General features: G+C 44.3%; 4 protein-coding genes and 1 pseudogene across 7 annotated transcripts; 1 reads left to right on the top strand and 4 right to left on the bottom strand.

The window, feature by feature from the left end:
• Positions 1 to 70,659: 70,659 nt before the first annotated feature.
• Positions 70,660 to 143,443, bottom strand: MYLK4 (myosin light chain kinase family member 4). The gene is made up of 11 exons (XM_069493468.1): positions 143,285 to 143,443; positions 90,555 to 90,633; positions 86,969 to 87,074; positions 84,256 to 84,349; positions 84,071 to 84,180; positions 82,164 to 82,305; positions 79,379 to 79,449; positions 78,429 to 78,557; positions 77,628 to 77,780; positions 74,387 to 74,465; positions 70,660 to 70,707 (listed from the first exon to the last, which is right to left on the bottom strand). Exons 1-11 carry the CDS (start codon positions 143,441 to 143,443, stop codon positions 70,660 to 70,662), a joined length of 1,170 nt encoding a protein of 389 aa, XP_069349569.1.
• Positions 143,444 to 160,283: 16,840 nt separating this feature from the next.
• On the top strand, positions 160,284 to 181,109 carry WRNIP1 (WRN helicase interacting protein 1). 3 transcript variants are annotated; one of them, XM_069492882.1, is made up of 7 exons: positions 160,284 to 161,349; positions 163,618 to 163,809; positions 165,069 to 165,235; positions 174,347 to 174,576; positions 178,538 to 178,693; positions 179,418 to 179,497; positions 180,095 to 181,109. In XM_069492882.1, exons 1-7 carry the CDS (start codon positions 160,513 to 160,515, stop codon positions 180,368 to 180,370), a joined length of 1,938 nt encoding a protein of 645 aa, XP_069348983.1. In that variant the 5' UTR covers positions 160,284 to 160,512; the 3' UTR covers positions 180,371 to 181,109. The 3 variants fall into 3 exon arrangements, with proteins under 3 accessions (XP_069348983.1, XP_069348982.1, XP_069348984.1); XM_069492881.1 differs by having other exon boundaries at positions 164,994 to 165,235; XM_069492883.1 differs by lacking the exon at positions 179,418 to 179,497 and having other exon boundaries at positions 160,343 to 161,349; positions 164,994 to 165,235; positions 180,095 to 180,207.
• A 33,401-nt stretch (positions 181,110 to 214,510) lies between these two features.
• SERPINB1 (serpin family B member 1) lies at positions 214,511 to 223,242 on the bottom strand. 2 transcript variants are annotated; one of them, XM_069493158.1, is made up of 7 exons: positions 223,188 to 223,242; positions 221,912 to 222,087; positions 220,264 to 220,401; positions 219,539 to 219,656; positions 217,769 to 217,911; positions 217,521 to 217,688; positions 214,511 to 215,901 (listed from the first exon to the last, which is right to left on the bottom strand). In XM_069493158.1, exons 2-7 carry the CDS (start codon positions 222,077 to 222,079, stop codon positions 215,497 to 215,499), a joined length of 1,140 nt encoding a protein of 379 aa, XP_069349259.1. In that variant the 5' UTR covers positions 222,080 to 222,087; positions 223,188 to 223,242; the 3' UTR covers positions 214,511 to 215,496. The 2 variants fall into 2 exon arrangements, with proteins under 2 accessions (XP_069349259.1, XP_069349260.1); XM_069493159.1 differs by having other exon boundaries at positions 221,912 to 221,978.
• Positions 223,243 to 247,421: 24,179 nt separating this feature from the next.
• On the bottom strand, positions 247,422 to 260,156 carry SERPINB9 (serpin family B member 9). Its single transcript, XM_069493128.1, has 7 exons — positions 260,081 to 260,156; positions 257,609 to 257,786; positions 254,104 to 254,241; positions 253,618 to 253,735; positions 251,991 to 252,133; positions 250,147 to 250,302; positions 247,422 to 249,284 (listed from the first exon to the last, which is right to left on the bottom strand). Exons 2-7 carry the CDS (start codon positions 257,774 to 257,776, stop codon positions 248,883 to 248,885), a joined length of 1,125 nt encoding a protein of 374 aa, XP_069349229.1. The 5' UTR covers positions 257,777 to 257,786; positions 260,081 to 260,156; the 3' UTR covers positions 247,422 to 248,882.
• A 3,077-nt stretch (positions 260,157 to 263,233) lies between these two features.
• On the bottom strand, positions 263,234 to 264,146 carry LOC138398858 (ADP-ribosylation factor-like protein 6-interacting protein 1 pseudogene; annotated as a pseudogene).
• Between the last annotated feature and the right edge of the window lie 24,212 nt (positions 264,147 to 288,358).

The following is a 288,358-nucleotide window of genomic DNA, read 5'->3' as shown; positions in this document are numbered from 1 at the left end:
AGCTGGAAGTGGGCACATTGGCATCCTGGCCCGTGCTGTCTGCGCAAGGTGCCATCAGACTGAGCCCTTGAGCGGTAAAGGAAACATACATGATTGTCCCAGGGCAGGCTGTCCGGTCACACCTGCCTTTAAAGATGTCAGCTTTCAAAATTACATTTGCTGCCTCTGTAATGAGAACCCAGTCAGGGCAGGGGCTGCTGCCTTACCCCATGTGCAGAAGCAAGAGTCAGAATAGGGTACTTGTGTCTGCATTGAAAACCTGTGCAGGCGGATTTCCTTTCTCCTCAATGATTTTCTTTTTTAATTTCTATTTTTAAAACGCTTTAATTGACACATAATAATTGTACATACTTATGGGGTACATAGTGCTATTTCAGTACATACAATGCATAGTGACAAATTAGGGGAATTAGCATACTCATCATCTTCTTTGTGTTGGGATCATTCCATATCCTCCTTCTAGCCATTTGAGATCATATACTGTGTTATTGTTAACTATGGTCATCCTCCAGTGCTATAGAACACTAGAACTATTTCTCCTATCTAGCTGTAATTTTGTATGCTTTAACAAATCTCCCCCATCCCTCCCTTCTGTCTACCCTTCCCAGCCTCTAGTGTCCTTGGTTCTACTCTTTACTTCTATGAGATCAACTTTTATTTAGCTTCCACATATGAATGAGAACACGCAATGTTTAACTTTCTGTGCCTGGCTTATTTCACTTAACATAATGTCCTCCAATTCCATCCACGTTGCTGCAAATGATAGGGTTTCATTCTTTTAAATGACTGAATAGTATCTCAGTATGTATAAAAAGCACATTTTCTTTACTCATCTGTTGTTAGACACTTGGGTTGATTCTATATCTTGGCTAATGTACATAATGCTGCAATAAACATGGGGTGCAGATGTCTCTTCTATATACCGATCTCCTTCCCTTTGGACAAATGCCCAGTAGTGGGATTGCTGGATTGTATGGTAGTTCTATTTGTAGGTTTTTGAGGCACCCCCATACTGTTCTCCATAGTGGTTGTAGTAGTTTACGTTCCCACCAACAGCATCTACGAGTCCCCTTTTCTCTGCAGCCTTGCCAGAATTTGGGTTTTTTTGTTTGTTTTGTGTTTTGTTTTTCTTTTTTTGTCTTTTTGATAATAGCCTTCCTAAGTGGGGTGAGATGATACCACACTGTGGTTTTGGTTAGCATTTCCCTGATGATTAGTGATGTTGAGCATTTTTTCACGTATTTTTTTGGCCATTTGTATCTCTTCTTTTGAGAAATGTCTGCTGAAATCATTTGCCTGATTTTTAATCTGATTGTTTGCTGTTGAGGTGTTTGGGTTCCTTGTATGTTTTGGATATTAATTCCCTGTGGGATTAACAGTTTGCATATATTTTCTCACATTCTGCAGGTTGTCTTTTCACTCTGTTGATTGTTTCCTTTGCTGTGCGGAAGCTTTCTGGTTTGATATAGTCCCATTTGTTAATTTTTGCTTTTGTTGGCTGTGCTTTGAGGTCTTATTCATAAAATTTTTTCCCGGACCAATGTCCTGAAGCATTTTCCCTGTTTTCTTCTAGTAGTTTTATAGTTTCAGGTCTTCTATTTAGGTTTTTGATCCATTTTTCATTGATTTTTGTATCTTTGAGAGATGAGGGTCTAATACCATTCTTCTGCATATGGATAGCAGCCTATGCTGGAGGGGCAATGGTGTTGTTGCTGACACTGCATTTGCGCCTAGCCTATACCCCAGATGGGAAAGGTTTCAAAAGTCTTACAATCTGGCAACCATGCAAAACTTATGTTACCGATAGATAGCCTTGAGACCTAGGCACTTTGGTGGGCTTAAAATAAAACAGTCTTCCCCTTGTGCCAGAGAACCAAGTCCAGAAATTCAATAGCAAAGTCTTGGCTATCAGCAGTACTTTTATCTGCTCTTTATCTAACTTTAATTCTGGGCTAGCCTCTGGCCGCGCTCTGCATCTTTCAGCCGGAGAGTGCTGAGAGAACAAAGCCCAACTTCACGATTCACAGTTCGCCTAAACAAAATATAATTGAGATGGCAAATCTGCAAAAGACAAAAATTTAAGCAACTCAAGCAAAAAATTAAAACAACTACCCCTACCCCCTAAACACAATGCCTCATAGAGCCAAATATCAATGCCTTTTAGACAACCTGCTCCACTCCCATGGGTGTTGAGAATTGACTATGGAGTGTTTTAAAATTACAGTCTCCAGATCATTGCTGGTGACCATAAAGCTGTGCTTTTCCCTGGGTCTGAGAAGAGCATGTTCTTGGGAGCTTGCCAGACTTTTATTGCCATGACCCAGCCATGTGCTACCAGTGCTAGAGCCAACAAGACTGTCTGGAAAATGTGCAAAAGTGTGTGCTCGTTGACTGCCCGGCACAGGCTTTGCCTAAGGTAGGGGAACACAATGTTTTCCTGCCAGATTCAGTAAGCAGTTAATGAAAACTGGGGAATACTCTCTGATGCTCCTGTTGACTCTGGCCAGGTGAGATGCAGCCACTGGTCATTCCTCCTCCAAATCAAGGGCATCCTTGATCCTGAGCTCTCGGAGAGATCTGGTTCTTAATAACTAAATATGTATCAATAAAAGTCAATGGCATATAACATATCATGAAATATAATGTAATTTAAAATATAATATATATTACACAGTACACAGCAATATCTAATATTATACAGCTTCTACTACTTCTGCTTATATCACTTTTTACAAATGCAGTATCATATAGTATACACATAATATACACATCATGATATGTAATATATAATTACATTCTATATAATATATATAGAATTATTATTTTATTATGGCTGTTGGTGCTGCTGGCTCAGCCCAGCTATCAGCCTTCTCCAGGAATTGCTCTTGGCTGAAGACAGCCACCTCACCTGAGGTTCCTGCCCTCTTCCTGGGGACAGCCTGCATCCAAATGGCTGCTGAGGCGGGGTATTAAGGCTTGATCCCCTGACCCCAACTTGGGATGACTCTGCGGGACATCCCAGCCTCTGAGCTCCCTGTGGGGTGGGCTGAGACCTTTGTCCTTGCCCTGCCCTGCTCCCTCCCCTGCCCCCATGGGTGTCCCTCCCGAGAGCACTGCCTGAGGGGCTCCTGCACACTACTCATCACAGGGCCTGCTTCCTGGGGACCTAATTGGCAGCTGCTGGTTCCAGGATTGCTAAGGAAGCAGATGCCGCCACAGTGGGAGCCAGTCGCTGGTCGTGGGTGCGCTTCGGAACAGGGTGGGGTGGTGGCAGGGACACCACAGCAATGGAAAGAAGAGCCCCAAAGCACTCCCCACATATCAAGTGTCTGCGAAATATGGAGGAACTAGGAATTACAAGCACAGTGGAATAGACAGGCTGCTGTTAGAGGGGGCGGATTCCTCAGAAACAAGCTGAAAAGCTGCAAAGGATCACTCTGCAGTGCACGGCTGGGCCTGAGGGCTGCCTTGGTAAAGTGAGAGGAGACTCCCACGTCCTGAGGCCAAAGGGCAGCAGAGGCCAGTGCCGGCTCAGGCCTGCACATCAGAATGATGAGAGAAAGCTGGACTGTCAACCTAGACAAGTCTGCTAAGCCCCCCAGGGACCTGTGTGGGAAGGAATGGGACTCTTAGTAGGAAGTTGGGAACATTTGGCTGGAGGCACTTGGAAATTTTGAATTTCCCTGGGCTGCCAGAAGCAACCTGTTTCTTCCTGTTCAAGGCTAGTGTGCCTGCCCCTTGCGCAGACAGTGTGGAGGCCTCTCCCTCTTGAGACCACACATGTCTGCCCTTGGTCTGCCCTGGCTCCCCATCTGGCCACCCCGACCACTCCCTGGGGTTAAGTCGCAGCACAGCCTGGCTGGAGGTGTGCTGGGCCTGGGAGAGCAGGTCAGCGCCTGTCCTGAAGACAGCTGTGGGATGCAGGCAGCACAAGCCAGCAAGGTTGGGGGACACCGGCTGGGACTGGATGCTAAGGGGGCTGGAGCCACAGCCAGAGAAGGAGACCCTATGGATACAGGGATGCAAAGCTTGACACCCTGTCCAGGGCCCCAGAGATGGAGCTGGCACAGCAGCTTGAGAAAGCAATGGTCTGCACCAAGTGAAGCAGAAAGGCCCAGATTGCCATAGCACATGGCAGAAGAAAGGATCGAAAGGTCCAGGAAATGGGCTACTACAGCAGCTCTATCAGACAAGGCCAGAAACCCCCAGATGACCATGTTCTGCAGGAGGGACTTGAGGAGTCTCTGTTCACTTCAGCACTGAGGAATGCCACAGAGACAGGCACCAGCACCCCTGAGAAGCTTGGCAGCAGCCTCCCCTTCAGGGCAGGAATGTCTCTGGGGGGCTGCTGCAGAATTGGGCTCCCTGATGACAGTGGCAAAGAGGGCCTTGAACAGCAGAGGCCAGGGGAGAGGGGTGTCAGCATGAGTTATGCCGAGGAGTGGCAAGACTGGAGGGGCATCCAGAAGGTGAGCCCTGCAGACAGCTGTGGGGGGACAACAGACACAACACCCCGGGGGAAGGAATGAGTGCAGCCAGCAAGAGACTATCACTCGATCAATAACCAACAGCTGTCAGGAGAGATGCACAGGAGCCTAAGGACAGTTGTCCCCATAAAAAGTCCAAGTCCCCTTGCCTCCTTCAAGTCTTGCTCCCACTGACTGAAGAAGGGCCAGGCCACCAGGATGAAGACCTACAGCACCAGGACAAGCCCATATGGTGATTCCTTGTCCTTCTCTAAAGGGACCTATGGGCCTTTATCCAGACAACTGAACACTGGGGAATTGGGAATGCACAAATAGTTTGAAGATGGTTGGTCACAAGATCCAAGTTGATATTAATACCCCGGGATCCCAAATGTCATTATTCTCCCAGCCCCACCTCAATAGAATGGAGCAGGCCAGGTATTGAATAGAGTCCTGTATGAGTCCACAGGGCTCACAGAGGCACCCGTAGTCATTTTCCCTGTCCCTGAATGTATCAGTAGAATGGACATATTTGATAATTGGCATAGCTCTCACTTTGGTTCATCAGCCTGTGGAGTGAAAGCTATAAAAGTGGGAAAGCCAAGGTGAGCCCTCGGAAACTGCCCAACCCCCAGTGAAGAGAGTAAATCAGAAACAATATTGCACGTTGGGGCAGTGGCAGAGCTGAGCGGCACCCTTAGAAACCTAAGGATGCAGGGTTGGCAGTCCTCCTCCCAGCCTCCCTGTGATCCACCAGTTGTTGCCCCGAAGAGCAAGGTGGGTCTCGAAAGACGGCAGTGGACTGCGGCAAACTCAGCCAAGTCACCAACCAGCGGCAGTGGCTGTCCCCGGTGTGGTGTGTTTGCAGAAGCAGACTGACAACTCGGCCACTGATCCTCTTTCCCATCCTTCAAGGGGTCTGGAACAATCCACACTCCTTCAGGACAGACAGCGGCGTATGTGTGCAGTTCTGCCACAGATGGCTCGTTGGGCCTCTGTGGCGATGTAGTTCTGGGGAGACCCAGGCCACGTGAACACCCGCAGAACCTCACACCGGCCCACTGTGTGGATGAATTCCTGCTGATCAGAGCCAGCAAGCAAGACATAGCAAGTATATTGGAGGCCATGCACTCTACGAGGTGGGCAATGAAGTCTGTAACGATGTAGGATGGACATTGGTAAAAGTTGTAGGATCTAGGGGCCTGAGCATGCTAAGACATCCCTCCAAAGTTAAGGATACATTATTGCTTCTCACACCTCCCGCCACACAGAAGGAGACATAGTGCCTGAGAAGTTCTGCAGAGAGCACATTCCATACCTAGCCCAGGTACACAGGATTTCCTAGGGCTGCTATAACAAATCGCCACAGACCGAGTGGCTTAGAACAACAGACATCTGTTCTCTCACAGCTGAGGAATCCAGACGTCCAAAATCAAGGAACTGGCAAGACTGTGCTCCCTCCAGAGGCTCCAGTGACAGGCTTGTGGCTCCTGGCCTTCCTTGGCTCGTAGAAGCATCACTCCAATCTCTGCCTCCGTCTTCATGTGACCTTTCTCCCTGTGTATTTCTGTATGTTCCAAACCTCCCTCTCCTTTTTCTTGTAAGGGCATTTGTCATTGTATTTAGGACCCACCCTAAATCCAGAATGATCTCATCTCGAGATCCACACTTTCATTATATATGCAAAGACTCTATTTCCAAATAAGGTCACATTCACAGGTACTGGGGGCTAGAACTTGGATTCCTCTTTTAGGGGCAACACAATTTAATCCACTTTGCCATGAGACACAAAAGGCTGTCAGCCTTGGGTGGGGTGCAGAGCGGGTTGTGGTGCAAGGAGGTGGCCCTGCTAGGTGGCCGTAAACACAGCAGACTCTGCGGTATAGGCAGCATCCTCAGGGAAAAGATGCTGTGTGGAACATACAGCAAGCTCCAGAAGGAAAGTTACAACACAGTCCCCAGAGTTGGGGACCAGGGCCCTGCCACCTGAAGAGGACAATTATACCCTTCACAGAAAACAACTCCCAGTGAGCTACTAGACCCTGCAAGAGCCAGAGTGCCAAAATTTTGTCACCAAGCAAGCTCAAAGCCAGAACCTTGCATCACTGCTGAGTTCCATCAGACCCACTGAACTGTAAGGTTGGGTGGGCCCGGCCAAGCCACCCATCGCAACATGAAGGTGGCACTTTGGGGATCAGGCATATGCAAGGCTAGAGCACAGGTGAGCCACATGAGCAGGTGTCCAGGCTTCACGCCACCCGCTGGATGGCAGCAATGCCGCTCCCTCGACCACTCCTAGACCCCCATGGGGAGGGAGTCTCTCCTGGCCAGCTCAGAAAGGAGGAACAATGCTGCAGTTTGTTCACAGAGGGTCAGCCCAGTGTGTGAGTGTCAGCCAAAAATGGACTACAGCAGCTCCACAGCCACTGGGGGGTGGCATGAAAGACGGTGCCACTAGGTGAGCCACCAGGGCCTGCAGAGGTGCCTGCTGAGTGCGAGGGACGTCTAGAATGGAGAACATCCCGTCGTTGCCTCCCGACCCTCTGCAGCCGCCAGGGCTGTAGTGTGTGCTACTGCCCTCCCCGGATAGGTTTCCCCCAGGAAATCAGGCCAACAGGCTCACGGAAGCTCTGGAACCTCTGGAGAAGGTGAGGTCCAGCCACGCAAATCTGCCCTGCAGGCACTGCTGGGCTGCCCGCAGAGGACCCTTCCAGTCTACAGAGCACGTTTCCCCAGTGCTGGCACTGCTGCCTGCAGACAGCCCTCGTCCTTCCCTGTACTTGCTTTTGGCTGGGGCTGCTCAACCTGGCACCAATGACATTTGGGGCTGGTCGTCCTTTGTTATGGGGCGGCCTGTGCATTGGAGGGTTTCAGCAGCATCCCCGACCTCTACCTACTGGATCTCCTCTCCCGGTCGTCACAACCCAAAACGCCCAGAGGCATTGCCAGATGTCCACTGGGACCCCAGCTGAGAGCTATGTGCCAGGCAGAAGAGAGCTACCTGGCCAGGCTCACAGCTCCGTCCCGGGGCAGTCTGCATCTGGTACCTGAGCTTGGAGCCTGCAAGCGGCAGGCAGCCCTGAGGACCCTGACAGCCTCAGAGCACCTGTGGGGCAGCTGAGGTGTCTTCCTTGTGACTACTGCACAGCACAGCCCCTCCCCCTGCCCAACTTGCTCCCTTCCTGTCCCTTGTCCCTGACAGGTGCTCCCCAAGATCCCCGTACATGAATCTCTACCTCAGAGTCAGCTTCCTGAGAACCTGGCCTGAAGCAGTGTGCACCTTCCCGTTTCCCAGAACGCACCTTAACTAAAACATCTTACTTTGCAGTTTGTCTTTGCTGTCCTAGCTCACCTTCACGAGTTTACTCAATAATAACATTAAACAATTACTGCTCGCTGCCATCTACAAATTGCTGGGCTTGGATGCAGAGAAAAACAAGAGGGTCCAGGGCCAGCTACATAACTTGCAGGGCTCCTGTTCAAAAATTTTTAAGAGTTTCAAGATAGTGACCAGCACAGCGTTAATCCCCGCACAGGTCCCTTCTGAGCCGGGGCCCTGCGCAGGTCACCACCCGTGAAGCCCACCTTGCCGGGTAAGTCAGGCTGTCGTGAGACAGGTGTTAAACCATTAATTAGATAATAAATTGTTTTATTGGAATTGTGAGAAGTGTCATGTTGGAGAGAGGAAGTCTCCATGCATGCTAATAAGGGAGTGAGACCTTTCTGGGTGGGGACTTGTGCGAGAGAGGGATTATGGTCCTCTGAGGCCACAGCCCCTCGCCCTGCTCCTCATTGCGTGACTGCTTGCCTGACAGTTGGCAAGTGGCAGTTTCTTATGAGACCATTCAGCCTCTCCCAGTCAGGGAAAGTGGGCCACAGACATATGGCTTCCTCCAAATGCTACACCAGACTTCCTTCACATAGAAATAACTCCAGAAAAAAAAAAAAAATTCATTAAAAGAAAAAATTGCTGTTAAAATAAAGTGAATGGAAACATAAGGAGGTCCTTTACTAGTTTAAGAAAATAAAACAAAATCCAAAATATTCTGAAACACACTTTAGGGAATTTGAGGGGATCAAAAAGCCCACAAAAGGGCCAGCCACACGTCAGGTTGGGACACGGGTTTCATTCTGCACTAACAGCAAGGAGACTCACTTCTCTTCCCAGCACTCTCCAGTTCTGGGAAAGTCACTTCAGCTCTCTGTTCTTTGTCTGAATAATGAAAAAAAGTTGGTCTGTCATTTTGGATTTCATGGCTATGCTTAGGATGATTCTTTTAGGATACTTGGGGGTAGCCCTTTGAGAAGCACAAACGCTGTCCTTGCTCAGACAGGGGGCGAGCGGGCTCCACGGCCACACACAGCCCTGAACGTAGGCCCCACCCGAGCTCCCCTGGGACAGAGAATGGGTTTGCCCGTGGGGTCACCGCCCCTCCCACTTGGCAGGGCCTGTTTTTGAGCCAAGCGTTGGGGGAGGAGCCAGCCTTTGGTGCCTTCTGTACCTGACTGTACTCTGAAGGCCCCACCCGGGAGTAAGATTGAGCCCGACATCTATCTTTGTCTTCTCTTAGGTGGAAATATTGCGAACCGTTCTTTTGTCCTGGCAGCCCTGTAGACCTCTCTTACAGACAGCGCACTGCCACGCCTTTCCCACAGGTGCGCAGCCGCACGGGCGCACGGTGGCAGCGCTGGGATGTCCGGGCAGGCGCTGCCGCCGTGCGTGGCTGGCCTGGGGCGCCACTCCTGCGGCCAGGCTGCCAGCACCGTGACCAATGAATGCCAGCACCGTCCCGGTCCTCTCTCCTGGGTGTAGCACCTGATACAACAAAGTCACAGCAGACTGGGGGGATCTACAAAAAGAAGATTCTTCTGTGGTTCAGTGATACAAAAAATAACTTGGCAGGGTGGGAAGGATCACAGCTCAGCAATGCTCACAAAGGGTGGGAATGAATAAGCTTCCAGGAGACCAGGAACTGACTGAAATCACGAGCAAACTGTGTGTGTGCATAGGTAGGTGTATTTTTTTCTTGAGGAAGGAGACAAGAATTTAGCTCAGAAAAGTCTTGCACTTTAGCCCAGAAATGCACAAGTACTGCCGCTGTAGTCTCTCTCCTGAGTGCTCTTGCAGACAGGAAATAATCACTTCTGGAAGGGTCTCCCTTTGTCAGTTAGGGTGCCAGAGAATTGGAACTGACAGGAACTATCTATCTATCTATCTATCAAGAAATTTTATTTTCAGGAATTGGTTCATGCAATTGTGGGGCTTGCATGTCTAAAATTGGTAGGGCAGGCCCGCAGGCTGGAAATTCGGTAAGGAGGGTTGAGATTGAATTCCTTCTTCTGGAAATCTCGCCTTTTCTCTTGAGTCCTTCAGCTGATTGGATGAGGCCTACCCACACCACAGAGGGGAAGCTACTTTACTCAAAATCTACTGATTAAAATGCTAATCTCATCTAAAATACACCTTTATAGCAACATCTAGACTGGTATCGACCAAACGAGCGGGCACCACAGCCTCACCAACCTGACCCGTAAAATTCACCATCACGCGTCCCCATCCTGGGAAAGCTCTGGATCTTCTTAACTGCAGTGAATAATTCCTACTATGATAGCAACAGTTAATATCTTGAAAATCCTCTCTGATAGGCTCACAGTGCTTACACGTGCCCAAGATCATGGCTTCCTTGCTTGTGCAGCCACATCTCAACAAAGCCAGTGCAACGGTTGCTTCTGGTGAATGATTGATGAGCACAAAAGGGTCCCCATAGATTTTGATCCCCGCAAAATAGTTCTCCTTTTCTCTTCCAGAAATCCTAACGTCCTACATCACTCACTTTGGGGGGTTAAGCCATGGTGCGAGCTGGTGGGCATTGCTCTGGGCAGCAGGGGGGAGTGGGAAAGGCTGGTTGTCAAAGCCTGCAGCAATCGTTAGTGCTGTCTCCTCACTTCCAGCACGTGGCAGGTCTGCGTTAGCTATGGCCACGGGCCTTGTTGTGGCCAATGGATGTGAGTAAACGTGGTGCGTGTTGCTTCTGGGCAGAAGCTGCAGGCACTAAGCCACAATTCCTCACATCCTGTCAGTGGCCCGTGGTGACCGTGGAAGGCTTTGTATGGCTGGGATCCTGAGGGCCTGTGGTGGGCACAGCCTCCCTCTAACCGGGTAGGGCGTGAGTGAGAAGCTGCTTGTCACTGCAGCCTAACCTGGGCCATCCTGGCTACACCAAGCCGTGTGTGACTTTCACAGCATAAACCTCCCCCATCTTCAATGTGAGCAACTGGGACTCAGGCCCAAGCTACTAGAACCCTTCAGCTCCTCAGGTTTCTCAAGACCACGAGTTGCATCGCACTGAGGACTATGGGGATGTCTCACCTTCTTGCCATGTTATTGCTTCTGTCATGTCAACTATGTCCTTTATTGCTAGGGTCTGAGAGTTTGTGTCTCCCCAAAATTCGTCTGTTGAAATCCTAACCTCTAGGTGATGGAAGTGGGGATTTTGGGAGGTGATTAGGTCATGAGGGTGGAGCCCTCTCATGACGGAATTAGTGCCCTTATAGAGGGGACCCCAGCGAGCTCTCTAGCTCTCACTGACGATACAGTGAGAAGATGGCCATCTGCAAACCAGGAAAAGGACCCTCACCAGACACTTATCAGAGGATCTGTCAGCACCTTGATCTTGGACTTCCCAGCCTGCAGCACTGTGAGAAATACACTTCTGCTGTCTATAAGCCACCCAGTCTATGGTAATTTGTTATAGCAGCATGATCAGACAGACATCCATGAACACAGATGCAGAGGTAGGCTTTCACATTTTGAAAATTATATTAAGAAAAATAATTATATTATGGATAACTCTACACTAATAAAATGAAAATTTGCAATGCAATTGAATTAAGAAGAAAAAGATGTGGAAAATTAAAACAGACCAATACCATGGAAAAAACTGAGAAAAGTTGTCAAAGAAATAGCTCCAAAAAATTCTATCAACCAATTTTTTTATGGACAAGCCCTTTTGAACTTTTAAGAAATGATAATAAGTAATTTTAGAACAAATAGAAATAGGAGAGTCACATCAAGTAATTTTACTGACAGAGAGGGTGAAAAGGAAAAAAGTCTACAAGTAAATCTCAACTTTGAGTATCAGTGCACGATTAGGTAGGGTATATTCTAGAAATTAAGACTGATTAATAGTAGTAAGTCTACTTGTATCTTTGCATCAAAGTAGATGAACACAGGATGTTCTCATTAAATACGTCAGTAGATAGACAATAGGCATTTGGTAAAACTCAACATTTATTTCTAATGAAAACTTTCAGAAAACCAAAACCAGGTACATCCTTAATATGATAAAGAATGCCTATTTCAAACCAACAGCCAACATCATACTTAACGGTGTAAATAGGCAACAATTCTATTAAAGTCAAGAATGGAGGCTCTTGGTTACCACTGCTGTTTACTGTTCTTGAGAAAAAGAAGGGTGATGAGAGAAGAATAAACATCGATGAAGGGACAGCACTTAATTATCCTCAGAGGTAATGAAATTCAGAGTTATTCACAGATACTAAAAAATTAGTTGAAAATGGCCTGCAATATTTTACTACTATTAATAGAACCAATCAGCAATTGTATAGAGGCATCCAGCTACAACAGAAAGTTGTAAAAAACAAATGTGCTGAAAATAATTACATAGAATTGCAAAGATGTTCACAATAGCCTTAAAATATATGAAATGTCTATGAATTAAACTTGAGGAAATGTAGAAGAATATATGTAGAAAAAAAGCCTTACAAACGTTACTGAGTGGCAAAAAATATGAATAAATGGAAAAGCAGATCACATTGCTGAGTGGGAAGACAGAATACCCATGTAAATTATTCTCAAATGAACATAAATGTTAATGCAATCTCAATTACAACATCAACACATTTTCTAACTTTAAAAAGTGATTGTAAATTTCAGTTGGAGGAATAACTTGGGAAGCATAAGAAAAATTGAAAATAATGTCTGCAAATGACTTTGAGAGTTTATTTTTATTATCATATATTAATATGTATTAAGCTACACAGTTAAAACAGGTTTCTATTAACACAAAAAGAAGCAGCCCAGATTTAGAAACAGCATACAAAGTCCAGAAACAGAAACAGGTGTATATAATTATTTAATTTATGATAAATGTGGCACTTCATATGAGCAGGGAAAAGAAAGATTATTAAATGTATCGAGAAAACTACTTACCTATCTGGAAAAAATTAAGTAAGCTTTTTACCTTAATCCAAATAGCGAAATAAATTCCAGATGGATTAAAGAGATAAAAGGTTAAAAATGAAAACTTACAAGTAGTAGAAGAAATTTAGGTAAGTATTTATGTAATTTTGGTGTTGGAAAGCACTCTCTAAAAATAACACCAAAGGCAGGAATTGTAAACTAAATTATCAATAGCTCCTGAGCAAAATGAAATATTACTTCTTAAAGCAGAAAAGTATTTGCCATATATATTCCAGATATAGGACCAGTGTCCTTGATATATAAAGAGCTCTTGCACTTTAGCATGTAAACGACAGGCTCTTCGGCCAACAATCCCACTTCCTGAAATTCACCCCGAGGAAACAAGCCCAGAGGTGGTCATCACAGAACTTGCCCTTTCAAACTCCCTGTGGAATTGGTCGAGGAACCCACCTTTCTTAGAACATCAGGCAAGATGGTGGCAGGACCCCATGGCCAACAGGGAAGGGTGCTTATAAGGGCAACACCATATACTGCCAGTTGCTAGAGAAAGGGGGCACTTAGGGAAAGAAGTCATCAGATAAAGAGGTGTCATACCAGGATGAGTGTCAGAATCCAAAGACAAAGATCCCCTCTTTGGGGGCCCAGTACAAAATGGCAACACTCAGCCAGAGTGGCATAAAAGACTGAAAATAATCCTCTAAACCAGTGGTCCCCAACTTTTTTGGCATGAGGGACTGGTTTCATGGAAGACAGTTTTTCCACTGACCCGGGTTGGAGGGGAATGGTTTTGGGATGATTCAAGCACATCACGTTCATTGTGCAGTCAGACCTCTCTGCTAATGACAATCTGTATTTGCAGCCGCTCCCCAGCGCTAGCATCACTGCCTGGGCTCCACCTCAGATCATCAGGCATTAGATTCTCTTAAGGAGCCGCAGCCTAGATCCCGCGCATGCGCAGTTGACAGTAGGGTTCTCACGCCTATGAGAATCCCATGCCGCTGCTGATCTGACAGGAGGCGGAGCTCAGGCGCTGATGTGAGCAATGGGGAGCGGCTGTAAACAGGGATGAAGCTACCCTCGCTCACCTGCCACTCACCTCCTGCTGTGCGGCCCCGTCTGTGGCCTGGGGATTGGGGACTGCAGCTCTAAACAACCCTGGGACTCCCCTTTTTAAAATTCAGGAAAATAAAGCTGAGAAAGATTTTTTTTTACACAAGCTTTCATTGTTGAAAGGGAGGAAATGGGTCAAACCCATATGGTCTGTCTTTAAATTCTTTGCTGTTAGTCTGTGTTCTTTCTTGGGTGGCTTAACAAAAGTTTCTGCTGCTTTTTTTTCTTACAGGACCATGGCAAGAGAAGGTATTTTTGTGGGAAACGTCAGTGTGGCAGCCTGTAAACCACGCTCGGTCGGGGCAGACTTTCTGAGGGGAGCGGTGCGCAGTTTCATGGGCCTCTGGACTGTGTTCTTAACTGTTTCCATAAATGCACCCAAGAGGTCTGGAGGGTTTGAAAGGGGAGCTCTGTGTGTTCAAGGTCAGATTTCACGTCACAGTTTTGCAGCTAAATTACAAGTCCTGCCATTTAGCTGTGAACAGAGGCCAGTGATCGGTGATTTAGGGGTGCACAGAGGCCTCCCAAATTCTTTAAAAATCGGTTTCTTTTTGTTTGTTTGTTTTTTACCAGGTGGTGGAAAGTCAGGCTTTGAGAACCTCGAGTGCCTCTGCAGAGACTTTTGTGAATGAACATTTGTCAGGAATGAGTTACCAGGCCTGAACCCATGCACTGAGTTATTGAGAGATTTAAAAAAAATCTTCGTGTACAAGTTTGTAAAGACCCCAGATGAGGAGGTTATGTCGTGCCTCCCTAGCTCTATATTTGCTTTCAGATTGTGTCGCCTCACCTGTTGAGGCACACAGCTCACTATTCAATCACAGTAAACATGGATGTTCTGTTCCTTCTGCCTAGTCCGGGGGTCAACAAACTTTTTCTGTAAAGGGCTGGTAAACATTTTAAGCCCTGATGGTCTCTCTCACACCATTCAACTCTGCCGTCAGAAAGTGGCCATACACACTCATCAGACAAATGGGCCTGTGTTCCAATAAAACTTTATTTACAAAAACATGTAGCAGCTGGATTTAGCCCATGGCCCATAGTTTGTTGATCTCTGTTCTAGTCAAAACTACTGAACTTCACATCCTGTTTCCCACTTAGTCCCTCTCCTTTCCTTGCTTCTTCCAAGTTTCGTTTAGTATCTGGAATATAATCAGCGCATGGACAACCAACAGTGAGACAGTTGGGTTTTGAACATTTCAGTACTTGGTACAGCTGAATATGCCCCTTCCTCTGGGTCCGTATGCCCAAGATGGATACTTCTGGTTGTTTCTTTAAATGTGTCTTTTGCATTTCCCAGTCTGGTATGCAGTGGTGTTGCTAAGACAGGGATCTGAAACCCACGGTCCTAATTTTGCAAGCCATAGTACAGTGAGTTGAATTCTCCTTGCAGCCCATGCTTAACAGCATTTATATCCACAGATTTTTAGCTGCTATTTGTGTTTAGCACACTTGCACATGGAGGAGGAAACCATTCTAAGCCCTGTGATCCCCTAATGCCTCTAGCCTTTGCTGTTTACGTTCGCTGCCACAGCCCTTGCGTAACACTTAACCCTTAGCGTGTTGCATTGAAAACAGTTCCTTTCATTGAGATCCTAAGGGCAGAATGCCCTGTGAGTTGCTCCGTCCTTACCATATCACAGAATCATCCTGACGGCTCTGTCACCCCATTTTCCAGAAGAGATCATAGACTCAGAGAGGTTTACTACATTGCTCTGTGGTACAGCCAGGATTGAACCCTAAGTTCATCTGACTCCCAGCTTCATGCTTTTACTCGTTCTGTCACCATTATTATTAATTTACCCACTAATTCCCATACTCATCCAATAAATATGGAGCTTTTGCTACACCCCAGATGCTGGGCCGGGCAGGCACTGAGGATGCAGCCATGAACAAGGGGGCATAGCCCTGTCCTTTAGGAGCACTTGGATGTTCACCAATAATCATCCAATAACTTGTCGTTACAGCTGTGGCATGTATCAAAAAGGGAAGCCCAAGGGGCCATGTGAGCACGTGGCAGGGTCCCACGGGCATTAGTTTATCCCTCACCAGGTATGTAAACTTATTCAAGGGCAGAGGCTGCCCTAATATGATCTGCTGTTTTATGTAGCTGTCAATTTCTCCATCTCTCTGGAAAGTAGTTCCTTCCCACTGCCACCCGTGTGCACGTTAAGCAGTGGCAGAGGCCCAAGTGCGCACTGTGATGTTCTATGCAGCAACTGGAAGCGACGTGGACAAAACTTAAAAGCATAGTGTTGTGTGGGAAAAGTCAAAAAAAGATTGCAATTTACATTGCAATGCCTTTTATGTAAATTAAAGACCATATACATACAAAACAACCCAAGATATTTTATAAAAAGAACACACAATTATCTGATTATTTAAGGGCTTATATAAAGCACCGTACACAACCCTGGGGTGAGGAGTCACGGAACAGCTGGGAAATCAGGGATAAAGGGGGAAAATCAAGAGAGGCTCCCTGTACAGGCCATGCTGTCTGTGAGGTCCCAAAATAAACAGGAGCAAAAAATTCTTTGACAAAGCAAGTAGCCTCTGTTGTATTGGACAGACAGTGACAGTCTTCAAAGGCTGGCCCTAAGCTTCAGGCAGAGAAGTTTCGTGATGGGAAATGACAGCATGGAAGATAGAAACAGAAAAGAGGATTCTCTTCATCAGAAGAAAAAGAAAGAAAGAAAAAAAATGAAAGAGAGAGAGAGAAAGAGAGAGAAAGGAAGGGGCAGGGAGGGAGGAAGAAAGGGAGGAACAATGGTTCCCGTGTTTAGGTAAACATGTTCCTTTCAGGTGGTTGACTCTGGACAGATAAGGCCGAATCTTCAGTACTTTCTATGAAACCTCTCTGCAATATCCCGAAAAGTGTGAGGTGCTTGGTGTTCCCAAAGTATTTAAGAGATGACAGCAGTGACATCGATACATTAATAAAATCCTCTCACCTGAAGTCCCCCCGTGCTGCAAAACAGTAGCTGACATCCAGTGTTGACAATCCCACGGAGCCGTGGCTCTGACAGTGCACGAAGTCCAGAAGCTGCCCGTGTGAGACCCCACAGAGGGGAAGCATCTAGTCTCGCTGTCTGAACAGGCTGTTCCAAAAACAGGGCTGTCATTCAGTTATTTGTGGTCACAAAACCACTGCACTTGCTTGGGGACCCCATATCCATCTCTCCACACCCGCCCCCGTCCCACAAGGTAATGAATATCGAACTTGGGAAGCAAAAGAATGAAACAAGCCTCCCCAAGCTGTTAAGGGCCAAGAAAATGAGGTTGAGTCCTTTCTCTTGCCTCCAAATAAAATCTTGGACAAGAAGGCAATTGCTTTAGGGTGATCACGAAAGCTGCTTGTGTTTGCCAGCGTTCCGTTCAGGGATCTGATTTGTAGGTTAAAAATATGCAGTGTATGAAAGAGGTACTCATTTATTTCTTTCCTCTCTTGACTGACCTTGGGCCTTGATTTGTCTCAAAACCAAGAGAATTTTCGCCTTGGTGGAGGAGGACTCATTCTTTCAGTAAGTGCTTGATAGCTCCTGCCGTCAAAAACTCCCCGCACGCTGAATGCACAGAAACGCTCTGAAATTCAGGCAGGCGATGTGGGCAGTGGTAAAAGCAGGAGGAGGAGGAGTGTGAGACGAAAACGAAGCCTGGAAAATCGGGGGAAAGTGATGTTTAATTAATCATGCACATTTCAAAGGTTAAAAAAAAAAAGCAAAGCGTTGGGGTTTGGGGACAGCCTCGCCACACGGATGGACGAGAGCTCTTGCTCTCCTAAACTGGCTGAGGCCAGCGGGCCCGGGGTGGTGGTGGCCTCCGCCCCCTGGCTGACCTCCGCCTGACTCCAGGAGGAAAGGAATAGTGGGGCTCTGTGTCCGGCGACTCGGGCCTTCCTGTGACCCGCGTGAAACGTCTCAGCCCCTCTCCCACAACCCTCCAGCAAAGCTCGCTGGAGCTCTTGGTTTATTTTTTCAGGTGAGTAAACTCTGTATCGAATACTGGTTTCTCAGTTGCTTTTAATTAGGCTTCTGGGTTCCACTCTTTCATCTCGCCTGAAATCTGCGTCACTTTTCTCCAGCTATTTTGGGTTCTAAAGCCGTGGGTTTGCTTTCATTCGGCTAATTGAAGGCACACAGGAAAGGGGAGAGGGGATAATCCCAGGCCCTGGACATTTTTTAGGGCTGTGATAAACCACACATTTTTAAGCAGCAGAAAACCGCTTTTCAAATGTTAACTCGGCAGCCTCTCTCCTGAGGGACGGGTGCCAGCCCACGAAGGAGCCGAGGTTAATGTCACATGGGCTCCTCTGAGGCTCCTGGATCCAGGTACAGAGCAGGAGGGCAGGTGAGATGCCATGCTGTGACCAACCAAATAGGCCCCCTCGTTCCCTTTCCGGTGTCAGCTACAGGGGACACGGCTGTCGAACAGCGTGTTTGCCAAGCTCAGGGGTCCAGGCTCAGCCACACACCTCCTCCTAACCAATGTCAGAGAACAGAGTTGATGGGGACGTCCCATGAAGTGTCACCCAGCTGCCAGGTGCTCGTCTGATACCAGAAAGGGCAGTATATATTTTTCAGTAAAATTTTACTAAATCTTAGTATAAGATCTTTTTTTGCCCTTTGGACCAAAAGAGTCTGTGAAAACTATATTCATGAGGTATGCCTAATTTGTTGGTTTTACTAAGGCTTCTTAGCAAACTTTGGATCTGTCTGTCTATAGTAATAAAAATAGGTTTATGCAGAGAAAATATTTAAATTTATCCCTGTTATTCTATTTTTATAGTTGATAGGATTGCAGGCACTCCATAAGGCTTCTATAAAATGGGAGGGAGGGAGGAATCCTACTTGTTACAAAAAGAATCAAAATAATATTTATGTTTATATCTCTATATACTGTTGTTCTCTAAGCCATTTGAGGAGATGAAACAGTATAAATTACCAACTACTTCTAATTTAAAGAAACAAAGTGCTTAAACGAATCCAAGACAGAGTCAGCTGACAATCCAAATTCCACATTACAGCAGCCTTCACAAGGCTGTAATCGGCGGGAAACACACTTGTAACCCGTTCACAAAGAGATGATAGTCCTAATACCTAAACAGCTCCCACAGTCAATGAGAAAAAGATCAATTGCCCAGTAACAAATTGGGAAAACGATACTTTACAGACAAGATCACAGAAATTTAAATAGATGAGATGCTCAACCTCACTCTTAATAATTAAAAAGCAAATTATACTGAGATTCCATTTTCTAACTCCTGCGTTGTTTAAAAAAAAAAAAAAACCCAACAGGTCAATATGACATGGTAGCAAGGGAGGAGGGTAAAAAGCCCTTTATAAAAAGCTGATGGGAACATATATTAGTTTCAACCTCTATGGGGAATTTGGCAATATCTATTAAAATTATAAATGCATATGCCCTTTGACCCAAAGTTATTTTTCCAAGAATTTATTCTGTTAATACAAATATATTCACCTAGAGAAAAAGTTACTCTATTTCCCCCATTTCCTTACTGTCCCCTTTGGAAGGAAGTCGCTGTCTGCAGCCCACATTTACCGGGTGCGAAGTTACACTCTCCCCTCCTTGAGGGCAGATATCTACATAAATTATTTGGAATTTTCTGCTCACAAGATTTGTCTCTTTTCTCCCATTTATTTATTTATTCAATGATCTGTTTTTATCAGTATGGGTTCATAGACATTTATTTTATACTTTGGGTTATAGTCCAATGCTACTTTACTTACTTAGCTGAGTTTTTGATTAAATAGAATGATTGTTTTGGCATCATGTACGAATCGGCTTAGAATCCAAAACTCATCACACAACTATGTGCCATAGTGGTCTCTTGTTTGTGAGCTGGCACGGTAACCATGCAAGCTCCATCGTTCATTCATTGATTACAACAAGTGTGTACCGTGTGCCCCTCACAGCGCTAGGTTCTTGGTGCATGGTGCACAGTAGTGGGGGAAACAGACTTTATCCCTCCCCAGGGGAACTGTCAACCTAATGTTTGGCTTATTTATTGTGAACACAGCAGTGCACTAGAAAATCTGGGACAATAACAGGCAAGATCATTCCTGTCCCCAAGAAGTTCTGACAGGCATTTGGGCAAGCAAGAGGCACATCCAGATTCACAGAAGACTAGAAGGAAAAGCAGGTACAGAGGAATGACAGACCAGAACACCAACATCTGTCCAGTGTGCTGAAGGACAAGGTTCATCAAAGATGGTTTTCTTTAGACTGCACAAGAATAGATTGTCTTAGAAATGTTTTGTTTAAAAAGAAAAAAGAATATGAGACAGTCATTGGAGGGACAGTGGGGTCAGATGTAGGTTTTCCTAACCAGTCTTTCTAAAGCTGCAATAGACAGAGGGTCCATCAAACTGAGGAGGAGAATGTGGTGGGAAAGAGGCTGTACATGGGGGTCACCCACGGAGCAGACCCTTCCAGCCACAAAGGGGCAGAAGGTTGGTTTTGGAGAAGTGAATCTGGAGGAAAAACACTCACATTTGATGTGAAAGCGAATATGCATTGGCAGGCCTCTGAAGGAATGACACAAAGGGAGAAAGGCAAAATAGGCCAGGTGTGCTGAAAACGTCTTAGAAAAGTCTCATTACGTTTTAGGGAGAAGCAGCTAGGATAACTCCGTAAGTCCAATCCTGGGCTGCTGTGGTGGTTCATGAATGGTGAAAGTTGCATTTTTTTCCCTTTAGTTCACCAGATTTTACTGACCACTCTCCTACCATGGCTCCCAAGAGATCTGCTATGTTGAACTCTTAATATGATTAATACTTGCCCAATGGTTGAAAGAAAAATATCAGACTAATGACTGTGTGATTTAAATGTTCTCATGCACCATAGCTCCTAACAATAGTTTCTTGCTCACCAAATCTCATACAATGCTTTGTATACAAATACATTTACTGGGATATGCTTTTTTTAAAAAAAAAAAACAAGATTGAAGAGATGGTTGTTTTAGTGTTAAGTCTGAAGTAAAAGTAAAAGTAGTCCTTGATGGTGTTACTGTTTCCATCAGGTGTGGCATCCATCTCTCTTTGCCCAAGTCCAGGTTTCTTGGGTTCTTTCTATTTTCTCCAAGATTTTCCTTACTTGTGCTTCCCTTCCCTCTGTCTCCACCAAACAGATACTGGATATAAAATGACTAAAGTATAGTCTTTTTTTAAGACTTTATATTCTTAGAGCAGTTTTAGGTCTCAGCAAAATTGAGAGGAAGGTAGAGAGTTCTCCCGTACACCCCCTGCCCCCACACGCACAGCCTCCCCCACTATCACGTCCCCCCACAGTGGGACATTCGCTGCAATCAATGCACCTACACCGACACATTATAATCACCCAAAGTCAATAGTTTACAGTAGGGTTCACTCACGGTGTCGGGCATTCTATGGGTGTGGACAAACGTATAATGACATTATCCACCACTCTAGTATCATACAGAGCATTTTCACTGCCCTTAAAGTCCTCTGAGCTCTGCCTAGTCATCCCTTCCTCCCCCAACCCCTAGCAACCACTATCTCCATAGTTTTGCCTTTTCGAGAATGACATGTAGTTACAGTCACAGCATGCAGCATTTAAGACTGGTTTCTTTTACTGAGCAACATGCACTTAGGGTTCCTCTATGTCTTTCCCTGGCTTGGCAGCTCATTTTTTTTTTTTGGTGCTGAATAATATTCCATCATCTGTATGTACCACAGTATATCCATTCACCTCTTGAAGGACATGTTGGTTGATTCCAAGTTTTAGCAATTATGAATAAAGTTGTGTGTAGGTATTGGTGTGGACCTAAGTTTTCATCTCCTTTCGGTAAATACCAAGTAGCCCCATTGCTGGATCATATAATAGAGTATGTTCAGTTTTGTAAGAAACTACCAAACTGACTTCAGAAGTGGCTGTGCTATTTTACATTCCCACGAGCAGGAGATGAGAGTTCCTATTGCTCCACATCCTTACCAGCATTTATTTGTTATTGTCAGTGCTCTAGAATTTGGCCATTCAAACAGGTGTGTAGGATATCTCATTGTTGTAATTTGCATTTCCTTGATAACTATGATGTGGAGCATCTTTCCATATGCGTATTTGCCACCTGTGTACCTTCCTTGGTGAGGAACCTGTTAAGGTCTTTGGCTCATTTTCTAATCAGGTTCTTTTCTTATTGTTGAGTTTTAGGTGTATTTTGAATGACAGTCCTTTAGCAGATGTGTCTTTTGCAAATATTTTCTCCCAGCCTGTGGCACGTCTTCTCATTTTTGTGATAACCTTTTCACTTAGAGCTTTACAAATGTTTATAGATTACTATAACAAGACTTCTGGAACAACACAAACCTTTATGTGGCAGTGTGGGCAGTGGGTTGCTCTGAATCCCAGCCCAGCACCATTGCTGTAGCCTCTGACCACCCAGTGATAGATCACTGTCAAGGTAGTCATATCTTAACTTCCTCCTGGGGAGAGTCTTGGACCTGCTGATAGATGATCCCATGACACCCCTGCCCTCAGTCCTGCTGGCCTTGCATGGGCCAGCTGAGTGGCCCTGGGGGACCAGGGAAGCCAGGCTCCATCCCAGTTATCGCCCTGTGTCTGAGCTGTTGGCATCAAATAGGAGGGAATTCAAAGAACCAGACCCCCTGAATGCAGCTACCAAATATCTTGAGATCAGCTCTCCCTCTTCCCTGAATGACTTAAGTACATTTTCAGGTTTACTTCTGAATTTTGTAAATTGCATTTTCCTGATCATGGCGGACAAGTTCCTATGCCACTTACTAATGCATGGTGACAAGAATGATTGATTAAAAATATAATAGTGACAATCTATATTTCTATTGCACATTAGAACACACAAAGTGGCATGACATGTTTTCTCATCTGGTGTAGGACCTTCTTTACAAATATTTTCTTTTAATAATCATAGTTGACATTATAGAACCCTCATTGTGTCCTGAATTCTGTTCTAAGGCCTTTATTTGTACTAACTCACTTAACTCTTATAATAACCTCTGGGGGGTATTACTACTATTTCCATTTTACAGATGGGAAGACTGAGACACAACACCTCACCCAAAGTCGAACAGACCCAAGGCTGTCTGGCTCCAGAGCCTGAATTCCTACCCACTCTGCTACCCTGCCTGGGTCCAACTCCCAACTTGGCCACTTACTTGCTATGTGATCTTGGGCAAAAGTTTTCTAACCTTTTTTATCTTGGTCCCCTCATCTTTACATGAAGATAATAAAACACCTATCATAGAGAGATATGATTGATTGGCATAATTTATGTGAAGTTCTTACCATGTACTAAGAAAAGTCAGATATTATTTCATTTTGGACCACACATTCTTTTGATAAATACTGAGCATATATTCTATGCTGGCACTTGGCTCTTGCTGAGGGTACAGTGCTGTATTAGTTTCCTATTGTTGCTGTAACAAATCACCATGAGCTTGGTGACTTAAGGCAACGCAAGGTCAGAGCCTGAAATGGGTTTTACTGGGCAAAAGTCTAGGTGTCAGCAGGATTGTGTTCCTTCTGGAGGCTCTAGGGGAGAATCCATTTCAGTCTTTTCCAGCATCTAAAGGCCACCTGAATTCTTTGACTCATGGGCCACTTCCTCCATGTTCAATGCCAACAATAGCAGGTTGCACCCTCATATCCCATTATTCCAGCCTCTGCTTCCATTGTTACATCCCTTTCTCTGACTCTGATCCTCCTGCCGCTCTCTTTTATGGACCCTTGTGGTTACATGGGACTCACCCATGCAAGCCAGGATCATCTCCCTATCTCGACAGCTTTAGCTTAAACACACCTGCAAAGTCCCTTTTCTCAGATAAGGTAAAATATTCACAGGTTTCTGGAACTAGGATGTGGACATCTTTGCAGCCATTCTTCTGCCCGCCCCCCTCCCACAAATGGTAAACCTGACACAGTCCTTGACTTAATGAGATTTACCTGTGATCCCATTTCCAGCTGAGAAAGGTTAGCAGTAGAGGTGAGATGGTTCCCAGAGGCTGCTGGAAAGGCCAGTGGTCCTGAGCATTGCCAAGATACTATTTTAGGATTTGGGGAAACTGAGCTTTTTACAAAATACTCAAGATTCTTCTCTAAAAATACAATAATACATCAGATTAAAAAGAAGGAGAAGAGAAAAAAAATCTATGTTGTTAAAGATGTCTAATGTGATAGTCTAGTTACTTATCTCTTTTAACCTTGCTACTACTTAAGATGTGGTATTAATATGCTCCTGGTACATTAACTCTGGAGGTGCTGCTCCAGGCATACGTTGAGAATGTAACTAAAATTCTTCATCTGAAGAGAGACTTTTGGAGTTTAACTTTGTTCCTATAATTCATCAAACTTGCTCTCACAATACAAATGTTCTACTTGGGACTAGTCAAAGTCAATTCCAACCCCTTGGCCCTACCACTGTGAAAGAACCTCTCTGATTAAGTGCAGATGTCACCTCCCCAGCCCCAGCATTTTTTGTAAGACAGAGCTCTCTAGAAAGCTCTTTGTTGTAACTAAAGTTCTTCTCCCTTCAATTTGTGGTGTGACTAAGCTCAGGCATTAGAACTTTGAAGTTTCAGAGTGTCCATAAGAAACACTATGTCACAGGCTGATGGCTAATAATACCTAGATCCTAGTTTTAAAAAGTGAGAGTCCATTGACCTTGCCGTACTTTATAATTACTGTTGTAGTCCATCTGCTGTCATTTAAGATCTTCTCTGCAAAGCCAGAGTCATTCAATTCTGCCTGCGTATACTTCATGTAACTCCTTGTTATCAATTGATATGATATTTTGACAACCAAAAATAAAAAGAACATTCTTGCTAAAGAAAAAATGAAGCACGTGGCCTTTGCTTTCCATGCACACTAAATGACAGTGGACAGACCTTTCCTGACGCAGGCAGGCCACGCAGCACCGCAGAGGTTGAACCACACCGGAGTTTCCCATCCGGGGCTGGGGCGCCTGGGCCATGGGAGTGGGCTTTGCCCTGACAGAGCCCAGTGCAGCAGGCGAAAGACTGCAGCCCACAGAATACACATCCGCAGACCAAGAAAGCAGCTCATTCTTAAGGGCATTTAATGTGTATATCAATAGATATAGTGAAATTGCCCTTCAATTAAAGACCTGGAAGAGATCTTAATGATCATCTTCCTCGACTTTATTATTTTCTGAATGGAGTAACTGGGGTCCAGAAGGCTCAGGTGACCTGCCAGGGCCACCCTCAAGTCAGGGGCAGAGCCAGGATGTGCCTGGGACCAGTGACTCACACTTTCCTGGGTTCTGTACTCAGTGGAGGAAACTCTTTGTTTTAAAAGTTAAATTTTTCTGTTTCAAAACTACTGAACTTCCTGCATCTGTAGGGAAAATAACACTGTGTGTGTGTATGTGTGTGCATGTGCGTGTGTAGCCAAGAAAAAGTAGTATAAACAATGCACCATTTATGAGTTTGATGATGATATCAGGACAAGAACAGGAGTAAAGGAATTTTAAAGTTAACTTTGATAACATTCTGGATAAAAGTAAAGGTTCAAATATGCAAATACTTTTTTTTTTATTTTTAGAGATGGGGTCTCACTATGTTCCCCAGGCCGGCCTCAAACTCCTGAGCTCAAGGGATCCTCCTGCCTCGGCCTCCTGAGTAGCTGGGACTACAGCTACTGTGCCCAGCCTTTCAATTTCAAATCTTAAATACGCATGAACTCCATTCTCCCCTCTCCCCGTCCTGCTCCCTAGCCTCTCCATTCTCATATTCCCGTATTCCCATTCTCCCCTCAAAAGGTAGGCTCCAGACATACCCGACAGGGTAGTACTCTGCAAATAGGCCACCTACTGAGGCTCACGTGTCCTTTCATATTCTCCACCCCTCCGCATTCACACATCCCTTCCACTTTTGCTGAATTCCAGCTCAAGTGTCACCTCCTTGGTGCAGCCTTCCCTGACCCACGGACAGAATTCATCAGTCCTTCCCTTTTGCCACTATTGTACCGTCTTGACCTCCACTATAGCTCTCCCGGCCTTTTATTATGACTGTTTGTTTACTTGTATGTCCTTCAGCATCTGCTGCAAAGAGGGCCGCAAAGCAGGTTTCATAGGTAACTGAATGCCTACAGGTTTCTAAATGTAACTTAAGGCAGGAAGTGGTGATAAAAATCACCTCGGTTGAACAAGCCGTCCTTGCAAAGGGCATGGCTAATTCGGAGGGCCGGTCCACTTTTGAGAGCGTCATGCAGTGCTTAACCCCGGGGTGTGGGCATTCAATGAGTGGGCAGTTCAGCCGGGGGTGGGCACTGTTGGCCCCCAGACATTTCTAAATGGAAACAGCATCCTGAGGAAGTGAGTCTGTGTGGGACTCTCTCATGCTTTGTTCTTCCCAGCTCTTCCACATCATTGTGCATTCATGCGGCAGAGACACGCCAGGTAGGGAATGCTGGGAGGGGCCGAAACTTTGGTGAGAACTCTATGAGAAGACCCCAGATAGAATTTCCAGAGTCACTTTACATACTTAAGATCTACCCAGGCTCAGCCAATTCCTCAGCTCTAATAATGAGTATGATGAGTAATATTTCCTATACATATGTGATGAGCGGCTAAGGGGTTAAGCACATAGACTCTGGAGGCAGACCAACCTGGGTTCAAGTCCCAACTCTGCCACTTGCTGAGTGTGTGATGTTTGATGTGCAGCCTCCAGCTTCTCCTCTTTGAAGGGAGTGCTCGCTGTCAATATTGAGAAAGTGCGGGGAAGACGTGCAGCGCGGCACCTGGCGTGTAGAAAGCGTTGAAAACTGGAGAGAGTACTCTGGTGATGGTCACCAAGTAAACGTTTCTGTTTCTGAGCAAGCTACTGGCTTGAAACGCAGCTCTAAATACACCATATAACCAATACTACGGAAATGTCAAGAAAAGCCTGTTCTTACAGGTTTGATTAATTTGCCTCATTAAGGAAAGCGTGTGTGTAGGATTCATTGGGTCACTTAAGTGATTGACACACTGATTTTCTTGATAGGCCAAGCATTTTGGTTATCTGTTGCTGCATAAAAACGCCACCCCTAAACCTCAAAAGCATGTTGCCAAGTGAAAGAAGCCAATCTGCAAAGGCCACATACAGCATGAGCCCCACTATGCAATATTCTGGAAAAGGCGAGACTACGGAGACAGTAAGAAGATCAGTGATTGTCAGGGCCTCGGGGACAGGGACGGAGGAAGAGCAGCACAGCGCAGGTTTGGGGCAGTGAAGCTATTCTGTAGGATACTGTAATCGTGGACACCTGTCATTATACATGCATCAAAACCCACAGAATTACAGCACAGTGAACCCTGCTGTAAACCATGGACTTTAGTTAACAATAATGTGCCAATCCTGGTGCCTCAATTGTAACGAATGTACCACGCTAGTGCAAGATGCACTAACAGAAGAATGTGTGTACAGGGGAGGGGCACCTGAGAACGCTGTACTTTCCCATCAATTTTTCTGTAAAGCTAAGACTCCTCTAAAAAAAAAAAAAAAAAAAGGTCTATTGATTAAAAGAAAACAACTGCCCCCAAACTTAGTGGGAACCTAGATTCTAAGAGAGGCAAAAGAGATTCCCCTTCTTGATATGAGAGGTGAAAAGAGTGTGTGGCCAACTTCAACTGACCACTACAGCAAGCTGATTCACGTCTTTAGCCAGTAAGATGGTTCCACTTGAAAAGAAGGTGAAAACACAGAGTTGCTATTCTTTCTTTTTTTTTTGAGACAGAGTCTCACTCTGTTGCCCAGGCTAGAGTACCATGGCATCAGCCTAGCTCACAGCAACCTCAAACTCCTGGACTCAAGCGATCCTACTGCCTCAGCCTCCCGAGTAGCTGGGACTACAGGCATGCGCCACCATGCCCGGCTAATTTTTTCTATATATTTTTAGTTGTCCAGCTAATTGCTTTCTATTTTTAGTAGAGATGGGTCTTGCTCTTGCTCAGGCTGGTCTTGAACTCCTGAGCTCAAACAATCCACCTGCCTCAGCCTCCCAGAGTGCTAGGATTGATTACAGGTGTGAATCACCGCGCCCGGCCCAGAGTTACTATTCTTAAGTCTAAGTAGGGCCGATTTCCCAGGATGCTGTGTGAAAGTTCTAATGTCACACTGAAGGGCTCCTGGGCACGCCAGCACTACACAATGTACAAAGGAAAGCTGATCAATGCATTCAGAAAATTCTGCTGCTAGAAAACCATAGAAAAAATACATTTTTCCAAATAATTAGCAGAAAATTTTAAATTAATGAAAATTCTGAATTATAGCCTCATAAAAATGCAGTATTATTACTTTCAAGCAAGAGCAGTCATTAGAGACTAATGACATTTCAACTAAGTCCTTAAATACTGCAGCAAATGTCCCTTCCATAAAAACCACTGGGAAGGAATTGGTGCGTCTCCCCTTGGCCTTTGGGACCACTGATTAGATCCAGTTTTCTGGCCATGACAAGGACCCAGGAGTCCTGGTGGGGTGCCAATGGCTCAGTGGCCCAAATGCACCCCTCCACCTGGGGTCCCCCAGGAATCCTCCCCGTTGCCTCCTGCTGTGCCCTCAGCCTTGGGGAGCTTCACTTCTAGGCTGTGGGGGAAATCCGAACGTCACACCTCCCTGCTCTGTGTCCTAAATCCTTTCTTCTGTAATGACTGGCATTTTTTATACTCAAAAGCCAGAGATGTTCCCAGATCGTTTTTCTTCGTGGCTTGGCATTGCATCCTTCAAGACAGTGAAGAGACCCAGACAGGCACGTGCCGGAGTTGAGGGCAAGAGGAGGACAGGAGTGCGGAGGGGCGAAGCCTGTGTGGGTTACTCTGTGGAGAATGTCACGCCGCACGCGCAGCTGCGTGGGCCTCCCCCAGAGGACACGCCGTGGCCGGGATGCCGTGGTGGCCGCGTCCCCGACCCCGGGAGTTGCCTGGGGGGACGTGCGGGGGCGAACAGGCCGAGGGCTGCGTGCACGGCTCTGCCCTCACGGCCCACACTCCAGCCCGGCAGCCCCGTGAAGACCCGGAGCAGGGTCTGCGGGGACCCCGGAACATCCAGCGACGTTCAGCGCCGTGAAAGGGAGAGACACCGGGAGGAGCTGGCATGAGGGAACCCGTTGGCCGCAGAAACAACGAAACCGCGGGGCTGGGGAGAGCCAGGGCGTGCGGACCAGACGGGGCTCCTTTCGGAAGGGACAGGGGGGCTGCGAAACCCGCAAGAGCGGGAGGGGGACGGGAGAGGAGGCAGGGAGGGCGGTGAGACGGGGCAATTCTAACAAACATCCTGAAGAGACAGTTCGACATAAGGCGCTGTGCAAAGCGAGCCTCCTTCCCCAGGGCCTCAGGGGCCAGGAAAGAACCCTGAAGGAAGGGCTGGGACTGCAGTGGCCGGGGCTCCGGGAAAAGTGGCTGGAAGGTGAGGGACAGCAGTGAGGGCAGCTCGAGGGCCGGCATGCGCCCTGCTGATTGAACGCGGCACCAGCCGCGCCCAGGGGTTTGCACCGCGCAGCTCCCAGCCCTTGCAACAGTGGAGTCAGCGCAGGCTGTCGCTGGGACTAAGAAAAGAAAAGGGGCCATAAATCCCACCCCAGACCTTGCTTTTGGAAAGGAAGCCTTTCCTTATCCTTTTTCTGAGTGGCAGTAGCCAATTTTATCCAAAATAAACTACCTAGGCATTAAGCGGGCTGAGCACCCCTTCTTGGTGCCTGAGCAGTCAGGGGGCGATGAGAACTTCATTTCATAAGTAAAAAGCTTATATTTAGCACATGAAATACCTAGAAATGGTTTTCAATCGTTTAGAATATTTTATTACTGTGAGTAGATAGATATTCTACCCTATTTGCACTATTAGCATAGCCTTTTTCCTTAGAGAAAACAAAAGTAAACTTTAGTTAATGCTTCCAAGCCAACTCAAATTTGGTAATCTACACACTTTTCTTTCTCTTTGTACTATTTCCATTAGAAGGATACGCACCTATGACCTGTATCTCAGGGCAGTAATCACAGATGTCTCTAAGACACACTGCGTGCTTGGAGAATGTGAGGCAATTGAGGCCAAATGGCATTTGTAACTCGCTAGTAAGGGTTTTGCCTCTAGAGCCCAGTTACTCAAGTTCAGAAAATCATTTCCATCTGAGGAAGGTTTGGGGGCCGACTTTGACAGGAGGGGAGGGGGTCAACCAGTAATCTGATCTCAAAAGAAATTGTCACAATTATCACCTACGCTGGTGGTCTGGCCCAGGTTCACACTGACCAGGATCAGAGACAGAATCCACGGCCCTTGTTCTCGTGCTCAGAGGCATGGCTAGTGTAGGTCCAGGGCTCCCTGTGGCCAGCAGAGTGTGGAAGACGTGCTGTCCACGTGGGGAGAGCAAGCGTAGGGCCTGCGGACTCAAAAGCCACTCACCCAGAAGCCCACTATGTTTCAAAGACCCCGGTAGTAGGTGGGCTTCCGAGACAGCCCCAAGATTTGTGTCTCCTGGTGTACACACTATGCACCTCCCAGTTGTTTAATTACTAGTTAAACACTAATCTAAGGACCACTGTGAAGGGATTTTACAGATGTCATTAAGGTCCCAAATCAGTGGACCTTAAGATAGAGAGGTTGCCTGGTGGGCCTGACCTGGTCCCCTGAGCCCAGGTCTAGAGCCCTGACCCAAGCTGGAGGGGTCAGAGACAGAGAGAACTCCAGAAGGATTCTGCATGTGGTTGCCGACTTAAAGATGGAGGGGCCACGTGGCAAGGAAGGCGGGACCTCTAATTGCTGACAGCACCCCCAGCTGACAAGTGGCAGAGACACGGGGCCCTCAGCCCTACAACTACAGGAACCAAATTCTGCCAACTATGAGAATGAGCTTGCAAGCAGGACTCTCTCAGAACCTTCAGACACAAACCGAGCCCAGCTGGCACTTTGACCTCAGGCTCCAGCCTGAGCAGAGAACCCAGCCCTGCCACGTGGACTTCTGATCTGCAGAAACTGAGGCAGCAGACGTGCGTTGCTTGGACAATGACGACGTCTGTGGTCATTGATTACTGCGCCACAGAAAACAAACACAGCCACCCTTGTATCTTTCTGCGTTTGTCTTTCTCCTTCTGTCTCTCTTTCTCTCATTCTCTATCTCCGATGTAACACAAAATAAAAAGGAAGCCAGACATCTGAGAATAATTGTGTCTGTCTAGGTCCGAGAGGAGAGCCCTTTATATGTCTTAAAGTGGAAGTAGTATTTCCGGAACAATATTTTGGCATTTAAGGTTTTAAGTCTTAAGAAAAACAAAACAAAACAGTTTGTGGACTGTGTCAAGCATAGGCAGATGGTTCCTGGTGACGTGGCTGGGTCCCCGCCCTGACACCCAGCAGCCTCATCTTCTCAGAGTCAGGACAGGCACGGCTGGGCGAGGGGTGGCAAGGAATGCACTCACCTTCGGTGCAAAGTTTAAGGGGGTGCCCAAAACTCAGTCATCAAGATAAATAACATTCTAAAATTGTGGTGAAACACACATAGTGTGTTCACACAACATAAAATTGGCCATCTTAACCGTTCCTAAGTGCGCAGTTCAGTGGCATTAAGTGCACTCGCAGTGGTGTGCAGCCGTCGCCACCGTCCGTCTCTGGAATTCTTTTTTTTTTATTTCAGGATATTATGAGGGTACAATAGAATTCTTTTTATCTTGCAAAACTGAAACTCTGTACCCACTAAGCAATAACTCCCCTGATTTAAAAAAAAACATTTTAATGCAATATTTCTTATTATGCTTTATTTTTGAGAGCACTGCAATATTGAGCAGAAGATACAGAGATTTCATGCAAAAAAAAAATATCGAGGATGAACAAAATACCAAAATTTAAAGATCGGATCACCATTAGTGGCTTCCCCATCTTCACACATTAACTCACTCAGCTCTCCAATGAAATAAGATTCTGTCCTCTCACGAGATTGGGCCATTTTCCTTTGACCATTTGCTGCCAACATTTTTTGCTTATTTCGAGGAGGTCCTCTAAGTGAATGACAAAGTGGGCCATGACCGTGAGGAAACAGCTGGTGGCTGTGCAGACCCTGCCTGAGTGCAGGGTGCATTCCTTCTCCTTCCCACCCCTCCTCTGCTGGACGTTTCTGGGAAGGTCCTGGGTGGTGGGTGGTGTAGATTATAGCCAAGAAATTAGCTCGGATCCTGCAAATAAATAAGAGGAATGGAGAACCAGCATGAAGCTATGTCCACAGCTTCCAGCACAAGCTCCCATCTCAGTTTCCAGAGCTTTTACTGGCGCGACTTCAAAATAACTTCTTTCTGAATTTCAGCACAAAAGTGCTTTCAGGATTGGGGGAATTAGTGATTGGGGAAAAGGCAAAGTCCTGTGCCTTCACCAGCTGCTCTTCTGTCCTGCCCTCTCCCCACCCAACGGGTGCTATGAGGTTGGAATGAGGGTGCTGACGCTGGCAGGTGCTCCTGTGACCAGGAGGGGCTCAGCCTGGGGTGACACCCCCTGGGGAGGCAGTCTCGGGCCATGGCCCCCCAAGTGGGGTGTGGGCCATCAGGCTGTGTATCTCCATGGAGCACAAGAGCTGCAGAGAGGGGAGGTAAGGATGAAATTCCTTTTGAGCCTGGTGCAGGGAGGAATGCCAGAAAGCTTCATTCTAATCTGCCTCTGACAGAAGACGGTCTCTCGGCTTCTCAGACGTCAGGGAGTGACCTGGTCACTGCTGATTTTGGAGGGTGTGGGATCCGTGGGTGAGGAAGGAAATGCCCCAGGTCTGACAGCAACTGCAGTGGGGTCTGGAGGAGAACTGGGGGCTTGTGCAGCATGCCCACAGGGAATATGCTCAAAGGGATCAAAAGGATAGATCCATGGGGGACACAGCAAAGACAAGAGCTTGTCTGTTACAAGTGCACCAGTTTAAAAAGGAGTTTAGATCATTGCCACTGTTGATCTTCTGGAAACAGTGCTCAGCTTTTAGAGCAGAGACTACTTTAATTTTTAAGGCTCTAAGCACAGTTATGGGTGAAAACGCTGCATCTCTTCCTAACTTTCATGAGCTTGGCCGACGGGGGTAAAATCCACACCCTTCACTGTGGGCGTAGGCCACCGCAAGCCGTCCCTTGAGGGAGCTCTTCTGCGGAAAAGGGAGAGAAGGGCCGTTGTGTCGGGGAGGGCCGCATCACTGTGTCCCCCGCATGCTCGCGTCGGCACTTGGCATTGACTTCATGTGTGCCGCAGAGAGAGGATTAGTCTCCGGACTTTACTGACAAGGAGACGAGCGCTCAGAGAATTTAAGGTACTTTCAAAGTCAGACAGCAGGCGACTGCAGTGCTCGGAGCCCAGCCTGTGGGAGGGCTGGCCCGGCTGTGTCCCCACGCCAGCCATCTGGACGGTAGGATTTCCCAGAACTGAGGGCAGCGCAGGGGGACGAAGTGGGGGTTGTGTGTAAAGGGACACAGGTGCTTTGTGAATGGAGTCGAGTCACACAGTGCATTCATTGCAATCTTCTAAGACTTCCTTTTGAGAAATGGAATATTTTATGTTCTGCATTTTCCTGGCCTGCTTGGGATAAAATTAAAAGGGAAAGTTGGGTTTGGTCATATTTTCAGAAGTGGCTATTCTGGGATTCTCAGAACCCAAGTCCTTCCTTCAAAGACAGCAAAGGCCTCAGGGGTGGAGGTGGCTGGTGCCGCCCCCACCCCCATGGCTCCCTGTGACCCAGTCTCACGCACAGGTGCCTCTGGCCTGCAGGCAAGTGGCAGGACACTTCATCCCCTTCATGCACCTGTAAATCGAGGTTGGAGGATTAGCAGGTTTCCCCCAGTCGTGGGACTTCCACCCACCCGAGCTTCCTGACGGCAGGTTTCCACCCCAGGGAATGGTGCAGTGAGGACTGGTCACCTGTTCATCGAGGGTCTAGGAGGGGCCTGTTGTTGAGTGGGGCACCTGGGGTCCTCTGCATCTCTGCACCCACAGCCTGGAAGATCCAGGCCCTTCTTTCCTGCTCCTGAAAGGAAAGCTAAGTTCGGCTCCCTGATCCTGCTGAATGGGCCTGGAGGCAGGTGGGGGGTCCTAAGACGGCTGGAATATCAACCCCCCACCAGGTGAACATGATGCAGTCACATCTTTGCAGAGTGAAAACCTGCCCCTGGAGCTGCCCAGGAAATTCTACTCCTGTTGGAGTGTGTCATGCAACGAACGTGGCTCCATGCTGCCTTTTGTTTAATAAAAATGCAAAAACGCATCTCAGTTCCAAACCATCTATTTTATCAGCATGGAACTTCTCTGAAACCATCTCTAAAATGACACACCCCTCACCTCCGAGATTCTTTCTGTCCCTGATTGTGAATTGCAAAGAGAGGAGGCAAATGACACAAGCAAAAGGGAAGCACTTCAGACCATACAGGTGCGTTTGTTTCTGCCTTTTTTATAGGGAAGTCCATGCAAAAACAAACAGTAAATCAAAATGCAGCCTCAAGGGCTGTGTGTTTATTCCCGCTTTGTCAAAATTTGCAGTACCATTTTGATATGTCTTTACTACATCCTGGGCCTAGGATTGTGATTTTCTTTTTTCCCTGTTAGATTTTCTGTTCTTTTGAAGTTAGGAAATGTCAGTGATTTCTTTCAAGCATCTTTGGGCAAGATTTTTTTCTTTTTTTTTTTTTTTTTTTTTTGAGTCAGAGCAGGAAAAGGCCATTCAGCTTATCTTGCTCACTTCCTGAAATCCAAACAAGCTCTCAGAAAACTGCATCACACCCTATCCATTTAGTGTGTGTCTCTGCACTTGGACAGGAGATTTCAGAGCCATTTTGATTTTATAAAAACTTTTGGAACTGGTTTGAATAGCCTCCAAGGACTTTGAGAAATAACTTAGAAAGTTTGAGACTAAAATGGTGTGGTTAGTTCCCTCCTAAGGAAATGATTCAGAAAAATCCTTTCTTTCCTCAAAGAATTCCATCCCAGTTGGCTGCCCAAAGCTCACAAGTGGACTGGTGACTGATATTTTCAACTCTTGCCCAAATCCTATTTATCCTTTGCGTGGAGTATGTCTGCCTGTTCTTGTAGCCGCACCCCCCCCCCCTTATCCTGAGAAATGGGCTTAGAGATTTGCATGTGATAGAAATGAAGTGTTTTGAATGAAACTACTTGCCCTCATCAAATAAAATGTAGTTAAGACTCATCTATAGAACATTAGGGTTCTCACTATGCAAAGAATAAATAAGTTAAAAAGGTAAGAATTCTGATGCAAACTCCCCCACCAAAATGTTTAAAGTTCCCTGCCTTAAAAAGACGGTTACCAGGAAGGCAGGAGATCTGTGCAAATCAGCTATGTTTCCACACACAGTGCCATCTGTTGGTGCCCCTTCTTACAGATTTCCGCCCATTTCAATGTGGAAAAGCAAAAACGTCAAGGAAAATACATTGCTAATAACCAGACAGCAGGAAGCAGGCAATGCCCAACTTTCTCGTTTGACATACAAAAGCCTTATTCTATACCTGGTGTGGTCTTGAGAACACGACAAACAGCACAGGTGTGTGCGAGTGTGCTCTTGGTGCCACTGTCATTACAATTCACTCCAAGTGGTCGTGTTGCTGAGTACTTTTGCAGTTTCTCCAGAGGCCAGGGACGGTTGCATGCGTTCAGTGCTTGCCACCAGGAATCTTCTGGTTGTTATCCATCCAGACAGTAAACGTACTCATCCATCAACCCTGGCTGCTCATGTGGAAACCCTAAGCCAACACTCATCAGAGGAGCCAGGCTGGGGCCCAGACCATAGAATGAATGCAGCCTTAGCACACGGGATTTTTTTGTTTTTGAAGTTCCATTATCAAACCACAAGATTTGTGGCCATATTTCATTGTCACAGTTAAAAAAAAAAAAAACCCAGTCTCCCAAAATCACAACATCCAATTCTTCTATTAACATATTATTGTTTGCTATTTTTGAACTAATTCCAGTGACATCGTATTTATCAAGCTTCTTTGATAAAGGAGAGACTATTCATGAGTGAATCATCAGGATAACTTTGGCTTAACTCTTTAAGGAGTACATTTTTATTTTTAATCTTAGCAATTTTGGTTACATGTTTTTCCCTGAAACATATTACAAACTTCCCAACCTTCTTATGAACTGATTCTTTTTATTGTAGTAAAATATACAAAACATAAAATTTACCATTCTGGCCATTTTTAGATAATCTCGGGCTGCTAAGCTTTTTGAGGTCTTGAGATACTGTTTATTTATTGCTCTTATTTTGCTGTTGTTCATTGTCTTCTCTCATCAGGGTGCAGGCAATCATTTTTCTCTGCATGTAGTACACGTCCCTGTGATGCCCACCCTATCCTAATCTACTGCAGAGAAAGCCAGTAACCAAACTTGTTAGAATCTTACTGAACTACCAGTCCCAGGGCTGAGAAAGATTTCCTGTGAGTAAGCGCCATACACATCCTGTAAATGCACCTCATGCTGTGCACTTTGGCACTTTGGAAAATGCTTTTGCTCTTCTCAGGCCCTTAACTTTGTCTTAGATGGTAGTGATTGACACGTCTGACCTGCGAATGAAGGAAGACTCTTATTCTTGTGTTATCTTGGTTGCCTTAAGCTTCCCTTAACATCAAAAGGCAAAATGCAATAATAACATCTGGTAGCTTGGTCCCCACTGTGAAAGCAAAAAAGAAAATTCAATTAAGCAGACAGAAATTTAAAGCAAAACTCCCTTTTAGGTTACTATCATTTCCTGCCATAGAAATAAAAGACAGATTCTTTCTATATTTGCTCTCAATTTGTCATGACCGTAACATTTTACTCATGAAATTATTCCTCCTAATATGTACCCAGGCAGAGAAATAAACCCTGGCCAGAGCCTAAAAGCTTAGCAACCAGAAGTCGGGCAAAGCCAGGAAGGGACTACATCAGGTGGGTAGGTGGTGCTTTCAAACACCTTCTCAGTTTCAGCACCGTGTATTTGCTAGCGGCAAGAGTATTTTCTCTGAGTATCTGCCACTGGCACTTGATTTTGGTCTTTTAAGTAAGTTGGTAGTTGTCAAAGGGGGGTGATTTTGTCCCCAGGGACCTCTGGCAATGTCTGGAAACATTTTCGATTATCAGTACGGGGGTGGGGGGTGCTCTTGGCATCTAGCGGGGGGACCCCAGGGCTGCTGTGCAGCATCCTACAACACACAGGATTGCCCCATAACAAAGAATTACTGAGCCCCAAATGTCAGGAGTGCTGAGGTTGAGAAACCTCAGCTGCATTAGCGAACTAAGCAACCCACAAAGCAATGAGAGGAAGAGACGGATGCTGCGGAGGACGGCCGAGACCCCAGTGAGCAGCCACTCACTGCAAGGAGGTCACACAGACGCTGCAAGGGTTGTGGAATGTTTGTGGGTGGAAAGAGCACCTGGGAGCGGAATTTTGAAGCTAGAGGACTATTGCTTATTTGGGTTTGAGCCTACAAAATTCGAATGTTCCCATTAAGAAGTTGAGGCGGCCCACCCCAGCTCTCCAAGGGGTATTGTAACTATCTGCTCCTAGGGGGAGGGGACAGAGGTTGTCTCAGACCTGACTCCAGCTTGACCTTGAAAGAATGTGATCCTCAGAAGAAACCCAATTAATCAATAAGAATGGCAGAAATGTGTAAGCTCCTCCTAATCAGGGAAACACAAGGTAAGAAAAGGAAGCGGCCCCTTTACAGCCGTGTTTTAAAAATCTGACAATACCAACCTTTGTCCTTTGTTCTTCAATATTGTTTTGAACATTTCCCAAAGTGCATACTCTTATACAGTTTGTGTACTAAAACAGTCGTAATTTTTATTTAAAGAAGCAAGTCCATTTTACAAATTATAAAATGCCACTCAGGACTCTCTACGTATATTTTGTGGTCCGTTAATGTTCAGACCCTCAGTCTGGAAAACATTCCCCTGGAGGAAGGAAACTTATAGGAAGACATGATTTAAAGGTTGTTTTGTGTGATGGTTCATTCTACGTGGCAATTGGCTAGACCACGACACCCAGATATTTGGTCACACACTATTCCAGATGTTTGTGTGAAGGTGTTTTTTGGATGGGATCAACATTTCAATCAGTGGGCTTTGAGTAAAGGAGATTACCCCCTGTGACGTAGGCAGACCTCATCCAATCATCTGAAGGCCTTAAGGAAAAGACTGACCTCCCCCGAGTCAGAGAGAATTCTGCCAGCAGAGGCCTCCACACGCAGCCCACAGCTCTGCCCTGGGTCTCCAACCTGCAGATTTTGGACTTGCCAGCCAATATGATGTCGTGAGCCCATTGCTCAAAATATGCCCCCTTTCCCCAACCCATGCAGATACATGTATGCATATATCTTCCTGGTCTTGTTTCTCTGGAGAACACTAATACAATCTGTAAGGGAAAAAAAAAAATGGAAGACAATTTAAATTCCCAACATTACTTAGCCAACAAATAAAATGTAGCATATTCTTCATATGATGGAATACAAAGGATTCGTTAAAATGAACAAATTAATTTTACGTCTTTCCACTTGAATAGCTCTTGAAAAAAGAAATTGAATATACAAAACAATACACACAAAAATTTGCCACTTATGTAAATTTTAAAACTATAAAACAATGCTATATTTCAATTATGGGAAAAACAGTGAATAAAAATATAAAAATGTGGGCTGGAAGGAGGCAGAGCACGAGGGAAACAGTGCAAGGAAGAAATGGGGCCCGAGAAGTGGCGCAAAAACGACTTTGATTTTCTTAGTAATGTTAATTGTTGCCATGAAAAATGCCTGGGGTGTATATGTTCAGATGCTAACGGTTGTCCTTTTTAGATGGTGGTTGTAGTGGGTTGAATAGTGCTTCCCCACCAAAAAAATTTTAAAAATACATCTACCCATAACCTCTGAATACAGTGGTATTTGGAAGGAGTCTTTGCAGATACAAGCAAGTTAAGGATTGGAGACGAGACTCTCCTGGATTAGAACGGCCCTAAATGCAATGACAAGCCCTTCCATCACAGACTCCAATTCTGCCTCCAAAAGCCTGGAACTATTCTCCATAAATACGCTGCCATGTTTGAGAGTGAATGAAGACGTATTTAAAGGTGTGACAGTTAGATCCAATCCGCACAGACGCTCTTGATCGGCTCTTGTCCTTCGTGGACAGCTGGTGGTATAAACCCTCCAATTTCAGTATTAGAATATGGTCTTCAAACCTTCCCATGAGGCCTCTGGCCCTCTCTTCCTCACTCTAACGATCTTGGAAGCCACATGCTTGGGACGGCATTGCTACCAGACAGAAGTGTGGATCCCTGCTCGCCTCGGGGAAGACAGCTGCCCTGGAGAGCTGCCTGCCCCGGCCACTGATGAGCAAGAGGCAAAGTTCTTTGTACGTCACTGAGACCGTGGGTTGGTTTGTTGCCGCAGCACGACCTGTTTCCTGACTCATACAAGCCCCCCTCAAAGCATCTGACTCATCATGTAATCCACTGACCTCCTTGGACATCAGCATGTACAGCTCCCGCCATCAAAATTCTTCATTCATTATTGGGGCTTGGTCAGTTCTCCTTAGGATTACTAAACCATTAGTAACTGTGCGTTAAAATGAATTTATAGTCACTTCCACTGGGATTTCACAAGTACTATTCCACAGCCAAATGGATTACCTCTCTCTTCTGACTCAGAAAAGCATATGTAATTAGAACACTTTCTGCACAATAATAAAAACAAAGCCGCTTTCAGGGGCTGTTCTGGATGCCAAATGTGGTTGAACCACTCAGTTTCGAGTTCAGACTGACACAGGTTTGCTTATTTACACATACTTCAAAAAGAAGGGGGCAGGCCGCGTCCACACCGTGCAGAGTGTGGAAGTGCTTGTTTGCTTGTTATGACTGATGTAGTCTTGCTCAGTCTTAATTCTTCCTGGTCAAGCGTTGGTATTTTCTTTCTGTAGACCCTCTCATACAAAACATTTCACACATGGTGGAGATGTGACTAAGCGAAGCAGTGAAGTGCAGTGATGTGAACACAGGCTCTGAACCCAAGAGACCCAGGTTCAAATCCTGGCGCTTACCAGCTGTGTGTGCTCGAACAACTTACTGAGATCCACCTCCTCATGCAGAAAAATGGGCTAATAAGATCACCTTGTGGCACTGTCAGGAGTATGAAAATCCTTCACAGAGAGCCTGGCTAGTCCTGCACCCAGGCTGAGTGGTAGCTCTTGTCATATCCTACTGACCAGAAGGAAATCTGCAAATGTCTCTCGCCCCATCAATCAAGGAAGAATGAGAAAGATGAACGTGGCTGTCAATGGCCACTTCCACGAATCCCGTCCTCTGGAAGCAGAAGGTGTAACAGTCCCTGTCTTGGCAGCTGATCAGGTAGCTGTCCAGGGAATTCAGAGACCATCTTGGGAGGAGCTAGTGAGGCCCTTCCTGGAGGTGTGGAAATGAGGGCCCAGGCCTGCATGACTGAGGTGGAGGAGCAGGCACCAGGGCTGCGAGGGAGGAGGTGGCACAGCCCAGAGCTGCTTCCTTTGAGGAAACCTGAGGCTGACCTGGTTAGGCAAATCTGAAGACCAGAAAGCCACCTGCTTCAACTCAATTGAATGTGTCGTGACCGACTTTCAAGCAGGAGTAAACTAGGTATTGACAAGCTTGTCTTAAAGTTAATGCAGGAGAGAGATGTCTTGAAAGATATTCAGTAAAATGTTCCTGTTATCCCTGGATGATGGCATTTGGGGTGATTTCTCACACTTTGTCTTACAAAAGCAATTAAGCTGCTTTCAATAGGAAAAGAAAATGGAAATAAGAAAGAAGTACCCACGGTTCTCAGTCATAGATCTGACTTCAAATCCCAACTCTACCCCCATCTGCTGTGACGTTGAACAGTCACAGAATTACTGAGGGCCTCAGTTTCTGCATCTGCAGAATGGGAATAATAGCACCTACCTCCTAGCATTATCGAGCCTTAAAGTTGATAACTTAGGACATGCCAAACATCTAGAACAGGGCTCAGAAAGTGGCAAAGATTCTAGAGATTATTGTTTTTTTTTTTTAACACTCCAAAACAACTGGTCAGGAAAAGTCATTTTCACAGAAGGTGTTGGCTCTACTGGAGACTGACCATGGCCTCATCACAGTCTACCCCAGGAAAATCAGAGGTGGGGAATTCATGCTTCTCCTTCTAATCCCCCTGAGATGATGGCAATAGGAGGGAAGGGTGGGCAGGGGGTCTGGCACTAGAGGACAGTGTTGTTGTCGGCTGGCTCAGGGTTTAGCATCACAGCCGCACTGAGAAGCCATTCGAATCGCAGCAGCTGTGCTGTGCCCCCTCCCAAGCAACCCCACCCAGCCCTGGCGTCCCACCCACGGAGGCCCCAGCCAGGGGGTGGTCACTCAAGCCCCCTCCATTTTAACTTGGCATCTCAGAGATTTTGAACAGATTCCACAAACAGATTCCAAAAATAGGCTGGTGTGCCCTCCCTTGCCAGGCCCTCATGGATGAGGCATGACATGCGGGCTGGGCAGGCTGTCACACAAGGGCACCTGGCCCAGAGAGCACAGGCGCCAGTGTGGCTGCCCCAGGCTGTCCTCTTCCTTCTTCAACTGTTCCTCCTCTTGTTTCCCACCTTCTATTCTTCGTCATCCATCTATTCCCAAAAGTTGACAGGTTGGTTGGAGACAAATCCCCTTGCCAGCGTTTCTGTCTTTTCCATCTTTAGTTTACATTTCCCATGAGGGCTGGGGACCCACTGTGGGGTCCTCCATACCCATCCTGCCCGGGGAAAGCCCTCAGGGCCTCCACACCTCGCCCCCAACCCAGGCCCTCTGCCTCCCCAGGGCCTTCCTCCCGGGCCTCTAGCTTTCTCTTGTTTTCAGCCTCTGTACCCTGTTCCTCGCCCCCACGAACGGGTTTTTGTCTTATTGTGGCACCAGCCATTCTTGGGCACCTTCCCCGAGCCTTGCAATTTTATAGCAGAGAGACATTTTCTATCTAAAGCAAAGTGCTGGTCTTGTTTAAATAAATAATAATAAGATAAAAGAATGAGACACGGTAGGGGTATTTGGCCCACAGCCATCGTGTCTCAGCAGGGTCCTTTTCATTGAGGGAGGCATTTTTCGTATCCATAATCCGCCCCCTCTCTAAGCCAGGGCACACGCTGTCTTGGCCCTGGGGGATGATGGCTGTGGCCCTCCTGCAAGGCCTGTTCCAATGAGCTCCAACAAGGTATCCTCCCTGCCCCTCTGGGCCGCGGCTTCTTCAGCGCCCCCAGTCCCTGCAGACAGAGGACCCGAAGCAAGGCCGATGGTGCGACGCGACCCTCTGGGCCGGGCGGCCGCCGCTCCCTGCGGCTCTGGCACACAAGGAGAAGCGCGGACAGGCCCCAGCCTGGACCTCGGACCCTCCTCGGAGGTTCCCGTCCCTGGGTGCATGTCCACCCGGCCTTTCTCGGGAAGCCAACAAAGCGCAGCGAAGGAACTGGCCTGTGAGAGCCGAGGGTCTCCACCCAGCTCTGGCATTTATTTCATTTGGCCGCGTAACTTTGACATCTGACTGTCGATTTCTTCATTTGTAAAATTGCGAAGATAATAACCTACTTTGCTAGCTTGTGAAAATTGCTTAAAAGAAATTGGTACGATAGCAGCATGTTTGTTGAGCTAGGACGACTTGGGACAAAGTTAGCTTCGCGCAGGCCGAGCTGGAGACGGACAAGCGGCTCCACGGCGGCCCTGTTTTGCCTGGTTTGCGTTCCAGGAATCTGCCAACTCTCATTGTCCTGTACTTTCAGTTTGACTCCGAAAGTGTCATTTTTATCAAGCTTCTTTATTTGTGTTATTATCCCATCAACATACTCCCCTCTGATTTGGCCCCATTAATGACTTGTGCCCTATCCAGTGTCCCAGCACACCGTATTTTTAATGTCTTTCAGCTGTCCTTAAAAAGGTTCCATTTGTAACCTCCGCCCCGTGCAGAGGCTGTCAGGACTCCGCGCTTCCCGCCCTCCGGGCCGGGCCCAGGGGATCCCCGGCGCGGGTCCGCTAAACAACGGGGAGCTCGCCCTGCTGCGGGCCGAGCCGGCCACAGCGCGGGTCCGAGAACAGGCACCGCCTGGACCCGCTGCTCGCCAGGGCCCGGCCCGGTGCTGGCCCTCCGTCTGTCCGTCCGTCGTTCCGCGGGACCACGTGCACGCGCGCCCCAGGGCGCAGAGCCGGGCCCTTCGCCCGCAGGTTTCTCCCCAGACGCCACCTGCGCGCTCCCATCTGCCCGCCTTGAGCTTTGCGAGGCTGCTGTCCTTGCCCGTGAGTGCTTCTGCGAGCTTTCTCGGGCGCAGCTGGGGGTGGGGACCTGCCGAGGAACGGCGCTGTATAAGCCAGGGAACCGCAACCGAGCGCACGGTGAGCGGGAGGCTGCAGCCGGCCCGGCGGGGCAACAGCGCCCCCTGGCGACCTGGCCAGCCGGCGGCCGCGAGGACCGGCCGCGCACGAGGATGGCCCCCATCTGGGTCTCTGCAGACTCCCGGTTAATCCCGCAGAAACCGCACCTGAGCAGAAAAAATTCCCCAGGAAGCATTAAGGCCAGGAAGAAGCATAGTAGAAAAATCCAAACCCATTTTTTAGAGAATTTTTTTTGGTTCCCAGATAGTAAGCCGAATTTTCTAATTAGTTCAGAGCTCACAAAAGCAGCCCAGGCCTTTAACGGCATTTTATAATGTTGCTTTTCATAAACAAAATATGTAAACCATTGCTATCTCTGTTAATGGGGGTTACTGTTTGTCAAAAATGCTTGTGAAATTCCCCAAAAGGAAGGGGTACTTTGTGCTTCTTTTGCATTAAATAAAAATGTCATATTTGGTGTGTACATAAGTTTTTATGTTTAATTACTCTGTCTGTGTACTTTACATATAAACTTTAGAATTTAGGTTCTCTGTGAGCCAGAAACCTGGTTCTGTGCTCATCCCTGGACCCAGTGCGAACAGGTAATCCGAGCTTGACGAAGCCTGTCTGGGCCAGGGCCTTGCATTAACGTTTCAGCCACTGAGGAAAAAGTTGTAGCACACCTGCAAATTGGGGTGGGGTATTGTAGTCCAAGAAGGAATATTCCTTTTGGTATTTCCCACTCCCGGCTGTCAAATACGGAAGCCTTAACTCTCCTGGTTTCTTCATAAACTGGAAGAATCTTTGTGTTCCTCGTTCTACCACAACATTGTGTGGGGAAGAGTAATGAGATGGATGTTTAGTGAACACTTCAAGCTTCTTTCTCGGGGGCAGCTGCATGGAAGTTACCTTCAGCACAGGAGGAGAGCATATACGTAGGTGTTTAGACGCGGTGCTCCAAAGTAGGCAGCGCTCTGAACATTACAGATCAAATCTACCCTAAAATAAATTGACATAAGCTTCAAGGAAACAGGAAAGCAGCTACGTGCATTTTATTTTATGACACTTAAGCACCTAATAAATAGATGTATCAGTCTGCAGGAGGCGATGTTTTCTAAAGAAGTTACAAGTATCACAATGCAGAAAAGTAAAGCCCAAACAAACATGAAAAAATGTGCAAGGCCTACACTGTGCTGTAAAACTGGGAGATCTCCCCACCATAGATCCTGGCAAATGCTAACCAGGAGAACTGCCCTGTGGTGAGAAAGACAGGTCACCTAAACTGGACACTCCAGTGTCCCCGTGAAGTGTGTGCTCCCGAGAGCAGTGGTCCCCCAAGTGAAGTGGGTGATGGGCTCCACCACCATGAGAGCCATCTGTCACTGGTTTTAAAGCTGCCTTGGTAAAATATACCTAACATAAAACTGACCATCCAACCATTTTTAAGTGTGCAGTTCAGTGGCATTAAGTACATTCGCACTATTGTGCAGCCGTCACCACCATCCGTCTGCAGAGCTCTTTTCCATCTTCCCAAACTGAACCTCTGTCCCCACTAAATACTAACCCCCATTCTTTCCTCCCCTCCTCTCCTGACAACCCCTGTCCTACTTTCTGTCTCTGTGGATTTGACTCCTCTAGGAAACCTCTTGTAAGTGGACTCACATAGTATTCGTCCTCTTGTGACTGAGCACCGAGACCTCAAGATTCGTCCACAGTGTACGTATCATGTGCAAGAATTTCCTTCCTTTTCAAGGCTGAATAATATTCCATTGTGTGTATTGCCAAATTTTGTTTATCCATCCACCTATGGATGGACACTTGGGTTGTCCAACCTTCTGCTAGTTGTGAATAACACGTCTGTGAACATAGTTGTACAATTATCTCTTTAAGGCCCTGCTCTCAATTCTTTTGGGAAATACCCAAAAGCAGAAGCGTTGAATCCTATGGTAATTCTATGTTTAGTTTCCCTGAGGACGCACCGTGCAGTTTTCCACGGCGGCTGTGCAACTTTAGGTTCCCACCAGCAGTTCTCCAGGGCTCCACCTTCTCCACATCCTTGCCAGCACTCTCACTGTCTGGGGTTTGCCAGTGGCCACCCTGATGGGGGTGAGGTAGCAGAGCTGCTTTCTTTCTGATGAATGTGACGGCCACGTCCTCTGCCTGGGAGTCTTGCAGCACGCTGCTTCCTGTGCGTGGTATGGAGTCAGTCAGGGTGTTCTCAGCACAGTTCTGGGATGGGACCCAGCCTCCCGGGCATCCTCCGTTTCTGCTGCACTTCTTCCTTCTCCTCTGCCCCCACCCGCCCGAGCCCCAGCCCTCGCCACCTAAAAGTAGGTTGGGAGCTGGCGCAGGGGGGACAGCCAGACTTTGGGGAACCTCGGAGCCCATGTGGCCCAGGGCCTGGGTGGCTTCCCGAGGTCAAGCAGTGGCCAGTCTGGACCACACAGCTCCGACATCCCCGACTCCTCCGCGGCCGGCGTCTGGGGCCGACGGGCGGGGCCGCGCTGAGGCCTAACCACGCCGCTGTGGTTTCCAGGGGCCTGGGAGCGGGGAGGGGCCCCAGATCATAGGGAACAAGACCCTGAGGGACAAAAAATGACCAAGTGGGAAGCCGCGCTGTAGCCCTGACCAGGCCTGGGAAGGAGCTGGGATGGGAACCGTCTAAATATAGCCTGTGCTCGGCCGCCGGCCTTTCTCAGGGCCGTCTGGGTGACAGCCGGTGGCTGGAGCGCGACTGTTCCAAACGCGGCGTTTCCACCACCGGCTTTTTATCTGCATTGAGACGATTCTATTCCAGGTACCAGAGAACTAAACCCCAGACCGTTGCTGTGCTCGCGGGACATGCACGGCCTCCCGTGGAAACGTAACTGAGCTGCTCATTTTGGTGTTGGAATGTTTAAAGCCAGAGTAAGGGAGTCTGAAGGGATGGCTTCCCTTCCCATCCCAGTGCTCGTCGTGCTCCGGTTTCCGGCTGCTGCGTCCCTGCGGACGCGCCTGTACGACGCTGTGCTCGCCCAGAGTCGCCAACGTGGATGACAGCGTGTGCCCCTTTCACAGGGCTAGAATCGGGGCAGTGGGAGACTGGGGAGCCCACAGTCGCGGGGACTGCCTTCCTAGGGACAGTGCAGCATTCCCAACGCCTGCGGGACAAGCTGAGGAAGGACACTCGACAGGATACCCAAGTCCCCCTCTCTCCCGGCACCGCAGGCATTTCCCCAGGGCCCGCAGTCCTGCCACTCCCGCCACTGCCACCTAAGGCCCCCACCTTGCCTGCATCTGAGAAGCCGGGCAGATTTGCAAGCCCCCAGGCCAGGCTGCTCCCAGACCAAGCCGTTCCAGCCGCGGGGGCGGGGGCGGGTGTTAAGGCCCTAGCGGGTCCTTGGGTTGTACTCGGGGTCGGAGAACTCAGTGGCACCTGGCGCGACCGCGCAGGTGGTAACAGCAGCAGCAAGACATTTTAAAAGGAAATAACGAAGCAAAGATTCTTTGACTTTCGGCAGTGACTAGTTGCTCTCTGACAGGATCGTGACTTTTTAAGCAGTTCTAAAGTAAAGCAACACAAGAAATATATTAACAAAGATCTGAACACCAAAACTGAGGGCAGAGTCTTAGGAATCCCCTTTCCACCCTGAAAGTACCTCTGAACTGTCCTCCTTCGGCCTCAGTAAAAATTTCTCTCAATGTGTGAATTTAATTAATTTACTCCAAGGAGTGAATGACCAATGAGAACCAAAGTGATACCTTTTCTGGAATATTCACACTTGATCCCTCCTCCCCATGCTCCACAATCCACACTCACACATCACACACACATGCACACACCACACACGTGCGAGCACACACATGCAGGCCCATGTACACCTGCATGCACTCATGCACACACATGCATGCACACACAGGTATACGCACACACCCATGGCTAGTGCAGCAGGCCACTCTCCTATGCTAATCACTGTTGTATAAATCTCCACCTTCCCCCCAGTCCTCAAAGGTTAATTTTCTTTTTGCCTTTTATAAACCTTCTCCTCTTTCTCTAAGATTAGCTATTCCCCAGGGCCCCTCTCCCACACTTCTTCTAAAAATAAGTCTACAAGACTTTATTTATTTTAGAGAATCTCTTTTTAAAAAATACATGGAAAGAGACAAGGTCATAGAAATGATAAGCACAGGAGATAACAGACAGTCAAGAAAGAAAGAAAATTCTTTTCCCCAAGGAGATTTGGAACATTCACCTACCTCTGGCTCTGATCTGTGTTTCCCAGTGGCTGGCCCCAGAAGCCCAGTGGCTTCAGGTCTCTGATTCCACTCCTGCAGGTAGAACTCACACCTCACCCCCTCCTTGCCCAACACTCCCTGTGTCCTACAGGATCCCTGTGTCGCAGAGGTCCCTGTTTTAGCATTTCTGTTTACAGGTATATGTTCAGCATTTACTCCCACAGGGCCCGATGCCTTTAACTCAAAGACTGACTCTACCAGGGCAGAAAGCATTTAGGGCACCAACGAAGGAGAGGGGGAGAATTGAGTGACTGGACATGCTCCACATGCTCCCAGGACAAGGGAGGACGGATGGGAGCGTCCCTCCTACAAACCCCAAATGGGACAAAGTGGTGGAGGGGACACTTCACAGCAAAATGACTGTCAGCACTTGCTAATTAAGCACATATCAATGCCATTCCTTAAATCTGGTCAAAATGATTAGAGGCTCAACAGCTTAAAAGAACAAACACTTGGCAATGTTGAATAGTTGACTATTCATGTCAAACTAGGGCAAAATATTAATGTTAAAATGTGCCACCAGTCTGTTGATATTTGAAGTTACTAATATATCTGCAAGGCCCTTTAAGAACAGTTCCACTCAATGAAGAACACAAGGTCTAGTGGATAACACACTGTTCTAGGAAGCCTCAGCCCCAGTTCTGCCAGCAGGAACGTAGGGCAAAAGTATAGAAAGTACAGCCACTGCAGGCCTCAGATCTTTATCTACAAACTAGGGGGAATAACAACTGCCTTAGGGTTGGTACATCCCTTAAGAATATTTTCAGATATTGCTTAGCAGCGGTATCAGTTGGACAGCAAGCACATACTAAAGTACTCAACATTATTATTCATCAGAGAAATGCAAATTTCAACTGAGATAGTACCATACTCCCACAAGAATGGCTAAATTAGAGGCTAACTACAGTGAGAATGGGGAACAGGAACTCTCATATACTACTGGCAAATTGGTATGAACACTTTTGGAAAACCGTGTGGCAGTAGGGTAAACACATAGTCACCTATGACGCAGCAACCCACATCTAGGTATTTACACAAGAGTAATGACTCATATATCCATGCAGAGATTCAAATGGCAACATTCAAGGCAGCATTATGCAGATAAGCAAGAACCGGAAACAACTCAAATGCCCATCAGCTGCTACATGAATAGGCGAAGTCTGGGATATCCACACAGTGAAAACCACTGAGCAATAGAAAGTGCACAGTATTAGCACAGGCAACGACACAGATGGAGCCCCAAAACATTCTGCTAATGAGGGAAGTCAAACACACAAAATTGCATGTTGCTTGATTCCATTTATGTGAAATTCTAGAAAAGGCAAAACTATAGTGGTATAAGGGTGATCAGTAGTTGCCAGGGGCTGGGTTGTCAGGAGAGGGGATCAGCTGCAAAGGGACTCCAGGAAGTATTTAAGGTGATAGAAATGTTCCATACCTTGATTGCAATGATGGCTGCCATGTAAAATTACCAAAATTCATCTCACTGTGCACTGTAGCATGCGTTAAATATACAGCATGTGCACTTAAAATGCCTGAATTTTATTATAGGCAAATAATGCCTCAATAAAGCTAGAAAAACATTTCATATGAATTATGCCCCATGCAACATTCATTTGAATACTATTACCATGACATTACCCTTGGGCAGGTGTTATGTGCTGACCTACACTCGTGGCCAGGGTTACCCACCTCTGGAGCACTTGGTTGAATTGAGGGACGGTCTTGGCATGGCTCCACCACCTCTGTGCTTCCTCAGGCAGTAGCTGTGTCGTCCACAGGCCAGAGGAGCAACAGCAGTATGACAGCTCCTGTGTCCAGCAGGAGAACCAAACAGCTACAGGAGTGAGGTCGCCCTTTGGGACAGAGCTCAGGGAATAGAGCGGGGTGGCAGAGAGGTATTCAGACACCCCTCCCTGTTCTCAGGGTGGTGTGGCCACTAACTGGGATGGCTGGAGGCTTACAGGGAGAGACAGTGGAGGCTGAGTCAAAGGGGAGGCCCCGAGTAAGAGAGATTCCCGGAGGAGCTCGCAAATCCAGTGAGGACACATGTAGCGGGGAAAACCACACAGAGGAAGCAGCATTCATCTCCCCTCTAAACATTGCATTAAAAATAAATACAAGACCACCACCAATTTGCTCAAATAACAGGGTCGATTGTGTATTCAAATAACCATTGACTGATCTCTTCCACTTTATCTAGCGGTGGAGAATTAGCAGAAGTGAGCTAGCCAATGGGTCATTTTGTTCACATGTAGGCCCAACCTCAAGGACATTGAGGTGGTGTCTGCTTTAGTTTGAGCGATTTCGAAAGCAAAGCCTGAACCACACACGGGACGCAGGTAGTTTACATGGAAGGCAGTCCCGGAAGCAGAGTGAGAAACAGAGAGGAAGAACGAAAGGGAAGAAGAGGCTACAGAAGTGACGGTGCCGGCTGCTGCTGTGGCCGTGTGGGCTCAGCTCTGCAGGGGCCGCCTGAGGGACTGTGAGGACCATGCCTCAGAGCCTCCTTCCCGAGGACAGGATGCTGGGTGGTTCCCATCGGACTCCCAGCTCCCACTGGTTGGGGGTCCCTGTTGCAGGGCTCGGTGCACCCGGACAATGCTACTTTCTGGGGCTGAGGAGAGAGCCGGGGCACACGTGTGCACGTGCTCAGGGCTGTGCGCTGCAGCTGCACCGAAGTCAGGTGGGGAGGGGATGTGGTGCTGTTTGCAGCGTCAGGGGTCAAAGGAAAGTGGCTGGCAGTGACAATCTTTCTAACCAAACAGACAGAAGTCTGACATCCCTGCAGAAGATGAAGGGTGGATAGACAGTTCACTCCAGGAGTTGCTGCAGGTACCTCTCAGTGAGATTCAGAGGCAGGGAAGTGAACTTGGAGACATTCTCAGGTTGCCCTTGGCCCCTCATTCAGTGACCCCATGACAGGGTGGATCTCCAAGACTCTGGAAGAAACAGAGCTGAGAAATTGTTACCATTTGCCTCTCATCCTGAGGCTTAGACAAAGCCATTGCACAAACAAACATGTGGAGAAGGTTTAATGGTTTAACTTTAATGGTATCCAATTCTTCCAAGGTAAGCCAGGGACATATTTCTTGCCCTTATGCCTTGCACCTGCAACGAAGGCCCCGGATCTAAATAGAAGACAAGGTGCGCTTGGGACGATCTGATACCTCGGCCTTATTCCTGGGGTAGGTGTGCACAGTATGCACGTGTGTAACAAGAACTCCAGGGTGACCAGACACTTGCCAAATGACCTGAAGGATAATCTCTGCTTTTTGATTTGTCTTTGGAGACAGGGAAGGATCAGCAGGTTTCTGCCATTTTTGAAATATCAGCTAATGTGCCCTGCCGGCTCTCTGAAGGTCATCCCACCTGGAGCTCTGAGTAAATGTCTCTAATTCTTTGAGAAGCTCACATCCTGGAGCAAACTCTTGCCCTCCCAAAGGAGGATAACCAAACCCCCTAACCGGCTCACAGAGGGGAAACCAGAGAGCAAGAGGAGGGATCTCAGATAAGCTCTTAATAACAAAAAACTTTTATTAACAATGGTGTTTCCCTGTCTCACAGATTTCCAGGACCTGGCTGAACACATTGGGTAACTGTGAGGCCAGCCTATCCCCAGAGTGTATTTGACACTCAATAAAAAACCTGCACTAATTTAAACAGTTCCAGAATGGCCGACAAATGTGAACAAAGCTTTAGACCAGAAGTAAAAGTAAAAAAGAAATGAAACATTTTCATTTTGAAGGAACAGATTGATTTTAAAATATAGATGGTAGATATAGACATCTAATAAGTCAAGCTCACAGACATGTTTACAATGAATAATTATATGGTAGACATTGACCTAGCCTAGGAAAACGTCTGGGATATTATATTATCCAACATGTGCTTCCTTGTCTTCCACTTAGAATTGTGGTCTTTCACAACAGGTACAAGATAGTGTGCAGGAAACTCAAGTTGTGGGTGTACGTGTATGTTTAAACAATTTTTCATCCTTGAGCCAACTGTACTGGAGTCCAATATTTTACATATGAACTCACGATTATTTATCTTAACTTTTTTTACAGTTTCCCTGAGAGTGAAACACACTGTGTGTGGGGGTGGGTGGCTGTAGGTAAGTGTGTGTGAGTTCACAGAGAATAGAAAATAATAGCAGTGAACTTTGGCATGAAGAGAGTTTCTGCATGATGCCGTAAGTGCCACTTCAGTGCTGGCTACCTCTGTGACCACAGCTACCGCTGCTTCAGTGATGTGGGTTAGAGGAGCATCTTTTCAGTGACCCCTAAAGAGAAAATGCATTTTTCATGACGGAAAGTTTTTCAAAATTCCTCAAATGGGCTCTTTCACATTGTCTCTCCTATACCCCAATATATTCACCAGATCAGCACCTACATGCTCAAGGCATGCCTGTGAGTGGGCATTGGAAGCAGTGTGGTGGAGTGGTTCATTATGGCTTTGGGGTTTGGGGGTCTTCAGAGTAAACCTCATCTTGGTCCCTTTCTAACTGAATGATCTTCAGCACGTTACTTACCTGCAGAAGATAGTCTCCATATCTGGAAAACTGGTATTATAGCAGGTCATCACACTTCACAAGGATTTTTTATGATTAAATTAGATAATGAGGATAAATCTCTTAGCACTGTGCCAAGCAAAAAAGTATGTGCTCAGTTAATAACTATGAACATGGTATACCAGATGACTTTTTATGCACGTAAACATCAATACTTGAATATTTCCTTGATTTGTCTTGGGAGCCAGCCTGCCTCTCTTGGCAGCACATGGAAGCCTTGATTTAATATGGTATGTGAGAGCACAAAACTCAGAAACACTAATCTGCCATGGATTGTATCCAGAGGAGTACAGCCATGAATGAGTTAATGTAGTTTGCGTACAAGAATATCGCATGGAGTGGGTCCCATTTCCATTTACGTGAAATTCTAGAAAATGTAAACTAGTTCATAGGGACAGAAAACACAACAGCATTGGAATGTGGGAGTGATCCAGAAGATTCAGCAAAGAAGGCTCACAAAGAGGCACAAGGAAATTTGGGGTGGTGGTGAGTATGTCCATTATCTTGATTGCAGTAATTATTTCGTGGATATATACATGTTTTAAAACTTATCAACTTGTATACTTTAAGTGTGTGCAGTTTCTTGTATGTCAGTTATATCTCAGTAATATTTTTTAAATTATAAGTACATTATCTATTTTCTATATGAATTGCCCATATGCACATTTTCAAAGCACAATGTGTATAGATTTTTGTAACTCTGCTTTTTTGCTATTTTATGTTTATTCTGCTTATATTCATTAACGTGTAATTTTATGTCTGTTGATTCTAATAGTGCAAATTTAGGACTTGTATTTTGGATGTCTTGTTTTTCTATTTCATTTTGTTAGTAATTAATTCTTCATTGTAATTCACAAAAGTATCAGTTTGATATGGATTGAATATTAAAACAAACAACCCAAACTGTAGATTGAAAACCACTACTCTAGCATAATTGCTCTCTATTGGTCAGGATCCGGTCTGCGAGAAAGTCTAAGAAAGGAAGAAGGGCAGCCAATGGCTTTTACAACATTAAAATGGGTGTGTCCCACCATTAATAAAAAACCTGTAACACTGAAAAAAAATTGTCAGAATCATTTTTTCGGAACTCCAAAAATTCATAAAAGACTTGCAACAATCCAAGAAATGTTTATTCAAGAACAGCTGAATATCACAACAGCAGTCAGCTTTGTGGCATTTTCACTTGCCCTACTCCGGTCCCCGCATTCCCCTCAGCCCAGTTCCATAGTAGTCTTCAAAACTAGCAGCCTAGCAGGCACTAAAAGGGGCATGCTGGATTTGAAGTTTCTCAGAAAGTTCCATCCTGAGAGTGTTGTCACTATCAGACCTGTCTCCCAGCTTCTTGGGAAATCTCCACGTGCAGGGCTGATTGTTCTGTGACCCGACTGGGAGCACACTCAGTGGCAAAAACCCTAATTCCAAGGCATTTGTCAAAAACAATCAATGGCGATTATCTAACATCTAAACTCCCTGAGGCATTGTTACCAGTTGGAGTAAACAAGAGGCTGGCCAAAAAAGTTAAAAGAAAGATCTGAAGGAAAAGATGTTCACAGAGAACTTTGAAAAGCTCTGGCATGATCCAGGGGCTCTAGAAAGACATGCACGTGTGCAGGCTGTGTACCTGCCTAGGAAATGTCTGAGAAGGCCCTGACCTCTCACCTTTGGCTGACACTGAGGCCCTATGAGAGCAGGAAATTAAGACTAATGCAGAGTTCTAAACTGCTGTTGCATTGAATATGTGCCCCAATGCATGAAGAAAGACCCTTACCAAAGGGTGGGAGACGTATTGTTTAAGACATTTATGAAAATCTCTGCCCAATCATTAATTGACCACTAGGCTGAGCAGAGACTGAAGTGGCCACATATGACAGGGAATGCAAACTTTACAGAATTAGTCCGAGAAAGTCACTAAACAGATACACAATAGCAACAACAAAACATCAGCAGCAATAAACCCTGGGGTGGGAGGAATATGATTTCCAGAGTAACCACATTATATTATTTAAAATATTTGGCTTCAAACAAAAAATTATGAGGCATTGAAAGAAAAAGGGCAGTATGGCTCATATGAAGGAACAAAAGTCATCAGAAGAAATTGTTCGGAAGGAAGTCAGATTTAGGACTTACTAGAAAGCTATTATAAATTTATTCAAAGAACTGAAGAAAATCATGTCTAAAGACCCCACCCCCACCTGACCAGCACCCAGTGAGTATTAATACCATGTAAGCACCTTCGTGTTGGTCAGTTAGTACCAATTCGATGGCGAGTACATGTGGTGCTTGTTTTTCCATCCTTGAGATACCTCACTTCAAAGGATGGGCTCAAGCTCTATCCAGGATAATATAAGAGGTGCTAGATTACCATTGTTTTTTGTAGTTGAGTAGAACTCCATGGTATTCTTATACCACATTTTATTAATCCATTCATGCATTGATGGGCACTTGGGTTGTTTCCACATCTTTGCAACAGTGAATTGTGCTGCCATAAACATTTGAGAGCAGATGTCTTTCTTATAGAATGTCTTTTTTTCCTTTGCATAGATGCCTAGTAGTGGGATTTCTGGATCAAATGGTAGTTCTATTTTTAGCTCTTTGAGATATCTCCAAATTGCTTCCCACAGGGGTTGTACTCATTTGCAGTCCCACCAGCAGTGTAAGAGAGTTCCAATCTCTCCACATCCAAGCCAGCATTTGTTATTTTGGGACTTTTTGATAAATGCCATTCTCACTGGAGTTAAGTGATATCTCATTGTGGTTTAGATTTGCATTTCCCTAATGGTTAAAGATGCTGAGCACTTTTTTATATGTTTGCTGGCCATTATTCTATCTTCTTTTGAAAAGTTTCTGTTCATGTCCTTTGCCCATTTATTGATGGGGTTTACATCCTGGTAATCTATACTTCCAAAACAGAGAGGAAAAGTAAAACATTCCAAGATAAACAAAATTTGACAAAATGCATTACTAGCCAAACTTCCCTATAAGAAATAATAAAGAATCCTCAAGCTAAAATAAAAGGACACTAGATAGTAACTCAAATCATATGAAGAAATAAAGAACATTAATAGAGGTACATAAGTAAATATAATATCTCTATCTGATTTAAAAACAACTGTAAAGCGATTATAAAACCTTGTTTATGGGCCAATGGTATATAAAAATATAACTTGTAATGCAATAAGAGCATAAAGGAGGGAGTTGGAATAGAGCTATTTTGTAACAAATCTTTCTATCTTATTGAAATTAAGTTGTTATTAATCTAAAAAAATTATTTAAATCAAGGTGTTAATTGTAATCATCAGAAAAACCTCTAAGAAAATAATTGAAATAGTATAGTAAAAACAAAAGAGAATTAAAATGGCACACTAAAAATACCTGTTTAATACAAAATGAAGTAATAATAGAGGAGAAAAGCAATATGACATATGGAAAACAAATAGACAAATGACAGATATATGCCCAACTTTATTTGTAATTACATTAAATGCAAATGTATTAGATATTGGGATTAAAAGGCAGATATTGGCAGAAAGATTTTTTTAAAAAAACATGATTGAACCATATGCTATCTACGAGTGACAAACTTTAGACTGAAAGTTAGTTTGCATGGGAAAGGACAAACTGTGAAAACAGTAACCCACAGAGAACTGGAGTAACTGTACTCTTATTAGATAAAAATAGACTTTATGACAAAAATTTTTGCTAGAAAGAAATTAGAGCATTTTTAATGATAAAAAGGTCAAACCATCTAGAAGACAATAATTATAACTATATAGGTATATAACAATAAAACTCCAAATACATGACATGAAAGCTTACAGAACTGAATGGAGAAATAAACAATTCACAAAAATAATCGGAGAGTTCAACACAACACTTTCAGTAATGGATAGAACAAATAGGCAGAAGACCAACATGAAAACAGAAGAATTAAACAATGCTATGAATCAACTACACCTAACAAACATCTGTAGAACACCCCAACCAGCAACAACAGAATACATATTCTTCCCAAGCAAACATGACTGTTCTCTAGGTTAGATCATATGTTAGACTATAAAACAAGCCTGAGTAAATTTAAAAGGATTGAAATCATACAAAGTATGTTCTCGGATCACAAAGGAATTAGATTAGAAATCAATAATGGAAATTTGGAAAACTCAAAACTACTAAGCAACACATTCCTAAATAACGAATGAGTCAATAAAGAAATCACAGGGAAAATTAGAAAATACTTTGAGATGAATGAAAATAAAAACACAATATGTCAAAACTTAAGGGATGTAGTTAAAGCAGTGCTTATATGGAAATTCATATCTGTAAAGACCTGTATTAGAAATGGGTATAGTTACCATCATGGAAGGAACTTGGGAGACATTGATACATCTGCTCAATTGTACCACCGTATCTCAAAACCATTTGGGGGCTTTTCTGGAATCATTTTTAAGATAGCCATTATGGTTTTAAAAACATCTTGAATGACAGCACTTCCTTAAATTTGGATGTTTTATGTAATTTTTGAAAGCAGAATACATTTGGAGCCACATTATTGAATAAGGTGAGTGGTGAGGCTAAATGATCTGTTTGTTAGTGTAAACACTAGGAGTGATGGTTAAAGAAATCTTACTGATTTCCATGGAGGCATTTACAAAACAGGACACACGGCAGTTCCTGAAAAGGAATTTCAAACATGCTTGAAGTAAAGGAAAAAAAACATGAAAAAAAAACATTTTTGGAAGTAGTGCCTAGCTATAGAGGATGACTATTTTGAGCACACAGTCATTCAAATGTATAACATTTTAGACATATTTCAAAGTAAGTATCTCTAATACCTCATTAATTACTTTATGTATCTCATTGTTTCCGGGTGGTTATCATTATATTAGCCTCTATTGCAATAAAGGGAAATTGAAAATTATGAGTAGGCAAGAATTTATCTAGGAGTTTAGTCTGTAAGGTCAAGTTTATATTGGTTAAATGAGTTTCTATTTCGGCTTGATTTTATTTTTCTCCACTGTTTAAACAGTATACCACCTGTTCATATGTCCAGGGATGTGTGTATGTGCCTACATGCACATATGAAATGCCATAGACTTTTTTTGAAGCCTAAAAGCCCATTATCATATATACATATCTAAGCCTAATTTTTTTGTTTTTCTAGCTGCGTCTGTACTGTTGCTACAAAATCATTACCAATAACTAATAAAAATGACTCTAAAGTTACTCTGCAATATAAACTACTGTATAAAGGCTAAAGAGTAAACGCTGTTCACTGCTTACTGTGAGAAAACGGAAACCTCATTTTGTGAATAAAAGCAAGACCTCTTCTTATCCCATACTTTACAGAGCATTATTTTGAAAATTATAAATTCCAATAGATTGTCACAATAGAAATAACCATTATCTGATTTGTTCCTCTTCATGATATTAATGATGTCCTAATATTGTGAAATATCTTAACCAAAAGAACATTTGTTGTTTTAAGAAACATCTGGATATCAGCCACATTTGTAAGATAGCACAACCTAGAGCAACAGAGCTATTGAGTGAGGCAGAAGGAAAGTGAAAACTCTTGCAGAAAAACAATGACCAAAACTGTGGAACCCAACTTAAGGGAAGTTGGCAAAAGGTAGGTTTGGCAGAGTAGCAAAAACCATGTTTCACCTTGGAAATTTGTGAGCTACTGCACACAAGACAAGCTGCTAAGTTAATCATTGAACGATAAGATTTGGGACAAATAGAAGGGTTTTCAGTGGAAGAATTTTTTAAAAATGATTTTAAAAGCATTTATAAAAGCAGACCATACATTATCTTTTGAAACCTTAGGAAAACTTCATCACTTTTGAAATATAAAGTTCAATTTTATTAAACATATGGGTTAACTTGAAACTATCCAGAATATTAAAATTAATTTGAAAATAATTAAAATTCAGGAAAACTTCAGGTGCACGTCCAAGTTCTGAGTAGCATTAGTATGATATAAAAATTGCCAAGGAAATTTACAGTGAACAGGTGTGTGAAATAATTGAGGGGAAAAAAAGTTCAGACATTAATTAGCAAGAATTATGAATATCCTTGTTGGATTGTTCTCTCTCAAGCTGACATATTTTTAAGCATATATAGAAAGAAAATATATTTAAATTATGAATACACATGAAAAATGAAACTTTACTTATTCATAATATTCTGTACTTTTGTGATTAATCACTTGATGAGGCATAGAAGGAAAACAAAAAACATTTCTAAATCAAAAGAAAAAATGATTCTAAATATTTTTGGAAGTTTATTCAATACATTTTGCTAATAGTGTAGAAATGTTCTCATTCCAAATCCAGCAAAATAAGAATACGCACACTCAGAGAATGTCTCTGTTGAGACTTGGGGGGGAAAAAGGTAAATATGCCAAAAATAAGACCCTAATTCCTATACCTGGGAACTTACAGTATGGAGGGAAACCAAACCAAAAAGGAAAAGGTTGGGAAATCATGTGACAGCCACTGTAAAAGAAACATAAAAAAGTTGTGACATCAGGACTTTGCCCTGGTTGGGAAGGTTGATGGGATATGGGTAATTGTCAGGTAGACAAGAATAGTGGAAAACATTTTAGACAAAGCTAAGAAGACGTATAAAGCTTCAGAATTATAAACCAGCCTAACATACTGCTGCTGTCAGAAGTCAACAGCACTCAGGAGATGCTGCCATCGCAGAAACCTAAAAGCCGGGAGAGGCTTTGGAACCAGGCTGTGGGAAGAAGCTGGAAAGACTTTTAGGAGAATGTTAATGAGAGCTTGAAGAGCCTTGAAGTGTGTTTCATGAAATCCTAATGACCTTTGAAGAGACTGTGAATGAGAGTTTGAAAAACAGTGAAGAAAATTTTATTTGAAACTTTAGTAAAAATCTTTGTTGTATGATGGCAAAAAGTTTAGTGACACTGTCACCTGCAATAATGGGAAAAGTAGAAAATTTACCTAATAAACTGTGTGATCTAACTAAGATTTCCAAAGAGTGCTGGAAGTACCTCTTGCTTTCTTTTTGCTGCTTATAATAAAATGTGAGGAGAGGGATAAACTGAAGGAAAGACTTTTAAACAAAAATGAATTTTAAAATTCCAACTTCTCCAGACAAAAAATGATGCTATGATTAAGAAAAGGCTTTTAGGTAAAGATCAAATCCAGGGCACTCTGAAGAAAATATGGTCTAAACATGAAGCCAAGGGTTTAAAGGGCTTTGTTAAGACCTCAGAAATATTCAGGACACTACATCAGAGAATAATACAGTCATACAATAGGGCTTCTGAGGTGCATAAGGGTATTGTCTCTCAATAGACTCAGCAGAAGTTTAAGGTGGAGGAGAGATAAATTTGTGGACTGTGGTCTTTGTCTAATGGAGTGAACCCCAGTAAAATTCATGGGAAATGTACAAAGTTTTTTTTAAAGATTCATATTGCTAATGAGAAGATTCATATTGTCTGAAAAGCGCTCTCAGACTTCTACCTGCAGGAGGTGAGCTGAGGAGCCTGCACTGTTGCACACACAGACTGGCTTTCATAGAAAAGGACGAATCACTCAGGTGAAAGCCAGAGTGTGGGGGGAGCCAAGAGTCGTGAGGAGTCACTCCTGGGAAGAAGTAAGACTGAGTCCTAAACAAGGAACTCCCAGCATTTAGACTGCTGAATTTCGGAACTGCTATGGATCAGTGAATTTTGTACATTGACCCTTTTCCATCTTTTAAGTAGGAATATTTTTAGAGGTTGTCATATGTCTGTCCACCATTGCATATCAGGTGTGCATGTAGTCAGGGAGGGATAATTTTTCTCTTTAGTTTACATGAATTTGGACCAAGAAAAAATGTACTTGAGGAGCTAAACTTAAGGAATTTCACTCAAGAAGACTCATCCACAACTGTACTTGATTTAGAAGATAAGATTCTTGACTTAGAGCTGACGCTGTAATAGGATGAGACTTAGAGGGGCATTTGGAGTGGGTGAATGCATTTTTCAGGGGGACAGACATGTATCACTGGGGAGCTGTAGGATGGACAGTGGTCACCAGCCTCCCAAGTAGTCCCCCGTGATGCTAACGTCCTGTTACTCTTGCTGTGTGTAGTTCCCTCCACGTTGCGTAGGGCGCTGTGCAAATCTGGGAAGGTGACCGCTGCTGGGGGTGCGTCATAAAAGACATTCAGATTTCCATCTTTCTCTCTGATTACTCACTCTGAGATGCCAGCTGTCACCTGGTCAGCCCCTGGAGAGGTTCTCCTAGTAAGGACCTGAGGCCTCCTGCCAACAGTCAGCACCGACTTGCCAGCTAGGAGATTCAGCCATCCGGGACATGGGCCCTCCAGTCTCAGGCATGGTTTTTCCTAGCGCCAGTTGTGATTAAGAGAAATAACAGCACAAATGGTCTGAACCCTTATTAGTGCCTGGATGTTCTACAGGCATTCAAATCCAAAATTTTACCGACTGTGGTGTACATAAATGTCCACATCCGTAGGCCAGTTTTGGTCAGGGATGCCGCGGTATGGCCCTGCTGGAGGCCTAGGAAACAGTCCCTCTGTCTTTAGGGTAGAGGGGCTGGGGAATGCGGCAAACAATGTTGACAAGTGAAATCAACACATGACTACATGAGGATCTGAAACACGACGCTAAAGAGTTAAGAAGTTTGAGCCTGGGTTTCTAACCTTTAAAGTGATCCAATTAGATTTCTGTTTTTAAAAATAAACCTATCATCAATATGGAGGATTGGAAGAGAAAAAGCCAGGAGTCCAGGAGACCAAGGATGAAACCTGGCGAGGTCTGTGAAGTGGGAGTGGGTAGCAGCTGGCCCTCCCGACAGCCGGGCTGGGAATGGGGGCAGAAAGGGAGGAAGTGGTTGGCCACTTAGGGATGACGATGGTGACGACGGCTCATCGCTAGTTCAGCACTGCACAGAAGATTGCAGGATCTTATTTTAAGCGAAATGTGAACTGAGAAAGGACATCCCTCTGAAGCAATGAGTGTGGCCCTAGAGTCCCTGGAGCAGCAAGATTCTTCTTTGCTGCTTCACCAGACTGTTAGGGGTGACAGAAAGCACTTGTTTCCTGACTATCAGGCAGAGATGCGCTCCAAATAACAGGCCAGGATTCAGGGATTCGGGCAGGCCGGGTGTGTTTTCCGAGATGTGTGTTTGGAGCACAAGAAGGTTCGCGCAAGTGAAGGGACAGGAAGAGCATCTGTGGCCCATTCCCAGGGACTTTATGTTCCTCACACAGCTGAATGAGGGGCCAAAGGCAGAAGCTAAAGAGCTTTTCCAGGAAAGACTGTGGGAGGTGCTGTGGCCAGACAACATGATTTGCTCTGCGATTTGCTGTCAAATGCTCTGGCACAGAAGGCAGGTAACACTTGGAGAGTGTTGGCCTAACCAAGAACACACACTCCGGGGCTGCTGGCTGGCCTGTCAAACGAGCATAAGTAGGCTGGGTTTTATAATCTCTTCTCTCTTTATATCTGCTAAATACTAGAAAAGTTTTAAATTAGTGTAAAGGATACTAAAAATGATTTTTTTTAATTGGCAAAGTGGAAGGCTTAAATTGTGTGAATGGGCTAGAAATGTTGTACAGATGTTTGTGCCCTGAAATGAGGAATAAGAACATAATAATGATATAATTCTGATGTACTAAAAGAATCTAGCAAGCTCTGAAACCTATAGTCTTGGGAATGGCCCCAGGACTTAGAATTCCACTGAGTCCTATGCCCAGCCATGCTGTCACCTGATCCTACTGGACAGGTAGCTGGATCTTGGGATCAGAATCACAAGGTTCACTGACAATAGGTATTGCCACATCGGTCTTGGGTGAACCTTTCATGCAAGATATAGTCAGAGGGCCTAGAAGGCCAAAGAGCTGGGGCTTTGCGGGGCTAACACAACAGTTTGTCTAACTGCAGCTATACCCACTACTCCTTTGGATGCATGTCAGAATTCAGCCCGGACTCTGCTCTCACTGTACCAAACACCACCTAGTAGACAGGTGACGGGGGCTAGGCTTCGATCATGGCCTTCACTTATCTCTGCCTGTTGGAAGCTTCTCACAGCTCCCGGGAAGATCCTAACAGTTGCGGTGCCCAGTTTGCTTAGGTCTGTCTGAGCACCAGGGATGAGATGAGGCTGGGTAGTGAGCACCCTCTGCCCCTCTGCCCGGCTTGTGCACACAGCGTTAGTGTAATGGGACTTCCATCACTGCTCCCTTGAGGGCTTGCCTCTTGGGGGATGCCAGGAGGCCACACCCTTGGCAGGGTGGCTGCATCTGTCGGGTGGCTGGGGCAGCAGCAGGGAGCACCCTCAGGGTGTGTCCTGCCAGAAGAGGCCACTCTCCCTGACACGCCGGTCCTGAACTTGCGTAAGAATATTTTAGTGGTCTCTAGAGATAACTGGGTGAGCTCTGAGGAGCTCAGAGGCCCTGAGCTCTGCAGCTGGGGGTGTGATAAATACAGACCAGTATCTCCCATGGGCCCCATTTGTCCCCACAGTGATGTCTGGAGAACATTGACTCTAAGCTCTTGGGGAAGCCCTGGCTCAGGAGCACCAGGAATCACTGTCTGGATTATGGGATGGGGCTGGTGTCCCCTTTCCAAGGAGGGAGTGGGTGTGTGTGAAGGGTCCCTAGTGCCCACCCTCTGTGGGCTTGGCGAGAGAGACTGCCCCACACACCTTACCCCAAGAGAGGCCGAGCAGGAGGGCCAGGGAGGAAGAGCACTGACTTCGGAGTCACAGGCCCAGCATTGAGAATCTATTCCTGGGAAAGGGTGGAGGTATCTGCTGGGACCTATTCTGCAGATACTGGAGGGCCAAGGAGGTGTCCTCACTTTGGAGAAGAAGTCAGAATGCCTGGCCTAGAGGTTGAAGTGGGAAAAGATGGAGAGAGGGGCGGGATTGCTTTGTGGTCTCAAAGCACAGCTTGCAGCAGAGGCCACGGAAGGCCCAGCGGGCCTGTCTCACACCAGGTTGGGGGGGTTCGTTGCTGCAGGGAGAGCTGATCACTGCTGGGCTAGGAGTGTTGGCCTGGACCCAAGTGTTGTCCACAGACACACGTGCAGGCCTGGGAACTGCACGGTTCCAGACAGGAAACAGCCCAGAAAGCAACGCTGCCGCCTGTGATGGCTGCTTTATACTGAAGCTCTGCAGTGCCGGGGTTTTTTGAATCAGACACTTTTCAGCGTCTAAGGAATAGTCAGTAAGGTACATTAAAGGGGCCGAATTGCTGCTAATTGCCTTAATAATTTATGAAACACTGTTCTGGCATTAGACACTTCACATGTATCTCAGTCAATATGTTTGCATTGATAGGGAAAAAACCCTGTGAACCCTGTGTTGGTACGTTGTAATCACCATGTTTTCAAACAAGGGATCGTTTTCCCCCATGGGGCTGTCAGCATGACTGCCGACAGCTCTGAAGGCCCTGTGACTGTGAGGCTCCTTTGCAGGTCCAGTGGGTGCTTAATGTCACAGGAATTGACGTGTCAGACCCTGTCATGAAGGAGAGCGTTTGCATTGCATTTGCCGAGTCCGCGTCATGAAATAATTTAGCTCATTAACCAAAGGATAAATAAGGTCTGTGTTTATTCCTCAATATAATACATATACATGACTGTCACACATCTTCATAAGGCAAAGAAATACAGCTGATGAAACTATGTTCAGAAATAAAAAATACACATGGTGTATGCAATCACCACATTATGAACCCATTTTTATTTCTTAACTACACCAATAAACCTCATCAGAAGGAATCACCGACATCTCTCAGCTGGGATGAAGCAAAACAAATCTTAGTCAACACATGCCACTCAAGGAGCGGACGCGCTCTGCTCTTTTGACTGGGTAGTAGCAGTTGGATCTTAAGCCTTCATGGAAGGTGAAAGTGCCCATGGAAAGGCCGCTTGCATGACCCACGCCCCGCTAAAATGGAGCCAGGAGAGACACAGATCACTTCCAGTGTGAGAAACCACAGACTTCCAGCTGTGCAAGCGCGTCATCCTAACCCCAGAACCCAGCATCTAGTAAGTCCAGCATCGACTTTCCTTTAGGACAGAAAGCAATTTGGTAATAAAATTTTTATCTCAAAAAGGCTTTAGAGGAGCATTATGATGGATAAGAAAATGGACTTTGATTCTAACTTAAGAAAGGAGGAAGAAGTGAAAAAATTAAAAGCGTAGAGCAAAAGCAAAGTGTGAGCCTCATGGACATTGAGACCAAACCTCAGTGATACTGCGGCTCATGTGGCTGACAGAATGGCCAGGGGACGGGCAGTGGAACTGAGCCTGTTGGCCACAACCCACGAGGGGCTCTGCTGCTTCCTCCCACTTCCCCCTTCACAAGTGGATTTTCCAAACGAGGTTCCATCGGTTGGCCTCCGGTGCAGAGTAACCAAGCAGGTGCATGCACACTGGCCTAATGGCTGGGGACAGGACAGAGGGAGCTGAAGGGACAGAAAAGGAATGAAATAAAGAGCAGGCTTTTCAGTTCCCTAGTACCAAATCCATATTTTGATTCTAAAATGAGAAAAAAAGTTGCTATACTAATTTCCACAAAATGAATGAAAATGTAAGTATTCACACGTCTTTCCAAACATTCACGTCAAGCGCGTGATGTGGCAGCATGCCTATTTACATTGTTTGAGTAAAGAAAGCAAATTAATATCAAATCAGACAAAAAGCAACTGAAAACAAACCCGAGGTACTCAACAGACGGGAGTGTTAACCAATTTCAACCTAGAAATCGCTTCCCCAGGTTCAGGTTCAGGTAAGAACCCTTTCCAAAGGCTTTTACATAACTCGCAGGGATGTGAGCTCTCTTCTCCCTGATGTTTAAATAGCAGCAGATTCTGGGTAAGTGCTGGTGTCTTCCACATTACGAATGTGGGCGCGCTTCCTCCTTAATAATTGGTGAGGTTTATTCCTCTCCAGGCCGTGGCAAGTGCTGCCCTGCTGCTCAGTTTCCTCCATTGGCTAAAGAAATGAGAACTGCCTAGCGAGCGAGCGAAGCCATGGCGTCCATTAGGAGGGTGGAGAAGGAACACGGCTTCTCAAATCCTAATGACTTCTTGGAAAAATTGATCCCAATAGTCCCCGTCTGGCCAGACTCAGCTTCTCTGGGTCCATGCTCTCATCTGGTTTGTTTCCTTGGCTTTGCAAAGCCCCCTTTTCCAGCAGAGTGGCAATCCACAGGGTTCCCGGCTCGCTCTGGAGCAGCAACACAAGGGCGTGGTGCAGGGGACAGGATGAACACTAGACTGATAATCTCCCATTTCACGTAACCCTAGACTGTAATCATCAACTCTGCAATGGGAACTCTCCTCGGCTCTCATATAAAAGGCACCCTGCTGGCATGGAGATGTCTTCCCACCCAAATGTGGAAATTTAACTACAGATTCAAACAAGATCCATTTTCAAAGTAGAGGCTTCTTTCTAAACCTCAAAACAAAACAAAAAAATCACACCCACTAACTGAAGAGTCATCAGCAGATTAATTTGGCAAAGACATCGTGCCTGTGTTGGCCTAAGCTGTCTCTTCCGTTTGTGGCAGGGCCTGGGGAAAGTTATCTGCGATGGGAGTCGGACGGGGGCTGGATGTGAGCAGCACACCGTGCGCAAGACCGGCTCGACTCAGCAGAGAATCCATGCCGCAGGGCGGGGAACGCCCTTCCAGGAGGGGTTTCAATTCAGACCCCAGTGTCCTATTTAGCTTGTGAGTGAGAGCCAGCTCTCCGTGGTCTGAGTAAGGATTAATGCACTCACGGGCTTGCAAGTTTCCCGAGCCAATGAATAGCATCAGCTAAAGATAGCACAGTAACACAACCTTTCAGTCTCGGGCTTTGTGTGTGTATGTTTCATTTTGTCTCTCTCTCACACTCTTTTTTTTTTAGGGAAACTAAAACATTTTAAGCATAGTCACATAACAGGAACATGAGAAACCAACCTTGGGTAAATGCACAGGCCAAAGGGAAAAAAGAAACGCAACACAATGTAAGAACAAAGGAGAAAGGAGTCAGTTTTATAGCTAGCATGACCACGAAATTGGCATGTGGCCTTCACCAAATGACACATTTCCTTCTATCTCGACTTCCCCTTACCTTCAACATGCTGGCGGGCAAGCCGCAAGGGTTCCTCGGTGGAGGTGAGAGGGAAGGGAGGGAGTGATGCGGGGTCAGTGTGCCCTCACTGCTACCGCCCCCAGCCATCCTTACAGCCTTCCACCGCCATCGTGACAACAGTAACCTAGAATGATTTATGGCTAAAAAATAAAAACATTATTGCAGTTGATCTCAACGCAACAGTTATTTGGAAATGGAAAAAGTGAAGGAAGTTCACAAAGCCGAGTGGGGTGCGTGGCGGTGGTGCATACGGAGAGTTTTGTGGGGCTTCGCCTGGTCTCTTCTCCATGCAGAAAGGACACAGGGGTTTGGCTCGTTAAGCCCAGTGCCTTTTGGGCCCCTACGTCATCTACAGTAGGGCCCACTTCCCTTATTAAATATCTGCCATGAAATGGCACACGGGCTCAGGAATAAGAAGCTTCCAATGGGACATTCTCACGCCCAACAGGCGAGCTGAGCAGAGTCCCCGGCACCTTTGGTTTCTGACTGCTGTTTCTTCACAACCACTGCATCACTGAGAGTCGGCACAGGAGAGATTCTTGGTCTTCGTGAATGTTTGTTTGAATTTACACCACGGACACTTGAGTGCTATTCCCCACGTCACTTCAGCGCTGGAAGCCAAGCACTCACTGTCCTTCCCCAGGAGGCACAGATCCGTCTCTTCTCTCTCTTCTCGTTGACAGCTAGGGCTTCAGGAAACCTCTCGTGACTGTTGACATTATCCCAAAGGCTGTAATTTTAAAGACTAACCATAAACAGATACCTTTTATACCGCCTCTCAAAGCCAGTGTGTTTCATGGGGATGAACTGTCAGTCAGAAGGGAGCAGGGAGTACAAAATTGAGAAGGGCATCAGCTACTTGGAAGAAAATGCTGTATCTGGGGACAGCTCAGAATAAATGGAAGATACAATGTTCAGCGCCTCTTGCTCAGAGTCCATAGAAGCCTATGTTCCAGCCAGCAAAGTAGGTATCCACTGAATTCACCTGATTTTGGACCAAATCAAAATGAGGAAGTCTGACAAACTAAGTGTTCAAGGGTGTACCAGACTTAGAATTGTTTCTGCAATATAGGAACCCCTTCAAAAGGCATAGTTTAATAACCAGAAGCTGTTTTCTCCCTCTAAATGCATCCTCCAGGTTTTAAAACTGCCAATAAATCTCAAATATGATTGCTGTAGTAATCTGAGAAATAGCAGATATAACGCACCCCCTGCCCCAGTGACTAAGACCAAAAAATAAAAACGAAAAACTCAAGAAGGCAGGAAAACATCTTCCCAGTGTGCACTACCACGGGGCGGGGGTGTGTGGTGTGTGCCCCCTGCGCACGGCAGAGGTGCTCCGAGTTCAAGCTCCAGGACCCCCCCGCTACAACGGCCGCCAGTCATCCCCGGGGTCAAGGCATCAGAACTGCTGATTTTTCCAAAAAATCTTCTCAAAGCAGCAGCAACCACAGCAGTTTTCCTGCAAAGCAAACAAAATATGAATCTTGTTAATTCAGCAGGGCTTTTAAAATTATAATTAGTTGGTTGTGCCCCTTAGGAAAACCACAGATGATTTTTTTATAATGTATGTGTGTGTGAGAGAGAAGAAAAAAGAAACTTCTTGACAGATTCCACTGCTTACCATAGTTGGGTTTTTTAGTTTATGCAAGATATTTTCGTGCTGTTTGCAATATCGAAAGACAGGGCTTCTTTGTCTCCTCTGACATGCGGCCGCTCAGTCCCTCTGGTCAGCTCGGTCCGCCAGCGCGGTGGGCCTGGGCTTGCGTGCGGGGTTGTTTCCCTTTGCGTTATAGCCACGTCTGCCCGGCCCGCGCTGCTGCTCCGCGTCATTACTGGGGACCTGAGGACGTGCCCTAAGTCTACATCTCACGGGCTGGCAGAAGATGCAACAGAGGTAACAGGAAACAAAATGCCACCAGGTTGATCTTGGGAGCATTTCCTTGACGCATCAAAAAACCTCTAACAAATTGCAGGAGATTTCTATGCCTCAATTTACATTGTGGATTATGCTTTATTCATAGCCTGGACCTGGACCTGGACCTCCTTCCTTTTCCACAGGAATCATCTTCAACCACTAGATTTTTAAAATCAATATTGTCTCAAATTTGGTTTCCCTCATAATGTATCTTGCCATAAACCCCATCTCTTCTTGGCAGGGAACATTATTGTGCAGAATAATCCTTTTTTAAAAAAAACTTCTCAACTGAAGCTGCTCCCAGAGTTAATATCTTAAATTTTAATTTAAATTTTTTTAAAAAGTAAGAAAGTAAACTGAGAAGTGTCCAGATGATGTGGATCTGAAACAATTCTTCCCCGGCATGCGGTGGGCCCCAGGTGCATTTCTGTGGCCACGTGGGGCTAGAAGAGCCCGGGAAGGGAGGCAGCCAGCCGGCGTGAGCTGACACAGTCCCAGAGGCCTCGCCGAGCAGGGCCGGCAGAGGTTGTGTCCGACTGCGCCAGCGTGACCGGCTTAAATGCTCTGTCTGCACCCTCTGCACCACTGTCACTGCCCGGCTGCCCCTGTCTTCCATCACGTTGGGTTCAAAGCACCCACTCGGGCGTGGAAGGACTCTGCCTCCTCCCCCGCCACTTCCTCCTCATTCTTCCCCAGCCAGACCCTGGCGACAGGCCGGCCTTGGAATGCAACCCCGGCACCCAGTGAATTCATTCCCACCAGGCCTCAAAAGTGGCTCTAGTCCTATGGTGGGAAGGTGGTTTGTGGCAAACCCTCGGGGTTTGTGGTCACTGGGGGCAAAACTACTTCTAGCGGAGAGGGCGAGGGAGGGGACAGAGAAGAAGTGGGCACTGCCGGCTGCCCATGGACCCAGGCACTCTCAGCTCAGGGCGAGGGCACCTCAGTGAGTGCCATAACCCAGGCGGGAGACACGAGCATCCTTTCTCTCTCCACATCATCACAAGAAACAAAACTACCCCCTACTCTTCCCAAAACTTTAATATCCTGGCTATTTTTGACAAACAAGAATGGTCTTTAAAAACAGAAAGTGCAAGAAGCCTTCCTGTTGACTTTTCATTGATTTCTAAATATGTGGTAGACACAGCTCTGAGTGAGCCTTCCCCCAAAGGCTGCCACCTTCACTGCGGTATGCACCGACTGCTTCCGCCCCGTCTTGCTCTACAGAACATTCAGCGCAGCTCACAAGAAAAAAAAAAAAAATATATATATATATATATATATATATATATACACACACACACACACCGTCAAACAGACAAACAGAAACCTTAGGCCCAGAAAAATATGGATTCAAAGAAACGGTTAAGACCAGTGGGCAGAAAGAACACAAACTGGTAACTCATCAACCTGGGCAGCTGTGAACATGGCACTGCCAATGGCTGTGGACCTACTGCCCAAGATTAGGGAGCTGACTTGCTGGGCGGTCAATGGCCCCCACTAAGGACATGAATGTTGGGATTTCCAAAAGTTCTCCATAATAAGTGCATGTTACTTCCTTAGTCATCTCCTTTAGGTCATGCATTGAGCTAGACTGTTGATGTAAAAGAAGGTACTCATGTGTAAGGCCATCTCTTAATAATTCTGGCAAAACCCTAAGTGGGGTAGAGGAGAGCTTAAGGGGTGTGTGAAGTGGTGTTCCTTGGGGTCAGAGAGCAGCCCAAGGGCAGGAGGCAGCATAGCAGAGAAAAACAATGGGCTTTGACTTCAGAGATCCCTGAGAGAGTCACACTCTATCATTTGCTAGCTAGAGTCACACTCTACCTTTAGTCTCTGAGCCTCTGAGACACAGTTTCCCCACCTGTACAAAAGAGGGTATGAGGCCAGGCACAGTGGCTCATGCCTGTAATCCTAGCACTCTGGGAGGCCGAGGCAGGTGGATCGTTTGAGCTCAGGAGTTCGAGACCAGCCTGAGCAAGAGTGAGACCCCGTCTCTACTAAAAAATAGAAAGAAATTAGCTGGACAACTTAAAATATATAGAAAAAATTAGCTGGGCATGGTGGCACATGCCTATAGTCCCAGCTACTCAGGAGGCTGAGGCAGTAGGATCGCTTGAGCCCAGGAGTTTGATGTCACTGTGAGCTAGGCTGACGCCACGGCACTCTAGCCCGGGAAACAGAGTGAGACTCTGTCTCAAAAAAAAAAAAAAGAGGGTATGACTTCCTTCTTTGTGATATCACATAATTGTAAGGACCACCCGAGACAGTGTCTGTTCAGTTACTGGCACCTGCTGAGTTAGTTACTGAGTACCCTCTATGTACCAGGCCCAGACTTAGGGCTGTGCCTGGGTGATCTCATTGGAGCCACTCAGCAAGCTTAGGAAGTGAGACTATGCGCAACCCACAAACCAGGCAGCTGAGCTTTCTCCAGTAAGAGTAAGCAATGGAAGAGCCAGGGTGCAAACACGGCAGTCTGATTTCAGGCTGTGCCCCCAGCCACAACACTGCCCTGCTTCCCACGTGCTCTGTGAACAACGTTCAAATTCTTTCTTATCCCTCTCTCTTAAGACTTGCACAAATGCCTCTTCAGGAAAAGACCTGAGACCAACCTTTCAAATGGGTGCCTCCCGTAGACTATTTGGTCCCAAGGTCCTGGGCATCAGAGCTGTGATTCTTCTTCTTCTAGGAAAAGCAGAAGACATGTTGGAAGGATTAGGACTGTGTTTATCAGTTCCTGAGTTATGATATGAGAACACATGAAGAGTCAATAACTTGCTACTAAGTAGAAAACGCTCCTCAAGAGAAGTCCTTGAAGGCTGAATCACCGAAGACCCCCTAGCAGATGCACTGGCTGTCCTCAGAGTCCAGCTCAGAGTCCGGTCTCCCCTAATGCCACCCAATTTTCCTTCCTCAGGCCCCAGAGCATTGAGTAATTCTGCAGTAGGTGCTTGCTGAGTTGTAGTACAGTCATAGTTTGAGAATGCCTTGCCCTACCCCAGCTGAGGGCTGTTTCTGTTGGGAAACGGGTTATGTATGGTTGGGGACATAAGAAAGGCTGGGAACCACTGCATGTTTCCTTGAGCATAAACAGAAGGCAGAAAACTTCAGGGCCTTAATTTCAAAGAAAAAAAAAATCCTTCTTAAATACAGTGACTGACAACTATAGGCATGCTCAAGTGGTTAAGAAATAGTAAGTGCTTTTAAGCATGAAGCAAAAGAGAAAATAAAACGTATAAAAAACCTTTAAGATAGAATTTAGGTTGAAATGGCAAATAGCTTTAGATTGGAATTAAATTTTCAACATAAAGGTAAATTCTGATTTTATATTAATAGCACATATCAGAACCAAGATTATTCCAAAAATAAATTTTCTGGAAAAATTTCATTTCAATATTTCATTGAAAAATAAGATATATTAAGTTTGAAGATTGGCTTTCAATAACACCAGAAATGTATGGTACAAGAATGGTTCTGGAAACATCATTTATGTCTCCTGCACTCAGCAGGCTGTCACCTGGCAGGATAGCGAAGTGGTAAAACTCTGCCCCGGACTCCAGAGCTCAGCCCTGTCCTCAGTGTCCTCAGCTATGTAATGGGACAATGGCGCCACCTGTGTCAGGGGGTTGGCATGAAGATTAAGTGAGTTAATTTTTGTGAAGCAGTTAAAACAGCGCCTCCACAGAGCTATCTAATTATAACTTTAATGGTACCTAGATTTATAAAATGTAATTTGGTTTTTAAAAAAAAAAGAAAAATTGTCACCATTCTTGAAATATCTATTCACCTCGGGTACCGGCAGTTGGGTAGAATAACAAAAGGTGATTTTTGTTGTTGTTGTTATATGGTTTAAAAAATATTTTTAAGCACTTTTTAAACTGTATAATGTCATTAATTATCTGCTGTGGTTTCTATATTGTCCTACCATGTCAAAGTGTATTTGGACACCAATAAGCTTGGATAAAAATACATTGGTGGAAAATTGGCTCAAAATAGGTTGGTCACCCTAATAAGCAGTTTATGCAGTCTGGGTGAGGTACTGACTAGGTAATAAGGCTATTTTTACTTGGCATCAGTACCAATTATCAAGGAAAGGTATATTCAGACACAAATAAAACTTAGTGCTGATGCTGAATTTAGAAGTAAAGTTAATTTCAATAAAAACTGGATGTGGAAAAAGTGAGTATCTGAAGCATAGTCACTCCAAGGTTTGTTGGTCAGTGAAAAAGTTCCATTCCCAAACCCCAGGAGCAAAGCGAGCGAGACGCAGAGGGAGAGGGACGGAAACGCACAGGCCGCGCCGGGCACGGCACCAGCCCCTGCGCGGGGTGTGGATGCGGGGAGTTAGCTACGCTCCCCGCAAAGAGGTTTTTTTTTTCCGTTCAGGTCTCTCAGGCAGGGGTCATCGCAAAGGATGAAAAAATAGCAGGAAACAGAAATAAAAAATAATAATACGCGGAGCCAAAGATATAGTTTATAATGTAAAGGTTTAGGAAGATAGACAAAGGAAGGGTGTCCAGAAGGTATATATTTCTCCCATGGAAATATAACGAAGACTCAACTTACACACAGGTATTTTATAGGGCAGATACAGGCTCCCATTGCCCTTTAAAAACAGGCAGTTTGGTTTAGGGTCAAAGTCTTCTAAAAGGCTACTACAGATCCTTTAACTAACTCTATCTAGGTAAACAATGAGTTACAAAATCTTCTTAGGGCAGACTTCTAAGTTTTATGATAAGGCTATTACTTTAGCAAAAAACAGAGACATCTTGGCTCTGGTAATTGTGTTCTTGGAGACAGAGATGATCTGAGAAGTCAACATGCGCTGTGCCTTGTGCTAATTACTTTAACCGCATGGTTCCATCTGGGCCCGGCTTGGGCATTAGCATATTTATTTGATCAGCTCTCATCTCCGGTGGCCTTTGATCAGCTTCTGGCAACCTATGGCCCTAGGTGAAGCCTGTCTTGTCTTTCAAAACAGGTGAGGACCATAGACCCAGCTTACAGCTGTCTCTTTGAAATGCAGCTGTCACTGACCAATGAGACGCCCTCCTGAGGCAAGGCAGCCTTTGAATTAACACATTTATTTTTTCCTTAAGGCAAAGCCTTATTTGACTTCTACATTTATTTTTTCTTTAAGGCAAAGCCTTATTTGACTTCTGAAATCAAATCTTGTCTCCAAAAATACAGGGGGCGTTTCTATAACTCAGTATTCTTAGGCTCAACAGCGGGGCACACACGTGGGGGCCCAGAAGGCACAGCGGGCCGTCGCCTCTCGGTGTAGCTCACCCAGTCGAACGTCCCAAATGCTTGGGGGTGCTATGCAGGTGCTGTGCATCTGTTTCTGTGTTATTTACACAATCACAGTTGTTCGGACAGACGGTGTGTGTGTTATTTACACAATCACAGTTGTTCGGACGGAGACAGCGTGAAGGCGGCAGAGAAGCAAGGCAGGAGGCTGTCGTGGTAACTCAGGTGATGGACGTCCCAAGCCGGGACAGGCAGGGCAGTGGAGAAAGATGGACAGGGCTTATAACATACAGAGATTAAGGATGAATCAAATGTGAGACGGGCGCTGCGGGAGAGGAAGGAAGGGCAGGGATGGCCCGGTGTGGGCGAGGCCCCTCAGTCAGCGCCCTTCGCCTTCATGGGAGGAGGGTGGAGAATAAATAAGGTGGGGGGAGATGAGTCTGTTAGGGCTGAGAAGCTCCATGTCGAAACATCTAGACACAGGCGGACATATGGATCTGAAGCTTGGGAAAGAACTCGTGCCAAAGGGACAGAGAGGGAGTTGGAATACGAATGGGAGTCAGGACATGCGTGATGCGTGGGCTCAGTTGCTCTCAACACTCAGCCTTTAGTCTTTGGGCAGTGTCTCCTTCACGTGTACTTTCGTGGATATCTGGACCAAGCTGAGGATTAGAGTTAAGATTTGGTGTCCAGAGCAGACTAAACCAGCTAAGCATAGAATTTAGAATTCTGAATTCTGTTTTAAGGAGGCATATTGCTCCCAAATGAACATTAGCATATATTCTCTGAAACTTTATGTTTATGAGCTACATACGTGTGTGTATAAGTGTGTGCACATATACAATGATGTGATTCATTTTATAAAGGATACAATGATTTAACAATGAACAGATATGCTGAAAATATTCTATTAAACAACGTAATTTACATTATTTTTTTAAAAATGCAGACTGCTCAATGAAAGCATTTTAAGCAATTTAACACTAGCACAAGATTTGAAAGCTGTGAGAAAAGGAATTAGAAAAGGCCTCATTTAAGGTTAAGATGACTCCAGCGTCTGATCATTAAAGACAGGCAAACAGGAAAAGAAGGAGAAATAACAAGCCTTGGTCACCTGTGCGTTGAGTCTGGCGTGGAGCTTGTGGTCTGACAACCAGGGGTGCTTGAGAGCCTCACTTGCGCTTATTCTCCAGCTAGGGGACATTCAGAGGGCAGTTATTAGAGACGCATCAGTGGAGGCCTGCAGCTGCTGCTCAACCTCAGCCCTGGCCTCTGCCTTTGGGAGACCACGTGGCCAAATGCCAAATAACGGTCGGTCGACTCCACCTGTTCTGGAATTGTGTGCTATCCACGATGGCACGGGTGACCATCAAATCCAATCAAAGCTGGTAAGACCAACAAGGCAAATAATTGAAATTCTTGTTAACATTAATAATTGAACATCTACTTTCAAATACAAGTAACCATTCTTGTAATATAACATTTGCGCTTCATAAACTGAACTCCTATCAGTCAGTGGAAGAATAAATGTATATTCATTATTGTAAAAGCAAAATGCTACAATGATTCTTGATGATTATAAAAGCAATTTATGTATTACAACTTTTGAATAATAAGTATTGCTAACTTTTGAATTTAGAAGTTTTGATAGGGAAATAGAGTTAATGCAATTATTAAGAGAGAGACCATTAGACACCTTTATGAGGAAACAGTATCTTTTTGGAGCTAACAAAGGTTTATACAATTTTAGAAAATAATATGTAGAAGACTAATACAGATTATATTATATTATAATTCTAAGCTCTATGAACTTGTTTGATGTGTTAACATGTCTCATATTACAACAGATAACCTTTCAAAATAAAAACTGTAAGTGAATGCAACAATCTGAAGTCTGCTTCTGAAACATATCAAAGATGTAGTTTCAAGCAGTCATGAAGCTTCAGTTTGTAAGATTGCTTCAATAAAATCTCTTCATCAGCTACCAAATATTTAAGTGTAGACTTGAAGATGAGATAAGGCTTTATCATTGTCAACAAGCTTGATAACAACATCACCATTATAGGACCCAAAATAGGCAGAGGTAACTAAAAAAAACTCTTGGCCTCCACCAACCTCAGCTGGAAGTGTGGTCCTGCTTAACATCATGAATGTTCAGTATTGGACCCCTAGAGCATTCCAATAGCTGACAGGGCCAAAAAATGATGATTCCTGTACTCTAATGTCAGACTTTTAAAATTTGACTACTAAAAAGTTAACAATAACATTGTACTAATCATTAAATTTTGAATAACATTTCAAGTTTTATTTTTGTACTGCAGAAATTTAATTCTATGATAGTGGCATTTGGCCTTTGGTCTTAGTTTCATCCAAGTGAAGACTAAGGATAAATTGAATACTAAGCCAGTTGCCATTCCATCCAGGTGAGTATGTGATGCTCTTTGGATTTTAATGACTCCTTGGGTATTAATGAAGCCCTCAGACGCATGGAGTGGGCAGGGCACAGGCACAAGTCCAGTGCCTGCCTCTGCCCTGCTCTGAGCCGGCCGTGTGACTGCTCAGTTCTTCATCTGCGAAACAGTGGTGAGAGTATCCATACACCGCAAGATTACACAGAGGTTAAGTAAGATAACACATAAAAGTATGTATGTGAAATCAGTTTTCAGTACATGTGGATTTCTCATCCTCCAAAGATGTGATAGGGTCGACGTTTCCATCTGTTCACTGCCTGGATACAGCAAAGTGCAAATAATAATAATACCCTTGGCTGTCATTGTGCCTTCCCATTAAGAACAAAGAAAGAACAAAGAAAGCTCTGTCTGTGCATTGCTCCTCCTCCTCTCAGACTGATACTCCCAGCCTGGCTAGGTCCTCCTCTTCCTTTAGAAACTCAGTTCTGGCCTTGTCTTTGTGTTAACCACATTGTATTGCATCTTTTTAAAAATATCTACCCCGTCCATTAGGTGGTGAGTTCCTAATGCAGGGACTGGACTTTATGCATCTGTTCTCAATGCGCGACACCCTTCCTGGACTATAGTAGCTGACAGATTACATGCTTGACTGAAAGACTCTCCTGTCCGGCACGGTGCCAGACCTACTCCCATGTCGATGCCCTGCTCCCACCCTTCCCTCCTTTCAACTGATTCCTGGTCACGTTTATTAATGACTAAAAAGCCATGAAGATAACAAAACAATAAAGCAAGTACTATTGGCCCTGAAAATCTTAAATATTACATATCAAATCATAAACTGGTTTGGGTATAACGCCATCTGAAACAGTGTGATGCTTGATGTGTTAATCACAATGCCCTTCCCCCTCCATGATTCTAAAACGCAAGCCCCTATATTTCTTTTTTTTTGAGACAGAGTCTCGCTCTGTTGCCCTGGCTAGAGTGAGTGCTGTGGCGTCAGCCTAGCTCACAGCAACCTCAAACTCCTGGGCTCAAGCGATCCTACTGCCTCAGCCTCCCGAGTAGCTGGGACCACAGGCATGTGCCCCATGCCCAGCTAATTTTTTCTCTATATATTTTTAGTTGGCCAGATAATTTCTTTCTATTTTTAGTCGAGACGGGGTCTCGCTCTTGCTCAGGCTGGTCTTGAACTCCTGAGCTCAAACAATCCGCCCACCCTGGCCTCCCAGAGTGCTAGGATCACAGGCATGAGCCACCACGCCTGCCCCCTATATTTCAATATCACTCTTTTTCATCCACTGAATTTTGAATTAATGTGGTTTTCACATGGGAGAAAATAGAAGGCCATGTAATATATAACAGCTAAGCGTGTGGCCTTGCAGGAAGGTGGACTCGTGTTTGAGTCTCAGTTCTGCCACTACTAGCCATGTGATCATGGGCAAACTACTAGAATCTCCTCCATAAAACAGTAATAATAATCATTCCTACCTCTTTGAGTTAGGGTGGGGGTGGGGGTTAAAAGAGATAATGTCTATAAAGCACTTGGCACAGTCTGGTCCACAGTAGGTTCTCAGATGAAATGGTAGTTAAACATTCAGTTACATAGAGCCATATATGTGCTTTGTAGAGGAGAAATGGATCCTAGAAATAACTTCTCCCAAACCCTTCACTTTGAGGATGAGTCAGCTGAGGCCCAGCAGGAGTCTATGGTTGCTAGAGCCTTGTCTTGAGGGACAGAGGTGTGTGTAGCCCCATTCAAGCCTCATGACAAAGCAGTCCTAGATCTCAGTAGACTGGGCTGGGAGGAGCAAACCTCAGTCTATTTACACCTTTGCACAAGCATCATAGATGTCACTAAGAAGATGGAATTTTAGAACCCTGGTGGTATATGCTGCTTCCTGGTGGTCCCTACTTCTCCCAGAGCATGGGATGAACTTGGGTTACCTCTTCTCCTTAATCAGGAGCTTGGAGATGAACTCCCTCGCCTCCTCCGAGATGTCCCGAAATTCTTCATCCTCTAAGTCCCATCTGCAGGCCAGGATATTGTTCAGCGTCTCCGCGTCATTATCACCCAGGAAAGGGGATAAACCGCTAAGTCTACAGGACAGAAGATCCAGAGTGAGTATTTTTAAAACAGCCTCAAACCCTTTACAGACAAGCTTTTTTGTTTCTGCCATTTAAAAGTGAGAGGAGAAAAATACCCTAATAATGAAGCATAATTTTATAACATATTTTGAATCAAGAAAATACACTTCCCACCTTAGTCCTAATGAAACGACTACAGCAATGGATGCAGCAACTACACTCGAATATGAATCTCAAAGAATAAGACAACTTCCTTTTTAAATCGTTTTACAGATGACAAAGTGCTGTCACCTACTCAGACGGCAAATGCCAGGCAGGTCACCTCTGAGTAGTGAGGCCCGCATGAATCATTTAGGAGATCAGGGCATGAGTTTTTTGCTTTTGTTTTTTAATTATAATACTTTTGGGGCACTGAGTGATATTTAGCAGTTAAAGTGATTACTGAAGAGGGCACATTTTACTTTTTCAGATGAGGTGTAGGGAAAGAATTCCCTCCTTTCACCCACAAGATTCAACAGAGCCTTGAAAGCACCTGAATATGGTACGGTGTTATTTATTTTTAAAAGATCTACATTGGGGCTTTTATTCAAAATAGCAAAACCTCATGGAAGACACGGAGATTGAGAGCAAGTGGCAGAGTGAGGCGGGAGGGCTGCTCACAGCATGTAGGCGATGACCCCCACGCTCCACATATCAGTGGGAAAGGAAACAAAATCGTAGTTCACAACTTCAGGGGCGAGAAATTCCGGGGTTCCAAAGTTCACCTTCAACTTCTCTCTGGGTTTGTAACTGGAATTTAAGAGACAACGTGGAAGACAGAGAATGTCAATCACACGTAGTGAAAATTGAAAAGCTACAGTCAGCGACACAAAGGAACTTCAGCTATACAAAGAACTGCAAATAGATAGACTTTAAAGGAAATCACAAAATTAAGCAATAGTGTCAAAAACTTGTAAAGAGGTCCCAGGAATTTTACAAGTCGAAATTCGTACTAGAAAACCTTAATAATCTGAAACAGTTGTGGGAAAAGCCAAGCCAAATAATTAGAACATCTGAATTATAGATGATGGCAAAAGGAAAACTGATATAGTCCTTGACGTGGAGATGGCTTGAATAAGCCCGTATTAAACGAGTAAACAGGATGCCAAGATAATTTACAACATCCAGTTTATATGCATCGTTAATGCGCTCAATTGTTAATGTGTCCCCATAAATTCTTTGTTCCCTGAACCAGCTTTTATGTGCCAGAACCCTTTGCAATCTTATTTATGCTATTAATATTTTTTAAAAGTAACTTTTCTCTGTACAGATGGAACAAATATAAAAGACTAAGACAAACTCTTACAAAAGCTTAAATTAATGGCTTCTAATGTAATAATAAACTTTATTGTATTAGGATTTAATTTTTCATATTTTTTATTGCGTGTATCCTAGAAACTTCTAAACACTCAAATCTCAAACTTAGCAAGGTAAGGCTGAATGTAATTTTTGCTAAATTAATTCTAAATGACGGCATGAAACCAAGGGGCATATCAGATTTATCTTTGCAAAGAAAGAGCACCACCGTGTCCCTTGACTCCATTCATTCCCCTGTGTTCAAATAGACATACCTTCTGGCCATTCCAAAATCAATAATTTTTATTTGCTTAGCATCCCGATTCACACACAGGATATTCTCAGGCTGCCAGGAGAAAGAGACACATTAGCAATGAAAACAACCATCATTCACTCAAATTGTCCTTGAACCACAACTAAAAATACAACGATGCTCGGGACAAACACATCAGGCCTTTCACTTAGGGGCTGGCTGGTCTGTGTGTGTGTTTTCTCCTTTCATTATGTGGTGGGTGAGGTTGCGGGTCCCCTGCCAACCCTGCGTCACCCTGCCTGTCCTCTCCCTGGTTTCGCAGTTTACCATCAGACGCGAGTTCAGGCAGAGGCCTCCTTCAGGGAGGAAAGAAAAGGAGGCTGCTTCAGAACTTTCCAAACGGACGGGTGGAGGCCAGCTCAGACCTGCCATCTGCCTCCCTAAAAGTATTAAGTATGACTGTCCCCTGCTTGGAGAAATATTTTCCCAAAGATTTCTGACTTGCAAGAGTAACGGCCTGATTCATTTAAACAGCCACACCGAGCACGCACCATGACGCGACGTTCCGACCGCTCTCTTCTCGCCTTCTCTGTGGGAAAGTTGTACATAAAAGGAAGGCTTTTCTCTCCTGGTCATGCTTCAGTGTCGGTAATTCCAGGGTCTGGCTGAGATTGGCCTCAGTGCCTAAAGCCCTTGACTAAGTTTTCCCCTGGAGTTAGACTCTGGTGGCACTTTGCCAATCTTACAGGCTCGGGGTGAAGGGGAGAAAGCAGGAAGTAAGTAGCGCTGCCACTTGGTGTTCATAGAACATCTTACAAGTGCGCCTACGTTTACTGGGGTAGAAAAACCAAGGTCTGGGGAAATTAAGAGATTTCATTTAAAGTCAAGGTCATTCATAAAAGAGAAGTAAAGTTTTCAAAGAAGACTCAAGAACTTTCAAATTCCAGTCCCAACTCTTCCTTAAGAGCTGGGGCCACTAGCCTCTCAGCCTTGAGATGGGATCACGGACCCCCCTCCCCACCTGTCTGGGTGGAAAAGAGGTTCCAATGCAATCGGAAACTCAGAAACATTTTATGAGATGACATAGTGTCTCCTCGTCAGTATTCAATAGTGCATTTAGATTGTGCAGAATATCTTTGGAAGCCCTTTTCTGAAATATCTCTAAAGCGGATGTCTGTGAATAAAAGCCATTTGTAGAGAAGGGACTACTAAGTAAGAACATTTGGTTTCATGCTTAAATAACTGATCGATCATGTTTAAAGCTGTCCAACTGTGAAAGAATACTATGGCATCAAGAAACTGGTTTGCAGGATGTAAAGAAACAGCTTTGAGGGCACTTGAAAACGATAATTTTTTTATCATTATAAAATTAAAGAATGTTCACTGAATAAGATTTTCAAAACTGAAAAATATAAAGGAGACCATTTTTAAATCACCTATAATCTCTCCCACAGAGTCACAAGTACTGTTGATATTTTTGGCCCTTTTCCTTACAAGGAGCTTTCTGAAAAGCTCGTCCTTACCGGCCCATCCAGCTGTCACCTTGATCATCCCTTCGCTTACAAGCCATAACTACAACTGCCTATTGCGAGTCCTCAATGTTACGAAGCCACATATGGAGTCATTTGACCTACGACAGGTCCTCTCCTAGCTCCCGTTGCCAATCAAATCCCTTCAGGGATATCTGCAGAATATCTGCACTCAACGAAATGCTCCATGAAAACGTGCATTATCGAGCTCAGTTCATAGCCAAGGGCCTTGCTAATGATTTCTAACCTCTGACTCTGTCATTTCATATTCCACTTCCTCCTGCGCTCCTCCCGCTCAAAAGTGAATGGGAAAAACAAGGCACATAAATCAAGACAGTGAGAGGAGCCAAGTTATGGGAAGAGAGGCCCATGGAAACCTATTTAAGGAGGCTAAATTTATTTCACTGTGCAACCCCTGGTGACTTGCAATAGATGGGATGTTATGTAGGATATATATTTTACCTCACTGCCATGCTATGCAAACAGGGAAATGAGAAAAGGACCGAGCCACACAAGAAGATGTGCTTTATGATACTTGTCTCAATATGAGACTTGATCAGGGTTACTGAGAATGGGTCTTTCATTGGTTGTAACTAGGACTGTGTACTGTCCAATTCTAGGGACTTCGTGAGAGGGGGGTAAAGAGGGAGGAGGCAATGAACAGGGAGACAGGGAGGCAGCTGGCTTCTCAGTGCACTTTCTACCACGTGCAGCGCGGCCCCGCCCCGCCCTCTCTGCTCCGCAGCATTTAGCCCACCCTTCTATTCCACTCTCCATGGGTGTCTACTCCGTGGTCCAGCAAGCCCAGGGGAAAAATAAGCCCAAAGTCCAGAGCCTCCAAAGACTTTAGGAAAGTGCTGCAGTGTGGGGGATTCTTGGAGAGCCGGAAAGGGCAACTACCACTAGGGAATTCTGAGTTAGCTAAAATCTTCCCACCTACTGATCCTGATAATGAGAAGGACTGCCACAAGCGCACTGTGCTGCTGGTGGTGGTGGTTTTAATTCTAAACATTTAGGGAAAACCATCACGTAGATTTCTTTAACATGGTCAAGTTACAAGACTCCCAACTCTGTAATAGTGTCCCCTAGAGATGGGGCACGAAAATATTAGGGGGAGACAAGCTGGGAGTGAGATGAGGGTAAGAATCCAGATTTACATTAATTGCTGAAAATGTAACCAGTGACAGTACAAATTTCCCAAGCCGGGAGTATCTGACAGGGCCCACTGATGGGGGTTGGGAAAGGCTTGCAATTCATACCATGCGAAACGTGCTCTACCTTCAGGTCCAAGTGGAGAATGTTCATCTGGTGCATGTGCCGTATCCCCTCACATATCTGCTTCATGAACAGGATGGTGTCAAGCTCGGTCAAGTTGCAGTTTTCGTCAATGATGCGGTCGAACAGCTCCCCACCATCCACACTGCAGAGGGAAGAGGAGTGAGACCCTGACCCTGATTCCTTAACCAGCACGTGCCTTGCTGTAGCAGCGTGGTGTGCGGGTTCCTCTGCCTGCCCTAAAAGGTGTGTGCACAGTTACTCCTCTGCCTTCTTTTCTCTCTCACTTAGCCGATTCTTATGTTGAAAGCCCATGTTGTAAGTACCTTCAATCTCATAAATGGAAAGTCTCAAAGTTCCTTTTGTTCAGTGGCTTCAGCTCTAGGGTGTGTCCACATATACTGTTCTCTAAACACATGGAAGATACAGAGGACCCAAGAACATAGGGCAGGTATTCCAAACCCCGACTGAAGCTCAGCCAGGGTTCCAGCTCTTTAAGTCCCCAAACTAATTGCAGTGATGAAGTGGTTCTGTGTGGCCAGTGCTAGATATGGGAGCCCCCTGTATCCTTGCAGGATCTATTCCAAGACCCCAAGTACCAAATCCTATATATGCTATGTTTTTCCTAGACATACATAACTATGATAAAGTTTAATTTATAAATTAGGTGCAGTAAGAGATTAACAAGAATAACATAATAAATTAGAACAATTATAATAATGTGCCACCATCACTACTCTTGTGCTTGGGGGCCATTATTAAGTAAAATAAGGGTTATTTGAACGTAAGCACTGAGATACAGTGACAGCCAATCTGATAACCAAGGTGGCTACTAAGTGGCAAATGCGGGGCTGCTGCACACAGCAGAGACTCTGGACAAGGGGATGATTCGTGTTCAGGGTGAGATGGAGCGAGACGGCCTGAGATTCTGTTACACTACTCAGAACAGCGAGCATCTAAAACTTATGAAGTATTTATTTCTGGAATTTCCCACTTAATGTTTTTGGACCTCTGGTAACTGAGACCATAGAAAGTGAAACCACGGATAAGGGGTATACTTTATTACCCGAAATGCCTCTTGCACAGTGAGAAACAAAACCCAAAATGGGAAAACATGGACGGAATCACAAAGCCGCTGCAGTGTCAGTTAGAGCTGCATTCGGCCCTCCATATCCGTGGATTCCACATCCATGGCATCAACCATCATGGATCAAAAATATTCAACAATAAAAAACAATAAAAATTAACAATATAACAGTAAAAAATATAAATTTTAAAAACAACACAACTGTTTACATAGCATTTATGTTGCATTAGGTATTGTAAGTAATCTAGAGATGATCTTAAGTGCACAGGAGAATGCGCGCAGGTTATCCAGATACTACAGCCATTCATATCAGGGACCTGGGCATCCCTGGACTTTGGTGTCCCTGGGGATCCTGGAACCAATCCCTTGTGGACACTGAGGGACCACTGTACTCATTTTCTAATTAACCGGTCATTGAGTTTTTATAAAGGTGATTTTGAGTTGAAGCTTCTGAGCCCTAATCGTTAATAGTCTGGCACGAACTTCGCATTAGCAAATATGTCGAAATTGAGATACAGCTCAAAAGCCACCTTCCTGCAGGAGGCCCAGGAAAATATTTTAGTGTGAGTTTTGACCGTATAGCTTAGGTACAAAGCTAGGTCTGCTTGGTCCCACTACTTCTCATCAGTAATATCACACATGAGGTGTGGAAGCACAGGCAGTTTCCTTCTGAAACTGATGTGACCGTGTGAGTCACGTGAGTTGGAATCACCGGGGCACCGAGCGTGGTCCTGGCCCCTGCTATTTCGGGACAGGGCTGCGGTCGGGCTGTCAGGAGGGACGCAGGGGAGGCGTGTGCATGAGGGCAGGAGGGGACACGTACTACTCCATGACCAGGACGATATCATTCTTAGACTCGAAGGCGTCGTAGAGCTGAATGAGGTTGGCGTGGTCCAGCTGGTTCATGACGCTGATCTCGTTCCTCACTTCCTCCTGAGAAGGGGACAGGGCGCCTTAGTGCGGCCAAGACGGGAGGGGAGGCGGAGAGCTGCCCCCCACGGCCTTTACCTTGTCCTTGGAGCCTCTGGTCTTAATGATTTTGGCTGCCAGCTTCAGACCTGTGGCTGTCTCTTCACACTTGTGAACCTGGCCGAAGCGCCCCCTGCCGAAGAAGAGAAAGCCGTGCAGCATGAGACACGCGGCATCCAGCCCAGCATCAGTCCCTGCCACGGGGACAGCGCAGTGGCTCCGGGCACTTCTCTCTCTGAGTTTGACTGAGCAAACCTATGAGTGCATCTACTGTATCCAATGAGCTCCTGGATGGTATTTGTCAAGACCACCCAGAGGGCTGTTAAGAACGCAGGTGTCTGGGCCCTACCCCAGACCTACTGAGGCAGAAATCGAGGGTAAGGCCCCAGAATCTGCATTTTCAGCACATTCCTTGGGAGATTCATACACACCCTAAAATTCGAGAACCACCTTTATAGACAACACAGAATCTCTCTGAGTACATGTCAGTGTAATAAACTGGGCCTTGTCAGTATCTGAACAATACAGCCTGTGGTCAGGTATTTCAAATTATTTTTAGAAACTGCATATAAATAAATAAGATGTAATAACAATATTGCATGTAATACATATAATCAAAAATACATATTGCCTATGAGATTTTTGACAGTTTTTTTGCATATTCTTACCTATGTAATTACCTACAGAAATGCACACTCACGGTTTTTAAATGTGATTTGCTTACTTTGGTTCCTTATTTAGTGAAATAAACTAGAACATGTGTCTCTGCTCTGTGCAATGGTGGCCTTCACAGCAGGGAGTGAAGGAGGGCCTCCCTGACCACACAGTGAACCTAACTAAGGCAAGACCTGTGGCAATTCTAGAGGACTTCAGAGATGAGGGTCATAGCAACACTGGACAGACACAGTGCCAGTGGCAGCCACCACCTCCCATTCAACTCAGCTACGCACCCAGCACAGAAGCAGACGGATCTTGGAGAATGACATTGGATTACCATAAACAGGGCCAAGTGGTGACTTCAAGTCTAGCCACTGTTCCGGATGTAGTCTCTACTGGGGCACATGAGCACAGCCCCAGGCACCTCCCGTGTGGTTGTCGGTCAAGAACATGCTTTTTCCTCTCCTCAACAGTGGCCCACAGAACTGTCTGGCCCAGCATGGTGCCCCATTGCTGTCTGACTTTCCGGCTGTCTCTGGTGATTTCCCTTGAAGGGCTTTGAATGCTGAGACCGCTTCCCAAGATCCCTGTCGGCCCACCGCACTGATAACCTCGCGCTAACTGACCACAGCAATCAGAGATGATAAATAACTAGCAGGGAGGCCACGGGGAAGGGGAGGAACCCCCTGGAAAACTCAGGGGCCTGCCACTGCAGCAGGTTTTTGGGATCCAGTGATCCTTGACATGTTGTAATGCAACATCTCTGCCAAAAGCAAAAGGTAAGTTGCTGCATCTTGAACCTCCTCCCACTGAAAAGAAGGCACAGCATCTGGTGGTGTCTGCGTTTTGAAGGCAACAACACACGTTAGATTTTGTTTCTCTAACTCAGTTGCCAAGTGAATTATGGCTGCCAGGTTTTGGTGGAACCTAGAACCAGAGATGACCAGCAGCCGGTCCTAACTGCAGGACAGCCAACAAGACGCAGTGGTGCCCAAAGAGACAGAAAGGAAGTTTCAAAGGCGCCACTGACAAACCTTGACCAGAAAAACAGCACAAACCCTGGGAATTATTTCAAAGCTGCTTCTGCAAATAACTATTTGGTGTTAGAGAAATAGTTGCTGGTTTGCCACTGAAGTCCCTGCAGACCAAAATACCTCAGACTTGCATGGCACCAGTTCCTGTTGTGGAAATCGCATTTCTCCCTCAGACGGTCCCCACTGTCACATGGGGCGTCTCTGTGATCAGCCAGCTGAGGAAGAAAACGTTCAGGTGGCTCCATGTGGCTGAGGGGAGCGCAATATGGAATGGGAAGAAGCAGAAGAATTTTACAAATACCAGCTACATCCCAATGACCAATTGCAGAAATCTGTTCTGTAGTACTGTGTATATTTTCCATGCGTTGGGAGGTGAATTGTGAATACATGTGGGTGAAGGTCCCGCTTTCCACTCCCTATTTTATGCAGACATGGAGACCGTAGTAAACTTTATAATTTAAGCTTTGAGTTACAAGATATCATAGGAGGATTGTGAATGAACCAGAAGAGGAAAAAACGTCAGTGCCCCCAACATGAAGATGGTCTCTGATGGACTTTAATCTTCCTCCTTTAGGGAGAGAGTGTGCATTTAGATGTTCCTCAAATAAGTTCTTTGGTGAGCAGAGTCATCAGTTGAAATTGATAATATTTACTAATACGGTAACAATATAAATGCGAAACAATGATGCAGCAATGAAAAGATTTAGCACACGCCACAAGAACTACGGTAGGGACCCGGTTCCACATTCTGTGTCCCTGTGCCCACGCCATGGCTTTGGACAGGGCTGGCCCTTCCGGTGGCTCACACCGGGTTTTTCCCACTCTCAGACATTACAACACGGGAAGTAAAGCAGATAATAAACGCAGGGTTTAGTCACCACATCAACCTCTCTGGCATCGGTGACAATTTTCAGTAATGGTTAAAATCTCTTAAAATGTTTGTGTATAACATTTCCAGTGCTCAGGCTGAGACCAGCAAACATTTATGAAGTCCCCAGGCTCTGTCTCTTTGGAAACTCTCTTCTTTTGTTGAAAGATTGTTAAAACGGAGTGTTACTTACCCTCCTAAAATTTCTGTTTGGCTCACAGTGTAGAGGCTGTTGACTGCTGCTTGCTTGGCTGTCACGATACGATGGCCGAATGGGGCAGGAGGAACCGGGACGTCATCTAGAAGATGAGAGGAAAAGAAGGGCCATCTGTCAGGCAGTCTGACCTCTTTACAGCAGCAAGCTGTGCCCCACAGTAAAAATGTGCTCATTTAATAATAAAATACAATGAGCCATCTGTTTTATTCCTAATGATCCAGGAATACCAATTTTCACTTCAGATTATGAGCTGTGACTCACGAAGGTGACATCTGACATCTCAGAGAGTGACAGTGGGAACCACTCAACAATCGTTCATACCTTCTTCCGACCACTTTTAGAAATGTCAAACTAGTTGAAAATTTCCAACCCCAACACAGTCCAAACAGGTAATATGTCCAAGCTTAAGACCATTTTAGTTCAAATATGAGAAATTGTTTGATCCATTTTTTTAAAGAGCCACTGATACAGTCCGTTATTTTAATTAAAGTGGAGAGAGAAAAATGAAACATTTCTTCATGTCATTGAAGTGTTTGATATTACATATTGCTTTCCAAAATGTTTTAGAGTTTATTTAAGACACATTTAAGGCACAAAGATGAATTTTTCCCGGCTGGCTGAAAATAAAACACCCATTGAAACTAAGTAAGTGTGTATTCTATAGCTATGAAATCTCTCCGGCTTTCCACCTTCCAAGTGTTTAAACGCTGGTCTGCATCAGCGTCAGTTCTAACGTGCATAATTACTTAGTAATGTTTCTCCCAGTATTCTTTTACTTTTCCATGACTACTGCTGTTAAAATTTGCTTGCCATGAACCTGTTCAATCTCCATTGATTCATTTATTAAGCAGCTACTGCATGCATACAGTAAGGATACAAAGAGAGGTGAGTAGATAACAGCTTTGCTTTCAAACATTTACATTTATTTAACATATGTTTCTTGAGCACTTATCTTGTTCCAGGCACTCTGCCAAGTGTTAATATTTTTAAAAATTCAGATAATATAAATCTCCTGGAATCTGATTTGATATGGACATTCACCTCTCACGCCATAAATATGCTGAAAAAATGAAGTCATTTGAGAATTCTCTGGGTACCATTCATTGCTTCAGATTTTTAAAAAAGAGCGGTTGAGTTAAACACACAAATGGCATCAATATGACATTATGTCTCCTGCAGGCTGTTAGACTAAGTGAAATTTAGTTGGAAATGCTTGCTGGAAAAGGTTAAAAGCCTTAGAAGGCTGAAACAAAAAGCCATTTCCTACCCAATGGGGTCACGAGATCTTGCTTTCGGCAGCTCTTCGTCCTGACGGACTCCCGGGTTTTGCCCTGGGAGCTCCTCTGGGAGTGTCTGGCTTCCGGTGTCTTTCTACACGTGTGTTCTTCTCTTGTGCCCACTACATCTACTCTGCTCTTTTTGTTGTCCTCACTGACGGCGCGCTCCTCTGTCACTCTGCGCTTGCTGCTGCCAGAGGACACTGTTTGCTCAGCGTTCTGGACAGCGGATCCTACTGCTGAGTTCCCCAGGAATCGTGGTGCGGAAATGGCCTTTGTGCTGCTGACACACCTGGAAAATAAAATCCGGTTGCAGCTCTCAAAGTTTCAAGGAGAAAACTTTCAGATGGTCAAAATTCTTAGAACTAAAGCTTTCTTAAAACGGTGTTTTGGTGAAGAAGATGAAAGCTCCAAGACAGAGTTGACCATTTCACTGTCTGGGGACCAAGTGGAGCAGGTGCTTCCCCAACAAACCTCTGGGTGTAGATAACCAGGATCCCAGACAGTCACCACAACGATCTCCTTGTGACCCCAAGTTATTCCACTGGCCCTTTATAAAAGCAGTCCTTTTAAAAATACCCAACTAATTTGATCTTCACTTGTTTCACCTCCTTTCCTTATAGAAGAAATTATGACAGCATGATAAAAGCAGCAATAACCTCTCTGCATATTAACAGCAGGGAGAGCAAACCTTTATTGGCGGAAGAATTGACCTCATTTCAGCTTCTCAGCAGCTCCCAAATTTACTAAGCACATTTTTGCAGTGGAGTTTCTTAGTAATCATTAGTGTTTGTGTTTAATTCTTGGGAAATTAAATTTCTCCAAGATTAGGTTTCAAACATATTATTAAAAAATGAAATAAGAATGACGTCTTAATCCATAAAACAGACCACACAGGTGTTCTGATGCTCTTTGTTCCAAACAGATACCATGGTTCATCATAACCTAGAGTCATTAATTTTAATGGGCTACAAAATTACCTGAATTTGTATGTGAAACTTTGCAGCTGAGGAAGAAAGTCATTCAATAATATACTTCTTAATCCTCACAATATCTGGGAGAAAATAGCCAATTTGTCATGTATAATGAAGCAGGTAACCTTTTTCAGGTTCAGGTTTTTAACTTACAGATTAATCTAATCATTATTTAATTCTTGACCTTAGGAAGGATGTGTTCAATATTGCTCAAAAATTTTTACTTAATCTTTAAAAAATACTGATTCCTGTGAGGACTCTTAATCACCATTTTTGTCTACCAGTTGGTGGAAAACTTAGAAAACAATAAAATGCCTGAAAATATCATAGGCAAGAAAAAAAATAATGGCAAGCAAATGTGACCATGAAAAATCCACATAAGCTGGGAAACTGGGTTCTAAGTCATTGCTTTAAAAACTCTCTTCATTTATCCTTTTAATATGGCCTTCAATTGTAACGGCACATAGATCTATGAGCATCAGTTGTGTGTGTGTAATGCTGTAACCCTACCTTGCATGGAATTGGTCACCATTAATTTTATCAACATGTTGCTTTTTATGTGGACATAGGTCCAGCACTGTCTCATTTGTAGCTGCCAATCCTCCTTTTTTCTCGGCTTCTCTTCCTCTAATATCTTCCTTAGAATGAAGCCCATTTTTCTCTTCTTTGAACACTGGATGTTCATTTTTACCCACAGTGGCTTGTTTATCATCTCCCACACTATCATCTTCTTGTCTGTTCAGGTTCTCTGTGCATGAAATGTCTTTTCCAACCATATCTTCTCTCAGCTCTTTGCAATTCCTTGGAGCAAAATCTTCCACTTCATCTTGACTTTCTGCGTGATAAATGGCAAAACTTCTCTGAACTAGAGATGCGTTGGTCTTCTCAGCATTTTTCTTGTTGAGTTTATTAATCTTTTCTTTCTCAGAGGAGAGTTGATTCTTCTGGGTAGATCTCTCTAGAAGCCACCATAGGACACAAAATATTTTAATGGAGAATGCATGTGATCAGTATAATTCTGGCTCCATATAATGGCATCTCTATTCATGTTTCTTTTTACTAGCAGATATAAGCTTTTAAAAGCAAAGTAGAAGGAAATATGACCAATTGACTGACAATTGGCTTCCAAAAGATGTTTTTGTTTGTAACAAGCAGGAGCCAACCAACTACAGGTATTCAAAAAACAGCACTTTTCCCTACACAGGGCTTTATGAAAGTGTAGCTGCTTTTGAATAAGAATAACAATAGGACTTTTCTAACAGAACTCTCTTTCTCCATAATTATAATTATCTAATCTTCTAAAGATGTTACCTGTGAGGGCTGATGTCCTTTTGCCTTTGACGGGGGTCTCTTCTGTCAGGCCAGAGTTTGACCACGCCGTCTCGCTAGCCTGTGAATACACAAGTAACTGAGGTTACACATTACATCGGGCTTTTCACCCTCAGCACTACCAACACTTGGGACTAGACTACTCCTTGTCGTGGGGACTGTCGTGAGCATTATAAGATGTTTAGCAGCATCACTGGCCTCTATCCACCAGATGCCAGCAGTTCCCAGTTGTGAGGACGCAAATGTCTCCAGATCAGTAAACGTCCCCTGGGGGCAAAATCACCCAAGGTTGAAACCACAACGTTGCATGATTCAAACATAGAAAAAACACAAAAATTAATAATAATGTAGAGGGCAGAACAGTCTGAATTAATGACTACAGTATCTGAAATGAACTCATTATTTTCAAAGAAATTCTGCAAAACTCTGTCACTGTTTGTAGAAGAAAGCCCACCTTCATGGATAGATTAAAGGGTATTGATAGTGTGTATGTCACTCTTGACCTCTGTTTAAGTTGTCTTGATATGGTTCACATATAAATCAAATAAAAATGAGAGGATAAATGCGAATGGGCTCTGTAAACCAGAAAGGGGGAGATGAAAGTAAGCTTTATAAATGGAGCTTTGATATTGCTTAGAACAGATGGCCCTTTTCCTAAGTAGATAAACATTCTTCTCACAATCCTGGATTCTCTGAAAATTAGTTTGGCAAATCCTTTGCTAATGTATACCATATAAAAGGTAAACATTAACCCGATCCACCCAAATTATCACGAATTCTAAAGTTATGCATTATAAATTAATGAAATTGTGTGGATGTGTAGTCAGTCTTTTTCCCCCTCCTTTGAAAGAGAACACAGTTTGCCTTAGGGTGATTTGCAAACATAAAACACCAAGTAAGTGCAGAGCATAGATATCAAGACAAATTGCAAATGTGCTTTTGAACAATTCAAAGGGCAATTCCACAGGTTCTGAGTATTTCCATATTTCAGATGGGGCCTCTGGCCGGGCGCGGTGGCTCACGCCTATAATCCTAGCACTCTGGGAGGCCGAGGCAGGAGGATCGCTCAAGGTCAGGGGTTCGAGACCAGCCTGACCAAGAGCAAGACCCCATCTCTACTAAAAAATAGAAGGAAATTAACCAGACAACTGAACATACATAGGAAAAATTAGCCGGGCTTGGTGGCACATGCCTGTAGTCCCAGCTACTTGGGAGGCTGAGGCAGAAGGATTGCTTGAGCCCAGGAGTTTGAAGTTGCTGTGAGCTAGGCTGACGCCACAGCACTCTAGCCTGGGCAACAGAGTGAGACTCTGTCTCAGAAAAAAAAAAGAAAGAAAGAAAGAAACAGATGGGGCCTTATAACACAGAGGCATGTTTAGTAAATCTGTGGAAAATCAAGGTTGGTCGTTAGAGCCTCAGAGTTTCTATTTTAAGTGAAAGTGCAGAGCTGGCATTTGCACACTTTTCCCTCTGCAGGAAAAACACCTTCAGCTTCCTCAGGCAAAGCTGGTGCTGCTTCCTCTGTGCTTGCACAGAGCTCACACATACCCCACCTGGCGCCCCTTACGGCACTTACCTGAAGTTTTCTTCCTGGCAATTTCACACTAGACTGTGGGTTTCTAATGGGCAAAAAGACCTGGTCATCTTTGATTCCTTGGTGCTTAGCCAGAGACGGCACACAGTGATACTGATGATGATGGTGGTGGTGGTGGTGACAGTGAGCAGCCTACCCTGGGCACAGACTATGTACCAGGCTCTATTCTAAGCACTGAACACTATTAAGTCGGTCACTCCTCATAACAGCCCTTTAGGATAGATCCTATTAACCCCATCTTATAGATGAAGTTGGGTAATTTCCCAAGGTTATAAAGTCTGGAAATGACAGACCAGGGATCCTAACTCAGCTGTGCCCCTAACTACTATGCTGTACTCGCACCCTGGAAAAAAATAGAAGTATTATAGCCAAGTCACATTATTAATATTTATCAAGAGCTACTACAGAGTTCGTATCACAGGAGATAAGAAAGAGGATTAAGAAAGAAGGGCATAAAACAAAAACAAATTAGCAGAGTGAAGAAATAAATATTTACTGGTCAAAAGATAAGAATTAACATGGAAGAGAGGAAAAGAGAAAGAAAGAAATTAGTCAAAGAAGACAGTTTAACAAATTGTGTTTACTCTGTTTAAACTGTCTTTCGATTGCTCCCTTGGAAATGAGAACTCCTGCCACAGCGACAAGCGCTGTGCTTCTGGATTTATTAAGTGTGGCCTGAGCATACCGGTAACAGCATACGTGGGCGTAATAATGAAAACTGGTGTGAATCAGTCAATTTCAGTCCATCAAAATATATAAAACTGAGCATTTGGCTGTAAGACTCCGTGGAGCACTGGTGGATCTTCGTTGGCCTCCGAAGCTGTCTGCGCATCGTAGGGCAACTGCCCGCGAGCCGGGCCAGCGTCCCTCAGAGCAGAGTCTGCCTTGACCACAGGAGAAGCTGCTGGTCCTGAGGAATATAAGAAACCAGCTTCCAAACGGGGCTGTTTTTTTCTGTGTAATTATATATCATCTCTATTTTACCATTGGAATAAGGTAAGAAGGCCTTTATTCCTTGCCAAAGGCTATTATATTTTCATTTCCCTATGTAACACTGACATCTAGAGGAACTTTGAACTGAAGAGTTTCCAATAAACAGAAGTTGTATTTCTCCTTTTCTTCCCCAGATAGCAACCCTGAGAACTTCAACTCAAGAACTTCAATATGGATGAAATGTTTTTACTTTGTATTTCCAAGTGACGTGTAGAAGATGCTAAAATAGGAAGCACAAGTCTGTAGATATATCTTGTTTGTTGTCCAAAAAATATATGTTTTTTACTGGTTCAAGAGGATAGGACTAGTGCTGCTAAGCTTGAAGTTGCTGAAACAATTCTGATCATTCCCAGTTAATGGGATGAAAGTCACATCGAGGTTATATTCCTCTGCTGAATTCACAGTGATGGCTGAGCTGAACCTAAGGACCTCGTTTCATTCAAATTCACTAATTTATTCATTCACTTAAGAAATATTTATATATGACATATGGATTATTTTGTAACTATTTACCAATTCCTTTTGTAATAATTTATTATATTAGTGGCTTTAGGATGACATAGGGAAAAAGGCAACATGGCCCAGATGCCCAAGTATTCAAAACTCTCTTCACTCTGTCTAGTGTCCTAGACTGGTCTCCTAAGTGGGCTGTGTATACCCAGGGAGTGTCCACAGTAGTCCTTTGGGGAGTGGGAAGGAAACATTACAACTCCTTTCTGTTTGTTTATTCAATTTCTTATGGACTAAATGTTTGTGTCCCCCCCCCCAAATTCATATGTTGAAATCCTAATTCTAAAGGTGATGGTCTTAGGAGGCCGTTGGAGGTGATTAGGTCACGAGAGCAGCGTCCTCATGAATGGGATTAGTGCCCTTATAAGAACAGACATGATACCTGGTTGATCCCACCAGTAAAAAAAACAAAGACGTGAGAGCTTGCTCACTCTTTACATGTGCAGACTAGGAAGTGGGCCCTCACTTGATCTGCCAGCACCGTGACCTGGAATTTCCCAGCCTCCAGAACTGTGAGAAATAAACGTTTGTTGTTTAAGCCATCCAGTCTACAATAATTTGCTATAGCAGCTTGAACCAAGAAAACATTCTTTCAAATTTTATATTTTACATATGTTTAAAATATATATTAATATAATTGGACACATATAATTTATAAGGATCTATGATATATTAAACCTTATTGATAAAAATAAATATATTATTCTGGTTATCAATGTATATAATTTATAAGTAAATATATTGGGGCATGCTTAAAAATCTCTTATTGATAGCAGTGCAAAATCAAAATGGTTAGGACACTGTTCTCTAAATAACATTATTTCTCACATTCTGATTTTCTGAAATATGTTTTGGAGAAGATTTAGTCTACATAGCAGGCTCAAGAGCAAGTACATGATTAGAACTATCAGTGCAATTCTTGCAAACTCTTTTTCTCCTTCTGCAAAGTACTGCTGCTCAAAGGGCAGGATTCATTGCCCAAATGCCAGCTTTGACTATTTAACCAATTGAAAGTAAGCACTTTATACGCTTCTCTTTGTGGCGATTAGACTGACTGACATAGGATCCAGACCTGAACAGGAGGCAGCATCAGCCCACAGGTGTGCACCCACCCAGCTATCTGGGCATGAGTTCACTCTTGCCCTGTACACTGCAGGCCTGTCTCAGTGCTACATTAAAACCTTACTGTTCCTGAAAGCAGTGAAATAACTGAAAGGAAAATTAATTCAGCTGGACAAAGCCCCTCTTTCATTTCCATTCAATAAAAATCAATTTTTAAAAATTCAATCCTAACATGGATTTCACCTTAAAAGAACAGAAAGGCTGAGAGAGCGGCTGCCTCCCCTGGACCACAACAATGCTATGATCATTGTCTGTGTCATTGTGCTGTTGGTCGATGTGTCTGCCTGCCCACTAGAACATAGACCCTTCCCTTCTCCTTTGTTTCCTTGGCACCAAACAAGGGGTTAGGGTTCTAAAAGTGCTCGGTGAAGGAGGAAAGAAGGCGTGGCGTGGTGAGAACGCACGGTCCTCGGGCTGCGTCAGCGCGAGGCCAGGCCAGGCTGCCACCGGGGCCACCTCCGATGCCTCCCTGCCGCGGCCGCCCCCACAGCCCTGCACCTGCGCAGCTGACGCTGAGTGATAGCCAAGCCCTGCATTTGGGGATTACAGTTGCTACAGAAAATTGTGTTCATAACATCACATACGGGCACAACTAGATTGTGTACCCTGCATAACGACTGTTCATGTTACTGCTCATGGAGATGCCGAGATGAAAAGATTGCCAAGGTTAAAATTGGTCATTTTAACCTAAGGCCTAGAAATATCAAAATAAAGGTCAAACAATTTATAATGACTTTGTTAAACTTTGATTAGGCTCCTAATGGGAGAGAGAAAAATAAATAGATCCTAAAAGAATACAAAGAGAGGAATTTCCAGAAGAAATACTAAAACTAGGTTTCCTTGCCTGAGCATCGAAGGTAATTTTAGAGACCGTTTATAAAATAAATCTATTTCTCGTCATCCTCAGCACACACTCGAACTCTCCGTGATTAAGTGAGAAAACACGCTGCAGCCCTGGGCTCACGAAGCACAACCCTCGTGACCTGGGGCTGGCGGGGGTGAGGCGGGACGGGGTCTGACCGGCCAGTTCCAGAAAGGGAAAGTGTCCGCCTCCACCTCGAACGCAGCAAAAGGACCCTGGGGCTGCTGCTGCCGCTGAGCAGAATCAAACCATCAGCTGAGAAAAGAACCCTGCCGGGAAGATCAAAGCCTCCCGTCCGGACTGTGCCTCATTCAGAAACCAAGGAAACGGGGCTCTTCGAGGGTTCAGATCAAAGAAGGGCCTGAAATTAAAGGTGCTGATTCCAGAAGGTCTACTGGGACCATCTGTCAAGGGAAGACACGTGACTAATTTTACTTTATTGGATAATAATATGCAGGGAGCGGGACCGTACAAGAAGCATGCCGCCCAGCCTCCACCCCCCGGGCTGAGGAGCGCCCAGGACCGGTCAGACTGACTTTGTAGGTTAGTCCTCACTGACTACAGACTTTTTAAATTTAAATGCACTTTCGAGTGTTCTTATCCTGGCAACCTTCTTGTTACAGCAAAGGCTATGCGAGTGACGGTCCTGAGGAGGCTTGAGAAGACCAGCGACAGGACAGAGACCCAGAAAGGGACAGCCCACCCGAATCTGCCCCGCCGGCTTCAGGCCCAGGCCACGGCCCACAGCCACGGAGCACTGCAGGCGTTTGCTCTGCCCTGCTCTCCTCTCCAGGCTGTCTAAACAGTTAAAATGCACCAATCATGGATCTTCACCTAAATATGTGGCTACTCCGGGCACTTGGATACTGCAGGCTTTGTTTTCCCCTGCCCGTCCCCAGTGGCTGAGCAGACCTAAGGTACCTTATAACTGACTCGTATTTTTTTATTTCCTTCCCACCGCCACCTGACCTGTCCATCCCAAACAGAAAACGTCAAGCCCTCTGACTGGTCACTGCGCTTTCCCCTCAAGCTGCTGAAGGGCCTGCCAGCTGCTGCCCATCTTCCCACCCGTCCTGTCCCACCCAGACGCGACTTTGCTCCAACTCAGGGTTCTCAGCCACCTGGGCAGCGTTTTAAACTAGTGATGCCTGAGTCCTCCACTACGGATTCTGATAACATTGGTCCTGAGTGGGTCCAGGACATTGGCATTTTTTAACCCCACCCAAACCCCAGTGACTGGAACGTACTGCGAGGGTTGGGAGCTGCTACCTCTGTTGGTTCCAGCCACTCAGGACTTTTTTCCGAGTGCTTCCTCCCAGCCTGGCTCCTGCTGGACACAGTTCGGGTAATAACATCAGAGTAATAACATCAGAATCCCTGTTCCTCCCACTCACAAGCGAGGGTCGATTACCCAGCAAACCACTGCCTCTTCCTTGCCCCACCCGGGGATACGTGCCTGGAAATGAGTCTAAGGTAGACTTCCCTGGGACCACAAAACCTCCCTCCGAAAATGACCTATGGGGCCACCAGGGACGGCAGCAAATAAAAACGCCAACGTTCCCAACCATGCCTCTGGTCCTCTGCCTGAAATCTGCCTTGCTTCCTGGCCACAATTTAATAATTGAAAGTGATGTAGGTCCTCTGCTAAAATGGGAGTGAGCAGAAGAGAGAGGGGGACTCAGGCTGAGGTGCAAAAGCACCGCCTTACAGGGCATAGCATTATTTATAGCACTTTGCACAAAAGTTTATCTGAAAACCATAAATCCTGGCATGCTTTTGTCTTCTTGGGATTCCACCACCAGAAGAGCACCTGAGCACTTCAAAAACTGTACAGTGAGGCTACTAAGAAACTGTGAGCGTGAGCACGTGTGTGTTAGCCAGATTCAAATGGAATTACAGCTTCTTGTGTTCATTTGATTAAAATGAATCTTACTTAGTAAAATTTCTCTTTACACTACACAAGACCAAACCTTGGAATGTTTTCACATGAAGTTTACAGTGTTTTTTCATCACCCAATAAAACTCTTTGATTTCTTACCACCGCAGACAGTTGTAAAAGCCTTCATTTCACATGGTGTTCTTGGTATGCTTTTTAATTTTTATTTTAGGTTCCTTTTTTTATCACTCCATCTCCTGTCTCCTGCTCTGGGTGTAAGTTCAGTTCAGCCTCTCCCAGGAGACTGGCTCCTAGCGGCGGCATATGCTGGTAGAGGCTCTCGGGGAACTCAGCATTTCCTAAGGAGGGGTAATTTGTGGTCCCCTGGGTTGCAGGGACATTCAGAGATCTGAGCTTTGACTCACTGAGCAAAACATTTAACCACCTAATGGTTTACCTTTCTGTATTTCCCCCTGTACAGGAATGCTGCAAGCGTATTGCAAAGCAAAGTGGCTTTAAAAAAGCTACCTCTGGCCAGGCATCGTGGTTCATGCCCGTAATCATAGCACTTTGGGAGGCGGAGGTGGGAAGATCACTTGAGGCCAGGAGTGTGAGACCAGCCTGGGCAACATAGTGAGACTCTGTCTCTACAGAAAGTAAAAAAAATTAGCCAGTCATAGTGATGCACGCCTGTAGTCCCAGCTACTGGGGAGGCTGAGGTGGGAGGATCACTTGAGCCTAGGAGTTGGAGGCTGCAGTGAGCTACAATCACACCACTGCACTCTAGGCTGGATGACAGAGCAAAATTCTGTCTTTAAAAGAGCGAGAGAAAAACTACCTCTGAAAAACAACAAGAAGCTATAAAGCTCTTAAAAATGTCTCTGAATTTGCAATACGTAACAAAACTCTGTAGATAAAAACTAATCAGTTATGACCACTCCCAGACATTTGTTGTCTGGTCCCTTCTACCCAAAGTGGGTTGGTGGACCACCAGTGTGGCATCACCTTGGACTTTGTTAGAAATGGAAAATCTCAGCCCCTCCCCATCACCTACCCAATCAGATCTGTGTTTTAACCAATCCCCAGGTGGTTCCTTTAAAATTTCAGAAGCATTGACCTAGAAAATATACATAATAAACTGGTGTGAAGAAGTATTATATTTCATAAAATATTTGTCACAGCCTTGTGCATCTATTTAGAATACATCTTGCCTCCATCCACAAAGGATCTGAAGAGCTAACATCAGGCCTGGGTTAGCTCCGAGGGAAGAAGTGAGAAAGCAGGAAGGAGCCAGGACAGTGCCCGGCTTGTGTGCACATCCACTGCCCATGAGAGGAGCCGCCGGTGGAGACCCAGCACTGTGTAGAAGACCAGTGAGCTGCTCAGATGTCCACAGTCTGACTCTGACCCGGGGCTCCGACAAGAGAATGCATGAACAAGTGTAATGCCTTAGTCATCATTGCCACCAATCTCTGAGCTCCACAGATTGCCCAGACTCGGCCTCAGAGTGAAACAATGTTAAGGTGCAATTGTACAATGAAAACTAAGCCAAGGGTGGGCTCTAGAGAATTAGGAATATATTCTAGCTGGCTCCAAAATGCAAAGAATACAGCTAGAATTAATACACGGGCTATAACTTAGTTACTATAATGGTGACTATCAACTTTAAATGGAATAAAAGTAATTTTCTTAGCCTAGTTCGTACAAATCAAAAACGTAGAAGCTGGGGGAGTAGGGAAGGGATGGAAAAAGAGGAGATGTTGATCAAAGGGCACAAGGTTTCGGTAAGAATGGAGGAACAAGTAGTGAGCTATTGCACTGCGTGACGACCACAGTTAATAATAATGTATTGCATATTTCAAAACAGAATAGATCTTTAATGTTCTCACCACCAAAAAAATGTTAAGTTGGTGAGGTGAAGGATATGTTAATTAGCCTGATTGACTCTTTCTAGAATGTATACATAGTTTCAGAACATTGCATTGTACCCCATAAATAGTTAACATTTGTCAATTAAAAACAAATAATAAAAAATTTAAGTACACAGATAGTACATAGCCTCTAACACCCTTTATTGTCTGTATTTTACTCCTGAGATACGCTTAAATCCTCAAATTATGGAGAACATGAATATCTTCATGTTTTGTCTCATTATCTTTTGTTTTATACCGGACGTGCAGGGAAACATTCAGCTGCTATGCTGGCACCACCCAGTGCTTGAAATATGGAAATACTTCCCATACTGATTGGTAAACAGGGGATGACCCAGGACCTCCAGGGGTCCCCTCCCACCTCCCGTCCTCGCCACCTGCTGTGCCTCAGGACCTTCACAAGACCTGTAACGGGAGGATCAGTACCTGGCATGGCAGGGGCCTTCAGGCCACTGAGACAGCTGAGTGGCTGTGCGCTCCCGGGTACCACAGAGCACAGACCAGGAGCATGAGTGTGATAGGAAGGCATGTGGCCGCAACAGTAGGCTGCTGGCCTTGAAATTTTCAGTATTTAAATAAAAGCTTTCTATTATATGTACAGCATCCCTGGAAATTGAGAACCGTGCTTTGAAAGTCAGGGAGAGAGCTATAGAGGATGAGTGAGGAAGAGGGAGGGGAGTTACTACCTCTAACACCTCTGCCTGCCGTGGACCCTGAGCTGGTGGTCCTGAAATTTATAAAGCTCCTTCCCCAGAGAAGCTGAATCAGTAGGTCTGGCTTGGAGCCCAGGAACATTTTCACAAGCTCCATCCATAGTGATTCTGCTGCAAGCGGCCAGCGCCCGTGCTTTGAGAAGGTTGAGAATTCCTGCTCATCACTCAAGGCTTCCCTCTGTGAATTCTTTCCTGAAACACTCCCCTCCTGCAGCCTCCTACTGAAAGAGGAGTCAACCTTTCCTCCACCTTTGCCGGCCCTGCGTTATCACGTATTTATCAAACTGTGTTGAATTATTTGTTTGCACATCTGACCTCACCCAGGCATCTCAGCTCTAGCTCATGGCAGACACTGACTGACTGACTCATGCATGGAATAGTAAATCAGGGGCTGCGGGAACAGATTCCTGGCAGTATTTGCTGACCATCTCGACCAGCTCCTAATTTTCTCGTAAGGGCTGCCATAGCAGGCCCCTTACTATGTCCTCCTCGGTGTCAGGCTTTGATGTCCAGCCCCCAGACTGCTGTAGCACCTAGAATTTCCCATTTTCATGGAGGGCAATTTGTTGTCCTTTACCTCTGGGAAAAACTAGACTTCTCAGACCTTTGCAGGAATTCAGATGTTTGTGTCACCAATAACATCTGGACTCTATCTTCAGTGTGGTTTTTGAAGTAATTTACCATTTGACCATTTTCTCAAATTTATTGTACTTAGCGAAAGTCAGAACATGTGCTGTAAACATTCATTTGCTTAATGTGTGTTTGTGTGTGTGTGTGTGTGTGTGTTTGTGTGTGTATTTAAGAACTATTCATACTTCTGCATTGACCATAACTTCTTTAACAGGCTTTAACACATTAGCACAGAAAGATACTTCATGAATTCTTTTGATAGTGGGAAAGGAGAAGAGGTTAGAGGTAGGTATCATTGCTGCCCATTTTACTTTATTATGATTATGGAACCTCATTTTGCCGGAAGGCAATTGAAAGCTGCAGCTATTTCCTTTGGAATGTCTGATTAAGCCTCTTTGTACACCACCTAGCCCAACACGAAACCACGTGCTAAACAAATGCCTTTGCATCTTATTATTGAAGTCCTTTACAATATTTCTAATGGCATTTAAGTCGCCGTTCTAATTGCACATTACATTCATCACTCTAATGTCCCCTCAGCTCTAAAGGTCCCTGAAGCCGCAGAAGCTGGAGGAAAGCTTGGCACAGCTCAGCAGCTTCACGTGACTGCAAGAAACCACTTCTTTCTTGGGGGCTCAGGTATCTTTGCCCTTGGAATCTGTCTTCTGTCCTGATTATGATCTAGCAGTAACCAGATTCCTAAGTAAAATTGTCTTTATGGCAGACATAGAAAAGTAGCATACTTGTCTGTTACCGGTTGAGTGCCATTTATTTATTTTTTTAGTTCTTCCCCATTTCTTAGCAGGGGAGGACTTTGCATGAGTTGGTATTAGGTTCTTCCCATTGCATTAGAAACTGTCGACACGGAAAGAGTTCTACTGGGAACTTCATCAACAAAGTTTCCCACTCCCCTATCTACGAAGGGAAGGTGTGGGGGTGGTGACGGGAGTAGCCTTAGGGTTTTCTAAGGGATCTTCTCAAGCATGGCTTGGAGGCATTAACCAGTGATGCGGGATGGGGGTATTTACAGTCTGACATGTAAGACGTGTCCCTCCAATTCAGCCATGGCAATGAGCCTGTCCTCCCTGCTTAAGCAAGGAGATTTGTTTGCTGATTCAAATAACAATCTCTTACTCTTCAAGGCAGGAAATTACTGTTTTAATGAACAAAACCAAAACAAAGCAAAAACGTTGCATTTTTTGTTGTGGAAATGAGTTATTTTCCATGTTGGCTGAAGATGGAACAAGAAGGAATCTAAAAAAGTAGCTTGCATTTAACATCACAGATTTAAATTCTGTGTTAGAAAGAAATTAGGATAGTGGAAGGAGTGTGCCTCCCAACCCATGGGGGTTTTGTTTTGTATTTCCAACCATAGAATTTACCACAAAAGAATATAATATTTTAAAGGCTCAAAAGAAGATAAAGGGAAAACTTCTCAAATCATATCCACTTGAATTTAGAAAAAACTTTTAAAGAGTACATAGCACAATCAGCCCAACTAGAGATGAGAAAATGAACTATAGGAGATTTTAATAATGTTTAAAATGTTTCTGCCAAAAGGGATGACTGTTGATAATACTTGTGATCTGTTCCACACACCTTCATCCTTTAAAATATCATGGGACGTTGCAGTAAGGATCTCTGTCTCCATTTTCTCTCATTAGACACCCAACCACCACCGTGCATTTTTCAAATGCACACGCAGTCCTCGGCATTCCATTTGTTGTTGTACACTAGTCATCAGTACATCGCCAGTCAACTTAACTCTAGGAGGAAAGGAACACACGAAGGAACACAGGAAATTTTGGGAGGTGATGGCTAAGTTTAGCACCTGGATGGTGGTAATGGCATCACAGGTATAGGCATCTGTCCAAACTCATCAAAATGTATACATTAAGTACATGTATTTTTTTTGTCTATCAATGATACCTCAATAAAGCCTTTTTTTTTTAAAAAAAAAAAAAAAAAAAGACATACTAATGAATAGGGTTAAGAAAACTATATTAGCACCTGTGGTATCTGCCGAGAAACTTTAGCCTTCGGCTAGACAGCGTGTGGGGGTGAGGAGGCTGGCTGACTGCCTCTGCTTGGAGGGCCCCACTGGCAGTTCCCTGCGGGAGGAGAGAGGAACAGTGGCACACGCAGCACGTACAGGTATTTCCATGGGAGGCAAACGGCGAGGCAGACTTGCTCTTCTTCCTTCATGGAGACAGTTTGCTGAGCTACACCCAGAGCAGCAATACATAAACGAATGCCTGCGATGGGGTGACAGCTGGCCTCTGCAGCAGAAACACACAGTCGCAGATGGAAAGTTCAATTACGGGTATTCCAAGAACAGAATTAAAGTCTGTTTTCAGTTAGGAGCCTCGTATAAAACTGTGCTCCATCTGTGTTTACTACGTGCAGCTGCGCCTTGCTCAAAGTGCTTAATGAACTTTTTCTTCTTTGTGAACGTTGACTTCCACACAAAGGTGACACCCTGAAGTAAGTATCATGAGAAAACTACCTGCATAAAACAACTTGGGACAGTATATGTTTTCTGTTCCTGTGTTGGCAGAGCAGTGTTACATACTTCATACTCATGTCCTAAGCTATTTCATCAAATCTCAGAAAATAAATCTGAACTATGAAATGAGAAACTGCTAAAAAAAAAAAAAAAAAAAGAGTAACGTTCCTGACTATTCTGGTCATATCTCATTATTTTCATGTATTAAAATTTAGGCCATAGTATAAATATACTTGAATTTCACATTTAATGAGATCAGTTCAATTTGGCATTTAACAATCACTGTAAAATTTTTCATTTTGGTTTAATTCAGTTATATAGCAATATATTTTCAAACTGATCTCATTATTGGTGGAGTTCATTTACACAAATACATAACTTACTATAGGACATCAGTCAAATCTGCACATGAAAAGTTATTCATGTGCCATTACTTTGCTGTGGTTCATTTTCTATTCACCGCCACAAAATTAATCATATTGGCACAAACTTCTCCTAATCAAGTAGTGTTATTTAAAAATAAGTAAGCTCAGTTTCCAGGTAGATGATATAAAAGTGTTCAGCCCATTTTATGAGTTCTACTTTTAGTTAGAATCACCTCAGAATTTTTTTCCACCAAAAGTTGTGACAATAAATATCAAAGTCAAATATGGAATTTCTTTTAATTTTAAAGAAAGTTAACTAAATAAGGATTACAACTCCTATGAAAACCCACATTCTATAAAACAGGGACTCCAGCTGCAAAAAAATCCTCCACTCAAAATCCTAAAATCTGTATTTTCTTTCAAGTGATTAAATAACTAAGACTAGTCTATTATACAATAAGGATATATATTTTTAGTGAAATAGCATACCATTCATATGCATCATTTTCATTGAAATATTGCTCCCATCAACACTGATTTAAACACATTCACAGAGTAGACAGAACCTTTTCCCCTTGGATAATTTAATATCTTTATTAAAATTTAAAAATAGAGATTTTGATAGTATGAATATCAGCCTTATATGGAAACATATTTCTCAAAACGATGTTTCATTTTTTTTTTTTTTTTTTTTTTTTTTTGAGACAGAGTCTCACTCTGTTGCTCAGGCTAGAGTGAGTGCCGTGGCGTCAGCCTAGCTCACAGCAACCTCAAACTCCTGAGCTCAAGGGATCCTCCTGTCTCAGCCTCCCGAGTAGCTGGGACTACAGGCATGAGCCACCATGCCCGGCTAATTTTTTCTATATATATTTTTAGCTGTCCATATAATTTCTTTCTATTTTTAGTAGAGATGGGGTCTCGCTCTTGCTCAGGCTGGTCTCGAACTCCTGAGCTCAAACGATCCGCCCACCTCGGCCTCCCAGAGTGCTAGGATTACAGGCGTGAGCCACCACGCCCGGCTGATGTTTCATTTTAATACTTAGTAACATTAAAGTCAGTCTCCTAAGTTCAAGTAATAATCAAAGAACACCAGCTTCAGAATAAAAGTTGGAAAAGTTGATGGTAAATCTACAAACATATTTGAACTTAGGAATAATAAAAATGAGTGCTTCTGAGTAATATTCCTCAATGAAAACCCCATTTTAAAAAATGTGCCTTTGAGAATTATATATATATATATTTTTTTTTTTTTTTTTTTTAGACAGAGTCTTGCTCTGTTGCCCGGGCTAGAGTGCTGTGGTGTCAGCCTTGCTCACAGCAACCTCAAACTCCTGGGCTCAAGCTATCCTCCTGCCGCAGCCTCCCGAGTAGCTGGGACTACAGGCATGCGCCACCATGCCCGGCTAATTTTTTCTATATATGTTTTTAGTTGTCCAGCTAATATCTTTCTTTCTTTTTTTTTTTCAGTAGAGATGGGGCCTCACTCTTGCTCAGGCTAGTCTCAAACTCCTGAGCTCAAACAATCCACCCACCTCGGCCTCTCAGAGTGCTAGGATTACAGGCGTGAGCCACAGTGCCCGGCCTAGAATCATATTTTGTTACATTCTCCTCCAACAGTTCCATGAAGGATTTTGCAGAGTATATCCAAGAATTGATGGTTACTCATCCAAGTTCAGCCTCACAGACTTGCCATACAACGTAGACTTCATTGTCATTTTTTGGCTACAAAGGAAAAAAATCATGGCTCACCTCTCCATTTCCTCTGCTAACAAAGCAGAAGGAATTATCTAATCTCAAAGAAAGTATATTTACTTTGACTTAAACCATTAGTCTCATTAGTGTCAGGTAGCCCAGAAGAAAATCAGCTACCCCTAACAAGCTGAAGGATTCTGGCAGCTATCAACTCCTCACAGGGCTTTTGTTCTGGGTATACCCAGGACTATATGTTCCAGTTCACTTAATCTTTTGGCTGGTTACTTTGGACTCCAACTCTTAAATAAAGGTTCTGGTTCCCATGTAGCAGCATGGGTCCTTCAGTGCAGAAGTCTTTGTATAATGGGAAAGCCTGAGTTCATCTTCTGGCTTCTAGATCTCAGTACATTTTGTTACACAGCTCATATCCTTGAGAACACTATCTGATTTCTTGCTAAATGAAAACCTCTGATACGGTGCTATTTTAAAACTCTAAAAAGTTTAACCTCCCTTCTCAAGCCATACACCTATTAGATTTCAGATTGTCCCCATTCTCCTAGAAGATACTCTGACTTCCTCAGCTTCATAATGCAAATTGACCATGGCTGCCATGGACTCTACCCTGTCAGTGGTGGTCACCATTCACGCTGAGTCAGAGACTCAGAGCTATCGATGTTTCCTCCTGCTTGGCCATCATACCTCTCACCAGTCTTCCTGTCCGCTAGTCTGCCTGACACCTATGAACACTAAACTGAGACTCATTCCTCTTGAAAAACTCATCAATCCTTTCAACTCAACTCTACACCAATCATTGCAAAGTACTGTCTTTATTCCTAGAATCCACTATTACCAGATCTTAACATTTGGTCATGATGTAAGGATTTTGAACTCTACATATCACAAAGAAAACATCGTCTTACGTCAACATCTTACACTCCAAACTGGCCTGCCTTCCTGTTGTCCCAGTTTCTGTCAGTGATGCCGTGAGACGCGCGTCTCACTCGTGGATCTGCCTGTGAGGCGTGGGGTCCCACGCACAGCAAGACAGAGCCAGATCTGTGCCGCTCATCCTCCCACGGGGCACCATTCTCGAAGTTTCACCCACTTTAGAATTCAAGGCCACGGCAAGCAGCAGGGTTTAGACACACGAATGGCACCCTGAATCCAACAAGTGAGCACAACACAACAAATGAGAAGCCAGAGAAACACTGCTCTGAAATTCTATTTTAACATTGCCTGGGACATTTGTCTCTGGCAACCTCTGTGGTTCTAATGTTCAGTCAAGGGTTGAAAGTGGTTGCCCCACGGTCAGCTTGCCAATTGATGTCCTATCCGCCTAGTTTGCAAAGCTTGTTTTAAGTGGAAAGCGAATTCTGTAGCCCCAAGCCAAGACTCCTCTTTCAGGTTTGGTTAATGTGGGCTTAATTCACCAAACTTTAATAGCACGTGTTAGGAGGTGCTAGGATTTGACAACAGAGAAATAAACAAAAGATTATTTCTGTCCTCAAGGAACTAACAATCCAGAGCTGAAATAAAATAAAATCTTCCATATTCAAATATATATATTTAATTAAAATAAGAAATTATTTCTTTAAAATATAAAAATATTTACCTGAATAGTAATTGGCCATTGTGACATTTCTGTTTGTGAGAGAAGCCCACTTGGAATTAGACTTATAGAAATAAAACACCCTTAGATGGAGGTATCAAAGATACAGTCTTAAAAATTAGCAACTTTTTTTTTAAATTTTTTTTTTTTTTTTTTTTTTTTGAGGCAGAGTCCCGCTCTGTCACCCTGACTAGAGTGCCGTGGCGTCAGCCTAGCTCACAGCAACCTCAAACTCCTAGGCTCAAGCGATCCTTCTGCCTCAGCCTCCCAAGTAGCTGGGACTGCAGGCATGTGCCACCATGCCCGGCTAATTTTTTCTATATATTTTTAGTTGTCCAGATAATTTCTTTCTATTTTTCAGTAGAGACGGGGTCTTGCTCTTGCTCAGGCTGGTCTCGAACTCCTAAGCTCAAACAATCCACCCACCTCGGCCTCCCAGAGTGCTAGGATTACAGGCGTGAGCCACCGCGCCCGGCCAAAAATTAGCAACTTTTAAGTACTAATTTAAACCTTCTCTCACCTATACATTCTCTGGCACTGAATGTGGCTTCCAGTTTTGAACGATGCCTCACTCCTGCTTTCAGCTTTTGTGTTGAAACCTCTCAAGCCATGTGGTTCCTAGGAGATTAGAAGCATGGCTTTTAGTATTCTTTAAAGCTGTGTTTAGGAGGTTGAACAGGATGAGACTGAGGAACAAAGGGCTTCGTCATAGCACAGACTGTTTTATAGTAGTTTATAGTATCATAAATAATTTGTTCCTAATAGTGTCCAAGGTACTGAAATCTGTCAGCCTTTCTTTTTTCAAATCAGTGGTTTCAAGTTTAGTCTTGCAATAAAGGGTTTCTTGCACTCAGCTTCCCCAGGAGTGCTTTCTTGAGTGGACCTGTGGCCTGTCTGCTGGACTGTGTATAACTGCACACAACCCTGGACGTGAGTCCAGGAGGGGAACGTCACCCTCTGTGTGCACCGCAACAGAAAACCTGTCGAGAGCCCCCACTCCAGGTTCATATCGATCCATTAATTAACACTTACTGAGTATGGTTCTTTAACCAACCACAACTTCACCCAACTGTTGTTACCCAGTTTATGTATCTCGGAATTTTCCACAAGGACATGGGAAGAAACTTAATTGCAGAAATTAATAAAAATCATGGTATTGCCCTCATCAGCCAGTTTAGTAACCATGGAATAAAGGGAGTAAGTTTAGCATGACATTTTCTTTCTTTCTTTCCCTTTTTTTTTTTTTTTCTGAGACAGGGTCTGGCTCTGTTGCCTGGCTGGAATGCCGTGGCATGATCACAGCTCACTGTAACCTTGAACTCCTGAGCTTAAGGGATCCTCCTGCCTCAGCCTCCCAAGTAGCTAGGACTACAAGCGCATGCCACTGTGCCCGGCTGATTTTTAAATTTTTTTGTAGAGATGGGGGCTTTGCTATATTAACCAGGCTGGACTCATACGTAGCTCCTGACCTCAAGTGATCTTCCCGCCCCGGCCTTCCAAAGTGTGAGGATTACAGGCGTGAGCCACTGCATCTGGCCTGACATTTTCTTAATGAACACAAGTTACAAATTATTGCCAGTGCTCTGGATGTGTTATGTATTAGCATCCCCCTACCTTCATGCTCAGGTGGCTCCGTATCCTAAATATTCTTAGCTACCAGTTACTTTCAAATTTTCTCATTAAATTTTCTTGGCTATGGCTTAGTAGAGATGAAATGAAATGGGGGGGAAGGCTCTCTTTTTCTTTGTAAACTTTGCATTACTATGACACAGGAGGACAATTTTCTGGTTAGCCTGCGTGAACTTTGCAATGGGGTGCCAGCCCCATGGAATGGCCATGACTGCGCAGGGACCTGCTGTTCCAGGGCAGTGCTGGCCAGCTTCAAGGCACAGAGGCCACATGGAAGGCACCTGAGACGAGCATTTCATATGTAACATTATCCACTGACAACAACTTTTAAGAAGGTTAAAGTTGGGTACCTTTGGGTAAAAAAATAATAAGACAAGTTCTTAAGGTATATAATTTTAAAGTAGACTCTAAGGATTTCATTCAAAAGAGCAACATACAAATGATAGATGTTTTTAAGAAGAACTAAAGCTCTTTCCTCCAGTCATGGTATTTTTGAGAAAAGACACTTTCGTAAAGGTGTAAGTTATGAAAATATAAGTTATACATTCCTTAGGTAAATATGTATCAGACTATATATCAGAGTTGGCCATTTGAAGTGGGTTTTTCTCATCTCCTGTTTTAAAAGCAGGGAGGGACTGCTGTTTACTGGTTTATTTAAAGAAAGCATCACCGTGTCCCCTCCAATACGCACCAGAATCTGAAGCCCTCAAGCACGGACCCTCCTCTCCCTGTGATAACAGCTTCATAATGTTCCGAGACTCACACTCAGCAGAGGCCACCTGAGCCAACAGATGGCCTCTGTGGAGAGAAGCCATAAATCTAAGCTGTCCCTTTTGTCTATCGACAGCATTCACGGGCTGTGCTCATGAGCTCCCACGTGCTCTCTCTGACACACAGGTCCTGCCTAGCAAATTCCAGGAGATGGACCAGGTAGGGGTTGGCTTGCCCAGACCTGTGTGTCTGCATCTGGCCATTTACACTCAAGTAGAAACCAGCAGTCATTCAAAGCACATCATCAGTGACGCAAAATGTCAAGTGATCTCTGACCTGGGCTAAGCAGAGCAAGAAGAGCAACAAACCCCAGCAAATTTCTGAGCCTATGCTCTATGACATTTGTGTGCTGAGAGGCTGATTTTAGTGATCATGAAAGTTATAAGTGATAGTTTCTAAACTTCAGCTAAGCAGAATGAAACAAAGTGAACCTTTAATGGTTTCAAGGCGTGCTAAAGGGGATTCACCGAGGCTCGGAAGTCACAGAGCTGGACTCCTGCCCTGGGCTTCCCCACACTAAGACTTCGTGGAGAAAGGCCCAGACACACGCTACTCCGTGCCACCACGCAACAGAGCACCCTGCGGCAAGCCCTGAGAGGTCCTGAGGAAAGCAGGCTATTCCGACCCATGACGTCAGCTCCTGGATGGGGCCATCTCTGTCAAAACCAATTACAGATCTACAGCAAGGTGCTGGGTTCCAGTCCCATTTCTGCCAACCAGCCACGTGTCCTTGAAGCAGGCATTTCGTATCTCAAAGACCATGCTTCTCTCTGTCAAATGAGCATACCTCCCGCTAGATCCAAAGACTATTGTGAGGGTTAGACACAGTGACAAATGTGAAAGTGTTTTTGGAAAAAGGAGAGCAGCATAAACACTAGCTCGATTTAGTCTTTTCTTGCGCAAGCATTTTCAAGTTCTGTGCACACAGAGCAGTGCGTGGAATCCTTCCTCCACTGCCAAAAAGAGAAGGTTCTCCGCGTGTGTCTCGGTATCGAGGCTTTGTCACTGCTGCAGAAATAGGAGGAGTGTCCAGGGATGACCCTGACATTTGAAAGAACACTCTCCCTTTTACATAACAGGAAGCACAAAGCTGCCACTGGTATTATGTTAGAGAGAGAGAGAGTTCCCCACCCCCCTAGTCAGGACAAAACTTAACCGTCAGAAGTCCCCTGGGGAGGTCACCAAGGACCAGCGGGGCCAGGTGGCACAGCCAGTACCTTTTAAAGGTCGTATGCCATATTTAGGCCTAAGCACAGGCTGGAAAATTTTCCCTGAGCTGCCATTCAGTAGAGACACTGGCTTTTTTAAAATTCCTCTTTAAAACATAAATAAGTCATAGCCACCCCCACTCAAACCCAGGATGAAGAATGATTTTTCTTGGGTGAAAACTAATACAAGCCAAAACCACAATGAAATAACACCTCACACTCACCAGGATGGCTAGTGTCAAAAAAAAAAAAAAAAAAGCTAAAACAAAAACCTCAAATGGCAAATGCTGGCAAGGATGTGGAAAAATCGGAATGCTGGCCCACTGCTGGTGTGGTGAGAATGTGAGATGCTGCGGCTGCTATGGTGAACGGTATGGGAGTCCCTTTAAAACTGCACATCGAGCCTGACCCAGCAATTCCTCTCCTGCGGACGCACCCAGGAGAACTGAAAACAAGGACACGAGGAGCTATTTGTACACCTCTGTGCACAGCAGCATCGTTCCCAACAGCCAAAGGAGGAAGCAGCACAGGGGTGCTGACGGATGAGTGGGTAAACAAAATGTGGCGCACACACACACAACAGAATACTGTTCAGCTTTAAAAAGAAAGGAAATTCTGACAGATGCTACAATGTGGGTGAGCTGGAGGGCATTACACTAAGTGAAACAAGCCAGACACAAAGGGACAAACACTGATCCCACTCACGTGTGGTGCCTAGAGCAGAGACGGCAGGTAGCACAGGCGTTGCCAGGGCCTCGGGGGAAGAGAGGGACCAGGTAGGTAGTGCTTCGTGGGCAAAGAGTTTCAGCTTTGCAAGACGAAGAGCTGTGCAGATGGATGGTGGTGATGGTTGCACGATAATATGAATGTACTTAACGGTAGGTACACTTAAAAATGGATGAAATGGTAAATTTCATGTTGTGTGTATTTTACCACAATTTTAAAATAAAAATTCACAAAAGCTAATTTCCTCTGTGCTGTAGTTTGGAACCTTTCCGAGGAGAAAGTAGGCTGATGCAGATGATTCTGGGCGAAGAGTGTGGTGCTAAGACTTCTCTGCTGCATGAGGAGCAGTTGCGTGTTTCTGGGGAACTCAAGGCAAAGGAGCATTTCCATAAAGAGCATCTGACTCAGAGCTGACACCCAAGAATGAGCTAGTTCTGTCTCAAGTGTCCAATTCACAGCTGAGGCTCAAAATCACTGACAAATACGCTCTTCTCTTCTCAGGCTCGCACATGCAGAAATTCTCACTGTCTCCCATTTCTCAGAGAGGTGCCTGTTTGTACCATATGGAAAATGAAGGTGTTTTCCCTGCCAGAGGAGATGAAATGTTTACACAGTCAAAGGACTCAGAATATGTGTGAGACTCCAGTCCCTCGGAAAATCCAAGATTTATGGGCTCTGTTCTGTACCGGCCCAGGAGGCCATGGCTCCTTACACACGCCACCACTCAGGCCACCAAGACTTCAGAGCCTGCTCACTCTGGTCAAAACTCTCTGTTCCTTTCCCACCTTTTTCAAAACAAACAAACAAAACTCCAGTAAATGTTTCTTTGTAAATGCAGAATAACACAAACTAAAGGAAGAATCTGTTAGTGATTCTCAGCACTGTGGACAAGCATGTTGGTTAAGACAGATAAGTACCTCTCTCCTTATTTCTTTCCCGCATTCCCAAAGGATTTGAGGTTACTACCACGTGGTCAGAACAACTATTTTTATGGACACAAATATCAAAGGAATGTTCAAGGTATCATAGTTAACCAGTATATCACAAATCATCTATTCTTGGGATTTTCATTTTTCTTTAAGTTGAAAATAATCTCCTTTAGACCTGTATGCACTAGCCATGAGCAGAATGTGTTTAAGTGTGATCCTGTTTGGATAAATCCTTTAAGGAAAATGCGTATGTGCTGGTATGTGCATTAGAAGCTTCTGGAAGAAATCAGAAGAAGCTATTAACAGTGTTTATTGTGGAGATAGAAACTTGAATTGGGGCCATAAAGTACTCTCTTCATTTTAGTTTTCTGTAGCTGGAATTCGTTACAACATGCGAGTACATGTGTATATATATTCATTCATTCACTCACTCACTCATTTAAGTAAAAGTTGGGTACGCTCAGAGGAATAAGATACAGCCCTGACAGAAAATTCTTTATAACCTAGTAGGGGAAACTGACATGTGCATTACTAAAATAGTGACGGCGTTTGTACTGTAATTGGTTAAAGAGCCTGGGTTCAAATCCTGGCTTGGCCATTTCTTAGCAATGTGATTTGGGGAAAGCTACTTAACCTCTCTGCCTCAATTTTCATTTGTAAAACAAGGATAACAGTGGTTCCTATCTTACAGAGTTTTGTGAATCTTAATTGCACAAATCTATGAGAAGCACTTAGGACAGTGCCTGGCACGCGGTAAGCTGTCGATAAACGTCTGATGTTATTACAGTAGGAGAGGAGACAGATACGGCACCAGGAGAGGAGGGATTTCTTCTGTCTGGGTCCTGGGTTATCAAGGCTCTAAAGGAGAGGTGCTGCTTGACCTAGGCCTTAACTGGTAAGTAGGAGGAAAAGGACATTGCAGGAAAAGGGAACAGCAGGAGGGAAGGCAGGTTGGCATGACCACCTGGTCAGCAGCCAGTGCAGGCAGGCGAACTCCTGAACTTTCCTTCCAGGAGTGTCTCAAGGAAATGAAAAAGAAAGAGCAACGTTGTTCGTTTTTAAAGTCCAGTACGTAATTTGTGCAAAGTCTGACCCTTCGTATGGCATTTCAGACTCACTTGTTAAATTTCTTTTTTATGGTCTTCTTGGTAGAAGTTCACACCTGATCAAACATCTGTAAATGAGCTAATATAAAAAATGAAAATCCTGAAATATAAAGCAGATCCCTAAGCAGACCTCCAGAGCACCAACACGCAGTATGCAGCAGGCCTCACACCTCTCGAAATCCAATCAACACCTGCATTGGGGACCGGAGGAATTTACCAAAGGACTGTTGGGCACTGGGAGATGACCTATGACCTCCTGGCTCAGCACCCACTAAGTGGAATTCAAAGGTAAGAGTACTATGGATCACATGTCCCTGGCTGTTCTCAAATGTGAGGTTAGACTGTAACCTTGGGCTTCTCAACTTAAGGTCCTGTTGAGTGAGCACCTACAGCTTTCAGACTCTGCACGGAGATGCTATCATCCAGTCCTCACTGGAAACCTGTGGGTAGACATTATTATTTCCTTTCTGGAGGGGAAAACCCGAGCTTCTGAGAAGTGAGGCAGTTTGCCTGAGTTCCTGATCAATAGTTCAGGATTTGGATCCGTGTCTTCTGAATCCACGTTCAGTATTCTTTTCCCTGCTACGTGCCACCTCCTCTGAGAAATGCCTCAGACTCAGCACCCAAGATGGCAGCTTCACAGAATCACAGTGTTAGAGATGTAAGAAGTCCTGGACGTCTGACACTGTGGTCTCCAATCCATACGCTGAGAACGCCCTACCCCCAGGTCCATGATTCCGGATGCTCTCCCAGCATTGCGTATAGACTGAACAAGTCACAGATTGCTAGTAGCGATCCAAATGTTCTTCTCCCTTCTTCTACAGATACCTGGATAATGTGCTCTGCTGAAAAACTACATCATTCAGCCTCCTTTGCAGGTGGGTGGCCATGGAGATACATATATAAAAGAATAACAAGCTTTCAAGGAAAACTCTTTGCCCTTCCATCACCCTTCCTTCTTCAAGCTGTGGAAAAAGCAGATGTGGCAGGAGCTCCTGCAGCCGCTGTGGGCTCGTGAAGGAATGGCCAGAGAATCTCAGTATCTTGGCTATAAACCAATACCCCTGGACTTCTTCATTGTGAGGGCCCAAGTCTTTATGTATTTAATCCACCATGCTTAGAGCTCTGTTTCTGGAAGCTGCATATAATTCCTAATTGATATACCAACTAAATACTAGCACTACTGATGTATGTTGTTCAAACGTTTATACTGGTATGATTAGTAAGAATCAAATTTATTCAAAAGAATAACTGAAAAAATAGTTATTAGTCATGTATTTTCTCAACAGAAAGTGACAGAAGTATAGATGTTATGATAAGGGAGGCTGTGAAATTTTTTTCTTTCACATTAAAAGAGGTTTTCCACTTTTGGTAAGGCTAAAAGTCACTAGTCTCATTTGATCCATAAAGTGACTTTCTAGGGCCAATTTTTGGACTCACAGTGTGATTCTCTTTCCACCATCCCACTAACCTTACTTTGAACTGCTGCTGCAGACAGACCGTGCTATCAAAGAGTGAGTGAAAATCGGATGTTGGTCTTGAGCAAAAGTCCTAGGCTCCTTAGGGAAAGCCAGCACTTGTAACAAAAAGTACTCTTTAAAGGGCAGGATGTGCAGCTAAATCTTGGGTTACATTCTTGAGCCACAACCACCCACGTATGGGAAAAAGCACTCCAGTTAGCTTCGCACATAAAGATCAGCACACTGACTGTTTATCAGTGAGAAAGGAGGAAATAGGACGGGAGGGGAAGAGTGGGCAGGAGAATGGACAGTATTAAAAAGAAACAAACCAACAAGACTTCTGTGAACTAGAAGGCTCAGGCACAATTTCCCCCCATGTTTTATGATAGTCCTTGAAAGAGTCAAAAGAGAATCACCATTTCACAGGTAAAATTATGAGTTTGAAAGCAATTACACACAGTAACACCCAACTACAGAACTGACTATGTCAAATAATTTAGTATTAACTGGCTATGAAAATGCATGGCATTTTATAGCCCTAGAATTTCTTGCTGAGTTCAGTGACTTATTAATTATACATGACATGTTATATCTTACAGTTTGTCTTTCTGTTGTTTTCATTAGCATAAGCCCTCAATAACTCCAAGTTCAGGTGGATGAGAAGTCTGTTCAAAACATGTATGAAATTTGTTTAAAAGGAAGCACAGATTTTATTTCAGTCCAGTTAATTTGGTAATACAAATTAGTAGCTAATAAAATGTGGTTCAAGTGTGTGCCATATCAGATTCACATCAACAAGCAGCATTTGTAACCAGAAGAACTAATTTGTCTTTGTACCTGTAAGTTCTTAATATCCTTGAATATTTTCTCTCTAACCCAGTTAACGACCAACCTGTAATCTCATTTACACTAATCTTTGTACTCAAATCCTTTCCCTGACAAATAGAACAAAGGTAAGTGTTAACCAAGTGCAATATTACCAATTATAAATTAGTAAAGTTTGACTACACAAGGTTTGACTGTGTAACTGACTATGATGCTAGTGCTCTCATATTTAAAGAAGATTTGGGTTGTTTTATGCTAGTAGCCCCTTTTGAACAAACAAAGTGAAGTCAAGATTGTTGCTGATATATGGGTACATAAGCCAACAGGACCCTCCAGTTCAAAACTCACCTCATCAAAGTATCATCTCCTTCCTAGTGGTACTTCTGCTCTGCTCCTTCTTTAAACTCCACTAAAATAATGTAAGGGATTTGTAAGATGGTGAATACACACACACAGTCAAAAAAGACAAGAGAGGAGACAAGAGTCATAGAATTTGGAAGCTAGAGGCAGATGAGTAAGTGTTAATCAGCTAGGTATTGTCAAAAAACCTAAGTCTTAAGAAAGCAGAGGAGAGAGTTGAGAAGCAACTGTACCCTACAGAAACAACCTCCCATAAGCTCACCTGGAGAACCTCAAAAAAGTACTGATCTCTATGTCCTATTCCCAGAGATTATAATTTAATAGGCCTGGATTTGAGAATTTTTAAGGATTTCCCAGGTGGTTCTAATATACAGACAAGTTTGGGGACTACTGTTCTAACATGAAAAACGAGACTAAAAGTAAGGAAACAAAGCAAGTTGGAGAAAACAGAGATTATGCAGGGAAAAAAACTTTAGAAAATACTCATAGATATCCTCAGGGAATAACAAAATGTATTAAATCTGCATAACAAGAACAGGATTTATAAAAAAGAAAAATTCAGAGAATAAAAAGGAGTTCTTGAAAAGTAAGACTATAATATTAGATAAGAAAACTTAATGAAAGGTTCCATAACAGAGTGAAGAAGTCTCCCTGAAAGCGTAACAACAGATATAGAGAAGGAAAATAAAAGCAATATGGTAGAAAATTTAGAGGGCTAGACTAGGAGGTCCAACATGCAAATAATAGGAGTTCCAGAACAAGAATAAGAGAACATAAAATTGTCCAAAAAGTTTTCTACACTTGAAAGACATGAGAGCCCACCAAGTGTCCAGCACAATGGAGGAAACACGCACATAGGCCCATCATTTTGAAATTTCAGAAAATCAGGGTGTTGTGAAAATGTATTCTGGGCATGTGACCTCAAAGTGAGTTGCAGGACGCAGTTATTGGAGGACCAAGATAACTGCTGCTGCTTGGAATATCCATCACCTCCTTTAGGAATGTTAACCGGATTGTAGGAAATCCAAACAATCTCTTTTAGTAGAAAGTAAATAGATCAAGAAAGCAACTGGATGGCTTACACATCATCAGTGAGTTTTTTTTCTTTTTTCCCTTTTCCTTTTCTTTTCATGGTATAAAAGGTTAAACAAGCATGCATTACAGGCTCAAAGATCTACCTCATCTTGCTGCTGCCCAAGACTGCCTCATACGTAAGTTCTCCCTGAATAAAACATTGACTACCTACCAAGCTGGAGTGGTCTGCCTCTTTCCTTGGTCTGAGCTTGCCCTGCAAGCTTGCCCTGGAGAGCAGTTCTCAGTCCTGGCAGGAAGTTTTCCCAACACAGGGACAAATGGGAGGTCTCGGAAGTTACTGAGAGAAAAATTATAGGTCACATACAAAGGATCAGGATTCTGAATCTATTTGTACTTCTCCACAGCAACATGAAAATTGAAAGACAATGGGTCCAATAAAGAAATAGCCAACAGAGTAAATAGACAACTCACAGAATGGAGAAAATATCCACAAACTATACATCCCACAAAGGACTAATATCCAGAATCTACAAAGAACTCAAACAAATCAGCAAGAAGAAAACAGACACTCTCAAAAAGTGGGCAAAAGACCTGAACAGAGTTTTTTCAAAAGAAGATAGAAAAATGGCTGGTAAACATATGAAAAAATGTTCAACATCACTAATCATCAGGGAAATACAAGCCGATACCACAATAAGATACCACCTTAACTCTATCAGAATGGCCATTATTAAATGGTCAAAAAACAATAGATACTAGCATGGACGCAGAGAAAAAGGAATGCTTGTATACTGTTGGTGAGAATGCAAATTATTACAACCTCTGTAGAAAACAGTATGGAGATTCCTCAAAGAACTAAAAGTTGACCTACCATTTGACCTAGCAATCTCACTACTTACTGGTTGTCTACCCAAATGAAAAGAAGTCTTTTTATCAAAATGACACCTGCACCCAAATGTTTATCTCAGAAAAATTCACAATTGCAAAGATATGGAATCAACCTAAGTGCCCATCGATTCATGAGTGCATAGAGAAAATATGTATATATACACCATGGAGTACTACTCAGCCATAAAAAGGAATGAAATAATATCTTTCACAGCGACTTGGATGGAATTGGAGACCATTATTCTAAGTGAAGTATCTCAGGAATGGCAAAACAAACACCACATGTGCTCACTAATAAATGGGAGCTAAATCATGGGCACAAATGAGCACAGTGAGATGTAAAGGACATTGGAAACCAAGAAGGGGGGCGGGTGAGAGGGATGTGAGGGATAAAAACTTACTTATTGGGTACCATGAACACTATGAACACAATGAACACAGGCGTACTAAAAGCCTGATTTCAGCATTATACAATGTACCCATGTAACAAAAACATTTGTAGCCCTTAATATTTTGAAATGTGAAAAAACAAACAAAGACAATGGTGCAATGCCTTCTAAATTTTGAACAGAAACTATTTCCAACCTAGAATTATATAGCTAAATAAACTCTTATCCAATATACATATAAAATAAAGACACTTTCAGAAATGTAAGGTCTCAAAACTATTACAACCCTCCATCATTTCTCAGGAAACTACAAAAGATGTTTAACATCTAAACAAGGAGTAAAACAGAAAAGCAGAAGGTGTCCAACAGAGGCTGGGCAACACACGAGACAGAGTCTCTCAAGACTGAGGGACAGTGGAAATCCTGATATTGACTGTGTTGCAAACTTAGAGGGCAGCTACTGTGGAATATTTAGAATGAAGTCCACATTGGTCAGAGGTTTCTTGGAGAAATTTTTTCAAGAAGACAAAATTGGGCCGGGCGTGGTGGCTCACGCCTGTAATCCTAGCACTCTGGGAGGCCGAGGTGGGCGGATCGTTTGAGCTCAGGAGTTCGAGACCAGCCTGAGCAAGAGCGAGACCCTATCTCTACTAAAAATAGAAAGAAATTATATGGACAGCTAAAAATATATATAGAAAAAATTAGCCGGGCATGGTGGTGCATGCCTGTAGTCCCAGCTACTCGGGAGGCTGAGACAGGAGGATCGCTTGAGCTCAGGAGTTTGAGGTTGCTGTGAGCTAGGCTGACGCCACGGCACTCACTCTAGCCTGGGCAACAGAGTGAGACTCTGTCTCAAAAAAAAAAAAAAAAAAAAAAAAAAAAAGAAGACAAAATTGATAGAATATCTAATACGTGATGTATTTTTTACAATAAAAAATGTTTAAAAATCAAGGCAGTCAATAACTCCAGGGAAAAGAAAAAGCTGAGCAAGAAATAAAAATTTAAAATAGTGCTCCACATAGCTCTCTGTCATGAATAATATTTTCAAAATCACAATAACAGAAACACTGAATTTTTATTTAACCAAAAATTGTAATATGATTATATTGCGAGAATGGAGGCAGGAAGCAGGACATAAAACAGGTGTGCGTGTGTGTATACGTGTGTGTGTTTGAGGTGAAAAATGAGAGAGACCTAATCCTCATCTTTCTCTCTGTCGAAGTCAATTTTAAAAGCCTAAACATGGAAAGGAAAAAAGAACACATGCGTATTATTTAGACATATGGAGGTAAATAACAAAAGAATAAGATAAAGCAAATGAAAATATTTACCTCTGGTGAGTGGGAAATGGGGACAGAAAGGGTAAGGACTGCTTCTCTCCAAAAGCTTTGTAGAACTTTATGATTCTTTATGTATAATGAATGCGAAAAATATAAAGATTTTTATGTCAGAATGTTTTATGTGCTTTATATTAAAATATTTTTTTTTTTTTTTTTTTTTTGTTGAGACAGAGTCTCACTTTGTTGCCCAGGCTAGAGTGAGTGCCGTGGCGTCAGCTTAGCTCACAGCAACCTCAGACTCCTGGGCTTAAGCGATCCTACTGCCTCAGCCTCCCAAGTAGCTGGGACTACATGCATGCGCCACTATGCCCGGCTAATTTTTTCTATATAGATTTTTAGTTGTCCATATAATGTCTTTCTATTTTTAGTAGAGACGGGGTCTCGCTCAGGCTGGTCTCGAACTCCTGACCTTGAGCAATCCACCCGCCTCGGCCTCCCAGAGTGCTAGGATTACAGGCGTGAGCCACCGCGCCCGGCCTTATATTAAAATATTTTAATTATGAATGGCTTGCCTTAATTTTTAGCACCACCTTTTGAGACCCTATTGTATCATCTTAATAACTGAAATTTTTTCAATGATACACCAGATTCTCATATTTTCACTGCTTTAATTTAAAACAAAAGCTATGTGAGTGCTGATAATCATTAAGGTTAGCAAAGTTTTAAACAAAACCTTTCTGTTTCTCATCCTTGTGGAACATCAGGAAAAGTTTATTTTAAAACTCTAATTTGAAACAAATTTGTCCAAGCAATTCAGCATTTAAATATTTTGAAACACGAGAGATGCAAAGGTCTCTCAGAAACACTGGGGTCCTCCCTCACTGAATTACCTTGAGCTTCTCTTGCCCCCACCAGCACCCCAGGGTCCGCATTCGCTCTTTCACTTACAATCAGTTTCCATATATCCTCTTTGCTCACGGCCCACTCAGAACACCTCGTAAACTGATGGTTTTGACTTTTTGCCCCCTGAGTAGGAGCTCAGGTGAATGTGGTTAGGCTGTGGGTACCTCTGGCTCAAGTCACCTCTGGCTAGACAGGCTCCCTTCATTAGGCTGTTAGCATTCACAGAAGCCTCACTATTTCTGGGCTCTAAGACAACTTGGTTGTCTTCTACACAGTGATTTTGTCGGATTCTGACGCCCTTCGCACTAGCTCTATTGACTGATCATTTTGAAGATGACCTTGTTCTCCTTCAGTATACCTGTAGCCAAGGTGACATTCCTTCTCCTCACCCAGCATCTGCTGCAGATGAGCTGTACACATAAAGGACACTCCAGTGTCTGCTTAGCCATCACCACCAAAACCCACATCTCCTGCTGTCCCCGCTCCTAGGGCTCCAGCAGGGGATTTCCCTGGGCCGGGGCACAGTAAGAACAGGGATCCAGCGGGGTCAGATCCACAGGAGCTGTGAAAGGACACTGCAGCTTGGATCCAGCTTGGGAGAAACCAAGCCCTAACTCTACAGAAATGCGCATGGGGACCTCTGCCGCTCTGCGCTGGGGACAGGAAGTGTGAAGAGTCAGCGAGAACCACAGGGAAACCATAAAGGAAAAAATAGAGCTTCATTTTCCCCCAGATAAAAACCACACAATGGAAATTCATCCTTTAGACCTTCATGGTCAGTTGCTAAAAAGTCCAGGACATTTGAGCCTACTCCAAACTCATCATTTGCAGGACATCTTGAGGGTCTGTTTTGTCATGATGTCGCACACACAGAGCCCACTCTGTTTGTCTCAGTTTCTAAGTATCGTACGCAGCCCGCAGCACACAAATAGAAAATTAGCAAATGTCTTGATGATCAAGAGCATGTGACAGGGAGATCTTCATATACTAACAACTCAAGAAACACAATTTTCTGAGTTAAAATCTCATAACACAACTCAAGCATAGTAAAACTGTATATAATTATGAATATGTTGTAGATAAGTACTTACCTTTTAAATTAAATCTTGATAGGCAGAGCATTTTTTGAAATAACAACATGTATTCTGGGGGAATATACATCAAAATTGAAAGTACATCAGGAGTCAATATTTTTTAAAAATCAACGAATCCTATAGTTTGGAGGGGCATGTGAGTGTATCTCATTCAACCTTCTGTTATAATATCTCAGAAAAACGGTCATCTGAGCTCTCTATTTTTTTAGGCTATTCAAGTATGGAATGAGCTCAGCATTTGGAGGGTCTATTTTTGTGTAGCAGGGTGAGCACTCCTGGTCTCTGATCTTTCAGACAGGGACTTTGAGGGTTTTCCAAGGAGCAAGCGCAGCCAATGGCGCTGCTCTCAGCCCTTCCTCTTGGCTGACTTCTCTCACTAACAGTTGCACGCATTACCAAACATCTCACAAAGGTAAGAGGCATGAAAATATATCTAAAAAGGCTATGAAATAATCCACATAGCCAAAGCATTCAGGAAATGTATACTGCTTATTAAAATCCAAAAATGGCCTTGAGACCATTCTCTATCGGCAGAATCGCAAAAAAGTAAAATGTTTCAGGTTACAGACAGATGTAATGAAAGGCAGAGAAGATGTAGTAGGTGAGAGGAGGGAAGGGGTTCTGGGCCCACAGAGCCATGGCCATCTTGCCAGGAAATGGTTTTAAGTGTTTTTAGACTGTAGGTAAGGAGTCGGCGTGAAACCAGATCTCAGTGTTAGGTGTCTGCTTAAGTAAATTCCATCCTTGCTGTGCTCTCCTTCCAGTCACTGAGAAAATTTGTCATTCCAACGTAGGGGAGACAGAAGCCATGCCTAGTGTTGTTGGGCCATCACCAAAGATAAGAAAACACAGTGAAAGGCAGAGGTGGTGCAAAGGAACCCAAACTAGAGTCGCCTCCAAATCTTTAGCTGCGCCTCCTCCATAATTAGTCAAATAACTCAGGCTAAAACAAATTTCTGTGTAAGTATCCTTAAAACTGTATTATTGTCTCACAGAAGAAAAAGCCAGTTTCATGATACGTGGGACTTTGAAATTGTCAGTGTGTCAGATTCTGTGATCTGAAAGGTGGCCGCGTACAGCCCACTGTGTGGTTTCAGAGCCTATAGACGTAGGCAGAACTGGTGGAACCCAATGTACATGGAGAATTTGCTCTTTCTGGTCTCTTTGCCAATCATCACGAATCTTAAAGAACTGGATCCACTGACAAAGTCACAATCAGAGGCTCCTACCTTTTAAAACAAAATAAAGCCACTGCTCAGCCTCAAACATAAACAATTTGGATTCCACTACTCTAAGGTTCTGGCCACACGGAAAGAGCAAAACCCTAAAGGTCCCACAAAGCTTTCGGCATGAAATGGGAGTAGAGGGGCACAAGGACTGCCAAGCAGAGGGCTGCCCAGAGTGGGAGGCTGGCAGGCACTGGAGAGCTCCCCACACTCACCCCCGTGCACAGGTAAGCGGGGAGCCCCCCAAGGACAGTCACTCTTTCACAGGAAATAAATAGAAGCCAATGCTTCCAAATTTTAGAATGACTGGGAATAACTCAGGGTCTCAGGGTTGCTTTTTTTTTTTTTTTTCTTGAGACAGAGTCTTGCTCTGTTGCCCAGGCTGGAGTGCGGTGGTGTCATCACAGCTCACTGCAACCTCAAACTCCTGGGCTCAAGCGGTCCTCCTGCCTCAGCCTCCCATAGTACTAGGATTACAGGTGTGAGCCACCATGCGTGGCCTCTGGGTTGCAGTTAAGCATGAGGATCAGATGTTTTGATTTCATAAGTCTGGAATGGGGCTCAAAAATAAAAAAATAATAACATGGTTGGCTCACATCTCATCATCATCATCATCATCATCAATAGCTATCTTTTACTGAGGGCTCACAATGGCCCTGGCACAGCCCTTATTTAGTGCTTATCTCAACCTTAAATGTGCTCCATTTCCCCCCATTTTATATACAAGTAAACTGAGGCACAGAAAGGTTAAGTAATGAATCCAAGGTCACTGGGGTAGTAAGTAGCAGAGCTGCTATCTTTATTTTTAAATGTGATCCAGGTACCACAGTTTGAAAAACAAAGTCCCAATAAATGGCATCAGACACTGGGCAGCAAATCCGGTTGCGGCACACTGGTGTCTTCGCATTTGTTGTTAGGTATGTTTCACATGGAAGGCACGGGTGGGGCAGCGAAACCCTAGTGCTTGCTGCAGAACAGGAGGAGGTTGGGTCCTCGCCCCTCCGAAGGAACCACTTCAATGCCTTTTATTTAATTCATCAGATACTGTCAGAAGAAAGAGCTTTTAAAAAAACAATTTGGTAGCGCCCAGCTTTGGGGGAGTCCGCGCTCCCTTATCAGGCGCTCTGTGGCCTGGAGCCGAGCTGCCTTTGCATCCTGTCTATCGCCTCTTCCTGCTTTGCCCCATGTGCTTGCGGTTCCCTGCACGCCCTTCTGCCTGTGCCCTGTCCCATGCCACCCGCCCACTGGCTCCTCCATCATGCCTGCTGAGGCTGGCACTGGGAACCCCGCGGGGGGCCACAGAACGTGTTCGCCTTCTGTTCTGGTTATCACAGTGATCAAATTCCTCTGCACCTGGCCGGCTCCTCCTCTCCAACCTGGAAATCCAGTAGATTCACATCTTCTTTTCCTTAATTTTTCGCACCAGTCTGTGAAGCACCCACCTCCCAGTCAGCAGTGTCTCTGGCATCTCTCTTGCTTCGTCCCCACTCCTGCCCCCCCAACCCCAGAAGCCGGGCCTGCTTCTGACCCCAGGGAAGAGAGCTGAGAATATCAGCACTGCGCAGCGGTCCGGGTTTTCTGCATCTCCCCTTGTGTGGCTGCCCCCCGACTTTGCTGTGGCAGTGCCCAGCGGCAGAATGAAGCCTTTGCTGGTTGCTGTTCGTAGGCGCCACACAATGGTTCCAAGGATGTTTCCACTCCCTGCTGGGCCACAGTCCACCGACCATGCTCATGGCCGGGCTCCTGAGGTTTCAGCTCTTTAGCTCACACCCATGCAAAGCCACAGGTACAGAGCACACATCATGTGCCGGCCGCACTTCCAGGCCATGCCTCTGGTGCCACACAAATGAAAATACAGGATGCCCAGTGAGATTTGAATGTCAGACGAGCAACAAACAACTTTTTAGTATAAATATGTATCAGATATTACATATTTATACTGAAAATGATCCCCTGTTTACATCCCAATTTCACCAAGGGGTCTGTATTTTCTCAGCTGCCCACCCTGAACCCTGCCTGCAGCCGGTGCCGGCCTCCCTCCCAGATCGCTGCCCACCAGTCCTCCTGGGATGCTTTCTGGACTGCAGGCTGTAGTTCATCAGATGTATTTTAACAAATTGGAATCTCACTAGGAAGGGGGTAAGAGTCTCATTTTGTCTCTTCCATTGAGTCTCCTCCTCAGGGGCAGTTTGCAGCATTTACACACCAGGACCATCAGGAGAGAGGTTTCTGACAACCTATAAAGGACCGTGTTAGAACCTGTCCAGAGGTGTGGCTGCTGGGATTTTTTTTTTCATTTACATAACCGAGAAGGGACGTTCCAGCAACTCCTCCCAGCAGGACCACCGGGCCCAAGACAACTTCCCACCATCCAGGCAGAAACGCAGTTGGCAATCTTAAAATTGCCTCACCGAAAAACCCGCTGTATTTCTTTCAAAACCGCATTATCTGCAGTCTTCCAAATAAAATGTCAGGGGCTCAGCAAGACTGAGTGGACAGGAGCTAAGAACAGAGTGCGGAGGACGCCGCCAGCAAGGCACGCGCCCCTGGAGGAAGCAAGGGCGGAGAGCGAGCTGGCTCCCTAGGCTAAGCCCGGGAGGGGACGTCTTTTTCTTCTCCCAGAAGCCTCATCAGCTGGCCAAGATGTGAGCCCACGGGGCACGCAGAGGGAGGTCCCTGTCAATCTACTACCCCAAAGGGAGCACCTTTTAAAATTTTACGTTTTGCCACCTTGGAGTCACCCTGCATTCCAGGAGAATCTCTCAGCTTGGGAGAGAAATAGTGCAGAAAACACGGGCAGTGAGTAAAGTCTCAAACCCAGTTGCTTTCATTGCAGTGTTGAATGAGGGTCTCTACGCAGCTACAGGAGCAGGTCCCCGTGTGCTTCAAGCCCTGGCACTCACTTAAGAGGCTAATTTTCTCTTACTCAGCACTTTTAGTCAAAATAATCGGTGCAGTGTCTGAGGAGGAACAGGGAATGAATAGGGCAGTGTAGGAATCCCTTGTTGCTAATGAAACATTTAAAAAACCAGGACAGTAATGGCCTGTACTATGTAATACGGAGGAGACGCTTACCATGCCCCCCCCCACACACACACCCTGTTTTTTTTTCCTTATTTGCAAAAGGAAAAAAATAGAATTTATGCACCTTAAAAAAATATAAAGTGAAAAATTATCCATTAGCACAGCAAAGACCTATTTCCAGGAAACGAGTTTTAAAAGAAAATTCTTGACGTCCTAAGGTTGAAACTGGGAGGTGTCATGACTTTGAACATGAAGGATGAAAGGACCACTGTCTCCAGGTGCAGCTCAGCCTGGCCTCGTTTCATCTGTTACGGGAGGCTGATTAAACCCCTGGTTGTAGTCCAAAAATACCCTGGCAGTTAGCATCCTGCATTAAAATTTATAAACCACGAAAGAACTTTTCTTACAGAAAAGCTAATTCAGGCTGGGTAGCCTTTTTTTAAAAAAGTATTTAAAAGGAGTAGTCATCAGAAGAGGTTATATGGAAAACTAGAGGAAAGTAATGCCTTTCACTCCCTCAGAACATACTAAAAATATAGCGATAGTAATTTCAGAAGGAAGGGAAATGGCACGGAGCATAATTTCATTTCTAAGAAGTCCCAGGAATGAACACTGGAACTACCAGAATTAACTTTTAGGGGTGACAGAAATGTAGGAATATCACAAGGAGCTGGGACCTGGCAAGAGGTGGGAACGGGCTGCACCTTGGTGTCTCAGCTCTGGGGCCCGCTCCACGCTCTCCTGACTCTAGGTAGGTGGTCTGAAAAGGCACGTGGCCCCTGACCATGCCTGGCCGCCGGCTCTCCTCTCTCTGCCTGGCCACATCCCTTCGGTCCCAACTGCACCTTTACTGAGCGCCTCCTGTATGCTGCCCTGGCATTAGTCCTGAACATCCTCCACGTGCAGACGGAAGCTTCACTTGCTCAAAAAAGCCTTCCTTAATCCCTACAGATTGGGTAAAATCCCCTGCTCTGGACTTCTGCTCCTGTCTTGAGCCCTAGCACCCTTTCCAATTGCCTGACCTCACTCTAAGATTAGGGACACGGGGGGCTGTTTCTTTTATTCACCGCGTGTCCATTCTCCCTCACCCATTCACCTGACACCCACCCACCAGATGTTTAATGAACACTGGTAAAATTAATAAATGCTATTTTCAGTGATTCCACTTTTCTATGCCTAGTTTATCTTTTATTACAAAGGACCTGGAGATTTGGCTCCAAATTCAGAATTTTAAGGAGATTGGTAAAGAAGAGAAAGTGGCAGCAAGTAGCAGGTAGCCGTTAAAGTAGATGGCCCCAGCCTGAGCCCTCTGCACAGCTGGGCCACCACCGGCAGCCAGGCTGACCGTCTGGGCTGGGAAGACTCTGCTTCTGCACAAGCTGAAGTGACAGTACAGGAAGCCTGCGCACCTGCAGAACCCACGTGCAGGGGGACAGTCCCCAGGACCCATTCTGGGTTTGCCCAGTCTTGCTTTCTTCCTGATTCACTCAATCAGACATTCCCAACACCAGGAAATGATAAACCTCTAGAGTCACAGTAACAATAACATTAGTAATGATTGTATTAAATAGCTACCATTTATTGAGTGCTGACTGTATAATACCCAGGCACAGTGCTGAGCGTTTTATATTAATACATAGCATCTATTTATCCCACACAGCAGCCCAGATGGGAGCCATAGCATTAACCCCATATTTCAAATACTGACTCAGCAAGCTACAGATTTATATAGGTCCCACAGCTAATCACGATGGGCACTGTAAACTCCATCTCCTTGGCCTGCTCTAGAGATCCTAGTGAATGTCTGGACACTCAGGAAGCACGTAACAAATCCTCTCAACTGAGCCTGAGCAGAATAGAACAAGTCCTTGAACTTTGGCTTACAGAACCTCCCACCTAGGCCCACACATACACCCACAGAGTCTTCCTGAGGGGACCCTGGTGGGACAGAGGTCACTGGCCAGCTCTGCAGTGGCCCTGGGATGCCACACTGTGCCAGATCTGAGTGACCCTTGGGACCCAGTGAAGCTCATGGAGTCTAGTGGGGGTGTTGGATCCACATTCTGGGAGGTTGCTGAGTCTCCACTAACACCATAAAACTGCAGATCAAGAGAGTTTTGCAGGAAAGATCAAAGGAACTGGACTGTGCTTTGCTTCTGCCGAGAGTGACCCCACGCTGTGGGAAGTTTGGGCTCCACTCCACCTAGTCTCAGCGGTTTCTGCCAAACATTCTTTCCCTCACATCCTCCCCTGACCCTCCGTCCCCATCTGCTCTCTCCGTCTATTTGTGGACGTGTTCAGAGCTAAGAACACTTGGAGTTGGATTTCATTCAGTGTCTCCAGTAGAGTCTAGGAAGGTTTCCTTTATTATCATCACTCAGGCAGAGAAAGATCTTTTTACCTGTCTTCACAAAGAGCAAAATGATTCTCATCTCAATTCTTCTGTAAACTGTTGTATTATACCCTTCCTCTTTTTGAATTGTTTTTAATCTGTTGGTTTTATCCTGCACAAATCTGCTTTTGCTACCTCAATTACATATTTTATCTCTTATATCAAACTGTAAAAGAAGCTAGCGTTCTATCAGAGAAAGATTTCTGACTTAACCAGGTATGCAAGAACCCAGTTTTTAATCCCACAAAACATTTCTTATTTCAGTCTTAATGCAGCTGATGCAAAGGTAGATGAGTCATGGTAGAAATGGAAATATGTATATAAAAACTGTAGTTCCCGCAATTGTCCATGAATTCATTATCTCCAGAGACCAAGAGACCTCAGAAACCAAGCAAGCAACAGGAGGAGCAAGAAACTGTGTAACAACAGCTCACAAGCATGCAGAGGTCACTCGGAACAAAGACCCATCTAAGAGGCGGGTATTACCGTCAATGAGCCCCATTCTGCAGGTGAGGAAAAGTAAGTGGTCACAAGACTAACTTAACTGTAAGAGGTAAGGATGATGAGTAGTCAGCCCAGAGCAAGGGCAAATATTTTAAAGTTCAATATCTTTTTACAGTCTAACAACCCCCCAGCAATGACACAATATCATCTTCTCAGTTGCCAGTTGGCATCTCCTGACGTGAGCAGGTTTAGAAGAATGAAGAAGGAAAGTGCACTCGACAGTCACTGAGTGGCTTCCCCAGGACAGTGTGAACCGCACTTGCATGAGAACCCCTAGAGGGCTGTTAAAAGCACAGATTCCCACGCTCCACTCATGGAAATTGTGCTTGCTTCAGTGGTTTCTAGAGGGGCCCAGGAATCCGTACACTAACCGGGCACCCCAGGTGATTCTTATCGTCAGTGGTTCGCTCCCTTGACAAATAAATAATCAACATCAGGGCACCCCACGACTTGCTCAAGTCACTTATCTAAAGTGAGTGGCAAAGCCCAGATTGACCCACAAACTCCAGACACCAGTGACCTTCCCACTTGCCCCTGGGAACTTGGGAACAAAAAGCCATCCTACAACCTGCAGAATGCAGTGGGACTCAGCTTCTCCACACCACACACGCGTGTCTCAGATCCGCAATGGCAAGCCCCTGGCAGAAGTAACGCAGCCACAAGGTCAAGTCCCATGAACCCGTGTTCCTTTACCCAGCACAGTTATGACTTTCAATTAAACCACCTGCTTCTTTGCCGACAAGGGCAGACCAAGGAATTTGTGTCAGCGTCTCGTCACAGGGCCACCGCCCTTCCAATGGGCAAGGAACTCTGAGTCCAGACCCGCCTCCCAGGGGACCGTGTGACCCTCCCAGGGCAGGAGGGGCGTGCTGCCACTCCACATGTCCTCTCACCCCAGCTTATCTGACTGGCCGCAGGACAAGTGCTGTGTTTTGTCTGCCTGAGAAATCTAATGGAGAGAACTATTATTAGCAATACTTATTTTATCAACGAAAATATGCTCTCGAAATGTTCAAGAAAGGCTACTGCCTGGTTCCCAAGGAACAGCCTGACTCCTGGGAGAATATATATTTTTATATATATAATATATATACACATACATACAATACACATGTATAGTCCAGATATATATGTGTGTGCATATATGTAATGGGCATATGAATATTATTTAGGTAAACATATTCACAACCATGGTAGCAAATATTACCTTTATTTTTCTTTCAGCGGTTTTTTTGAAGTAAATTTTGACCCTTCATTTATCAATTGCAAGGGTAACAAATATTCTAGTGCTTCTTAACGTTAATGTGCTCACAAATCAACCAAGTACCTTCTTAAAATGCATATTCCTGTTCAGCAGGTGGGGGGCTGGGAGCCTGCGTTTGTGACAAGTTCCCAGGGAAGGGGTGCTGACTCTGAGGGGCATGAACTACCCTGTGAGCAGTAAGATTCTAGCTTGTGGTGAATGGCCTTTTTGCATCCACATAAAATAGCAACTGTCAAAGCCTAGAATATATAAAACAAACAAAACTATGTTAAAATTAAGTTACCCTTTCTTGGATGAATCCAAAAGAAACTTCAGAACCTGGGCACTGCCTCTTGGCTATCATTACAAACACTTTTCACTGTTAGAGTCACTTCAGAGTGAAAGTTAGCAGACAGATCTTGACTGAAGAGAATCAGATTGCTTTATTCTTCAGAAGGGGGCAGAAAGCACTAGAAACTATGGATATTTTTCTCTCATTTCCGACACTCTGATCTGAGGGTAAATGAAGAAAACTGGGGCTTCTCAGACCTCACTAACCTCTCAAATTTGATTCTACCAGTCTATAAACAATTAAAATTCTACTCAAGTCCTTGTGGAAGCTATCGGGGAACATATACAAACTCTACATTGTTCCAAATATTCTTCTATATGGAGGTTGGCCCTGCTTATTACTTTGTTTAAATATTTGCAATAAGTACATTAACCATTATCCTCACTCCTAAGACTTCAAATATGAAATTATACCTAAAATGCATTGGTAATAACCAGCACACACATGAGAATGGACAGGCCTCATGTGAAGGACACAGAGAAACACAAGCAAGGACCCCTGTAGGAGGAGCTCCACATGTTTAGGATCAAGGGCCACCCCTGTGAAATGACTGTCATGAAGGACTCCAAAACCATCCACATGCCTAGCACAGGGTATGGAAACAGTGCATTTAAAGGATGATCTAATCCGTGCACACTGGACGTCAAATGAATCAACTGTGGTGGGGTTTCAATCTGGCCTTGAAGGATTTCAAAAGTCATGGGGAAAAATAAAGAAGTGGGAAGAGAACTTAAGCTTTTGGGTCACATCTCTGTGTCAGGCACTGAGCCACTTGCTAACAGACAAATTACCCAATTTAATCTCCCCAGTAATCCTGCAAGGTTGGCAATATTACACCAATTTGGTGAACCGAGAACTGAAGCTCAGAACAGTTACATGGCTAAGGTCACAGAGCTGGTAAGTGGTCCCACCGGGATTTGAATTGGGGCCTCTTTGATACCAAACTCAATCATTGGTCCAGGCTAAACCAGTATTCACCAAAGAACATTTCACAGCTCCCTAAAATGTTAATTATGAGTCAGGAAACAGAAGAGTTCAGTGGTCAAATAAATTTTGAAAGCTCTTGGATAAGTAATAGTGCTAATAATCTTACAGATATGAATTAACATTTACTGAATGCTTCCCTTGTGCTTGGTTTAAAAGGGCTTTGTTTTCTTTGTTGTTGTTTTTAGATACGGGGTCTCAATACTTTGCCCACGTTGGCTTCAAACTGCTGAGCCTCCTGAGTGGCTGGGACTAAGGTGTGCGCCCCAGCAGCCACCTGTCGTCACTTTAAGTCTCTTGGAGCCTTTAATAGTCTAATCTGCACTGAAAGTTTCTAATATTATGTGTTGGAATATAATATTAATAATCCCACATAAAATCGATCATAGAAGAACCCAATACTAAAATGCAATGACTGGCGGTAGACTCTGGTGGGTTCCAGTTATAAATCATTATCCTATGGTGGACCAGTTTAAGAGCTGGCCATTATGCCTGGTGACTTTCTATGCTTCCTACATCCCCAGCTAATTTCATTTGGATACACAGCTCTGTGACAAACTATATGTGGCCTTCTCAGCCAACAGGACAGAGAGTGGAAGGGGGAGAATGTGGCTTTTCCGCTGTGGCATCGAATAGACAGGGAAGTCAAGTCTCTCACCATTTGAAATATCAAGAGACAAAGGCTCTGGACAGGATGCCAGAGAAATCGCTCCTAACCCCTTTGTTATATTGATGATAGTAATTATCATAATTTCATAACTGTAGAGTTTATAAATCTTTGTGAACTCTATCTGCCTCAGGCTTGAACTAGCCATGCATTCCCTGGCTCCCCTGGCATACTGAGTAGTTCTTATGCACATCAAATAATGTGATCCAACCACTCAGCATTGCGTAACGTGTTTGACTTTCCCAGGTGCGTTCACATCTATGGTCTTGGTAGTAGCTGGGTATCTTATTCACTCTGGACTGGATGGAGTTCCTTTTTCCCTCTTCACAGTTTCTGCTGATAACTTGTCTCATCTGTACACATCCTTAGATGACACTGGGGAAACGAACACACTTTGCCGCTCTGCCAGTGGCAATGAGAAGGGCGATGCACAACACACTTCACGGAGTCACATGCAGAATGTGGTGCCTGGCAGGCTATGACGGGGAGGGAGGGAAGGCCCATAGCTTGAGGCGGCACAACATCACGATGCCAGGATCCCCATCCAGGCACTGGGAAATGTGGCAACATGCACCCACAGAAAGAAGTTCAGCATGGAAAGATTCAAAAGGAGAAAATTCCTTCAGGAAACGAGGTCTGTGAGGCTCTTAGCAGGAAAGAGATTGGGCCACAGAAAAGATGACCAGAGTGGTGTAAACAGTTTAGCTGCCATGAATAGTAAAAGTGTATTGTTTGATTTATTGAGCGTATTTTTGCTGTATGCCAAGCACTGGGTTAACTGCTTTATACAACAATCGTGTGGAGTCGCTATTATTAAGCCCAGCTGAGGAATGGCTGAGAGAGGCTAAATATAATAATATGCTCAGTGTCATACAAGTAGGAAGAGGCAGAAATGAAATTCAAACTGTGGCCTTATGTGAAACTAGACTGTACAGTAAAAATGTCCCACATTGCAACTTCTCGTTATTAGGCAGGACACGTGAGCAGGCAAACCTGCAAAAATAACAAGCACCCAATACTATGAAAAGCTACACAGGGGAACCTTTGGATTACCCACCTTCCTGATCTATCTTTGGTGAAATGTCAATCTCATTTGGCAGTCATGACTCAGTTATGATTAATAAATGACTGAGCATGTAAAACCTATTAATGCGTTTTATAATAAAACAATAAAGTATTTTAGAGCATGCTGACAAGCATCATTTAGTTTATAATCCTCCCACATTATTATATATGCTTGAGGATTCATCAGTTCCAAGGTAGTCTTTCCTGGCTGCCTCCTGTCCGGAAACCTCAGGCTGAGCACAGGCTGACTGACACTGGTTTCAACAAGTGCAAGGATTAGCCTGGAATGCTCCAGCTTTACTGCCTGGCCACAGTAGGTTTTGCAACTTCTTCCCACTGGAGGTCGCCTTTACTTCACAGTTCCAGAGAAAAACCTCAGTTTGTGGCGGCAAAGACACTGGACCCTTTTATCTACCCAGTCTGGCTGTATTTGCATAAAGAAACCAAGCAAATAACCAAAACAATGATCATATTTGAAACATACTTCAGAACATGTGTATAAACTGTCTTTAGAAAATTCATCAGTGATAACAGCGTATTTTCAAATACTTAATGTTTCATTTTTACGTTTTAATTTTTAAATTGCTATACCAGTGGATACACGTCATTATATATGTCTCCAAACCTATAGAATGTCCAGCACCAAGAGCGAACCTTACTGCAAACTGTCCACTCTGGTGGCGGGAGCTGACAGTGGGAGAGGCTGTGTTTGTGTGGGGGAGGGGTGCACGGGAACTCTCGGCACAAACTTCCTCTCAAGTTTGCGTGAACCTAAAACTGCTCTAAGAAATAAATTCTTTTTTTAAAAAGTCAAGTTAAAATGTCTACAATTCAAACCAAGTACCTGTTTCCTGCGTTGGGCAAGCTAACCCATTCTGAAAGAGATGACCTGCTATATAGTCGCATAACTTTGGCCAAGTTCCTAACCTCACTGAGCCTCAGTTTGCTTATCTATAAAACAGAGATAATAATTACACCAACTCATGGGGCCGTTGTGAAGATTAACACACACTGCATGAAAAGTATTTAGCACAACCCCTGGAACGCCATCCACACAACATAAATGTTAGTGACCGCTACTGTTATCCATGGAGCCAATCAGGGGAGTACCTGCCTCTTGAGCGTGTGACAAGGTGTGAGTTCATATTTGCAAAGTACTTAAAACCAGGTCCAGTACATAGTGAAGACTATTTACATATTTGTCAAATAAGTCAGTAAAAAAATAAATACACTCAAGTTAGAATCCTAAATAGGTAACACGCAAACACCACTTCAAGACTGCAAAAACTCACCTGTATTATCATAACAATTCAACATGCTCATTCTAGAAGTCTGAAAAGAAATAAGACCTAACATTTGTCATTATCAGTTTTTAAGTTTCTAAATAACTTGGATTGCCAAGTAGTCTAAAAGGACATCCTAACATAGAACATCTCTCTTAAAGGCAAATAGCACTGCACAAATGGAGTATGTATCCTACGTTTACCTCTTAAAGAAACGATCTTGTTTCATCAGATGCCACCTCTTTTTGAGACCATCAGTGACCACGAACAAGTAAAACCACTTGTGTCTTTGGCTTTCAAGTATTTACCCTCCAAACCAGAGTCATATTTGGCAAGCATCACTGGAGATCCCGGCAGAACCAACACAGTGTCTTTCACGCTGTAGGGACTCGGTAATCATTTGTTGAGTGAATTAACATAGAATCTAGGCATAAAGATTTAAATGAATACTTAGACTCTAATGAATCTGGGGCAAGTCCATTTAACATCTCCGGACTTTGAGTTTCCCCTCCGAGGAAGGATTTGGATGAGCTTACCTCCAATGTCTCTCAAGATCTATGCATTAAGGTTCCTAATCTTTGAGTCACAACTTACAGGCCAAAGCATAGGCCTTCAGTGACCCATTCATTAGGGAAACGCCACCATCACCTGCACACATCAGAATCCCCAAGTGGATGAAGCCATGAGTCATGGAGATACTTACATTTGTATCCAAATGAACACGTTATCATCCTAACACCATCAATGCTGCAGAATTTAAAGAACTTCCCCCTGAGTCAGGACTAGAAGCTACATCTTCTGCCCCCAGGGTCTATCTTGAACAGGTTATCTAACTGTGAGGCATAAAGCCAGGTGTGGCCAGGGCAATCCTCACTGCTGGTTTAGGGAGCAAGCTCGGGACCCACCGTTGGGTTCAAAGCCCAGCTCCACCTCCTACTGTACGTGGATCTTGGGCAGGTTAACTAAGCCTCCTGCGCCTGTAAAATGAAGACAATAGTACCTACCTCATAGCTGGCAGTGAGACGTGAAACGCATCAGAATATGTGCATTTCTCCATGTCCTCACACGGTCTCGCCCCTGCTCTGCCAGCTGTGGCAGTGGCAAGCAGCCCCATGCAGGTGTGGTCTGAAAGTGCCTCACCCCAGGGCCACCGCATCTTGCCTTCTCTTCCGGGTTCCCTGGCACTGCTGTGGGACCCTGGTGGGAACTGGTACTTATGCAGGTGCAACTGCAAACGCCAGCAGGTTAGTTTTCGCACAGGTCCCTTCGCCCGTGGGGATGGTGCCCGGTGGATCAGTGGCCCCTTCAGTCCTGCCGGCGGGCAGCTCTGAGGTCCTCTGCTCCAAGTGGTCGGCTTGGCAATGCAACCTTGTTGGGACTTCCCTCCTTCCCTATTTCACACTCCGCAGGCCCCCATACCCATTCCCTCGAGTCAATTCCCGAAACAAGCCACCTGCACACATGCCCTGGTCTCAAGTGTGGTCTCTGCTTTCTGGTGAGAACTCAGGAACGACATTATAGAGACATGGTGCTTGGCACACAAGGAACCCTAAGTGAACTTTACCTACCAATTTTCTTTTTTTTTAATTTTTTATTTTGTTTTTATATATTTTTTTATATCTATCAATTTTCTATAATAAACTCTGCCTATTATCAGTTCTCTCTGTGTCTGCTCTCCTTGTGAAGAAGTCTCTGTTATGTCACCATGTGGTGGACAGAAAATGAGAAATAGGAGTGAAAGGGCCAAACAGCACAGGGCAAAGACCTGGAGGCGGCGTCCAGAGGCTGATTTGGGGCCACCTCGTTGTGAGGGACGTTTCAGGTCAGACACTAGCGAGCCATTTCTAAAATGTGTGTGTGTATCTTATTGTGCATTAGAAAACCTATAATTAGTACATCAAACCATGATTTCATTCTATTTTTGCTTTTGCCAAAATGTTTTAGATGGCTTGATATATGAAATATATATACATATATTTTTTTTTTTTTTTTTTTGAGACGGAGTCTTGCTCTGTTGCCCGGGCTAGAGTGCCATGGCATCAGCCCAGCTCACAGCAACCTCACGCTCCTGGGCTCAAGCAATCCTCCTGTCTCAGTCTCCCGAGTAGCTGGGACTGCAGACCTGTGCCATCATGCCCAGATAATTGTTTCTGTGTATTTTTAGTTGTCCGGTTAATTTCCTTCTATTTTTTAGTAGAGACAGGGGTCTTGCTCTTGTTCAGGCTGGTCTCAAACCCCTGACCTTGAGCGATCCACCTGCCTTGGCCTCCCAGAGTGCTAGGATTACAGGCGTCAACCACCACACTCTGCCTATAAAAAATATTAATAGGAATACAGATAGCATGTAAATGCAAAATAAATCATGATGGTGGTCTGTGAAAAATTGAAGTCTGGGAAACTAATAAATAAATGTGCATTTTATAGCTGTCACATTTTAGGTTAGTGGATAGGAGCATAGTTTGGCCAACTATATTTAGGAATTTCATTATCAAGTATGTTAACCATTCTTTTACATAGGAACACAGACTTTATTTGCAAGATTTATATTTTTGACTACGATGTTTTAACTTTTAGAGAGAGAAAATAAAGATATTTTTCTCATATTACATCAAATAACAGAAATGGTATAAAACTATCATAACTTTAAGTATTCTGAGAAGCTAAAACAATGTACACATAAATATGACTCATCTGTGTATTTGGTCAAGGACACCCTGAACTTCAGACGGGCAGATATCTGTAGACAGTGCATTGGAAAACCTTCCAATTGTTCTAAGTCCTGAACGGAGACAGAGCACGTTCCCATCACAAGTAGGATTCTCTGATACTTCTATAAAAAAGACAGCTCCTAAAAATGCTGTGCTTGTAGAAATTCCCAAAACAATATGTTGTTCGCATTTCTGAATAATCATTAGCAATGGGTAAAGCTTATATGGTATGTTGTAAATTCTGATTTAAGAGAGCTTTTCTGTAAAGCTACAAAGTTGCAGAAACTTTTTAAAATATACATCCACCATACTCCTAATTAGCACATATATCTTATTGACCTTTATTGGGAAGTACTATGAGGGCTACATTCCCAAAGCTTGGGTGAATAACACATCCTTTTCCATATGGAACATGAAATCTATCATGGTATTTCCCATAGAAGAAATGTAGTCCTTCTTGTAACTTCCATAGGAGATATGTCAAATAGCCAAAAATGATTAATGCTTGGGCAACAGTGACCAAGTCTGAAAATACAGACTTAACCAATGTGAGGTCAGACCTAAAGAGAATTACAGTGTTTTATAATGTCTTTTTTTTTTTTAAAAAAAAAAAAATCTGTTCCTATCTTTCTCCTATCTCTTTTACCTTGTCCTCAACTAAGATAGATCAGATGATTGAGGAACCATTCCAAGATTTGGCAATTCCACCGAATGTGAACTTGACGCTCACAGAATCACTGAGGCAGGGGCCCCTAGAAAGGCGCAGGCCGTTATGGAGGTCAGCCTCCTGGAGCCCTCCGTCCTCTGACCACCACCCCGACGCCCAGCCCTGGTTTCTTGTTGAATAAGATATAAAGAAGGCATTTGTACACAGGCATACCCAAGAAATCTTTTTAAAATTGTAACTCAACATTGTCAATGGGGCAAAAACACCCCAGAGCAGTGAAAATAGGTTCTGTTTTGCGGGGCAGGGGATGAAAAAAATCTTACTCTTTTTATGTATAAAGCACAGATATGCACACAATACATCGACAAGTATATAGTATATCTGTGGTATTAAAATTCCATGAGAAGGGCCAACTGCAGGAAAAAACCCTAAAAAGTCTCTGGGAGGGGGTGGATGCTAATGAAAAAAAGATCAAGAAACACTGCCACAAACCCAGATAGGAGCAATGATTTTGACTGCTTTCCCTAGTACTTCCTAAACTGTCTTTTATTGTTTTAAAAATAATTTTATCTTTTGCTAATTGAAAAAAGATATGAATACCCTCTCTTGAAAAGTGCTAAAATCCTTAGAATAATTTCTCTCCTTCTGGAATTCTACTATTTTCCTGACCGAGTTCCATGCCTGGAATAGCTACAGTATCATGCGGAAAGCATTATCAGGCAGTGGCTCAAAGGACAAAGCAGAGAAGGGCCGATCACACTCCCCAGGCTGTTTGCAATAGATCTTTCAATAAGAGGAAAAGAAGTTTTGCTTATTTGTTTTGTTTTCATAAGTCATATAAGAAGGAGGAGAATGGAGAGATGTTGACATTATTTTTAGTTCCCACAAACAAAAACAGATCATCAACTTTAATATACATTGGGAATGGCTGCTGTGAGGTTCCCCAAAAGCTGGTGCAAGTGTTTGAAATGTTCGAATGTGCCACATGCCACTGTTGCTGTCACAGCTGCTCCTTGAGACCGAGTCCTGGGCAAGGATTCAGCCAGAGCATGCAATCCATTTCCTTTGGCAAGCGCCACTCCCAGGTTGGAAACATTCGAACAGAACTGCAAAATGAATCTGTCTTGGTTAGAAGTGATTTCACTACCTGTGCGTCCTTGAGAGCAGGGGCCTGCCTGTGGCCTCCTCGGGTCATCACGGACTGGAACAGGCGCCAGAGGACTGAAGACGAGAGAAGGCACACGCTACCTACGACCCAGATGTCTTTTCTTCTAAGCGTTAAGTCCATTCTCCGGGAGCAGCTGTGGGTGTCGCTTGGCTAATCTGCTCCTTCTCTGCCCTGATCTAGCAAAAGTACTTGCAGAGCATTGTCACCCGCTGCTGTGCTCTGAGGAGTGGGAGTAGCAAGTCGCAGAGGGTTCTCGCAGAGTCCTGCAACTGATGTCTCCAGTTACACAACCAAAAAATAATCTGCCTCTTTAAAAGGAAAATTATGATGACCTTGTGTGACAGATCTAAAACAGGTGTCTGGGCAGCGGGAGACCGGCTGGCGATAATTTACACCACTGCAAATTCAAGTTGTTCCCAGTTCAAGGACTATTAGCACCACAGTAACTGGCATCTGTGGCTGCTGGGGCTGGGCCACTGCCAGGGAGCCTTCTCCTGCCCTTACAGGGTGAGGAGCAAAAGGATGGGGGTGGGGAAATGCAACTTTAAAAATCACAAAACCTCCACCCTCAGCCTTGTTATTTTGAGATCTAAGTTATACTCATCATGGATGATGCCGATGGTACAATTTCACAGCAGTTGGTCAGGAAATGCCACCTGGCATCAAATCCACCAACTGCAATCAAAATAGGGAGATCCACACTCTGCTCCGACCCACTCTGTCCTTCTGCACATCCTGTTAATAAATATTTTGCTTTGCTTGGTCCTTGCAGCATGTGTACCAGGCGTTTGAACATTCAGGGCCTGCAAGGTCCTGAATCTGCTAAGGCCATCTTTACTTCTACCCCGACAGCTTTGGGATACCCCCTGGTCAGGTTATGGAAAAATGTGAACCTAGTTTTAAAGAGGAATTATTCCCTACTAAGGAAGACTTTTAAACACGAATCAATGAGGGTTAGGATAAATGCAGAAGTAATTCACTCAGAAGTCTTACAAGCACGGATGTGGAGTGGTGGTCCACGCTGACATGTTTTTGTAGAACAATCATCCACACTACTGTGTCCCACAGCTTTTGCACTTGGGACCATGCCTTTTGGATGGAGAATAAGTAACTGGGGGTGTACAGGAAGGTGGGGGAAAACCAAGGGACAAGGAGGTGGCCATGGACAACCTTGGGCATAACATGTAAGGATATATACAGCATGCAGAGGAAGGCAGTGACAAGGAGAAAGAGCCACTTAGTTGTCCAAGAACTTTATCTTTCATTAAACAAGGGTGGGGGTGGGGTGTGCATAATAGAGGGAGATTATACCAAAGAGTAAATTAAATCTGAGGGAAATACAACACGAGGGTTACTTACTATGTACATACTAGAGAACCCATAAAAGAAAAAAAACCTAGATTTGATTGTATAAAAAATAATGCTAATTATAGTTATGAGAGCCATTTGTCATTTATAACTTAATGGTATAGACACAGGAGCTATTAGGCTCATCACCCATATAAGTCAGATCAACATTTTTTTAAATTTTACATCATTTCAACACCATATTATGTATGTTTAGATGTAGTTTAAAAAGGAATTATTCCCTAGTAAGGAAGACTTTTATACACAAATCAATGAAGGTTAGGATAAATGCCAAAGTAATTCACTCAGAAGTCTTACAAGCAGGGATGTGGAGTGGATGGTCCATGCTGACATGTTTTTGTAGAATGATCAGCCACACTTCCGTGGTTGTCTGCTGCATATGGTTATCTGCTGAAAACTTTTAAAATTCTACACTATAGGTAGAATTTAGGTGATTTTGAACACCCTTTGGAATATAATAGAATGCAAAAAGTCATTAGAAAACAGAATAAAAAGGAAAGTGGAAAATTAAGAGAACAAGACCTTAAGTAGAAAGAAGAAAAGTGGAACATATAGTATGTCATAAATTCAACAAAACATCAAGGAAAAAAAATAAAATAGTTAAAATAAATTCAGTGGAGGAAAAATAAATTAAATAGAAAAATCTGGTTAACAGCAAGAAAAGAAAAAGGACCTGAATTTTATCACGCTATTTTAACAAACATAACTTGTTAAATTGATATACAATTCTTCCCCTTTTGAGACTGGAGAGTAGTTACAGAGGATTCGAGAAAGAAATTGCACTTCAAGCTTCCAGAACAAAGCTTTCACATCAGAGTGTCTGAAATTCAGAGTAAATTCTTTCCAGCATGCTCCTACTATGATTAGCAGTGCTAATCTCCTCAAAGAGAGAAGGGACAAGAGAGAAAGGAGAGTACGTGGAGAAATTTGACAAGCAATTTTTGAATAGTCGCTGGAGAGAAAGGAGTGGTATTGTAAAGATTTACGGTGGGCCCAGCGAGAGTTGGAGACGTGTTAATCTAGTGCTGTCTGCATACCTGGAGACATCTGAGCTGCTGGAGTGTCCTCTGCTTTCCCGCTGCTGCCAGGCCTGCTGGCCGCCCTGGCACCCACTGACTGGGCAAGCAGGGCCCGCGGTGCCACACAAGGGGCAGAAGCTCTGTGCCTGCAACAGGCACACCATCCCTTCTCCACACAGCCAGAGAGGGACAGGGAAATTTATTGCTGGTATCTCTGTCCTTTCTCCATTGACAAATAAGAAATTGAATCAGAACTATGGAGCTACTAGTCACTCCTTCCCACCTTCCACACGGTAGCAACTGCAGGACCAAAGCGAGGAGGCCCTGGTTCCAAAAGGGATATTAGACTTTCCGGGAAGGATGTTCTTGGAGGGTTTCTGTAGACACAACATTCTCAGTCTTTCCCTCAAAAACATCCTGAAAATAATTAACTTCCAAATCGGCGATTTCTAACCCTCTGGAGCAGTTGGCTATCACAGAAGTAATTCTCCCTAAAAATGTTTATGCTCCAGCTTAGCACTGTCTCACTCTTTAAAGGGTTGCCTGCTCATAAAAGCACAGAACAAGTTTTGGACAAGTTGACAGAACTTGGAGAAAAATGGTACTTGAAATCTGATCAAATTCATATAAACTAGTACAGCAAGTGATGATTTCACAGTTATCCAAGAAGAATATTTTGTCTCCTGTGTCTTACAGAAATTAATGAACAGAAAAAAAAATCCTTCTGTTTATTTGTTTTACTACTAAAGGCCCTAATGAGAAAGCCTTTCATGTCTCACTTAGATTTTGCCTGTGGAAATTTCTTCTTGGTCTATAGTGAACTCACAGGGAAAGCAGAGGTCTCAAAAACCTGTTTCAGTCTCAGTCCTTTCTTTTCTCTGGCACGTTTTGTCACTTCTTACTCACTCACAATAAAAAGCCTCCTAGACCTTTAATATGCAATATTTCTATTTCATTGTCTGTTGCCCTGACAGAAATGCCCTTCCCTGAGTAGTGGTGTTCAGAACTGTAGCTGGGCAGAGAAGAATGTTTCCCAAACCTGCCTGATAAGAATCATTCACTCTGATTATTAAAAAAAGAATGATTTAACCAGAATACAGAATTCACTTAAATAGATCTGTTTGTTCCACAAACACTTTTGTCACCTACGACGTACACATTCCTGGGAAAGCAACTGAGAATACACGAGCAAGTAATACGAGGCCCCAACCTTGAGGACCCCTGTCTAGAGAAGGGTGATAAAGACATTCAAAACCATCGCGTGGGCTGGAATGAAGGCCTGGGCCAGGAGCTGTGTGCCAACCGCCGACAGGCGGGAACCGACTAGGCCCGGGCAGGGTAGGAATTGCTGCTGCTGCTGTTTATCAAATGCTACCTACAGTGGCAGGTACCACGCTGAGTGCTTTACACACATCACTTAATCTTCACAGCAGCTATCACCGCATTATTCAGATGGTACAATCTCTCGGTTAAATTAATAAGTCGCCAAAGAACAAGCAGCTGGAATTGGACTCAGGGGCCTCCTTCTGCAACAGAGGACAACACAGGCTTCGCAGTCGTGCCATCAGCAAGTCTTGCTTGTTCCTTTTCTGAACCTCACTGTCAACGGCTCTGCCACCTACTCCATGAGGAACTCAGGGTCTTGAGGAAATTGGAAACCTGTGCAGAACAATTGTGCCCCTTGCAATGCTTCTCTGAATCTCAAGCCCAAATGCATCATGTTAAAGGACTCTTCTGCAGTGTGAGTTTCCATAGCTGGCTTTAGAACTCCTAAGCCACTAACCGCAATGTGGTGTAGCCTGCAGGCAGAAATGCATATTCAAATGCCTCCTAATTATGTACCAAACTCAGTTGCATAATTTACACACATAATCCTCACCGAAGCAAAACGGATGTGTGCCTATTCATAAACTTCCCTTAATTCTACACACAAGTGACAAAACAATATTTGAAAAGGGTCAGAAATGGCTCCACAGTGCAAGAAAAGACAAAGTAGAACTGATACATTTTAGGAGACTGAATTAGCACATAATTACCTCATTCTTTCCAGATCGTGAATCCTGCTCACTAGAATTTTCTTCCAGAAAACATTTCACTTTCTCAACCTTTTCCCGGCACTGAAGAAAGGCCATGTTCTCCAGCCGGCTGCTGTTGTAGCACGTGTTGAATTCTTCCAGCCTCTTCACTTTGAACATCTTGGTGGTGAGTCCGATTAAGCTACTGTCTGGAGTGTGGTTTTTGTCTCTCTCTGTCTCCGATTTGTAAATCAAGACACAATTGTGACTTTTCAGTGTTTCTCTCTCTTGACTGTAAAGAAAGGAAAAAAGAAAGTTTTTATCACTTATTCACACATTTAACTTCTTGGGGAATGACCAGTGAGAATTTGGAAGTGTCTTCAATTTAAACTGGAGACAGGATCCAAAACTGGGAGCAAAAATGCTAATGTTCATATCGAGTTTCCAACATTGGAACTTTAAAAGGAAAACGTTTTTTCACTTTTTCCTGCAAAAGCAAATAGTAAGAAGCGAACTTGACTTTCACTGGGTGACTAAATATTTCTCTCTTTGTACAAAAGAAGATTCTATCAGGTGGCCTGTTTAAATAGGTTTATTTGGGATGACAGGTTTTACTCCTCGCATCTCTGTGGGGGGGAGGGGGTTGCCACGTCGGGGGTCTCTCCTGCTTCCCTTGGGAGTTCCAACTCCCTCTCAGGAGGGGTCTCCACAAAATGAGTCTTTTTCCAGAGCTCTTCTGTGCCTACACGTTAAATGTTTGGTGTTTATTTTTAAAAAGAAATTTGTTTTCTTGCAGTCCTCTCACATGGAGAAGGTACCCAGTGACCTTTTCTTTGGGTCTTCATTATCAGCTATGTACTGAGGAGTTCAGAGTCCTTGTGCTTTCCTTAAAATGCTTTCCTCACAGATTGAGTAATGCAGAATGCATAGCACTGCTTTGATGCTAGAGACGGACGGGCTGCACGCATTCACACATCACGAGATTCTATGGGGAGAGAGGGAGAGCGCGCAAGAGAGTTTGTTTCTCTTTGTGAGACATTTGAATTTTCCATGGCTGGCTCCTGAATCCCCCTGCTGGAAATTTTCTGAAAATTGTTTCTTTGGGCTTTTTCTCAACTTAAAAACCGTCTGTAATTCTCTCCATGAAACTTCATCTTTCCTTTTCTCAACTTGTATAGTAAAATGGTACCCTTGAGTTCCAAAGTCCTTAAAATCCACTGCTCTAAAAAAATCTGCTTATCCACATCAAGAGCTGACATTCAAACAAACCAAAATGCAAATAGTATCAACCAGAGCTCTACAGACACATTATAGACCATTATTAGCAGTCTTTCAAATTGCCCTGAGAAAAAAATCATTATTAAAATAAGGAAACAGATGCATGGCTATTTTTAAGACAAACTATGACTAAAATATATTGCAGATGGTGCTCAAGTTGCATCAGGAAGCCACACAAAATTCATGTATTGAAACAAAAGCTTAAGGTCAAGATAAAATAATTTTGCAAAGAAATATTAAACATTTAGTTCTACCTGCAGTTTGGTATAACATTTTATTTAAGGCAACATAGAAAGAAACAGGAGATTTGAGCGGTTATAACAATAAACAAAAATAATTACCATTTATATATAGGAGGACATCATAGAGTTTGAACCACTCCAAGTGTTGAGTGTATGTTCCAGCAGATAAAGGGAAATTTTGCAGAATTCAAACTGACTACAGAATTCTCCAGTGAGACTCTTGACTTTCAGTCAGTAGAAGTCTTCTGAAAAGACAAGTGTCCATTATGAGAGGAAGTATCTTCTCTCTCAGATGCCACTTAGAGCCCCTGTTTAAATTAGTATGGCCCTTGATCTCATGTTGCTCAGCTGTTGCCTTCTTAGTCAGACAGGGAAGAATATTAATTTTAGACACCAGGCTTTTCAAGGCCAATGGCTCCATTTCAAAGGTCAGGTAAGGAGAGGACAAGCTGGGAACACTGGATGAAATATCACCTTCACCTTTCCCTCGAACCGGTGTTGCCAACACTCTCGGATTTACAAAGCTGGATCTGTTCTCAGCGATCAGCTGCCTAACCCTCCTGCCCCTCTCAGACTCAGGATTATTTAAGAGCTCTCCCCCAGCCGGGAAAATTCCAGGTGTGGGAACCCCCACAGCCACCTCTGTTTGCCCATCTCATACTCTGAACAGACCCTTACGGCAATATAGGAGATCTTCAAGCACTTAGCAAGTTTGTTTTCTCAGTCCTTAAAAGTATTTGCCGTGTCTCCAACTGTTTATAGTTCCAGGGAAAGGTCAAAAGCACAAGTATCCAGGTAGGTAGGAAGAACAGGGATGAAATTTTCAAAAATTCTCCTTATAAGCAACACTGTGGCTTCCCCCCTAGTTTTCTGCCACAGAGCAAGAAACTGGAGTTAATATGGAAACAATTCACGTGCCCAACTCTAATAGTAGTGCATTTATTTAGGTGACATAAAACCTTGATTGCCTACAGACTGGAATTAGTATTATAAATTCTTCAGGGCCCAGCCAATTGTCACCTCTTATCTGTAGCCTGTGCTGGCCCCTGCACGCCCCAGTACAACCCCAGCCTCTAGTGTTCCCTTGCTATTTTTAAGCCCTTATTTTTAATTCAGATCAACATGTGTCATATAAAATAAAAATACGTTTTCCATTTTAAGTAGCACTTAAAGAATTATAGCAAAATCTTTTTAAAAATAGAACTCTTGTTATTTTCCTAGGGTTAGAGAATTTTGTTCTTCCAGAAGAGTAATGATGCAGAACTGCAGATTTGTGGAAGATAAATTATCTAACAAAATGATTATGAAGAAACTGAACTGATTTAAGCTTTTCAATTTTTATTGGTGGAATTAAATTGCATAAAAGTACTGATAAGATAACTACCCCCACCAGAAGAAAAATGTGTGTGTGCTGCTGCTGATTCAGCCCCATCCTCCACCCAGACCGTGCAGACCACCCAGACCACCAAAACAGCAAAATCAGAATTTCCACCCCTCGGCTCCAGCAAACCAACCATAGGCTATATATAGTCAACCAGAGGCCAGTAGAATCCATTCCTTTGCTTGTCTTTAGAAACAACAAAAAACCAGTTCTAGAACTACAGAAAAAGTATAAGAATAGTTCAGAGAGTTCCCCTATGCCCTGCATTCCCTATTTATTTTATTTTTCCTTTTTTTTTTTTTTTTTTTGGTGAGACAAGGTCTTACTCTGTCACCCAAGCTAGAGTGCAGTGGCATCATCATAGATCACTGCAACCTCAAACTCCTAGGCTCAAGCCAGCCTCCTGCCTTGGCCTCCCAAGTAGCAGGGACTACAGGCATGTGTCACCACACTCAGCTAATTTTTCTATTTTTTGTAGAGATGAAGTCTTGCATTGTTGCTCCGGTTGGTGTTGAACTCCTAGGCTCAAGCAATCCTCCCACCTTGACCTCCCAAAGTGCTAGGATTACAGGCATGAGCCACTGTGCCCCACTATTTTCCCTGTTTTTAATATCTTACATGGACATACTTGTCACAATTAATGAACCAATGTTGATGTATTATTATTAACTAAACTTAATGCTTTATTTTGTTGGGGTTTGTTTTCCTAATGTCCTTTTTCTGTTCCAGAATCCATGCAGAATTCCACATTACATTTAGAACCAGTAATATTTGTGATGGATTAGGTAGAGGTATGAAGAAAGATGACAAACAAGGACAACTTTGCAAATTTTCCCGTGAGTACGTGAAGGACAGATTTGATTAGCTGAAATGGAGAAGTCCATGGAAGAAATAAACGTTGGGGGAAGGTCAGTTGTTCAGCTTTCAGCAAGCCCATTGAACGCTCAGGTGGGAAGGGCTGTGGAGATAGAAATCTGGAGTTCAGGGCGGGCTACAGGTTGGAGATATAAATTTGGAAGTCACCCACATATAGATATTTCCATGTACAATGTGTACTCAATATATATTAAAATTTGATTAATTACTAGAAAGAATGATCTTTAGTGTCTACTTGTCCTAAAAAACAAGTCAATTAAAAGAAGCCATGCTGCTTGTCTTCTAAAATTAGGTGATAATAGTCCAGTTCTCCTACGCCCCACTGTTTCCAGCATGTAGGACAAGCAGCCTGGCACAACACTGGACCACAGAGGACAGGTTATACCTTTATATTCATTATGGTCTATCCGCCTGGCCTCAGGACCCTAAGTTCATGACCATAAAACATTCCAAATGCCTTAAAGATACTTTTATGCCTGGAAATATTCATTAGTAAGGCCATGAGCAGGCCCAGCAATACTTTTCCAGTATTTCCATGACATTTTGGAGTTATACAACTTAAAAAATATACTGACATCAGGAAAACAGCATTCCACAGAGCCATGGAAAAGAATCCCTTGATTTTTTTTCACGAGACATTTCCATTAGCTGAGTAAGAGACTGTGCTGTCAAAGGAACCACATGAAGACACATCGCTGATAGCCCTGTCTACTGGTTGGCATTGAAGCCAGGCTGGATAGCACTAATAGTTCCTATTTGCACATACCATTCTGAATATTTCCAGAAAAATATGACCTCTTGAACATTTACAAAAGTGGAGCAATTGTCATAAATACCAAAATGCAAAGAAAAGGCTACTGCATACCTGTTATCCACATTACAATCAAAGTTTTTTCCTTTTAAAAAGCATCACTGTATACAATCCATAAAAGCAAAAATTGATAATTTACACTTCGTCAAAATTCAAAATGTTTTCTCTTCAAAAGATACCATTAGGAGAATGAAAAGACCAGGTACAGACTTGGAGAAGATAACTGTGAAATCACATATTTGATAAAGGACTTGTATCCAGGATATACAGTGAAGTCTTACAACTCAATAATGGGATGACCAACATTCCAATTTTTAAAATGGACAAAAGATTTAAATAGACACCTCGCCAAAGAAGATACAAAAATAATTTACAAGCACATGCTTATTAATTTAAAAAAATGCTCAAAATCAGTTACCAGAGAAATGCAAATTAAAATCACAATAAAATAGCTTTTCACACCTACCAGATAGCCATAATTTAAAAAGACAGAAAAAGCAAATGTTGAAGAGGATGTGGAAAAACCAGAACCCTCATCAGACGTATGGATAGGAGTGTAAAATGGTACATGTGTTTTGGAAAACAGTTTGGCATATTCTTAAAAAGTTATTTTCTGTATTACCTAGCAAATCTCTTAAGGTATCTACCCAAGAGAAATGAACACGCAAAGCCTTGCACATGAATGTTTATAGCAGCATTATTTACAATAGCCAAAAATTGAGAACAACCCAAATGTCTATGAGTTGGTTTGGTGAATGGGAAAACAAAATATGGTGTAACCATACAAAGGGAATATGACTCAGCTAGTAAAAGAAATGAAATACTGATGTCTGCTACAACATGGATGAACAGAAACATTGTACTTAGTGAAAAAACCAGAAACAAAGATCACAGAGTATTATTTCATTTGTATGAAATGTCCAGAAGAGGGAACTCTGTAGACATCGTGAGTATATTGGTCTTTGCCTGGGGCTGGGAGTAGGAAACAGGGGTTAACTGTAAACAAAATCTTACCAGGTGAGGTACTGTGGAGATGATTGTAAAACTCATTAAGTTTCTTAAAACATTGCTGAATTGTATACTTGAGATGGGTGAATTTTATGATAGGTAAATTATATACTTCAATAATGTCATTAAGAAAAAAGAAAACCCAATAACATGATTAATAAAATGTAAGCATATTAAAAGACAGGGGGAAAAAAGCACTACTGAACAGATTGTGGCCTGCTTTTCCACGTGACCCAGGCTGGGATCCAAGGAGACATAAATCATATCTCATACTTGCTGGGTCACCTGGTGCCGAAGAAAAGGAAGAAGAGATGGTGAGTGAGAGACAGTTAAGACTCTCACACTTTTCTTCTCCTGGCATGAATACCATGTTATATAAGGTTTTGTAACTAATAGAAAAATTAATGATAATTTAAAAATAACTTCTATCTCTTATTTTCTGCTTAGAGATAGGATACTTCGAGCATGGAGGATGATGATGTTACAAAATGCCCAGATTTATTTACAGCCTAGCTTGATATTAGACCCTTAAAATTTCCAAGTGACAATAAGTAGCAAAATATTGTGAAATAAAAAGTGAAAATAAAATAAGAGGATTTTTAAAATTAGATTAAAATATGGATGGGATCATTTAAAAATTAATCTCTTTCAGAAATATAAAATAATGTTTCAGTTCATTACTTCTATAGTGGTTGCACAAATTGTTTCTTTAAGTATATCCCTTTTGATTCTTATAAATGTCACTGAGTTAATGTATTGTTTAGAAAACAACACATGATATTTCAATGGGAATGAAGTACATTATACAAAAACTACTCATAAATAAATACATATATAAATTTCCAAAGCTCATAGATGATTTTTATATTGTTTTTGTTAAATACTTTTCCTGTCCCCAAACTTTTTTTAAAACTTCAAACCTACAAATAATTTGCAAGAATAGTACAATGAATATCTATACACCCTTCACCTAGATTCACCAGATGTTAATGTTTTCCATATTTTCTCTCTCTCTGTCCCCAAGTTGCATATCTCATGAAACTTTACCCCTAAATGCATTAGCATATGTCTCCTGAGAACAAAGACACTTTCTCACATAACAGGATCTATTAAAAAATCACATAATGCATTGAATGGTCGTGTCTTTTTAGTCCCTTTTATCTATTTAGGAAACAGTTATTCAGTCTTTTTTTAATATCCTTCATGACACTGATATTTCTGGAGACTCCAGACAAATTGTTTAATAAAATGTCTCTCAATTTGTTTTTGTTTTTTTGGAGACAGAATCTCACTCTGTTGCCTGGGCTAGAGTGCTGTGGCGTCAGCCTAGCTCACAGCAACCTCAAACTCCTGGGCTCAAGCAATCCTCCTGCCTCAGCCTCCCGAGTAGCTGGGACTACAGGCATGTGCCACCATGCCCGGCTAATTTTTTCTATATATATTTTTTAGCTGTCCAAATCATTTCTTTCTATTTTCAGTAAAGATGGGGTCTCCCTCTTGCTCGGGCTGGTCTTGAACTCCTGAGCTCAAACAATCCACCTGCCTCGGCCTCCCAAAGTGCTAGGATGTCTCTCAATTTGAATTGACTGATTGTGTCTTAATGTTTGGAAGCAGCTTACACATAGGCATGAAATCTACAGAAGTGATGTTGTATCTTTCTCAGGACATCACAAGTGGCATATGATGTCAGCTTGTGCCATTATTAGTGACATTAAATTTGATGATCTGATTAAGGTGGTGTCCACCAGATTTCTCCAATATAAAGTCAACCCTTTTCTCTTTGTAACTGGTAAGTAATTTGTCAAGTTTTTTGGTGTCCTGTTCCTTAACAACCCATCACTCCATGTTTTTAGTATCCATTCTTGCCTGAATCAATTATTAACACAGAGATATAGTGATTTTCTAATTCTCCCATTTCTTTTACACACTTATTAATTGGTATTCTTCTGTAAAGAAGAGCTTTCCAACCCCATCCTGAACTCCACCCTTTTTAGTATCAGTATGAGCTCATAGATTTTAAAAAATGAATATATTAATACATTCCCTCCATTCTTCATTTGGATACTCAAATTGTCCCTGACTGGCCAAAGGGAGCACCTTCGAGCTAGCTCCTATGTACTTTTGACATGTCACTATTATTTTTTAGTACTTCCTCACGTTCTGTACTTTTTTCACCCTATTTCTGAAATCTTCGATTTCTTCAAGGAGCCCTAGTTCCTTTTAGAGAAGAATGGCATTCAGAAATCAAGACCTGGGCACTGGAAGTATTCTTTGCTACTGGAGTGTCATTGCTCCTGGTCACTTCAGAGGACAGAGCTAGGAAATATAATTTTTTAAAAATCATGAGTTCATACTCACGTATTACTAATTCTAACCCAACACCAGTGTATTCTTTCTGCCCCTACCTCCACTGCACATATATATCTCCCTTCCATTGATTCTTTAAGCTTAAAAATGAAAAAACAAACAAACAAACAAAAAATAATAATAATAAAATCTGTGCTATAAGGTAAAATTCATGCTACTGTTATGATTATCCATTCTAAACATTTGGGGAAAGTCTGAGAATGTTCATGCCCAATATTTAAGAATCCCATCCTACAGCATGAATCATCATTTTCTAGTTTTAGGAACTAGAGGAAGAGTAAGTTCATGTTTACGTTCTTGGGAATGCTTTCCTACCTTCTAAATTGGAAGTGGATTTCAGGAGCTAGAAGAAGCTTATGATAGTAACAGGGCATGAAATTACAGAAGCGCAAAGTCCAAGTCATGCTCTTCTGACCAAATGTTGGCCTGCTTTTCCCAAGAGGGCAAGGTTCAGGGGAGAAATTTTCCACAGGGAAAAACACTGCAGTGAGGAGTATATTAGAGGTTGATGGGCAGCTTGGAGAAAACATCACGTACTCTCAGGGATGTGTTATTTTTTATTAAAGGTAAAAGTTGTATTTTTTGGTAGAAAATAAATTGGGCTATTATATAATGGTTCATAATGGTTGTTAGCTTTTATTTTATATGTTCAAAAGTATCAAAGAACTGGGGGTGCGAAAGGGCCTTGGCAGCTCATAAAATGGCAGAAGGCATTGCAATCGCAGTTCTTATATGGAAACAATTTTCAGTGTGAATGAGGGTGGATGGGCTCTTATACACCTCTAGTAGGAATCACATTGCACTAATTTTTATGGAAGGCAATTTGGTCCTGCCCTTTGACCCCACAATGGCATTTCTTAGAATTTTACCTCAAAGAAATAGAGTTATACACAAAACATTATCTTTGAAGCTATCATCATGACATTATTTGTTATATATAAAACATTGAAATAGAACCCAAGTGCAACAGTTGGTTAAATAGATACGGTACTTGCATGAGAAAGAACACTGTGTTTCCACTAGTTATTTCTTGATGTTACAGTTAGGGAGAAAAGGGCAAATCATAGCACAGTATATACAGTAGGATCCCAATTTTGACTAACAAAAAGATGATGCTCTGTCAATATACACTGGATGAATAATACAGACAGATACATAGTTAGAAAAATTGATAAGATTGCTACACTAAATATGGTTTGTGCTTTTCTAAAGTTACCAGTTTTTCTAAACTAAAGATGTACTTCCTTTTTAATCTGAAAAATTGCCAATAAAATAAATTTATAAATGCTGTAATAAAAGGACTAGGCAAGTAAGAAAATCACAGGCATTGGAGACACATAGCCTAGGCTTGAATTCAAGATTTACTAGCTATGTAAACTCAGAATGGTCGCTCAGTCTTCCTGAGCCTCAGTTTTTCTCATTTGTTAAATGAGGATAATAACATTTACCTTATGGGGTTGTGGAGGGGCAAAATGAGATAAAAATCATTGATGCTTCAGAGGGACTTAATAAATGGCAACTTTTATGGTTATTGTTGGGAACTTACTATTACCACAACTCATAAAAAAATAAAAGATTATCAAATTTAGAGTCTAGATTCTAAGGAGGAAAAATATTCTGGAGTATCTTGGTTTTCTTAATCCACAGTTCAATATCACTTACTATTATTGTACAGCAGGACCTTACCAGCCTATGCCTACAAAATGAAGTAGCCATAATTTAAAGCATTATTTTTTTTCTTTTATTGGGAAATATATATACATACATTTTATATGTATATGTAAAGATACATATTTTAATAATAATATAATAAAATAAAAGATAGATATGATATACATTTATATAATATATAAAATACATATATGTTTTATTGGGAGATAGAGATATATATATGGAAAGAACATAAAGCAATAAATACAGTTTAAGAAATAATTATAAAAGCAACACCCATTAAGCCACCACCCAGTCAGGAACTAGAATATTGCCAGCACCCCAAAATCTCATCCTTTTGTCCTTACCAACTTAACCACTAATAGGAATTTTTAAATAACAATTGCCTTGATTTTCTTTGCAGTTTTACCATTTACATGTGTATTCTAAATATATAGCTGTGTTTTGCCAGTTTTGGATTTGGGTGAATGTATTCATACTGTTTGCATTATTTTTTACCTTGTTTTTTTTTTCCGGTCAAAATTGTCTTTGTCTATCCATCATACTGTTGTGTATAGCTGTCCCTGTTTTCATTACTATGGAATATTCCATTGTATTGTTAACTAAAATAAAATCTTAAGGCTCCCCTCAACCGGCTGACTGAGTGGACCACCCTCTTGGCCAAGGGAATATCCTAAAACTAAATTGCCTGCCAGGAGAACGGAGGTCAGACATGCCTCATCATGCCCCCTCCCTTCTAGGAGACACCCTTAGTAACCCATTAACAGGCCTAAGGGTGTGCAAGACAAACCTGCAGGTCCTCAATTTACACAACAAATATATGTCTGGTGGCTTATCTCTGATAAACAGTTCCTTAACTTAAAACATTCCAAGCCTTTAGACAAAGCTTCATGTCTTTAACCAATCATAAGGCAAAGAATCTTTAAACCCACCTATAACCTGTAAGGGGGGGGCAATTCGATATGGTCCTCTTCAGGCCAAACCAATGTATGCCTTCTACATACTGATTTATGACTCTACCCGTAACCCCTGTCTCCCTGAAATGTATAAAACCAAACTATAACCTAGCCACAGCGAGTCCACTTGCTCAAGCCTTCTTTGGTATGGCTCGTGGTCATGGTCCTGAAATTTGGCTCAGAATAAATCTCTTTAAAATTATTTTACAGAGTTTAGCATCTTTTGCGTTAACAGTATAAATATTACAAAATTTATTCATCTATTCTAGACATTTTGGTTGTTATCAGTCTGGGGCTGCTGTGAACATTTCTGTTCATGCATGATGTACATTTAAATGTATATATCAATTTATACTCCCCCCAGCACCATAGGAATGCTCCTATTGCCCTATATCTTTAAGAACACTTTAGTTTTTGCTAATCTAGTGGTTGTGCAGTAATATATCATTCTTTATTTAAATTGCATTTCTCAGATTACTAAAGAGTTGAGAACTTTCTCATATATATTGGTCATTCAGTCTCTGGTTTTTTTTTTTTTTTTTTGAAGTACATATTTAAGTTCTTTACTCATTTTTGATTAAATTTTCTATTATTTTTCTTAACACTACGTAGCACCTTTTCTATATCTCAAATACTGAGCTTGACGGTAATGTGTGCTACATATGCTTCCTCCCACTCTGTGCCTTGTGTTTGCACTATTTCTTGTGGTATCTTTGGAGAAATACATGGAATCTTCATTTTTATGTAGTAAGATGTATTCTTCTTTTCCTTTCTGGTTAGTACTTTTTTGTGTGTGTTTTTTTCTTTTAAGAAATCTTTTCCCTGTTAATGGTGGAGAGTTTTTTTTGTTTGTTTTGTTTTGTTTTACCACAAAACATAATAATGGCTGGTGGTTTTGTAAGGCAGGTGGTAGGCACCCCTCCTCTCCCTAATGGAAAAAGAAGCAGCCCACGAGACCTGCCGAGAACAATGTCTGCAAGGCCCAGCTAAGTTAAAGGTTGACCACATCTGGATGGTTACCCTGATAGGGGTCTCGGTTCCTAGAGTCCACACATACCACCAGCCCCTCCTATTTCTCAATATCTGCCCTAAAACTGCAACAAAGAAATTCCTCACTCTTGGTGCCGAAATCTTCCCGCTGTAGAAACCCCCATCCCTCAGCCCTAAAAACATACATAAACCCACTCAGACTTCTGGGTGTGACGGCTTCTCTGGTGTCTGTGTCTGTCTGTCTGTCTCTCTCTCCCCCTCCCCCCCCCCCACCAGGACCCGAGAACCTCGCCTGGGCCCCTATCTTGGAACCCGTTACCCTCACCTGGGAGCTCCAATAAAGCCTCGTTGCTTAAACCTTTCAACTCTGCTCGTCTTTCTTTCTCTGGCGCCCGCCAATCCAAAAAACCTTACAGGTTTCAGGCAAAAAAAAAAAAAAAATCATGTTAAGGAGATAACTTTAGCTAGCTTACTAGAGGTTTTTTAAAATCAAGTATTGAAGTAGAATTTTGTCAAATGTCACTCCATATTCCACTTTAAAGATAAAGAACCGGTTCTCTCAAATAATTTAACAATACAGTCAGCCCTCCATATCCATGGGTTCTGTATCCACAGAGTCAACCAACTGTGGATTGAAATTCAGGCAAAAAGACAATAAGAAATAACAATTAAAAAAATTAAAAATACTATATAACAACTATTTACATAGCATTTACATTGTATTAGGTATTATAAGTAATCTAGAGATGATGTAAAGTATACAGGAGGATGTGCATAGGTTATATGCAAACACTACACCATTTTATATCAGGGAAATGAGCATCCAAGGCTTTTTGTATCATAGCAGGGGGTTGGTTCTGGAACCAATACTAGGATACCAAGGGAAGACTGTACCTAGTATTGTAATGAAAGAAGCAAAAGTATTATTATGACACCAACTGGGTATCCTGCAATACACTTCAATCCTGATACTAAACTACCTGGCCTTAGTATCAGACTCCACTAGTTAAGGACAAAGGCCCCCACTTCGAACACCAGCCACAAGACTCAAGGGGCTGCATTTCTGACCAACCACCTAGAAATTTAGGGGTTCCAGGATACCCTCAGGTTTGATGATTTGCTAGAACACCACAAAGAATTCACTGAAAGCACTATACTTAAATTATTACAATTTTATTACAAAGGAGACACATACAGCAAGGTGTGGGAAGGTTCCAGACACAGAGCTTCCATGCCCTCTCCTCATAGGCTCTGGGCAATGTCACTTCCCAGCACATCAGCATGTTCACAACCAGGAAGTTCCACTGAGCTTCTGTGTCCAGAATTTTATTGATGTTTCATTATGTAAGCATGATTGTTTAAATCATTGGCCAAGTGATTGAACTCAATTTCCAGCTCGCTCCCCTCCCCAGAGATGGGGCTGACCCCCAGTTCCAACCGCAGGGGCCCACCAGAAGCTGCCTCATTAGCATAACAGAGGCACTCCTATCACTTGGGAAATCCCAAGGGATTCTGAAGATCTGTGCCAGGAGCCATGGACAAAGAAGAGGTATCTTCTTCATTATGAGTATCAATTGAAAATCACTTAGAACTATTAGAGTTCACAGAAAAGACCAAATATGAAAGAAATTAATAAAAATCATTGCATTTCTTTTACACCAATAAAGACCAGTAAGAAAATAGAATAAGTAAAAGGTCCTACTTATGCTAGCAAGAAAATATGCCAAGCGTGTTAGAATAAACTTGATAGAGAAATGTGTCATAGACTCAAGAACATGTAGAGGAAAATCAGGAAAAGAAAGAAGCATGAGATTGGGTTAGGGAAGAGAAATCACAGAGCAGGAAAAATAGATGACCATAGGGCTAACATTTAGGATGGTGACTAAAGATGGCAGGGATGTGAGTCATGTGGGATTAACTGACTCAAATGTCCAACATACCTTGGGTGTGAATATGAGGACCACAAGATGATGCCCAGAAGTTTGATAATACTAGGAGGCTTATAAAATACCTGCACTTAGGCCCTGCACCCAGATTGATTAAAGTTGTGGTCACTGAACAGAAGGTCTATTCAAGTCACCAATGAATCCACCATCCCCATTCTGACTCTGGGGAAGGAGCACAGAGAAGATGGTTACAGAGCTCAAAGTAAACTGCCAAGGCCAGCTGAAAACAACGAAGCAGCGAGGTATTAAAGAAGAAAATTTAAGCCTAGGTTTCTGCTTTACATTGATTTCATTTCCTGTTACCTTATATTAATAATATAGTTTAAATTTATTTTCCCTTATGCTGATTCAAAAATAAAGTTTAAATTTGGTTAGCAAAGCAAAATAAGGGGAGCAATTTTTGAAAGGTCCTTACTGGTATGGTTTATTCATTTAATTTCTACCATCACCATCTAGTGGAGAAAACTTTGAACTTCAGAAAGAACGAATTAGGGTTCAAGGGGAAAAAAAAAGAATAATAGCGGCCTACTATTGCTAGGCACTATACTAAATACTTACACATTTATAAGTTCATTTAATTCTCATAAAAGACTGTGAGGTAGGCATCTCTCTTTTAGATTTGGAAACTGAGATTGAAAAGTTACATAGTTTGCCCAAGGTCACACTGTGGCCAATTCAAACCCAGATTCTTAAAGGCAAGGTCTCCATTTTTATCTCACAGTACATCCAAATATCTCAACTCCATTCATGCATACGGCCATGGAAGTAAAATATTTTGTCTTTGCTTTACATTTTTTTAATTTTTCTTATTTATATAATATATAGGAGCAAAGCACATGTATAAAAAGGAAATAGAATTTCCATTATATATATGTTTTGTATCTTTTAATTTTTACTCCATGTTACATAACAAATATTTTCCCATGACAATAAATACTTTCGAAAACAAATATTAGGCAAAAATAAAGATGAACATAGAATTACATGTATATGTAAGGGCACTATGTAATCCCAAAATATGTTTAAAAAGATTAGGAAAAGGTGCTAAAACACTAACAATGATTATCCATGAGATTTCCCATAAGCATGTATTATTTCTAAAAAAGAAATTTTAAGCTTTTCATTCATTATAAGAAAAGACATTTAAAGAAACCTCACTGTTGTCCAATTTGTTGTCATCATTTTAAATTTTTTTGCATGGGTTAAGGGTGACCATGTGTCCATATACTTCTGTAAATGGTTAAAATCAGTGTAGTAGGCTGGGCATGCGGTGGCTCACACCTGTAATCCTAGCACTCTGGGAGGCCAAGGTGGGCAGATCGCTTGAGCTCAGGAGTTCGAGACGAGCCTGAGCAAGAACGAGACCCCGTCTCTACTAAAAATAGAAATTATATGGACAGCTAAAAATATATACATATATAAAGTTAGCCGGGCATGGTGGCGCATCCCTGTAGTCCCAGCTACTCAGGAGGCTGAGGCAGTAGGATCACTTGAGCTCAGGAGTTTGAGGTTGCTGTGAGCTAGGCTGACCCCACGGCACTCACTCTAGCCTGGGCAACAGAGTGAGACTCTGTCTCAAAAAAAAAAAAAAAATCAGTGTAGTATATTTCCAAATTTAGTAACACTTTTTTTTTTCCTCCAAAACCTGTGTTTTGAAGTCAGTCCTAGAACCTCTTTTCAAAGAAGCACATGGTTCTGTGATGTTCCTATGATGGTCCCCCCTCTGGGGGACAAATAAAAATAAAAGTTCATGATGATGAAGGACAAACCAAATTCTACCAACAAAATATTTACAGAGGTTTATCGTGAGCCAATATGAATGACTGTGGCTCAGGGAACACAGTCTCAAGAGGTCCTGAGAAAGTGTGCCAAAATTGGGCTACAGTTTGGTTTTATACCTTTCAGGGAGACAGGAATTGCCGGGAAAATCATAAATCAATACATAGAAGGTATACATTGGTTCAGCCAGGAAAGGTTTACAAGTCATAGGTGAGTTTTAAGTATTCTTTAGTTGGCAACTGGTCGAAAAAGCTAAGACTTGGAGTCAGTACAAAGGAATGTTCGGTTTAGATAATGGGGTCTTCAGTCATGTGATGCTATATCAGACTCAGGTTGGAAAGTAAGCCACCTTATACCAGGTTAATCTTAAAAAACCATTTGAAAGATTTTACGGTTTGTAAGGTGTGACTCCCCAAGTCCCTTATAAGGAATTTGGATAAGAAAAAAAAAGGTCAAAATTCAGTCCTCAGTCATCTTCCATCTTTTGCACAATTTAAAATTATATGATGGTTAAAGAAATAAAGTTTCTTTACTTAACTCATGTTTCTTCAGCTTTTCTATTCATCTTATTTTTAAGCCTAACATTTCTAGTTAGAAAAACTCAACTATCAAAAAATCAGATTTTACTCCTTATACAATCTCAAGAGGTTAGGACACATATTTTACAGCCAGTATCAACTGAAAATATGCATCCTGTACCCTTTTTTTGTATCTCCTTTAATTCTAGTTTTTGTAAAATCACTTCACATGAAGAGCCTCACAAAAATCCTTTAGGTGCTTGTTCTCGGATAACTCCCAATGAACCGCTCTTGTGCAGAATGAAAATTCCTCTCCTGTCAAACTTCAGAAGTCTTAATTCCTCCTCAATTCCTTTACCTCCTCTAATTACCAAAAAAATGCATGTTAAGATACAATTTTTAGGTAGGAAAGTTTGCAGAAAAGTAGAAAATAAAATCACAGAATGTGGTAATACATTCAAAGACATAGAATACCACGCATGCTTTAATCTTATTTCCTCCATTGATGGTGGGCATTTTCTATCCCTGCCTACAACGTAATTTTAAATACTAACATTTTGTTGTTACGGGACTAAGCGCTGAAGTTTGTTTCCAATTCTTAACTATTAAATATCGCACGCTAGATAAGCATCTTTAAGCGCGCGCCTCAGGCCACAGGCCCTTGGCTAAACGGCCAACAAACCAAAAAGGGGGCGCGCTCATTTGCATTTCTTTGATCATTTCTGAGGGGAACCATCTTTTCACCTGCAGAGTTTGTGTTTTTTGTTGTTCACGTCCTTTGTGCAGCTTTCTATTAAAGCCTTTGGGTTTTATTCTTCCCCCACTTCCCCTTCATTACAAACAACCCCGCCCGGCCTCCTGGCGCCCCTCCCCACACGCGGGCCCTACTCGGCTCTCCCGCCACAGCCTCCGCGCGCTGCTCAGGCTCCTCCCCGACGCCGCGCGCGCTCGAAGGCCCGGGCGTGGCGCCGTTTCCTCCACCGCGCAACCTCGCGCACGCGCAACACGCCCGTCCCAGCGACCCACCCCCGGCAAAGGCCGTTCGCGGAGCCGGAAGTGGTCGCGCGGCGGCCGGGGCGGCCGGTCGCGGACTACACTTCCCGACGTGCCGCGCGGTTACTGCTGGCGGCACGCGGACTACACTTCCCGAAATGCTGCGCGAGGCCTTGCCCGAGACTCGGCAAACGGCCGCGGACTACACTTCCCGACGCGCCGCGCGAGGTGTTGCCTGCGGCCGGCCGGGGGCGTGCCGACGCGGGAGTTGCGGACGTGAGGCATGAGCGGCGCCCTCCCCCGGGGCGCGCGCGTCCTGCCGCCTACCCAAGCGCGGGTCGCGCGGCGCGGGGCCTAGCGGAGGGCATCGGAGGCCTCGGCGCGCGCGGGGGCTGCTGCAGCCTCGCCGGGGGCGGCGAGGGCGGCGGCCGCCATGGAGGTGAGCGGGCCGGAAGACGACCCCTTCCTGTCGCAGCTGCACCAGGTGCAGTGCCCCGTGTGCCAGCAGATGATGCCCGCCGCGCACATCAACTCGCACCTGGACCGCTGTCTGCTGCTCCACCCCGCGGGGCACGCGGAGCCCGCGGCCGGGCCGCACAGCGCCGGGGAGCGGGCCAAGGGGCCCTCGCCGCCGGCCGCCAAGAGGCGGCGACTGTCGGAGAGCTCCGCGCTGAAGCAGCCGGCCACCCCGACGGCGGCTGAGAGCAGCGAGGGCGAGGGCGAGGAGGGCGACGACGGCGGCGAGACCGAGAGCAGGGAGAGCTACGACGCGCCGCCCACACCCAGCGGCGCCCGCCTCATCCCCGACTTCCCGGTGGCCCGTTCCAGTAGCCCCGGCAGGAAGGGGTCCGGAAAGAGGCCGGCGGCCGCGGCCGCCGCTGCGGGCAGCGCGTCTCCGCACAGCTGGGACGAGACTGAGGCGCAGGAGGAGGAGGAGGCGGTGGGCGACGGCGATGGCGACGGAGACGCGGACGCGGACGCGGACGGCGAGGACGACCCGGGGCACTGGGACGCGGACGCCGCCGCGGCCGCCGCCGCCACCTTTGGGGCCAGCGGCGGCGGGGGCCGCCCGCACCCCCGCGCGCTGGCCGCCGAGGAGATCCGGCAGATGCTGGAGGGCAAGCCGCTGGCCGACAAGATGCGTCCTGACACGCTGCAGGACTACATCGGGCAGAGCAGGGCTGTGGGGCAGGAGACCTTGTTCCGCTCGCTCTTGGAGACCAACGAAATTCCCTCGCTCATCCTTTGGGGGCCACCGGGCTGCGGCAAGGTGAGTGCCGCCTTGGCCTAAGGGCTACCGCGTAGTGATGTCTGCGGACGGGAGTGGATGGAGCTAACGGTCAGAAAATCGTGGGTGCCTCTTACAGGCGGCAGGTTGCTGTCCGCAGAGAATCCGCCTGGCCTGGGAGGCCTAGGGGCGCAGACACCGTCTGAGCTGGGGCAGTGCTTGGGTCCACAGGTGGAGTCTGTGATAGGCGTGAAAAAGACACACCTCTCGGACTCGTAAGACACCTTTGCTGTCGTTTTCAAACGAAGATGTTAATAAATTCATAGGCTTACAAGAAGATGTGAACTCTTAGATTGCGCTCTTTGTATTCCACCGGTAACCCCACCCCAGACTTTTAGTGACCCAATTCCCAAGGAAACAGCCTGCTACAAACATTGTAAAGGAACATTTATACATCTCATTCGTATGTATATGGGTTCAGCTTTGAAAAAAATAATCAAATTCTTTTTATTTCTATTGTGCTTCCTTCCTTCCCCTCACATTAGTTGGTTATTTACAGCCTGATTTTCATTTATTCTTGAGAATAATATTCATTTACTTAGCCGGACTAATATAAAAACTTTATCATCTGCAAGCCATTTTCATCTAGTATTTTCATAACTTTTCTCATAATGTCTTGTTCTCTAGAGAAGAAACATTGATGGCATTTTGGTATAAGTTCTGGTACCATCTTTAAGGATTAGCACAAGTCCAGAGGAGAGCAGTTAGGATATTGTGGGGCTAGAAAACATGACATTGGAAGAACACGTGAAAAAGTGGAGCAGTTAAATCTGAAAAAAAAAAAAAAAAAAAGCTAAGAAGTGCTTAAATATAGAATGCTCTCTTATCCATAGTAAGAGAAGGGAGAATGAGCACCAGTGAATGAAAGGCAGACTTCAAGATCAGAGTGTGAAGAGCTCTTGCAGTTTTCAGATTCAGACTCCATTGTACACAAGGGTTTTTAAGATTTTTCTCCGATTTTTCTTTCCAGCTTCATCTCCGGCAACTTAACCACACCTCCCTTTACTCTTGGGATGCATCTTCCTCTTTTTGTACCCTCTTGTGTGCACTCATGCTTTGTCTTTGGCCAGGAATAAACCAGATCTGTCCCAAATAACATTTTATGATGGTGGTGGAGTTGTTTACATCTATCCGACCATGGATTTAGTTGTTACCCCATTTAGGGGATTGAGCAGTGGCATTCTTAGTAATTGTGAAGTCTTTACATTAGATCATGAGAATGGATGTTCAGCTGTTGCTGGTCCCAGACAGCAAGCAAAAGGTCCCTAGGGAGATGAGTGTGTGAGCTCATCTTACCCGCCACGCAAGAGTTCCTGTGTCCAGGCTGCTCAGTGGGACGGCTGGTGATCGATCAGTCACAAGCCTAGGCGTATGTGACATGGGAGCCTGATTCCAAAAGTTGAGTAGGCTGGGATTTGGTAAAGAAGCAACCAGTGTCTAATGGTGTCATACAACTTTTAGAAAACAAAGTGCCACCTTTCCATTCAGGTGCAGAGTTGTCCCTTTCATTAATAGTCTTCGTTTTTTCTTTATTCCCATCTTTACTATAGTGCAAACAGTAGTAATACCAGCATATGCATATTTACTGAGCACCATTAAGTGCCAGGTACTAAACAGTGCTTTCCTTGTATCTCTTTAGTTTTCAGGTTAGTGCTAACGTGACTGAAGGGCTCTTGTTCGTATTCTACCAGATTGGACATCCAGAAGTGGCATTCAGTCATCCCAAATCCTAAGTAGTTGTCACTGGTCTCTCAACTCAAAGGTTCCTTCACTCTCCTTTTCTCAGCTGCTCTGCTTCCTGTTTGAGCTGTGGTTCTGTGATCACTTCTGCACCTAAGTCCTGCCACAGCAATGCTTTCTTGGCTGGAGGAGGGAGAATTTTCTTTTCTCTTTGGTGAGAGGTCACAGCTGTCACCCAGGCACTGCTAAATCAAGACAGCCGCTCTTTACTGGGATTCCAAAGATCTTAAAGAGTCCCCAAAAAAGGAATCAAAAAAGGTTAAGGACAAAGGAGAAAAGGTCAGGATTAGCCTAAGGTTTCGCTACTTTCCTGTTTTATTTATAATGTTGGTGGAGGTTTTCTTGTTTATAAAAATATGCTATGGTATTTCATATTGTATCAGTGCTGCTAAGCATTCTTCAGAGTTCAAGTTGCGTGGTAATAGTGCTGGTGCTGCTGGAGGTAGTGCCTGTGGGTGCTGCTCTGTGTCTGAACAGCTTTTCAAACTGTGTGTGTGTCATCTTTTCTAGACCACTCTGGCTCACATCATAGCCAACAACAGCAAGAAGCATAGCATAAGGTTTGTGACATTGTCTGCAACAAATGCCAAGACAAATGATGTGCGAGATGTCATAAAACAAGCTCAAAATGAAAAGAGCTTTTTCAAAAGGAAAACCATCCTTTTTATTGATGAGATTCATCGGTTCAATAAATCTCAGCAGGTATATTAACTTCCTTCTATCTTTTGGTCATTGTGAACATCAAATAGAATATAAAGTATGTGAGATCACTTTGAAAAGTATAATGTGCTATACAAATACAAGGGACTATTATCATTAACTTTGTTTACAAAGAGGCATAGGCTTGTCATCCCATCTCCTTTTGAACCTATATTTTTTCTTAGTGTTTTTTGGTGATAAGAAATGCTTTCTCTATCTGATAAATGAAAGGGTTGGTATATCCCTGAGCTGTATATGTCAAAAGCAGCTTTGGATCAAGTTTCCAACTTGTAGAGATTTTTAAATGAAATAGTAGTAGTCATTGTGAACACTTTAACCTGATTTTAAGATCATTATTTTAATGTTTTTTATTTCTCCCTTATAAAATATTACTTTTTATTTTCAAAATTAAATACTGTTTTCTATAAGTTTAGGCTCTCATCAAGGTGTTACAAGATCTAATCACTATTTACATAAGTTTCTGAAACAAAAGTAAAAGGACACTGTTTTTATAAAAGCCACTTTTATATTGTTTCTAAATAAACATTAAAATTTTTTTCTTTGATATTTTCTTACAACTTTTTAATCATAAATAGAAATATTTCACAAAACCCTAAGTTTTTTTTCTTTCTAATTTAAATCTTTTTGGACAAACAGACCTTTTAGAGTTCTGACTGGATGTTAGCATTCTAGGTTTCATATTGGACCATTGACTCATCTCAGTATTTCTTTCCCGTAAGACAGCATCTGGTCCTTACGTACTGGCTAAATTTGTTAGGAAGATAACAATATGATTGAATAGCTGCAGTGGGAGAGGATTCCGGAAACACTGTTTTTGTATTTTCTTACTCTTGTATACAGTTCAGCCTTGGGTAGAAGATACTTTTTTTTCTAAGTACAGACATCATTCATGTTGAAACTGTTTTAGAATTCTACTTAGAGCTATTAGTCTACCAGCAAGAGATCAGGCTTAGACACTGGCATTCCAAAAGCCATGTTTTAGACTTAAAAAGAAGGAGTTGTACTCTCCCAAATTTTGTATCCATATTCAGTGAATATAAAGCTGCTATTCCTGAACTCTAAAGATAAAAATGAGGGAAAGGAAGGAATGGGTAGCCAACTTACATAGGATTCTGTAGGTGGCCGTTGACTGGAATCACTTTCTTCTGTTTTCCTCCCATGATTAGGACACTTTCCTTCCTCACGTGGAATGTGGGACGATCACCCTGATCGGGGCAACCACCGAGAACCCTTCCTTCCAGGTCAACGCTGCTCTTCTGAGCCGCTGTCGGGTGATTGTTCTTGAGAAACTTCCAGTAGAGGCAATGGTGACTATTTTAATGCGAGCGATCAACTCACTGGGAATCCACGTCCTAGACTCTAGCCGTCCCACGGACCCTCTGAGCCACAGCAGCAACAGCAGCTCTGAGTAAGTTGACAGTGTGCAGCATCGGCCCTGGGGACTCACACCTCCCAGAGAATCTCCTGGCAGGAGGCCAGAAAGGACTGGGTGTCAGTAATGAGAGGGTGGGGACAGAGGAGAAAACTTGATCTGCCAGTGATGAAAATAAAAGAGGAGGGAAGTACTCAAATATACCAACAAGGATATCCTGCAGACTTTTTTTTTAAGATGCATTTTCTAGCCTCTAATGGGTATATATTTATATAATTCTTAAAACTTTAACATTGTTTTGTTCTTCTAGTTCTTGGGCACTTGCTTTTGTGCTTAGGGTTCTTTTCCCAGCCTTTTTGTGTATCACAAAGTCAAACTCAATTCTATGAAAGTAAAGGAATTTTAACTGAAAATGACAGAGGCTGTTCCTGGCCCTATGGTGATCTATTTGTATCATGAGTACTATGTGCGTTCATTAGAACATAGGATATATATAATGGACAATCAATTTGTTCTCTTAGGTCAGAAGTTTTCCTTTTTTATATATGTATTAGAACATATTCTTCAGATGTCATTTGTTCGTGTGTTGGCTGAAATACTGCAGTGGAACATAATCTGGTCTGAAGAGAGGCTGTTGCCTGCCTCCTCCTGCTATGGACACCGCAGCTGCTGGTGCCTGCCCTGAGGCCAAGTTCTGGAGCCACTTTTCTGTGAGGATTAGAGTACAAGGCATAGCTTTAGGCTCAGGGTTTAGGTTTCAGCAGTCTCTCCTATGTGTCTGGCTTCTCCCATTTGCTGCTCAGATGTAGGAAGAATTCCACCATGTCTCATGAAAGCCTTGAAACATTTGGCCCAGGGACCACTGGGCAGAACAAACTTGCTTTATTTTGGAGTACAGTTGTGATGGGAGAGCCATTCAGACTGTGACTGAGAGAAGAGGATGGAACCTGCTGGTATCAGTCAGGTGTCCTCATATCAGGGGCCCTTCGTGTGGTGGGTCCGTGTCAGTGTCCAAGGGGGCTTCTGCTAGCTCCTCTTATCTAGTACAGGCTGAGCAGCCCAGATTCAAAATCTGAAATGCTCTAAAAGCCAAAAGTTTTTGAGCACCTACATGATGTCAAAGGAAATGCTCATTGGAACATTTAGATTTCTGGATATGGGTTGCTTAACCAGTAAGTATATAATGCAGACATTCCCAAATCTGAAATCCAAAACACTTCTGGTCCCAGGCATTTCAGATAAGGGATACTCAACCTGTGTAGCTTTCTGGTAACAAAGTTCTCATCATAACTCACATAACCACTTGACAAAGACAAATTGAAAAAGTGAAGGGGGAAATCCTGACATTTTGCTGTGTGTTGATTATCATCATATATCTAGAACTTTATATCCTGCGTTTTCACTTTTCTAGGGTAATTTTTATGGATTTCACGTCATCAGTTTGTGGGATTGAGTTATTCGGATATCCTCAGGTTTTTCTCCCTCTCCCCAGTTACTGCCATGCCAGAATTTAAATAAAATGAGGACAGTGGAACCATGGAGCTCATCCTCATGAAAAGAATTTCTGCATTTTAAAAGATCTATAGGTGATTTGAGGTATATTAAAGTTTGAGAGGATCTAGTGAAAGAATTAAGATTTCTTCTAGTTATTGAAGCTGTTAGAAAAATGAGTCAGTGTTTCTTAATCTGCTAAGATTGCATTTCAGAGAAAACCTCCCATATCAAGTAGATGATTTATTTTTTCCACCATCACTTGTTTAGAGATGATCCCAGTTATGACTTCCTTGGATTCATTTGCGTATTTGCTGTCTCGTGTCCCAGGCCTTCCTGGGAAGACTGGGAGGACAGGAGCCTGTCCTTGTTCATATCCCCAGCACGGCACCTAACACATACTATGTGCTTGATAAATGGTTAGTAAATGAATAAATCCTAGCTTTCAGTATAAAAGTAGTAGTTTAATTTTTTTATTGGTATAGTGCAGCATAAGGGATATTTGCCCAGGTATCAAGAGCCTTTTTGTTTTCACCAACAGCAAGCAAAGTGAAATTAAAGAATATTAAGTTTAGATTGATTAATGGGTCTGCTTGTTAGCAATTCAAACAATAGGTTAAGTTGGGAGATGTCGTAGGCCACAGAAAGAACTCTTACATAAGTGATCTCCTAATAGAAGTACCTACCACCCCAATTGTTATAGATAATTAAGAATGGATTGTGTAGTATTTTAATTATTTTAGGTAAAATTTTATTTTCAAATCCCTATTGACAGCAACGTATATATCCTTGTGCACATAAATCAGATTTGTTTACACTAATCTAGCTGGAAGAAAAGGCTTTTAACCCTAAATAATTACTTTCTCTCTCAAAGCTATGAGAATGCATCTGTATTCTTGTGTCACGTTTTGGTGCCCTAAATAGCACTAGAACACTTAGAGAACGCCTAGGCCATTGACGGCTGTGCATGAGAGGAGGTGAGCAGAAGTACTGGATTTGGAAACTAATACAGCTGCTCCTTAGATCATTCGTTATTGTACTTAAGGAATTGGGAGTTTTACATAGTATACACATATATATGATACATTCCCATGGATTGAGATAAGTATTCTTTTTAAAAATTTTTCCTCCTATGTTTATTTACTCAGTAGAAATCGAAGATCTTGCATATGCCAGGCATTGGCTGAGTGTTGCGAAGCATCTTCCTGTGCCTTTAGAGAACGTGCAGCAGCATAAAAGCTAGACGAGCAAATCAGCTTACAGTGCCGCGCTGCAGTCAGGCCATACACGGGGGGCGGGGGGGGGGGGGCCAGTGGGGCATAGAGAATATGTGAATCAAATATTTCCTCTCCTAGATAAGGGGAAGCTGAGTTGAGTTTTGAAGGATAAGCAGAGTTTTACTGGAAAAGATAGAAAGCTCATTATCCGTGTCATAGTTCCTTTGCTTTGTATGGCAGATCAACAGTTTTCATGTATTTTGCTCTCTAAAAGCATTTTGGTCACATGATAACAAACAGTGACACATGCTATCTGTGCACTGGGTTAATTTTGTAGGCCAGGAAAAGAAATCCGTGTTCCATAGTATGATGAGCTTGTGCTACTGAAAATGAAAACGTAAACACATTTAATCATTCTGCGTTACTTGCTCCTTTGAAGGATTGTGGATTCCTAGATGACAGGACACATGCATATTTAAAAACACTGCTAAAGAATTAGGTGTGTGTGGACCTAGAGTGCATAATTCTGTGACTATGAAGACGGTGAAATGAGAAGCCTTAATTGCCTCCTGACTGTCTAAGTAGGCCAAGTTCCAAGAGTTAGTTGAAAGAATTGAACTGGCTTCAGTCCCTGTGTAAGGTGCTGTGGCTTTGTGGCTTCACTCTGAGTCTGGGGCATTTCTCTAATTATCTGGAGAGGGAGGCTCCAGACAAGCTGGCCCCAAAACAAGATGGGTATAGGTTTTTTCTTTTTCCTTTCTTTTTTAAATAAAAGTTTAAATTGTTTAAAATAATCTTTTCTACCACTGAATGGAAAGAAAGGTAATGGAACACCAGAGTACAAGGTAATAGCCAGAATGAATTGTGGGTATAGGGTAGATTTCAGTAGTTTTTGTTAAAAATGTAAAAAATTGTTTTTTTAAAAAAGTACATTGATATAGCTGTTATAAAGAAAAAAAGTACATTAAAATGGGGCCATAAAAGCACCAGTAACCAGAAACATAGATCTAATGGACCCTGGATGAGTTTCCTATATCTGCTATAACACATTACCATAAACTAGGTGGCTTAGAACAGCAGAACTTTATTCTCAGAGTTCTGGAAGTCAGAAGACCAAAATCAAGATGTTAGCAGGGCCACACTCCCTTCAGAGGCTCTAGAGGAGAGTCCTTCTGGCATCTGGTGGCTCCTGGGATTGCTTGGCTTGTGGCCACATCACACCAGTCTGCCTCCATTTTCACATGGCCTTCTCTGTGTCCCTGTATCTTCTCTCTTTCGGTCTTAATAAGGACATTTGCTGTTGGATTTAAAGTGCAGCCTAAATCCAGAACGATCTTATCGCGAGATCCTTAACTTAGTTACATCTGCAAGGACCCTATTTCCAAGTAAAGTCATACAGATTTCAAGGATTAGGACTTATATCATTTTGAGTCTCTATTCAACCCACTACAGACACCTACCAGGTATGTGGTATAGTGTCATTTGGAAAGACATGTGCCTCCTTAGGATTAAACAGAGAAAGATGACATCATCTGTTAAATGTATGTTCTCTCTTTGTAGACAAAATAAGTTTTGTTTTACTTTCACTCTGGTTATCATAGAAGCAGCAGAGTTGGGGTTCTGCCTTGAAGATTGGCAATTTTGGGGAGTATGCTATTGATTAAATGATTAATGCTACTGATTAAAATGATTCTCATGATGATAGCAATAGCTAACATTTATTGCATGCTCATGTTATGGCAGGCACCGCTCTAAGCATCTAAGCATTCTACCTAACTCATTTAATCTTCAGTACGGCTCTGCAAAGTATGTCCCATTACTTCCTTTTTACTACATGAGGAAACCGAGGCACAGAAAGGTTAAGTTACATGCCCAAGACCAACTAGCTTGAACATGATGGAGCCAGTTTTTCAGGCATGTCTCTAACTACTCAGCAACCTCAGTTGCCAGAAGGGATCTAAGTACCAAATTAAGAGAAGGCAGATGCCACTGGTGAGTGTTGCCATTCTGACCTTTCTCTAAGCACTTCTTTGTGTAAGGACAACTCTGTATCAATCTGTAACACGGACAAAGAAGTCCCATCTGTAATGTAGCAGGAGGGCATTTTAACCAGATCTGTACAGCAGACTGACTTAGAATACATTTTGGAAATACATCCCTGGAGATTTAGCAGTCAGTCAGTCTGTGATAAGGTGAGGTGCACACACACGTCTGTATTTGAAGAAAGCTCTAACCTGATGCACATTACTAGTTGAGAACCACTGTGCAGTTGTTACCCTGACCATGAAATGTTCCTTTGCCTTAGTGAAAGAGATTCACTGAGTTTGGTTTGTGATTTAGGGAGGGAGAGTTTAACTGAGCCATATATTTTGTTTGGTTCTGCCATGAAATGACAGGAACATTTTCACTTACTTTACTCCTCCTCCATCTTAAACGAGTAGGATCCTCCAAATCCCAACATCATCCAGTGTGCAGAAGGCCTCAGGATTCAGGTCCCTAGAAGAGAAAAGGGAAGGAGGAGCTTCCTGTATTCCTCCCTCAAGACAGCACTCTTCTCTTCAGTTGGAGAGGCGGGGTTCTCTAAGTCTGTTTTGCTCTAGGTCTTGACAACTAGGAATATCTTTTCCGATGCATTTATTTTAACCAACTCTTCCCTTACTACGGGACAGTTTTTTTATTACATTATAACAGCATAATTTATTTATGAAATACGGTTATTTCCCTGTAGGCTGCTGTGACATTTTGGGCATCCTATCTGCAGAGGAGATTTCACCTCATTTAATTGTAGTCCACCTCTGGAAGGTTATTTTTAAATAAACCTTTTATAAGTTTATGCTTAAATCAGAAATTAATGTTAAATTCTCTAGACTAGGAGCACTCTTTCAAGACCCTGTGTGCAGTAGTTACTGTTTGCTGAGGGGTTTTGCAAGTATCAGTACAAATGTCCCTTCATCATTCTTGGCATGAGCTCTCTCATCTGCTCCCCATTCTAAGATCTCAAGCTATATTAGTACATCTTACTTTGTTACCCTTCACACTTTAGTGGAATAAATGGGGTTTCAAGATATATTGGGTGGCAAGTAGAACCTTCAGAACGCCCTGCACAGTGTTCTTGACAGCGAATTTCCATTTTGTAATTTTCTTGTGTGGCCACTGTGAGTGCTACCAGTGCTTACGTTATTACTGGAACGAAGTTGCTGGCGGCTTCATTTGGGCTTAGAAATACTTTCTTCTTTTGGATGGGAGTGAAGTTTGGATTGAGGGTCATAGCCAAAGGGAGGAATAAGGAAGGAGTGGTGGGGACTCAGGTGGCTTTTGTTGTGGTAGCACCTGGTTCCCCCGGACTCCAAACAGAACAGTAGAACTGCTTGTACTTTGGTCAGGACTTCAAAAATGGAGGGAAGGACCCTTTTTCCAACCACATGAAATGCCCACTTTTAAAGGCTGATTCACAGAGCTCTGTTTATAAATCTGTGGAACAATCTGCTCGTTGGCTTCTCTCCTAACGCATGAGGCCTGCTCCCTGACTGTGTTCGGGGACTGATGGAAATGGGAGCAGAGCAATACAGCAGTGAGTACCAGGGTATGCAAGGCCACCCATCTTGTCACTGTCCCCAGAGCACTTCATGCCTCTCAGTACACACAAAGGACAAATTCATAGGAAAGGGATATATACTAAAATATTAACGTTGAGGTAGACCAGCAGTAGGTGACTTTTTTCTTTTCCCTTTTTAAAATTTAATATAATGTACATTTCTTTTTCTTTTTCTTTTTTTTTTTTTTTTTTTTTTGTTCCCTCTGCCGCCTGTCCCCAATAATGTACATTTCTTTAAAAAGTAAATATTCAGGCCGGACGCACGGTGGCTCACACCTGTAATCGTAGCACTCTGGGAGGCTGAGGCGGGCAGATTGTTTGAGCTCAGGAGTTCGAGACCAGCCTGAGCAAGAGCGAGACCCCATCTCTACTAAAAAAATAGAAAGAAATTATATGGACAACTAAAAATATATATAGAAAAATCAGCTGGGCATGGTGGCGCGTGCCTGTAGTCTCAGCTACTCGGGAGGCTGAGGCAGTAGGATCGCTTGAGCCCAGGAGTTTGAGGTTGCTGTGAGCTAGGCTGACTGACACCATGGCACTCTAGCCCAGGCAACAGAGCAAGACTCTGTCTCAAAAAAAAAAATAATAATAATAATAATATTCAGAAGTCTGAGTAGCTTACTTGTTTTTCAAACAATTACTTAATTGTTAAGGATGTGAAACTATACACAATACTATCCCAATTTTGTTTAAAAATGTAGATGTAAGGTTGATGGCTGCATGGGTGAGTGGATCATAAAACAAATTCAGCAAATAACATAGTAGCTATTGTTATTGCCAGGTGGTAGAGAGATGGATTTTGTTTTATTTTCTTTATACTTTACATATAACTTTTAAAAAATAAATGTTTCACTCAGAGATTGTGAGAAAATTGAAGTTAGTCCATTCACTGTGCAAATATTGGCTGCCTGTTATCTGCCAGGCAATGGGGATACAAAGAAAGAACAAAACGTGATTCTGTCATTGCGGCTCCAACATTAGTGTGGGGATGGAGAGACGGCAGATGTAGTCACCACATAACCCACCTCATGGTGCAGGGTCCAGGCTGCTTCAGTCAGTTGGGACTGATTAGGGCTCCTGCTCTTACCCCCTTTTCTTCCCTCAGTTGTCCTGCCAGCCCTCTGTTGCTAGGAAGCTTCCCAAGGAGATGGAAGGCGTTGCTTTTATTAGTTCCGAGGCGGAAATGAGACGCTCAGGCAGTTTGGGTTCTCCCTGCCTCCCTCCCCCACCGCAGGTAGCCCGTGGTAACCAAGTGGCAAGTGTGCCCTCCCTCTTGGGCACATCCGGTGCCACCCACCCCACTGGCACCGGTCCCTCCCTACACATTTTCTGTAGTATGTATTCTGACTTTCGTTTTCTTCTAAATCATCTTCCAGAAAATTTGCTGAACAATTTCTGGTTGAGAAATAGTCCATGAGCTTTACACAATACCGATGATGTGCCTCGGTGTGTGTTTGTTGAGTGCTCTGGTGAGGTCTCTGCTGAGAGGACGCCATCAGGAGGGAGGGAGATGGTCTCCAAGCTGTGCCCATGGCTCTGGGGCCCGGCGCGGGCGGTGGGCATGAGTCTGAGGAGAGTCGTTTGTTACAGAGCTGAGGCTAGCCAGGTGCCTTATGTGTGATGAGTGACCCACAGTGAGTAACTGGAAATCTTGGCTTTGGTGAATAAGGGAGTGAGATGGGGCAGTCTCAACATGTTAGAAGCAAACCTTTCAGTGAATGAAATGCCGACTGGTATTAGTCAAGTTACTCACCAAGTGAAGTCACGTGGGTGTTGGGTGAGGAATTCTGCATTGAGCCCACCAAACAAGCTGGATCCCCCTTCAGAAACCCCCCAGCCCAGGCCAGTTGGTGCCTGTGGGTTGTTTTTCAAGCAGCTGACGTGGACAGTCCTAATGGATTTATTACGTACCGTAGATGTTTTCAGCTGACGGTTGATAATGACATGGGGGAACTGTAACTTTGGAAAATAATATTTTGCTTCACAAATGTGCAGGTAGCAGCCCACCCAGGAATTAATCAGACCCCTCTATGTAACGGAATGTGTCAGATATCTCGTTTAACTAGACTAGGAATAAAAAATTTTGCGGAATCAGACATGAAAACTAATCATAGTTACATGTTCTTTTTGAAGGTCCAAATTTAGAGATGTGATAGTAAGTTTTAGTCCTGACATTTGGAGACAGGTTAGGTGACTTACCCAAAGTCTCATGGCTAAGTAACTGGCAGAGCCTTCTGATTGGTTCCCAAGCTAGCGACCTCTCTGCTTCCCTGTGCAGTTTGTGTGATCAATACCCACTAGGAAGCAACCTAGTGCAGTTCCCAAAACGTCCACAGACCTGCTTCTAGTCCTGTTGTGCCCAGGGTAACTGGGGACCCGGTTGAACTGCATGTCTGTCAGGCTAATATTCTGGCGTGATGCTGTCTCCTCCCTGTGTGGAATGTGGTCTGAGCATACCTTCCCATCTGGTTGTGTGCTGCCTTTGAAACATGTTTTCTGTAATGAGGAAATGCTAGCATTTCTAATAAAGTTTTCACTGTTCTATGGGCTAGAACCAGAGAGACCACATGTCAACAGTGACCTTCTAGGACATTCAGTGTTTGCTTTACACAGGCTTATATGTGTGAGCTTATACAGTGTGATACCCTTGTGACTTTAAAGATCTAGTCAGTTCTTAGTCTTGAAAATGCTTAAACACATTAGCAGCGTGCGTTCTGAGTAAGGAGCAAACGCCTTGAACTTTTCTCAGTGACCTTGCTGAGAATTAGGAGTTCAGTAAGACATGCTGCAGAATGACAAGTGTATAACCTGAGCGTGACAGTAACACTGGTTGTGTTTCAGGCCCTCCGTGTTCATAGAGGACAAAGCAGTAGACACTCTGGCTTACCTCAGTGACGGGGACGCCCGGGCTGGGTTGAATGGACTGCAGCTGGCGGTGCTTGCCAGGCTAAGCTCCAGGAAGATGTTCTGTAAGAAGAGTGGGCAAACCTATTCTCCCAGCAGAGTTCTGATCACTGAGAATGACGTGAAGGAAGGCCTCCAGCGATCCCACATTTTGTATGACCGTGCAGGTGAGTAACTGAAGTGTGGAAGAGTGAACCTGTACGGATGTAAGTGTGTGCACTCATCCTCGTGTCAGCGGGCCCCAAGGCCTGCCCATGATTCTCGGCGGGCTCTCCATGTTGGTAAGGGCAATAAGCCTCCCACACAAGGCTGACCTTCCTGAAGAGAGGCAGAAAGCAGAAGCTGCCCTGATAAGAGCCAAGAGGAGTTTGGGGTTGAAATTGCAGGCTTTCATCCATCTAGTAAGGTAGTTAGACATCTTCCCATTGCTCTTTGGTAGAACCTTGCAGAACACAAGCCCTTTTGAGAACTCATGCATTCAGTTGACAGTAAATAAGTCTTGTGATCATTTATAATGGCAGTAAGTAGCAAGAGGACTTATGCAATAAACGACTTACTAGTTTGGGATTAACTCTTAATTTCTAAGATCTAAAATAAAAATTAAGTTTTCATGGATGTTGATGCTTTTGTTATAGCTTTTTAAAAATTTTAGTTTTGCGATGTGCACTTAGCTGTTTGTGTAGAACTGCATTTACAGATACCAAATTGGACACCAGCTGTCATTAAATCCATGACCTGGAAATATTAAATGTCATTAGCACAGCACATTTGCATCTTTTTATAAAAGGGGGGAGGTGAAGATAGCGTACTGTGGATGAGGCTGGACTTGTGGTGCTTGGGCATTTGTGTGACTCCGGGTGGAGTCACTGCAGTAACTGTGGAATAGAATTGCCACACTTTTAAAGAGCTCTATCAGAAAAGGAAGCTGATAACTGAACATTCCAGATTTCACGGAGGCTGTGCCACATCTACAGTATTTCCTGATGACAGAGAGTCCTTACTGGTCAGAGAAAGGTTGGAGGGACTTAAGAATGACTTTGGTTCAAGGCGCCGCCTCTTCATGAGTGAACGTGCAGCACGATGTTGTGGGGAGATACTGAAGCTTGTCAGCCTTGGTGCGCCTCTGCTGGGGCAGCGTGGGGGTGTTAGTTAGTGCTGAGGACAGATCGACGCATTGAAGGAACAGTCCTGTCTGCATTCTGACGTGAATGAGCCTCAGCAGGGCCCTCTCAGCTGGCCAGCTTTCCCTTGTGCTGCTGCGTGTCATGAATGCTTGAAAAGGAAAACATTCTACGTGCAGAACCCTACTTTTGGCCAGATACAAAAATTGGATATAAGAACAAAATGGAAATTTTTGAGAGGTAAAAAATTCCCACATGCCGGGCTCTCCACCATTTCTTGGGGTCCAGCAGCAGTGGTCTTTCTCCCTTCTTGTAGGTGTCCCAGAGCAGACTCTTCGTTTTAACTGGACCGACTGGGACTGTCCCTTCCCATTTTATCCAACTGTCAGTTGAAATCTACATACCATGGCATTTGCTAACACTCAGCTGTTGAGGATTTTATAGATATTTTCTTTTTCTTGAATCTCAAATAGCCTTAGGAGGTAGCTATTAATATTATCCTCGTTTTACAAACGACAAAACTTGCCTAGGTTCACAGAGCAATTGGTAAAACTGATTCTCAAATCTAAGTCTGACTGGTTCCCAAGACTGTATCCTTGCCCCGCTTTGGTACTCGCCTCCATGCCAGCCCTGCCAACACTGGTCACACCGTTAGGGCACGTTCCTCAGAGGGGTCACCCCTCTACACACACACACAGCAGACCTTGGAGGAGTCCAGTCCTAGGAGTCCTATTAATATAATGATTTAAAATTCACGATCCGAAACCTCAGTTACTTTTGCACCAACCTAATACTTCCTGAGCCCGACGTGGCCACAAGGGAAGCTGTGCATGAGGGGACCGCCTTGTCTCTAGCTCTGAGCTGGGGGCAGTGGAGGCCACCTAGTGCCACAGCCACAAGAACCCCACATTCTACACATCTTCCCAGTGTCGGTGTGCTCACACGCCCACCCCACTATGTCATGTCTGCCCCACAGTGGGTCTGCAGACAGCTCCTGAAAAAGGGTATCTTAGAGGGTTTGTTCCATAAATAGGGATGTTGGAATCATTGCCTTGGAAACCTGTTAGTTTATACTGTTGGGCCTGTTTATAACTCTAGTGAGACAAAGTCCCACCCCCAGAGCTTTTATTGTTTCTTTTAATGTCACCTAATATATAGTTACCCTCTAGGATGATCCAGTAACTAGTTCAGATGTTTCTACATCAGAGTGAAGAAATTTCTAATAAGAACAAATTGTCTGCCATGCGTTGATATCAGGGTTCTATATAAAGTCAAATTTCAGGTTATAAAGCAGTATACGATAAAAGCAAAACTGGAAGGCAGCATAGAATGCTAATAGTATCTGACACTGATAGCATGTCTCTTATAGTGATTGCTCTGTGCCGGGCATGTGTTATTGTACATAGTTCTGTGAGGTAGGTGGTCTCATCATCCCCATTTTACAGATGGGAAACCTGAGGGGCAACCAGGATCAGTCACTTGCCCGTGACCACATGGCTACTTAGTTTGGGGCCAAGTCCGGGCTCCTGGCCCCAGAGCCCCTGCTCTTGCCTGCTGTGCTGGTGGTATTGCCTCCCCCGTGACCTCGGTAAAGGTGGGAGAAGATGAGTAACCCGTGTCGGGGGAGTTTAAATTTGACAGAAAGGAGACTAGAGGTAGTTTTTCCATCCCTCCATACCCTTGAGTTTAGCCAAGCCTGCACTCCCCAGCCCTGCCGCCACCTGCCTCCACCCTGCAGCGGGTAGAGCACAGCCAGGGTCCAGGCCAGCAGGTCCGCCCCAGCAGTCAGTGACTAGGGAAGCCTTGGGGCAGGGGATACTCAGGGTCCTCACAAATCCGGTAGCTGGGCTGACGCCATCCCTCTGCCCTGCTTCTCCTCGGAGACTGGAGTCACTCCAGCCCTGCTGTCAGTCTTTCAGGTCTTTCCCCTTTGGTGGGCCAGCATCTTGTCACTTGCTGTCTTCTCCATCTGAAGACCAAGTGTCATCTTACCAGTATGGTCAGCTGCTGGGGTTTGTCACTGGGGCTGAATGCTGTGCCCAGCAGAACACAGTTTTATTGCTGACATTGGCTTATGAGCACAGACCAGGTGCTTCTCCAGGAGGACTAATACTCATAGGAACCACGTGCTCTGCTCTCCTGAGAAGGGTTCCCTCTCCTTGAACTTACGTAAGAGAGGGTGGTCAGAGAACAGTGACGTGTGTGCACGTGCCGCTGCTTACTTCCTGAGAATTGTTTAGCTATCATTTCTTGCCCTTAGGAAGGCACATTTTACTGATTTGTTTCCATGTGAATCTAAGGTAAAAAATGGGGTAAGACCAAGTGGTAAGAGAGTGGGCTGCAGTACCTTCCGGTGAGAGCTGTTAGTCCGTGCGTTGGTCTCTCTGGGATCCTGCCTCACAGGTGTCCCCACACTGACGCTGGCAGAGGGAGGTTTAAATGACCACACGCTTTGGATATCAGAAAGGCAGCTGGAAACGCCACTGAGGAACAAATGGGCTGTACCAGCTGCCCTTGCCACTTAACTCTCCATCCTGATGGCTGTGACCAGGCCCACAGTCGGTTGTCCTCACATAGGCAGTGGGGCACAGGATGGAACCAGAACACGAGACTCACCCTCCGTCCACTCTTGTCTCTGGCAAATCCGCTGGTCTAGGAGGATCGCCTTTCAGAGTGAACGCCCACCCCTTCGGTGTCTGTGCGTGCACTTGCTGTGGACAGCCACAGGGTTTTCAGCAGCTTCCTCTCCCTCTGAATGGGACTGGCTTACCAAACAGGCACCCCAGCCCCACAGAGAGCTGCTCTGGGGCCCGTCCCAGGATTCTGCACAGATGGCGTTTGCGCCCTCCTGCTAGGCAGAGTTTAAGGCCAGCTGCCAAACCCCACTCTCCTCAGCTTTCCCAGGGCCTTTATTAGTACAGGCTTTCTGCAGATCAGCCAGTGGAATAAAGATGTGGCGTGGGCACCCCCGTGAGCTGCGTGTGAGCGTTGTTCTTTGTGGTGTCAGGAGAGGAGCACTACAACTGCATCTCCGCCCTGCACAAGTCCATGCGGGGCTCCGACCAGAACGCCTCCCTCTACTGGCTGGCTCGCATGCTCGAGGGAGGAGAGGACCCGCTCTACGTGGCAAGGAGGCTCGTGAGGTTCGCCAGCGAGGACATAGGTGAGTGTGATGGGAGGGTCCCAGAGCCCCGAGTCCATGGTGTAGCATGATGGGGGGGATTGTGACTTTCTTGTGCGTGGTTTAAGAATGTCTTGGGACCATGTGGGACGAGTAGGAAAAGATAGGGCTCTATGCCTGAGCCCGGTCATTTATTTCTTGGTGTGTTTGTGCTTTTGAGTATTTGTGTTCATAAAGTCAGCATTTTCTGTTTCATCTTCAGGAATGTTTTTATTAACATGAGTGGCTATTCAGGATATTGAAATAAGAGAGCTGCTTTTAAATTTGCTTTGAAGTCAGGTGTTCACATTTTTCTTTGGACAGTTTCCAAGGCAGAAATGGAAGACTCTAGACACTATTTAAAGAAAAAGATGAGAAAAGCTTTACTCTTCTTTGGTCTTATTGAATGTTTTGTTTTCAGTGTATCCATCCATGTGAATGTCTTTGTGGCCTTTGTTCCTTATGTTTGTTGTACAGAGTCTCATTTTCCCTACTAGATGTAGAGTTTTTTATCCATACGAAGACAATTCTTGACACCAGACAGTAACCACTCACTAAATATTTCTTGAATAAGTTCAGAGACCATACATAAGTTGCTGACTGGGGTTGTTTTGGTCACTAAGTCCACAAGCAGTGGTGGTCTCTGGGTTGCCTGCACATGGTCAGGTCAGCAGGACAGCGCATGTTGTGACTGAAACTCTCCTTTGTCTCTCTCTGTGTGTGGCAGGTCTGGCAGACCCGTCTGCGTTAACACAAGCAGTCGCTGCCTACCAAGGCTGTCATTTTATAGGCATGCCTGAGTGCGAGGTAAGGGAACCAGCTCGGTTCTTTGCGAATCCCCTCCTTCCTCGTGCGCTCTGTCCCCTTGTGGTTTTGAATATATGTCCCTCCTTCACTGAACAGTGATGTATTGGACCCATTGAATAAGCTGCTTGGCTTTGAATTCCCATTATAGAATCTTAGATTCTAGAGAAAGGACACTCAGTGTCAATGAGGTCATGTCTCCAAACTCTATAGGAGTTCTAAGGTTTGGGGGAAGTACTCCAGGTTTTCTGGGGGCCAGAGAAGTTAAAGGGGCTGAACAGGAAGCCTCCTCAAGTTCACCCCCACACCAAGCACTTTCGTGTTCATCTGTTTTATATATTGGTGGTTTAAGAAAAATTTCATTTAGTAAAAAGTTCTTCAGTTTAAAAAAACGAAAACCACTGGCCCGGTTTACTTTTTGCCTCGTAGGAATTTTTTCTATGATAGGTGATTATCCAGACCGTAGGCAACAAAGGGGGATGGTAAAAGCACAATGGCGATCTTTTAAGAATTAACTAGAGGTATGAGTCATAAAGTATTCTGCAAAACAAACTTTCTGGCACCTTCCTAGTAGAATGTGTCCTTCTGTGTCGTTCATAGGTGCTTCTGGCCCAGTGTGTGGTCTATTTTGCCAGAGCCCCAAAGTCCATTGAGGTGTTCAGTGCCTACAACAACGTCAAAGCCTGCCTGAGGAACCACCAGGGCCCTCTGCCCCCGGTGCCCCTGCACCTGAGGAACGCGCCAACCAGGCTGATGAAGGATTTGGGCTACGGCAAAGGCTACAAGTACAACCCCCTGTACAGCGAGCCTGTGGAGCAGGAATACCTGCCTGAAGAGTTGAGAGGAGTTGATTTCTTCAAGCAAAGGCGGTGCTGACTCTTTTAGGCTATGACAGCAGAAGGATGTTTCTTTTTTTAGGGAGGGCCAGAAAGAAGGAGTAACTGGATTGTGAAGTTGGTTGCCTGGTAGAAGTTAAAACAGACCAACATTTTGTGCCAGAAATTTAAGAGTTCTGTAGGTGGAGGCACGGTTACTTCAACTAAATGTGTAACATTGAAATTGTGTTCATTTGCACTCTGTGCAATGGTTATGCTTATGAAAATATCTGGCAGCTTTGTGCAATGAATTAATGTTATAAGGAATTATCTATTTTGTCATAGTATTTAAGTCATAATGTCATTTCAGAATTCAGTTCTGTAGGATTTTTTTTTTTCTTTAAAAAATGTATATTCTGGGTAGTTTTAATTGGTAAAAAAATGTAATTGTGATTTAATACTGCATAGTGTTTTGGGTATTTTTTTTATATGCAAAGGTCTTACAAGCCAATAAAACTATTTCAAAGTACTCTTCAATTCTTCAGTGTTTTTCCCACCTGGATGCTACGTCCCAACATCGTCACCATTGCATTTTCTGCAAAAGAGAAACCATCATAGGTGAGAAGATTAGAGAGCCTAGTTGAAAAGTCAGTTTATCTTTTTGAAAATTAATTTTAATTTCTTTAAAAAAGTGCATGCACATGGTTTTAAATGGCTTGTAAAAGACTCAAGTTCTCCCCTGGCCCATTCCTCCCCACTTCTTCCAGTTTCTTGCAGCTCCGTATTTCTAAATAGTTTTTGTTTTGAGACAGGGTCTTGCTCTGTCGCCCAGGCTGGAGTGCCGTGACATCATCATAGCTCACTGCAAGGGATCCTCCTGCCTCAGCCTCCCGAGTAGCTGGGAATATAGCACCACGCTGGTTAATTTTTCTTCTCTCTTTTTTTTTTTTTTTTTTTGGTAGTGATGGGGGTCTTGCTATGTTGCTCAGGCTGGTGTTGAACTCCTGATACCAAGTGTTCCTCCTGTCTTGGCCTCCCAAAGTGCTAGGGTTGTAGGCATGAACCGCAGCACCTAGCCCATATTTCTAAATAGTAATTCCTATTTTACTTTCTGTGTTTCCTGAAGTTAAATATGCCACTCCCTTTGCCCAACTTAGTGTTCTTTGTACCTGTTGCTAATTCTCGTCAAACTCCTTAATAGCCATTTTTACACATCCCCATAGGATGGTCGGTTCTCTTTCCCCCCTTGGTGTGGTTCCCTGGGGTCCCCCTGCCATATCTGGAAGAGCTGCCAGCTGTGGTCCTAGAATGTCCTCTGCCTGTCACCCGTGAGGTTTCCTGCTCTCTGGAGGTTCTTCCCTGCTTGCCTGGTTTGTTACGTGCTTCTGGTGCACACATCCTCCAGCGGTCGCATCAGGCTGGAGAGACAGTGCGACACGGGGCCTCCCGAGAAGGCCTCCCCTCTTCAGGCGAGATGGTTGCACTGTAGCCTGGTTGTTACCTGAAGAACCTCCCTTTGTCGTGCCCGGGAGCTTCCCTTTGCCTCTGTGGGGCCTGTGCGCTCTTTCTGGCAAGTGGCACGCATCCCCTGGTAGCACTATAGAGCAAGGCTGTGTGGGAGGGAAAATAGTTTCAGACCGTGAGAGACTGAAAATGCTGTCATTGACTCCGTTCAGACTTGTCTGATAGTTTGGGAGTAATTTCTAGGCAATTATTTGTCCATTCTTGTCCCCTTTCCCACCCTGCCGTGGAGAAGTGTGAAGGCATCCTGATTGGTGATCCTTCTTTGTGACTTCTGCAAACTTGTATAATCTTCTGTCTTTGTTCCTGGTGTTTTGAAAGTTCGCAGTGGGTTTCATGGGGACTTGGTAGACCTTTTGATCTGGAAACTCCTGTCTTTCAATTCTGGGGAGGTTTCTTTTTTTATTCATTCAATAAATATTGAGTGCCTGTTTCATGCTAAGCACTCTCGTTGATGTTGGAAACATAGTGAGCAAAAGAAAAGAATCCTGTGCCCATGAAACTGATGGTGTGAAAAATAATGTTCCCATGTCAGATGATGCTAGTGCTGTGCTGTGCTAGGCAAGTGCTGTGCTGAGGAGCAGCGGTGAGGGACTGGAGGTGGAGAGCATGGGAGGTGTGGGCGCAGTTTTAGAGTAGCCATGGCAGACACTCCCCCCAGCCCCAGAAGGAGGTGTGGAGTCAAGACTTGAAGGGAGCCAGGGTGCCATCCAGATGCCCACGGAGAGATGGCGCCAGGCAGAGGGAAGGACGGCTTGGTGGACTCAGTGTCCCGTGAGGAGGCCAGTCCAGCAGGGTGGAGGAAACAGCAGAAGTCCAGGTCAGGGATGGGGGGTCAGGTCAGGTGGGACCTTTTAGGTCATGGTAAGGACTGACCTTTACTCAGGGTGTCCAGCAAAGGAGTGTCATGATCAGACTTACATCGCATAGGGATCACTTGCCGAAGTGTTGAGATGAGACAATAGGGGAGGTGAGGGCAGGAGTGGGGGAGTCAAGTTGGCAGTTTCCAGGGAGCGATGGTAGAGCAGACCACGGTGGTAGTGGGGTGGTGAGAAGTGGGTTGGTTATGAGTACATTTGGCGGGAGAGCCCTTCAAATGGAAAATGTGGTGACAGATTGTATGTAGTGCGTACATGTGAAAAAGAGGAGTTAATGATGGCTGTCATTTACTGAGACTGTAATATACCAACTTGCTTCTGAGCTCTGTGCATGAACTAATTATTTGTATCCTCATAATAACTCAGTAAGCTAAGAGAAGCCCATTATTTACATTTTCAAGATAAGGAGACTGGGGCACAGAAAGGTCTAGTAAAGTGCTCAGGACCACCAGCTGCTAAGTGGTGGCGCAGCGTCTGAACGCAGGCGATCCAACGCGGAGCCCACGTTCTCGCCTGCAGACCCCTTGGCCCGTGTTTGCTCCGGCCCCGATTCTGGAACGCCCTGTGTGGATGGTGGCCCTTTTGAACCGGTCCTTGCGTAGGCTGCTGCTTCCCTCCTGTTTCCTACTCTCTCTCCTGCCTCTGGCCTCCTGCAGGTGCCTCCCACAGGCAGGACTGACCAGAAGTTTCCCTGGTTAAAAAGCAGGGTGGGAAGGGTGAAGAATACCCAGGATGGACAGATCTCTGAAATGAGAGAGACAACTACTGTATTTTAAAAGGAACAAAATTCTTTCTGCATGATTACGTAGCTTGAGAACCAAAGAGAATAGTCTGAACAACCAATAAGACAGTCCAGTAAAGTGGCCACACGGACATAATACATGAAAATCCATAGCTTCTGGACTACTCATTGTACTCCGGAAATGTGCCAAGAAAAATGTCCCATTCTTAGTAGCAGCCTAGAAATAAACTTAATAGTAACTAAGGAGCAGGACTTACGTGAAGAACTCGACCATACTATTGAAACAAAAAGAAAACTTGAACAAAAGTAGAGAGAAGCCATTTTCCCAAACAGGCTCCATCTCAAATTTGTGTTCATATTCCTGCCATATTCCCGCCATATAGAATATGATCAGTACGTATTTGCTGAGTAGCAAAACGGGTGGATAAATAAACTTTGCCTGGTATGTGTATGTAGAAACCTGTCCTTGATGTTTCTGTCCACCAGGAGTCAGGCTTCAGCCAGGGTAGAACCAGCCAATAGTTGAACTGTCTCCAGGGCTCCCACCTGGGACAGGTGACGAAACTCAGGCCAAGGCTGAATTTCAACATTTGTCATTAACCTGTCACATGAGTAAATAGTTTTAAAATAGAGCTTATTTATTTATGTGACTGCAAAAGTAATGTGTGAATACTCTGGTTTCTTTTCAGATGGTATAAACATTTCACCTTTTATAAAAGTGACATGTGACCATTGCAGAAAGGCACAAGAGTGAGCGTAAAAACCCACATAGAAAAAAATAATAATAATCAACTTTGCTGTTTCCTCTCAATGATAATCACTATAAAAACCTTGGTATCTACCCTTTGGGTTTTTCCAGTGAGAGTGTGTGTGTGTGTGTGTGTGTGGAAATTGGAAGTCTGCGTCGTCTGTTCTTATGGCTCGCACCTTCTCACCTCCCCACGTGACTGTCCATGCCCCACTCTTAGCGTGCACCTTCTCATTGCTTTGCACGCAACATGGGGGTGGTGTGGCCCGTGTGCCACAGACTGCCAACCTACCATCCGCGTGGGCTGGGATCCTAGGGACACCTGGGAACTGGACTGAGGAAGAGAAACGGGGAGCCCCAGTCCCTTCTCTGGGCCCACCAGCACCCTGCCCTGGGGCTCTTTCAGCTCTCCGCCCCAGAGTCTGCTGGGCTTTGAATAATCCTATTCATGCCACTTGTCCACCGAATGGCCCTGATCAAGGTTACCATCTTTGTTTTTCACTTTCCTCATCTGTAAAATGAGGAGCAAAATATTACTTAATCACAATGGGGATTCCATGATTTAAAATACACAATTGCTTAGATTAACGCCCGGCACATGGTCATGTCTCATAGAGTTAGTTATCACCATCACTCATTCTTCCCATCTCAGATCAAAGGTCACTTAGGAAAGTCTTGCCTAACCCCTCAGGCTGGGTCAGCTTCCCCACCCCAGCTGTGCACAGCCCCAGGCACTGTTGCTCACACGTGCGGGAGGCATTTCAGGGCCCTGGGAGTCGCTGGCTGGACACTGCTCTCTCCCTCTGGATTCCTCCAGGTGCCAGCCTGCATCCTCTTTCGCCTCCCTCTGAGGGGCAGGCTGAACTGGGAGGCCTCAGTTTTCTTGGCTTTAAAATGGGAATAACAATGGCAGCCGGGCCATTAAGAAACTTCCCATATGAAGGAGGACCACTTTCATATGGGAAGTTTCTTAATGAAAATCAAGTAAGATAAGGGAAAGTAGCAACTGTCAAGTGCTACGCAAAAGTAAGGCACTGTCAGGTTTTGACTATTTATGAAAGTTAAGAAATATGAGCAATCTGCAGAGGCCAGATGCTATAGAAGTCAGAATTTTTTCCTTAGCTTGCTTGATATTCCAACAGGAATGGCATGAACTCCGTGGAAAGGTCATAAATATGTCCTCTCCCTCCGTCTCTCCTGGCTCCTCTTCGGCACCTTCCTCCCTGGGGGAATAGCCCCGCTGCCCCATGTGCGGATGCACCTGCTGCTCTTTGCTGCTGGGCTGTGGTTTGTCCTCTCCGGGAGGTTTAAAATGCCCGTCTGCCCACCCCACCTGCCCAGTCCTTAGTAGGAAACAGGCTCCGTTGAGAAGCCAATTTCAGGAAATTTAAGATCTTCAAAGATCGTCACTGCCGCCCCGGCGATGGTGTGGAAATGATGCAATAGCAGAGGAGATGAGCCCTCAGGCCAGTTCATAGTAAGAACCTCTTTTCTGGTTTCCTCTGGCACCTGGGTTGTCACCATGACACAGAAGCGGGAAGAGAATAGAGGAGGTGTCACAACATGGAGACTTAGGAAATCTTTGTGAAAGTTTTCCCGACTCAGGCTTGAACTGGGAGTACTGTCGGGCCTCCAGGTGGACAACACGTCCATGATCGTGCAGGACAGCCAGCTCTGCCGTCTCGGCCGGCGCTGCTCCCGGTGCGGTTCCCGGGACATGGAAGCCAGCAGCACCCGGAGCTCGTGAGAAGTGGGGAACAGGAGGCCCAAGCTCAGCCCGAAATCAGAAATTCAATCAACATTTCTAGGGAATCTGTGTGAACAAAATCTCAAGAGATTTTTGTGCCCCCTAAATTTCAAGAAACTATATTCTAAGTTATTCTCAGACACTTTGGAGTCATAATGTCAGGGAAACACATCACGTGGTTCAGTAACAGTCAGATGATATCAGAATAGCGGACGGAGTTCCCTGGATTCTTCTCTCTTCTCGGGTGCCTCTCTGGGACTTTCCTTCTCTTTTATCTAGAAGCCAGAGACCCAGGGAGGGCTGGCTCCTCTCTCCGCAGTTGGAGCAAGTTCGCAAGGAGGAGGAAAGGGCAGGCTGCTCTAATGCCTGCCCCGGGCCACCTCCAGCTGCCAGCCAAAACTTGGTGGTCTCGAGGGCAAACCCGGTCCCCTCTCATCTCTTTGCTATTCCTCAACTGCAAGTCCCCTCCTACAAGGAAATGTCCAGGGCGCTCTGAGGCTGGTGCCCCTCACTGAGAAGGTCCCTAATGAACAGAGTTGTCAACGTCCAAAGCCCGCCGTGCTACTTACCTTGGCCCATGTGCTCCTCCTGGATTTGGGGCCCCACATTAGGGAAGAACCTCGTGGGACAGCCACATGTGGTGGCCTGCAGGGGCAGCTCCGGAGTGGTGCTGTGTCTGCAGGACCAAGGACACAGGGGAGCCCACCGGGGCAGCCAGTGGTCTTTGTGAACTGAGAAGCCAAGGCCTCAGAAGAAGAGGAGGTGGCGAGAGGAAGCTGGCCGGGCGTGATCTGGGCTCAGCAGCCAGGGAGCTCAGCACAGAGCCAAGACTTTGAATCCTGAGTGGAAGAAGCCACCTGAGGAGCCCTGCAGGGGTGAGGGTGGGAGAGAAGGGATCGGGCCCCAGTGACGTAGTGAGATTCCCTGGAATCTCAGTGAGCACCGAGGACGAATGTGTCCCCAGCAGTGCCATGCAGCTGCCGTCCCTCACCTCTCCCCCGCCGGCCAGGTGAGGTTCAGGTAAGTGACGCGCTCTTAGCACGGCTGCCAGCACACAAGCCGAAGCTCCTCAAGACAGCCAATTAGCAAGCCGGGCAGCAGGGATGAAGCCCAGGAATTAATTCACATGAATTCATGCAGACAAAGAAGTCGCCAGTTTGAACAGTAAGGGTCCTGTTTCAGCCATTGCCTGATTTCAGCCAAGGCAACCTGTCCCCTCATTCTGGTGCTCCATGCTGCTTTGGGGGGCTTCTGAAAGGAGAAGAGGAAAGAGCTGTTTTTGTCATTTTAAAATCAGACTCCACCGTGACTTCAAGCTTTCTTCAAATGAATTCCTCCTCTCCATCCAAATTTGTTTAAATGTCAGTTTCTTCTTTTTTTTTTTTTAGTTTCAAAAAGACACTTTTAAATAAATAGTTGTTAAGATTTAGAGATATATGTGTGAAATAGTGATTATAACTTCAAAATAAATAACAAATAAACGTAAAAGTCCCAGAAGGCTCTCGGTAGGGTTTTGATCCTTGCCCACGACGTGTTGCGATACGGACAGCTACTGCTGGGTTCCCGGTCATGCCTCCCTCCCCCTGGCAGTGGGTGGAAATGCATTTGCAGAGCTGTCTGGACAGCTACCGTGGGCATCTGTGTACGCACGACAGCCGTCTCTTTCCTCGGGGACATTCTGCTCCCTGCGCTCTAGGTATGTGACGTGAGGGCAGCTATGCACTTGTGGAGGTTCGGTCTGCCCAGCCCGGCCCGGGAAGGAACGCTGCTTCCATCGGCTTCCTTTGAAGTCCCTTCCCTGGGCCCCGGTCACTTGCACCAAGGGTAGGCTCTTGGCCCGAGCTCTGCCCTGGGACCACAGAGAGCAAGCCCGACTCCTCTGCGGCCATGATGCTCAGACCCGTAAAAACACGTTTCCCACCACGTGAAGAAGCCGGTATGAGGAGACAAGCCTGGTCCAGGGGGGAGACAGCAGCCAGGCACACTCGAGGCCCTAGTGACAGATGTTTCTGACACTGGCCACACCCTGCCTTTTCTGTGGTAGCTTAAAGCTTCCAAAAATTCCTCCCTTTATTTCCTCTTAATCCAGTTTAAATTGGGTTTTAATCACTTGCAACCCAGGGTCCCGACTCATCGACAGCAAGGGCTAGCGTGAGAGAGGCCTGGGACAGGCGGGATCAGGTGAGGCGGTGTGGGGGCTGAGTTCCGCCAGGGCTTGGTGGCTGTCCGGGGCTCGGGGGTGGGGTGAAGGGCGGGGCAGAAGGCAGCTCGAAAACCTCATACCTGTCAAGGCACCTTGGTGTGTTGGGAACTTAGGAAGTTGGATTGTCTATTTTTAAAAAAGCAGAGGGTCTTTGTGTCTAAGAACTGTGAAAGTCTGGTGGGAACATCCTTCTGCTCTGTACTTCTTTTGCGATCTCAAAGGCAGCCAGGGTCAGAGGCTGCTTCTGCCTTACCTCTGTCCCTTTCCCCTCCGGGCCGTCCCGGTGCCTCTGCCCCTTCTGCTGGTGCCACTCAGTTCACCACGAGGGCTGGAGGCTGCGCAGCCAGCAGGGGCTTTGCACCCAAGCCTGGTTTCCAATCCGGGCCCGTTTGTGTCCACACTCGGAAACTCCATCTCTTCTTTTGTAAAATTGAGCTAATAACGCCTACTTGTAGGACCAGAGGGAAGTCAAAATAATGACTATAAAATACCTGGCTCATAGAACATGTTTTGTTCCAGATCTTGGAAGGCCCCTGTGTAATAACTCTTTCTGGTCAGAGTAAAGATCTTTCTCTCTGCCCCTGGGTATTCTTAGGAACAGCGGGCTTTGTTTCGCTGAGCTGGGACCAGTCCGGATGTACTTCTGTCAGCCTGCAAAGCCAATGAAGGTACCAAACCTTCATTCCGGGGAATTCACTTCTGGGAACCCTTTTCCATGTGTTGTTAAAACGTACATAAACAAATGGAGCCGGGCAGTAATCTCTGTTTCAGCCCTAAGATTAGATCACTTACAGGTAATCAGTGCTGTCTCCCGGAACCTCACTGGACTGGAAAGGAACTTCTGAGTCATGTAATCCAGTTTCTACAGCAATCGTGTGTCATCCACTGACAGTGTTGCAGAAACTTGACCGTGGCGGGAAAAGAAAAGATCAAATCACCATTATTTTGATAGATAATATGATATAACTTTTTTCATAAATATGGCTCATAAACACCAACCCCTAATCTAATCAACTTGATGATACTTCTTCCTGCAAACCACAGCACATTAAAAGGCACAGTAACAGTAGGTTATAGATACGGAGAATTGAAGTTGGATCTGACTCCTCTGGGGAAGTATGTGAGTAAGAAACCAAGTTAACCTGTCCACTGTCTCTATGCACCTAATTGAACTCCCTGGTATTCGATTTAGTTCCCTCGGAGTTTCCGTGGATGTGCCAGGCTCACGGGAGAGAGCCAGAAAGGTTTTGCGAAGAAGTTTCACTGTGCACTGTGAAGAAATTTACCAGCTTGTCTGAGGCTGGTGAGACTGGAAACACTTGTATCCAGCAAGTTCTTTTGGCCACACCCTGCCTTTTCTGTGGTAGCTTGAAGCTTCCAAAAATTCCTCCCTTTATTTCCTCTTAATCCAGTTTAAATTGGGTTTTAATCACTTGCAACCCAGGGTCCCGACTCATCGACAGCAAGGGCTAGCGTGAGAGAGGCCTGGGACAGGCGGGATCTGGCGAGGCGGATCTGGAGGGTGTGACACTTGCAGATGGGCGGCAGGGGACAACAGGGGCCTTGGGTCCACTGTGAGCCAGCCCCCAAGGCTCAGGAGAGGTGCCCAGGTGGGTGGAGTCCCATTTGTGCGTGGCCCATTTGCAATGCACCTGAGAGACCCCAGGAAGCAGCCTGCCCCGGGTGTTACACTCCGGTGACCTGGACACACTGGGCCACGGTGTTGAGGACAGCCTGTTTGTAGGGGCACCAGAGCAGAGCCCGGCTGTTCTGGTCAGGCCCTCCCTGTCTCAGGAGGCCGCGTTCCCGGCACATGCTATGGTCATTCTTCTTGAGAACCAGAAGTGAGACGGGAGGAACTGGGTTGGTCCAAGGCCACTTAGGCAATTGTCCTGCCGTCCACCCCTGGCACAGGCATCTCTTTAGCAAAGCTACCCTCCAACCTGCCAGCTCTGGAGGCGGAGGTGTGTCTCATCACATGGATGCAACACCTTGACTGACACAGCTTCAATGCAATATCGTTGAGCTACAAGCAGGTGACATGTCACTAGGCCCAGGAGGACACTGCCACAGCAGGATGGCCAAGCCTGCCCGGAGCAGTGACCTGGCCCAGGATCCCAGCCATCCAGGTGAGAAGTTGCTGAAGAAGCCAAAGAAGGGTCCTTCAGGGGGCCCACGGTCTGCAGCCAGGGGCCAGCATCTCACCTCCTCCACCTGTGTCACCGCCACGCCTGAGTTGCCTATCCAGGTATGGTAGGAGGTGTTGGCAATCATACACGCTCCTCCCAGTTGGTGACAGTTGGATACAAAAAAGTCTAGAGCAATTCCGTTGTCTAAAACAGCCTTCCTGAGGGCGTCGGGGAGTGGTATATGGTTTGGATTTTTGGACCCTCCAAATCTCCCGTTGACATTCAATCCCCAGCGTTGGAGGTGGGGCCTGGCGGGAGGTGTTTGGGTCATGGGGACAGATCCCTCAAGAATGATCCAGTCCCCTCCCTGAGATGATGAGTCAGTGCTCACTGCGTCAGTTCACCGGAGCCGCTGTTTAGAGGAGCCTGGCACCACCTCCTCCTTTCTTCCTCCTTCTCTGGCCGTGTGACACCCTGCTGCCCCTCGCCTTCCGCCTGGATCGGGAGCCCCCTGCAGCCCTCGCCAGCAGCAGATGCCGGCGCCATGCTTCCTGCAGTCTGCAGAACCGTGAGCCGAATAAACCTCTTTTCTTTATAAATTACCCAGCCTGAGTTGTTCCTTTATAGCAACTCTGAGTACCGTTTTATAGTTTTAGTGAGGTTGTGTGAGGGAGTGGAATGATTAAGCGTACCCATGTCCTGCCATTTCACTCGGCAGCTCTCCCGTTCCCGTTTGCGTCCCCGACACTCACACGGTAAACCTCGGTTAAGTGAGTGGGGACGGAATTCGGTAATTATGCTCACGATGAAACAGGAATTTAGACTGAGCTGTTGTGCTATGAGGCAGAGACTCTGAAGTGACATGTGACTGCCCACTTCTTCCTTCTACACCCCAAAGAAAACCCGCAGCATGGCGCTCCAGGTGGCCTTGGCCCGACTCAGTCCTCCCTCCTTCTCAAGGATAAGTGTAGAATCTGCCGGGACGCAACATGCTGAGCTAGAGAAGGATGAATTGGAACAGCCCGGGCTGCCTTTCGGTCCTCCCCCAGCCCCCACCCCGCCCGAAACAGCCTGTTCTTCAGTACTTTATCCCAGTGGGTCCTGTGACTCCAGGGCACAAAACCCAGGGCAGCTGCCTGCCAGGGTGTCTCGGTGGCAGAGCGAGTGGGGCACACACAAGTGAGACTCCACCCACCCCAGGCAGCTCACCGTGGACCCTAGGATTCTGTTGTCCCTCCCTGCCGAGCTATAAGGAATAAACCCGCTTCTTGGAACTTGTTGCACGTGGACGTGTCCCTGTCACCAGACTCAGACGCGTTAGAACGCAGTGCCCAGCGAACCTGCTTCACAGAACTGGCACCGTGAGCAGGTCTGGCCTGACGGGACCATGGCTTCCTGGCAGAGCAGGAGGGGTGGTGCCCCCCGTACCCAGCCTGGGGTCGCCAGGGCTGGACATGCAGCTGGACGTTGTATGGGGAAGGAGGGGCGGTAAGGGGGACAGAGGTCAGCCCCGCAGACGTGAGTGAGCGGACGGCGTGGGCTGCGGAAGAGGGGAGGGAACATGGGAACAAGAGCACGGCACGCTGTCCCCTGGTTGTTGGCACTGAGGTGGTCACTCGCTCCTGGCCAGAGAGCTCAGGCACCTGCGAGAGAACCTGCACCCAAAGGCGCGCCTTCACAGGAAGGGAAACATGGCGTAAGGGACAGATACGGGCAAAAGGCAGAGAGGACATGTCCTGGCTCTCTGGGACACTTGATGTGGGAGGAGATAATGTTTTGCTGTCCCAAAAGAAATGGCACAATTAGGGGTGGAGCCAAGGTCCCCAGACCCCCACCAGAGGCCCATGGCCCTGCACTCCTGTCAAGACAAAAGGGGGAAAAGGGAGAAAAATTAAACTGATGACATCGGGAGGTTCAGGGACGGCTATGGTGACCCCCATACTGCCTCTTTGCTGGGGGGGTCCCTTTGGGTCATTTCAGGTGTGGCGACCACGACTCCCAGCTCTGAGGGCATTATACAGGCGTTGACATTTTGGCTGCTGTGGCACAGAAAGTCACCACCCTGGGGGTGTGGCCCTCACAGCCCCACTGATGCTCTCTGCCCAAGCTCCCCAAACCCCAAGGGCTTGTTCAGGAAAAGCAGTACTGCATGCTAAATGGGGAACCGGAAGCTATGTGAATTCAAATAAAACTGTCACAGACCACCCTGTTACAATGTGACAGCTGACTTTGGCTGCTCAAAAAGGCCTTCGGGGCATGGAGACTAACAAGGAACTGTAGCAGGCTGAATGCCAAGGAAATATCCCAGACCCGTCAAGCAAACATTGTTGGCCCTGGAGGCATCGCTAACAACAGAGCGCCAGTCGGCCCCTCTGGGCACTAGACTAGCACGTCCCCACCTGCTGTTCCTCTAGCCCAGCTTTGAGCCGGGGCCCTTTGCCACAGCAGGCCCTGAAAGTCATTTAACAAGCTGTGTCCCAGGCACTGCCTTTAAAACCTTTAGAGCCTGGTAGCCCGATGGCATCTCGGGCACCCGCCATCCCCGCACGTGCGAGTGAAGTCTCTGGCACCAGGAAACTGCTGCTGGGTGCACTGGCCTCTTGGGTTTGGGACACGCTGAGGCAGCCGCCAGAGGTGGCTCCATGGGTGGCAGCCCCATGCTTGCTGATGGGCACGGTAGGCCGGGCTTACCAGCTGGATCGCCTCCCGGTGCTGCGACCTGAACTGCCCGCTCTCACTCGGGTGCTGGCAAGCACCCCCCCCCCACTGTAAAACTGCACAGGCTCAGCAGAACTCAGCTGCTAAATGGAAACGGAACATTTAAGAGTGGGCCCAGTGGGCTCTGTGCCCCTTTATGGCACTTGGTCCTTTCAGGCAACCTAGCCAGATGGGTCCCCTGGGCTGTGGCTGCAGTCCGGCCAGTGGGTGGCCATCCTCCGACTGGGACTGGACACAGACTTCCATCTAGTGGGCTGGACCACATGCAATGGTGATGGCCTTGCAGGCCACCCCCACCACTGTCTTATTACATTTTCACCAACTCATGGGCCATGGCCAACAGCCTAGCCGTCTGGTCAGGAGAATGGCTACCTAGTGATTGGACTATGAAAGGATGTCCTGTGTAGGGACAAGGACCAGGAAGGGACACATGGATGCCACTCATGAGGATGCTGGGACTACCACGGCCACTGTTTTTTTTGTTGTTTTTTTTTTTTTTTTTTGAGACAGAGTCTCACTCTGTTGCCCGGGCTAGAGTGCCATGGCGTCAGCCTAGCTCACAGCAACCGCAAACTCCTGGGCTCAAGTAATCCTTCTGCCTCAGCCTCCCGAGTAGCTGGGACTACAGGCATGCGCCACCGTGCCCAGCTAATTTTTTCTATATATTTTTAGTTGTCCAGCTAATTTCTTTCTATTTTTTTGGTAGAGATGGGGTCTCGCTCTTGCTCAGGCTGGTCTCGAACTCCTGAGCTCAAACAATCCTCCCGCCTCGGCCTCCCGGAGTGCTAGGATTACAGGCGTCAGCCACCGTGCCCGGCCCACGGCCACTGTTGACAGGAACTTCTGTCATGTTTTTGGATCCCCCGTGGGACTTCACTGTGACCAAGGAACATCCTTTGCTGCCCACGCAGCATGACAATGGGTGCACTGTCCCGGAATAGGACGGACTTTCCGTGCACACTGTCACCGCAGGCCCACGCTGCTGCTGAATGGTGGCAAGCTGCTCACGCGGCCTGCTAGTGGGGCGCACCCCGCTCTGACCAGGGCAGCGTGGACGCTCCGCGCCACACTCCAGCGCAAGGGTGACGCGGCTGCGCAGGGCATGTTGAAAGCCCCGTGCTCCTGCGGGTGGAGGCTGCACCTGTGAAGTCCCAACCTCAGCCGTCCCCACCACTGTTTCACTTTAGCGTGCACGTCCCGAGGGTTGTGGTTCACAGTGCCCTAGACAGGCCCCCTGACTCCAAACTGGGCGCAGTGCTTTCCTGGGGGCCTTCCCTCTATGGGATCCTGTGGGAGTCGGGGATGGGACCAAGGAAGTGGCCCTGGGGACGTCGGATCCTTCCAGCCGGGAGGGCGGCATCAGCAGACACGTGAGTTTACACAGGATGTCACCTTTCTTCCTGGACTGGACGACTGAGGCAGGAAGGTCTGGGGTAAGCAGCAGGCAGTGGTGCCCTGTGGCCGGGGCAGACGGACTGGGCTGTCCACCAACTCAGCCCGACCCCTGCCCCGTGGGTGGGGAACACCTGGGACCCTGGGAGAGTGGGAGGCAGAGCACTAACCTGTCACTCTGCTTCTTCCTCAAGGACGTGGCGGCAGAAGCCTGAGCACAGCGGGAGAGTTCGGCTCTCCCAAGCTTCGGCCGCTGCCAGCAACCCGACAAACTGTTGGATCTGCCGTCCCAGACCTCATTCTGTCACTGACCGCGGTGACCCTGTCATCCTATTGTGGTAAACGGCAGCATCCCTGACGCCATGGTGCACACCAGCCAAACCCGAGCCCTGGCTGACCGAGGGAGGCTGCCCTGTGGCACAATGTCACAACCACAGCAATAAAAGTCATGTGGGCTGGTACTTTGATGTGCCACACTCCTTTGCATGGACAGAGGTGTCCCAGTGGCAAGGAAGAAAATAAGGATTGGCCCAGGGCCAGCCCCCTGTGCAGGGGCTTCCTGACAGCACCGTGGGGCCTGCCCTCCCGCAGCTGTGCCAGCCACGAGGCCTGGCTGGGGAGTGGCGGTGCCTCCACACCAGCCCGAGGGCCACTGAACTGAACACAGGGAAAGGGCTCCAGCTTTCTCTGCGGGCAGCCCAGGGGTGACCCAAATAAGGATAGGCAATGCCATGCCATGAAAACTGGCGGACGGTGGGCTCCTGCATGTTGGGCGTGCTGGGTGCCCCTGGGCACTGCGCCGGCAGCCTGAAGCTGTACGTACACCAGGCTCACTAGGGACCTGCCAGGAGGGGTAGTGGACTCTGGGTTTATGTCCCTTATGAGATCTTTGGTACAATAATAGGAGTCAGTGTTCACGAAAAGTGATAAGAAACCTGTCCCAGGTGAAACCAGGGCAGGTGTCACCTCCTCCACTGCCATGGCCTTGCAGCCCAGCAGACACCCTTTTAGTCTGTTCTGCATTGCTATAAAGGAACACCTGAGGCTGGGTGATTTCTAAAGAAAAGAGGTTTATTTGGCTCACGGTTCTGCAGGCCGCACGAGAAGCATGGCGCCAGCACCTGCTGCTGGCGAGGCTCAGGCTGCTGCCACTCCTGGCGGAGGGGGAGGGGAGCGGGCGTGTGCAGAGTCACGTGGCAGGAGAGGGAGCAAGGGACAGACGGGGAGGTGCCAGGCTCCTTTTGTTACCACAAGGGTGGCACCCCATGGCCCAAACACCTCCCATTAGGCCCCACCTCCAACACTGGGAATCGAATTTCAACATGAGGTTTGGGGCACAAACACCCAAACTACCTGATCAAATTAAAAAGCTTCTGCACAGCCAAAGAAACAGTCACGAGAGTAAACAGACAACCTACAGAATGGGAAAAAATTTTCGCATGCTACACATCAGATAAAGGACTGAAAACAAGAATCTATTTAGAACTCAGGAAAATCAGTAAGAAAAAATCGAACAACCCTATCAAAAAGTGGGCAAAGGACATGAATAGAAATTTTTCAAAAGAAGATATAAGAATGGCTAACAAACATATGAAAAAATGTTCAACATCTCTAATCATCAGGGAAATGCAAATCAAAACCACAATGAGATATCACTTAACTCCAGTGAGAATAGCCTTTATCAAAAAGTCCCAAAACAATACATGTTGGCGTGGATGCGGAGAGACAGGTACACTCATACACTGCTGGTGGGACTGCAAACTAGTGCAACCTCTGTGGAAAGCAATACGGAGATACCTTAAACAGATACAAGTAGAACTACCATTTGATCCAGCAATCCCATTATTGGGCATCTACCCAGAAGAACAAAAGTCATTCTATGACAAAGACACCTGCACCCGAATGTTTATAGCAGCACAATTCACAATTGCAAAGATGTGGAAACAACCCAAATGCCCATCAATTCATGAATGGATTAGTAAAATGTGGTATATGTATACCATGGAGTATTACTCAGCTATAAGAAATAACGGTGATATGGCATCTCTTTGGTTCTCCTGGAGAGATTTGGAACCCATTCTGTTAAGTGAAGTATCCCAAGAATGGAAAAATAAGCACCACATGTACTCACCAGCAAATTGGTTTCCCTGACCATCACCTAAGTGCACATTTGGGAATAACACCAACTGGGTATCGGACAGTGGTGGGGGCTGGGGAGAAGGGGATGGGTGTATACCTACATGATGAGTGCGATGTGCACTGTCTGGGGAATGGACACGCTTGAAGTTCTGACTGGGGGGGATGGGGTCGGGGGAGGGGATGGGTACATACCTACATGATGAGTGCGATGTGCACTGTCTGGGGAATGGACATGCTTGAAGCTCAGACTCGGGGGGATGGGGGGACATGGGCAATATATATAACCTGAACTTTTGTACCTCCATAATAAGCTGAAATGGAAAAAAAAAAAAAGCACATGAACTCACAAGGAGGAGAACAGGGGACGAAACAATAGCCCAAAGTAATTTTTTAAAAGCATATCAACCTCAAAGGATGGCACGAATGGCAATGGCACGAACGGCAAGAGTGGGAGGAGCAGGAAAGGAGACAGGCACGACGTGCGTCAGAAAGCGGCAGTGGGGCCCACAGCGGAGCCCAGGCAGCTCCCGCCCAAGCCAGAACCGCCCAGTTGACCCCACGGGGTCTCTGAAGCTTCAGAGCAGGAAGCACCAGGGGCCTCTGGAACTGCTGGTGGAGGGACGTCCCGGAGAAGCGGTTAAATCCCTCGGTCTGTCTTCCAGGCCGTGCCTCTGCGTGACCTGCCCGCCCATCCGCACGTCTGGAAAGAGTGACACTGTGGGTCTTTGACCTGTGGGGAGGTTGAACAACCCCATGCACTGACCCACTGCCTCCTTCCTCACTTGCCTCCCAGAACATTGGCGGCCTCGCCTTTAATACCTAGGCAGGAAACTGGGAGTCTCCTCCGGGATTCTAATCAGAGCAAGAGGAAATACCTAGCAACGCCAACCATGGCCCACCCTAGAGGAAGCTGCAAACTGACAGTGACCACCAGGTGCCCGGAGCTTGTGACCAGCTTTCTAATCCTCCACTCTCAGTCATGAGATGACCAACAACTGTGAGACACCCAAGCAAAATGATATTCCAGAACACCGCAGACAAAGAGGAGAGCCTTCAAATGTTCAAGGAAAAAGACAGGTCACATTCCAAGGATCAGGGACTTGCCAATGATAACACTGGAAAATAGAAGACAGTGACTCGAAATTCAGAAGGACAGTGATTTCCCTAGTAGAATTCTAAACCACAGCTACCAATCAAACCCGGGGGCGGCACAAAACATGTGCAGGCATAAGTTCTCAAAAACAACAGCAAACTGCCTTCCCTGTATGCTTTCTCGGGGGTCAACTGGGGAATGTTTTCCCCTCAAAGAAGAGAATGAACCGAGGAAGTCGTGGGATAAGGAATATTAGCAAGTGCCACACAGAAGGAAGGCAGAGAACATCTCTAGGATGATGTAAATCTTCAGGTGAAAATAGATTCTGTGATGACAAACAGGTGTAGGGCGTAGCGGACAACCAGGCCCGAATGTTGCAGGTGACCCTGAGACAGCACACCTAGATAACAGCACTGTGCCCTTGGCCTTGTACCTCCTCCTTGGGATGGGACAGCGCACAGATGTGTTCCACCAACCAAGGAGATGCGTTCAAAAAGGAGGAAGATGTGAGACCCAGGAGAAAGGCAGAGGGAATTCCAGGAACAAAAGTAAAGGGATGTATTTGCCAATCAAACCTCCACACAGCTGGGAAGGGGAGCCAAGAGACAGCGAGGATGTGAGGAAAAGGAAACACTGGACACTGTTGGCGGGAACGTAAATCGGTACAGCCACCATGGAAAGCAGTATGGAGCCCCCTCCAAAAATGAAAAGCAGAATTGCCACATGATCCAGCAATCCCTCTTCCGGGTGTGTATCCAAAGGATATGAAATCGGGATCTCAAAGAGATAAATCCCTATTCCATGAACACCTCCATGTTCACCGCAGCACTACTCACAGGAGCCAAGATACACAAGCAACCCGAGGGTCCACTGACGGATGGACAGACAAAACAATGTGGTGTACACACACACAGTGGAGTATTACTCAGCCCTAAAAAAGGACATCCTGCATTTGCAACAATATGGATAACCCATGGATAAACTTGGGACATTATACTAAATGAAATAAGCCAGCCACAGAAAGACAAATACTGCATGATCTCGCTTATATGTGGAATCTAAACAAGTCAAACTCACGGAAACAGAGAGTAGAATGGTGTTTACCAGGGGCTGGCAGGGGGAGTGGGAGAAATGGGGAGGTGTTGGTGAAAGGGTACAAACTTGCAATAATAAGATGAGTACATTCTGGGGATCTAACGTACAGCATAGTGACTGTACTTAATCATAATGTATTGTACACTTGAAATTTGCTAAGAGAGTAGGTCTTAAGTGTTCTCATCACACACACACATGCACGCAATACAACAGTAACCGTGTGAGGCGATGGCTATGTTACTGAGCTTGACTGCGGTAATCATTATGTAAGGGATACATATATCAAATCACGTTGTACACCTTAGATATACAATTTTTGTTTTATTTGACAAATATACTTCAGTAAAGCTGGGTTGGGGAGAAGTAAATGAAAGTCCCAGGATGTGACCTATGCAATCATCCCAGACAAGGAGCATGGAGGTTTGCAGGGGTGATGTCTCCACAAAAATGTCACCCCAAGTGATAACTGATGTTACTGACCGGCCGTCCACAAACAGCGTAGAGAGGCTATCGGAAAGCACGGGAAAAACTATAGGTACAAAGACACTCAGCAATAAAAAAGGGCAATCATTAACCTCAGGAAAACCTAAAAAGTAAGAAGAGAAATAATCAAAATTTACCACACTGCTCAGTTGTGAATAAACTCTGCATGACCATAAGAAAATTAAATACTAAATATTAACTCAAAAGCATACTGTAACTGAAGAAGACGGTGACCGGAAGCAACGGGGATGTTGAAGCAGAGCGTTCAATCCTCACCCACTGTGAGGGGCTCAGTTCAACTCCCACCAATGAACGTGACTTCCCTTCAAACCTGACACCCACAAAACACCCCTACTCCCATTCAGGGCTCTGTCTGCACCAGGACCACCGGAGGACAGCCTGTCCAGGGCAATGGGTTGGTCCGGACAACTTGGCCCAAGTCATCTCCACTCTGCTCTCTGGTCCCCCACCCGTTCTCAGGTCCCCCACCCGTTCTCACTGCACAGAGCACAGCCCCCAAATTCCTGGGCCAGCTCGCAGTCTCTCCCCACCCCAGTCTTATGGAGCGTTTGCAATCGGAAAAACCAGCTCCTCAAACAGGCCTCCAGATCTTTCCATCTCGTGGCTGCAGTTAGAAACAATGGCAATGAAGTCAGCAGTTATTCAAGTCTTTGGTTGTGTTTCCCTGTAAACCAGGGGTGCCCCTGGGAGAGAAAACGGAAGGAGGACTATCTGGTATGGAGGGAACAGATTAGTACTTGGAGTTATAATCGTGCCATAGTGCTTTGTAGGTAAAGTAGAGTCATGGAAGATTATCAGTCAAAAGAGCAACTTGCTTAGATTAGAATTCTGTGCCGTGAACGGCGGCTGCAGCGTGGGGTTGAGTCGCAGGCGGAACCCTAGCCTGGGCGAGAGAAGATGAGATCTCCCATTATGGGGGATGGTGAGGACAGAGGGGGGCCTGAGAGAACCTGGAGGTCTGCTGGATGTCGTGGGAAAAGGGTGACACAGGCGCCCAACCTGGGGAACAGGTGCTGTTTACAAAAGCGTAATCAGAAAAGGCACAGGTGTGGTCAGGAAGTTTCTGACCAAGGATTTGGACATGTCACTTCTTGCCTCCAGCTTTTGCTGAGACAATCACAAAAGAGTTTGGAGTTTTTTGAAAGACAAGGACTCCCAAGAGTATGGTGAGGATAATTCTGGGAACCCTAAGAACTTGAGGCCACAATTGTGTAACCTGACTCTCCTACAAGTTAGCTTCTCTTAAGTGAAGGGTGTGAAAGGGTGTCCCAATCAGATATGCAGAGACTATTTCACAATCATCATAATAATTTCTTATTTTTTTTTTTACTGAGTGTTCTATTGTATGAATGTATCATGATTTGTTTATTCATTCACCTGTTGATTGACATTTTGGTTTTTTCCAGTTTCCAGCTCTTACAAATAAAATTGTTAAGAACTTTTGCATACAAGTCTCTGTATGGGTACATGCTTTCTTTTCCAGGTCATGTGTCAGGTATCTATTTCATCTTTTTGTAAGGCCAGCCTCCCTAATGGAAAAAGAAGCAGCCCACGAGACCCGCTGAGAACAATGCCTGCAGGGCCCAGCTGAGTTAAAGGACGACCACACCTGGATGGTTACCCTGATAAGAGTCTCGGTTCCTGGAGTCCACACATACCACCGGCCCCTCCTATTTCTCAATACTCGCCCTAAAACTGCAAGGGACAATTCCTTGCTCTCCCCACCATAAATCTTCCTGCCAAAGAAACCCCTAGCCCCAGCCCTAAAAACATACATAAACTCACTCAGACTTCTGGGCGATGCGACTTCCCGGGTCTCTCTCTCTCTCTCTCTCTCTCTCTCTCCCGGGACCTGAAAATCTTGCCTGGGTCCCTCTCTTGGGACTCATTACCCTCACCCAGGAGTGCCCTAATAAAGCCTCTTTACTTATGCCTTTCAACTCTGCTCATCTTTCTTTCTCTGGCGCCAGCCACTCCAAAAAACCTTACACTTTTAAGGAATTATTTTCCAAAGTAGTGTACTAATTTACATTTCCACCAGCATTGCACATTTACTGTGGTCAATTTTTTCAATTTTAACCATTCTAGTGGGTATGTATCTCATTCTGGTTTTAGTTTATTTGCATTTCTCTAATGACTAATGATGTTATCTTTTCATGTGCTTACTTGCCTTCTATCTGTCTTCTTTGATGCAATGTCTGTTAAAATCTTTTGCCAATTTTTAAAAATTGAGCTGTTCATCTTCTTATTATGTAGTATGTTTTATTGTATGAAATCTAGATAAATGTTCTTTGTTAAATATATGTCTTGCAAATATTTGCTCCTGGTCTATGGCTTGCTCTAGAAGAGCAAAAAGTTTTTTTTTTTTTTTTTAATATAAAATCCAATGTATTGGTTTTTTTCCTTTATAGTTTGATCTTTTAATGCCATATTGAAGATATCTTCTTTTCTATTATAGGTATTTTAATACTATTAATTTCCCTCTAAGCACTACTTTGGCTGCATACTACAAAGTTTAATCTGTTATTTTTTCATTTTCAAAATTAAATTCAGTTCAAAGTGCTTTTTAAGTTATCTTTTTATTTCCCCTCTGACCTATGGGTTGCTTTAGAGTGCATCATTTAATTTCTAAATATTTGGTGATTTTTTTCCAGATATCTTTTGTTATTGATTTCTAATGTAATTTTATTGTGGTCAGAGAAAAAAATGTTATACAATTTGGATTATTTCATATGTATTAAGACTTGTTTTGAAATCCGAAATATGGTTTATCATGGTCAGTGTTCTGTGTGCCTCAAGAAGAATGTGTATTCTGCTACCGTTTTGGCTGGGGTGTTCTAGAAATGTCAGTTAGGTCAGTTTAGCTGATAGTGCTGCCCAGTTCTTCTATAGCTTCACTCATTTCCTGTCTTCTTGTTCTGTCACTCACCGAGAAAGATGTACTACAATCCCAACTATAATAGTTATTTGTCTATTTCTCTTTTCAGTTCTATCAGATTTTGCTCACAATGATCCTCTGTTATGTGCATAACCCAACATGGAGGGTTTTTTTTGGGGGGGGGAGAAATTTATAAATCTTTAAAGCTCGATAGTTGATGAGGGTGGGACTGCTGGTGAGGAAGAAGGAGGAATCAAAATATCTGTATTGCCTGATATCAGTGCATACTTATGTAAGTCACTGGGACAACAAGGGTGCCCAAGTTAGCACCAGCCTCAGGCCAGTGTTTTCTTCAAAGCCTGTACTTCAGGCCCATGATTTTGTTGTCTTCTTCCAAGCTCAGTGCCCCGTGATCTCTGTCCCATTCATATTTTGTTGTTAGATCCTTCATTCCTATAAACATAAAAATGAATAATCTCCACCGACATGTAAGTGATAGCTAAAAATTATTATTCCTGTAGTAAGCATTTTTATTTTAAAGAAGACTTAAACTTTTAAGGCAACAGGGTGTGGCTTAGGCATGGAATTTCAGGCATTTAGTTAGAGGACAAGCAAGCTCTCTGCGGGTGGAGGATGGGGCTCCTCCAGAAACAGCTGCAGACTGTCAGCATTTCTTCTTGACTTAGTGAGCCTGGTTTCAGGTACAATAAATGTTCAGTGTCCCCCAAGTTTGAATCACAACTATTTAAGAATCCTCCAACATTTTTACCACTAGAAAAAGGGAACATGCCGTGTTGCTTTGTGTTGAAAACTCAAAGCTTACGATACCCTTCCCGCTCTCCAGGAAAATCTAGTTCTGATGAAATCACTTACCACACATGAATCTAAACCCTGAAATTTCGTCTTCTGCTTTCTCCCAGTATAACTGCATGCTCTGCCACAGGCCTCATGGTGGTATTTTAAAAAATTAGTAGGAATTTTGACCCATAATGCTTCAAACTCAAACCAAAGTCAATACTGCAGTAATAGCAGTAAAACATCCAGCCTCTTATCTTATAATTAAGCCTGATGAATTTCTCACTTTCTGCTGGCTGGTAATTCAGGAATGCAAAGGGAATTCACTTTGTGTGGTAGGGAACAGAATAGGGATAGATTTGCTGAAGTCACAGAAATAATGATAAATGGAGATACGAAATCAACAAGGAAATTGTTGCCAGGCAACATGCTTCGTTGTCAAAGAGATAGAGCAGCCTTCAGTAATAATAACCCATGAGCAATCTTCAATAATAGCCCATAAATCTCTGAGATAGAAAATATGTATGTTGGCCTGAGTTAGGGCAAATACTCTTGAAAGAATCAAAGCATCCAGCCCTCCCATTTACATTCCATAAACATGGAAGGCTCCCGGGTCTTGCACATTTGAACAATGTAGTCTCCTTGCGAGCAGGAACATTCTGTATCTTTTTTTAATGATTTTACCCTGGCTGTATGTAACATTTTTACCCAGAATAATGAACTGCAGTCACATAATGCACCCAAATTGTGCCAGATACCTTGTTTTGCCGGCCTGGCAAAGCTTTCCAGACTTGATCACCAACACTTGGCCAGTGAATCGCATCCGTTCACAGGACCACGAGCACCAGTGAGGACTGCAGGATGGAAACTTCTAGAACATTAAGCCCACATTCTTCATTTTCACAGACAGGGAATGTGGCTTCTATGACTGATATAATGACCATCTCCTTCTGCTTTGAGTTGACTGTTCCAAATGGAGCCTGGTCTGTATGGTCTGACTCCTCCGCAGCTGAGCTCGCCCTGTCCTGTCTGCTTCCTCGTTAAAGGGCTCCTTGCCGCCAGCACAGTTTCCAGCATTCAGAAACATTAATACACGGACCTGAAAAATGATCTTCAAGATACGTAGTGACTCTCAGTTTGCCAGAGGCTGTCTCAATCCCGTTGGGAAGTGTCGCCCTTCCCTTGCCATCCCTGTATTATGCTGGGGTGAGTACATGGTTAAGAGCATAGACTTTGGGGCCAGGCTCTAGGTTGAACCCTGGCTCTCTGGGACCATCCACAACTTACCTAACATCCGTGTGTGTCAGTTCCATCTCCCGTAAAGTGAAGACACTGGTCATACCCAACTCATCAGATTGTTAAGAGGGTTAAATAAGCTCCTAGGGCTTAGAAAAGTTCCTGTCACATCAGCACTATGTAGTGTGAGATGCTATCTTCCTTTTAGAGTCCAATCTATGTCAACGTCAGTGTTGATCATGTCAAAGCAAAATCTCCCAGGGTGACAGATTGGAACTTGGAAGCACCGTGCTCAAGTCTGAAGCCAAAGTAAAGGGACAAGGGGCAGGCGGGGGAGGCAGTGGGGGGAGACAGGCAACTTTCCTTTTCTTTGGAGTTTTTACTTTCCTTCCATGATCCACTTGATTGCTGGGCTGGTGATTCTTTGCAACGTAAGTTAAGCAATGTTTGGCTATTCTTCACTGGGGTTTTCCATGTCAATGCTGATTGTGATATTTAACAAAAGTAAACTTTTATTTTTTCTAAAATGTAGCAGGTAAAGAGGGCTTCCCAAGAGTTTGATTCATCATTGTAACAAAACTGTGGTTTAACTGCTCAGGAAGAGACTGGTTTCCTGCTTAACTGGTGACTGGATTGCTCATAGCTAGAACCGGGTTTTTTAACATCTAAGAGAAAAGAGCAGGCTAAGGAAAGAAAAACAAAAGAAGGCAAGAATCCGTGATGGCCTTTTGTCCATGAAGCCAAACGTAGCACTTCAGTCCTAAAGGATGGTGTGTTCCAAATGGATTGACCCCATGATCATACTCCATGTGTATGTATGAACAAAATATGACATTAAGAAAATTAAGACAGTATGTAGACAAAACCTCTCTATGGTTTTTAGAAGGGGTTTGCGGCCTCTGGGGTGCTAGGAGAATTTTATTTCTTGATCTGGGTACTCAATACATGGGTTTGTTCATCTTTTCATTTGTTTCATTTGTTTCATTTGTTTATAAAGAACTTTATACATTTTGTAAAGTCAAATAAAGGCAATCCTCAGTCAGGAAAATGGATGGTAGCAATGATTAAATAAACATTATGAAAGAGCAGCAAAGAGAACGGTATGGGAATGTGGGAAGCCCAGGTCCAGGCTTAACTGACCCCCTAGGGCAAAGTGGGTCACATCTCCCTTTGTGCTGCCAATGCCAAGGACGCCCCTGCCCCTGTCCCGCCAGCTCACGCTTCATCATGGCAACGTTAGATTTCATCTTCAGCATCTAGGGCAAGGACAGGCATATGCTAAGTGTTCGTTATCCATCTGTTGAATGGACGCGTGGACAGAGAACTTTCCATTTGGATCCAGGTCGGGCAGCTGCCTGGAATCACAGGATCATAGGAATAAAGACATCCGAGAGGTCATTCACCCCATCTTCTGTCCCTGATGGCTGGACTGTGATTGTCTCTACGTGTCTTAGCAATGCTATGCCTTTGTTGTACATTATGCAAACATTTTCTACTGGTAGTAGAAAATATTTATGGAATCAAGTCTGTAAATTTCTACTTTATGGCTAAATTTCTACTTTTGGATCTTTAGTGTTGTTTAAGAAATCCTTTCTCACTCAAGGATTTTAAATATGTTCTCCAGTATTTTATCCCACTACTTTGATAGTTTTATCTTTTAAATTTCTCACTATTTTTTAAGTTTAGGCCCATCTACCTAAAATTTTGTCGTGGCACGGAGCAGAGACCTATTTCTTCCCAAAGAACAGCCAATTGCCTCAACCCCACTTAGCCCATCCTGTCCCCAAATTTGAAGTGCCACGTTAATCTTGCTATCGCAGGTTTATTTCCTGACACTGCTTTTCACTCTGTTGTTTTGTCTGCTTCTGAGCCAGGGCCACGGTGTTTTACTGCAGGGCTAATCCTCTCTCCTTTTTCCCCTCTTTTCAAAAATATTTTTCCTGTTTTCCTCATTTACTCTTCCAGAAAAACCTTAGAATTACTTTGTCAAATTGGAATTTTGATTGGGATTGCATCAGAATTATGGATGAATTTGGGGAAATTGGTGTCTTTGCCATATTGAGTCTGTCTTCTAATAATGAGGTGGTATAGTCATCATCTTCTATGTCTTTCACTAAAGTTTTGTGGTTTTCTTCCTATTCTTGCACCTCTATTAATTTCTAGATTTTTTTGTTGATATGGTAAATGGGGTTTTTATTATAATTTCTAATTTATCATTACTGTTACATGGGAAGCTATTAATTTTTAAATATTTACCTTGAATCTTGCTATCCTATTGGTCTCCTTTATTAGTTTTAGTGGTTTATTAACTGATTCTCTAATTTTCTAAATATTCTCTTTTTCTCTTCCCAGTAGTCATACTTTAATTCACTTTATTGACTCATTTCAGTGTCTGCAATATCTAGAAAAATGAATTGCTGTTGTGCTAGCAGTTATCCTTGATAACAGGTCTTGGACTTTAATGGAGATGCTTATATTTCACCTCTAAGCATAATATTACAAGTTTCTAACAGAACCTTACTGTAGGGGCCGCCCCTGGGCAGGAAATTGGTTTTTGCCCAGAGTCAGTGAAGCTGGACATGCTTCTTGAGGCCAGAGATCAATAGGTCCAGACACGGCCTGTTGAACAAAGAAACCATTCCCTGTGGCGATAGCCAAGGGCCTGGGGTCTTGCACGCAAGCCAAGGCGTCTCATTGTCCTGCAGGCGGCGATGAGATCAAGAGGTTGAGATGCAAACATTCACCTCCCTTGAGCAATCGCGCAGAACGAATGGAACAGGTTACCTCAAGGCATCAAAGAAAGTCAGGTACCAGGAAGTAGCTGTGGGGCAGAAAGTATAAAAATAAAACGACTGGTGCTGTCGGCACTGCAGTCCTGTACCGTCTTTGTGTGTCTGTGTGTTTCTTTATGTGTTCATCCCCCGTTCTGTAATCGGGCCGCAACACCTTACCAAGCTAGGGTATTAAATGTTTCCAAATGCTTTTTTTTACCATTTATAACAATGATTATAAATGTTTTCTTCTTGGAATTCTTTTAGGTTTTTTCTTATATGTTTCATCTTCATTTTACTATATTTTTTCTTAAATCGTTTTCCTTCTTTCTTGATTGTCTAATGCTGAATTGTTCTTGCTTTCATAGCATAGAGACAATTCAATTACATCCATTAAAAAATAAATGGATAATTGACTTGGAAGTATATATCTAAATGCTGTGGTCTGAATGTTTATGATCCCCTAAAATTCATATGTTGAAACCTAACCCCCAATCTAATGACATTAGCAGTTGGGGGCCTTTGGTGGTGATTAGATCATGAAGGTGGAGCCCTCATAAATGGAATTAGTGCCCTTAAGAATGGGACCCCAGGGGTTGGCATTAGCTCAAGCGGTTACTTCCTCACGCTGGACTTTCCATCCATCTAATCCCTGCACTGGGGTTCGAGACCTGTGGGTGCTTTCTGACCCTTCAAAAAAAAAAAAAAAAAAAAGAAAAGAAAAGAAAAAAGAAAGAAAGGGACCCCAGAGAGCTGCCTTCCCACTTCCACTATGTGAGGACACAGCAGGAAGGCACCATCTATGAACCAGGAAGCAGCACTTACCAGACGCTGAATGTGCCAGCGCCTTGATCTTGGACTTCCCAGTCTCCAGAACCGTGAGCAATAAATTCTCATTGTTTATAAGCCACCCAGTCTGTGGTGCCCTGTTACAGCAGCCTGAGTGGACCAAGACACAATGAAATACTCCTTGGTATTAGAGAGGAATGAACTGACACATGTAACAATGTTGATGAATCTCAAAAACATGTTGAGGGAAAGAAGTCAAACACAGAAAGCACATTATTGTATGATTCCATTCTATAAAATTCTGGAAAGAACAGACACAGTGATCTATAGTGATATTAAAAAATCACTGTGCACCTGGAGTGACAGAGTGTTCTGTGTGCTGACTGGGGCACTAGATTCACAGGGGTGTATGGTCATCAAAGCTCATTCAGCTTTATGCTTAAAATGGGTGATTATATGTAAACTATGAGTCAAGATTGATTAATAAGAAAAAAACCTGTGCTATTGCCACAATCTTGCAGCCAGAGTTGTGCTATTTACTCCTTGAGCCATTTCACGTTGGCTTCCGTTCTCACCACTCCAAATATACTCCCCTTGGTAAGGTTCTCAGCGATCTCCATGTTGCTAACTCGGAAGGACCATTTCAGCCCCGGCTGCACCTGACCTCTCTGTAGAAGGGGATGCAGTTTACCGGCTGCCCCTCCCTCTGCTGGTTCTTTCCCATCTCCTGGGCCACGTCTCTTTGGCCTCCTTGGTCATCCTCACTCACTGGCTGGCCCTGAGTGTGGGATTCCTCTGGTTCCCTTTCCGTTCCCTCTTCACATGCTTCACCCTCTTGTCCAGGCAATCTCATCTGCCCAGGGTGTTCATACCAAATTCACACCTTATCCCAGACCTCACATCTGAGCTCCAGATCCACATGCCCAACCACGGACGTTGCATCTCCTTCTGGGAGACCCACATGTCCACAACCACACTCCCAACCTTCTCGCCAGACCTGCTCTTCCCCTGGGTTTCCCATGGTATGTCCATTCACCCAGTTGCTAAAAGCTGAAGGAAAACATTGATAATTCATTTGCTTTCACCCTCCACAACTTAGCAACTGCAAAGTCTTGCTTCCAAGGAGGTCTCAACCCATCTCTTCATGTCCATCTCCTCTGGCCTCTGCTTGAAGCCACCCACATGTGTGAATCTAAGTGAACCTGCAGCTCCCACTCCTGGGCACCCCACAATAATCCGTTCTTCAGGTGGCAGGCAGAGTAGACTTTGTAATGTGAATTTGTTTATGTCACTCTCTGCCGTTAAACACCTCAATAGCCATGAGGACATGGCTTTTTGACTTGTTTTTTAAACTGCTGTATCTTCAGTACCTAAGACAGTGCATGAGACACAACAGGAAGAATGCAATGACTGTGCCAGGGAGGAAATCCTCAGACCTCCGTGCCTTGGCGCACCCCACAACCCCATCTCCCCCCACCCCAGCCACATCCCGCTTGCTCTTCTCTTTACTCATTAATCTCCAATTACACCCTCCTGGTTCTGGCTCCCTAACTGCGTGCCTTTGCATGTGTTCTTCCCTCTAATGCAATGCAGAGGGAGCACCATTCGCTCTTGGGTTACCCCTTGGGCCTCTACAGCTCTATGTTTTTAGTGCACCAAGGTCAGTACACACAGAAGGGTGATAGATAGCAGAATATAGACCCTGGTAACTAGATCGCCAGAGACCCACTCATCACCCTGAATGCCGGTTTACTAAATAATGGAGAGGAAGAAACTTCCCAGAGTGCTGGCACTCCATATTGAAGACAGCCCTTGGAGCATCTTAAGGTACCAGCTACCAAATTGGTATCATTGCTAACCAATGGGGTCAGTTCACCATTAGTTGTTGGAGAGCTGTTTTATGAACTAGACATAAACTAACCAAGAGCAAGGATCTTGTTTGGTTCCTTGTTGTATTTGTAGGGCCTGGTACAGAGCTTAGCACATAATAAATGGTAAGTAAATATGAATTAAACAAATGAATTTGAAATTACAACAAAGAGAATTTATTTGAACAATTTTAAGAGATAGTTAATGCATATTTTCATGGTTCAATGGAAGATTGTTTACCTTGAATATGAAGGGCTGGACCTGTCCTAATAATGTTTTAACAGTATTTCTGGAGTTAATATAACTTAACTTAAAAAAATCCACATGACTGAAAAACATTAATTAATTGAAAGTTATTTCATCAAGCAACAGCAGCCAGTAACATAGGCCTGAAGGCATAGTAAAAAATTAATGAATTTTAAAACCACTAAATCTTAACCTTTTTCTATAGGTATGTCATGTGAAATCAGTTAAATAATATAAATATCTATTGTTTGCCTTTATAGAAAACATCTAGGTTTACCTTAAAATGAGAAAAAATTTTACCTGATTTCCTAAATATTTCAACTAATATATCAGATTTTATGTAGAAAACTATAATTTGCAATGTATATTTATTCTTTTAAAATTGACTTTTAAAAATGTTGTGCAATGATAAAATATTTACATTTTTAATTTACAGGAAAACTCCTCTCTGTCTGCCAAAGTGAGGTAGCAACAAGATTTGTTGCAACGGTCCGGACGAGATGGAGGAAGGGCTGGCGCAAGACCTCTTTGAAAACCTCTGTCAGTAACATCCGCTTGCTCTTGCCATATCCGCGTGGCTTCTTTATTTTTTAAATTGTCGCTCCTGTGCACTAGAAAATCATTTTTGTTCCATGAAACATGTAAGATGTCACACTTACTCCGAACCCCTGTACCCACAGCCTGCAGATTCAGCCGCAGTCACAGCCTCGGCTGACTGATTTTTCGCATGAGAAAGTCTCCCTGGCATGGCAATTCCGATTAAATAAATGTAATTAGAACCCTGAGAGTTCAGCTGAAGAAATGCTCTTATACCATATAATGTGCAACTCTATTTTATCAGTACAGATTTATAGTCTGTAGATGTTTGTGAGCCATCACCCTCTCCAAGGTTCCAGTATAACAGATACCTCTGTAATCCAAATTTGTGTTTAAAAAGACAGATTTGCCCTCTGGTGTATTTCTTATCCCAACTAGATGTACATTTTTTGTAGTGATCTCAGCTCACGTCAGTGACATCGGAGGGGACTGTGCCATGGGAAAACGACAGCTGTGCATGCTCTGCTGAAGTGAGATTTGCCTCCCGTCCAAGCAAGTCCAGCTCTGCCTTGTCAAGAACAAGTTTACTGAAGATTGTGAGATTATCGAAGGTTTCATTTCAATTGGCCGAGATTCACGGCAGGAAGTGAAAGCATAATATTAATACTGAAGTGCAAGAACCTCTTAGAACAGCTCAGAATGTACTTCTCATCCCTCTGGATGACTTTATGGTGAAATTCAGGGACTTCAGCTCAAGATGAATCAGTATGGCTTCTGCCCCTCAGAGCTCTAAGATGCAAGTCCCGTTCCTTTTTTGTTTGTTTTTTTAATCTTTAAAATTTTCTGCAACTCTTGGCTCTGTGGGGTTGCCAGTCCCTGTTCTGCTCTGAGATTATCTGTAGAATGCGGACAGCAGCACCCACTTCATGAGGTCAGTGTTAATACTCAACGAAAATACAAATGTCAGGTACCAGGCACCAGGGCTGGCCCCATGTTACTCCTCGTTAAGTGTGAGTGAGTGCTCTCTGCCCTAAGCTGAAGAATAGCTACGGTCAGATGAGAATTCTAGGTTACAATGCAGTGATTCTTGTTCCGGGTAAGGAAGAATTTAGAATGCAAGGACATGACTGTCATCTGTTTAAAGAAACAGACCAATGCAGCAGCCACAGTAAACATTTGTCTTTATTTTGATGATTTAAAAAGCACACTTGAAAAAAATAATAAAATTAAAATAAATGAATGGTTAGTACTTGCATGGTATCTTTTTCTATTCTTTCCTTTTCAAACTATTTCTATTCTTATGTTTTTTATATATTTCCTGTAAATACCATATAGTATTGTTTCAATCCACTCTGACCATTTTTGTCTTTTATTGGAACATTTAGTCAATTTACATTTTAAGTAATTAAATATTTAGAGTTTAATATACCATCTTGCTATTTGTCTTTGCCTGTTCCACCTGTCATTTTCTTTCTTTCTTTCTTTTTTTTTTTTTTTTTTTTTTTTTGAGACAGAGTCTCACTCTGTCGCCCGGGCTAGAGTGCCGTGGCATCAAGCTCACAGCAACCTCAATCATCTGGGCTTAAGAATCCTTCTGCCTCAGCCTCCGGAGTAGCTGGGACTACAGGCATCTGCCACCATGCCTGGTTAATTTTTTCTATATATTTTTAGTTGTCCACCTAATTTCTTTCTATTTTTTTAGTAGAGACGGGGTCTCGCTCTTGCTCAGGCTGGTCTCGAACTCCTGAGCTCAAACAATCCATCCACCTCGGCCTCCCAGAGTGCTAGGATTACAGACGTGAGCCACCTCGCCCGGCCCCACCTATCATTTTCTCTTCTTTCCTTCCTTTAGAGCGTGTATTCTTTGCTATTCTTTTCCTCTATTTGGTTTAGTTTAGAAGTTATAAATCCTTTTACTACTCTTCTATCAGTTACTTCTAGCAGTTACCCTGCAACATACCTCCTTGACTTATCAAAATCTAATATAATTGTAATTATACTTTATTCTCTTCCCAGACAATGCAAGGACCTTAGAACTTTTAACTTTCTCTCCCCAACTTCTATGTTATCATTTGTTTTAATTCTGTTTGTATTTGAAACTCTGCAGACATTATCACTACTTTTTAATAGGATCAGTATTCATTCAAATTTACCACATTTACAAATTTTCTTCCTTTTTTTTTGTTACAACTTGACATTTCTTGTGCATAAAGAAAATGTTTTAGAATTTTTTTTAGGGGAAGTCTGCTGATGGTAAACTCTCTTTGTCTGAAAATACCTTGAAGGATATTTTTTCTGGATATGGAATAATTCTAGATTGTTAGTTTTTTTTGGTTTTGTTTTTCCCAAACAAATGGAAAGAATTATTCTATGGTCCTCTGGCTTTCATAGTTCCCATTGATGGATGTGTTGTCATTGTAACTGCTGTTCTTTTGAAAGCACTTTGTTTTTTCTTGGTTTTTTTTTTTTCTTTTTTTTTTTTTTAACGATCTCCTCTTAGTCTTTGGATTTATGCAGTTTCACTAAAATGTACCTAGGAATGAATTTCTTTGTTTTTTCCTGCTTAAGGTTTGAGCAGGAAAACTCTGTGAATTGATGTCTTTCATTAGTTTTAGAGTAAACATTTTGAATGTTAGTTATTGTGTCCCATACTGTCTCTTCTCTTCTCCTGTTAAGCATCTTCTTACTACTCCTTTGAGTCTCGTCTCCTCCCTTTTGTATTTTCCATCCTTTTGCCTTTTGGGGGTTTTATTTATTAAGTCTGCTTTTAGGAAGAAACTATGAATAATTTCTTCAAACTTTAAATTTCACAAATTCTCTCTTTAGCTTTCTAATTTTCTCTTAAGTCTTACATATTGAGTTCATTTATTATTGTATTTTTGAGCTCTAGAATTTCTATTTTTATTTAAATATGCAGTGTCTCTTTTTAAAAAGTTTCTAAGTATCTGTTAAAATTTTTACGCTTGTTATCATCTTGATCATAGAAAACAGTGTTGTTTTATAATTTGTGTGTGATGATTCTAATATTTGGAGCCCCTAGTACTGCTGTTTCTGATATTTATCATTTGTGCTGGTTTTAGTTTATGTTGTCATGGATCCTCAACTATCCAGTTATCTTTGAGTATGTGCTGGATATTGTATTTAAAAGCTGATTGTAAACATAATTTGAGATTTATGGGTAATTTTTCCCCAGAGATGCTTTTTGTTTGCCCTGCAATGTGCATGTGGGTAGCAGCAAACCAGGATGGATGTAACCCAGTTCCAGAAACTGGACATTTCTGGGCTGTCCAGTGACTTATAGGCGAGCTGTATTCTGAGCTGGCTCACTCATGCTCTTAGATATAGTTCTTACGGTACCAAACAAACGCAGAGGAAGTATGATATATTAGGGCCCCACTCTTGACAGATCCAAATTCTGTTTGTCTACCTAGTCTTCAAGATTGTCAAAATCCATGCTTCACTTCTTGTTTCCCTCTTCTGGACTAGCAAATGCCCCCAGGGAAGAAGTGGCCCCCAATTTCCAGATTCACCTCTTTAGATTTCCAATTTCTTCTGGATCTTAGGCCAGTAATTCTTCACGATCACATTAGCCCTCCCTTGCCTCTGGGCTAATATTTATTTTGGTTTTTTATTTGTTTTCAGAGGCCTGAGTTAACTAGTTCACCATTACATGAATTAGATGCTGTCACATAAAATATGAATTGGATTCTAGTCTTTGTTCTGGAACTTACAAGTCTTGTTGACCATCAACAGTTTGCTTATAGGCTATGAGCCTGTTCCCTCATATATTCCCTCATATATAATTTGAGCAGGGTCCCTTGGGTTCCTGAAAATCAGTTTCTCCATACATGATTGCCTCTAAATCGCACAGTGGATTTTAGGATGAGGAGCAAAGAGAACAGTTACAGAAGGCAGTAACTACTGCGTTTCTTTTTTTTCTGTAGCTAAGAGAATCTGAAATAAGGTAGGTGCTAGTAAGTATTTTAAGAAAAAAAAAGAGAGAGAGGAAGGAAAGCTTCCAGCAAGATATTTGCTAAAATTTTGTTTTCAATCTGTGGAGTTCTTCACTACCATCAGTACTGTCGGGCCAAGAACCCTCTTTTGTAGTCTTGGCTTTTCTGAGGTCAGGGAGAAACAAGAAGAGGCCTGAGACCAGTCTGACTTGCAGAATTTTAGGAAACTTTATTAACTCATGATGCCCACTGGCCCTTGGGAACAAGAAAATGCAGCATTTCAAGCCCCGTTCAAAGTACGTTGAAAGTCGCACTTTGGTTCAAAGAAAGTACATTGGACCAAGTCAAAGAGCCCCTACCCCATCTCCCACCACAGCTTTGCACAAAGCCATCGCATCGCCATGGCAACGTGCATCCATGAGGGAAGTCAAGAGCCTCAATCAGAAAACACACAAGAAGATGGTTAACAGTAAAATCTTTTCACCTTCCCTTTGCTTAGAAGTTTCTTTCACTGTAATTTTCTTTTCACAGTCTCCTGGCATCTTTTATCACAAGACACCCACTTCTTCACTCCATGGGATCCCAAGGAACTACGTATTATACACAAAGGAGAACACGTTATGCACATTATGGCCAGGTGGCCCTTTAATTGAAGAGTTTAAAAACCAGAGGGCTGTAATAGAATGCTAACCCTGCAGAGCAAAAGGACGGGAACCCTAGGCAGGGCAAGTTTGTCTTAGTAACCTAGGCCCTTAATTAGGGCACTCTCCTGTATTTCAGTTGAATATCTGTTTTGAATTCTGCCTTCAACAGCCAGGGTGTCGGTCTGTTATGGCTTACCAAAATTCTAGCTGTAAAATAAATGACCATCTTGTCATGTTTTCCCATGGCTATCAGGAAAGTATAGCAATTTCATACATTACTACATTGCCAAGAATCTAAACATCTGATTTATTCTTTTTTTTTTTTAACTGATGCATTCAAAAGCCATCACTGGGTTTTTCCAATGTAAAAAAAGAAAAAATAGGTACCTGTGCCAAAATTCATGGGTGTAAAAAGCCAATGAGGCCAAACTTACAATGGAAATTAAAGGTTTGTTTCTGGATAGTAGTTTTATTGGTAAAGATATATGAATATTGTCACCTCTGAAAACTCAGGTAATAAAGCTCTAAGCTTGACTTTGGATTGCCACCATCTCTTTCTTCTATGGGGAAGAAAACCTGCCCAGGAACAAGATGGTGCTTGAGGGATTGTGCCGAACAAGGAAAATGAATGGATGGTCAGCAACAAAACTCTCCTCTGGCATCAGCATGGCGAAGGTGGCGACGCCTGCGGTGGCAGCCGCTGCCTCTGTACCCTCTTCATTGACCTCCACAAAGGACTTGTGGACGATTTTTGATATAAAAATATCTCTGGCTCCTGATATGCCAGAGAGATCAGCCTTGCTACTATTAAAGAGGTCCTGCACACCCAGGCGGGCTAGGTCGGAGTTGAGGATGTAGCTGTCTTCCAGTTTGAACCTGGGCAAGCCGACATTGACTTCAATGATACCCAGATTCCCAGGTTTGGTCCACTCATGCAGTTTTTCGAAAGTCAGTTGTTCCTCAATCTGGAAATAGAATGAGGCAAAAGAAAGAGGTGAAATCAATTTTATATAAGGTAATAAAGCATTATTTAAATGAATGGGCCCATAATATCAGTTGCTAATTAGTTTCCCACATGCTTTGTGCATAAACAGATTCCATTTGGAGGATTTCATTTCTTTCTGGCAACTGGTGATACAGAACAGAGTTGTGTTCCAAGTCATCAAGGGTCCAAGTACAGGGACTTTGGACGCTGTGTATGTCATCCATCTACCCACCCATCCATCCAACATCCATCTAACCATCCACCCACCCACCCATCCATCCATCCATCATCCACCCACCCATCCATCCATCCACCCATCCATCCATCATCCATCCAGCCATCATCCATCCACCCACTCATCTACCGTCCATCCATCCAGGACTTGCTAAGCTCATGCCACAACAAATTACTGTGATAGGCTATGACAGCTGTTATTACCCTAATTAGTTGAGTGGTGGTACTAGGGGGAATTTAAAAGGTTTCTTCTATTTATCCTGAATCCCACCAAAGTTGTGGTAATCTGTGAATCTCACTGGAGTTGAGGTAATCACTAATAACTTTAGCTTCTAGGTAAAAATTTAAAAAGTAGATAATGCACTGGACCTAGTTTCTCATTTAAAACGCAGATAGTAATTGTACCTACCTTATGGCATTGCTGTGAGCATTAAATGAGTTGATATACATAACGTGCTTGGCACAAAGTAAGTGCTGTATAAATTTTAGCTGTTAATATTATCATTACTATTAATTACTATTTTTATTATTATTACACTGGAACAAAACCATCATTCCAATTGTTCTACTGATGCTGACAATTTCTTTCATGAGGCTAGAGATTTTCACTTTGTAATCAGAGGAAAGACTAATGCAAAAATACAACTGGAAGAAGGACCACATTGATTTTAGTACATACTGTGTACATGCAAATGACTACTATTAGGTCCCTTTCCTGATAGCAAGTTTAGTTGAGGAGGAGGCAGACAAAAACCACAGAGCACACTAGGATCACCGAAGGGAAACTGTAATCTGCACAGCTTTGCCTGGTTCTAAGCCTGGCAAGAGATGCAGCAGCCTTTAAATGATATATAATGGAAACCTCATACAGAGCTCATATTAGGAAACAGGCCTAACATGTCGCATGAGTCTTTTCCTATCATGTACCTATTAGAATTTCATCCACCATCTATGTGAATCACGGCGAGAGGGAACAGTGTAATGCTAGGACTTTATAGTACATGATGACGCTGTATACTACACAATGTTTTGGGGTTTTAGGTGTTTTTCCTCAGTAAAACAATCTTCATCTGATGGTACTTCCCTTTCATGTTAACACAAGAGCCTTTCCGTGAGCTGCTAACGGATGTTACGTTTAGCACAGGTCTGTAGGTGTCCCCATCAAACCGTCCCCTGAGAGTAGCTGGGCACCTTTCTTAGAACTTCAGCCTTTGGGCTTCAGAGCAGTAAATGTCGATGGGCGACATTTACAAAGGAATGGCAAAGGATTGGAAAGGAATGTCAAGTCACATCAGTGAACATCTAACAAGCAGGTACCGTGCGACACGCACACGGGAAAAGTCACTCTACCAAAGGAGCCGTTACCTTCTTCAGACCTGTGGACTCGTCCCCGATGTCATCAGGCAGCAGGACGAGCATGCTGAGCTCCTTGCCTTGGTAGGGCAGTTCCAGCACTCGGCACTGAAGGTCCTCGATGTAGCCGTATGGAAATTTTTTCTTCTGATACATCATTTTCACTGTTTTTGTGTCTTTCTAAACAGTTTAAAAAAAAATCACTGAAATTATTCTTTCCAGTCTTCTAGAGCAAAGAGTGATTTTGGACTTCAGCTCACCTTGTTCAATCTGAACGGTGCATCTTCCGTGGCCTCTTTCATGAATTTCTCCTGCCAGTTTCCCTTGAAATAGATGGCATTCACTAGCACAAGTTTAGTCATGTTATCAACCACACCTGCAGCCAACAGTTCTGGAATTTTCCCTAAAAAACAAAGTAAACTTTTTAAAAAAATCCACATTGGAATTCCAAATTTGAACCGGCAATTCATTAGCATTGAGATGCAATTCAAACGTATACTTTCTACTCATTTTCACGTAACAGAGTATTAAGTTAGGAAAGCCCTGCTGGCATGTCTCCAGATAAACCAACCTGCGAGACAGACCCTGACGACACACAACTGCCCTAAGGGAGCCAAAACTTTAAACAAACTGAATGTGCTGAAAGGCTAAAGACAGGAAAATTCACCTTTTCTGGACTGTATGATAAACAATGAGCTTTATTTTGTAAATGGCCTTTCTTTTTAAGAAAAAGGTTCTTAACAAAAATGTTTTTAGGCACTAGGAAATCACTGCTTCCAATCTGCCGGGGAGATGCATGCTCTCACAAAAAAAGATTTTAACAAATATCCAAAAGGCAGGACGATTATTCCACTGAAACAAAGGGCCCCAGCACAGCCAGGAACAATTCCCGCCATGGCACAAGGGCTTCTGGGGGTGCTGCTCGTGCAGCGACTGTGGAAGGAGACGAGGCAAACAACAAAGGGAGCCCTGAGAGTGAATCGGCCCACTCACCACGCCCGATTTGCTGGGCAAGATGTTGACAAAAAATATTTATGACTACGGCAGTTCATGAATACTGATTTTACATATTCCATGAAATTCTAGGACATTTCTTTCCATATGTGTATTAAATAATTCTCAAAATTTTCACTCCTTATAGCTGACGTTCAATGTTGGTTTTAACTTTATTTATTTATTTATTTTTTTGAGACAGAGTCTCGCTTTGTTGCCCGGGCTAGAGTGAGTGCCATGGCGTCAGCCTAGCTCACAGCAACCTCAAACTCCTGGGCTTAAGCGATCCTCCTGCCTCAGCCTCCCGAGTAGCTGGGACTACAGGCATGCGCCACCATGCCCGGCTAATTTTTTCTATATATATTTTAGTTGGCCAGATAATTTCTTTCTATTTTTAGTAGAGACGGGGGTCTCGCTCTTGCTCAGGCTGGTCTCGAACTCCTGACCTCGAGCGATCCACCCGCCTTGGCCTCCCAGAGTGCTAGGATTAAGGTGTGAGCCACCGTGCCCGGACAGTTTTAACTTTAAAATGCAGCTTTCACTCTGGGAGACCGAGGTGGGTGGATCGTCTCCTGAGCAAGAGTGAGACCCACGTCTCTACTAAAAAAAATAGAAAGAAATTAGCTGAACAACTAAAAATATATAGAAAAAATTAGCCAGGCATGGTGGCCCATGCCTGTAGTCCCAGCTACTTGGGAGGCTGAGGCAGGAGGATCGCCTGAGTCCAGGAGTTTGAGGTTGCTGTGAGCTAGGCTGACGCCACGGCACTCTAGTCTGGGTAAAAGAGTGAGACTCTGTCTCAAAAAAAAAAAAGAAAAAGAAAAAGAAAAAAAAATGTAGCTTTGGGGAGCTTCTGGAGGAAAAAGTATTCAGTTGCTTCAGTTAAACCGTGTTTAAGCTTCCCCTGTGATGGATGTCTGACACTTGAGCGCTGTCCAGCGAGGCTCAGAGCAGGGTGGAGAGCAAGAGGCAGGTAGGGACGGCGGAGAGAGGGGAGGAACGAGCACAGGTAGGATTCCACGCCACCAGTCTCTTACCTTCCGTCTGCCCTTCAACCCACTGGTTTATGGTTTTCCTCGCATCTTCAGAGGCGTGCTGAAAGTCCACGCTGGCCAGCTCCGCGCCATACGTTTTCTGAGTCGAAGCCAAGAACTCCTATTTTTTTTAAAAAATGTCATGAATAACTCCCACCACACACAGAAATGGTTTTCTAAAATCCCTAAAAGCAACAGAAATCATCCTAAATTAAGGCTACATTTCACTGTAAACACAAAAATCCCAACCTTTGTATCTTTATTTATTGTGGTAAAAAACACTTAACATTAAATTTACTATCTTAACTAATTTAAAAAATAATTTTTAAGCTCTACTTTCAGTGAGCCAGTGTCTTAACTAGTTTTAAGTGTACATTTCAGCAGAGGTAAATCTAACCCTCATACTTCGGTGTTATATCAAATTTCCCAATCCTTCTCTAACCTGTGACTAACATTTTCATAAAATCAGCAAATACTGATTGTACTTGGAAGAGAATCCTGGGATCCACTCTTGCTTTGGAAAACCCCCCGGAGCAGTATTTCCGGTACAAAGACTGGAAAACAAACACCCACATCAACCCAGGGGGACTGTCTTGTCATACGCTTGCACTTGGCATTGCTGTGCCCAACGTCTGCAGGTACCAAAACTGGCTCCTGTGACGTGGTGATGCTGCAAGATGCCGGCACTGTCCAGTGAAGTTTTAGACTACAAGGTGCAAAGTACTTACCGGGAGGAAATTATAGGTTTTCTCTCCATATAATCTATTAGCAAGCTTCAGAATATAGGACGCTCCACGTTTGTTGATATCAGCATGCAGACTCTGAAATCTTGAATGAATCTCCTCAACCGAATCGAAATGAAAAGTCTAAAATACAGAAAACATTCGTTCTGCAACCATTTATTTTGAAATTATAAAGTGATTCCTTGGTTTGCATCTATCTATCATATTAAATTAATGTGTTTTCATTACCAATTGCCAGTGATCTCCGGCCCAATACTTATTTGTCACTGGAGAACACACAATAGGGAACCCAAAATGTATAGCTTTGTGAGACATAATAGTTACCACATTAGAAATTGCTTTTACATCATTACTTTTTTGTTATAATTATAGTCCCACAAACGTGAGTAGTTAATATAATAAATATTTATATGTCTGTTACTGTGCTAGCATCAAGAACTCACTTGCTTAAAAATAATTTCTTTAAACTTAACACTCTGGCGAAAGCTTAATTCCTCATCTATGGCCCTTTATGGTTTTATAAGGCCTGGACTCCTTCCTTGTTATTAAGACACAAAGAACAAAACTGCACAGAATACAAAGTCCAGGTTGCTCACTGAGATATGGAATGTTACATTGTTACTAATAGCCATCTGCTTTAAAGGAAATGGGGGAGGTGCAATCCTTAAAACTATTCTTTGCTGAGGGTATGAAGTCCCCGGAGAGCCTCAGAGAAGGAGCTGATATAATCTTGCAAGAAGCACCTAACAACTGGTATCAGAGGTTTTAAAAAAAAAAAAGTGGATTTTTTAAAACTTTAAAATGCTTTCATATGTGCAGTGATGAGTAATGGAAGCTTTGCAGCCTCTTGAACTTGAATCCAGAGCTGCACCTTCCCGAGGAACAGATGTGGTGTCATTTGTGGCAGGTGTGTTAGAAGAACCTCCACTTTTACCACTGCTTTCCGCTGGGCTTCAAGAGAAAGTTAGAGTTCCCCTCTCAGAATTAAAGAGCACCAAGCACAGAGGTCCCCTCCGTGCCCATTAAGGACGAGAGAGAAAGCTGGGCCCGAGAGTACCTGCCGCATGGCCACGGGCTGGGTCCTTCTGAAGCTGCTGAGCCTCCCTGTGCCCCTTCCCCGCAGGGCCCACCTGCCTGCATAGACAGCCCCGCCAGATCCCACAGAGCCACACACAGCGCCAGGCTTAGGGTCAGGCCCTGGGAATGCAGAACCACAGGGTGGCCTTCCTCCTTGTCTCTGCAAAAAGGCAATGCCACCAATGTCTCTACTGCAGTGTGTACCCTATGTCTCATTACTGTCATTATGCTCGAAGGCAACACTACCTAACAGGCATTATTTGTGAGTCACAGATCATCACATGCAAAGCAAAAACCGGAAACTACTAGCTAAGGTTCTGTGGCTTATGGAAAAGCTGTCAGACTCATTCTCTATGTGGCTTTGTTCACTGCTGTGTCCTCAGCAAAACAAAAAACGGTGCCTGGCACAGAGCAGGTGCTCAGTAAGGACCCGAGGATGAATGAAAACCTACATACAAATGGATTATTCTTGGGGCTTTCCTGAAAGTCCGACCTTAGAATGCATTAGTAGGGAGACGGCAGGGGAAGCAGACCTTTTTTGTTTGTTTCTGCTGACCTTGGACAGTTGTGCTGCGGTGTTGCCTCTGGTCCCCAGAAGGATCATGGCCATCGCGGATGAAATGCTGAAGGGAGAGATGAAGATGTTTCCAGTAGGATTGTTTTCATTCAAGGCGCGGAACAGGTCCAAGGCAAAGCGGGTGTTTGCTGTGCTCAGCTGCTCCATGGTGAAGGCTACGACACAGAACAGAGGTCCCAGGCTGCCCATTGCCCACACCAGGAAAACAGGCAGCACATTTCCCCAACTGCCTCCACTTGTGCCAACCACTCTGGAACACCCTGGAACTTGCACTTTCTCCCCTCTTTTTTTTTTTTTTTTTTCCAGGAGGTTGCAGGAGAACACTTTCCTATGCACACAATGTGGGACCAAGCTGGTCAGTGATTCACCAGGAACACAAGATCAGGACCCAGGGTGTCCCAAAAGGCTCTGACCTTGCAGACAGGTGGGTCTGAGAAGAGGCAGTGGCCCAGGCCACCGTGGCAGTGGCGCAGCGTCCAGCCCTGGGTCCTTCCACCCTACTGAGTCTGCGAGCACGCACATTTCCGACCCTTTGGCTCAAGGGTTCATCGGACAATGAATCCACTGCCTACATTTACCTGGAACATTCCTATCATATCATAGCTACCTATGCATTAAAACAAACTCCAGCAAAGATACAATTGATAATGTAATTATCCTCATTTTTGAGATTCAGTCACTAATGTTTAAGAGGTCACGTGTCAAATGTCTCAGAGGTGGCTTAGGGTGTGCGAGTCTGAAAACCCAACACGGTCCAGCATCGGGAAGGCCAGCAGGGCAGGGAGATGGGGACAAGTGACCTCTGTCACTGTGGAATCCCAGCTTGGCCACCCACTAACCCTACTCTCAGATCCTTACTCCTCAGAGCCTTAACTTCCCCAAGAACAGGCAAAAAAGAATAGTTGTGCTGGCTGCTCAGCGTGTAGGCATAAAGTTGAATTTTTCTTGTGGTTGATAAACAATCTCTAGGACAGCACCGGCCCACTCCTTCCCGTTCCTGCCCGGAAAGGAGAAGCGGCTGGCCCTGGGGCTGCCTGGCAACTGTCACAAACAGTTCCGGGAGGAAGGGGATTCAGGAAGAAAGAAACGCCTTCTGCTCTCCAGTTTCGGTCGTGCCTTCCGCCTGCACCCGCCGTCCTCACCCCTAGCAGGCCTGCGCTTTTGCCCCGGCAGCGGCCGGCGGGACCCACGGTCGGTCGCGGGCGCAGGGCCGGGCCTCTCCCTCCCCGTCTCCCGCGGGCCCAGCCTGGCTTACCCGCGGCGCAGAGGCGGACTCCGGGCTCCGGGCTGGGTGTGAGGTCTGGGGGAAGCGCGGGCGCCCTCGGCCCTTATTGAGTGCGGAAGGGGAGTGTCGCCGGCAGGCAGACCGGGGCGGGGCGGGGCGGGGCGGAGGCCCTTTCCCTTAGCGACTGCCTAAGAGTCCGGGCCGCCGGGGTTGGCTACGAGAAGCAGAGGGATCGTGGACTGACTCCATGCAGTGCCCTCCCAGGGGATCGGCACCTTTGTGGGTTCTCAGCCTTTCCTCAAGTCTCTGACAAGGACCTGGTAACTATTTCTTACTAAGGCATGAATGACTGAATGAATGAGATGACATATCGTGTCATGGTCTTAGAAGGCAACCGATTCTCCTGTTTGCTTGCTTGTTTTGTTTGAGAAGGAGGTTTTGCTACGCTGCCCTGGCTGGACTCAAACTCCTGGGTTCAAGTGATGCTCCTCCTCAGCTCTCTGGAGTAGCTGGGACTACAAGTTGCCCCACGCCTGCTTAGTTCCTTCTAGGGAGCTTTTTTTGAGAGGGAGGGAGGAAACTTGAGGCTCTTGCATAGGGAAAAAAGGGGCCTCCAGGACAAAATAAAATTATCAGTTCCAAACAACTGTGCTCCACTTCCAAGATGATCTTGCTGCTGCTGCTGCTGCTGCTGCTTCAGTGTGAAGCCTCCTTTATTATTATAAGGATCTAATCCCCTTCTCCAGGGAGCTGCCCTCATGACCCAAAAGCCGCACCTGTTAATACTGTTGCATTGGTGATTATCTCAGCCTGAACTTTGGAGGGGACACAAACACTCAGATCATAGAATTCTGCCCCTGCCCACACCCCCGAATATATCCTTCTTACACACAAAGTACATGCATTCCATCCCTTTAGCCCCAAGAGTCTTAACTAGTTCTGGCAACAACCACAAAGTCTAGGTCCAAAGTGTCGCCCAAATGTCATCTAAATCAGACATGGGTGAGACTCAAGGTAAGATTCATCCTGAGCCAAATTTTCATCCGGCCGAGAGCCTGTAAAATCACTCGTGTACGTGCTTCCAAAATATAGTGGTGGGACAGGCATAGCACAGGCATCCCCACTCTAAAAGGAGAAACAGGAAAAAAGAAGGGAGTAACAGGTCCCACATAAGTCCCAAACCCAACAAGGCAAACAACATTACATTTTGAGGCTTGAGAATATCTTATTTGATGTCATGTCCCACCTTCTGGACACACTGGGGGGAAGGATCCAGGACCCCACCCGTGGATCCTGCAGGCACAGTGCAAGCCAAAGCTCTCACAGGCCGGAGTCCGGTGTCCGCAGCTCTCCCACACTGGCCGACATGTTGGTGTCTCTACGGTTCTGGCGTCCTGGGGGCCATTCTGCCCCACAGCTCCGCTAGATATTACCCTAGTGAGGACTCTCTGCAGTGGTCCTGTTCCCAGGACTCCACCAGGCATTGCCCCCGGGGGCGGGGGGGAGGGGAGCTCTCTGCAGCAGCCCCACCCCACCCCTGTTGCAGTTCTCTGTCTGAGACATCCTTTGAAATGTAGATGGAGGTAGCCTCGCCTCCACAGCTCATGCACTCTGTGTGCCTGCAGAGTAGTGTCACATGGACAGCTGCCAAGGTTTACGGGAAGGGCAGCCAGAGCCACACAAGGGTGTGTGTAAGCCACACCTGGGGTGGCCAAGGAGTGCTGTGCCGGAATGTGGGAGCAGAGACTTGAGGTGGCCCTGGGCAGCAAGCCCCAAGGTTCCATGGTGCCCCAGGTTCTGCCCGAGAGGGCTTGGCACTCTGGGTCTGTGATGAGAGTGGCAGCCCCAGGAATCCCTGACATGCCCCAGGGCCATTCTTCTATGGTCCTGACGAACAGCATCAGCCCCCTTCTATCCATACTAGTCTCTTTACCAAGCAGTAGCTCAGCCACACCCTTGGCGTTCTTGCCCACATGGCCAGACTGAGAACGTTCTAAATCTTTGAAGTTCTGCTTTCTAATTACAAATTCCATCTCTAATTCATTCTCTCTTCCCTCATTTTACTATAACCAGTCAAGAAAAGTCATGCTGCACCCTCAACACTGCTCAGAGATTTCTTCCACCAAATATCCTGTTTCATTGCTCACAAGTCCTGCCATTCACAAAGCACTAGGACACAGACACAATTCAGCCAAGTTCTTTGCCACTTTATAACAAGGATGGCCTTCCCGCGGTTGCCAGCATCTTGTGCCTTTTCATCCTTGATCTCATCAGAATTGTCGTCATTACCACCTGTATTTCTACCTATATTCTGATCATGACCACTTAGGTAATCTCTAAAGAAGATTTAGGGTCTCCCTACAGCTCTCTTCCTCTTCTGGGCCCTCACCAGAACTGCCCTTAATGCTCCATTCATGGCAAGCTAGGCTTCTTCAAGCATCGTCCTGTGAACCAGCCACCTCCCATTCCCACGTTCCAAAGCTGCTTCCACATGTCTAAGAATCTGCCACAGCAGCACCCCATTTCTCAGTGCCAATTTTTGTCATGGTCCATTTGTATTGCTATAACTAAATACCTGAGGTTGAGTAATTTACAAAACACATACATTTATTGCTCACAGTTCTGGAGGCTGGGAAGTCCAAGAAGAAGGTGCTGACAGATTTGGCGTCTGGTGAGGGCTGCTCTCCGCATCATAGCTGGTGCCTCGTTGCTGCATCTGAAGGAGACAAACACTGTGTGCTCACGTGGCGGAAGGGATGGAAAGGAACAAGCCCACTCCCCCAAGCCCCTTTATAAGTTATAAGGTCCCTAATTCCACCCATGAGGGCTCTGTCCTCATGATTTAATCACTTTAAAAGGCTCTACCTCTTAATACTATCACATTGGTGATAAAGTGTCAACACATGAATTTTGAGAGGACACAGAGCATTGCACATCTCTTCTGCCATGTGAGGACACAGCGTTTGTGCCTTCTGCCTTTTCCACCATGTGAGGATGCCACAAGAAGATGCCCTCACCAGACACCAAATGCGATAGTGCACACCCAGCCCACTGATCTTGGACTTCCCAGAACTGTGAGAAATAAGTGTCTATTATTTATAAGGTATTTTGTTACAGCAGCAGGAACGGACTAAGACAGGGGCTCTTCTCAAGAAGACAACTTTGTCTTTATCCCTCTTGCCATGGGGGCTGTGTAGACACTGGCACGTTACTCCCCTGTCTTGTTCTACAATGATGAGAGGCATCAGTCCTCCAAGCGCTTTCCTTATTCTCCTCCACCTAGAATTATTCCTGAATTGTTCCTCCTGCCCCCACTCCTGAAAGAAGTGATATTTACTCTTAGATTTATCTCGATCTTCAAACAAGCTGCTACTGATCACCTAGAAACTCATAAACATCTTGAGATTTTTTTTCTTTATCTTCAAAAGTAGCTTTAAATTACCTTGTTTTCTGGTTCAGTTTAAGAAACTGCTATTCAGTGAATGGTGACATTTTTAACCAACTTGGAGCTTGGTGGAATTATAAGTCTCACAATAGTGTTTTGTAAATATGTTAAATATTTTCTTATGAGTGAATTATTTCCATGCTGTGCTGTCTAGATGATAATATATTTTATTTCAGATAATCACTCAAAACATAAAAGTTACAATAATCCACAAGCAGTTCAGCAATTGGAAACATTTTAAACTGAAAAAATAATTTTGGTGTGCCATGGCCTATATTTACTATAGTAAAAGAGAAATATGAAAATAATTGTTATTTACCTAAGTAAATGTTAAATTTGTTTTTAATAACTCATTTTTAACTTGTTAAAACAACTAGAAAAATAATGCAAAATCATACTATAGATACTGTTTTCCTAAAATGGTCTGAGGATTTGGGGTGAGACTAATTTCATGACAATGAATAATTTAGGACCCTGGGCTGGGATTGTAACTAACAAGACATCTCCTAGGAAAGTCTCAAATCATTTACATTTTCCTATCTTGGGCAGCTTAAGTGATTGAAATCACAGAAATGGAGTGTTTCTTTTGGTCTTTTTATTTTCTGCCAAATGAAACAAACCTCACATTAAAATTTCAGCCATGCAACATAGCTTTATCCTCCAGAGGGCAGAATTTCATTATTCATACCTTGAGAATCACTGACTTCTGCAGAGATGTGTAAATGCCAGGACATGCATGTAATTTTTCCTCTTCAATCAAGCTCAATTCCCCCACGAGGGCACCTGAAATTTCTGTAATTTAATTTTCTCCTGCAGATATGTCCATTGGTGTTTTCCTCTGCCCTCGCCTCCTCCCTTCCTCTCGTTTCATAGGCTTTCTTTCAGGATCTCACACTGGGAGGCTTACTTTCTTTAGGGTCTTGGTCCTGCTGTGGCCTCTTCCGGGAGGACTAACCCTTCTTCTAATTCTAGTCTTTGCTCAATGCTGTGTCTTCCCTGAGACCTTCCCTGGCTGCTAGGTCTCTGCTCTCATCCCCAGCTACTTACAGTTTGCTTTGTAGCATCAGTCACCGTCAGAAATGGGTTGTCTGCCTCCTTCAGTAGAACATAACATTGGGAGAAAAGGCCTCTGGCCCAGTTCACTGCTATATCCTCAGTATCTAGAACAACACCTGGCACACAGTAGATAATTAATAAATTTTGTTGAATAAATGACTGAAGGTTATAGCCCAGAACAAACTGTGCCATGTGGACAGATGATGTGGCTTTGCTGCGTTAAGTTTCTTAATACGATGCTCATTTAATGACTGAAGCCAACTTGATCATCTATTCAGATATAGTGAAGAGGAAATTTCTACTTTGGACCAAAGTATGATGGAGTTAACATCAAAACTCTACTTTTTTTTTTTTTTTTTTGAGACAGAATTCACTCTGTTGCCCGGGCTAGAGTGCCGTGGCATCAGCCTAGCTCACAGCAACCTTAAACTCCTGGGCTCAAGCGATCCTCCTGCCTCAGCTGTAGCCTGGGCTACAGGCATGTGCCACTATGCCCAGCTAATTTTTTCTATTTTTAGTAGAGATTGAGTCTCACTCTTGCTCAGGCTGGTCTCGAACTCCTGACCTCAAGCGATCCTCCCACCTGGGCCTCCCAAAGTGCTAGAATTATAGGCATGAGCCACCATGCCCGGCCAAAGTTCTACTTGTTGTTCTTAATTCTGTAGTCAGAAGGAAATGAAGGTGATGTTTTGCCACGAATTTTGGAAGGAATTGGATTTGCTTAATTCAAAGAGGATAAGATCCTGCAATGGGCAGAGAGGAAATCATCAGGTAGATCTGGACGATTCAGTGGACGCCTCCATGGCAAGAGAACGTGAGCCTAAATCCCAGTGCTGCTCCTTGCTGGCTCAGCCCTTGACGCACATTTCTCATACTCTCAGGGTCCCAGCTGCATCATCTATAAATTGGGGGTAGTAATAGCAACCTCCTAAGGTTTTGGATTAAATGAGACATCTTTACATGTTAGAATCAATCTAGACACAGCCCAGAAGGTGTTTAGAGCACTGACGAACACACAGCACACACACAACAACTTGTTAACCCTGGGACTTAGGGGACCTCAGGCTGCCTGCGCGTGTTTTGGGTGTGGTGGCAGGAAGCTTAACACAAATGAGATCCTATGTCCCAGGAACTGCAATCTCTAACCCCACCTGCTAGTGACGTACAGGGCAATTAATGACACAGTCACACCGGCGAGCCTCTGCCATTCTGGATGAGAAACAGACCGAAGCGTTCATTCCAGCACCACCTGGTGGGAGTGTGTGTGGGGGGGGGAGTCTCCCAGTCAACCTCCATGACTATGAGCGCTGCCACGTGGGGCGTGGTCTCATGGACAGCAGGCTCCTTCTGCAGAACTCTGGGGACTAATGGACTGATGTGATGGAATCAGTGCAATATCAGGACCTCTCTCACCCATAAACGGAAAGCGCTTTCTGGACACACAATGCTCATTTTAATCGCTGACACCAACTTGATCATCTATTCAGGAACAGTGAAGAGGAAATTTCTACTTTGGACCAAAGTATGACTGAGTTAACACCAAAGTTCTACTTCTTGTTCTTAATCTTAAACTGTCTGTGAAATGAACAACTCAGGCTACCTTCTTGTGACAAGCCCTGCAGCCACCCACCGGGCTGGGCAGAAGCAAGGAGCACGGCAGAGGCAGCAGCGTCTGCTTTTCGAAAGCATCCGGGAACCGGGATACTCCGTGTTACTCAGTGTGACAGCTGCGTTGGCAGGGTACCTTAGACCTGAGCCCAACATCAGGGCTCCTGTCCCCACCGCAAGTGTTGACCTTGCGACCTGCCAGGGGGACAGCCTTTGGGACCCTTCCCCTATTTCTTCTGACATTTTCTTCACAAGAAAAGCAGGGCAGAATATGTAACTCCTTTCAATTCCTTAAGCACACTCTCTTCAGCATATTTGCCTATTTTCCAACCATGCACAAAAAGATATCATTTTAAATATTTTCACATTGCTGTAAGACAAAGTAGTAAATGTAAAAAGCCATATTTGCTCATTTCTGCTTGCCAACATAATTTTGCAAGGCCCCTGACTCTGTGACTACATATGTGATAGCTCGCAGGAAAGATGCTTTGAAGACAACACAGGTGAGAGTACAGGGCCCCACGCATCTCTTGTCTGAGTCACTTTATTCCTTAAAAGATAAATGGCCCAGCCTAGCCTTTTCCTACATGTTAGCTAGCATCTGATGGGGCTAGCGATTATGCTTCTGTAATCTATAACCAGATGTACTCCTAGACACAAACCGTGATGTGATTCTGCTTTAATATATCTTCTGAACAAATGTGAAGTGATTTTACACATACTAAAACTCCACAGCCCACATATAAACTGTGAGTTAAAATACTATTTTGGAGCAGTCTCTAAAAGACTGTTCCCAGGGTCTAGGCTTCGATTTATAGTCCTCAATAAGACTTCTTTTTTTTTTTTTTTTTTTTTTTGAGGCAGAGTCCCGCTCTGTCACCCTGGCTAGAGTGCCATGGCATCAGCCTAGCTCACAGCAACCTCAAACTCCTGGGCTCAAGCAATCCTCCTGCCTCAGCCTCCTGAGTAGCTGGGACTACAGGCATGCGCCACCATGCCTGCCTAATTTTTTCTATATATGTTTTTAGTTGTCCAGCTAATTTCTTTTTATTTGTTAGTAGAGATGGGGTCTCGCTCTTGCTCGGGCTGGTTTCGAACCCCTGAGCTCAAACGATCTGCCCGCCTCGGCCTCTCAGAGTGCTAGGATTACAGGCGTGAGCCACCGCTCCTGACTAAGACTTCTAAATAAAAGTAACTTTAACTCTTTAAAAGTTTAATTCTTTTCTTTAGTTGACAATCACAGCAACCACAAAGGGACTCCAAGTAAATTTCCCAGAGTCTTCTAGAACATTGTGGGACCAGTGTCAGTACCAGTACAGGCCCTTTGAGCCCTCTGGCTCTGCCACGGTTGCAGATGACGACAGGGTGAGTCTGTCCTGTCTCGGATCCCCCCTTGGTTGATGGTTCTGAGTTCTGTTCAGCCAGTTGCTCTCACTCCTTGACAAAGGGGTAAGCTCTTCCTTAAGACCTTTGGTTTCTCCAGAAGGGGAATTCTCCTACTTAAAAGATATTAAGAAAAAACAGATATGTGATGCCTTCTGACTAGCGAGGTTGTGCTGATACTTTCCCTTTCAATTTGACTTATAATGGGAAATAAATCACCCAAAACTCAAACAACAGGGTGATTCAACCACCAGTCAGCACGAGGGCAGGAGTCATGTATGACATACACAGAGCCTACACCTTCAGGCATTTCCCTAGATGGGAGGGATTTACGAAAGGAGATTTAACACTAAAATGGCCAAAAATGAGATTCTCAAACATTAACACATGTCAGGTTTTCCGAGCCTCCAGCCAACTATGGCCCCTTTTTGTGCACATTTTAAACTGACGGGCAAATTACATTAAAAAAATTCAGAGCTCAAATGATCATTATTCAAAAAACCTGCACCTCTGGAGTTGACACACAGAGTCCTCTGAGTTCTCTATTTGCTTCTGCCCACTTTAAATCTACTGACTTTTCTACTGAAGTCATTGTTTATGATATTACTGATTCAAGGCTACTTGGAGATTTTATTTTTCTTATACAATTCAGCCAGTTCTAGCTAAAATATAAACATTAAAAAATTTAACCCTAAACACATATAAAACTTAAAAAAAGGCCAGGCGTGGTGGCTCACGCCTGTAATCCTAGCACTCTGGGAAGCCGAGGCGGAAGGATTGCTCGAGGTCGGGAGTTCGAGACCAGCTGAGCAAGAGCGAGACCCTGACTCTAATAAAAATACAAAGAAATGATCTGGACAGCTAAAAATATATACATAAAAAAATTAGCTGGGCATGGTGGCACATGTCTGTAGTCCAGCTACTCGGGAGGCTGAGGCAGGAGGATCGCTTAAGCCCAGGAGTTTGAGGTTGCTGTGAGCTAGGCTGACGCCACAGCCCTGGCAAAAAAACAAGACTCTGTCTCCAAAAAGAAAAACTTAAAAAAAAAAAGATAAAAGATGTTTAAAATCAAACTGCCATAAAAACTGCTTTACCCAAAATTTGGGTTCATACCCTTCATTATTACATTACTCATCCCGGCAAATAAGATTTAGCCAGGTGAACAGGGCGGGACTGGGTCTCCCGCCCCGCCCGGGCAGAGTCACCGCTGTCACCGCGGTCACCGCGACCGCGAGGCCCCCACAGCCCCGCCCAGGAAGCGCTGGGTCGTGTCATCAGCACAAGCTCGTGCATGGCCAGAAGGGGCTCTTTACGAATAGCCAAAGCCACTTGCCACGCAGGAAATGCGCGAGGCTTTAGCGCTTTGTCAGAAAGCGGGAACAAAGACCAAACGCATTTCCGATTCCGCCACGCGGGTCCCAGCGACCGCGCAGCGCGAGATCACAACGTCTTAGAAGCGCCTCTGACCGACACCTGGTGAACAGGGGCGAGCGGACTCTCGAGCACACTTGCCCGGCCGGCCAGTAACACGGTGCACAAACTCTCTCTGTGGCAGAGCATCCTCTCACAGCGCTGCCCCACGGGTTCACACCACAGCACAAATCATTTTCGCACGGTGTGGTGCCAGTCCTCTGTGATGAGGCATTCCCGCTCAAACCCCAGGCAGAACCTCATTGACAGCTCTCTTCCCAGGAGCCTGCTGGTTGCTGAGGGTGCTGACAGTATGGGGGGCTTTCATAACTTAGCTCGAGTAATCTTTTGAGTAACCCTGGGAGGCAGGTAGACCGTTTGTGGAGCTGCTTGGGGTGGGCGGTGAGAGTAGGGCAAGGGCACCCCCAAGAAACAGAAGGGACGCTAACCTGCTTCCTAAAGGGGCTGGTCCTGTCAGCTGGAGGACAGCCTGCTCCGCTGTCACTGAGGCGAGCACGCCACCTGAGGAAGTCAGGTGTGTGTGGCTGAGCTGTCCCGCCCAGCGAGCAGAGCAGAGGGAGTTTGAAGCTGGCAGGGCAGACAAAGAACACAGCAGAGAGAACAGGAACCAGAGGGGCTGGGACCTGCCCAGGGAAGAGAGGGGCAGAAACCAAGCAAATCTCAAAGCACAGCTGCTGGGGTGGCCACGAGGGGGTTGAAAGTCAGCACTGACTGAGATGGAAGTTCAAGTTGTTGCCTGGAGGTGTACCCTCAGACCCTCACCTATAGCCCCCTGTCCATCGTCTGAGGTTTTTAGCACTGTGAGACAGGGGTTACAGGTCTCTGGGGGGTGGGCCACAGAGGAAGTGCCGTCCTCGTCACGTCGTAGCAAGGGTGCATGCCGTCAACCAGACTCGTCACCGTTGATGCTGACCTTGGTCACCTGGCTGAGAGAGTTTTTCAGGTTTCTCCACTGTACCTCTCCCGTTCCAGCAGTGAGAAACCTGCTCCTAGAATCCAATATCCGTTTTTGTTTTTTAAAGAGAGGGGATCTCACTCTGACACCCAGACTGGATGGAGTGGCACAATCATAGCTCACTGCAGCCTTGAACTCCTGGGCTCAAGCGATCCTCCTGCCTCAGCCTCCTGAGTAGCTGGGACTACAAGTGCATGCCACCAAGCCCGGCTAATTTTTTTAAAACATTTTTTTAGAGAGAGGATTTTGCTATGTTGCCAGGCTAGTCTCAAACTCCTGGGCTCAAGCAATCCACCCACCTTGGCCTCCCAAAGTGCTGGGATTACAGGCTCCAACCATCGAGCCTGGCCTACCACCCATTTTCTTAACAATTTGGTTACTAATTTCACTTTTTAATCAAGAGAGGCATACCAGAGAGTCCACAGCAGGACTCTGAGGCTGATGTCCTGCCAGGCAGAAATGCTGTGTAGTCACAATTCCTCAAGTGAAAGCCCCCTCAAATATCCCTCAGTTTCATTTCCTTATCTTCAATTGATCTAATTACTGAAACTACTTAGTAACCTTGGGCGTGAGCATACTTACAGCTAATATTAGGGAACTTGGAAAGTTTGTGTGAAATGCCAACAGTAAGTTTTTTGGCATTTCCAAAAAATTTAGAAAATTTCCTGTTCAGTGATAAAAGTGAATCTGAACCTCACTCTACAGAAATTAAACTGCTGCCTTCCCTGGGTAAAATTACCTTTGTGTTTTCGTCTTAAAACCTACAGTCTAGGCCGGGCGCGGTGGCTCACGCCTGTAATCCTAGCACTCTGGGAGGCTGAGGTGGGCGGATCGTTTGAGCTCAGGAGTTCGAGACCAGCCTGAGCAAGAGCGAGACCCCATCTCTACTAAAAATAGAAAGCAATTATATGGACAGCTAAAAATATATATAGAAAAAATTAGCCGGACATGGTGGCGCATGCCTGTAGTCCCAGCTACTCGGGAGGCTGAGGCAGTAGGATCCCTTGAGCTCAGGAGTTTGAGGTTGCTGTGAGCTAGGCTGACGCCACAGCACTCACTCTAGCCTGGGCAACAGAGTGAAACTCTGTCTCAAAAAAAAAAAAAAAAAAAAGTATAAAAAAAACCTACAGTCTATCGTGCTTGGGTCTCCAAATGGTCAAAAATGTCTTTGTTCCTTATTATGTATTTGTTTGAAGATCCTGTGCCTTAAAAGGAACCAGAACTGTTAACCAAACCCAAGCAGAGGTTTTGCCCGAGGACTTCCCTCTCAGGAATGCACCCAGCAGGACCAGCGGAGCAAATGAGCATGTGCTAGCAAGCTCTCCCGAGAGGAGCAGCAGGGTCCGGCCGTGTGAACTGGCGGTTCAGGAAGTTCTAGTCGCTCTTACTGTTCTCCTAGGTAAGTAAGGGCATTCTCAAAAAGTTTTCAGACACACCGATGATCCCTTTTATTTTCCACATTGTCTCTCTAGCTCCTTTCTTACTGCTGCCAAAATGTTTCAAACGTATTTGAATACCAGAGGCATCTTTATCTGGGATCTTTACCCACACAGCAGAGGACAGGAAGTTGTCACTACAGGGATGAAGCAGTGTGTGCTTTGACCCACTGGAGGACTTCATAAGGGTCCAGCTGAGAGCACTGAGTGAGGGGTGTCCTGGGGAGGAGAGGAAGTTTGGGAATAGTTTCGGAGCAGCCAAATCTAAAATAGGCATCTTCTTTCTAAACCCAAATTAACACTCCACATTGCTCTAACTTCCAGTGTACCCAAGAGCATCCTAAAGTTTCCTAAAGTTGTTGGAAAATCGCAGCGTCCATGAGGTGAAAGTATTAAGCTCTGAGCTCAGCATTTCAAATGAGCATCGGTATTCCAGGGTTCTCTCTGCCGTAGGCTGAGGTCAGCCCGAGGTCACTCCATACACCTTGTGATAGGCAAGAGTAGAATACAGCAAGGTATTTGGAGGGGGCTGGCTCATGGAGGGGACCCCTTCCAGAGAACAGAGCACACTCAGTCCCGCTGCGCTGGAGGAAGAAATGGACCACGTGGTCTGCGTTAAACCTTTCTGCAGGGCTTGCACATTTTGACACTGCAGCCACCAAGATCACAGTGGCTGCCTTTGTGCCTTCCTTGTCGACCTCCACGAAAGACTGGTACACAAACCTGGACAGGGCCAGCTCTCTCTCGGATGCTATTCCAGAAAAGTCAGTCTTGGCTTTGTCAAAGGCGTCAGTAATTTCCAAACTGCCAAGAGCAGACTCCATGCTCTGGTTTTCTTCTGACTTGAATCTGGGACGGGAACCTCCACATCTTGCTGTCTTCTGTACCTGGCTTTGTCCACTCAATGACCTGTTCATGTATAAGCTCATTTTCCACTTGGAAGAAAAGAAGAGAGAGCCCTAGGGCTGCAGTGATGGGCCAGCACCCAGGCCTACTCTGCCTCCCCCCATGCCCACCCAGGACCAAGGCATCAAAGTCCCCTCTCTGTGAGGTGGGGCTTCGCAGAGGTTCACACAGGCCGAGGCCACTACGATTTTTTGAGTCTCCTGGTTTAATAAAGAAAATGAAGAAATGCTAAGCATTGTGGTATGTTTCAAAATTTTATGTTTAACAAATGAATCCTTTTAAAAAATGCAATGCACTATAATTGTGCTATTGCCAATTAACAATAGGATTAAGAAAACATTGTTATATAGTATCTCTTATGGGACAAAGCTTAAGTTGTATAATAAGTATTTTATGTCCATCTTTTTAGTGTATCTATCTCTGTGACTCTCCATGTAATAAGCTTACTAGGAAATAATTTCAACGATTTAACTTCAGGCCCTCTGTGTGGCCTAAGTCCCACACACCCCAACCCCCAGCCACGGGCTCTGCTGCCTGGCGCCTCAAGGCCTGGCCCCTATACTGGGTCCCCACACACCCTGACTCAGTTCCCGTCAATCACCCAGGCCCTGTGGGGAGTGTGTGTTGCATGGTAAGCCACAAGCCAAGATAGAGCTAAGCTCAAGAATATTCAAGTTTCCTATGCCCCATAACTGGTTTAAGACATGGATGAAGTTGATTTCAAACAATTGATTAGTTACTATTAATAGTTAGTAATTGGTAGTATTTTTATATATCATCAGCTACCTTGCACCTATTCTTGGGTTGCTTGTTAGCCAACAGTAAAGAGTCTGTCATCTTCTTGGCGAAGAATTTAGCTCACACATTCCATCCCATCAGCAGTTTGCACCTGACATTTGAGTACCTTCAAAGTGCTAGGAGGATTTGATATTTTCTTCCACCTCAAAATGAAAATGAAACTTGGCTGTGACCAAATGCCCATTACAATTTGTGCAAAGTGGGGGCTAATGATGTCTTCTTGCATTTCCCAAAAAGAGCAACTAACCTTTATGGGAAATGAAATTTATCAGGCATCTCCATGGAAGGTCGGAGAAGAAACTCTAGTTTCAATTTGCTTACGTGCAGACTCTAAGGGGAAGCCGGAGTGCTGTAGATAAAACATAGAGTGGGGATGTCTTTGAACACTGTCTCCCAGCCTGTGGTGCAGGACAGAGGAAGACAGGGGAGGGGGCACTAGGCAGCATCTCAGGGTGTCATACAAAGAAAGCCACACTGGTTGTGCGGTTCCACGTACGTGTCTGGGTGTTTCGGCAAGGTGAGAGGGTTGCAGGTTCTGAGCTAGGCTGCAGAAAGCCGGAAAGAGGAGCTGACCCGGTGAACACCAGAGGAGAGGGTGGGTGGGGTTCGGAGGGCAGGTTTGTTGACTGCAGCTCGAGCCAGGCTGGGGGTCCCTCCCTGATGGTGAAAACATGAGCAAGGGAGCATAAACACCCCTTCACAAGGGCTCCCCGGGTTGGCCTTGGCAATGTCAGTTGAATTACCCCCTGCTTGCTTTTTCTAAAAAAATTCCTACTTAGTGTGTGGGGTGTGGTGTGGTGGGGTGGTATCCCGACTTTGTGTCACTGCTTCTGAGGTTTCCTCAACTGAGTCATCTGCAAAGGGCAAGGCTAGAGCATGAGAAGCCTATGTGACATGTGACTGCCCGGCCACTGTCCTCACACCCCTCTCAGGGGTGGCCTCTCCACCCCATTTTGTGGCAGGAAATTTTGTGGCCTAATCCCCCAAAAAAAGCACCTATGGATGGGAAAGCACATTTCTGTCTATAAATAAAGGGGAGAGGGTTGCAGTTTTTAAATTTTGGGCAAGACAGGTACAGCCCCTGTCCTCCCCCACGCCCCCCGACACCAGCACACTCCAGTGGGCAGGAATTCACGTCAACACAGACATAGAGCAGAGATGGCCAGATTTATGTGCGGGAGGCCCAGGGTAGTGGGGACACGTGGCCAGGGCGGAGGTGGGCCTTCCTGAGGAAAGGTGTCTGAGACATAAAGCAACAGGTGTAAACAAGTTTAGAATAAGCTACAAACTATTTTCCTGTTTTCATGGGGTATATAGAGAAAACAGCACAGAATTAAGCCCTTGAAGTGGGAGGAGAGAGCAGGTATGAGACGCTCCCCTTCAGAGGGCTCAGCTGTCCTCTGGTTCTCCACCCTTCCTCCCCCGCTTTTTTTCTTTCCTTCTTTCTTTTATCGTAAACTAGAAAAAGAGAGTTCTGCCTCAAGGCCTGCAAAATATAATTTGGTTTCATTTTGTTTTCTTCAGTTGGCGGCAGGCAGCTTCCTTGTCAAAATACACTATATCTTCTTGGGCAACAGAGCACATTCCAGTTCTCTGACATGAGTTTTCCTCTCCCGTGACCCCGCTTCTGGTTCAGACCCACCTCGCCCCTTCCCCCACACCCTAACCTCCTTCCGGCCGCTTCTCTGGCCAGAGCTTCCGCTGGTTGTACAACAAACATTTGTCATGTGCTTTTTGAACTAAGTGCCAGATGCCAGGGCAGGTTCTGGGAAGACAAGAAAAAAATTAAAGTGGCCTAGCCCCCAAGGAGATCGGTTACCCCCTGGCCACACACAGCGGCGCTGGGGACAAGAGCCCCTCAGCTTCAGCAGGGCTCCGGCCCAGCCACCCGGCCCCAGCGTCCACAGCCGGTCCCTTCTGCGACTGTCGCGCGGGTCCCTCTCCACGCCTCTGCTCCTGCGGGTGCCGTGACTTAGCGCCCTCGCACCCTCTCCCAGATGTCAGCTGGGCAGCCGGAGTTGCCGAGTCTAACTCACTCCTCTTCCTCTTGTTTACCCTCCGTGTAATCAGACGCCTGAACCCAAGTCCCGGCTCTCTGTCGCTTACCGTCTGAACCCAAGTCCCGGCTCTCTGTCGCTTACCGTCTGCGCGCGCTCAGGCGAGTGTCCAGCGAAATCTCAGGCGAGTGCCTAACCTTTTTGTCCTCAGTTCCTCACGGGTGAATGGAAGCTAATGGCTTCTGCCTTGCCTGGGGCTTAGTTCGGGATGTTATAAAAATCAAATAAGTATGAAGAAATAAAAGCCAAATCATCGAGATGGCGAGTGTTGGCGAGGGGGTAGGGAAAAGGGAACCCAGCACACTGCTGGTGGGCACGTCAGTCGGCACAGCGTGGCGGGAAACGGCATGGGAGTCCCGAAGAACAGTCAGAATAGGTCCACCGTATGATCGAGCAACTCCACTTGCGGGTGTGTGCTCACAGGAAATGAGGTCGGCATGTTGACAGACAGCCGCTGTCCCGCCGCACCGCGCACGGGAGCCGGGACGCAACGACGCGGGCGACGGCCAGTGCGTGAGCGGATGAAGAAAGCGTGGTGTGCATACACGCGGTGGGAGACTATTCAGCCTTCACAGAAGGAAATCCTGTTATTTGTGACAACAACATGGATGAACCTGGAGGACATTATGCTCAGTGAAATAAGCCAGGCACGGAAAGACGCACTGCATGACCTCACTCAGATCTGGAATGGGAAGCAGTCCAACTCGTAGAAACAGAGACTGGAACGGTGATTGCCAGGGGCTGGGATGTGGGGAAATGTTGGTCAAAGTGTACAAAATCTCAGTTTCTCAGGGTGAGTAGATTCTGGAGATCTAATGCACAGCATGGTGACTACAGTTAATAATAATGTATTGTACGCCTGCAATGCTAAGAGAGTAGATCTTACGTGTTCTCAACACACACGCTGGCGCACACACAGACACACACACACACACACACGAGGTGCTGCGTATGTGGATTAGCTTGACTGTGGTATCATTTCATGATGTATCTGCATATTGCTGTGGCCTGAATGGTTGTCTCCTTTCAAACTCATGTTGAAATTTAATTGTCATTGTAACATTATTAAGAGCTGGGGCCCTTAAGAGGATAGGCCATGAAGGCTCTGCCCTCATGAATGGATTGATGCCCTTATCCCGGGAGTGGGTGCCCTGTAAAAGGACCAGTTCGGCCCCTTTTGTCTCTCTCACCCTCTCCTGTCTTTTCCTCGGGGATGAGGCGGCCAGACGACCCTGGCCAGAAGCCAGCCTCTCAGTCTGGGACTGCCCAGCTCCAGCACTGTGAGGAAATAAATTTCTGTTCTTTATAAATTATCCAGTCTGTGGTGTCCTGTTACAGCAGCACAAAGTGGACTAAGACATGTATCAAAAACATCACACTGTGCACTGCACATATATACAATTTTTATTTCTCAAATATCCCCCAATAAAGCTGGAAAAAACCAAATATTCAAATGGACTTAAAGTGCTTTTTAAATTGCAAAAGTGCTCTCCACACCTATTTTGTTACTGTGTTCTATCTCCTGTTAAAGATAGACTTACAGTCTACTTTTTCTTTCAAAGTAGACTGTGAACTCCTCGGAGACCGGGAACAGGTTCTCGTGATCCTTGTTTCCCATAGCACTAGCACATAGGAGTACCACGACATCTGCGTCGAGTTCATCTGAATTAAAGGTGCTGTCAACAATGCTTCGGGTGTCACCAGAGGATCGAAGTGCTGCAGAGTTACCCACCTCCAGATCTGTGCAGACAAATGAGGTGGTCCCAAAGGCAGGATCCTACATCTCAGGAAATGAGTTGGCCTGGCTTGGCCACTACTTAAGTCCATTTAATTTTAAAATTATCTTTAATCCCCACAAACAGGTGGCAAGAAGGCAATGTCTTAGATGTGGGTGCACGGAGCATGACACCAAGCATGTTTGGAACGTGGGAACCCAAGCGTGCCGACACATTGTCTGAACCAGTTTTTTCTCATTCTAAAAGGGAACAGATGACATGGAAATCAGATGACCACAACCAGATGATGGAAAGGGGAAGGCAAAAGGTTTTAACTTATTAAAAATGTAAACTTGACTCAGAATGGTTCATATGATGCAGCTAAAGAGAAAACCACCTACGGGATTTAGGCACTCATTTGCATTAGACAACCCAAAAGAAATGACTGATTCTTGATATTTGTATTTGTTTTCTAAGGCTGCTATAACCAAGGACCGCAGGCTGGATGGCTTAAACAACAGAAATGTACTCACAGTTCTGGGGGTTAGAAGTCCAAGATCAAGGTGTCAGCAGGGTTGGTTCCTTCTCGGGACTCAAGGAAAACCTGTTCCAGGCCTCTCTCCTTCACTTGTGGATGACTGTCTTCTCTCTGTGTCTTTGCAGTGTCTTCCCTCTGTATGTGTCTGTGTCCAAATTTTGCCTTTTTATAAGGACACTAGCCATATTGGACTAGGCCCGCCCTAATGACCTCATTTTGCCTTAATTATCTCTGTAAAGACTCTGTTTCCAAATACTATCACACTCTGAGGTTATGGGTTAGGACCTTAATCTAGGACTTAGGGTGGGCGGCATGGGGAACAACACAATTCAGCCCATGACATTGTCCCAATGTTTCAAGAAGTTTCTGCACAGGTAGACATAGCCTTACCTTGATAATTTTAAAAGACTTTTTTTCTGTAAGTTTTTAATCAAACTTCTTAGATCACTTTCCTCTGAAGCACTGACGAGGACCAGTTTTGTCAATAAATCAACTTAATTGGCAGAGAATGCTTCTACAATTTTGTCTTTTAAAACAAAAAAAGAAAATAGGTCTAAGTAATACTTAGACACAAGCTGTGATAACACATAAAGAACTGAGGACCAATTTTTCAGATTGTATTAAGGGGATTGTGCCTAGAAGTCAAATCAATGTAGATTTGCTATCGTTACCCAACAGTAGTTCATTTTCACTGCGTGTTTGAAACTATTCTTAACAATATAGAGTTTAGAGAGTTTGTCCTGGCTGCTGTCCCTGCAAGAAAGCCAATGATAATTCTTTTTAAAAGAAGTTAGGAGCAGACAGAATAACAGTATGAAATAGTTTGATAAAATAGAGAAATGTTTACACCATAAGTAAACAGGTTGGATATACTGAAATTATAGCTACATCTAGCTTTATAAGGACTTTTTACAAAGCTTTTCTTCAGGACTGGAGGAATAGAAGAAAGAAGAGAACCTGCCACTCCAGGGGTAGGAATCCAGAAGTGAGGTTGGGGGGTGGGGGAGGAACGTTGCACCCTTGTCTGACTAGCAAGGCGGTGTAGACAGCTGCAAAAAGCGGGGTATCGGGGGTTATGCCAACATCCAACTTTGGTGGGACCTATCCTGTCCCAGGCATTGCACCAAGGACTCAAGATACATTCATGGATTTAATCCTTAAAACACACCCCTTAGGAGGAAGGCCCTACTGCATTCCCTCTCCCCCAGGAGGCTCCTCTCTGCTCCCCCAGGGAAGGGAGGTGGCTCCATCCACTGACACCCAGTTGTCATGGGAGCCAAAGGTCTTATGGGGCAGGATTTTTTTTTTTCCTGTCTTTGTAGCCTCAGTGTATAGGTCAAAGTCATCATTTGGATGTTTATTAAACTAAATTGAACTGGAGGAAACTCCCTGAAATACCAGTGATTCTTTGGCTGCTATGCCCTGAGCTATGACGCCTGTGACTATTTTATAGCTAAGTATAGAGATAACTAAAGAAAAATTCATTTGCTGGTAACTATTGCTCTAAAGCTTTTGTCTCCCAGAATAATGAAGTACTTTTCTTTACTAAATAATTTACCAATTTATATATGGTAGAAATAGTCGTGGAAATCCTGGTAACAACACAAAACAACATAAAAATTAAAGACCTCATCCTCTGTCCTTTCTGCCACCCTGACATTTGTGTGTTGCCTGGATACCTCAAGGTTCCCTCGGAGACAGTCTGGGGTAGTGCTTCGTCACTTCTGACCAAGGGAGGCAACATGGGGACAGCACGACCCAGCCTGATTAGCTGTGGAAAAGCAAAAAACAAATGACCTCCCGGCCACTGGATCAGCCCATGCATGTACAAGGAGGGGCCAAACCGTCTGTCTCTTGAGTGAGGTCTTCCAAGACCACTGAAGCACGATGCTGACACCAGCTGATGAGGACCCTGGCTGCAAAGAACCCACACCTATCCACTTCTAACCACAAGCCAAACAGACTCCCATACTGACCTCACCCTCACTTTCTCCTCATTATAATCTCATTTTAATGCTAAAAATCACAGCCAGGGGTGAAGATTTAACATGCTAATGATACATGTGATGCATAAAGAAGCATGACGGCCCAGCCCGCAGCCGCCAACAGAACCCCACCTCTACATGTGATGACTTCAAAGCTGACACCTCCCTCCCTCTACAACCTCATGCAAGTTCCCCAGCCCTGTGTTTGATGATCCAGCCTGGTCGCCCCCTTAACCAGCAACATCTCCCTTTTGTTCAGCGATTCATTTGGAAGCCGGTGTTGCATGACTCAGCCCCCAGGCTTGGACTTCCCTTTTACATAAGGAGTTGGCAGGGAGGAGGTGGTCCTGAGATTTTTGTTTTCTTTTACAAAAGGAAGGGGCTTGTAGGTAGAAGGTGGAAAGTGGAAAGCTCCAGAGGTATAGAATACCTGAGAATAATCAGGACATTCCAAATAGTTCAGTAGGCTGGAGTTGAGGGTTGCTATGGAGTAATGGCAATGAAGGGAGAGGGGAGGCGGTTAAATCAGTAAGTGCCTTGTTAGCTCTTATAAAGAGAGGAGTTTAATCTTTATCATCAAAGCAATGGGAAACTACCAGAGCTGATCACAAGACCCATGTCCTCTCCTCCCTGGGCATGCAGCTGGACCACATGGTCTAGGCTCCTTGCAGTCAGGTGTGGCCCTCAGACTGGGGTCTTGCCAGTGGCATGCAGGCAGATGTAATGTGGGCCATCTCCATGCACAGCCTTCCAGGCTCTTTCTTCTTGGGAAGCATCCTTAGAAGGCGGTACTCAAGGTGCAAAGATCCAAGGTCTCTGAATCACCACTTAGAACAACCATTTTTGACTTTATGTGAGAAAGAAATAGGTTTCTATTGTGTTAAGCTACTGAAACTGTGGGTTTATGTTGCAGCGGCTAGCATTACCCAGATGTACTTTTAGGAAAGACCTCTCTGCCTGAAATGTGGAGAGAATGGGTTGGAGGAGGCAAAAAGAGGAAGGAAGACAAGTGAGGATGCTCCTGCTGGATTCAGCTGAGTGGTTCCTGTAGGTAGCCTGTAGGCAGCATCAAAATTTACATGATTAAGGGACAAAGGGAAGAAGGTGTCCTGTTGTCCAGCTTGGATAACTTCGTGGATTTTCTTGCCTTTCAATTTAATGCAACTGATAATTCATAAAGAGTACCAGACTAGGGCTAGGCGCCCAGTATGCAGAGCTGATGAAGTGAATCTGATTCCTGCTTTGGTGAATCCAGTCCTAAAGCTGAAAATGAAAGGAGGGTTGGGAAGGTGGGCAGTGATCTTAGCTTTGGATAGGTATGTTGAGAGAGGTTCTTGGGTACTTGGAGGGCTGGAGTGGGCAACTAGGGAAGTGGGTCTGGAGCTCAAGAGGGAGATCCCAGCTGAACAGCCTGACCTGAAGTTCATCAGCTCTGGCTGGCAAGCAGGCCACCGTAGGAACAGGGCCAGCTTGGGTGCAGACCCAGGCCAGCCCTGCAAGAGACAGCAACATTTAAAGAATGGACAGGGGAAAGAGTGAGACAATGAAACTGAGCAACAGAGGCCAGGAAGGGGGAAGATGAGGCAGGACCAAGGCAAAACATACTCTGAGGAAGAAGTCTCCAACAGTGTCAAATATGGCTGAGAAATCAGTTCTTATTGAATTTAGGAACAAGGAGGTTGGGGTGTTGGTGATCATTTAATGCAATGTGAAGCACAAACCACATTAGAGTTGTCCGAGTAAGGAATAAGCATTCACAAAACTTGGAATTTAAAAGATTGATACATTTGAATGCATAAAACTCTTAATTTTACATGGTGAAAACACCATAAATAAGGTAAATATTAATCAAACTAGGAACATATTTATAATTCATTTCATAGACAAATGGAGAATTTCTTTTTTCTTTTTAGAGATGGGGTCTTGCTATGTTGTCCAGGCTGGAGTGCAGTAGCTATTCACAAGTGCTACCATAGCATACTAAAGCCCCGAACTCCTGGGTTCAAGGGTTTCTCCTGCCTCAGCCTCCAGAGTAGCTGGGACTACGGGCGCGTGCCTCCATAATTGATTCAATTTCTTTAATATCTAAAATGCTCCTACTCATTCATACATAATAGATCTACAACCCTAGAGAAAAAATATGGCCAAATTATTTGAAGTCAGTTCACAAAACAGAAAATAAAGATGGCTCTTAAATATAGGAAAATATGGAAATAAGCCTAACTTGCAGAAAAAGGAAGGTCAATGTTCAACTGCCATTGTCATTAAAAACTCTTTTAAATACCAAGGATAAAAAAATATTTTGAAAAACTGTTTATATGAATTTTATTTCAATTTTAATACCGTGCCACTCAGTATTATACATATGGTTGTATCCTGGAATTCTGCTTTCTTTAAATTATGTGCAGATTACATAATTAGATTTTCCTTGTTAAAAATTTAAATGTTACAGAAACACACCAAAAAAATGGAAGTTTTCCTCCTACATCCCCTTCCCCAAATGTATGCCTGAGATAACCTCTGTTAGCAGTGAAGGGTGTACCCTTTTTAAACCTTTCCCCAGGAATTTGCATACATAAATTTACATATACAGGCTTTTGTACACATGGATGAGATCACATTATACACATTGTATTCCAAGTTACATTTTTCACTTAATTTGTTTTTATAATCTTTTACAGAAGTATATGTAGGCATAAATTTTTTTAAAAACTTCTGCATAGTTAGTATTTCATGATATAAATTAATTTTTTCTCCTACTGAGGGAAAAATAAAACTGAACTAATTCCTCTTCATTTTCTTTTTTTCTCTCTCTCCCTCCCTCCCTGCCTTCTTTTCATCCTTCCTTCTTCCTTTCGTTTCCTTTTTTGCTATTCAAAAATAATGCTAACTGTACACTTAGAAATGGTTAAGATGGTAAATTTTATATATTTTACCACCATTATTATAAAAAAATAAAAATAACTCTGTAAAACTGCCTTATATTTTATATTATTATATTACATATTATATTTATATATTTTTTTAAATGCTGCAGAGAAAAACTTGGAATATACCTAAGCATGTATACAAATATTTCTGTAGATCAGACACTTAAAAGTGCAAACACCAGTCCAAAAGGAATGTTCACTTAAAATTGAAAGACTCTGATCAATTCCCCCCAAAAGCCTTAATCCACACTCCCACACAGTGTCAGAGTGCTCATTTTCTCATGTGCGCACCAACACTGGATATTAGCAACCTAAATTACAGCAAAGAACGGCACAGGAATACCCAGCCTGATCGCACACCCTGTCTCGGAATGCCTGGTAATGCAACAAGGACAAAGACAAAACAAACAAACAAACAGAAAACAGAAACAAGAGGTGTAGTAATTAGAAGGATGTTCTCTCTTATTTGTACAGATAGTTACATATCTAAGATCATTTGCCTATCATGTAACCATATAGCAAAAACCCCAAGAGAATTTATTGAAAACTCTTAAGCTACTAAAAGAGTACACCAAATTGGTCATACAAGGGATAAATGCATAAATTTCAGAGGTTTACTTATATGCTACCATAACCAGGCAGGGGGAAATGCTCTTGGTTACAATTGTTACAATGACAATAAAATTTAGAAATAACCATACTGAGAAAAACAGAAATTGTGTGGGGATTACAAAAAAATATTCAAAAGATGTTTTAATAAAAACATATTTAAAAGGATTTGAATAAATGGAGACTACTCTCATTTTCCTGAATGAGAAAACTAAACATTGTAAATAGATCAATTTACCCAAGTAATTTTTTGCTTAATGTCACGCTAACCCCTCCCCCAACAAAAAAATCCCAGTTAAAAAAATTTTTGGTATTGAAAAATTATTCTAAAGTTCATCTGGAAGAATAAAGATGAAAAAATAGGTATGAACTCTGGGGAAAACATATTATTTTACAAATGATGTCCAAAGATTGGCTATTTGTAAATAAAACAAATTATGTTTTCTCCTGAATGTCAATAATGCAAAAACAAATTCCACATGGATGAAATAGTTAAATCATTTATGAAAATAAAAGTTTAGAATAAAAAATAACTGACGACTTAACTAGTTTCTCAATGGGAAAGTACTTCTAAGAATGAAAGCAGTGTCAGAAATCACAAAGGGAAAATCTAAATTTGACTATAGGGGAGGAAAAAAACCCATTTATCAACAACAAAACATCGTAACAAAATTTAAAAGCCAGTAACAGAATGAGTGAAAAATATAACAGAGAGGGGGATAATATCCTTAATAGGCAAAGAGATATGTAAAAATTAATAAAATGAACAACCAAACAGAAAAGTAGGTGTGTGGAAAATTCATAGAAGAGGAAATTCAAGAACCAATGAACACATGAAAAAGCTTTCACCAATAATAAACGAATGCAACTGGTGTGTATCTTTGTATAATACATAATGTTTCAGATGTTCATAATTTACATAAAAGGTGCTGACTGTGTACCCACTGCCATGTCTTTTTTCACTCAGCATCACCTATCCGTGAGATTGGATGTCTCATCTGGTTTGTATCGTACTTTCTAACCCCTACATAGGAAATGCTAGTAAAAAACACAATGAGATACCACTGTACACTTACTAGGATGGCCATAATATATTTTTTTAAAAAAAAGAAAAGAAAAATAATAAGTGTTGGTGAGGATATGGAGAGAAATTGGAACTCTCACACATTGCTGGTAAGAATGTAAGATGGTTCAGCAATTGTGGGAAACAGTTTGGCTGTTCCTCAAAAAGTTAAACATAGAATTTACCATATGACCCAACAATTCCACTCCTAGATATATACCCAAAAGATAGAAGACAGGTATTCAGACAAATACATGTACACAGATGTTTATAGCAGCACTATAACAATAGCCAAAAGGCAAAACAATCCAAATGCCCATCAATGGATGAGTAAACAATTTGTGCTACATCCACATAACAGAAAATTATTTAGCTATAAAAGGGAATGAAGTACTGATACAAGCTACAACCTAAATGAACCACAAAAACTGAAGCTAAATGAAAGCAGCCAGACACAAAAGGTTACATATGATTCAATTTATATGAACTACCCACAATGGGGACGTCCATAGAGACAGTGAAGCAGACTGGTGATTACTGGGGCTGGAGGGAGGGGGGATGGGGAGTGACTGTTTGATGGGTACAGGCTTTCCTTTTGGCGTGATCAAAAATTTTCTGGAACTAGACAAAGGTGGTGGCTGCACAACATTGTTAACATACTAAATGCCATGGAACTGTTTACTTTAAAATGGTTAATTTAATGTTATACGAATTTCACCTCAATACAAAAGATTCTGAAAAAGAAAACCAGTAAAGTCAGTAATGTCCAATTACTAAAAAAAAGTAACATGGCTCATATCTGATCAACTTACTTATTACTGCGCTGTAAGTGGCACACAGGGTGGGGCTATACATAGTGGGCCTATGTATGTAAGCTGTGTAGTCCCAACGCTTGGTGAACATACGGCCTCGTGAGAGGACTTTCCTAAATACACAGAAAAATTAGTAAATAAAGCTACTGCCGTGAGAGAAGGGCCCTCTGTGGGCAAGGAGAATTCAAAGATGTGCATCTGGTTATGGAGAAAATGAAAAATTTCTTAAATAAGGCATATGACATGAGCTTTAAGGTTTGAAAGAAATTTTTACTGTTAGAGGTGGAGAAATATGATAACATGAAGAAAGTTGTGATCCCTGAAAGGGTAAGTTTAAAGACATTAACTAGTCCAATCTGGTTATTATAAAAGCTGTATAAGTTGGGCACAGATATTAAAAACCAGGTGTCAAAAGACCATGACTTTTTCCCCTTTGCATCCCCAAGTGCCTAATGCAGTGTTTGGCGCATACTTGGTGATTGGTAAAAGTCAAACAAAGATAAAATATAAATGTGCATTAAAGAAACTTTTTTAAAAGTCCAAGCACCAGGAAAACTATAAAATAGTAGTACTATCTAGCAGCACCTGTAGCTATTGAGACAGTCAGCTTAAAACAAGTATGCAACAAGTTTTGAGGTACCAGGAAAGCACAGTGAACTAAAATGAATTGCAAGTGGAATTCTAGAAAAACTTTGCATGCCATCCTCTGCTATTTGGGATACATCCTAAATACAGACTATCTATAGTCCCACCCTGCGTGCCACTTAGAGTGCAGTAAGGTCTGTTCTATTACTCCAAGACCATGGCTAAGAGGCATAAATGAGCAGTCCGCGCACAGGAGTGTGGAGCATGAAGTCAGACAGTGAGGACTCTGCCCTCACATTTGCACTCAGCTTTCTAGGCCCACCTCATGGAGCTGTAGAGGGGGACCTGGGGACACTTAAAGAGGGAAGCTCTCGTGTGCACAGCAAGTGCGCCCCTTATGGAGTGCACACCCCTTATGGAGATGAGAACCTGCCACAGAACAGAAGGCAGTTGGCTTTGTTGTGGCGAATGAAGAAAAGGAAGGGGTGGTCAGCGCAGAACCGCGGTCCGGATTCCATGCAACACTCTACGACCAGCATGCCCGAGGCTGCCGCGGCCTCTGTGCCTTCTTCATTCACCTCCAGGAAACTCTTGTGCACAAACTTAGACAGACACAGGTCTCTCTCCACCGACATTGCCAAGTCAGCCTTGCCCTGTTGAAAGACATCTACCATTCCCAAACGCTGAAGCACAGATTCCATGTTGTAATACTCTTGTAGTTTAAATTTTGGAAGGAAAACTTCAACTTCAGTACTCTCCATTGAGTCTGGCTTGGTCCAGGCTGTGAATTTCTCAAAAGTGAGATTTTTTTCCACCTGAAAGACCAGAAGTAGACTTTAAGATTCAGACTGCAGGGCACATCTACAAGCGCATAGGCACACCCACGTCCACTACCCTTCCTCCCCAGGCAGATGGGTGTTGGCTGTTCACATATCTGCCAGGGAGCTGGCCAGCTCTCCTTCTTGTCCCATGTGCTATTCCACACACAGCTGCCTCCAGAAGCAGGGGGACACCGGGCAGCCTAGAGGGGGGAAGTCTGTGACTGTCCTCGCCTTACTCAACAACTTCCAAGACATCTTTTATTCTGACAAATGTCAATGCCCAGATGACTGTGCTTTTTTTCTTTTAAACTATGCTTATTCTTGAAGACAATAAACCATTGCTGGTAAGGAAAAAGATTAGAAAAGAAAGGGCTTTTGGCAAGAGTCACCTCAGGAGGGGAATCTGCCCCAGGGGAGATTTTGCTGTGGTTTCTGGAGAAGAGAGGTCACAGTTAGGGAGGTAGGCACAGTAGGTCCCGTGCTGCACTGCCTGCCATTTGGGGCATGGGGACTCTCACCCTGGGGATCCAGGCTGGCAGGAAGCCAGGAGAGTAGAGCCTGGGCTTCACACCACACCTGGGGCCACCATCCGCCCCTCCCAGCCGTGCTAAGTCCAAAGTCAAGGCTTTCTGATTCTCCATTTCAGATTAGAGATTTTTTTTTTTTAGATTTTAAAGTGTAATGCTAATAATAATGATTACAGTAACGGGTCACATTATAGACTTTGCTGTTTGCCAGACCCCCATTCTAGCGCTGAGAAACCGGAAGCCGAGGTGAATGATTTCGCAGGTCAGGCAGATAATACTGGGAGAGGTCGGTCTTGAGCACAAGTCCGATCCCAAGCCGGCGGCCTCACCGAGCCCAGCTCCACGCCGTCGTCGGGCAGCAGCACCAGCAGGCTCAGCTCCCCGCCCGCGTAGGGCAGCTCCAGCACCTGCGCGCGCGCCTCGCTCACGTGGGCGATCTTAAACGTGGCTTCCTGGAACATCATCTGCACGGGCCTCTGCTCCTCCTGATGGCGACGCACAGGGCACGAGTTAAAGCACGTCATCGAAAGAGGCGGTGAGAGCTCCCCAAGGAGCGCCAGTTGCCTCCAGGGGTGTCCACGGCCCGCGTGATGGAAACCGCATTTGTGCGGCAGTTAACACAGAAATGTCACCCGCTCCTCCTAGCACCAAGCCGTCACTGTAAGCAGACACAGTACGAGCTTGGGAAAGGTTCATTCTACAAAATAAAATGTGATCTGCATTTCCAGAGGAAGAGGGCAGATTTTCCTCATTTAAAATACGCTCAACAGGCCGGGCGCGGTGGCTCACGCCTGTAATCCCAGCACTCTGGGAGGCCGAGGTGGGCGGATCGTTTGAGCTCAGGAGTTGGAGACCAGCCTGAGCAAGAGCGAGACCCTGTCTCTACTAAAAATAGAAAGAAATTATACGGACAGCTAAAAAATATATATAGAAAAAATTAGCCGGGCATGGTGGTGCATGCCTGTAGTCCCAACTACTCGGGAGGCTGAGACAGGAGGATCCCTTGAGCCCAGGAGTCTGAGGTTGCTGTGAGCTAGGCTGACGCCACGGCACTCACTCTAGCCTGGGCAACAGAGTGAGACTCTGTCTCAAAAAAATAAATAAATAAATAAATAAATAAAAATAAAAATAAAAATAAAATATGCTCAACAAATATATATAAAGAAAACAATTTGAAATTAAAAAGTAAATTATTTTTATTTAATTAGAAAAAATTGTATAAATTGGGATGAAATTTATAGTTTCCCAGTTGTGTGATGGGTAGTATAGATGGATACATCCCCTCAGACAGAATAAAGGACCACATATATCTTCATGTATTTTAACCCAATTGTTTCAATTCTGATACTCTAAGGAAATAATTTTTTAAAAATACAGAAGAATACATGATTGCAGAAGTTAATTGAAGTAGTACATTTATTAAATTAATTTTTAAAAATTGATATAGACCATCTATTATACAAATTAAAATAGTTACAAAATCAATGTTAGAAAAAGTTTCCTTCTCACCCTACCTTTGCAACTAGAGAACTGATTCTGTTAAAAGTTATCTAAAGTACACCTTATTAAAAAGGGGGGGCAGGTTGTTACTTGTACAAGTTTTCTAATTGCATTAAAATGGTATTTTTTTTTAGAGGCTGGAGGATTTGGGAAACTATTCTAATGCTTGGCTTAATTGAAGTTTTACTTTGATGTCAAGACGAAGGTCTTTGTCACTCAGTTTTATTATTAGACACCTGTAAGTACTGAATTAATGATAATAATTTAATTAGCAATTGAAATCAATAATTTTGGTTTTTTAGAAAACTGAATAAAGAAATGTATCTTCACATTCTCTCCCGCTACCCGCATATCACACCACCTCAGTGCCTGTTTTCTTGCTTTCTGGCCAGGCAACTTGAGCTTAAAGGAGACTCTTTAGTTTCCAGAACTAGGTATCAGCAATGGTTTCTGAGAAATTACCAGAGGCAGTAAGGGCAGTGATGAAATGCAAAAAATTATAGGCAGCAAATATCTTTTATTCTTTCAACTTTTTCTACTGAGTGTAAAAATTCATTCAGAAATATGTTAAGTTTCAAATTATTTTTAACCAGTCATTTATGCACTTACAAGGTTAAACTTTTCCATTTAATTTCTTTATTAAACTAGCATGACTTTTTAAAGCTTCCCCCACCTGGTTTATTTTAAAAGGCATTTCTCTGGTGCATGTCTTGTCAAATTGCTCGTTCCACCTTCCTTTGAAGTAGATGGCGTTGACAAGAACTAGCCTGGTCTGTGCATCAATTGAGTTACTCGGCAACAAATCTTCAATTTTACCTTTCAAGAAAAGTAGAGACTACATTCAGTTGTTTTTTTTAATAAAAATCTGATTAATAAACTGTGATACAATGTATTGGCAGATCCTAGATTATTAGTCGAGAATCAAACATTCTGTGTTCAAGTTTGCTGAGCTTGGGTTGTTATGTACAGAAATAAAAAACAACACATACAAGTGGTATTTATGATTACTGACACCTTGGGAACACCCACCAAGTTGAGGATGGTGAAAGACTCCTAAGTCACTCAAGGAAACCAGAGAGGATAGAAAAACTACACCAGGACGGAGAGAACAAGACAAGCAAGATATGAGAGATGGGCTGGAGGGGTGCAATTTGTCTCACACGATTAAATGGAGGTTTGATCTAACCCTCCGTGGTCACGCCCAGTTCTAACAGACTATGGCTACACATGGACAAGTCAGAGGTAGCCAGAATCTATGGCTCAAAGGGGAGAAAGTTGGCAGTGGACCTATACAGAGTTTCTGGAAGCCTCTGGAAGAGATATTACTATTGTATCATCTAAACAAAGCACAAGGCATCTCTGGAAAAGAGAATGTGGGCAAGTGAAGATACCCACTTCTTCCTCTGGAGATCAAGTGGTACCTTTCCAACAAACTAAGAGCATCCCTGCTAATTCACTGTCTCAAGAAGGCATGAGTGCTAAAGATTACAAGATGAAATGAGGGAAATAATTGCTAAATCTTTAAAGGAAGACTACCTCTCACTCTTTACTATCTCATTTATTCACAGAAATATTCCTAGTGGCACTAAGCATAACTGGTGCAGAAGAGTCTGAATGGTTCAAACATCAGACTGTCCTTGATCTTGGGGGCCAAGGTAAGAACATGTCACTGTCTGAAATAGGAACAAATAAGTTTCAACCCCAAATAGAGGGTGTTTTCTTTCAGTCTGTGGAACTGATCAGCCCTGAGAGAAGGTCTGTAGTTGACCAATCAAGCTAGGTATGAAGTCTAATTCAGGGAGCTGGAATGGAAGATATGAAGGAGGCAGAAGCAACCTTAATGGGTAAAGGTGGTAGTGATGAGGTCCCCACAGAATCCAGGAAGAGGGGGCCCAAGTGCATGTCCATAAGTCTCCTTCTCACAGGGATGATGGAGTCACACGACATGTGAACGTTACAGGACAGTGAAAGTGTGTTTTAATGTAAGTTATTAAACTGGAAATCTGGCTTCGGTTTCTTTTGACCTTTGTCTCAGCCACTCTCTGGTCCTGGCAGAATAGACAAAATTAAATCTCTGTTGTTGAAAATCTGAGCATCTGATCAGAACTTTTATGAGTCCACCAAGGTTCGGTATGCCATGAGACCCAGACAGCCAACAGCACTCTGACCAGCAGAGACACCAGTGAGATCCCAGGGGCGGGGAGGGCAGCTGAAGCGGAGGAAGAAGAGGAGGAGGAGATGAAGGAGGAAGAGGTGGGGGTGGGGCTGGGGAGGAGGGTGGAATAACTTGTAATTCTGACCTTCAGTCTTTTTTGAGACCCAAGTGTTGATGTGTCTCCTGGACTCTTCTGCAGCTTTGACAAAAGAAAGCTGCTTCAGCTCAGCGTTATAGAACTGGAGACAGGATCCCTTAAACGGCTTTAGGGAGAGAAGCGTTCAGCGAGGCTGCATTGCTAAACAAGATGTCAGCAAGCTTCCCAAAACTCTAAATATTCTATCCTTTTCTTAAATAAAAAGAACATATGTATCTCTTAAAAAGTGATATTTTAGTCTACTAGATGTTAAAATATCAGACTTTGTAAGCAGGTACATACTGAGCCCTGAATAACAGGAAATGAATTTCAGGAATAGTCACATTTTAAATAATACAAGATATAATTATACAATTGTGGTCTTTTAAAAAAAAAGTTTACCATGAATTTCTCAATTTCTCTAGTCTTTCTCACAGACTCTGTAGCACCAGGCATTTTGAATATAAACTTCTATTGTTCTATTGATTCACTTACTGAAAGGAATTTACAAGTCTTCTCTCCAAAGAGCCTGTTGGCCGTTCTAAGCAAGTACTGGGTGCCAGGCTTGTTCACTTCGGTGAGAAGTGACTGGAAACCCCGATGAATGTCTTTATCTGTGTTTAAAGAAAGCACCTGTTGAGAAAAATAATTCAAAAATTATCAATATAGTGCTTTGGTCTCAGAAAAAAATCGCAAGCACAATCTTTTCTCAAATATTTGACAAAATTTTCTTTTGAAAGAAGGCTGTTTTTATTTTAATGGAGTACTTCATGCATCCTAGAGAAGCGACATTGTTGGGGCGGTGGAGAGGACAGCGCGGACACAGAAAGCAGGTGAGGAAAAGATCTGGCTATTTCTGCCTGCATGGTCTCTCTTGTTTAAAGATGAGTCACAGGCAAAAATGACAAGGGTGAGAGAGGTCCAAAAAAGGGCTGTGATAAAACCCTGCCTCCCAAGGGAAGCAAAAATGTGATCTAAATAGAGGGAAACTTACCTCCAAAATTTATTTTTTTTAAAAAAGATGCAGTTAAAAGCACCAAAAATGGGCAGAAATACAATCATAATGGGACTCTTCAAAAGAAAATAAGGGTATAAAATAGTAAAATGATTAATAATTAGACTAAAACATAGTTATTAAAATCACATACTAGAAAGATAATATATGTATATATTTTTAAATCTTACCTTACTATTTCAAAATAATCCATCATATGGGTGGTACATGGGGCAATATATATAACCTGAACTTTTTGTACCCCCATAATAAGCTAAAATAAAAAATAAATAAATAATCCATCATATATTAGGCCATAAGAAAAGTCTCCATCAATACAGAAATTATACAGGTTATATTCTCTGATCTCAGTATAGTAACTAGAAATCAATAATATTTTAAATAAAATACCAACAATGTGGCAATCACTCTTCTAAATACTATTGAAAATCCTTCTAAATAAATAATTCTTCCAAGTAACAACTAAAATGCTCTTCTAAACAAATAATGCTTCTAAATAATTAATAATTCTTCTAAGTATACTAACTATATGATTTACAAAATAATCAACATAGAAGTGATATATATTAGACCAAAGGTTTAGGGCAAAAATAAGTAAAAACATAGCATTAGTTGTTTTTAATATTACCTAGGTAATAAAACGATAAAACTTCCAACTCATGATGTACAAAAAGACACAGAAAAATCCCTAAGGAATTTAGGGAAAAACAGAAAAGGGTCAATGGATCCAAAAGCTTGTTCTTTAAAAGAAAATACACATACACATGAACTAGACAACCATCCATCAAATGTAAGAAAAATAAGAAAAAGCACCCCAAAGGAAAGTTATAAATGAAAAAGCTTACAGAAATGGATACAAAGGAAATATTAAAATAATGGAAACTATGTACAATTATTTTCAGCAAAGTATGTATTATAAATTACCAAACGAAAGTCAAAAATATGAATATAACAGTGACAATGAAGAAACAAAAAAATGGAGAACTACTTCATAAAAGATATGCTCTTTTAAGAGAATCAGTTTCTAATATTTTCTAATATTAAAGAAATTTATATTTCTCATGCAATGCACACTGTTCTATAACATAGGGGAAAAAAGAAAGCTACTAAATTCATTTTATAAAGCTCATAGATTATTGGTAGGACAATCTGTCAAAAATAGAACAAAAACGAAAGCTAAAATCAATTTCACTTAAGCCTGTAATGCCACTGTTACTATTAATAGCTAACATATGTTGAGCACTTACCGTGGGTAGTCTCATTGAACCCTCACATTAATTGAAAGAACATTTATAGAAGTAAAGACACAGTATGCTCACCAAGTATACAATCTAAAGCCAAAAGGGGGGAACTAGGATTGGAAGAAAATGCTTTATATCATCAGGGTGGTTGTCTCTGCGTGGGGGAGCCACAGGGATTTCTTTCCTCCCTTCTACTTTCATCTTTTAAGATATTTTGTATTTTTTAAAAAATGGCTCTTACCGCTCATATAATGAAGGAAAAACAAATTATTTTCTTTCCTTTACAGAAGTAATCAAGTTAGACAAATGATTTGTTAAAGCATTTCTGCTGCTATTATTAGAACTTCTCTTCAGGTTACAAGTAGAATGTGCTCAGCACGTTGAGTGTTTCGTTAGTATCTAGGGGGCGTGGAGGGCTCTCAATATCAGACCTCAGAAAGCAACCAATTTTGGTGCTCTCAAAAAAAAAAAGCTCCCTATAAGGCTTTATCAGTGAGCCTAAAACATAGAAAAAGACCATAAATATTTAATCATAAAGACCTTCAAAGAATCAAAATAGTGTCACTAATGTTAACACAACAACAAAAAAATCCCCTGACACACAGAGCTAGGCAAGGCCATGAAGAGAGGGTTCTCACACTTGTGTGCCTGATAACAAAACTTCACAAAAGACTGTAAAAACCACAACTTTTCCCAAAGGCCATCACAACCTTACACAAAAAAATACTTCAAGGACATCCGCCCAGGAACTGCCTGTCCAACCTCCAACTGACATTACCTTTGTTATTGATCTTTGTAGCCAAGAATAATAATTTCGAAACAATTATGTAATCCTCCTCATTTTTTCCTTTAAAAATCTATTTTCCTTTAACTCCCTGAATATGTCCATAGCTTACTATGGCATGCATATTCCCATTGCAATGCTGTATCCCAAATAAACTTCTTTTCATTTAGAGAGCCTCTCTCCATTTGTCACTAAGGTTGACACCCTCTACACATAAACCCTTCACTCTCTCACACAATGAGCTGGGAATTGATTAAAATGAGTAATCATTATTGAAAACGGCCCTCAAGGGAAAAGAAAGTCATACTGAAACAAAAAGCCGCTATGAGTAACTCTCCTACAATGAAGGTGTGTTCAGGGGCCCAAGCTGAGCAATGTCACAACCTTTTAGGTTTCATCTCAGGCAGGTGTCTCCTACCCTCTCTAGAAACCCCTGAGGACAGGGACTGAGCCTGAACCGTTTCCAGAGGTCCCCTGGACGTTGGGGAAGCCGAGCTAACAGAGCATTCACAGTCTGTGCCTGTCAGGAAGGGCGTGCCTCTGACCCCTCCTTTGCATATTTCTGTTTCTGCCTGGCTGAGCCAGGAAGGCGCCTGGGTATAGAAATGAAGTGAAACAGGTATTCCTTACAAAGTCTCTCCCAAAAAGAGATCTTAGCAACTTATGTTTCAAATCATTTCCAGGATCATTTCCTGAACAAAGATGAAATGCTAGGACAAAATTTGGACAGTCTTTTCCAGGTTATTAACTGAGGAAACTTCCCACCCTGCAAAAAAGAAAAAAATCTCAGTGGAGTAAATTCTCCCTTCTCCGAGTTGGTCCCATCTCCCTCGAACTGGTGTGTGCACACTCAGGCACCATGGCCACCCGCCTTCTTCAGCACTTCTGGAGCATGAATGTGAAGCTGGTGATCGACACACGGTGCAGGCCAGTCCCCTCCTGGGCAACAGGCCAGCTTACCTGGGCCATCTGGGCCGCAGTGTTTCCCTTTGCCCCCAGGAGGACCATGGCCAGGGCAGAGGAGATGCTCATGGGAGAGTAAAACACGTTGTGCGAAGGGTTGTCTTGACAGAGTATCTTTAAAAGGCTAATGGCAAAGGTGCCATTTGCTTCAGCGAGAGTTTCCATGACGCAGGTCCTGGAATCCAAGAACAGAGAGAGATGCTGCTTCAACACATCCCTGAATGTTACTGACTTAGTACGCGGCAATTTTGGAATTGTACTTTTTTGTTTTCATGTCAAAGCTCACAAAATATTTCAAATTGGAGGAAAATCCATTTTCTGTTGGTCTCCATCCAAATTTTAAGGTAATTAGCTAAGTGTAGTGACCGTAGCAAATCAAACCAGCTGGAAAGCTTCAAGGATATCAACAGCACTGGCTTGCCTGCCAGACACACACACACACACACACACACACACACACACGACACAGCTGGGAGCAGCGAACTCCCATCCTCTCCAATAAGGACCAGCTCCTCCCAGAGGAGGAGGAAACCCAGAGTGATAAATGTCTAGGTTCTCCAGCCTGGTGGCGGAAACACTGTGCTTATTCTTGCCTGCATTTATGAGGAGTCCTCCTGAGATTTTCAAATGGACACCAGGCTGTGGCCTGTTTGTCAGCTGATACACAAAAGATACTGAGATGCTGAATCAGACTCAAACAGATGGCTCTGAGGCAAGGGTCTGTCACCCACAATGGCTGCTCACTCAGTGACAGCTGGGGGAGAGCCAGTCTGCTCTCCTGATGAGAACCCTCACCTCCCAGGAGAAAAGCCCAGCCCCAGGCCCACATCTGTTGACATCACAGAACCCAAATCAGATCAAATCACTATCCTCCGGACATCATGTGACCTTCAAACATTGGAAGTTGGGCTGGGACAACTGTGTGGGTTTTTTTTTTTTTTTTTTTTTTTTGCTGCGTTCTGTTTTGTCTTCAATGTTCTTGCTAACTCAGAAACGTGGGTTTGAGAGCTTTACTCATTAGTACCACCAAAGCCATGAGAGTAGACTGCACATGAGGGGAAGGGACTCATCCCTGTAGAATGCCAGAACAGAAAGGCAAGCAGGAACAGTCAAAGGGGAGGCAGTAAAACCAGCGAGAACAAGGAGGCAGCAGCTGTGAAGCCAGTGGAGGCAACGTGTGAATGCAACTGGGCAGGTCTGTTGGCCACCTACCTGAAACCCAGCACACACCTGCCACCACCCCAGACCACAGTTCCCAGTGTCCTTGGTAATGAGACCCTCACTCGCCCAGCTGCTCCCCTGAGACCCTGGGAGGCCACCCTGACTCCTTCCCATCTCTCCCTCGTCCCCCCACACCCATCACCAAGGCCTCCTGTCCCCAAGTCTCTCTCCAACCTGTGCAGTTCCGGTCCTGTGCCCAGTCTGGACCATGCAGGCTCCCTCCAGAGCCTCTGGTCTCCCTGCAGCCACTCCCCACTGTGCCCAGGAAACTGCAAACCAAACCACTGCAGAAGCCTTGGGACAATAAACAGAACCGGCTCCCCCCACCCCACCCCAGACACAGACAGTGACACACACACACACACACACACACACGCACGGCATCCTGAGAGGAGAACAGTGTCTTGATCCTTTTACCGCTCCCCTGAACCTCCCCTGTCCCTAAGGATGGTCTCAAAGTCGCCTTATTGAAGTGGCTTCGCCAAGGCGCCCGCCCCTGCCCAGGCCTCGCTCCCCCCCACAGCCTCCAGCTCTGGCCGCCCTGACCCCTTTCAAAGTCATCTCGCAGCCTTTGCAAACACGGCTTATCCCACTTAGAAGGCCCACCTCCGTCACCGGGTTAATCCCACTCCCCTTCCCAGCTCCACTAGCGATCGCAGCCCCGGCCCCCTCCCACGCGACACCTCCCTAGCGCGACTGTTGTCCCCGTGCGTGTGGCCCCCACCAGACTGGGCGCTGCAGCAAGGGCTGTGTGTGGCAACGTCCATTCTAGGCCTCGCAGGGGTGGCCAGGAACAAGCAGGGCTCCCTCAATTTGGCCGCGCTACTGAGAGCGACAGGATGGGTAAGAAGCGCTCGGATTTGGAACAGGAGACGGGTGATTTAAAGGACAGGGAAGAGGTAGGACGGACGTCCTTCTGCGGATCCCTGAGGGGAGAGGAGCGGTGAGAAAATGGGGCGGCAGGTGGGGACGGGACTGCAGGGCGAGGACCGAGGCCGGGAGAGGGCAGGGGGTAGGGACAGCGCCCGGGGCTCGCGGGGACCGCGCGGCACCGCTCCGGGGCCAGCCCGAGGCACAGCCCGGCTGCGCCACCACCAGCCGCCGCGCGAAACAGGCCATTTCTGCTCCGAGACAGCTGCCCGAGCCGAGCTAACGCTCCCGTCCTCGGTCCATCCCTCAGCGTCCGCCTGCGGGTCCTAACGCTCGCCACTCCCGGCCCCATCCCTGCCCTGCGCAGGGACACCCCACCTGCCACCTTCGTTCGCCTCCGTCGCCGCGCTCCAAGGTTGGACGCCGCCCCCGAGGCGCAGGACCCGAGCCCTCACTGAGCGCTGCGGGTTTCTAAAGCCTTTTATAACCCCGGGGATTTTCAGTCTTCCTGTCTGCTGCGCGCTGAGGGTCGGCGGGGCGGGGCGACGAGGCCAGGGCCTCCCGTGTCCTCCCCGCCCAGGGCCGAACCCGCCGACGCCCCCGCCCAGTCCCCTCGAGCCGGGCCTCGCCGCTGAGACCCACGAGCGCACACGGGACCACCGCCCGGGACGCGGGGTTGGCAGAGGCGCGCTCCCCCCAGCCAGGACGACTCTGACACCGAATTCTGAAAGGGAAAGCGTCCTGACTCTGACAGCGCAGAGAAACAGGCCGGAAGCCTGCGGGCCCCAGGGCTTAGCTGCCAGGAAAGGGGCAGAGGGGACAGAACCTGGAACCTGGTCCTTTCCGCTCCCAAGAAGCGAAGGTAGAGTGACACACAGGCAGGAAGGTCCGGGGTCTGCGTTCCACGCCTCTTGTCCTACGTCCAGGAGGGATTCCGTTAGCACCGAAGTATTTGCTCCGCTAGTTAGTACTAGTCCTGGCCCGGATACAGAGCCCAGGCGTCCCGAGTCCCAGTGCCCGAACCCTTCTGCAACCCGGGTGTGTGGGCCGCGGTGCTGGTGTGAGCAGCCCCACCACTCGCAGCAAAGTGACAGAGACGGAACCGAGCCAGACGGTGACCTCTATCCGGGTTTCAGAGGCAGAAACCGCTTCAGGGAGTTGGTGCAGCATTTCATGACGTCATCTGAGACACCCCCCCCCAACACACACACACACACACACACACACACACACACATCCCTTCCCCTCACTGTGCCATTCTCAGGCTGGAACAATTGGAAGCATTTCTTGTTAGCACCATGATGTCCAGAGGAAGAGAACAGACCAAGGGACTTTCTGGAGTGGGGAGCATTTCCCAGAAGTCTTGTCCCTCAGCACATGTCCCCTCCTGTTCCACATTAACCATAGTTAATGCATTCTCAGGAGGCTCAGAGCCGGGGGGAGGCCAGCCAGATGCCTAACCACAAAGTTTTAAGGACGGATACACTCTTAGGTGCCAACCCTGCATTCTCACCACCCTGACAATCAGAGCATCATTAATCTTGCACCCTGGGTGCCTAGCTTATTTTTTAAAATAACACCTTTATTAAGATACAATTCACATACCATAATATTTGTCCTTCTAAAGCACGCCATTCAGTGTTTGTTAGTATACCTATAAAGCTGTACAGCTGTCACCAGCATCCAACTCCAGAACATTTTCATCACTTCAAAAAGAAATGTGATACCCATCAGCAATTATTCTCTGTTCCCTCCACCCCTCCCAGTCACTGGGGACTGCCAGTCCATTTTGTTTCCATGGATTTTTCTTATGTGACCGTTTCATGTAAATTGCATCATACAATATGATTTGTGACTGCCTCCTTCTGCGTAGCATGTTTTCAAGGTTCATTCTTGATGGTTCAAAGTAGCATTTATCAGTACTTCATTTCTTTTTATGACTAAATAATATTCATCATAATATTGTATGTATATCCTTTTTTATCCATTCATCAATTGATGGACATTTGGGTTATTTTTGTTCTTTTTATATTATGAATAATGCTGCTATGAACATTCATGTGCAAATTTATGTGTAGACATATGTCTTTTGGATTTATCTTGAGTACATACCTAGGAATGGAATTGCCAGGTCATATGGTAACTTTGTATTTAACTTTTTTTTTCCCCAGCTTTTTTTATTTTCCCCATTTACACAAAACAAAGTAGAAGAAATAATACAGGATTAAAACTGCAAATGCAGTAGAATTCAGTAGAATTCAGTAGAACATGTATACACAAAAAAATCTGGGTAGGAAGATGGGCTTATTTACAATGAGGAAAAAATGTAAAATTAAGGTAGTTTTCACATGAAACATTAAAAAAATCAAACATATGCTACAATTGGTACCACTGTTTACAGCAGTATTAAAGGGGGAGAAAATAACACTTAATAGGGACAGATATACCACAAGGTACAGGTTTTACAGCATCAGTGCAATAAATTCACAAAACTATATTACAGCTAGTTAGTCAGTTTAAGAATTGTTCCCAAATACGTCACATTTTTGGCCCGCAGAGGTTCATTCCCACAGATTTCAGCTACTCTAAATTGCTAGCTACTGAGAAGGAAAGAATGATTATAAGAGGCTTTCCAAGGAGTTACAAAATCTAAGTAGACCAGAGGCCAACTATCACCACCTCAAGTCTGCTCTCACCAACAGCCCTTGCATTTTCTTCAGAGAAATATCCAGAAGAAAAGTCAGACACCAGTGTAATCACTATCTTCTATGCCAAACCTATGGAGACTGAAACAGCCAGGTAATTACCATAAAATGAGAATTTTGAGGATTACCTTTAAAGGCTTATTCTGGTCTCAAAAATTAGTCAGATAAAGCTACTTTCTACTGAAATGAATCTTGACTAAACATAGACGACTTTGGCCTTTATTGGCTGGTCGTGGAGTAAAGATCACAGAGAAGTCTTAACCTACTGTATATTATAGCTAAAGTCAGCTGAAAATGTGAAATTAAAAGTATGCTAAAAATCCTAAATGTAATCTTTTGGAAGTCTGCTATTAAAAAGGCTTTATATATTTACTAACTCAAAGTCTTAGTGCAAGGGGACAAGAGCTCTAAGCCTGTCAGATTTTCCTCATTTGGGAGAAAGGACCGATGTTTCCTACAAATTGCTAAGTTTTGCACAAGAGAGAAACCTACACACACTAGGGCATGGAATTAGTTTCATTTTATTCCATGGGGCTTCCTCCCCACGGCAAAGAAACAGAATGAGGAATGATTCTTAATTGGTCTATTCATCAGAAGTGGTAAATTTGGTCTCTATATTCCTGAAATCAGACAGTTTTTTAAGCAGACTGTGAAAACAGACAGTAGAACCAGCTTCCTGTAGCCACAGACCACTATTTTGTATCCAACTAAAGCAAAGATCAACTCCAACAATTATCCAAAGTCACTTTAACTGTACTAAAGGGTAAAGTCCACTACTATATTAATTATTTTAAAGGAGGTTGTCTAAAAGTAAGAATTCAATTAACACTAGGTGAGAAAAATCAAAGTAAGTCATACTCACTAATGAGTTGTCCATATAAGAGCAACTGATGAGAACGTATCCAACTACACTTGACATGAAGACACTATGCACAAAGCCATACTTGGCAAGTCTGAATTTCTATTAACTATGGGCAGAGTGAGGGAGAGCAAAGAGCTATGTCTGTAACATTTTAGTATCCACACAGTATAGTAGAAACTGTTCCCAGGGACAATGTACACTCCATTAATCACATTGAATAAAGCAGATGAATTATTTTTCTTTTCTTTTTGTTTGAGAAGCTTGTTGATTTCCCTTTTGGCCATTCCAATGTACTTCGAAATGATTCCATGTTGGTTAAGTCCAGGAAGCAACAGTAAGAAAGTCACTATCAGGTAGGTGAGAAGCAGGTTGTGGACTTGTTGTCCCACCCAAGCAACCGCAGCAAGAGAAATGATCATGATCATGAAGTACATTTTAGGTTTTTCTTCCTTTAGTGTGAAGAGGTGTTTCCACCAGCCCACAGCTCTGCATCGGGTTTTTACTAGATTGCTGCAAATTTCATGGAACCTTTGCTGTTGTTCGGTGGTCCACTTATTGGAGCCAAAAATTCTAGGTGCTAGAATAGGAACAAGGTAGTCAGCCAAGCACAAAAACATAACAAAACAGGAAACACCGGACAGAACAGAGGGATCTAGATAATAGATAATCAGAAACACCAAAGAAACCACACCCATGATGGCAGGTGGAAACCAGGCTCTTTCCCTTTGGAGGACTTTATCCATCATCAGCATCACTTCTCCCCATCCTAGCAGCTGCTCTTCCAGACTTGCAGTTTCTGCAGCCAGCAAGTTGGTGCTATGATTATCTCCCTCCACCATCGTCCCTGAAATGCTGTATCAGCGGGCGTAAGCCACCCTCCGGCTCAACCTGCCTCCAGAGAACTGCACAGCTATCTCAGCCTGTATTTAACTTTTTTAAGAACTGCCAAACTGTTTGGCAAAGCTACCACACAATTTTACATTCCCACCAGCAATGTATGAGGGTTTCAGTTTCTCCACGTCTATGGTCTATCTTTTCTTATTTTAGCCCTTCTACTAGGTATGAAGTCATGCCTCACTATGGTTTTACGTTGTAGTTCCCTGATGACTAATGATGTTGAGCATCTTTTCATGTGCTTATTGGCTCTTTACATATCTTCCTCTGGGAAATGCCGATTCAAATGCTTTTGCCCATTTTTCGATTGTGTTGCCTTTTTATTGTTGAGCTGCATAACACAAGATGTTTAACAGCCTGAGTGTGTTTTCCGAAGCAATTTGGTAACCAGCCCTGGGAGTTGGCTTACTTAGCTTCCACCTCATGTCCTTTCTGGTGTGTCTTCTATGGAGATTGAAAAGCTAAAAACTTTCCAGATTATTTGGTAGCTGGCTATACATGTGATTGGGTTCTGTCAAATTGATTCAGCTCTGCAAAACTCAGAAAGTAGAAATTAAATGACAGTTGTGGGGGAGGATATGACATCCTCGGTGGCTTACTCTTAAAGAGACACTCACACTCATAAGGTGCCACCCACACAGGGGTGAGAATAGTGCCTGCCTATTCCTTTCAGCCAGATTGGAAAACCCTATAATTGTCAGAGTATTGGACAGAGTCCCTGAAGTTATCTTGCCTCAGTGTGGGGAATAATTAGCCCTCAACTAGGCTCAGCTCTGGTCCTGCCTGAACAAATCTTGGAAATAAGACCTGAGAAGATAGTAATTTGCTTTCCAGAACAATGCTCAAGGATAGTTGTAGAAATGCAGAAATATCCAGCATCTAACAAAGGAAAATTCACAATGACCATGACTGGAATTCAAAGATTACCAGCCATGCAAAGAAGCAGGAAAGGATGACCCACAATGAGGAGAAAAATCAATAAATTGAAACCAACCCAGAACTGACACAGATGTCAGAATTAGCAGATAAGGATATTTAAATAATTTTTATAAACTATGTTCAAAAGTAAGTAGAAACATGGAAGATTATATATTATGTATATATCATTTATTTATATATTTGTAATATAAATACATATTTATATAATATGCATAAAACTTCTGGAGATGAAAATGAACTGCTAGAGACAAAAACTACAATGTGAGATAAAAATACACTTGATTGGACTAATGGCAAATTCAATGTTGAAGAAGAAAAGGTTAGTGGACTTGAAGACATGGCAATAGAAACTATCTAAAAGAAACAACAGAAAAAAATTATGAATGAAATGAGTGAACTGTGGGACAACTTTAAGCAGCTTGATATATATGCAATTGGCATCTTCTGAGAGGAGAGAGACAAAAGAAATATTTGAAGAAATAATGGATGAAAATTCCCCAAATTTGATAAAAACTATAAACCTACAGATTGAAGAATCTCAACAAACCCCAAGCACAAAAACACATGATGAAATTTACTCCAAGGTACTTCATAATCACATTGCTCAAAACTAATGATGAAAAGAAAATCTTAAAAGCAATCAAAGAAGAAAGGTTAGGTACAGAAAAAACAAAGATAAGATGATAGCAAAATTCTCTTTGGAAACAATTGCAAGCAAAAATGCAGCAGAGACGTGTCTTTAAAATGCTGCAAGAAAAAAAAGAAACCATCAACCTCAAATTCTATATTTTTTAAACATACCTTTCAAAATTAAGGTGAAATAAAAACTTTTTCAGATCTACAGAAACTGAAAGTTTTCATCACCAGCAGACCTGCACTTGAAGAAGCATTAAAGTAATTCTTTCAGCCCGGCAGAAGGAAAATGATACCAGGTGAAAAAAGGATTTACCCAAAGGAAGAAGAACATTGGAAATGGTAACATCAGGTAAATATATGACTATTTTTTTTAATTTTTAAAAACTGACTATATGTAAATATGAATTATATATATATAATATAAAAACTGACTATATATAAATAGTTATAAATAGCTTTATAACTGCCTATTTTAATAAAAAATAACAATGTATTATAGGGTTCATAACATATATGAAAACAATAGCATAAAGACCAGCAGAGAAGAAATGGAAATATAGTATTGTAAGGCTCTATACTACATATGAAGTGATATAATATCATTTGAAAGTAACTGTGATGAGTTAAAGATGTATGCTTGTTTGGGGAAAATCCCAGGATGGTGTAGAAACACCACCCCCCAAACTGAAAGGGTGCTGAGAGACCAAGAATGACCCAGACAAAGCCAGCTTGATGGGTCAGATGAGTTTATTAGAGGTTACGTACACAGGGCTGTCACTCCTGGATGGTGGCAGGGTTCTCTGAAGAGTGAAATCCTCACTGCCTGCCTGTTTATGGAGCCTTAAATTTCTTTCTGGCAGGTGACACAGAGCTCTCTCTGAGTCATTGCCTGTTCACAGGTGAAATGACCGTCTACGCAAAAGGAGCCACTGAAGTATATCCTTTGTGCTCTGCATTTCTTTCAGCTACCTTGTCCTGATCTACTTAAAAACAGCAGAGGCCCGGCATGGTGGCTCACACCTGTAATCCCAGCACTTTGGGAGGCCAAGGCGGGAGGATTGTTTGAGCCCAGGAGTGTGAAGTTGCAGTGAGCTATGATCGTGCCACTGCACTCTAGCCAAGGCAACAGAGTGAGACCCTGTCTCAAAAAAAAGAGAGAAAATTGATTAAACCAAAAGATGTTCTTTGAGAAAAATTAAATTGATAAAACTCTAGCCAGCCTAATTAGAAAAGAAAGACACAAATTACCAATATCAGGAATAAGAGAAGATGGTGTCAGTATGGATTTTACATATCTTAAAATGAAGATAAAGGAATATTATGAATTTTATGCTAATAAATTTGACAAATTAGATAAAATGGACAAATATCTTAAAAACCAAAAACTACCGATACTCACTCAAGAAGAAATAGATATCTTGAACAGTCCTATCTTCTTATTAGTCTACATTAATCAGGACAGTGGTACTGGCATCATGTTAGACACATAGATCAATGAAGTCAACCAGAGTTTAGAAATAGGCCCACATATATGTGATCAATTGATTTTCAGCAAAGGTACAAATGCAATTCAGTGGCCTTTTCAACATATGCAAAAACATGAACTCAAAATGGACCATAGACCTAGATATAAATTTTAATACTATAGCATTTCTAGAGTTCTTTGAAAAGCACTCTTATCAAAATGAAAATACAAACCACAAGCTGGGTGAAAATATTTGCAAATCACATATCCAGAAAAGGACTTCGTATCAATTATATAAGAACTCTCAAATGCAATAAGCAAACAGAACCAAAATAAAATAAAATGTGAGTGAGAGATTTAAAAAGACATTTCATCAGAGAACATACATGGATGGCAAAATGAGCATATTAAAAAATGCTGAACATCATTAGCTATTAGGGAAATATAAACTAAAACCTCAATGAGACACTGCTACACACCTATTAGAACAGTTAAAATAACAACATTCATCTTGCCAAGTGTTAGTGACTGCAACTTTCTTATGTTCTACTGAGAATTAAATGGTACAGCCATTTTGGAAAACAATTTGGCAGTTTCTTAAAAAGTTAGACCTCCCATATGACACAGCCATTCTACTCCGTTGTATCTACTCAAGAGAATTAAAAGCATATGTTCATACAAAGACTTGTACATGAATATTCATAGCAGCTTTATTTTCAATAGTTAAAATCTTGGTAACAACCTGAATGTCCATTAACAGGTGAATGAATAAGTAAATTTTAATATATCCATACAATGGAATATTAGTTAGCAATAAAAAGGAATGGACTCTTGATGTGCAGGACACGGATGAATCTTGAAATAAGTATACTGAATGACAGGAACCATACCAAAAAAATACAAAGCTGTATGTTTCCATTTATATAAAATTCTAAAAAATGCAAACTAATCTAGAATGATGTAAAGCAGATGAGTTGTTGCTCAAGGACTGAAGATATGTAGCAGGAAGGGGAGAAAAGAGGGTTACAGAAGTGCAAGAGGAAACTTTTGGGTGTGATGGATATGCTCATTACCTTGACTGTGGTGGTGGTTTTACTGGTACATACAGTATCAAAGCTTATCAAATTACACTTGTTAAATATATGAAGTTTATCCTGTCAAACCTTAATAAAGTTGTAAAATTTTTTTTTAATATTAGGAGGAAATAAAATTAAAATTTGCAGTTGCCTGCTTTCCAGTTCTGTGGAAATTTTTTGCCAAATTCACTTTGGAAAGCATGGTCCCTGAAGTGAACATGGTCTAGCAGAGGACCTGGTCCAGCTGGGTACATTTTAAGTTAAGAGCCATATTGTGAATGGCTTGTGCAACAGGCCAATAAACTCTGAATCCGAAATAGAGCCAGAAGCAACCTCTACTCAGGCCAAATCATGAAAGTGAGTCAGGCAGCAGTGAGTGTCGTGGGAATGGTCGTGTACATGGGCGTGTACATCAGCGCAACATTTTAGGGTCCCGTTTGGAAGACGCCTCAAAATGTGCCCAACTTTTATCTCAACAATATCATTTTTTGGAATGTTTCTTTAAAAATATTAAGGATGTGAGAAAATATTTAGGATATTCACAACAGTCTAGTGCATAATATAAACAGTTTTAATTACCCAAGTTGTCTACTAGTAGCCGAAATAGATTACCAAAAGTACAGACAATCATACCATGGAATACTATACACATCAAAATTGATGGCAGGGAAAGAGGACTATTTGGGGGAAGGTTTACAGTAAGTAGAGGTGGAAGTAGGCTACAGAAATGTATGAATAGCTTGTATGAAAATAGGTTTACAAGTTTCTATCTGCATACGTAGAGTGGAGAGTAGGGAAAGATATATAGCACTGGTAACAATGGCAATTGCTGGGTGGTGGAATTGTGGGTGACTTAAGTTTTCTTTGCGTACTTTCTATAGCTTCCAGATTTCTGCCATAACACATACTCTTCTTTAATCAGAAAATATATTCATGTAGGTTGGTCCCTTCCTAGGCAAGGGGTGCTTGGGCCGCATCTGAGCATCTCTCATCTACAGCTGCATCGACACTAGTTAGAGGGCTGCTGCTCCCAGGAGTGGCTGAGCGTGAGGGCCCCTTCTAGGCTGTGTGTGCTACAGAGGGAGACGGGGAGTCTCAACCACATGGCATCTGTTTCAGGGATCCGCCTCTGAGCCCAGTCTAAACCCTTGCCTCTGCAGTAGAGGCTCATGGGATGAGAATCTGAAGGAGTTGTTTCCACGAGGGACTCCGTGAGGTGTGGAGCATGCAGGTGTCTGTGTGACACGAGGGAAGGAGAGTCACTTTATCACTACTGCTTAGGAGACTGTGGGGGGCTGCAGGGTGAACATGTCAAGATCTCTGGCTTTGCAAACCAGGGGGCCTGGGCACTGGCATCTCCTGGTGAACCTGGCAGCAGTGGGGGCAAAGCTTTGAGATGATCGAGAGCATCTCAAGTGCTGGTCCCTGAGTCCCTGAGACACTCCTGAGGATGTCCACAAAGAATGGACACGGCCTGGGCGGGAACCTGGCAGTCCCAGGGTGTGCAGGTGAGGACAGCACCACTCGGGGCTCTGCAGTGCTCCCAAACCAGCGTATCCTCCTCGGCCCAAACTGCACCCGTCTGAGCCTCAGTTATTCCCAGGAGCTCTGTGATGCTCAGTTCAGACGTCCACAAACCACCTGGTGCACACACTGTATTTGGCCATTGGAACCACAGCACCGATTTGCTCCCACGAGATTTAAATGAAGGCAAGGTGGTCAGAAGGGAGAGCGCCGCAGGCGCAGCAGCCGCACTCTCCAGGGAGAAGAGAGCCCGTGAACAAGACGCTGCTGCCTCTGAGGTGCCTGAAGAAGGAGAGGTTGGTCTGAAAACCTTGCTCGGTTCTGCAGCCCACCGCGCAGTCCTCACTGGCCTCCGCAAAGCACTTGTGGGCCACCTGGGACCGCAGCACAAATCAGACTGGATTAGGGCCCACCCTAAAGGCCTCACCTTAACTTAAGCATCTCTATAAAGACCCTATCTCCAAATACAGTCACATTCTGAGGTACCGGGAGTTAGGACTTCAACATAATGAATTTTGGGGGAACACAATTCAGCCCATAGCAATCCATATGCACATTAATGTTTGGGAAACACTGACTCAGTCAACCCCTACCCTCTCTTCCATGACTCATATTCGATAATTATTGGGCTTTTAACTAGTCCTTTTCTTCAGAATAAAGAATAATTTTTTTGCAGCTCTCTCTTGTTAGCTTCATCAAAATGTGGCCTCACCAACAAAGTCCACTCCCAGGTACTCAACAGAAATGCCAACACATGCTCACCAAAGACATGCAGTGGTGTTCATCCAGCTCTACTCGTAATAATCCTGAACTGGAAACTCCTCAAAAGCTTTCTGGTGGATGGACTTAAACAAACGAGCCTGGGCTGGAATCCACAGCCACTCGGACTCGCGGCCCAGGGCTGGCCACGGTGAGATGGGTGTTGTCTGGGAAGCAGAATGGCGCTGCTCGGCTCCCCGGCGTGGGGCAGCTCCAGGACGTGGGTGTGCGCCTGTCTACATGCCCCGTCTTGGGTTCAGCTTGCTTAAACAAAATGTGTACTGCCGTTTTCTCCTAATGAAACCATGAAATTAAAACCAGATTCCTGAAAAATGAGCACAGCGTACCAAGAAAGGATACCTCTAACTCCAGGAACCTCTCAGGTACACGTAGGAGAGTTTGTATTTGTGTCTCTTTATGCTGGTAAATATAAAATGTAAAATCTTCATTAGGACATTTGGTATTGAGCACAAAGTGCTATTGTTCCATCAGATCAAATATTACTGGGTGGGTGAGAGAGAATAAATATTTCTATATTTATTTTGGAAGGAGTTATGTTTTTCTCCCCCTTTTGAGAAGCTGCCTAGAGAAGCATTCCCATGGACTTTGTAATTAAAAAATATTTCTCCAAGTTAAGAGGACCATTAACTAATATTTAGGCCTTTGAGATGAAGGCTGTGGTTAGAATAGATATTATAGGCCAAAGGGAGTTACACTTTTATCCTGAAAAGCTGCCCAGTTATATAATTGGTTTTGTGGCTTTGTTTTTCTTAGAGAGGAGAACTGGACAAGGTGTATAGGGCCAGCATTTTTAAAGCTTGCTTCAAATATGTTTTATACTTTTATATCTTTGAGCAATAGGGCATTATTAGGTTGATGGAGGTCAAATCCAAGTTACTGACACCTGCCATTATCACATTCAAAAGGAGCATAGGGGAGTATTTAGCATTCGCATGAACATCTGATAACACGTTTTTCTTGCACCTGGAATTATACTGCCATAAATTTTAAGGTGACCAATAAGCATTATTATCACTGACATTGCAGGAAGGTGTCCGGGTGAGTGTAGCTCACGATGGCATAACACCAACGTGCTCTAAGGCCTGTAGGAAACTTACCTCCAATCCAAATAATATGACCAGCAATGAAAGATGGATTTGGCCAAGGATGAAGAAACAGAACTATCAAGACAAAAATTATTTCGGTTTTTCTTTTCCCTCCCCGCAACCAACTAAGGGGTATACACGGGCATGAAATCCATTCAGAAATAGTTAAGAATCAAGAGATTTTGAAATAAATTATTTATATTTCCCAATCAAAATCTTTCCCACCATATTATAAGTCTCAGTATATCTGAAAAATACTTTTTTATCTGGTTGATTTTTAAAGGTTTCCCAGATAGAAGATCAAGAGGCCCTGGAGAAGAAGCCATTTTCCTGGATTTTCCAACACTGCCCAGAGGGCAGGACTCTGAGACCCTCACACTGTTTTTAAGTATTTTTCAAAAATCACTACTTCATGATCTGACAAGCCTAAGAGAAATAACAGAATTTTGTCGCTGTTCTAAAAACCTGGCAAAAACAAACACACACCTCCAATAACTGGTCACAGCAGGAACACGGGGACACAGCCAGCCAAGTGCAGCCACACTTCCCATTCTAACTACAGTTTTACTGAAAATAGACGCTCTCACCGACAGTCTGTTCTGTGACCCAGTCACTATGTGTCTGGGTTCTCCTGTCTCTTTAGCAAAGGCCAGCTCTGTCTGAGACAATGTCTGGCAGTGTTCCTTGAAGACCTACCAAGAGCAAAACACTGGCTTTGGCCCTGTTCTGCAAAGGTTTCCACACCTTGAAGACATTTTCCCCCTCTTTCCACGTTTCTGCCATACATGATTACTCAGGTCCTGCTGCATTTTGAGACTCATTAATTCAGTTAACAAAAAATGACTGAGCACCGCCATGTGCCTGGCGTGCTGGGTACTTGGCACCACGTGGAGCACACAGTATCTGACCTGAGGTGGCCCATGGTCTGACGGAGAGACGCCAGCACACAGAGGTACTTCCAAGGTCCCCAAACACCCCAATAATGCCTCCTGCCCAAAACTTAAGCTTCACAGGGACTTCCTGCTTAATCTTCTGTCTCCTGCACTGAACTGTGAGCCTCCAGACGGCCCAAGCCTCCTTTGTTAATTTAATCTGTATGTCAGTAGCAACACAGAGCTGTCCCTCCGTCCCACAGGTTCCCATCCACAGATTCAACCAGTCTCGTGTGGGAAATATTTGGGAAAAAAATAACAGTACAAAAATTGAAAATAATATAAATTTTAAAATAATACAATATAACAACTATATGTTATAGCACTCACATTGTACCAGGTGTTATAAGTAATCTGGTGATGATTTAAAGTATATAGCAGGATGTCCGTGGGTTATATGCAAATACTATGTTGTTTTAGCTCAGGGACTTGAGCATCCGCAGATACCCAGGGGGGTCCTGAACCAATCCCCCTCTGATACTGAGGGATGACTGTATTTGTTGAAACATATTTGTTGAATGATCGAGAGGCTTCAGAGTGGGACTAGGTGATCAAGAAATCTTAGAGATTTCCAAGCGGACAGAGAGAAAAACAGCATTTTTAGATCAGGATGCTCATGGTGGCTTAAGAGAACAGGGAGCAAGAAAAGTCCCCCAGGAATGGATAGGAATAGGTCTGGAGGGGTGTGTGTGTGTGTGTGTGTGTGTGTGCTGGGAGGGGCTTAGGGGAACACAGTGGCAGGAGATGAACTTTGAATGGTAAGCTGGGGCCAAGTTGGGGAAGCCTGACGCAGTGCCCTGACGCAGTGCCCTCTGGAGGGGACCCTCGTCTGTGATCACTTGGCTTCAGATAGAATGTGCTTCACAGTTGGCGCTCATCCTCCTGCTCTAGAATATTTTCACTTCTACAGAAGAAAGCGGATGGAGAGGGGAGGAGAAGCCAGGCAACAATAAAGGTGGTGGGTGGTCCCCTGTGTCCCCGGTATACTCCAATTGCAAGAGTCAAAGATGAGGCTGACGTTCAGAAATGATTCCTGGAGCCACTAGTGCTCATCCTGGGAGACCTGCCAGCGAAATCGCTCAGAGTCGTCCCATGGGAGTCAAGCCCAGAGCAGGCAACCTCCAGGGGCAGCTCCCAACAGCAGCGATGATGTATTCGACTCTTGCCGAAGAACACTGGGAATCCAGGCAGGCAGATCTCCCCACGCAGCTCATTAATCTCACAGTGACATCATCCTGCATGTCACCTGGTAGGGTGTGTTTGGGCCTCACTTACCGCATTAGGGAAAGGTTTTTCTGGATGAAGGAATTGTGTAAATACATATATAAGTAAATGAAGCTACTCACATTTAAAGCCTCGGTTTCATGAACAGATTTTTATTTACAAAGACTATTCTGTCAGTAGTGTGGGTTTATGAGACAGAGGGAAGGATCAGGTTGGTCTTGAAGAGACCAGTTAAGAAGTAATTAAAATAATAGCATAGAAGCCATAGTGCAATTGTGAACCCAGGCAATGGCAGGGATTATGCAGAAAGTGGGTGAATGTCAGAGTTCAGCCCAACAGCCAGAGGTGAGGTGAGGAACAGCCCAGATGGCCGAGCTGCCCTGTACTCATGCTGGAGGCAGGGAGTCACCAGCAGAAGCAAGACTGGGTGCAGGAGCATGGACATATTGAAATTGACATCAGGGAGGGATTTAGCATAAAAAATTAAAAAGATAAACAAATCAGAAGCAGTATTAAAATTCAAAAATTATACTTACAGAAGTGCAATTCTAAGTACATTTTAAGGCAGTCGAGTTATGTCTCGTTGTCTACTCTTCTAAGGTTCTTTTATTTTCCTTTTCATCACTGTGTGAACACTAATTATGAAAACACGTCTTTTCCCCAAAGAATCTGTCAGTAGTTCTAAGAAAGTACTGTGTGCCAGCCACATGTGTTCACTTCAGGGGGAGATGACTAGACACCTTGGTGAACATCCTCATCTCTGTTTAAACAAAATGCCTGGTGACAGAAAACAGCAACACCAACTGTGAACATTGCTCTCTTAATTTCTCAAAGAGCAACCTCATGTTCACACTGAAAATCATGGCAATTCCTGTTTGAAAAGGAGTTCGATTGAATTGTCTAGCCCAGTTTCTCAACTGCAGCATTGTTCACATTTGGGGGCAGATAATTCTTTGTCGTGGGGGACATTCCTGGGCAATGTAGGATGTTTAGCAGTGTCCTTGGGCTTCCAGATGCCAGTAGCATCTCCCTCAATTATAACAACAAAAAATTTCTCCAGACATTGCCAAATGTCCTCTGGGCTGGGGCACAGTCACCCCCCACCCCAAGTAAGAACCACTGGTCTAGGAAATTTATCCATGCCAGGAAGGCATGCTAATAGGAGGGAAACAGAACAATGACAAAAACTGTCTTAGGGATTAAATCTAACATGGCCCCAGAGAATAAGAAAGAGCAGACATAGAAATGAAAATGTTTCACCATTAATTTTACAGAAGTTCTCCAGACCAGACTATGATTGAAATGTCAAGCCAGAGTAAGAATTAATGTTGTTCCTGTCTCTCCCTCCCACTCCCAGCCCAAAGTTCCTCCTCCAGTGAGCTGGGGATCTCTAGTTGAGGTCTCTGGATGCACTTGGGTAATCAGCCACACACACCCCTAAAATTACTTGCAAAATGTGTAGAATGGTAACACTTTCCCGGACACTTTGACCAGATTACCAAAGAAACCTAAGACTCAGAGAAGTTAAGGACTACTTCTCTGAAGCATTACCCACTACCTCATTTGTACACAAGGTCACACATAGCCCATTATTTATTCCATCTAAATAACTCCAGAAGATACAAGTTCTCATTTGTGTTTATTCTTATGCATAATCATACACTAAAAAAAGAAAAACACATTTTACAAAAAGTTCATTTACACACAGCTGCATTTCTATCTTAAATACAATTTTAGCAGAAGTTTAAAATACACCAAAATTGAAATTCTTTGCCTTTCTGTGGAATAGAATTGTAGTTTTACCTGACTTATCAAAGATGCAATTTTGCTATGGCATATGGATGCTTTTGTCTAGAGAAAATCACTTCACTTGATTTCTCCCATAAACACTATGGGAGATTCCACAGTTCACCTTCCTACCCATGTATGCCCTTTGCCATCAGCACAGGGTCCCTCCTGCCACCTACAGGTCACCCTGGTTTTTGTCAGCTGATGTGAGGATGTCTCTGTGGAGGAATAGGAAAAAAAACATTTCATGTTCTTCCTATGTGACAGGTACATTTCCTTTTGCTCGCATGAAAACCAGGGCCATGGCAGAGGAGATCCTTAGAGATGACATAAACACATTTCATGAGTTACTCTTACCATCCATCATTCTTAATAAACTGATGGCAAAAGTGCCATCTGCCCCTCAGTTTATCCATCAGGGAAGGTTAGGACCAAAAGCACAACCCAGGAGCACATCCACCAGTTGGACACTTGGTGTGGTCAGCAGAAAAACAGCTCCCCCCGCCCCCCCGCCAGAGATGTCCACATCCTAATCTCCCAAACCTGTGACTGTGTTATCTCCCATGGCAAAAGGGACTTCGCAGATATGATCTTTGAGTTAAGAATCTTGAGATGTGGGGATGATCGTGGTTATCTGGGTGAGCTCAGTGTAGTCACAAGGTCCTCATGAGAGAGAGGCAGGAGGGTCAGAGTCAGAGAAAAAGATGTAAGGACAGAAGCAGAGGTCAGAGTGATGCCAGTCACGAGGCAAGGGATGCAGGCAGCCTCTAGAAGCTGGAAAAGCCAAGTAAACGGATTCTCCCAGGGAGAGAATCCAGCCCTGCAGACCCACTGTGGACTTCTGACTTCCAGAACTGTAAGACATAAAGTTGGGTTGTTTTCAGTCACTAAGCTTGTGGTAATTTGTTATACCAGCAATAGGAAACTAACTCATTGGTTTATTCACAAAGTAGCCGGTGCTGGGGGCCCTCAGCAATGGGACTGCTGTAGGACTCACAGACACCCTCAGAGACCTGCTTGCTGTAGCCTCCCCTAGTGCAACCACAGCCAACACTTCCCCGGGCCAGGCTCTGCTCTAAGTACTTTGCATGCGTCATCTCACCTAACCCTCCTGATAGCATGCCAGGTCGTGTGGCTATTACCACACTGACACGGGGAGACTGAGTTTATTCCACATCCCATAGCTAGTTGCCACTGAAAGAGTCGAGCTTGGGACCTGAGCTTTGATTCCAGAGTCTGCATTCTTGACCCTTATATATATTACGTATAATATCTAATATATATATTATGTATAATATCCCTTGCTGCTGCTAGTCATCTCAGTTTGGTATCATTAATACAACTTATAAGCAATGTTCTATGAATTAAGAATATAATTCTCTATAAATAAAAACAACATTTTTGTCACCATGTTGCAAATTAAAACAATATCTTAAGCCCCCCAGCTGACTAAATGGACCCCTTCTTGGTCAAGGGAACCCCAGAAATACCCTAAAGTTGAGTTGCTGGCCATGAGAAGAGAGGTCAGATGTGCCTCATCATGCCCCGCTCCCTTCTTGCCAGTATCCTTTGTAACTCATTACCAGGCCTAACGTTATACAAGACAAAATTTAAACCACACCTGCAGGTTTACCAAATAGATCACTTGAGTCTAGGTCTATGTCTGGTATATTGCCAGTGGCTTGTTCCTGATTAACAAACTTCCTTATTTATCTTAAAATATTCCAAGCCTTTAGACAAAGCGTCATTTATTTAAGCAATCAAAACTCCAAGAATCTTTAAATCCACCTATAGCCTGTAATCTCCCAATTCAAGATGTCCTACCTTTTTGGGCCAAACCAATGTATAAGTTCCATGTATTGATTTATGACTTTACATGTAATTCCTGTCTCCCTGAAATGTGTAAAACCAAATGTAACCCAACCATATGAGACCATTTGCTCAAGGCTTCCTAGGCATGGCTCCGGGTCGTGGTTGCCTATATTCAGATCAGAATAAACCTCTTTAAATTATTTTACAGAGTTTGGGTTCTTTTCCGTTGACAATATCATGTGGAAAGAGCTGGGCAGAGTTCACCAAACCTGAAGGGTTTGTTTGAGACATAAAATAGGGCTATGTGGAAGAGACAATTGCTCTAAGTCAGGGAGAGTCCACAGAGATAAGCCATTTCCCCCTGGAGCTGCTGAAACTGGGCTGGGGAGCTGCCCACGGTGCCTTTGGCATGGACATCTAATACGAAGCCCGAATCTCAAGTGGGTACTTGGAGTTAGAGGCATTGATTTGGGTCCAGCCAACACATCTCTTGGTCTATGAGTCCTGCTCCCAGGCGAGAGCCCCAGAATTCACCCATTAGTTTCCTGGAAAGGGGAAGGAAAAGATGTACGTGAAAGAACCTTCATTACTAAATCAAAAGTTACTACAGCTTACTGTTGGCTATTATAATTTTAGCAAATTATTATAAGTCCGGCATTAATTGTTTCTTTCTATTAAGGCTCACTTAATCATAGCAAGGTTCTTTTTGGCTGGGCTACTACTCAATAAAATATTAAAATTCATCAGTGCACCTCTGTGTCCCTGAGTCTCTTTGCTGTTACAAATGTTATTGAGGGCATTTTAGGAAATGAAGACACAAATCATCCATAATCCAATAACCGTATCAGCTATTATATTTTTCTCTAGTTTGTTATTCTCTCTGTTTTTTTCATACGTATGTATACTTTTGATCAAATATTTTTAATATCCACACAAGAAATATATGTTCCAGTTTGGAAAATTATAAAATAAGCAAAGCAAAAATTACTGGGAACTCCACCCAGAGATAAAGATCATCATGCACATGCTGACTTTTATAAATGGTGGATCTATTTATAAACTTTAGTGGGGGCCATCTGAGGCTCTCGGCACAGTGGAGGAAAAAAGCCCTGAGGCGGTAGGGCGCGGGATGGGGAACGACTCTTTCAAACAGAGCGTCTCCACTGTTAGATATTTTGTTTTAAGCTTCCTGCTAAAATATCTTTTCAAGAGGGAGTGTCTCAAACTTAAAAATTAAAAAAAACAAAGCATGAAGGCTACTCTGTAAATGTAGATTAATAGCCCAACCCATGCAAATTCTTTTAAGTTTCAAACAATGTGTGAAAATGTCAACCAAGAAAATGTAATAATAGCATAATTTGCACAACCCATCCAACACATAACAGGTCACTTATTCTAGAACAAAATGTTAAAGTTCATCAATTGTCCTCAAATCACAAAGCCTTGCCAGAGCCTTCGAGGGCTGCAGCTGCTGGGAGGCGGGTGTGTCTGCCACGGGCAAGTCCCCAGCACAGCAGGGTCCAGCCTGTGTCCTGACCACTGGGATCATACTCAATCTCACCCTACTGTGAGGGAAACAAAAGTTTAGGAGCCAGGAAGGGATATTCAAACTTGGAGGCACTGGGCCCACCAGGGGGTGGCACCAACGAAAGAGATCCAAGGAGGGAGAGAAGTTGGTAAAATGGAAACAGCAGAGACACAAAATTTGGATTTGATTCCACCTGACAGTGAGCTCTTTGCCATCTAGGTGAGGCAGGCATAAACCTACACTGGTGTGTATGTGTGTGTGTTTAATCACAGTGTCTAAGCAGGCAAAGGAATGAACTGGAGCACCCATCCATCTCAACTTTACATTTTAACTGCTCTTAATTCCTTGCAATCGCCTACTTCCGGCTGCTCCTGTCTTCCCCATGCTTTCATCTCAATTCCTCACCTCCATTGCTGTCCAGCGTCCGGGTGCTGGTCAGTAGCATGGTATTTCCCATCATTATCGACCCCATAGCAAGAACACACACACACACACACACACACACACACACGCCTCCGGGGTATGTCCCAGCGCTCACTGATGGTCAGGCTGACACTGGAATGAGATCTCAGGGTGACTCTTTCCCCCATTCTTCCTGGTTCTCCAGTCCCATTTGTACATTAAAGCTTTCGAGACAGTTGGCACTTTAAACACAAACCTCTTCCAGTAAATCTAAAAAGGCCTTCATTCCGATATTACACAAACTACACCAATGGGTGCCCATGCCACAGTTCTGCAGTGCCGTAAATACACTGCAGTGGGGAAAGGTTTGATTTCTAGCCATTGAAATAAACTGGCATCAAGCTGGGTGTGGTGGTGTGCACCTGTATGCCCAGCTACTCGGGAGGCTGAGGTGGGAGGATCACTTGAGGCCAGGAGTTCAAGTCCAGCTTGGGCAACATAGTGAGCCCTTGCTAAATTTTTTTTTTTTAATTAGCATAAACTAGTTTTCCTTCTACATGTGAACAAACAAGGCCTGGGACAATTGTGTTTCTGTCCTCAGATTTCACAGAAAGAGTCCAGGGTCTGCCTCAAAAGCAAGCCTTGGGCTCTCAGGTACCCGGCATCCTCCTCCTCCTGGGAGTCTTGGAGGCGTGTGAGCTCCAGGCTCCACGCCCCTTTCCTCATATGCATTCTGGCAGATGAATTTTTTTCAAAGGGCACTGATGCAAAATTTTCCTTATATGTTCTGGGGAAAAGAAAATGAAAACTAGCCCTGATCTGGGGCTCAGGCTGAGGGGAGCCCGCAGTCAGGAATTCCTGGTGGCAGGTTAGCCCTGTGCTCACGGACAGCGGGAAGAGCTATTATTGGGAGCCAGGGACCCGGGCTGCTGCCTCCTCTCAGAGGGGCGGTGGGGAGGCCCAGGGAGGCCCCAACCTGCCCAGGGCCCCTCATGGCAGGTTCAGGACTCTGAACTCCATGTACCGTCTGGGAAGCCATGAATGGTTTTAATCAAATGTTGGATGAAATGACAACTTTGGAGTTGTAGAAAATAACACAGGCCGTCTGGCGCGGAAGGAGGCCAGGAGCCTGTAGGGAGACCAGCGCCACCGCCAGCAACCCCGGGACCTAGAGGAAGCAGGGGGCTGGAGAAGCAGCACGTGGGCCTGCGGCGGCGCTGGTCCCGCAGGCGAGGCAGCAGGGCAGCAGGGACTGTCCCGTGGCTGCTTAGGGTGGCGCGGTCCTGGGGCGTCCGTGCGCTCGGAGCCTCACACTGGAGCTGCCTAAGGGACCCAGGACAGCCAGGGATGCTAAACACAGGTAGGATGAGGGGCAGTTCTAGAGGGACTTTGGGCCATCAGCCGCTCCAGGAGGGTCTATGTGGGCGTAGGAAATTACTCAGTACAGTGGAGACGCACGAGAAGAAACCCACCCAATTGTGGAAAATGCCTGAGGGTGGCGAGGGAGCGGGAAGGGTGCGTGTGAGGAGCCGGGAGCAAGGCGGCAGGGAGAGAAGCGGGCACGGGGAGAGGCCTGTTTCCAAGCCACGCCCGGGGAGGAATAAGGCAAGATGCGAGACGTTCTTTTAACAGAAAAGCTAACACGGGAGGGCAGCTGGGGGGCAGCTGGCGGAGCGCGGGAACTAGGCGGTCTCCCGCTCGCCACTGCGGGCCTGGAGAAACGACAGCCGCTGGCCGGGGAATGACCCATCCTGCCACCAGTGCCCAACTGCCCGGCCGCCGCACCTGCTCCCGCTGCCACGGCCCCTCGGCCCACTGCAGGGGCGAGGACGCGCCAGCGCCCGAGGGTGCGAGCGGGGTGGGCGGCTCTCAGACCTGCACCTGTCCTTCTTCTCCCCTCCACCTGCCTTGGATCTCTGTCCCCACCCTTCCCCTGCTCGCCTGGAGTCCCAGCAGGGAGGGCTCAGCCGCGGGATCCCAGGTAAACCATTTGTAGTCCCTGCCTCCGTGTCCTGCATACACACCAGGGCACCCGGCACCCCCCTACCTTCTCTTTCAAAATTCAGCTCAAATAATGCCTCCTTCCGGAAGCTCTCCTGGTTCTCTCCCAAGTAGTGTTTGGTGCTTCTGCTTTAAAAAATCCCATGCCCAGTCTGCACCCAGATCAATTAAGTCAGGATCTCATGGTGGGAAGAGCCCAGCCAGCAGCTGGATGTCAGTGTAGGGTGGAGGGTGAGAACCATGGGCCATCCTAGGGGTAACTCATCAGAGATTGTTCCCTCAGTAGCCTGGGTGCAGGGTCCACCCCATCTTTTCCGTGTGTTTTGGAAATATGCCTTTGTAGTGGCTTAGGCGTCACCGCTGACTATGCCCAGACTTTGCTGCTCTGCCTGCCAGAAACCCAACATCACTTTCTCCTAGTCACCAATTTCTCCTTGTTGGTCAGGCCTAGATGCAGAGTTTGGTTGCCACTTGCTCCTTGCACCTTCCAGGTGGGGACATGGCCAGCTGAACAAGTTAAGAATGTGCTCAGGGCTCTGCTGTGTCCCCATTAAAAGTCTTCCAGCAGATGTCTGGTGGGCGGAGGTCCCTCACCCATTCTTGACTGCCCTCTGAGGGTGTGGGTTGGAAGTACCAGTGTTCCAGGTAGGAAAGCACGTGCTTGTGAGTGTGTGGAGCTTGTGCACCACAGGACAGAGAATCTCAGCCAGTTCAGGCAGAACAGAGAGCTGGGAGGTCTGCACCACAGGGAACATCTGAGAGGTCCCAGGGCCATGTCACAAAAATTTCACAGGCTCTGATGCTGGGTGCATTAGTCAGGGTTCTCCAGAAATAGAACCAATAGGGGGTGTGTGTGTGTGTGTGTGTGTGTGTACATATATATATATATATATATACACATAGAGATAGAGAGGGAGAGATTCCTTTTAATGAGTTGGCTCATGTGATTGTGGGCAAGTCCAAGCTCTGCAGGGCAGGCTCTGCAGGACAGGCTGGCAGGCTGGAGACCCAAGGAAGAGTTATGTTGTAGCTCAAGTTTAAAGACCATCCAGAGACAATTCCCTCTTCCTCAGGGATCTCAGTTGCTTTTTTTTTTTTTTTTTAATAGATGTTACGTTGAGAGGTGTTTTAGGCTCACATCAATATTCAGCAGAAGGTACAGACATTTCCCGTATAACTCGTGACCCCACACATGCACAGATTTCCCTGTTATCAATATCCCCCACCAGAGTGGGACATTAGTTACAAATTATGAACCTACACTGATACATCATTTCCACCCAGTGTCCGTAGTTTACATTAGGGTTCACTCTTGGTGTTGTACGTTCTGTGGATTTGGACAAACATATGATGACAGGTATCCACCATTGCAGTGTCACACAGAATAGATTCACTGCCCTAAAAACCCCCTGTGTTCCCCTCGTCATTACTCCACTGCCCACCGTGGTAACCATCAGTCCTTTTCCTGTCTCCATAGTGTTGCCTTTTCCAGAACATCATGTGGTTGGAACTGTACAGTATGTAGCCTTTTCAGACGGGGATCTTTGCCTTAGTAATATGCAAATAAAGCTTCTCTATTTCTTTTCAAGGCTTGATAGCTCGTTTCTTTTCAGGGCTGAGTAGTACTCATTGCCTGCTGGTACACCTCAGTCCTTTGCTCTGAAGTCCTTCGGCGGATTGGATGAGGCCCACCCGCACCGTGGAGGGGAGTCCGCCTTACTCAAAGTCTATTGATTTAAATGTTCATCACGTCCAAAAATACCTTCACAGCAACATCTAGACTGGTCTCTGACCAATATCTGGGTTCAATGGCCCAGCCAAGGTGACACATAAAATTAACCATCACAGTGGATTTTCTTTTTCTCTTGCTGACTGTGGGGAACGCCCCAGGATGTTAAGTGGGGAGGAACATAATCACTCTGTGTTTTAGAAAGGTCCCTATGGCTGCATTATGGAGAGGATGTTTTAGGAGGCTGCCATCGCAGGCAATGATGAGAAATGAGGAAATATGAAATGAGGCAGAGGCAGGCAGCATGCAGGGACCTCACCCACCGACGCAGTGAGGCCACAGGTCGCTGCTGAGAAGGTTCCAGACTCTATGATTCAGAGTCTGGGGACCTATTCCCAGCTTCACCTTGGTATTCTTGCCCCATAACTCATTTTTCACAGTTCTTCACCAATACTTGGGAATATGTATGTCAAAGCTAAACAAAGCCAGACACTAGTTAGAGTGATCAGGACAGATTTTAATCAATAATGTACCACTGCAATAGGGAACTCCACTTTGATTTGTGCAGAGGTGACTGGGCCTTTTAAAGGGAGAATGAGGAAGGGGTGAGGGGAGAAGGATAGGGGACAGACAGAGTCAGGGAAGTGAAAAATTACCAAGGGTTGGCCAGCGTAATTGTGACTAGGCCAGTGGTATAGTTATGGAAGTCAGGATTCCATCGTCCCACAGAGACTGGGAGACTGAGACTCCATCCTTTCTGGTGATTACATTCCAAAGGAACAGCTTTCAGGTTCTTGAGAAAGAGACTCCAGGATTGTAGGAGATACATGCATATGTATCTCAAAGGGACAGAGGAAGGATTTGCAATGGTGAGCTCTTTTTAGTAAATGCTCTAAGAAAGAGAGGTTGGGCCTATTGCCAGGTATTGTCTACACATGAATTCTTTGGTAGCCTTGAGTTTTTTCAGGCAGCTACTCTGAAGGGGCTTAGTGTCATCCTAGAGACATGGCCTCGAGCTGTCGGAAACCCTGTTAGTGTTTAAGTCTTTTAATGTGGAGGAGGAAGGTAGATGAAATCATTTGTGCTGAGAGTCCACAGTTTCTACAGGCAGAGGTTGAGGCCTGGTTGAGAAGGACACTCAAAGGAGCCTGGCTAGAATTTGGTCAAGGAGAGAATCTTTGTCATCTGTTGCTTCTTAACACCAGATCAACTCTTGACGCGTTAATAGTTTTTCCAATTTCCTTGGCTCCAGACTTTGCAGACCAAGGGAACCCTCCGGCTGGGCTCCCGGGATCTCTACCCCAGAGGTCTGCCTGTCCAGAAAGAGTGGAGTCCAGGCACAGTGAGAACTCCTCGGGTGGGCTGAGATTCTCGTGCTCTGCGCTGTTGGAAGAAGAAACTGCACCCCAAAGAGTCCAATCAGGACTAACTGTGAGGAGGCATCCCGGACTTCCCTGGGCCTCCAAACCTTACACTCAGTGACTTCCCCTCTTCCCCCGCAATGGCCACCCTGCACATCCCGCCTCGCCTCCCACGCTCCCATGAGAATTCTAGCAGGCTTTCACGGTTTGAGACGGCATGAGGTAAACGCACGGTTGCCTCTGTTAATTAATCCCAGGAGAACATCATGAACTCTAGGAGCTAGAAAGCGCCCTAGAGATTGTTGACACTGTTCCTCGTGCCTTACAGAAGAGACTGAAGGAGACAGAGTTTGTGTGATTTGCTCAGCGTCTCCTAGAGAGTTCATGGAAGGAACAAGACCTCAGGCCCTGTGGCCTCCTCTCTAGAACAGGGCTTTTTCTGCCACCCCTTGTGGAAATTGTATTGTCACAAGACAACTAAAGAATGTTCCACACATTCAAAGAGGGAAGAGGAGTTTAGTTATGATGAACACGTGTCAATACAAATCAGGGTCTGAATGCTGAGAACCTTAGGGAATGGAGTTTTCACTCTCTGCGAGCAGCTGGCCTCAGTGTCTCCATGGAGTCTCCGTGTCTGTGATCTGAATTCTGTTTTGCTGAAGCTAAATTGCTATTTCAACTGGAAATGTCATTGACTGTTTTGGTGCCAATTCTGTTGAGTTGAGTGTGACTGTACCAATGGGCATGTTCAATCTGCCCAAATCTTTTCTCTCTTCAGTTCTCCCACCACTTCTCTCTAGCCAAACTGTTATGAAACCTTCCTGGATATTATTTGGCCAGTCCATAGAGTTAATGGATCACTTATGTCAGACTTACCCTGTCCCTTTTCATTACCCTGCCACAGTCAACTAGTACCACTTAGCACTAAGATGATCCAAAATTCAAGAGAATTTGGCTACCAAGTGGTCATGTAGATAATCCCAAACATGCCTGCATTGAAGTGTTCGGACTGCTGCCACACGAGAGCACACTGTTAGAGAGACGTGGTGGCGCTTGCTGGCCAAGGAGTGTGCACAACCCAGTGGGGCTCAGTGTGAAAAGCATCAGGTTAACTAGTTTGCCAGATTTTGTACTTGAAGGAACTAGTAAGACAAACACGTGTTTCTGACATGATACCATCTGGGAACTGCCACTAGTGCCCGGTTAGTGCATCGTCACTCTCTTCATTAATTCCAAAGGTGTTACCTGGAAGTAGTAAGTGACAAGTAGTTGGGTGGCAGTTAGGGAGATGTGTTTGTCTTCTAAATATATCCATTCCTTTTTGGGGTGCTTTGACTGGATGTAATGCAGAGAGGAAGGTTAAATAGGACATACAATCCTCACATCCTCTTGGAATATGGGATAGCAGGACGACCACACAAGTCGGCTTGTCTCTGCCAGTCCCAATGATGCACGCTGCTCCGGTGTCCTGCCTGGTTCAGCCTTTGTCGCAGGTTTTTCATTTTTAATGAAGTATTTTTATTAATGGGCACAGGAGGGGGTTGGTAGATCTTTACTTTGTACTTGAAGGCTCTGCCACAGTCACTCCTGTGAGCACGTGAGACACACGTGCAGTTTATTAGTCAGGGTCCACTCAGGAGACAAAGCCACATCAGTTATTTGAACAGAGGGGAATTTAATAGAAAGAATTATTAATTAGGGAAAGGGGAGAAGAAGTAGCACGTGACAAAGGGTAGCTGCTACCTCTAGGCTGAGTGAGAGTGGACAAGAAAAGGACTGAGGTCTCAGGAGACCTATTCCCTACACACACAGACACACACACACACACACTCTCCGGGCTGAGACTCAGACCTTTCTGCAGAGGCTGTGGCTGCCACAGGAATATGAAGCTGCCATTGGCAAAGGGCTTGGGTCCGAGCCGGCCCACAGAAGCTGTCTGCCATTGCTGGAGGGCGTGGCAGGCTGGAGCTGGTCTATAGACGCAAAATTCCAGGTAGGGACACAGTAGACTGCGATTGCAGCCATTAAGACGGCAGAAATGGCCTCTGCATGAGAATGTGGCTGGAGATGGTCCTTGGGGGCCGCCGGGCCCCTACACTGAGTGCTCACATGAAAGGCAAGCGCCTTCGCTGCGCAGTCTGCACAGCATCCCACCAGCGCCTCTACCGACCGAGCCGAGCATTGCAACAGCTGGAAAAGCAGCGACGCTCAAGGGGCCCAACTTCAGCGACACAGGTGGGTCAATGAAAGGAGGACTTAGAGCTGGGAGACAGGGCACTGATTGAAAGGTGGTCTTGCTAAGAACCTATCTAACAGAGGACATAAACGGAAAGTAAGAGAAAATCACAACACAACTACCCTTTGTTTAATTAAAACACGTGTGGCCTAACTTGTCTGTGAGTTCTTTCTCAGCCTTGAGAAAGTCCCTGAGCGGACAGCAGGAGCACGAGCTGCCCCCGCGTCCTCAAGAAAAGGCAGTACCAGGAGCCTGCTACTTTCCAGAAGAAAGAGAAACTAATGTCTGCTGTCAGTCGGCTGCGGCTGCGTGAGAAATAGAAGACGCCAACACAGCAGGTCACAGCTGCTTTTGTCATCAGTCCTCTGAAGCAGAGGGAAAAAAGCCATTTCTACCCTGTAAAAGGACCAGGCGACTTTCCTCAGCGCCGGGCATTTCTTCCCTCCCTCTGTGTGTCATGGCCACTCTCTTTTCTTTCCTTCCTTCCTTTCTTCTTTCTCTTTCTTTTTTCTTCTTTCTTTCTTCCTTTTTTCCCCTTCTTTACTTTTCTTCTTTCTTTCGCAGGAAAATAAACTTTTACTTTTGTATAGCCTAATCACTGCCTGAGAGGTTAAATCTGAAAGGCAACCAGTGAATCTGTTTCTCCTTTCCTGACCTTTTCCAGAAGTCTCCCCCTCCAAGGACAGCACGCAAGGAACTAACTCACTGGTGTGTGCTTATTCACAAGCAGCTGGGGACAACTGAGTCCTCCTGGACTCTAGCATTGGTGAGAGAATTGTTTGATGCTGCTTTCCTTGATAGTCACTTGGGTGTGACATGGCTGGTGCCATGGCCTTTGAAAAGTTACCATTTGGCAGGGTCAATTGCAAATATGAAAAATCATAGTTTAGGCATGTTTAAAATATGTACAGGGAAATAGAAGTTATTAAGTATTATAGAAATAAGCCCAAACTCTCTTGCTATATCGGTTTTGTCATTCATTTTAGAGTGAAATCTGAAGCCATTTATTTATTTTATTGTTTGGTTATGCTTTTTAAATTTTGCAATAAATACTTTCAGAGAAACAATGAGCTCAAAAATTAAGTGCTAAATCTTCATATTTCAACAAATGAAATGCCTAGTGGCATCAAATGTTGTTTACCACCTGCATGTGGTACCGTAGTATCATCTCTAACCATGTGAAAACCAGAAGATTCTAATCTACAAAGAAACACCATCATTTCCTTCAAAAGTTGGTAGTTATTTTAAGAAAGTTCTATCCAAAGATAACAATCTAACAAGTGCAGCTTCAGAGGATTTATTTATATATGAGTTTGTAAAGCAGGTTCTTCATTTGATCAAATGACTGTTATTCTAAATTAATTTGTCATTTTCAAAAATTAAAGCAATACATGGAAGTATTGGCTCCATTAGCAGAAGAAAAACTACATTTTATTCAAAGAACTTTCATGAGATATTTTGATTAAAAAGCAGTTTAAGTTTTTCATCTAATCCATGGATAGAATCAAAGTTAAGCTTTTAGAAGTTCTCTCTCCCAGAGGTTAAATATATAATATGTTGTGAATGATTGCTGTCATAAATTTAAGTACAATGTGTATCAGGGAAGATTTTCGTAGAGACAATATGAATCAAATTTTGATGGAACATGACCTTGAAGTTGATTATGATGAATACTCA

This window comes from Eulemur rufifrons, chromosome 18, assembly GCF_041146395.1.
Source record: "Eulemur rufifrons isolate Redbay chromosome 18, OSU_ERuf_1, whole genome shotgun sequence".
Taxonomy (NCBI): domain Eukaryota; kingdom Metazoa; phylum Chordata; class Mammalia; order Primates; family Lemuridae; genus Eulemur; species Eulemur rufifrons.
This window is presented reverse-complemented; position numbering and strand designations above follow the sequence as displayed.

Excerpts from the sequence above, each read along its gene's own strand:
- MYLK4 (XM_069493468.1), bottom strand. The coding sequence starts at position 143,443 with ATGTTCAAAGTGAAGAGGCTGGAAGAATTCAACACGTGCTACAACAGC. Across the intron at positions 87,075-90,554 it reads AAGGACATCAGCCCTCACAG|ATGACGTCCCGGTTCCTCCT; the intron begins GTAACATCTTTA and ends CTCATCTTCTAG. Across the intron at positions 77,781-78,428 it reads GGGGTCATCGCCTACATGCT|ACTTAGCGGTTTATCCCCTT; the intron begins GTGAGCAGCCCT and ends TCTGTCCTGTAG.
- WRNIP1 (XM_069492881.1), top strand. The coding sequence starts at position 160,513 with ATGGAGGTGAGCGGGCCGGAAGACGACCCCTTCCTGTCGCAGCTGCAC. Across the intron at positions 163,810-164,993 it reads GGTTCAATAAATCTCAGCAG|GACACTTTCCTTCCTCACGT; the intron begins GTATATTAACTT and ends TCCCATGATTAG. Across the intron at positions 174,577-178,537 it reads CATTTTGTATGACCGTGCAG|GAGAGGAGCACTACAACTGC; the intron begins GTGAGTAACTGA and ends TTGTGGTGTCAG.
- SERPINB1 (XM_069493158.1), bottom strand. The coding sequence starts at position 222,079 with ATGGAGCAGCTGAGCACAGCAAACACCCGCTTTGCCTTGGACCTGTTC. Across the intron at positions 220,402-221,911 it reads CCGCAGCACAACTGTCCAAG|ACTTTTCATTTCGATTCGGT; the intron begins GTCAGCAGAAAC and ends TCTGTATTTTAG. Across the intron at positions 217,912-219,538 it reads GGTTGAAGGGCAGACGGAAG|GGAAAATTCCAGAACTGTTG; the intron begins GTAAGAGACTGG and ends TTTGTTTTTTAG.
- SERPINB9 (XM_069493128.1), bottom strand. The coding sequence starts at position 257,776 with ATGGAAACTCTCGCTGAAGCAAATGGCACCTTTGCCATTAGCCTTTTA. Across the intron at positions 253,736-254,103 it reads AGACTTGTAAATTCCTTTCA|CCGTTTAAGGGATCCTGTCT; the intron begins GTAAGTGAATCA and ends CTCTCCCTAAAG. Across the intron at positions 250,303-251,990 it reads TGCCTTTTAAAATAAACCAG|GAGGAGCAGAGGCCCGTGCA; the intron begins GTGGGGGAAGCT and ends CGTCGCCATCAG.